Source organism: Parasteatoda tepidariorum, chromosome 12 (genome assembly GCF_982258835.1).
Source record: "Parasteatoda tepidariorum strain Cologne lab strain chromosome 12, Ptep-v5.0, whole genome shotgun sequence".
NCBI lineage: Eukaryota > Metazoa > Arthropoda > Arachnida > Araneae > Theridiidae > Parasteatoda > Parasteatoda tepidariorum.
In genome coordinates, this window is record NC_141766.1 from 58,699,782 (window position 1) to 58,939,922 (window position 240,141).

Below are 240,141 nucleotides of genomic sequence, written 5' to 3' on the forward strand. Positions count from 1 at the left end.
TATACATACGTATGCATAGATTTGGAATAATATATTTATCAATTTCTTGAATATATATTTTATAAATATTAATAAAAATACGTAGTCAACATTTTTAAACATCTCTCACAACATCGCAAATTTCTCAACATCTTATAGGGTAAACTAAACAATGAAGGAACACTTAAGCTTAGCTTGCCTTTAAAAAAAATTTATAAAAATTTCAAAATTTGTAATTTTAGCTAAATGATGGTGTCGACATATTTGTTATTAAATGCAAATTATGTAAAAAAAAAAGTTAGATAACTTACATAATATTGTTTTAAGCTTTTGGTGGTTTAAATAATAAGTAGTAAGATGACCAAGTGAAGGAACAGTTCTTACCAGTGAATAAACACTAAATTTTCCGGAGAATGAACACTTAATTTTGAGAATGTTTGATACTCGTTAGGAATCCATAGGCCACACAAATGTCTAAAAACAAGATTTTTCTTGGAATTACGACATATAACCATAGTTAATGTGGAAAATATTACTTTTTTTTCAGTCATGGAATGGAAAGTAAAATATGTTTGAATACATAATTTAAAAAAAAATGTTTTTCATTTTTTTTTTCACAGTTTAATAGTCCGTTCTAAATTATGAATGTTTATCATTGTGTAATCCGATGATGTTTTTATTATTATTATAATTCGATCATTTTTTTGTTTACTCTTTTCCCCATATTTTTTAAGCTTTTTTTAAAAATCTTTTTAAGTATTTTTTTTCTCTTCGTCATGAGTAATTTTTTTCTTTTAATTTAACCTTCCTCTCTTTTCCAAATTTTTGGCCAATGTAAATGTATCTTCGAAATTTCTTTTGATTTTCCAGTTCCATTTCCAGAATTCCTCACTGGATGATAAATGAGAAAAAGGAGTTTCGAAGTTTGAGTAAAACCCATCTCTCATTGACTTATATCTAGTAGTTACTTATGAAACAAATTGTTTTTGCAACTAACAATGCCTCAAGAGGACTTATCTCAAAATCAGTTTTTAAGATACTTTCATTATTAATGTTAGTTGTCTCAGCTTCAGAGCCAAAATTTGATTATACAATTGTTCTTTTTGAAATAAATTCTTCAATATTGAGAAAAGCACAGGCTATTGGATATTTGGGAGATTAAACTTTTCTGTCAATGTTCCTTTAAAAATTTGCAGCATAACTTGTGAGATTTCCTTCTCAAGCTTCTGAAGAAATAGCGCATCGTTACTCTCGAAGCATGTGTTTTGTTGATAAGTTGTCTTGCTCATTAACTCTTGCTGTCTGTTTTGCATGCATTTGTTACAGTCAACGTTTTCTACACCGAATGGAAAAATATCGCATTTCATAAAAGCATTTTAACTTCATCAGTTGATGCCTCAAATCTTATTTAAAAATGGATGTAAAATTTTCTAGACATATTGTTTTACAATTATTTTGTTTTCAAGATCTAACGAGATTTCCAAGAATTACGTAGAAAACTAAACCAGAAAATTTGTTTTGAGGAACAAAACTTGCTCAGTTTCAAATTGATATGAGATTTATACTTATCCAGAAGAAACAAAATATGGAATTTGATTGCATTTTTAATTAGCCATGGGTAGAAACATTTGCAATATCTTTGTAAAATGTTGCTGCGGTCATCGTTTCATTTCATGAATAGCTTTTTCCAATGAAATATGTAGCAGGGACTGATTCTGAAATATCTCAACGAATTCTTCTGTAAGGAAAAACTACCAATAGAGGTACTTTTTTTTTCCTAGGTACTTTAGAATCTAAATCCTTATAATTTTTAAGGCCGCAGATTTTTCCCGTTTAAGGGCAGTATTCAACTCTTGTTTCATTCGCATTGTAAATACAATCACTTTATAAAAGGATGCCAGGGCTACTTCCCTCCTAAAGATTCTTCTGAAGTTCTTAAAACCAGTATTTCGAATATTATTCTCTAAGGGAAGTTTTGCCTTTTGAAATTAACTTCGCATTGCACTGAGTTATCGGTGGATGTCGCCTTAAAAAAACTTCACCCATTTTTCACCTAGATAATTGTCTTTAAATGGATTTTTCCTACCAGTTCCCGTTAGGACATTAAAGACGGCAATAAGATAATAATTTAGCTAATTATTGGCACAAAATCCCGCAAAGAAATTTTCCATTCAAGCTTATATTATTATATTTAGTTAATAAACATAGTTTATTAAGGAGTCTAAGGTATGATGTAATAACTAATCACTACATTTATAAAGATAAATAATAAATTGATTATTATTATAATTCTTTAAATATTTTAGCAATTAAATTTGCATATTTAAATGAAATTGTTATAGGAACTATTCATACAACATTTAACTGAATTTTAGGAGTCCTCTATGTCGCTGAACTACTAATTATCCATGTAAAATCATATTTCACACATACTATTCATTCACTGGGAAATCTATTCTCAGTGAAGGAACATGCCTGTTCCTTCACTGGTTAGAAGTTTTTTATTTTTTTATTTTTTACATAATTTTGATTTATAATATGACAAAAGGTACAAGAAAATTAAAATTTTTCTTTTATTTTCATTAACTTGAAAAAATCCCAGTAAAGGAACACTTGTTTATTCATTGGTTTTTCATCGTTCGGTAATCCAGTTAATAAACACCCCCTAATCTCAGTACTTGCTTATGTTATGATGCTTAAAATAAATAAAACGTAACTTCAATGACCATATTTTGAATTCTTTTTTTCACAATGAGAAAAAAAAGCATTATTATATGCAATTAATTGTAGTTTAAACGGATAACAACAAACACTGACCTTATAATTTTGTCAAAGAAACAAGGCGTTGAACAGATACTAACAAATTCAAAACTTTTTCTAGAGAAGACTCAAAGACCAGGTAACTGAATGTATTGTTAGATGACTTCCTATTGTTAGGTAGTAAGCTACTGTTACCAATCAATCTAAATTGAAACGTTTAAAATCTTATTTCTAAGAAATATCTATGAAATGCTCCTTCATTTGTTGGTTTACCCTATATCATCCTAATCTTAAAAGAAATTTCCGGAAGTGTATCGCAGAACTATTTTACCAACTATTTAATTAAATTTTAACATTTTAAAATTCTTATTCTTTACCATTTTACGTTTATTATTTCCTCATTAATGTACTAATAATTTTTTTAGAACTTTAATTTAGATTTTCTTAAATTTAGGTTTCCTTTTCAAATTATAGTCAAGTTTTTTTTAAAGAATTATTGTCTGCTAGCTAAGAATAAAACCTTGTTAAGAAATTAAAAACATTCAGCTGTTTAAAATTATTTAATGCAAAACAGCTGATTATTTACTTAGCATACTATTTTTTTTTATAAAAGAATATATATTATTGATTGTCTTTTTTTTTTGTTTCTTGTGACTTTAACTTAGATTATCTAAAATAGTGTTGATGTTTTATAAGTCACTACAAAGAGGATAAAAATACCGAACATAAAAAGCTGTGGAATACGTAGCCAATTTTTTTAGTGTCTTAAAATATCTCAGTATCTTAAATGTCGTCCTACTATCTTAGTTGTGAAATTAAATTTTTAATTATCTGACCACGTGTGATTCACTAATTATTTCATTATATCTTTTACTCTTTATGATACCAAGTAGATTTTTTTTTCTGATAATATTCTAAAATATTTAGTTTAATTTTTTACTTTAGCATGATTTCCAACATATTATTGTAGTATAACTTGTTATCAGGAAAAGGCCTTATTTTGTTAAGCAGGAAATACTAAAAATTGAAATTTGTAAGGATTCCGAAGCTGTGCCAATTTTAGAGTCATCTAATTTTCAAAAAAAATGCTATAAAAAATACACAATTTCCGAACTTATTTTAATAAAAAAAAATTAAAAAAAAACGTGGCAAGTAGGCTAACATACTTTTTACAGAAACTGTGAAAACTAATTTTTCCTGTATTTCGTCAAAAGAGGATAAGAATGATATTGCTCCAAGGGACACTCAATAATTTCGCTATTTCCAGAATGAAATCTGTTTGATCGAAACATATTATTCCTTGAAAATTAAAACGAGGGAAAAATTAATTTTTATTATTTATCTAAGCTTATTTCATTTATTTAATGATAGCGGTATTAAGGTTAAGGATATGCGTCGGAAGCTCCGTTTATTATTATACTATAAATGCATTAAATCATGTAGCTTGAATAATTTATTTTAAGTAAATTATTTAATAATTTTAAGCAAATAAGGGTGTAAAAATAAACTCTATCTAAGTATACCCTGAAATATATGTAGAATGAACTTTGGAATCGATATATAAAAGATACCTTTCCAAACAATTTCGAGTAGGACAGAAACGCTAACTTGTTTAAAAAAGTTGTCCTTGCAACTATTTAATTTCGATTCCTGGTACTAGGGGACATTCCATTTTCACATTCGACTTTTGAAATTTCAATTGTAAACGGAATTTTTTATGACCTTAAATTAAAATGTTAAGGCTTGCAGCAAAAAAAAAAAATTTTTTTTTACTGCATTAATTTTTTTACAAAGTAGTGAATTATTATTTGTTTAATCTAAGAACCTGTGCCTATAACATATGTAAAACTTATTTTAATATCGAGTGAAATAATTTAATATGTTGTGTAACTAAATGGATAATCCCAAGAAACTGAGTCGAAAATATAAAAACTTCATTGATTTAAAAAAATAATAGATGATAATAAAAATAGACATGTTTTGAGCGTCCAATAATAAAAGTCACAAGTTATCCAAGCCTGACAAGTCTTGAGAATGGGCGATTATATTTGAAAACTCGAAACATGTCGACTTTTACTTCCCTCTTCATATGTTTTGAAGCCAGTTGAGTTTTTATCGTCAATTATACTGTTTTACATTTGGGTCTTGATCATTATTTTGATAAGGATTTTACACTCGTTAAAGTAAACATATGCATTTTAATATTTTATCAGGATTCATATGGTCTTTAAAAACGTAAGAACATTAATATTATAAAAGTTATATTTAACTTAAAAATTAACATTTTGACACCAGATATTTTGAGTTAATGAAATTAAATATTTTATCTTTTAAGTTTTTGTGCCCCCATTTCAGTATCTTAAGGATCTTACGAGCTCTGTTTAAAAAGAGAGCATCAAATATAAATAAGAAAGCAAAAATAACCATAGTAGCAGTATTTGGTGGTAAATGTAGCTTATCGTAATTGAAGAATATGCTGTGCGACATTTTATGGTGAATTTGCGAACGTATAAGTTTCAGAATGTATCGAAACATGAGGATGCTATTTGCTAATCATCTTTATCCAAAGGAAACGATGTAACCTAAATATCTAGTAGAATGAAGCGATTTTTTAAACAATGAATCCTACAATATGCAACATATTATTTCAATATCTTATTCTTAAACATAACATATTTCAATCTTTTTAAAATGCCACTAAACATTCAGCAATTCCTTGAGTTATAGAAAAAAGAAATATCGTAAATTATAGAAAACCTTGTGAATGTGCATTAGAATTATTATACAATCTACATTTTATTTTTCAAGCACTTTTTTTTTCTTCAAACTTTCTTGCCTAGAAGACTCGATTAAAGCTGTAAAAATGATTATCCCTAAAATTTTGTATATAGCTATAATAAGTTATGCTCATTTGATTTTAGTATAAAATCCTCGAATAAATATAGTAAAAACAGTGTAATCTAAATAATATCAGATAAAAAGTTCATGTATTTAAATTCTAAAAACTATCATAAATAATTTATAAATCGATTCAAATTTACTTTTCAAAGGAGATTAAAATATTTTTTTTGCTTTTTGGACAGAAATCCCCTAAAAAAATTGTTTATGGCCTGGAAACTTCGAGATATTTTCTATTAACAATAAATTAAACCCCTCCGAGCAATCACTGAACATTATTTAAATTTTTTTACTATCAGAGCTTGGTTGCGTAGCAACCTAGTAAAATTAAGCACTCCTCTTTTGAATTAGTCAATGGGTTATCTTAAAATATTTATTTGCGCAGGCGACTTTTTTTGGCGGTTTTCTGGACTATCGCCAAATATATAAACCTTTATTGCGGCCCAATTTACCACCCAATTTTTTTTCAAATTTTGTCTACCCCCCCCCCCTAATTCAAGGGTCTAGATTCCAAATATGTAAAAAAAATTATATGTTTATTCAGAGAAAGTACGTTTTTGTGTCTGATTTCGTAACTTAATTAATAGTTAGCACTAATTAATTAACATATTTGAGGTCACCCCCAGAAACCTTTAAGATTGACACTTAGTTCGTGAAAATCCGATCATTAGAACGAAAGTTATACAGGGTGATTCGTTTTTTTTTTTGCGGACTGTACATTTTCATAGATGCAGGTTGACATTGTCGATAACAACTCTCACCACGAAATTCTTTTGGATTTATTTCAGGGTATATTTTAGGCATACTGCGATAATTTATTTTTTACATCAATTAATTGTTTTCTTATTCATTTAAAATTATTTAATGCATGTGTAATATAATGGTTAACGGGTGGGTATTCCAACGCTTTTCTTTATCCTTGAACAAAGTAAAGAAATAAGTTTAAGTAAATACAGTCGAACTCGTTTATAACGAGCACAAAGGGACCGTAACATGTACTCGTTAAATCCGAGTGCTCGTAATAAACGGATCCTTAAGGCAGGCGTGCAACCAGAAGAGGGGGGGGGGCTTGGGAGTTCAAATGATTAAGTTTAGTTAAAATTTAATTAATACTTGCTTTAATTAATTTAATTAAATACTTTTCTTAATTTAATGACAATTAACCCCTCCCCCCAACAAACTCAGAATATCCAAATTGTTCAGCAAATTTTTCTGCTTGCACTTTTAGAATAGGTCCACTCACAGGTAAATCAGCACTACGTTGCATCTTCATCCATTTCAATAACGCTTCGTTCAAATCCTCTTTTGAACACTTCTTTAGTCGTATACAGTCTGTTTTATTTTGGTCGTGTGCATCCATTAACTTGCCTTTGTTTTTTTAGCAGTGTGGAAACAGTAGATGAAGACAATCCATACCTTTTGCAGATTTCGACATTTTTAACACCGTCATCCAACTCCTGTAAAATTACTACTTTTTTACTTTTTCGTCAACCGGTAAAGCTTTAGAGTGATAAGGGCAATTAAGTTTCGGTTCGCGATTTTTTTTGATTTCTCGCTCATTTTGAAAAAAAGATAAGACAGAAAGACTAGAAAGTTGCGAAAAAAGATTGCAAGACTGAAAAATATTGCTCGCTAAAACCGGGTCTTGCTCGTTAAAAGCGACTTTTGTTCCATAAACTTAACATTGATCCAACCAAATATTATCGTTTCCCTCTTTAAATCCGAGTTCTCGTTAAATCCGAGCTCGTTATAAACAAGTTCGACTGTAATAGTAATTAAATTGTTTTATTTTATCCCAACAGTCGGTTTAACAACAACAGTTATTTTATATAACAGTCGACCCAATTTTTGGTTCACGACTACAAATGTTCTACTCCGTAACCTTGGTAATTTTGAACGCAATCCGGAAGACAAGGAAACTCCTGGATCAGTACCCCCCCAGAGGTATTGATTTGTTATGGGAACGTGGAGGACTTTGTGACTCGACAGATTTAGCATGCATCAGTCACCATTTACTACACGGGGAGTCTTCGAGCTGCTGGGATCGAATCCACCAACTCTTGGATATGGTCCCAGTACCCTACCAACCAGGCTATCCCGGCTTGAGTTAAATTGTTTCTCCTTTTAGTTTCAAGTAATGAAATGTTTCTTCAAACAAATTTCAATTCTCGGATTAACGAAAGACTGTTCAATGGAGCATTCTTGAATCCTTATTATGAAACGTACGAAAAAAATATGCGTTTATAACTTATGTTAAAAAATGTTAACCCTCTCGCAAAATATTTTCTTTCTTTTTTATGAAAATCAGTTCATAAATTGCGCGTTTTTTATTACGCTTTTTAAATCTAAACATATTTCAAATGTTTAAAAAAAATTTGTTGAGGAATTTCTGTTTTACAATATAGAAATTGCAATCATTAAAAAAGTTTGAAAATTTAAAGCGAATAATAATAATAAAAATGCACGATTTTTAATTTATAATTTATTTCATGAATTTATAAGAAATAAACGTATATGCTAACGTAAATATGCAAAATACTTATAAAACATTTATTAGATATGAAGTTTATGATGATTAACTTTGTCAGAGTTCTATGCTTATTCAGAGAAAGTACGTTTTTGTGTCCGATTTCGTAACTCAATAATTGGCGCTTATTTGAAGTCATCTATACAAGAATTATTAAGATATACACTTAGTTTATGAAAATCCTATCATTAGAATGAAAGTTATTTAGAAAGAATTTTTTTTCGTATTGTACAGTAATTCGCAATAATATTGTTCAAAATCTTCTGAATGAATAGATATAAGATAGTTAATAGTAAAAATGGTAGTAATTATGAAGTATTTAATCAGAAGAACTCGTAAAATCCTCTTAATTTATATTATGAAATAAAAATGATTTATATTTATACTATGAAATTAAAAATGCGCTCGGTTGGAAATAAGAAGAAAAACTAGCTTTCTTATTCGCGTGTGATAGTTTCGGATATTTTTTACATTTATTAAATCTACAATAAAAATATTTATTGTAAAGTATTGTAAGGAATTGTAAAGTATTATCGAAGCATATTTATAATAATGTGTTATTCTTTTTTTTGTCAAGTTAGGATGCATATAGTACAAAAGTTGATTTTTTTCATTATGGATTTCAAATATTAATAGCAATAAAAATTTTTTTTAAATATTTCTTAAAGGTTTAATTATCTTAAAGTTGAGACTTAAGATATTATTTAACCTTTATTTTTAAAAAGCGAAAAGAAACTTTTCTTAAAAGAAAAAGAAAGCTTTTTTGCAGCATCCAACCTTGCTCTTACCACTATTCAGTCGTTCAAAGCTGCACAATGATTTTTATGGATGATGTTCGTCTCGCTTATTGTGATAGAAATCTTACTATTCTTTAGAAATTTTTTAAAAATCATTTTGTTGTTATATTTGGTTTTGTTTTTTGCAGACTTATTTGACTGGGTTGTTTATGAACGAATTGGTTCGTGTAATTCCTGAAGCCAAGGCTAGATGAAGGACGCAGTGGACTGGATGAAGGACGCGGCGAATGAAGGACGCAAGTGACCGTAAAAATAGATAAGTGCAATTTTTAAATATGTTGTTTTGTTGTTGAAAATAGGTTTTAATGTTTTCGAGAGTTATTTGTAGTGTTCGTGAAAATTGGCTAAAATAATTTATAAAGTAAATTACTTTAAATTGATAAAAAGCAGTATTAGAATAAGTAGCAAAGGCGTGTGACAACCTCTAATATTTGTCATATTTTTTTTATAAATGAACGCCTATGTGAACAAGGCAATTTATCGTCAGAAAATGCGTCTTGAAAGTATTTGATAGCTGCTTCAGATTCATGAATCAAATGCTTGAGTTATACACCCGATTTATGTATGTCATTTATTTTGCCGATTTTTAAGAAGAGGTAAAAGACTCTTCAATGTTTCAGAGTAAAAATGACTGCAGTTGGAGAACGGTGTCATTAACATCAAAAAGGCAATGAGAGAAATGTACAATTAACAGTAGTTTAAATCAATGATTTTTATCGAAAAAAAAATCAAGCGTTTAAAAATCATGCCAGTCATATAATAATGATAAAGAAGAGATCCAACGGCTGACTTATCTCTTACTGGCCTAGGTTGATCCCTACTATAGGTCTTTTTGCGCCCTCCGCTTTTTCTTGGTTTAGGGCTGATAGACTGATGGATCAACTGATAGAAGTAAAATCGCCTGTCATTATGGGCAAGTATAATCTTAAGTATCATTATGGGTAAGTATTGTCTGTGTATTAACATTTTCTTATTTGTAATTGTTATTCTAGTGGCTACAAATATGACTTTTCGGTTTTTCGGGGATAACTGTTTATGTTCTGATCAAAGTCGGCCAAATATGCTGACCCACCGTTAAGTAACTGACAAGTTTTTAAGGTACTAAATAAAATAAGTTATATTTCATTTTGCTCATTTTCATACAATCGCAAAATAATGCAGCTAGTCGCGGCTCTTAATATTATTCATTTTTGTTTTATTTTTTATTTTCATATTCTACTTGTTTTTGAAATCAAGGGACAAACATAAAACGCGTGTAGTCTCAACTGAAAACTAACGCTTGTGGTTGTAACCAAGGACTATCTCGTCTTCTACTGTTCACAAAAGCCATTTTGAAACACTCTCCTTAAGTGGTATTTACTAAAAAGATAGCTTCTGTTAGCCAGGTAGTCGCCAGAACTCCCACGCTTCTGCTGCTCCAAACGCTTTAGGTGGAAGGGAATAAGGAGAAGAACTTTTAGGTGGAACTAACCACACTTGTGTAACATGGTGACCGGAACAACAAAGCATCTCACGGTTAACTCGTCGATAAGGAGATTCTAACCTATGATTCGTCTATAACAGAGTATATCCTAGCAACAATATTACATTGGTCCCAGTTGGGCTCAAAATCGACAGAATATGGGTCCCTTAAGGACATGCACCTAGGGACCAATATTGGGATGTCTAGAATTTTTAATATTGGTCCTATTTAAGGGCAATATCGACCTGTATACAACCGATATAGGGCTTATATTGGCTGAATTATGATTGTAAAATATCCGATGAATATGATAACTCTATATAAGGCTAATATCGGAAAACAACGACCATTAAAACCTTATTTAGCCAAGATTCGTAAATATTGGTTCAATGAGGACCCAAATTATTTTGCTACTATGGTATTTTAAATCAGAACTGTGGTCGGTGTGAACTGGAAGCAGAATTCCAGCCATCTCTGGGATTCGAAATCTTTGGAAGGTGTGTGCCTTTTTCCCCGATCTCAGTCGCTTTACAACAAATAACCTAGGTGGAAATAACTATTTAAGAAAAGGATAATGATCCATAACACAGGCTTAGTGCTTCGATTTGATTAGATAAGTCAATCGACTGCACTGCCCGGGTGCTCAGCTGGATCCGAGGCATCTCTTCAACTGTGTCTCTGTTGCCTCGACCCTCTTCAACATCGACCTCAACTGCTGCCATGACACCCTTTATTCCGAAAAAGTCGGAGATGTGTCCAGGTCTTCTCCATGCCTTCGGTCCCATTTGAATTGTACTTTTCTGCAAATGTCAAATGACAACAACAACAATCAACTTATCTCGTATCCTTACCACCAAGAACAACGGCAGGAGTGAGTATTTGAATGGTGTAGTGTCTCTCCAGGATAATGGCAGGCCACATAACCTCGATCTCATTTTAAAATTACAATGGTGATGTAGTACCATCCTTTATGCAACCCTAGTTCCTTCATACAACCGTTTGCATTCGAAACTTATATATTCGTTGTTATTAAAATATTATATGAAAAATCGAAGGTTTACCCGTGAAAAGGTAGTACAAGAAATCAGTAGAAAACTGAATCAGCCCTCAAATCCGGAGTTGGTTCACTGATCCCCTGATGCCATATCTGCAAATTCACTGATGCCATATCTTATTCTCGAAGAGATTATTTATCCTGTACTGTTTTAATTGAATTTTAGCATTGTTAATAAAATTTCAAAACGTACGAGGGCTGTTTTTTGAATTAAAATCCGTTTTGTTGCTTACACTACTAATAGGTGACGCGTGCGTCGCAGCTAGTACTTGCTTCGTGTCTCGGCATTCCTGTGGAACAACTGTGCTCATTTTGCAGCTGCGTTTGTAATCTGTGCGGTCATTTCTGTGTGTTTAAAGTGTTCAGATTTAAGAAATTGCCCGCAGCGAGATGTTTTTAGTCGGCAAAAAACCTGTTTGCTTCATATACCGACAGATTTGTAAAGTTTACGAAGCTTCCAACTGGTATGCTGAAGGAAATTTTGCAACTCCATGACAATCACTCTCACCACAGCTCATTCCCAGACAGCTAATTGGACTCTTTCGGCTGGGAAGTTTTGGACCACCCCTCATTACAGGCCAGACCTAGCGCTAAGTGATTTTCATCTTTTCCGATGTTCCAAACGTTTTGATGGCAACCAGTACTACGATGAAGTCGTGAAAACTGTAGTAACCTCTTTATTATCGGAACAGGCGAAAAGTTATTATAAAAAGGGTATTCTAAACCTAGTTGTAAGGTTTGAGAGGTGTTTAACCAAGCTTGGAAACCATTTTGAGAAAAAAAAAGAGAAACGTATGTAGAATCAAAAAATAAGCTTAATTGCTTTGTGAAAATTTTCTTTCATTTGGTTTTTATTTTCAAACGGCCCTTACTTAAAAAAACAGCCCTCTTATTAACTGTAGTTCCTCTTCATTTGAACACACTTCATCGCTTCATCTGTATCATCGTAAAATTTGAATTTGAGAGGAATGTAATAAAAGTTATCCCCGAAAAATCTAAAAGTGATTTATTTTGGCCGCTATTGTGTAAACACTACCACTCAATTATTTCAATACACCTCCGATTACGTTAGTTCTTTTTTCCCCATCATAAACAAGTTATTATAATACTAAGCCTTGAAAAATCTTCCTGAATAACTTTTACTCTTATGATTAGAATTTTAGGTAATAAAAACCTATCTTTATGTGCAAAAAAGTTGATCACTAATATGCTAATTAATTAGTGCTTAATACTGAGTCATAAAAAAGTTTTTTTTTTTTCTTTTAGTAAACATATCTTTTTTCCGGACCTAGTAAAATTTTTGACCATTAAAATATGCAGTTGAGTAGTCACAAACTAGAAAATTTGATCCTAATTATTTAGTTAGATATGCTATAAAAAGTTTGAGCCTTATATTGTTAAATTTATTATTTTTGTAATGTGTTCTCCGTATTTATTACTGGCACTTTTTATGAAGAGTAAAAAAAGTGCTCACGAATATCTAATTAATTTGTAACAAAAACACCACTCACAATCATATTTAATTAAAATATAAGATGTTTTTATGCTGTTCTTTAAAAATTTTGGCGTTCTTTCAAAAAATGAAAGAAAAAACATTTCTAGAACGAATTATCTCTTAGACTTCTGTGATTTAAGATTTTTTATTTTATCAATTTAAAATTCTAGCTGAGGCAAACCAGTCATTGGCGAATTTTTTTAATTCCGAAATGAGAACATAAAAATCAGGAGTATTTTTCTTTCCGATAAACAAGAAAAGTATCTTAAGAATATAATTCTGCAGAAAAAAAAAGAAAAATTGTTTTTGCTTTTGTATTTTTTTCAGCTATTTTATTGTTTCAACTCTTTCTTTACTCTGTTTTTTAAATTTAAAATCTATAAATATGAAGATGCAGAGTATAACAGTTTTGGTTATACCTATCATTTCAATTAATGTTATTATAATGCTTTTTTTAATTTATTGTTGTGTTTTTGTCGGAGAAAATAGCAACTTCGTTAAGTCATGAAAAATTCTTAGTATTAGTCATGGAAAGTCATAGATTTGAAAATCTAAAATGTAGCAGATACCCTGTTTAAACCAGAGTCTATACTTCCTAAAATAGATGTTAATTTGTTAAATATTAATTATTTACGTTCATCTTCGAAAAAGACAGTTAATACTCTTAAAATATCTTTTTTCCTCTTGGTGTCTCACATAATTTTACATTTTAATTATTTGAGGCGAACATGCCTGCAGGTTTTCCGTATTTTCAAAAAATTCAATCGAGATTTTTGAAAGCTATTATCATATTGATTTCACGACTTTTAATGAAAGAAACATTGTTGAAAAAAGTTGTGAATGAGTAAATAATACGCATCGCTTTATGCAATAAACATAAAAAAACTCAAATCTGATCATATTTTTTGCTAATGAATGGGATTAAGTATTCTAATAATGAAATATTAAATTGAATAAATATGAAGTCAATGCAGCCTTCATTTAAGAGTGCTTGATTATTTGTTCACATTTTCATTTTTTTTTTAAACTTAACTGTATTTATTTTCCAATTTCCGATCCCAACACTTTTCATTTTACACCTTAATGTCTCAAGATCTAAGAAATTTTGTATTTCCATAATAAGTGCGGTTTTAAAAACTAACTCCTTAATGAAAGGTGCTGAAATGGTAACTGATTTTTGGAAGCAAGGAAGGGATAAAAAGGAAGAAAAGGGGTTAAGAATCATTTGTTAGAAACCCTAAGAATGTAAGGGGTTATTGTTAAAGACAAGCCACAAAGAAAAAGTTAGAGAAAATATAAAAGAAACTATATACCGAAAAAAGAAAGATAAAAAACTTACTTAGAATTTCCAATCAAATATGTAACTAATACGTTATTTGTTCTTTCCTTTCTCACCTTTTTTTAATCTTTATTTTTAATGTTTTTTTTTTCTCTTTCTTTTTACTAATAACCACCTTGTTGCCTGCAATGCTGTTGTCTGGGGAAGACACTGGAATGTGCACTGGGCGTTGTAGGATGATGTCCCACCTCGTTGGAGGTAGGGAGGCCCAGTAACACTTTCAAAGTATCAGGCAGTACAAAACTCTCTTCTGTTATTTAAGCTCTAACGTTTCCTCATATTTTTTAAATATTTTTTTTCTAATATGTAACTGATACGTTATTTGTTCTTTCCTTTCTCACCTTTTTTTAATCTTTATTTTTAATGTTTTTCTTCCTTCCTTTTTACTAATAACCACCTCGTTGCCTGCAATGCTGTTGTCTGGGGAAGACACTGGAATGTGCACTGGGCGTTGTAGGATGATGATGTCCCACCTCGTTGGAGGTAGGGAGGCCCAGTAACACTTTCAAAGTATCAGGCAGTACAAAACTCTCTTCTGTTATTATTTAAGCTCTAACGTTTCCTCATATTTTTTAAATATTTTTTTTCTAATATGTAACTGATACGTTATTTGTGCTTTCCCTTCTCACCTTTTTTTAATCTTTATTTTTAATGTTTTTCTTCCTTCCTTTTTACTAATAACCACCTCGTTGCCTGCAATGCTGTCGTCTGGGGAAGACACTGGAATGTGCACTGGGCGTTTTAGGATGATGATGTCCCACCTCGTTGGAGGTAGGGAGGCCCAGTAATACTTTCAAAGTATCAGGCAGTACAAAACTCTCTTCTGTTATTATTTAAGCTCTAACGTTTCCTCATATTTTTTAAATATTTTTTTTCTAATATGTTACTGATACGTTATTTGTTCTTTCCTTTCTCACCTTTTTTTAATCTTTATTTTTAATGTTTTTTTCCTTCCTTTTTACTAATAACCACCTCGTTGCCTGCAATGCTGTTGTCTGTGGAAGACACTGGAATGTGCACTGGGCGTTGTAGGATGATGATGTCCCACCTCGTTGGAGGTAGGGAGGCCCAGTAACACTTTCCAAGTATCAGGCGTACAAAACTCTCTTCTGTTATTATTTAAGCTCTAACGTTTCCTCATATTTTTTAAATATTTTTTTTCTAATATGTAACTGATACGTTATTTGTTCTTTCCTTTCTCACATTTTTTTAATCTTTATTTTTAATGTTTTTCTTCCTTCCTTTTTACTAATAACCACCTCGTTGCCTGCAATGCTGTTGTCTGGGGAAGACACTGGAATGTGCACTGGGCGTTGTAGGATGATGATGTCCCACCTCGTTGGAGGTAGGGAGGCCCAGTAACACTTTCAAAGTATCAGGCAGTACAAAACTCTCTTCTGTTATTATTTAAGCTCTAGCGTTTCCTCATATTTTTTAAATATTTTTTTTCTAATATGTAACTGATACGTTATTTGTTCTTTCCTTTCTCACCTTTTTTTAATCTTTATTTTTAATGTTTTTCTTCCTTCCTTTTTACTAATAACCACCTCGTTGCCTGCAATGCTGTTGTCTGGGGAAGACACTGGAATGTGCACTGGGCGTTGTAGGATGATGATGTCCCACCTCGTTGGAGGTAGGGAGGCCCAGTAACACTTTCAAAGTATCAGGCAGTACAAAACTCTCTTCTGTTATTATTTAAGCTCTAACGTTTCCTCATATTTTTTAAATATTTTTTTTCTAATATGTAACTGATACGTTATTTGTTCTTTCCTTTCTCACCTTTTTTTAATCTTTATTTTTAATGTTTTTCTTCCTTCCTTTTTACTAATAACCACCTCGTTGCCTGCAATGCTGTTGTCTGGGGAAGACACTGGAATGTGCACTGGGCGTTGTAGGATGATGATGTCCCACCTCGTTGGAGGTAGGGAGGCCCAGTAACACTTTCAAAGTATCAGGCAGTACAAAACTCTCTTCTGTTATTATTTAAGCTCTAACGTTTCCTGATATTTTTTAAATATTTTTTTTCTAATATGTAACTGATACGTTATTTGTTCTTTCCTTTCTCACTTTTTTTTAATCTTTATTTTTAATGTTTTTTTTTCCTTCCTTTTTACTAATAACCACCTCGTTGCCTGCAATGCTGTTGTCTGGGGAAGACACTGGAATGTGCACTGGGCGTTGTAGGATGATGATGTTCCACCTCGTTGGAGGTAGGGAGGCCCAGTAACGCTTTCAAAGTATCAGGCAGTATAAAACTCTCTTCTGTTATTATTTAAGCTCTAACGTTTCCTCATATTTTTTAAATATTTTTTTTCTAATATGTAACTGATACGTTATTTGTTCTTTCCTTTCTCACCTTTTTTTAATCTTTATTTTTAATGTTTTTCTTCCTTTTTACTAATAACCACCTTGTTGCCTGCAATGCTGTTGTCTGGGGAAGACACTGGAATGTGCACTGGGCGTTGTAGGATGATGATGTCCCACCTCGTTGGAGGTAGGGAGGCCCAGTAACACTTTCAAAGTATCAGGCAGTACAAAACTCTCTTCTGTTATTATTTAAGCTCTAACGTTTCCTCATATTTTTTAAATATTTTTTTTCTAATATGTAACTGATACGTTATTTGTTCTTTCCTTTCTCACTTTTTTTTAATCTTTATTTTTAATGTTTTTTTTCCTTCCTTTTTACTAATAACCACCTTGTTGCCTGCAATGCTGTTGTCTGGGGAAGACACTGGAATGTGCACTGGGTGTTGTAGGATGATGATGTCCCACCTCGTTGGAGGTAGGGAGGCCCAGTAACACTTTCAAAGTATCAGGCAGTACAAAACTCTCTTCTGTTATTATTTAAGCTCTAACGTTTCCTCATATTTTTTAAATATTTTTTTTCTAATATGTAACTGATACGTTATTTGTTCTTTCCTTTCTCACCTTTTTTTAATCTTTATTTTTAATGTTTTTCTTCCTTCCTTTTTACTAATAACCACCTCGTTGCCTGCAATGCTGTTGTCTGGGGAAGACACTGGAATGTGCACTGGGCGTTGTAGGATGATGATGTCCCACCTCGTTGGAGGTAGGGAGGCCCAGTAACACTTTCAAAGTATCAGGCAGTACAAAACTCTCTTCTGTTATTATTTAAGCTCTAACGTTTCCTCATATTTTTTTAATATTTTTTTTCTAATATGTAACTGATACGTTATTTGTTCTTTCCTTTCTCACCTTTTTTTAATCTTTATTTTTAATGTTTTTCTTCCTTCCTTTTTACTAATAACCACCTCGTTGCCTGCAATGCTGTTGTCTGTGTAAGACACTGGAATGTGCACTGGGCGTTGTAGGATGATGATGTCCCACCTCGTTGGAGGTAGGGAGGCCCAGTAACACTTTCCAAGTATCAGGCGTACAAAACTCTCTTCTGTTATTATTTAAGCTCTAACGTTTCCTCATATTTTTTAATTTTTTTTTTCTAATATGTAACTGATACGTTATTTGTTCTTTCCTTTCTCACCTTTTTTTAATCTTTATTTTTAATGTTTTTCCTCCTTCCTTTTTACTAATAACCACCTCGTTGCCTGCAATGCTGTTGTCTGGGGAAGACACTGGAATGTGCACTGGGCGTTGTAGGATGATGATGTCCCACCTCGTTGGAGGTAGGGAGGCCCAGTAACACTTTCCAAGTATCAGGCAGTACAAAACTCTCTTCTGTTATTATTTAAGCTCTAACGTTTCCTCATATTTTTTAAATATTTTTTTTCTAATATGTAACTGATACGTTATTTGTTCTTTCCTTTCTCACCTTTTTTTAATCTTTATTTTTAATGTTTTTTTCCTTCCATTTTACTAATAACCACCTCGTTGCCTGCAATGCTGTTGTCTGGGGAAGACACTGGAATGTGCACTGGGCGTTGTAGGATGATGATGTCCCACCTCGTTGGAGGTAGGGAGGCCCAGTAACACTTCCAAAGTATCAGGCAGTACAAAACTCTCTTCTGTTATTATTTAAGCTGTAACGTTTCCTCATAATTTTTAAATATTTTTTTTCTAATATGTAACTGATACGTTATTTGTTCTTTCCTTTCTCACCTTTTTTTAATCTTTATTTTTAATGTTTTTCTTCCTTCCTTTTTACTAATAACCACCTCGTTGCCTGCAATGCTGTTGTCTGTGGAAGACACTGGAATGTGCACTGGGCGTTGTAGGATGATGATGTCCCACCTCGTTGGAGGTAGGGAGGCCCAGTAACACTTTCAAAGTATCAGGCAGTACAAAACTCTCTTCTGTTATTATTTAAGCTCTAACGTTTCCTCATATTTTTTAAATATTTTTTTTCTAATATGTAACTGATACGTTATTTGTTCTTTCCTTTCTCACCTTTTTTTAATCTTTATTTTTAATGTTTTTCTTCCTTCCTTTTTACTAATAACCACCTCGTTGCCTGCAATGCTGTTGTCTGGGGAAGACACTGGAATGTGCACTGGGCGTTGTAGGATGATGATGTCCCACCTCGTTGGAGGTAGGGAGGCCCAGTAACACTTTCAAAGTATCAGGCAGTACAAAACTCTCTTCTGTTATTATTTAAGCTCTAACGTTTCCTCATATTTTTTTAATATTTTTTTTCTAATATGTAACTGATACGTTATTTGTTCTTTCCTTTCTCACCTTTTTTTAATCTTTATTTTTAATGTTTTTCTTCCTTCCTTTTTACTAATAACCACCTCGTTGCCTGCAATGCTGTTGTCTGGGGAAGACACTGGAATGTGCACTGGGCGTTGTAGGATGATGATGTCCCACCTCGTTGGAGGTAGGGAGGCCCAGTAACACTTTCAAAGTATCAGGCAGTACAAAACTCTCTTCTGTTATTATTTAAGCTCTAACGTTTCCTCATATTTTTTAAATATTTTTTTTCTAATATGTAACTGATACGTTATTTGTTCTTTCCTTTCTCACCTTTTTTTAATCTTTATTTTTAATGTTTTTCTTCCTTCCTTTTTACTAATAACCACCTCGTTGCCTGCAATGCTGTTGTCTGGGGAAGACACTGGAATGTGCACTGGGCGTTGTAGGATGATGATGTACCACCTCGTTGGAGGTAGGGAGGCCCAGTAACACTTTCAAAGTATCAGGCAGTACAAAACTCTCTTCTGTTATTATTTAAGCTCTAACGTTTCCTCATATTTTTTTAATATTTTTTTTCTAATATGTAACTGATACGTTATTTGTTCTTTCCTTTCTCACCTTTTTTTAATCTTTATTTTTAATGTTTTTCTTCCTTCCTTTTTACTAATAACCACCTCGTTGCCTGCAATGCTGTTGTCTGTGGAAGACACTGGAATGTGCACTGGGCTTTGTAGGATGATGATGTCCCACCTCGTTGGAGGTAGGGAGGCCCAGTAACACTTTCCAAGTATCAGGCGTACAAAACTCTCTTCTGTTATTATTTAAGCTCTAACGTTTCCTCATATTTTTTAATTTTTTTTTCTAATATGTAACTGATACGTTATTTGTTCTTTCCTTTCTCACCTTTTTTTAATCTTTATTTTTAATGTTTTTTTCCTTCCTTTTTACTAATAACCACCTCGTTGCCTGCAATGCTGTTGTCTGGGGAAGACACTGGAATGTGCACTGGGCGTTGTAGGATGATGATGTCCCACCTCGTTGGAGGTAGGGAGGCCCAGTAACACTTCCAAAGTATCAGGCAGTACAAAACTCTCTTCTGTTATTATTTAAGCTGTAACGTTTCCTCATAATTTTTAAATATTTTTTTTCTAATATGTAACTGATACGTTATTTGTTCTTTCCTTTCTCACCTTTTTTTAATCTTAATTTTTAATGTTTTTCTTCCTTCCTTTTTACTAATAACCACCTCGTTGCCTGCAATGCTGTTGTCTGGGGAAGACACTGGAATGTGCACTGGGCGTTGTAGGATGATGATGTCCCACCTCGTTGGAGGTAGGGAGGCCCAGTAACACTTCCAAAGTATCAGGCAGTACAAAACTTTCTTCTGTTATTATTTAAGCTCTAACGTTTCCTCATATTTTTTAAATATTTTTTTTCTAATATGTAACTGATACGTTATTTGTTCTTTCCTTTCTCACCTTTTTTTAATCTTTATTTTTAATGTTTTTCTTCCTTCCTTTTTACTAATAACCACCTCGTTGCCTGCAATGCTGTTGTCTGGGGAAGACACTGGAATGTGCACTGGGCGTTGTAGGATGATGATGTCCCACCTCGTTGGAGGTAGGGAGGCCCAGTAACACTTCCAAAGTATCAGGCAGTACAAAACTCTCTTCTGTTTATTGAAGCTCTAACGTTTCCTCATATTTTTTAAATATTTTTTTTCTAATATGTAACTGATACGTTATTTGTTCTTTCCTCTCTCACCTTTTTTTAATCTTTATTTTTAATGTTTTTCTTCCTTCCTTTTTACTAATAACCACCTCGTTGCCTGCAATGCTGTTGTCTGTGGAAGACACTGGAATGTGCACTGGGCGTTGTAGGATGATGATGTCCCACCTCGTTGGAGGTAGGGAGGCCCAGTAACACTTCCAAAGTATCAGGCAGTACAAAACTCTCTTCTGTTATTATTTAAGCTCTAGCGTTTCCTCATATTTTTTAAATATTTTTTTTCTAATATGTAACTGATACGTTATTTGTTCTTTTCTTTCTCACCTTTTTTTAATCTTTATTTTTAATGTTTTTCTTCCTTCCTTTTTACTAATAACCACCTCGTTGCCTGCAATGCTGTTGTCTGGGGAAGACACTGGAATGTGCACTGGGCGTTGTAGGATGATGATGTCCCACCTCGTTGGAGGTAGGGAGGCCCAGTAACACTTCCAAAGTATCAGGCAGTACAAAACTCTCTTCTGTTTATTTAAGCTCTAACGTTTCCTCATAATTTTTAAATATTTTTTTTCTAATATGTAACTGATACGTTATTTGTTCTTTCCTTTCTCACCTTTTTTTAATCTTTATTTTTAATGTTTTTCTTCCTTCGTTTTTACTAATAACCACCTCGTTGCCTACAATGCTGTTGTCTGGGGAAGACACTGGAATGTGCACTGGACGTTGTAGGATGATGATGTCCCACCTCGTTGGAGGTAGGGAGGCCCAGTAACACTTTCAAAGTATCAGGCAGTACAAAACTTTCTTCTGTTATTATTTAAGCTCTAACGTTTCCTCATATTTTTTAAATATTTTTTTTCTAATATGTAACTGATACGTTATTTGTTCTTTCCTCTCTCACCTTTTTTTAATCTTTATTTTTAATGTTTTTCTTCCTTCCTTTTTACTAATAACCACCTCGTTGCCTGCAATGCTGTTGTCTGTGGAAGACACTGGAATGTGCACTGGGCGTTGTAGGATGATGATGTCCCACCTCGTTGGAGGTAGGGAGGCCCAGTAACACTTTCCAAGTATCAGGCGTACAAAACTCTCTTCTGTTATTATTTAAGCTCTAACGTTTCCTCATATTTTTTAAATATTTTTTTTTCTAATATATAACTGATACGTTATTTGTTCTTTCCTTTCTCACCTTTTTTTAATCTTTATTTTTGATGTTTTTCTTCCTTCCTTTTTACTAATAACCACCTCGTTGCCTGCAATGCTGTTGTCTGGGGAAGACACTGGAATGTGCACTGGGCGTTGTAGGATGATGATGTCCCACCTCGTTGGAGGTAGGGAGGCCCAGTAACACTTCCAAAGTATCAGGCAGTACAAAACTCTCTTCTGTTATTATTTAAGCTCTAACGTTTCCTCATAATTTTTAAATATTTTTTTTCTAATATGTAACTGATACGTTATTTGTTCTTTCCTTTCTCACCTTTTTTTAATCTTAATTTTTAATGTTTTTCTTCCTTCCTTTTTACTAATAACCACCTCGTTGCCTGCAATGCTGTTGTCTGGGGAAGACACTGGAATGTGCACTGGGCGTTGTAGGATGATGATGTCCCACCTCGTTGGAGGTAGGGAGGCCCAGTAACACTTCCAAAGTATCAGGCAGTACAAAACTTTCTTCTGTTATTATTTAAGCTCTAACGTTTCCTCATATTTTTTAAATATTTTTTTTCTAATATGTAACTGATACGTTATTTGTTCTTTCCTTTCTCACCTTTTTTTAATCTTTATTTTTAATGTTTTTTTTTCTTCCTTTTTACTTATAACCACCTCGTTGCCTGCAATGCTGTTGTCTGGGGAAGACACTGGAATGTGCACTGGGCGTTGTAGGATGATGATTTATGCATTTTTAAAATCTCGATTTTATTATCAAATCTCGATTTTCGTATTTACCTGATTTAAAAGTTGAACTTTGCGATTCTTATTCAGGCGATTTAAATATTGTACAGTGCCATTCTTACTTACGAGATTTAAAAAATCAATATCGCGATTTGTATTTACGAGCTTTTAAAGCCCTATGTAGCAATTCGTATTCACGTGAGCTTAAAATCCAATATCGTGATTCGTTTTTGTGGTTGTAATATCGCGCGATTTAAAAATTATGCATCGTGATCAAAAAATTAAAAAATCATGATTTCTATTTTCGCATTTTTTAAATTCGATGTAGAGTTTCATATTTACGTGATTTAAAAGTCTCATATCGGGATTTATATTCACATGGTTTACAAGTTTAAAAATCGCACTTTTTTGTCAAATTTTTGTTTATATATATACATATATATAATTTTTTTCTTCTTTTTTTTTCCTTTCTTTTTTTTTTTGTTTTTTGGATTTCCTCTTTTTTACTTTCTGACTACTCTCATCCCTGCAATCAATACCTTCTACTATGGAATATGGGTTCAGAAAATATTTTTCCATTTGCGAAGATTCTGTATGATTCTAACTTTAAAATTAAAAGAAATGTCCACTATATTATTTGTACGTAATACTGTATAATTGTACTTACTGGTATATAAATAATTTGAACATACGTCAGCTTGACAAGTGTTCGTGCTCATAATTTCGAAAGAAATTTTTTTTAAATAATTTGATTTGTTTTAAATATTTTGGTATTAGTTCTTTACCTCAGGAAATATCTCTTAAACTTCGCATAAACACCCTTAATGAATATTTAATTCAATACTTTTACTCTTTTGTGGTTGTATTCATCAGCCTACAAAAAAAAAAAATCTTTCGAAACTTTTTAAGTGTGTTTTTTGTTATAATATTACTATCAAAATAAATTTCTATATTGAAGAGAAAAAAATGTCTAAAGTCTTCTTGCAGAATTTCACAATAAGCCTTTTTCATAGGACGATTGATGGTGAAACGATTCTAAAATTTATTTTTGATGTTCAAAACTTTTAGAGGTTTGAAATCTATTCAATGGCGAAGCATACTTGGACCCTTTAATACTCAAAATCGCATTCATCAAATGATTTTGAGGTGTCTAATTAGTACATTACTTAAGTTTGAGGTATGTCACTTAAGAGTGCGATACCTTATTTTTTCTATTTTCGAAACAAGCTTTAACTTATGAACTTCAACGGGACAGAAACCTGAGTAGTGTTTTTTTTTATTTATTAATATTAATTTTATTTATTTATTTTTTGGTAATTTTATATCTCAATAGCAAATATGTGCCTTCTAAAAGGTCACCCTTCTAAAATTTAGAAATACAGCAAAAGTTCATTATAATGACACTTTATAATAGAAGATGACATTGTCGTTAATGATCAAATACACGTATCTAATATTAAAATGGGAATAAAAATGACTTAATAGTGTACTCGACATGTTAACCTCTTTTTTTTTTATCTATTGTGTGCACTTTTTTTTAATTCAATTTAGTTAGAGTAGACTGGTTTTCATAGAGTTTGTACACTGAATTGACTCTGCACTTCATAACAACTCGAAATGTCTACAACAAGAATGTTTGAATAAAATGTTTTATTCAAACATTCGTTTGAATAAAAGCACGTTCAAAGCACGTTTTTGCAAGAAGAAAATGAAATGAAGGCAATGCCTTTTGACGCCCTTGATAACGGTGAATTTTTATTTTAGTTGTAATTAGTTTAGAAGGAAAATAAAGAAATATGGTAGATATGTGGTGATAAGAAGGCACATTTCTTGAAGTGCGTCTTCTAAAAATAGAACTTGCTTTTTATTATGAGGAATGTAACTTAGCTTGTGGTTGCTCATACATTTATAAAAATAACAGATTTAAATTGTAAAAATAAAATGATATTCGTTTTTGGCTCTTCTGCATTGATATACTAAAAATAAATAACTTATCCTATTTTAGCTTTTTTTGTAAAGCATTATTCACTGAAACAGCGGCAAAATGTATTTCTTTAAAAACAAAATGATCGTAATAGAAGTATAGTAATCTTTAACATTAGGATTTTAAGGGTGATTTGGAAATTCGTTCTAATAGTGGGGTAATCTTAGTAATACATCGAAATCGTTTTATGGAGCTTTTACTGTATCATATTTTTTAGTTTTCTAAAGTGGATTTAACTTGCAAGAGGCGGAGCAACTGAGATAAATCATCGAGCAACTTAGGTGGAATAAAAATTTTTAGAATTTTTTTTTTTTACCTAAAAGTATTTTAATAATAAGCTGAAGGTGAATTTTGTATTTAAAGTAGTTGTTATAGTGATGATTGCAGCCTGACGGATGACGCAAATTGGGGCGAAATGGTTTAACTACAAGTCCGAAATTTTAAAGCATTTAATTATTCCAAGTTTGCTTTCGATCTCTTGCGAAACTAATGATTTTTAACCAGCTGTGCTATTCTTTTTAATATAACATGTTTTAGATTTTTAGGATTATTTTGCGACTATTATAGATAAGGAACCTTTTGGATGATTGAAACATAGTTTATTGAATGTAGAACTGTCGAACTTATTTGGATGCTGATCTGTCAAATTCGAATAATTCCGGAGATTTGATGACTTTTGTAAGTATAGCATATTTATTTCTTCTAATTTTTTTATAAAGCTACAGATTATATATATTATCAGGGTTGCAACGGCATTGAAAAAATAAAGCAGTGGTAGCTAAAGTTTTTCTAGGCTAATGAAAAAAACTTTAATTTATCTTTCATTTTAGAAATTCGATATGCGTATTTCTTTCAAATTAAAAATTTATTGGAAGTTTAAATCATCTAGTTCTCTCTAAGTTTTGTCACCACTTCAAAAAGTGTTGAAAAGTTAGCTCTTCAATAAAAGAAGAAAAAAATTTAATTTGGAAATAGATATGTACCATAAAAGTTTACAACTATGGATGTGGTCGTTTTTTTCTTCTTTTTTCCCGTTTTATATATATATATATATATATATATATATAAATATATATAAATATATAAATATATAAATATATATATATATATATATATATATATATATATATATATATATAAAGTAGGGAAAAAAAGCCGATTTCACGATAAAGGCTGCACAGGCGGCTCAGGCGGTGCTCGAGTTGAGTTGAGTTGTTTCCCCTCCTGCTGCTGAGTTGAGTTGAGTTGTTCACCTCCTGCTTTAGTTTTGGTTTCGGTTTCCAAAATTATTAACTTCCGGTGGCAACACTGAATTTAGTTTTGGTTTCGGTTTCCAAAATTATTAACTTCCGGTGGCAACACCTAATTTAGTTTCGGTTTTTTAAAAAAAGCAGTATATCACTTATTTCTGCCCGCCTGAATTTATTATTTTAAGTTTTAGTTTTGATTTCAGTATTATTTCTTTGCGATGGCAACACTCATTAATTTAGATTGGTTATTTATGGATGGCAACACTCAATCTGTTAACAAAATAAGCAGGCGGCTCAGTTTCGGTTTCCAGACGAATTTATTGCATACTAGTGGCTCCATCTAGTGATTAAAACAATTATTAATTTTTACACATTATTGATGTTTGATATTGGTGGCGCCATCTAGGTTTCAAAATCATAATTATGTATAATTTAAAAATAATAAATGTTTAAAAATAATATTTGGCAATAAAATTATATATTTTTTCCGACTTGGGATTTGAACCTGCGACCTCCAGGACAAAATGCTTCCATTGGATACTGATTCGTCAGGCACGCTAACCAGTATCCAATGGACGCATACAGAACGAAGGGAAACTTACGGTTTTAAAATAATTTTAAACTCGTAGACGGTTATGGATAAAAACGTAGTTCCATTTTTTCTTGTTTTTGAAATGGCAACGCATAAATATTAAATTAAAATAGTTTAAACTCGTGAATTTTTAATTAATTTTGTGGCAACATCTTTATTTTTATTTTTTTGAATGGCAACGCTTCGCCTTTGTAAGATGACGTTATCTGATCAAGTATTATCTTGTTTTATCCTGCAGGCTCTTACAAAAACAGTCATTACTTGTTAAGCGCATGACGTACGATACATTTCTTCACTTCCTTTCACTTTTAGTGTTTACTTTTGTAAAATGATTGGTATGGATTTTATGATTGGTTGTTTACTTCTTCAGTTTATATTGTTGGCAACGGAACTTGATTGATAAGGAATTTAGTTTAAGTTAAAAGTTGTATCTGTACTTACTCGTGGTGTGCAAAAAAGCGTGCTTATCGATATTTAAGATTTTAAAGTATTTTACTTAGCCATCCTGTTTGAATTTATTTAAGTATGGAAAAAAGAAAATTAAACCAAGATTCATCTACACATATTATTAGCAAAAAGCCAAGAACTGGAGTTTCAAATGTAAGTAACAATATTCAGTACATTTTTTTTTTTTTTACATATGGTTGACTATATTTTAATGTTAATTTTGTAAACTAATTACATTTTATTGTATTTTTTTAGAGCAATGGAAAGTTTTCTGAGGATCATGTTCCAGAAGGGGTATTTCCAATAGGAAATGATTTTTTTGTGATTGCAACTACTTTTCAAGGCAATGCTACAGTTCATATTAGACAGTACAAGAAACATGGAAAATTCTACTACCCGACTAAGAATGGAATCACCTTACGTCCATGGTGGATTGAGTACATAATGGGAATAAAAAAGGTTCCAGACTCGAAGCAAGAATTACCTCATGGACTGCTACCGCCAGAAAATCAAATTCAAATTACAAGTGAGAATTTTAATGATTTTTGTTTCAAGCGTATTGAATATGGACTTGATAAAAAAGTGTTTTTTAAAGAAATTTCAATATCTCGTGCTCAATGGGATGAAATGCTTAAATGTTATAATGATATAGCAGCCAGTGTATTAGATCATGTATTTCGATGCATGAATCTTTTAGATGCATTTAAAAACTATCATGAAGGTCCAATAGAAAAGGAATTACCTCCTTCTTTAGACAATAGCCTCGGTCAAGCACATTTAAAAACAGAGTTGAAAAAGTCAATTTGTAACCTTCTTGTTGGAAAAGGTTTAAAAGAACCAAAAAGGATGGCCGAGGAGTTGTGGGCGAATAGTGACGAGAAATTTAATTCTTACGTATTTTCGCTTGAGGAAATGGAAATTGCTGAGAGTTTCTATTCCAACTTATGGGAAAATCAAAACTTTTTGTTAATGAAACCTATATACTATGTAACTCACTCTCTTTTACAATTTTATCAGACATATGGCTATAAAGAGTCTCGAGGTTTGTCGTTTGAAACACTTCATTATTGGGAGTCTTGAACTCAACGTTTTTAATCTTCTTCCCAGAATCAGTCTCTTTTGAATAAATGCAGTGCATCCATATGCTGACTTTAAGAGCTTTGTAGACAGAAAGTTCAATTCGAAAAATATCAATAGTTTCATCTTTCTTCAGGAAAAGAAATTCTTTGATACCTAAAGAATTCTCCTCATTCAACAGCTCGAAGGTTTTATACGCTTTGTTGAAGGCACTTTTAGCTTCTTTTTTAGGTAAGGGCACTTCATTTTGTAAAATATCTGTCCTTTCAGGAATTGAAGGTTCAAACACAGCAGTAGATGTTGAAGGCTTGTTCAAATTAGCATCGTTGAGTTGGTTAACATCTAACTCTTGTAGGGATTTTTTCTTGTTTGGTCCATCACTACCGCTTGCTTTCCTTTTCTTTGATCGTTCTTTTTCTAATTTTCTCTCGCAGTTACCATTTTTCAAATGGTGTAACAGATTGTCTTTACGAGTGAAAGAAGTATTACAAAATTCGCAATGAATTTTTTCAGTAGAATGCACAGAATCACTATGACGTCTCAAGTCACTTATGCGAATAAATTTTTTTCCACAAATTATGCACTGATGAGAATGTTTTTTTTCGTGAATTTGCAAAATATGGCGTTTTAGAGTGGAGTTGGTACTACAACATTTTCCACATATGTTACAAGTCGACATCTTTCTAGCACGATTGTGTTACAACTAACAGCAAACGGGAAATGATCACTATATGAAGTATGGCGATCATGCGCACTAAGAGTATTCACTGAGGTAAATAGTTTATTTTTCAAACACGTTTGGAAAGGAATCTGTCATTGCTTATTACAAATGATATTTTTAAAAATAGTATTTCACGTTATCCTCATTCAAAGAACTAGTTTTTCTCCTATAGTCATACCTTTAAGAAGACCACCATGTAAGGATCTTTACCAACACGTTATAGCTTGGTATACCTGCTGTGGGGATCTCAATCAATTGTGAATCATCTATACACTTTTACCACACACAAACAATTTTATCTTGTAAAAACATGTTTCCATGCTTTAAAGTTAGCAACGAGGGAGAGAATAATGATTATTATCGAGTAAATACTTAAAAAAATCAAACAATAATTTTTCAATTTTAGATCATGCAAATAAATGAATTACTGAAAAACAAATTATAATTTATTACTATTTTTTTTATTAAAAGTTTATTACAATTATTTATTTAAACATTCAGTATTATAATATTCTCACATAAATAGTTTTGTTATAAGTGAAAAGAATTAGTTTTGTGATAGATGTTCTTAAATTAGGCCACGCTTTCTCGATGATCGTCTCAGGTCCATCAGGAAGCGGTAAAACACATTATATTAAAAAACTAATAGAAAATAAAATGATTAAACCCTTCCCGAAAGAAATAGTTTGGTGTTATGGTATTTATCAAAAATTATATGATGAAATTCGAAATGTTACCTTCCATGATGGTATACCATCAAATTTAAATCAATATTCAAATGCATTGATTATCATTGATGATCTGATGAGTGAATTAGGAAATGACCCACAATTAACTAAATTATTTACTAAATTTTCCCATCATAAAAATTTAAGTATAATATTTGTGGTACAAAACATTTTTCACAAAGGGAAGGAAATTAGAGAAATATCCCTAAATGCTCATTATCTTGTGTTGTTCAAAAATCGAAGAGATCAATCACAAATTACACATATAGGTCGCCAATTATATCCTCGAAAAGTAAAGTTTTTTCAGGAATGTTTTGAAGATGCTACTTCAAAACCATACGGTTATTTACTTATAGATTTAAAATCGGAAACTGATGAATCTATGCGCGTGCGCACGGGTATGTTTCCCGGAGACACTTTTTATGTATATCAACCCCGCTAACTTCATTTAAGTAAATGATTCTTAAGAAGCAACATGTCTACCATCGTAATAGATTTCGAAGGATATCAACAATCTTCAGGGAAATATATCGTAAAAGAACTTGCCTTCCAGGCCGTAAATAGTAATTCTATCATCGGAAACTTTCATTTTCTTCCGCCATGTTCTTTCGAAGAACTTACTCGTCATCAGAAATTTCAATATAAATGGGTAACAAAACATATACATTTAATAGAATGGAATGAAGGAGAACTGCCATATTATCAACTACGCACAGTTTTGAACTTTTTATCAAATATGTTCACACATATTTATGTTAAAGGATTAGAGAAAAAAAAATTTTTGGAATTTTTAATCGGGAGAAAATGTGAAAATTTAGAAGATATTGGCTGCCCAAAAATTGATGAATTAGTATCAAATTCAGACTCTTGTCCTTATCACATTCCTAATTTTAAAAAATGCGCACTCACTAAAGTGAAAACTTTTGTAAGATTTTTGGAGTAACGATAAATACACTCGAATAGTAACTGCATCATTCATTTGATTACAAGATGTCAGTGTGTACTAAACAAACTTTGCAGCTCTTAAAATTAATTTCTAAAACTAAAAATTCTAAGTATCTTCTGAAAAAGTGTTCAAAAAGTGAGATAAAAACTTTGTGTGAATGTGTCTTAAATGTGTTGTGTGGAAATATACCCCTAACAAAAACTCAAAAAAGTCGTTTATCTCCGTTTAAAGAAAATTTGCGAAAACTTTCAAACAAAAAAACACCCTTATATAAGAAAAAGAAAATTCTCATTCAAAAGGGAGAAGGATTTTTATCTATTTTATTACCTGCTGCTATATCAGTTATTAGTTCTTTAATTCATGGAGCACAGTAAGAAATTCGTGCTAGTTCCAGAAGATAGGATCCAAATTCAAGAACACTTATCAGAGTTGGATCAACAAATGAAAAATATTCTACAGAACAAATATTTAGCTGATCATGATAAAGCAGCTCTGTATTCGCAAGTGTTACAGAAATACACTAATTTTTCAATTATGAAACCCGATAAATCAGAACCTCTAACGAAACAACAGGATATTACAAATGTAGAGAATCCTGTAGATGCGTCTGCAGAAGAGGACTCTTGAAATATCAAAAAAGAAACAGAAGACTTGGAGGATAAAATTCTAACTGTAGTTCCAGCTCGATTTCAAGAAAAAGCTAAAGATATGTACCAATTTTTAAGAAATAATGAATCTCTCCTATGGAACAATAAAGGGGAGATTATTCATGAAGATAAAGCTGTTCCTGGAAGTAATATAGTAAATCTTATAAATGACTTTTTACGAAATAGAAAATCAGCTCCAGTGGGGAGAAATGTATTTTTGAAAACATTAAATGATGCTCAATTACCAGCACATTTTGATGTAAATAAAAAATTGTATAGTAAAAATAAAATTGTTAAGAAACCTGTAATGTATGCTCGCAGAAATGCCTGGTTGAAACTTTAAAAAAATAAATATTTATTGGGTTAAACTTTTTGTCTTTGTCATTATCTTCAAAGTTTTCTTTTCAGATAAAAATTTTATATTTAGAAAAAAGAATAAAATCTTAAGTAAAATATAAAAATATTTTTAAAAAAAGAAATAATAATAATAATATTTATAGATTTTGGTTTTATCAAAATCTTTTCGAGAAAATTTTTCTTAGGTATAATATCCTATCGAATTTTTTTTTTTCTTTGTATATGAAAAATTTTAATCAAAATATTCTTTTTCTTGAATATAACTTCTTAAGTAATCATTTTCAATTTTTTTTTAAATATAAATTTTTCGAAAATAGTTTTTTCAAAAAAATTCTAATTTGATAATAATAATTTTAATACAAATAAAAATTTTAGACTTTTTTCTAAAGTAAAGAAATAAAAATGAAACAATACAAAAACATACACAATTTTTAAATTTTATAATTTTTTTTATTTTATTTTTATTTTCTAAACACAAATCTTACACCGTATCTTTTCTTTACAAATTGATACACTCGAAAATCATTAACATACAATTGATTTAAAATATGAAACATAGAATAACCTTGACAGCGTTTCAGTAGAAAATAAATACAATATTGACCACACACATTTGAAGTAGGTGATTGAAATATTTTAGAATTCCATTGTACAGTTGAGTAGTGAGATGTATTCATGCCGTAAAAGCTGGGTGGTCTACCATACGAGTCATATAATTCTAACTCTTTCTTCTCATTGATAAATATACCAAGCCAGTGAGTTCCGGGCTGTGAGGATTCGTCAGTGTTCATTATTGCACATGAATTTTCTTGTAAAACCGGCAGGGTGTCTATAGAATAGACCCCTCGAAAATAAGGGGACGTTGTCTTTTCTTTAGATAAAATATGAAATAGTTGTAATCCATCCATTCTTTAGTTTCCGAAATCGTACAAAATATTTCTTGATTTGTTTACTTCAATTAAGTTTTCAAACTCAGCGAAAATTATGACACATACTGTGTGTTCTAATGGTTTGCTGAACTTTAGTTCTAATCGTAAATTACTGTGCTTTATTAAATTTAAATGTTCTCCTGAACATAAATCCGGTGAAAGATTAAATCCGAATAATGTATTAGAGTTCTTATATTCTTCTCTGGAAATAAATATTCCTCTGTCTTGACCCATTCGATCTGTTCCAACAAATAGAGTTTGATAGGCACGTATATATTGATTTTGAGAAAAATCAAGTTCCAAAGGATTGTGTGGTACGGGTTGTCCGTCTACATACACTCCGATAAAATTTAAATTGAAATGTTTAAATTCGTAGGGAGATTTTGCAAATGTTCCATGAAAAGCGTCATTTTCTACACATCCTACAATAATTTTTTTTGGCATTTGTCCTGAAAATATGTTATCTTGAATGAAAGAACATGCTTCCTTTAGGAATCGAATACACTTTGCAAAGAACTCTATTAATAGGATATTTTGCACTTGTTTTCTCCAGTGCTTTAGCATGACCAAGAATAACTCCGGGGTTAACACGAACTTTTCGAATGAATAAGGAAACATGATCTAATACAACTTTAAAACCTTCAGATCCTTGTAAACAAAATTCAGGGCTTGCTTCGTATTAATTTATTTTCAAATCCACTAAATTAAGTAAGAGACGATCTTGATAAAATAAATCTGAATGAATACAGCCAATCATTTCTACTGTAGCACTTTCTTTAAAAAATTCAGTTCTTTTCTTGAGTCCATCTTCAATTATCTTGTAAAATAATTCAGCTGTTAATTGAGAAAGTTTTGCTATCATATCCATGGTTTAAGAGCGTCTCAATATACGCTCGATAAGGGTAGGTATTATTGAATTAGAAACCACGCGATCATTTAAGGATACATCTACTTGAGAAAATAAAGAATGAAGAAATAAATTCACAGGTCCTATAGCAGGTTTCCGCTACGGTAGCTTTTTTCGCAAAATGCGAAAAGACCCCTCAAAAATGCTAAAATTCAACGAAGCATTTTAGCATTTTTGCTAAAGGATTTTACTAAATTCCATTAAAAAAAAGGCTTCCGCGAAAAACCATGACGCTAACATCCATGAAAAAAACTTGATCAAACAAGAAGGAGAAAAAATTTAAATATCTTTCGCAAGAAGAACCATGACGCTAGCGTTCACGAAAAAAACGTGATCAAACGAGATGAAGCATAGCGATCAACAAAATGGCTAGAATATATGATATATATATTTGTTAATGATTAATATTTAGGGCCCTGAAAGTGCATTTAACTTTCAAGAAGCATTTGTAAAATGGGCAAACATGAAAGAAAGGAAGATTGTTAATTATAAACCAAAATGTTTTGATAAATAATAAATGTGTTTTTTTTTTTGTTATAGGTATCTTTTGATATTCTTGTACATTAAGCTATCTTTGTCAGATAACTTACAGTACTTGTTTGATATAAAGTAATTTTATGAGCCCTAAATGGCATTTTAGCATTTTGCTAAAACTTTTTTTCAGATTTTCGCTTTTTTGCGAATGAATTTTTAGACTCAGCTTAAACCCTGTCCTATAGTATCATCTTTACTGATAGCTGAATTGTCAGTTTTAACTATTTTTGCTTCACATATAGTTGTGTTTGACTGAGATCTATATAGTCTTCTCCACTTCCAGAAATGTGAAACTCCACAGGGTGCGTTATCGAAAACATTAGAAAGTGGATGAAATTGTAATCCACTGCCCATCTTGAATAACTGTTTGAGTTCCGGGTAAATTAAAAAGTTCCAATTCCGACTTCACGCATTCGGGGGAATCTTTCAATAGAAATGTCATTATTACGGGTCGAATATATCGCGTCCACTCACTTTACGTGCTTTGGAAGAAATGATTGTTTTCTTTTTCTTACGCTTTCTTTTATATCCCCCTTTCCCCACCATTGACTGTACTTTATCGAGGGCTTTTTGTGTTAAATTCTTTCCGCTTTCTTTACTTCTTGTTTTTAGTGCTTCTTTAAAATTTTCTCCTGACAATACATCCGACGCGACACGACTGCCTGTTATTAATGCTTCTTTTGCAACAGTTTTACCTCCTTTTACTAAAAAAGGTAATGCCGCTCTAAATAATCGACGGAATATCCCTCCGATTCCATAACCCTTTTGGAAATTAGCCCCTTTATAATCGGCTAATCCCGAGCCAATTTGACTCGCACTCGCATAATGGTCTTCAAACTTTTTAGTGCAGCAAACATATGGTGCATTCATCTTGATGGCTATATCATTAAATGAGGATACAATAATTGTGATATACTATTTATAGTATTTGCCTAAGACGAAAATGTAGTACTATAATCACTTTACCTCTTTCAAAGGGAACAAAATCACCTGAATTGAGTCTCAGCTCAACTTGAATAGTTTGGAATGAATGCCTCATTAACGGTAAGTATTGTGGTCTATCGTAATACTGACTAATCGTTTCCCCGTCTTCTCCTTTGATTCGAACGATTCGTAATAAAGGGGCTTGTATATCGCCTACAATTTGTGGTGAAATTAAATCTGAGTAAACGTAAAAAACGGAAAAGTTAGACATTGCATCTGCAGCAAATTCACTTTTCATGTTACCCGTTATGATTGTATCACGTTGAAATCCTAACAATTCACCTAACTTCTCTAAATGAAGACTGCTACCCTCCACTGCATTAATTTTTACTCGTTTCGTAGCTTTATTATAATGTAATGTAAACCGACTAGGACTTTTTGGTAAAGTGAGTTGTATAGCTGATACAATATCGAACATTGATTCATAACAACCCACATCAATTGTTTTCTTAACAGTCGATGTGATATTCCCATTACTAATTTTATATAGAAAATAATTATTAGTTTCATTAACGTTATACCATGAATGAGGATAGATTATTTCAGACAGTCCTACTTCCCATTGTCCATTTAAATCAACTGGAGCAGGTAATTGAGCCTTAAAATGAGATAATTTGTTTTCAGGAAAGAATTGCATGGAACTATCAGAAGGCAATGTTACGTAGAAAGACATTTTTGAAAATGAATCTGTAATAAACAAGTTCTACTATTTATACTTTTTGAATATCAGTTACCCAAGCATTAAATTTTTCGGGATAACCCATAAATTTAACAAAATATTCAGTTACTCCTCGTCTCTTTCTTTCTTTAAGCACTTTTTCGACAGGATAGAAGCCTGAATCTTTAACTTTTTGCAGTTCTGCTTCGTAGAAAGTACCTTTTATCTCCTCACCCCCCAAATCTTTCAATTTATAAACAACTGGAATTCTCTGCATGATTTCATAAATTTTAAAAAGTTCTATACTCCAATTTTGTTCATATCCCTTTTCAAAGTGAAGTTTTTTCTTACTTATGCGTACAAGATCACCAATTTTAAGTTTGGGTATTTTAAATTCCTCCTTTGTTGGAGTACCATACAAATTACGTAATACCTGTTTCATATTTTGTTTATTTACGGAAGCAGGTTCCATTTTAATCGATCGATGATATGAATGATTATAGCTATATATTAATTTATCTATAACATCAATGTAATTCTTAGTATTAAATTCTGTGAAGTATTTCCACATTTTTGTTTTTAGCGTACGATTAAACCTCTCAACTATACTGGCTTTAGTTTCATTATTCGTCGAAAAATATTTGACATTCATATTTTTCAAATAATTCTGAACTATTTTATTTGTAAATTCTGTGCCAGCATCTGTTTGTAAAACTTTAGGCTTTCTTTTATTAAAAATAGATTCTAGTGCAGACTTAACATTTTTTCCAGACTTATCTTTTAAGGGTATTGCCCACGCAAATTTTGAGAATATGTCAATACAGGTTAATAAGTACTTGTAGCCTTTATTAAACCCTGATAAGGATTGCATATCAGCCAAATCTGCCTGAAATTGTTTATCAATATCGTTTACAAACACACGATTCTTTTTGAATTTATGCTTAACCGGTTTATGAAGTGTAGAAGAATCTTTTTGAGTTAACCATTTTTTTATATCTTTTCTACTATATTTTCCTTTTAAAGCACGGTGTAAAGCTTCCGGACCACCGAAGCTACTTGGAACCTCGGGATTTCGGTAGAATTTAGCTAAATTTTGATTCATCTTTACTATGGAACCGAACTTATCTGAATGACTGTCTAATTTCAACCCCCTGCTTTTTATGCTTAATTTTTAAAGTAAAATCGTAAACTGCTTCTGTTTTCAATCATGATATACAATATATAAGAACTTAATGTTATTTAAAAAAAAAAAAAATCAAATAAAAACTGAAATATTTAACAAAAATTTGTGTAAATTTAAGTACTATTATTTCTATAATTAAAACAAACATAAGTATATACAAAACTATTTATTTAAGACTTGTATAAGTGTAATACAATATTGTTTCTTAACATTCATCATCATAAAATTCAAAAGTGTCTTCGGGGCACATGAAATTTCTCGCTTCTCTAACAGCTAAATCTAAACGTAGATTTTTAAAAAAGTCAGTAGTTACATAGTATATAGGTTTCATTAACAAAAAGTTTTGATTTTCCCATAAGTTGGAATAGAAACTCTCAGCAATTTCCATTTCCTCAAGCGAAAATACGTAAGAATTAAATTTCTCGTCACTATTCGCCCACAACTCCTCGGCCATCCTTTTTGGTTCTTTTAAACCTTTTCCAACAAGAAGGTTACAAATTGACTTTTTCAACTCTGTTTTTAAATGTGCTTGACCGAGGCTATTGTCTAAAGAAGGAGGTAATTCCTTTTCTATTGGACCTTCATGATAGTTTTTAAATGCATCTAAAAGATTCATGCATCGAAATACATGATCTAATACACTGGCTGCTATATCATTATAACATTTAAGCATTTCATCCCATTGAGCACGAGATATTGAAATTTCTTTAAAAAACACTTTTTTATCAAGTCCATATTCAATACGCTTGAAACAAAAATCATTAAAATTCTCACTTGTAATTTGAATTTGATTTTCTGGCGGTAGCAGTCCATGAGGTAATTCTTGCTTCGAGTCTGGAACCTTTTTTATTCCCATTATGTACTCAATCCACCATGGACGTAAGGTGATTCCATTCTTAGTCGGGTAGTAGAATTTTCCATGTTTCTTGTACTGTCTAATATGAACTGTAGCATTGCCTTGAAAAGTAGTTGCAATCACAAAAAAATCAATTCCTATTGGAAATACCCCTTCTGGAACATGATCCTCAGAAAACTTTCCATTGCTCTAAAAAAATACAATAAAATGTAATTAGTTTACAAAATTAACATTAAAATATAGTCAACCATATGTAAAAAAAAAAAAATGTACTGAATATTGTTACTTACATTTGAAACTCCAGTTCTTGGCTTTTTGCTAATAATATGTGTAGATGAATCTTGGTTTAATTTTCTTTTTTCCATACTTAAATAAATTCAAACAGGATGGCTAAGTAAAATACTTTAAAATCTTAAATATCGATAAGCACGCTTTTTTGCACACCACGAGTAAGTACAGATACAACTTTTAACTTAAACTAAATTCCTTATCAATCAAGTTCCGTTGCCAACAATATAAACTGAAGAAGTAAACAACCAATCATAAAATCCATACCAATCATTTTACAAAAGTAAACACTAAAAGTGAAAGGAAGTGAAGAAATGTATCGTACGTCATGCGCTTAACAAGTAATGACTGTTTTTGTAAGAGCCTGCAGGATAAAACAAGATAATACTTGATCAGATAACGTCATCTTACAAAGGCGAAGCGTTGCCATTCAAAAAAATAAAAATAAAGATGTTGCCACAAAATTAATTAAAAATTCACGAGTTTAAACTATTTTAATTTAATATTTATGCGTTGCCATTTCAAAAACAAGAAAAAATGGAATTACGTTTTTATCCATAACCGTCTACGAGTTTAAAATTATTTTAAAACCGTAAGTTTCCCTTCGTTCTGTATGCGTCCATTGGATACTGGTTAGCGTGCCTGACGAATCAGTATCCAATGGAAGCATTTTGTCCTGGAGGTCGCAGGTTCAAATCCCAAGTCGGAAAAAATATATAATTTTATTGCCAAATATTATTTTTAAACATTTATTATTTTTAAATTATACATAATTATGATTTTGAAACCTAGATGGCGCCACCAATATCAAACATCAATAATGTGTAAAAATTAATAATTGTTTTAATCACTAGATGGAGCCACTAGTATGCAATAAATTCGTCTGGAAACCGAAACTGAGCCGCCTGCTTATTTTGTTAACAGATTGAGTGTTGCCATCCATAAATAACCAATCTAAATTAATGAGTGTTGCCATCGCAAAGAAATAATACTGAAATCAAAACTAAAACTTAAAATAATAAATTCAGGCGGGCAGAAATAAGTGATATACTGCTTTTTTTTAAAAACCGAAACTAAATTAGGTGTTGCCACCGGAAGTTAATAATTTTGGAAACCGAAACCAAATTCAGTGTTGCCACCGGAAGTTAATAATTTTGGAAACCAAAACTAAAGCAGGAGGTGAACAACTCAACTCAACTCAGCAGCAGGAGGGGAAACAACTCAACTCAACTCGAGCACCGCCTGTGCAGCCTTTATCGTGAAATCGGCTTTTTTTCCCTACTTATATATATATATATATATATATATATATATATAACGTCGTTGCCGAGTGGAAGGATTAAAACAGGTCATAGGTCTTATAACGTCGTTGCCGAGTGGAAGGATTAAAATAGGTCATAGGTCGGGAAGGAGGGTACAAAATTTATTTATTAATTATTAGACAAGAGTAGTCATGAGAGTGAGTGAAAGTGCCCATGAAAAGTTGCGCTCCTTGGTTATATGTTAGGGAAAATCTTGCAAAGTAAAATCCGTAAAATGTCTTAATTTAGGGAAAGAGGGAAATCTCAGCAGTTGCCATTGGTTTATGAAATAGATCGAATGTTTCCCACACAGAGCAAAGGGAAAACTGTCCTGCTCTTAATTAAATGCATACTTGAGCCAAAAATAGATTTAAGAACAGGATGTGGCTTTTAAAAGTGTGAGAAAGTATTTCGATTAGAATAATTAATTAGGATGAAGTTATATAAAAGAATCTAACATAAAAAGATTAATTGAAGCTTTCTATGTTATATATATATATATATATATATATATATATATATATATATATATATATATATATATATATATATATATATATATAGAAATTGAGCAATAAATTTAAGTTTTATAACTTTTAAATAAAGTAGCTAAAAGTTGAAACTTCTAATTTTTTTCAAAGCGCGTGGGTCCAAAAAATATTGAGCAACCTAAAATATGAATTGCGTGATCGCAATATCATACTGTTCAATGTGATGCAAAGTCACCAAGTCAGCAAATAAGGTAAATTAATTTAAAACTCTTTAATTACTTTAAATAGACCCTTTTTTATATCTGAAAGTAGTTAGGACACAAACCGCGTGCAGAAACCATTAAAACATTACTAAAGTTAATAATATTGGAAAAACAATTATTGCAAAATAAACTTATTACTTGCTATCTTTTCTAGCGTTAAAATTTTTGAGTCTGTTTCTTACCATTAAGATTTAACTTTCCACATTTATGAACGAATTGAAATTAATTATGAATTTCTAATTTTGATAATTCATCAAAATTCCTAAAGTTAAAAATTAATTATACATTTCTAAATTTACTGATAATACTTGATTTTTTTTAAAATCTCTTCATAATGAACTACTAATAACTTAAATATCTTAAACCTGAGATATTTCTATTTACATGAGGACGTTCAAATAAAGCTTGTTTTTCTGAAGTAATCTAATTTTAGAATTTAATTTAATAAATCATATAACTTTTCAAGGAAAAAAACAATAGGAGATATTTCATTTTATAAAATTTTACGAAGAATATTCTTTAGGAATCTTCGGTGTTTTTCTGAAATGGTTAAAATTCGAGAAAAAAGCAATTTTTGTCCAAATTTTTTTCTTTCTCCAAAATGTTATTTCAAGTGTAATGTAAATTGTTTCAAGTATAATTTTTCCCAAATTACAAATTTTTTTTTGTTCTTTTCCTTTTCACAAAAAAACTTGAAATTATCATATGATTTAAATGACATACCTAGGCGTTGCTTGCGTTCGTCCAGCCCCTTGTCTTCAAATAAAAGCAAATTACCAATCCCCATCCCTGCTATGACCTTAAGTAATGTTTGAAAGGCCCCTATAATTGCGTTGCATAAATATTTATATAATTTTAATCAGTCTGTGGTATTTTTTTCAGCTTTCGAAATGTTTAGGAAATCTACATTTAACCGAGACCCGACATCATAGTTTTTTTTAAAGGTAAGTCATTTAAACACTCAAAGAATTTAATAATCTTCGTGTTAAATAAAAATGCATTCAAAAATTAACCAAAACATTATATTTGTCAAAACCTCAAACAATGAAACAATAATTTTCTTTTAGAATGGTTTAACACCTTCTAATTAGGTTAAAACCACTTTATTTTAAAGGTTTTTATTACGGGGAAAAAATTCACGATGCAATTAAATTGAAAAGATTAATTTTTCTTCTGCAAGCGTTCAGAATATCGTGCGCCTGCTGATCTGGACTCGGTGAGATTCTTGCACTCTCATGTGCAATTCTTCTGTATTTTGTAAAATATTCTCATTTTCAGGCTTCATTTTCCACCGTCTGATATTGAACTGGAAAACATCGCGATCGTAATGGCTAATATAATCAAGAAAAGAGTTCCTTGTCAGAAACTAGTTATTTCATAAAGATCTTTAAAATTATCTTATTTTGCATTTTGAAAATTATTTGCAAATTATTTTGTCTTTGAAAAAAGTCTTTGAAAATTATTTTGCATTTTGTTAACGTACAGTCCGCAAAAAAAAAAAGATATCACCCTGAATAACTTTCGTTCTAATGATCCGATTTTCACGAACTAAGTGTCAATCTTAATGGTTCCTGGGGGTGACCTCAAATATGCTAATTAATTAGTGCTAACTATTAATTAAGTTACGAAATCAGACACAAAAACGCACTTTCTCTGAATAAACATATATTTTTTTTTACATATTTGGAATCTAGACACTTGAATTAGGGGGGGTAGACAAAATTTTAAAACAATTGGGTCGTAAATTGGGTTGCAATAAAGGTTTATATATTTGGCGATAGTCCAGAAAACCGCCAAAAAAAGTCGCCTGCGCAAATAAATATTTTAAGATAACCCTTGACTGATTCAAAAGAGAAACGCTTAATTTTACTAGGTTGCTAGGCAACCAATTTCTGACTGTAAAAAAATTGAAATAATGTTTTGTGATTGCTCTGAGAGGTTTAATTAATAGTTAATAGAAAACACCTCGAAGTTTCTAGGCAATAGACAATTTTTAAGTTCATTTATGTCCAAAAAGCAAAATAAATAAATAAATAAATAAAATAAAAAATTATTTTAATCTCTTTTGAAAAGAAAATTTGAATCGATTTATAAGTTTTCAGAATTTAAATACATGAACTTTTTATCTGATATTATTTAGATTATGCTATTTTTGCTATGTTTATTCGAGGATTTCATACTAAAATCAAATTAACATAACTTATAATAGCTATATACAAAATTTTAGGGATAATGATTTTTACAGCTTTAATCGAGTCTTCTAGGCATGAAAGTTTGAAGGAAAAAAAAGTGCATGAAAAATAAAATGTAGATTGTATAGTAATTCTAATGCACATTCACAAGGTTTTCTGTAATTTACGATTTCTTTTTTCTATAACTCAATGAATTGCTGAATGTTTAGTGGCATTTTAAAAACATTGAAATATGTTATGTTTAAGAATAAGATATAGAAATAATATGTTGCATATTGTATGATTCATTGTTTAAAAAATTGCTTCATTTTGCTAGATATTTACGTTACATGGTTTTCTTTGGATAAAGATGATTAGCAAATAGCATCCACATGTTTCGATACATTCTGAAACTTACGTTCGCAAATTCACCATAAAATGTCGCACAGCATATTCTTCAATTACGATAAGCTACATTTACCACCAAATACTGCTACTATGATTATTTTTGTTATATATATATCAGATATATATATATATATCAGATAGATAGATATATATATGTATATATATATATATATATATATATATATATATATATATATATATATATATATATATATATATATATATATATATAACGTCGTTGCCGAGTGGAAGGATTAAAACAGGTCATAGGTCGGGAAGGAGGGTACAAAATTTATTTATTAATTATTAGACAAGAGCAGTCATGAGAATGAGTGAAAGTGCACATGAAAAGTTGCGCTCCTTGGTTATATGTTAAGGAAAATCTTGCAAAGTAAAATCCGTAATATGTCTTAATTTAGGGAAAGAGGGAACTCTTAGTAGTTGCTATTGGTTTATGAAATAGATCGAACGTTTCCCACACAAGAGCAAAGGGAAAAATGTCCTGCTCTTAATTAAATGCATACTTGAGCCAAAAATAGATTTAAGAACAGGATGTGGTTTTTAAAAGTGTGAGAAAGTATTTCGTTTAGAATAATTAATTAGGATGAAGTTTTATAGCAAAGAAACTAACATAAAAAGATTAATTGAAGCTTTTTATGTTATATATATATATATATATATATATATATATATATATATATCTAATGATTTTTTAGTAAATTAGTATTGAGAGCAACATGATTGAAGAGTCCAGTTGTGCATAATCTTCTTTTATTAAGTTGCGATGGTGAAATAGCAGTTTAACCCCTCTCCAAAGCGGGAGAGGGGGGACACATATCCCGTCTAAGCTGACGGATTTTAAGTTAGCAAAACAAATAACAAAAAGCCACGCAAAATCTTGCGGTCTGCATTTTATAGGATGATTAAAAAGAGTAAAAAGTCCAGCCATATGGTTTTTTCTGTATTCTTACGCCTCATCAAATTTATTTATTACTCAAAGCAAATCGTTTAATCTTTCCTTATATGGAAGTGAAAGATCTTAAAATAACTTCTCTTTTGAAGTATTAATCTAATTATTATTCATTGGCATGTTTTTAGCCTTGAAGTCCCAAAATAGAATTTCTACCCTTATCTTTTACTAAAGATATATAATAAGAAGGAATGAAGTTTTAATGCTTTTATTAATACAAAAGTATTTAATTTTTGTATTACATCCCCCCCAAAAAAAATTTTGGTAAGCCAAAAAAAAATAATAATATTAAGAATACTATGAATATATACTTTATGATGGTATGACTGTCCTCTTTCCTACTATAAATAACCTTCTTCCACTATGTGAAAAAAATTATTTACAGCAACAACAATAAAAACATAATAATACAATTTATCTATTTAGTGAACTAAACAGAAAGAAAAATTTAAACATTTTATATAACTATTCTAAAATAACTTTTCAAAAATTTTCACACAAAAATATACAAAATTTTTATGTAAAACGACCTGGACAACAAGTGTCATTTAATCAGAATTTAAGATTCTGTATGGTTAATGGGGTTTTTTACTTGATGAAATTCTGTATTCCCCGTTAAAATGGAAGAAAACAGAATTTCATGAAGCACTGTGTAATTGAGAGATCCATACTGGATAAAACAAAAATAGTTTAGAAAGTTTTTTCTCAGTGTTGAGAAAGAAAAAAAAGTTCAAGTTACTTCGCCCTCACTCCTAACTGATGCTGAGGTAAACATCTCCACACAACGCGATTCGGATCTCTAAAAAAAAAATAGGGATTACTTCTTCCCTTGAAGAAAGTAAAAATTTTCTGTTGGTGACTATTCATGATTTAATTTCAACATTTGTGGGTTGTGATATTTCCTAAGCTTTGAAACATGTACTATTTCAAAATTTTGTTTACTTAAATTATTCTTTTTATTTATTTTGTAATTAACTTCTGAAATTTTTTGAAGAATTTTATACGGTCCACTAAAAGGAGGTGACAACTTCCTCGTATTAGGATAAGTAAATTCTTCAAACAGAACTAATTCATCATTTTTAAAGTCTATATCTAAAAATCTAGAATCATAATAAATTTTATTTCTTTCATGATATTCTCTAGTTCTTTGAATTGCTATTTTCTTAGCTTCTTCAACAGGTGGATAGACTTTTTCATTTAAGGGATTTTCGTAGGGGAGTCTACCATGCATGAGGTATGCAGGTGGAAACTTTGTTACAGAATGGGGAGTTAAGTTATAAGTATTAACTATATCTTTTAACAAAACAGGCCAGGGAGTTTTAGTAGGTTTTTCATTAATTTTACATTTTAAACGGGTAATTATTGTTTGACCAAGGCGTTCAACCTTGCCATTAGACTGCGGATGATGTGCAGTTGTCAATAATTGTTGAATTTTATTATGTTTCAAAAACTTTTTAAAATGAGAAGAAGTAAAAGCAGCGTTTCGATCACTCAACAAGGATTTAGGGATTTGATTTTGAAAAATTTGATGCAAAAAATTTGTATAAGTTTCTGAGCTAATGGATTTTGATGCAAAAGCCCACATGTAGCGTGTAAGGTGGTCAATAATTAAAGTTAAATATTTCTTTGTTGAATTATAGTAATTCAATCCACCAACACTATCTATTGCTAGTAAGTCAAAAGACTGATTAACAGGGGGTAAGGATTGTAATAATCCAAATCTTTTCTGTCGCGGTTTTTTATTTAATTGGCACGTATGACAATGTTTACAAAATTTTGTTATATCTGAAGTTATGTTGTTCCAATAAAAAACAGGGGTTATTAAGTTAATCATTTTCTGTACTCCTGGGTGATTAAATTTATCATGAGCACTTTGCAGAAGTTTTAATCTTAACAAAAAAGGAACAACTATTTTAGTAAAATTTTTCTTACGTACACACAAAACATTATTGATATCAATAAATTTACCTTGTAAGTTATCTTTCCTTTGAGCTTCCACTATTTCACTCAAATTCAATAAATGTGAAACATGAACATTATTATTTTTACTATTACTTTGGACAATTGAATGTGTTGCATCTCTCGACAGCCAATCTGCTTCAAAATTAGCAGAGCCTTTTGTGTATTTAATATCATATTCATACATACTTAACAATAATGACCATCTAAATAATCTTCCTTTTAAATTTTTAACATTTCTTAGCCAAACTAAAGCAGCATGGTCAGTATGTATGGTGAATTTTTGTCCAAAAAGGTAATGATGGAATTTATTTAGAGAATCGACAATAGCAAGACATTCAAGTTCTGTAATTGCATAGTTTTTTTCATAGTCCCTTAATGAACGAGAATGAAAAGCTACAGGATGCAATACACCACATTCATCTGTCTGTTTTAGCACACATCCAATTCCAACTAATGATGCATCAACAAAAAGATGACATTCATGATTAGGGTTAAAAATTTTCAAAATTGGTTTACAAATAATAGCATTTTTTAAAAGTTCAAAAGATTGTTGACATTTTTCTGACCACACCCATTTTACATCTTTCTTTAACAAGTTATTTAAAGGATGTCGAATACTCGCATAATTATCAATAAATTTATTGTAAACATTTATTGATCCGAGAAATCTTTGTAATGATTTTACATTTTTAGGGGGCAATAATTTTTTAATCACTTCAATATTATGGTTATCGGGTGATACAATTCCATTTTTAATTTCATATCCTAAAAATTCTATTTGTTTTTGCAAAAATGAACATTTTGAAAGTTTTAATTTTAAGTTTTCTTGTTTACAAATATCAAAAATCTTTTTAAGATGGGTTAAATGTTCATCATAAGAATTAGAAAATATAATGATATCATCAAAGTAGTTTGTAGCAAATTTAATTTTATGTTTATTTAAAATTCTACGAACTGTACGTTGAAAAATGCTCGGGGCATTCTTCCAGCCAAAAGGTAATCTTAAGTATTCAAATAGACCATTGTGAGTAGCGAATGCTAATTTCTCAGTGTCATCAGGATGAATACGAACATGATGATATCCCTGTGATAAATCTATTTTAGAATAATAACTACTATTAGACAATTTTTCTATTAAAGTTTGTATTAAAGGTAGAGGTTCAGAATCTGTTTTTGTAATTTGATTTAGTTTTCGATAGTCAATACATAAACGACTCTTTTTATTTTCATCTTTTTTAAAAACTAAAGTTACTGGGGCAGCATAAGGGGATGAACTTTCTTTTATAATGTTATTTTTTAACAATTCCTCTATTTGTAAATCAATTTCCTGTTGTTGTTTTGGGGATGTTTTGTACGGCCTTAGAGATATAGGTAAATCTGAGGTTAACCTGACTCTTTGCGGTTCCATTCGAATTTCTCCTACGTCGTGTTTATGTTTTGCAAAAATATCATCATAACTTTCTAAAATTTCTTTTAAGTCCACATTTTCTATTTTGCTTTCATTTTTTATTTTTTCGTCGATATTAACCTGATAATGTGTGCACCCATTACCTAGATCTATCTTCGAATCATTTGAAATTTTTGGACATTTTTTCTTTTTCCTATTTGTCCTTTTCCTTTTATTTTTGTTACCCTTTACATTATTTTTTTCAATGTTTACTTTTACTGAAACATCTTCAACTTTTGTTTTTTCAACATTTTTACCCTTAACATTTTGAGAATTTTGTTGTCTAATGTGCAAAGATAAGTTGTCATTGTTAGTATTAGCAGAGGTGATCAATCTCTTACCAAATTGAGTAACAACTGGCCCGACACAATCAATAAACAAACAAAACTCTTTGCAAGTCTGCAACCCAAGTAAAGCATATGGTAAATCAGTATCAATTACAAAAAACTTAACTGACTTAACAATTTTGCCTAATTTAAGGGGAAACTCACAAATTTTGTTAAGTGTTAGTTGTCCTTTCGTTTGGGTAACCTTTAATTCCTTACATTTTTTAATAGGAATATTCAATTTTAACACCAAATCTTTTGGTATTACATTTAATGTTGACTCGGTATCAACATTCAATAATATCTCTTTTACTTTTTCATTTTTATTTTGTTTTGGACGTCCCTTTACGTATTCATTTTTCACTTTATATCCATTTAGGTACCTATTTTCTACTATATATCCATTTTCGTACTCATTTTCAACTATATATCCGGATATGAGTAATTGCTATTGATTACTTGTCATATTTTGAACGTTCACATCAACCACATTACTAGGGTTGTTTACACACGAAGAGCCCATGTGAAATTGATTCAAAAGTCCTTTCTTTGAGCAATATTTACATTGATTCAATGGGTTCTCTTGTGTAGTATGATGTATTTTGGGTTTTGTCACATTCGGGGTTACATTTTTATTTTTAGGACAAGCCGGGGCTTTATGTCCTGGTGCATTACACTTAAAGCACTTAATGTCATATTTCGGGTTTTCTAACTTCCTAACATATGGTCCCTTATTAGCTTGAAATTTATATTTATCCAAGTCACTTTTAATTTTTTCATAAAGTTTAAGTTTTTGTATAAATTCAAAAAGATTACTGGCTCCATAAAGAACTGTTTTATTATTTGTTTGGTCTGGTATTCCTTGAATTATATAAGTGATTAGAGCTAAGTCATCAATATCACTTTGAGTAGCTATTTCTCTCATTTTTAGGAAATATTCTTGAAGAGTTTCATTATACCTTTGTTTTCTTTTTTGCAACATTGCATGTACCTCTGCACTACTGCAACTAAGTCCAAATTCTTCAAGCAAAAGATTTTTTAGTTTTTCATACGAATTTAACTGAGTTTCACTTCTAATTAAAGTTAATGCGTTACCTTTCATGCATCTTTTTGCAAATAAAAATTTTTGCATATCAGACAATTTAAATAAATTAGCATGAGTTTCAAAATTTTCAAACCAAGAATTTATGTTATCATAGCGATTTCCATTAAACATAGGGGTAACTGCTTCAATATCTGAAAAACTAACTATTAATTTTGTTTCATTTTCCCTATTTATATTATTACTAGAATTTTGACTATCGGACACCATATCTTCATCAACACTAATTTTTGTACATATAGAATTTAAATTAACTTGTGTAAATTGATTTACACAAGTTTTAGTCTGTAAATGTGGTTCAAAATCAGTTTGAGTTTGTTTACTTTTAAACTGAATAGCTTCCTCCTCATCTTCGGAGGGATTTTCATTTACGATCGAATTTTTTAAGTGATTAAAATCACATAAACAATTTAAAATATGCTTGGCAATTTCCTCTTTATTTCCTTCACTGGAAATATTTAGAATGTCTGAAATTTTGATTAAATCTGAAAAATTAAAAGTATCACAAATTTCTTTCAGTTTGGTTGCAAATTCATTATCGTTAGTTTCAAAAGAAAATTCTGAAAAATTAAGAATTTTGTTACGGTTTAATCTAGACAAATCATTTGGAAATAACAGTTTAAATAATAACTTAATTTTGTTTGCCTTCGTTACTTTAATTGACGTTTGAACCACATCTATTTCTTTTAAAAACATTTTAAAAGCAGTATAAATGCACTATATCATAAAAACTATATATCATAAAAATAAAAAAAAACAATATAAACACAAGAATGCACTTCATATTATTATGAAGGAGAAAGGAAAAAAAAAATGCAGATATGCACGGGATTTATCTTTGTAATAAAAAAAAATAAGCACTTTTATCACACTTCGAAGGAGGGGAAAAAAAAAAAAAAAAATCTTTTTCCTATAAAAGAATTTTCCATAGGAGCAAAAGCTCCTCTAATTTTTCGAATAAACAACGCGCACATATAACAAACGCGCACATACTTCTTCTGTTTTGATTTCACAACTTTTTTTTTAAATTTTTTTTATCACTCGGTGCCGACTCACAACACAATTTTTTCTTTCTTTTCTTCACAACATCATGATTAGGACTTTCGCACACTTGATTAGGACTTTTTAAAACACTAATCGCACACTTCATTGTTTCTGAGGGCACTAACAAGCATTGTAAACACAAACGTTTTCATGGCTGTCACAGTCTCAGGCAAAATCGAACGATCTGTCTCTAAGCGAAGCATTCTGGTACCGTAAATTCACCGATGAAGCAATTTTTCTCCCGGGTGGGTGAGGAATCCTTCAGGACCTTCAGGGCGGCGTTAGGCGATCTCTTCCGGTTCAATGAAGCTTTTTCTCTTCAACACAAAGAGGGTGAAACAGGGATTTCCAAGGCGACGAAGTAGCATTCAGTTTAGGTATAGTTCGCAATAGCATTGCACAAAAATTTTCTTTCAAGGGGTTTCCTGCACAAAGCAAACATCCTGCGAGGCTTCTAATGATTTTTTAGTAAATTAGTATTGAGAGCAACATGATTGAAGAGTCCAGTTGTGCATAATCTTCTTTTATTAAGTTGCGATGGTGAAATAGCAGTTTAACCCCTCTCCAAAGCGGGAGAGGGGGGACACATATCCCGTCTAAGCTGACGGATTTTAAGTTAGCAAAACAAATAACAAAAAGCCACGCAAAATCTTGCGGTCTGCATTTTATAGGATGATTAAAAAGAGTAAAAAGTCCAGCCATATGGTTTTTTCTGTATTCTTACGCCTCATCAAATTTATTTATTACTCAAAGCAAATCGTTTAATCTTTCCTTATATGGAAGTGAAAGATCTTAAAATAACTTCTCTTTTGAAGTATTAATCTAATTATTATTCATTGGTATGTTTTTAGCCTTGAAGTCCCAAAATAGAATTTCTACCCTTATCCTTTACTAAAGATATTTAATGAAAAGGAATGAAGTTTTAATGCTTTTATTAATACAAAAGTATTTAATTTTTGTATTACATATATATATATATATATATATATATATATATATATATATATATATATATCTGATATGATACTCTCTTTTTAAACAGAGCTCGTAAGGCCCTTAAGATACTGAAATGGGGGCACGAAAACTTAAAAGATTTTTTTTTTCCTAATGCCCGCCTGTGTTAACATCAGTCAATTCAGGCATCTACAGGGCGACAGATATCTGTGTGGCCTAAGGATTCCTAACGAGCATCAAACATTCTCAAAATTAAGTGTTCATTCACTGGAAAATTTAGTGTTTATTCAATTTAAGAACTGTTCCTTCACTTGGTTATCTTACTACTTATTATTTAAACCACCAAAAGCTTAAAACAATATTATGTAAGTTATCTAAATTTTTTTTACATAATTTGCATTTAATAACAAATATGTCGACATGCATTTAATAACAAATACGTCATTTAGCTAAAATTACAAATTTTGAAATTTTTATGATTTTTTTTTAAAGACAAGCTAAGCTTAAGTATTCCTTCACTGGTTAGTTTACCCTATAAGATTTTGAGAAATTTGCGATGTTGTGAGAGATGCTTAAAAATATTGACTACGTATTTTTATTAATATTTATAAAATATATATTCAAGAAATTGATGAATATTTTATTCCAAATTTATTCATTCGTATGTATATTATTGAAATTTTATCAGTTATTGAGGAAAAAAAAAATCACATTAAAGAAGCACAATCTGTTGTATAATCATATTCTATCAGAAGCATGCTTTTATAAAACTACACATTCTCTGAATAAAATGTATTTTATTCAATAAAATGTTTTATTCAAATTTCTTTACTAAATTGCAAATAGAATTTTAGACGACTAAAGAAGAAACATCGTATTTTATAGCTTAAAAAAATAAAAATGAAAAGATAAGCAAACGATTATTAGCGAAAAAAATATGAATGAAATTTTATGCTAAGCGCGCGAAGTCAAGTTCCTCGCAAGTTTATCACATTTTAATATTAATCGCTCCATTTAATCATTTCTTCATTGTCGCCAAATTATTTTTTTAAAAATAATTAATTTTAATTTTTCTCAGCTTCTTTTAAATAAAAACAGTTGAAACTTTAGATTTTTCAATTGAAAAATATGTAGATTAATATGGTATAAAAAAATTCATACCTTATAATTCAAAAATTTTTCATCCTTAATTTAATTAAATAATAAAAAATAATTAACAATTATTAAAAATTATTTTTTTCGTGAAATTATCTTTGGGTAAATGAGTTTTATGACTGGGTGAAATTTTCTTCGAATTGCTTTATTAGTTTTTAAAATATGACTAAAAACGTAAAAAGTGAAATTAACATTAAGGGGTACGAACTTTGAATCGCTCTCCTGACCAAACTATGGGGACCATATTTCCCAGATTGCGGCTACCACCTATATTTTGAAGGTTAAGAATCCAAATATGTAAGAAAAAATATATGTTTATTCAGAGAAAGTACGTTTTTGTGTCTGATTTCGTAACTTAATTAATAGTTAGCACTAATTAATTAGCATATTTGAGGTCACCCCCAGGAACCATTAAGATTAATACTTAGTTCGTGAAAATCCGATCATTAGAACGAAAATTATTCAGGGTGATATCTTTTTTTTTTTTGCCGACTGTACAGTCCGCAAAAAAAAAAACGAATCACCCTGAATAACTTTTGTTCTAATGATCGGATTTTCACGAACTAAGCGTCAATCTTAATGGTTCCTGGGGGTGACCTCAAATATGCTAATTAATTAGTGCTAACTATTAATTAAGTTACGAAATCAGACACAAAAACGCACTTTCTCTGAATAAACATACATTTTTTTTCACATATTTGGATTTTTAACCTTCAAAATATAGGGGGTAGCCGCAATCTGGGAAAAATGGTCCCCATAGTTTGGTCAGGAGAGCGATCCAAAGTTCGTATCCCTTAATGTTAATTTCACTTTTCACGTTTCTAGTCATATTTTTAAAACTAATAAAGCAATTTAAATAAAATTGCACCCACTCATAAAACTCATTTACCCAAAGATAATTTCATGAAAAAAATAATTTTTAATAATTATTAATTATTTTTTATTATTTAATTAAATTGAGGATGAAAAAATTTTGAATTATAAGGTATGAATTTTTTTATACCATTTTAATCTACATATTTTTCAATTGAAAAATCTAAAGTTTCAACTGTTTTCATTTATTAGAAGCTGAGAAAAATTAAAATTAATTATTTTAAAAAAAATAATTTGGCGACAATAAGGAAATGATTAAATGGGGCGATTAATATTAAAATGTGATAAACTTGCGAGGAACTTGACTTCGCGCGCGTAGTGTAAAATTTCATTCATATTTTTTTCGCTAATAATCGTTTGCTAATCTTTTAATTTTTATTTATTTCTAACTATAAAATACAATGTTTCCTTTTTAGTCGCTTAATAATTTATTTGCAATTCAGTAAAGAAATTTGAATGAAACATTTTGTATAAAAAACACTTTATTCAAGGAATATCCAGTTTTATAAAATAGGATATGATATGATCTTCTGATAGAATATGATTATACACCAGATTGTGCTTATTTAATGTGATTATTTTTTATTTTTTGATTTTGTTTTTCAATAACTGATACAATTTCAATAATATACATACGTATGCATAGATTTGGAATAATATGTTTATCAATTTCTTGAATATATATTTTATAAATATTAATAAAAATAGGTAGTCAACTTTTTTAAGTATCTCTCACAACATCGCAAATTTCTCAACATCTTATAGAGTAAATTAACGAATGAAAGAACACTTAAGCTTAGCTTGCCTTTAAGAAAAAATCATAAAAATTACAAAATTTGTAATTTTAGCTAAATGATGGTGTCGACATATCTGTAATTAAATACAAATTATGTAAAAAAAAATTAGATAACTTACATAATATTGTTTAAAGCTTTTGGTGGTTTAAATAATAAGCAGTAAGATAACCAAGTGAAGGAACAGTTCTTACCAGTGAATAAACACTAAATTTTCCAGTGAATGAACACTTAATTTAGAAAATGTTTGATGCTCGTTAGGAATCCATTGACTACACAAATGTCTAAAAACAAGATTTTTCTTGGAATTACAACATATAACTACAGTTAACGTAAAAAATGTTACTTTTTTTTCCGTCATGGAATGGAAAGTAAAATATGTTTGAATACATAATTTTAAAAAAATAAAATTTCGTTTTTTTTTTCTAACAGTTTAATAGTTCGTTCTAAATTATGAATGTTTATCATTGCGTAATCCGATGATGTTTTTATTATTATTATAATTAGATCACTTTTTTGTTTACTCTTTTCCCCATATTTTTTAAGCTATTTTTTAATCTTTTCAAGTATTTTTTTTCTCTTCGTCATATTTTCTGCTTTAACTTTTTTTCCAGCTCTTTCAATCTCTTTAAATTTTCGTTCTTTTTCTGAAGTTAATGCAAAAAAGTAATTTTTTTCTTTTGATTTAACCCTCCTCTTCAAGATACTTTCATTATCAATGTTAGTTGCATCAGCTTCAGTGCCAAAATTTGATTAACCAAATGCTTTTTTTGAAATAAATTCTTCAATATTGAGAAAAGCACAGGCTATTGGTTATTTGGGAGATTAAACATTTCTGTCGTCAATGTTCCTTTAAAAATTTGCAACATAACTTGTGAGATTTCCCTCTCAAGCTTCTGAAGAAATAGTGCATCGTAACTCTCGAAGCATGTATTTTGTTGATAAGTTGTCTTGCTCATTAACTCTTGGTGACTGTTTTGCATGCATTTGTTAAAGTCAAAGTTTTTTTACATCGAATGGAAAAATATCGCATTTCATAAAAGCATTTTAATTTCATCAGTTGATGCCTCAAAATCTTATTTAAAAATGGATGTAAAATTTTCTCGACATATTGCTTTACAATTCTTTTAAGATCTAACGGGTGATTTCCCTGAATTGGGTAGAAAACTTACCAGAAAATTTGTTTTGATGAACATAACTTGCTCAGTTTCAAATTAATATGAGATTTATACCTATCCAAAACGAGCAAAATAAGGAATTTGATAGCATTTTTAATTAGGCATGGGTAGAAACATTTGCAATATATTTGTAGAATGTTGCTGCGGTCATTGTTTCATTTCATGACTCGCTTTTTCCAATGAAATATATAGCAGGGACTGATTCTGTAATATCTCAAAGAATTCTTCAGAAAGGAAAAACTACCAATCGAGGTACTTTTTCTTTCCTAGGTACTTAAGAATATAAATCCTTATAATTTTTAGAGTCAAGGATTTTTCCCGTTTAAGGGCAGTATTTAACTCTTGTTTCGTTCGCATTGTAAATGCAATCACTTTCTAAAAGGATGCCAGGGCTACTTCATCTAAAGTTCTTAAAACCAGTATTTCGAATATTATTCTCTAAGGGATGTTTTACCTTTTGAAATTATCTTCGCATGCACTGAGTTATCGAAGGATGTCGCCTTAAAAAAAACTTCACCCATTTTTCACCTGGATGATTGTCTTTAAATGGATTTTTCCTACCAGTTCCCGTCTGGACGTTAAAGACCGCAATAAGATAATAACTTAGCTAATTATTAGCACAAAGTCCTGCAAAGAAATTTTCTATTCAAGCTTTTATTATTATATTTAGTCAGTAAACATAGCTTATTAAGGTGTCTAAGGTATGATGTAATAACTAATCACTACATTTATAACGATAAATAATTAATAAATTATTATTATAATTCTTTAAATAAATTTAGCAATTAAATTTGCATTTTGAAATGAAATTGTTATAGGAACTATTCATACAACATTTAATTGAATTTAAGATGTCCTCTACATCACAGAACTACTAATTATCCATGTAAAATCATATTTCACACATACTGTTCATTCACTGGGAAATCTATTCCCAGTGAAGAAACATGCCTGTTCCTTCACTGGTTAGAAGTTGTTTTTTGTACTTTTAACATAATTTTGATGTATAATATGACTAAAAGTACAGGAAAATTAAAAATTTTCTTTTATTTTCATTAACTTGAAAAAATCCCAATAAAGGAACACTTGTTTATTCATTGGTTTTTCATCGTTTGGTAATCCAGTTAATAAGCACCCCCTAATCTCAGTACTTCCTTATGTTATGATGCTTGAAATAAATAAAACGTAACTTCAATAACCATATTTTGAATTCTATTTTTCACAATGAGAAAAAAAAGCATTATTATACGCAATTAATTGTACTTTAAACGGATAACTACCACCACTGACCTTATAATTGTGTCAAAGAAACAAGGCGTTGACCAGATACTAACAAATTCAAAACTTTTTCCAGAGAAGACTCTAAGACCAGGTAACTCAATGCATTGTTAGATGACTTCCTATTGTTAGGTAGTAAGCTACTGTTACCAATCAATCCAAATTAAAACGTTTAAAATCTTATTTTTAAAAAATATCTATGAAATGTTCCTTCACTGGGGTGTGTTCCATCACTTATTGGTTTACCCTATATCGTCTTAATCTTAAAAGAAATTTTCGGAAGTGTTTCACTAGTGTTTCGCAGAAATATTTTACCTATTAATTAAATAAATTTTGACATTTTTAAGAATCTTATTCTTTACCCTTTTACGTTTATTATTTCTTCATTAATATACTAATCAATTTTTTCAGTTCTTTAATTTAGGTATTCTTTAAAGTAAAGTTCCTTTCTAAATTATAGTCATTTTTCTTGAAAAGAATTATTGTCTGCTAGCTAAGAATAAAATCTTGCAAAGAAATTAAAAATATTCCGTTGTTTAAAATTATTTAATGCAAAACAGCTGATTATATACTAAGTATACTATTTTTTTTTTAAAAAAAAGAGTATAAATTATTGATTGTCTTTTTTTTGTTTCTCGTGACTTCAACATATATTATCTAAAATAGCGTTGATGTATTTTAAGTCACTACAAAGAGTATGAAGATACCGAACATAAAAAGCTGTCGAATTCGTAGCCAAAATTTTTAAGCGTCTTAAAATATCGCAGTATCCTAGTTGTGAAATTAAATTTTTAATTATCTGACCACGAGTAATTCACTTATTATTTCATTATATATTTTACTCTTTCTTTATGATACCAAGTAGATTTTTTTCCTGATAATATACTAAACTATTTTGTTTAATTTTTTACTTTAGCATGATTTCCAAGATATTATTGTAGTATAATTTGTTATCAGGAAAATGCCTTATTTTGTTTAGCAGGAAATACTAAAAATTGAAATTTGTAAGAAGATTCCGAAGCCGTGCCAATTTTAGAGTCATCTGATTTTAAAAAAATGCTATAAGAAATACGAAATTTCCGAACTTATTTTAATAAAAATAAATAAAAAAACGTGGCAAGAAGGCTAACATACTTTTTACAGAAACTGTGAAAACTAATTTTTCCCATATTTCGTCAAAAGAGGATAAGAATGATATTGCTCCAAGGGACCTACTCAATAATTTCGCTATTTCCAGAATGAAATCTGTTTGATCGAAACATATTATTCCTTGAAAATTAAAACGAGGAAAAAATTAGCTTTTATTATTTATCTAAGCTTATTCCATTTATTTAATGATAGCGGTATCAAGGTTAAGGATAAGCGATAGAAGCTCCGTTTACTATTATACTATAAATGCATTAAATCATGTAGCTTGAATAATTTATTTTAAGCAAATTATTTAATAATTTAAGCAAATAAGGGTATAAAAATAAACTCGATCAAAATACTCCGAAAGTATACCCTAAAATATATGTAGAATAAACTTTGGCATCGATATATATAAAATATACCTTTTCAAAACTTATTTTAATATCGAGTGAAATAATTTAATATGTTGTGTAACTAAATGGATAATACCAAGAAACTGAATCGAAAGTATAAAAATTTCATTGATTTAAAAAAATAATAGATGAATAAAAGTAGACATGTTTTGAGCGTCCAATAATGAAAGTCACAACTTATTCAAGCCTGACAAGTCTTGAGAATGGGCGATTATATTTGAACGCTCAAAGCATGTCGACTTTTACTTCCCTTTTTATACGTTTCGAAGTCAGTTGAGTTTTTATCGTCAATTATACTGTTTTACATTTGAGTCTTGATCATTATTTTGATAAGGATTTTACACTCGTTAAAGTAAACATATGCATTTTAATATTTTAACAGGATTCATGTGGTCTTTAAAAACGTAAGAGCATCAATATTGTAAAAGTTATATTTAACTTAAAGATTAAAATTTTGAGACCGGATATTTTGAGTTAATGAAATTAAATATTTTATCTTTTAAGTTTTTCAGTATCTTAAGGATCTTACTAGCTCTGTTTAAAAGGAGAGTATCTCATATATATAAGAAAACATAAATAATCATAGTAGCAGTATTTGGTGGTAAATATAGCTTATCGTAATTGAAGAATATGCAGCGCGACATTGTATGGTGAATTTGCGAACGTAAGTTTCAGAATGCATCGAAACACGAGGATGCAATTTGTTAATCATCTTTATCCAAAGAAAACCATGTAACCTAAATATCTAGCAGAATGAAGCAATTTTATGAACAACGAATCATACAATATGCAACATATTATTTCAATATCTTATTCATAAACATAACATATTTCAATGTCCTTAAAATGCCACTAAACATTCACCAATTCCTTGAGTTATAGAAAAAAGAAATATCGTAAATTACAGAAAACCTTGTGAATGTGCATTAGAATTACTATACAATTTACATTTTATTTTTCAAGCACTTTTTTTCATCTTCAAACTTTCTTGCCTAGAAGACTCGATTAACCCTTTCGTGCCGACTGTCACAAATACGTGACAGCATAAAACAGTATCTACCAGTGTAAAAAGATAAAACTGGTAATCAAAGTAATTCTTTAGCAGTTTATTTGTGGGCAGGGTTATAATTGTTTGATTTATTTAATTCACCATTACTTAGTTCAAAATAAAATTATTTAGCTATACTTTGAACTAGCATTGATTATATATATGATTAAACTAACAATAATTAAATTCAAGGAAGAATTCAAGGAAATTCCGTGAAATTAGCAGCGCCTGCATTTAAGCTACCGTTTTTTATTTATTTACATCCTGATTCTGATTTTGTACGAATGCTTTCATGAATCACCCGTCGCCAAGGGGTTAAAGCTGTAAAAATGATTATCCCTAAAATTTTGTATATAGCTGTAATAAGTTATGTCAATTTGATTTTAGTATGAAATACTCGAATAAATTTAGCAAAAACAGCATAATCTAAACAATATCAGATAAAAAGTTCATGTATTTAAATTCTAACAACTTAGAAAATCATAAATAATTTATAAATCGATTCAAATTTTCTTTTCAAAGGACATTAAAATAATTTTTTTTTTGCTTTTTGGACAGAAATCAGCTTAAAAATTGTCTATTGCCTAGAAACTTCGGAAGATTTTCTATTAACAATGAATTAAACCTCTCTGAGCTATCACAAAACATTATTTCAATTTTTTTACAGTCATAGTATGGTTGCCTAGCAACCTAGTAAAATTAAGCATTCCTCTTTTGAATTAGTCAATGGGTTATCTTAAAATATTCATTTGCGCAGGCGACTTTTTTTGGCGGTTTTCTGGACTATCGCCAAATATATAAACCTTTATTACTACCCAATTTACCACCCAATTTTTTTGAAATTTTGTCTACCCCCCCTAATTCAAGCATCCAGATTCCAAATATGTAAAAAAAAATATATGTTTATTCAGAGAAAGTACGTTTTTGTGTCTGATTTCGTAACTTAATTAATAGTTAGCACTAATTAATTAGCATATTTGAGGTCACCCCCAAGAACCATTAAGATTGACACTTAGTTCGTGAAAATCCGATCATTAGAACGAAAGTTATTCAGGGTGATTCGTTTTTTTTTTTGCGGACTGTACATAGTGCTTTAAAATATTTTTGAGTGCTTAAAAAAAACTAAAAAGGTGCTTATTTTTTGTTGACCGATTTGGCTACGCACTCTGACCGGCTTTCTCTTATTCACTTAATCTATTTCGGCTTACCGTCGTCCATACCTTGAGAAAGCGCCAATCATTTTGCATGCTTGATGAAATACTTGCGAAACCGCATGTGAGCCTACTGATTCGGTGAGATTCTTGCACTCTCATGTGCAATCCTTCTGTATTTTGCAAGATATTCTCATTTTCAGGCTTCATTTTCCACCTTCTGATATTGAACTGAAAAACATTGCGATCGTAATGGCTGATATAATCAAGAAAAAGAGTTCCTTGTCAGAAACTAGTTATATTATCATAATCATGTAAAGTCTTTGAAAATTATTTAGCATTTTGTTAACGTGCATAGTGCATCAAAATATTTTTGAGTGCTTAAAAAAAACTAAAAAGGTGCTTATTTTTTGTTACCGATTTGGCTACGCACTCCGACCGGCTTTCACTTATTCACTTGTACAAACAATTTGTTTGTTTTTTTACGCGAGATCAGTAGATGTACTAATTCAGTAATTTATGACATTCTTTTTATTCATTGAAGAACGTGGAAACATAAGTATGCTATCCAATTTGAGATGAAACGAATATTGGGCCACTTATTCTGTATTCGGCAGATTTAACAAAGAATACTCTAAAATTGTGTTGTTGTTTTTCGATACACTATTGGAAATACTTTTTACATATAGAGGAGAGTCGGGTAGCCCCGCCCATTGTCAATTTCATATGTATAGAATATTTTTTCAAGTCAATGGGCCATCGGACATTAATTGTTATATTAAAAAAAGATTATTTTCAAAGTTTCAAGTATTTATGCAGCTGTTAACATGGTAAACAATAGTTTTCAAAATATGTTGAATACATTAGTCATGAAATTAAGAAAAATTGGTTGAATGTTTCGATTAAACTTCATTTTAATACTAAAAAAATAATTTTTTCTATACATATAGCATTAAAGTATGTTGTCTTAAGTTTAATTTGCACAAAGAAGGAAGATTATATGGGAAAAATTGTTCGAGTAATTACAAATTAACAAAAAAATTGGATTTCGGGTAGCACCGCTCACATGAATGTCAGGTATCACCGCCCAATTTAATTTCGTCGATAAATCTACGGTTGCAAAGATTATTATTTTATTGCTTCAAATTTGAATGTTATATGCATTTTTAACTACAAATATTGTTGTTATTAAATGATTGTTATTGAATGATAGAATTCACTAAAAGTATATAAATATGTAATAAATAAAATAATTTTGTGATAAAAATGATAAATAAGGTTAATCTATTGTCAATACATTGGTCATTTTCATTTACACCTGAATACTAATCAAAATCAAGTCAAAAAACATAATTTTTGTAACTGGGCGGTGCTACCCGACACATTTTGAAAAGAGCTGAAAAACATGTTTTTTTAAATTTCTATTTTTTTAAGTTAAACTATTCTTTTTTAGGTTTATTCTTTTTGCATTATTTAATTAGATGATAAAACAATAGAAACATACAAAAATATTGATTATTACTCAATATTATACAGAAATATAAGCAATACTCCTTAAGTGGGCGGGGCTACCCGACTCTCCCCTATTTGTTAAGTTCAAAAACTTGTTACTGAAATGCGAATGGAAAGGCGAAATTTGAAGTATTTAAACTAAATCAATTTATATAGAACCATGAGATTTGTACTGCTGATTTTGTTAAACTTTTCGTCTTTTCAACACTTTTTGTTTAAGAATTCAGAACCTTTTTTTTTATACTATTTTTGTTGTTTTTTCTATGTTAATTATAGCACAGCATTTTTTTGCTAATTTATTTCCCTGCACGATAAAACAGATAGCCAGTAACAAAGGAAATTGTGATTCTCAACGTTAAAGTTATATTTCAGAACTAAAAACAATTTTTTTCTCTCTCTTACTTCCTGTAACTTTTCTTTTTGTCAGCGTTTTTTATAGAACGTTCCTTATGAACATTATTCTTTTACGGTCATTTGTTCTTAAAAAACGGGTATTGTAAAAAATGAGTGAGATTTTCAGCGTTAAATATTTTGTATAAAACTTACGAACGATTTTTGTTTTGGTTCCTTTCTAGCTTTTACGATTTTAAACATTGTGAGTAGCGTTTTTATAAAATGCTTATTTTTGATTTTCGTTTTTTTTAAAAGCCCTTAAAGGTGCTTTTGTTTATTGCGTGTTTTTAGCAAGTGCTTAATTTTCCAAAATGAGACATTTTATCTTTACCATGTAAATTTTCGCCACGAATTATGCAAAATGCTTGGTTTTCTCATTTTATTTTTTAACTGTCGTTCAACACCCGACCCAATTTTTTGGGTTTACGACTACTAATGTTCAACTCAGTACCAACAATATAACATTTAACGTTTACACAATTCATTAAACTACGATCCATTCCGACTTACCATCGGTCTGCCAATCATTTTACACGTTTGATTAAATATTTGCATGTCCGCATATGCGTATGCTGAGCTGGATTCGGTGGGAAGGATTCTTGCACTCTCATGTGTAGCACACATTTTTAATTGCAAGAGATTCTAAATTTCAGGACTTTCAGGCTTCATTTTCCGATCTCTGAAATTGAATCGAAAAATCTCTCTCATTTTTGCTGATCACGGGGATCAACTTGACATAGCCAATTTTTTTTCTTCTAATAGTAATTTTTTTTTCTTCTTTTAATAATTTTTTTTCTTGTTGTTGAAGCGCTATCGTCTTCTTCAATGGTAAGCTAATTGGCCTTCTCGCGCTCATTATGTATAGATCGGTACCATAATCCTTGAATTTGAAATGGGGATCATTCACTAATTATGTATTTTCATATTTGTCCCCAGAGCAATCAAGAATTACAAAGCTTTATTATCTCTAAATTTCCATCTTCCATTTATTCCTTAATTTAATAAATATAAAAATTGATTGAGATTCTTAGTTGCAATATTTTTATCTGAGGGACCATCAATCTAATGCATAATTATTTTTAAAAAAATTTTATTGTACTTTTATAATTTTTTTATTAATTTTTATTGTTGTATTATTACTTTTAAAATTTTCAGTGCACTTATTGAGTTTTTTCATAAGGGGCTGTTCAAAAAGTACGTACATCCCGAAGGGGGGGGAGGGGATTTGCTATTATGTACGGTTTTGTACGATGGGGAGGGGGGGAGGTATTATACAAAGTACGTACTTTATAAACATACACCAAATTTAAATTTGACTTTATCCTACACACTCCTTAAGTAAATATTTAATTTTATTTAAAACATAAATATTTCAATTTTTATGAAAAAGGGGGGTAGACTAATAAAATGTACGTACTCTAAGGGGGGGAGTAAGACCTTATGTACGGTAATGTACGAAGGGGGGGGAGGGGTTTAAAATTTCTCCATTTTTGTGTACGTACTTTTTGAACGGCCCCTAAAATGAATTAATATTTAGAGGCAAGATTTTAAAAAAGTATGATTCAATATTTTAAATGCGGCAAAAAATCTTACATTATTCTAAAAAACTTTAAATTCGTTTCTTCATGATTTGATTTAAAAACAATTCAAATCATCAAATTCAATCATATCAGGTTTGTTAAATATTATAAATTTAGGGGCCATATAATAATTTACTGCTGACAAAAATGCTTTGTTTCAAAACTCGTATTTGCATTTCAAAATTATTTAAATTTTATTAATCATTTTATGAGAGAAACGCTAAAACCAAGTAACACATTTTAATAAAAATTTATAAGGGGTCACTCACTAATTTACATTTTTAATACCAATTTATTTATTTTTTTTTTAATTTGCTAAATTCTTTACATATCTCTATAAATTCGATTATAATCAATAACATAATCTTGTCAATGCTTTGTTGAATATGTTTTTATAAATAATTTTTATTTAAATCTAAAAAATACAGTTGAGAACCTTTTTGAATTATAAGTTAAATTGATTATAATTTTGAATTTTTTTTACCTTATTAAATAATTTAAAAAATATGAGTTTCTCAGTATCACAAATATATTTAAAATTGCGTATAAATTGATTTTATGGTGGCAAATGAAATCAAGAAAAGAGTTCTTTGTTAGAAACTAGCTATTTTATTATGATCACATGAAGTCCTTGAAAATTATATTCCATTTTGTTAATCAGGAACTTTCCAACAGTAGGAAGAGAAAATTTTGATTAGTAAGTGCTTACAAATATTTTTTGAGTACTTAAAAGGTGCTTATTTTTTTGTTGAATTAGGCTATGCACCCTGGTTTTAGCGCATGAAAATCGGTGATTAGATCAAAATTTATTAAGGGTGGACTCGTTTTAATTTTGCGCTCTCTACATGCCATGTACACTTTATTTTATACATTTTTTTAATTGAAAAAATAAGCACTTTTTATGAACGTTTTCTTCAAAATTATGAGGTCATTAATGTTAAATTTCACTCTTTGCGTATTTCGTCATATTTCAAAAGTATTTTAAATCCAACAAAAATTTAACCCATATTAAAGGGTTTAGGTTCAAAACCCATTTTAGATGGCAAAGAAAATACAAGACCACACAGACGTAGGTACAATGTATGAAATCGTTAGACCACATGACAAAAAGTTCTGTCAAAAACATGCGTTAACTGATTTATGATCTAAAACAGGGGTTTCCAACTTACATGAGGCCGGGGGCCACAATTAAAAACACAAATCAAATGGCGTTCCGCAACTTTATCACAATTTTATGTAGGACTCTTTTATGTTTGAAGGAACATTAAGTATTACTGTCAGATTTTTTGATTTTTACCAAGTTGTACAAAACAAAAGTATTGAATTACAAATTAAAATAAGAAGTAGATTTTAAAAATATTTAATTGAATATTAAAAAATTCGGGCCACAATAACTTGCGGGTCCTTATGTACATCTACTGGGTTAAGGTTCTCACGGTCCTTAAAAACTGCTTAGTTTTTTTTTGAAAATTAAGGGCCCTTAAAAGTACTTAATTTTGATTCAAGGTTCTTAAAAGTCCATAATTTCTAGTATCACTAGTTAGTTGGAACAATTTTTTAATCTTGTGAAAATATCCAGAATTAAAAAGTACGTCTTTATTTCGCCTAGAATGAGACCCTGCATCGAGGGTAGAACATTTTGAATGCGTGTGAGGGTAGGGGTTACAAGTAAGTGGAAGAAAACACGCCCTTTTATTTTATGTTCGCTATTATTTTATTATTAATTTTTTTCAGTAAAATATTCTTTCTGGATCATTCTGAAAGAGGGGAGGGAAGAGGGGAGCGTGATACTGCAAGTGGGTAGAGTTATTGACTTATTTTTAGACAGTACTTAGGTACTTTATCAGCTGAAAACCTGCTTTGACCTTCTACATCCATAGGATTCGAGAAATTGAATTCTTCTGATAGCACACGTGGTAGCTTTGATACTTCATTCAAATGTGAAATTGTCAGAAATGCCGGGAAAGTGTGTTTTTAATAATTTATGGACACTTGATGAAAAATATAAGGAATGGCTAACAGCATCTAGTGATCGTCACAAGGCAGAGTGGATTTTTTCATTTTATCATATTTTCTTCTGAAATTGAATTTTATAAATGACTCCATTATTTAATATTAGGGATATTACGAATATTCGGCGAAGTATAATTTTAATCAGGAAAGTCATTTTCGTCGTTTTATCATCGACACTTTTTGTTTTAAAAAGAGTTTTTTTTTTCACTTTTGCTGGGTTTTTTTTATATATATCGTGCGGTATATTAACATTTTGACAGTGTTTCTGATATATTTTATCTCTACTTTTTCTTTTAAAGTTATACAGATAATTAGAAAATTGATAAAATAGAAAATTGAAGGGGAAAAAAATAGAAAATAGTAAAATAAAATAAAAATTAATAAAAAAAAAATAGAAAATTGTAATATAGAAAATTGATTTTCTACGTTGCAAGTTTTGTTTTAAGAATTTAGGAAAATTTTCTGTTTCTCTTTTGCTTTTTTGATTAATTGTGTTTTTTTTTATTTTATTTTGATAGCATATTTTAAAGAGCCTTCTTTTTCGTCATTTTTTCTAAAAATTCGGCGATGGGAAACATTTAAAGTGTAATTTTCAATGTTAAATTTTTCTTATAGACATTGGGAACGATTTTTTGTTTTTATTTTTGTTTGGCTTTTTCATTTTTTTAAAAAATAAACAAGAACTTTTGTTATGATGCGGCAATTTTAACGAGCACTACTCTTAGAAATTTTTAAATCGATGTATCGCGAATTATCGACTTAACGCTCATATCGGCAGGCTGATACGAGTATAATTACCATGGAGCTAGGAGGTCCATTACCTAGCTCCATGATAATTACTTTCATTTTAGGCGACGCATTAGGAATCTGATTTAAGACGACGCTCGCGGTTTAACTTGCGAGGATTCTTGCCTATGCTATTGCCGTGTTTACGAAGACTCTTGATTTCGTCTAGCTGCGAGGATGTTAGTTAAATTTTTTGCTACGAAGATGATGTTCGTGATGTTGAATAACGACGAGCCAGGATCAGCGTTGAAATATAGAACGCAATGCATAATTTCTTTATGCACCATTTTTGACCTTGGGATTTTACGTTTCTTGAAAATTATTTTCCGCTGGACTTATTTTGCGATCACTGTGCGTTTTATTTCGACGGGATATAACATTTCAAGTAAGTTATTTTCAGTGAGACTTTTGCTACTTAGCGATCGTTGAGTATTATTTCGTCCCTTTTTTTTTCTGTCTGAATTTAACGATGTCAATCATTTTCAGCAACCTACTGTTACTTGGCGATCGCTGCGCAATCACTGTTATCTTAACTTTTCGTTCTGAACTTAATATATTAATGAAAATAAATCATGAATTAGAAAAAAGATTCTTTATTGATTTTTTAAAAGTGATACAATTTAATATTTTATATACTATTTTGTGTTTAAGTAATTTATTCTTTGTCATAAAAAGTAAATTTTTTTTTTTTAAAATTTAATTCACGTAAATATAATAATTTGATCGAATTTGATTAGTTTTTAAACCAATAAATCTTTAGTAGCTTTTAGTTTTAAAAAAATTAAAAACAAAGCTTACATTTAATTAATTTGCTTTTATTTTTGAGTAAATTGAACAGAGTTTGCGTTATTTCTTCTTTTTTTTTTAATTTGGCTGTTAGTTAAATTGATTTAATTTTTTTAAATTATATGAAAAGTTGATTTTTAACGCTTTTCAGAAATTTCACAATAGTGCTCTTAAATATAGAAAATTTTTTTAAAAATTTCTTGAATATGTGTTCATTTAATAATTTGTTAGATAGTCAGTATTATTTTTAAACATTTAAATCTTTAGTTTATTTCATTTTCAAAAAGGAGAATAATAATGAACTAAATAAAACCTACATTTATTTTCACATTAAAACCATTTGACCATTAGTCAATACAACTTTATTATTTTAAATAAGTAATTAACAAAAGCCTAATTCAAAAGCACATTTTTTTCAACAAATAATTTAAAAAATGTTTTATTGAAGTGGACATTTTTTTTTAATGTAAGTAAAATATTTTGTAACAGTTTTATTATTATTTTTAAAAAATCTAAGTCATTTTTAGTTCTAAAAGAAAATTAAAATAACGCTTGTGTTGGTTTTTACTTTAAGACAGACTTAAATCAATCCATCTTTATTTTAATTGAAAAAATTAAGCAATGCTATTGATGTTATCAAAGCAAATTTTTTTTAGAATTAAAATTTTCTTTTGTTTTAGATTTATTTCTTTATTTATTTTTGATTGATTTAAAGATTTCTGATTGATAAATTTCGGACATATGTAAATCATGATGTCTGACTGACGATATATCGCAATATAAAATTTCGCACAACGCCCAGCCCTCTTTTTACATAAACTATAATAATTCATGAGGATTTTTTATTTTTTAAATGTTGTTTGATCACTGGGTAGGTGGCCGATTTATTTGGCCGGATATTTGACTATTCGGCCAAATCACTATTCATTATTTCCTATTTTATAAAATAGTAATATTATATATATATATATATATATATATATATATATATATATATATATATATATATATATATATATATATATATATATATATATTGGATGCAAATATGGTATATATATATAATCCATATTTGCATCCAATTTTCATTACCTTTGATTTATTTGACAAATTATTGTTTTATAATTTCAGACAATATACTTTAATTATTACTTACAAAATTTTTTTATGGTCTATTATTTTAGTTCCTTTAATATTTAAGACACAATACTTTTTAACTGAATAAATTCTCATTCCTCAGAGGTGCAGTATAGCTTATCACACACAGTGTAAGCATAAAATAAAATCAGACTATTTTATCAAGAATTTTATCTCTTTTTATAAATGATGTTTCTGATTCCACTGTGTTTTGTTGTTTCTTCCCTTCTTTTACAATAAATTTTGTACTGAATGAATTATTTCATTTCATTTTCAATTTCTAGATATGCAATTTTTTCATTTTTATGTCAATTGATCATTACATCCTGCCTTGTCCTGTGTTTCAATATTTATGTTAGCACTTATTTTAACTATCATTTCTGTTTCTCAGTTCTTAATTTTAATTAATAAGTTTTCTTTGTAGTTTATTTCTTTCTTTTTCCCTGATTGTTAGGTACTAAATATATTCCGATTTTAATCATTAAATTTTTTATATTAATTTTGTGATTTTAATAAATCTTTAGCTTATTATAATTAGGTTTTACTAAGTTTAAAATAATTGTCTTAACTTCAATAAGCTTATATTTGTTAGTTTCTTTTTGTCTTGGTTTAGTATTAGAGCACTCAAAATAATATTTTTATTAATTTAATGAATTTACCATCTTAATTTATATATTTCTATCTGTTTACCCAGTTTTTTTCTATTTTTAAAATAGAAAATCTTAGTGTTTAATCTGCATTCTTTTAGTTTTTTTTTTTTTTTTTTTTTTTATTCTTAAAAGCTTACATGAGGTGATTAAATGCAATTTAATTTTAATTAAATACAGATTATTTGTGTTAAACATTTCTTTATGTAGTTTTTTTTTTATTTTTTTAAAGGATGACTGAGTTGAAGAAAAGCTATTCCATTTTTTTAATCTATTATTATTAATTTATGATGTTTTATTTGATGATAAATAATCATTATGCCATTTCCTTAATTTCCTGGTCCTTAATTTCTAGAAAAAAAGTCCTTAATTTTTTTTGATAAAAGTCCTTTAAAGTGCTTAATTTTTGCTTTGATAAAAGAGTGGGAACCCTGTGGGTTGGGTTCGGTGAGATTCTTGCATTCTCATGTGTGACTCTGTTGCAATTTGCAAGATATTCTCAATTTCAGGCTTCATTTTCCACCCTCTGAAATCGAACCGAAAATTCTCTTGATCATTTTATGGTGGCTAATGTAATCAAGAAAAAAATTCTCTATCAGAAACAAGTTATTTTATCATAATCATGAAAAGTCTTTGATAACTAGTTTGGATTTTGTTAATATTTTTAGTGCTTAAAAAGTATTTAAAAGGTGCTTATTTTTTGTTGAAAGATTTGACTGCGCACCCTGATCTAATGAACAAGAGAACAAATCACACATAAACAACTGGAAATTTGCATAAAGAGAAAATACATACAAACCTGTTAGTCAGCTTGTCTTTACCTGTTTAATAGTAAATCGCTTGCATGCATTGTGAGGGAAAGAAAAAGTAAGATTTTTAATTCATTTTTATTGTTCAGTGTATGTTTTTAAGAAATAATTAAGCAAGTCTTACAAAAACGCAGTAAAAACTTATGCCCCCTCTTCTGTATTACTCACGTGTTTCTCTTTGTTCCAGTTGTCTTTTGCACCATGCACATAGTTTTATGAACATATTAATAAATTTTTATTTAATTTTGTCATTTGAAATGTGATCAATTAACCCAGCAATCAAACATGCAGGTCACAAGAAATAAAGCAACATACCTAAATGGAGGCTGAAACTAGACTTTTTGCTAATTAATTAAAATTTTTAACATCAGTGTCAGGTCACCTAAAGTATTGCAATAAGTATAGAAGTTTTGACATTAACGATTTACCTAAGTGTTTTTAATTTTGTGTTAAAAAGCAAATTGTTTTGTGTTCTTATACTGATAATGTCTTTCAGTACTTGGAACCTTGAGTAACACATTAAAGTACTTAGTTAAAGATGGTGATCCAAACAGTGGGAAACCATATTGTGAAGAAGGCTATGAAGATGAATATGTAGTGAGTATTCTCACTTTTCTTAAAATGATGGCTCAAGGAATTCTATTACAATTGTGTATATTCCTTTTCATTGCAATGATTATGTGTGTATAACTTTTCTATGGGAGTGTCTGAACTAATAATGAATATCTATGCACATAAGTTTAAAATGTAGAGAAAATATGGAAAATACTAAAGATTAATGAAAAGAGAAGAATGTAGAATAAATTTTTAAAAAAAATTGTTTTAATCTAAATTCTACAGGGATGAATTGGTTAAGAGTCTTTTTAATATTGGATGAGCATTTTTATTCTGAAATTCACGCCTGATTAATTCGAAGGATTATGAAACAATTATAGTAAAAAAAAATGTGAACAATAGCAAATATGAGAATTTTCAAGCAATTAATAATTTTAACTTAAACAATTTAAATAATTAAAACAACAGCATACCGAGAAGTGCTTTTGTAATATATTAAAATTTTGAATTAAGCAATAGTATATTTAAATTTTGAAGTGTAGTTAACTTTAAAAAATAAATTACATTGAATTGTGGGAACACCCTTACAATGAGTGTACTACAAAAAATTCTTTAAATCAAATAATCTCCCCTCCCCCCCAAAAAACGAGATGCAAATGATTCAAGTGTAGAAAAAAAACTTCTTTCAAAATTTAGTATTTTTTGAAATCTAATAAATTAAAAATGCTTTTTCGTTCAAATTTGTAGAAGGCATCAGGCTTAAATTTGCGACTAATCACTTAAATGGTTGTCATATGTTTTTTTAAATTTGTTTTTCCTTTGCTGCTAGGACTGAATATAATTATAAATCTATTCTCTAGATTGTTATATTTTTAAAGATATTTGATATTTTCATCACATATTTATTACTTTTATTATTCAACTAAATTTTATAACCTCACATTATTTTTAAAAGCTATTTTTTAAAAAAAATATAATTTAATCTAAGTTTAAAAAAAAAGTTTACAACATGTGGCTTTTTAATGTCTTAAATGACATCGTTTTGGATCTATTGATATCGGTCACCAACTCACTTACTTGCAAACTTTAACAAGGTAGAAAGCTGAGAATTGAGGAATGAAATTGAGGAATCGTAAAATGGCGTCTTAGAATGAATTACCAACATCTAAATGGTTACATTGGTGATGTTCAATTTCAAATAATCGTGTGTTGTCAACTAGCAATTAAAAAAACGGAAAGTTATACTACAATTTCAATTTCTAATGGGATATTTTGTTCCATTTCAATGCTTTATGGAAATATTAATTGGACTTAAAAGTCCCATAAAGGTACATAAAGTTTTATATAAATTAAAAGGTACATAAAGTTTTATATAAATTAAAAGGTACATAAAGTTTTATATAAATTAAAAGGTACATAAAGTTTTATATAAATTAAAAGGTACATAAAGTTTTATATAAATTAAAAGGTACATAAAGTTTTATACAATTTCGAAAGTTTATAAATATTTTGATACGATATGAAAACTTCATTCAAATTAGGCGTGATAGTCTTAATGATGAGGATGGCATATAATTGACAGGTATTTTGCGATGCATTGTAATAGGCGTCGGTAGGGAAAATTCCTACTTGAAGTATCTAAGTCATAAATTGTAATTTCTTAGTCAAAAGTTACGTAAAACTAGTTTTGGTGCTATAATTGACAAGTTTGCTAACGAAACAAAATTGTGGGCCTGACGATTTCTTATGGTGAGCTATCGCTTGGAGGCAAAATTCAAACTTTCTAAACACAAAAGAACTAAAAATTGCTTTTCAAACAACTCTTTGGTAGATAGAATCGCATACACTTGGGCTTACAATTTCCTACAAAGGGCAAACGTCCACTCTTAAAATTCAAACTTGTTGTGTCAAATTATGACATGAGATATAGCATGAGATATGTGCAGAGATAAAAATGTAAAATATTTTGGTAGAAAAATGTTTTTTTTTATATTGTATAACTCAATGTTTAATATTTTTTTTCTGTAACTTACAATTGATCCAGTAGAAGTCATAAGCGTCTACGATGAGAATCTTAATTGCTAAAGATTGGTTGCAAGGTTCAAACTTTTTCCTACGTCATCAAGTCAGAAAATGTTTTTTTTTTTTTTTTTTTTTTTTTTTTTTTGGCTTCCCTTACGAAATTTTTTTAAATAATTCGCTATCATTTTGCATCAAAATTCAAACTTGGGATTTTGATGACAAATTTAACTAAAAGTAAATTTTGCTTAAATTTTTTATGATTTTTTTTGCTGAGCGAAATAAGACAAAATTAGTAAAGAATTGCTGCCAGCATTTTTAATAAGGGCCACTTTTTCAAAAATTGAAAATTTAAAAGGATTAAAATAGCTATCCATATTATTTGTGCAAAAAATTTCTCAAAATATAAATCTTTTGAACCAGTTATGCTAGATAAAATTTGTGTTAGTTTAGAATCGTAAAGTTTATTAGATACTAAACAAAGCTGATATTATTGGGATTAATATAGCGCAATATATTTTATTAAATTACTTTTTTTACCATCCATAAATTAAAATTTGATGTGAATTTAACTTGATTTCGAAATGAATCTTTGACAACGAAATTCAGTTCCCCTGAAATACTGATCTAGTGCGAAATAAAATTGTTCAGAGTTTATTATTCAAAAATGAAAAAATTATTAAAAACGATTAAAAAAAACTATGCAAAAAAAAAACGGAAAAAATAGTTTTTTATTATTAAAAAAAATTAAAAGCCGAAAATTTCAGAAAAAAGCGACGATAGAAAAAGTCTATTAAAAAATACACCCAAAAATGCGCCTGGATCAAATCGCTGTCTGGAACAATAATTTAGAGTTTAATTCTGAAAAAATCGTTTTTAACTCTAAAAAAAAAACCTTATACACTGTAAATCTCGGTTTTTCGCATTGCCGCAAGTGGAAAAGATAAAAAAAAATAGTTGCATTCCTCATTAAAATCTTATTTAGTAATCTTGTAACATCCAAGAACTCTTCGGAGACCTGGATAGCCTGGTTGGTGGAGCGTTGAGACCATGTTTAAGTGGTCGTGAGTTTGATTCCCGCTGGCGAAGACTCCTCGTGACTAGTGCACATTAACACTGTTGTGTCACAAAATCCTCCATGGTTCCATAACAAATCAAACTTCTTGGGGAACTGAATTGGAGATGGATCATTCTCTGGCTCAAGTCAAAATTATGATCTGTGGTTGGATGAATGAGTGGGTTTATCCTTTAAAAAGACTGCGACGCGTAGTGTAAAGCAAATTTTTAAAGTGGCTTTGGTCCAAAAATGGAGCAGTCAGAGGGTTAATATACATGAAAAAAATTGCAAATCTTAATTTCTGCACTTAATTTTACAATTCAATTTCATTGAAATAATTTAGAATGGAATACAGATTAGTTTCATATGTTAACTTTTACAATCTAAATGACGTTAACTTTTAACAATCAGAAATTTTTTTTCAAAAAATCCGACCCGGGTTTGCAAAAATTGCTGGGTACTTCTTTATTAAGCCCTGTTAATTAATACAATTATATCACTGCTTACGTTATTATAAAATTGTTTATTGTTATTTATTGATGTGTTAGAAAGGTAAATAATCGGCACTGTCACTGGTGGCATAAGTCTTTAATTTTTCGAAAAAGTGCTTAATTTTTTCAAGAAAAAGTTCTTGAAAGTGCTTAATTTTTTGCTTTGTTAAAAGAGTGGGAACCCTGTTTCAACATGTTACCCGTAGTTTCATTAAATGACAACAATTGTCGAATATATATCATTTCACCTACAAAAAAAAAACAAAACCCGCAAGCGTTACATAGAGAGAAAAACCACAAAAACCTTACATAATTAGCCCAACGGTAAAGGGATTTTTACTTATGACCCATTTACAGAGATGATTTTTTATTTCAACTTTTTGATTAGCTCAAACCGGGAGTCAAACCCATATAGACCAGTCATCGAACCCAGAAAACCTCATCGGGAAGGAAATTCTTTTTCTAATTTTGGATTTACAACTACCGATGTTCAACTACGTAGCCTTGTAATTTTGTGTCCCAAACATATGACAATTGATCAAGTATTGCGAGAAATTTGCTTCATGGAGGACTTTTTTTCATGGAACTATCCCTCTTTTGCGTTACATGAAGGGGAAAACAACGAAAGCTTCCCACGGTTAACCTGATGGCTAGGGGACTCTAACCCATGATCCGTCTGCCACTAAGGATATTTTACGCCAGCACTGTGGTCTATGCTAGCTGGTTGCGGAATTCAAATCGACTAGCCATCGCCGGGATTCGAACCCGGTTCACCTCATTGGAAGGTAAGGGCTCTATCTGAACTATCCCGTCATAAGAACTATATCTTGCATATTGCCTATAAATATACCAATTGTGCAATTTCATTTTAATTTTTTTACTAGTAACTTATTAAAACACGCCAAGAAAAACTGGAACTGTGAGTGACAATTAAGTATCAAACTATACCTCGCAAGAGCTAAAAGTTGGCAATGTGCAAAAATCAACATCTGAAGAAAAAAAATATCAGATCTTAGGTTCCCAATCAGCCACTTAGCAAAGCAAACACTTTCAATTGCCCTTCAAAAAAAAGTATTTAAATTCATTTTTGTAAATTGTTTACTAACTACGATATGATAAATTTTTTTTAAACTGTTAAGTGTTATTAACTAATTATCCAACTTAAACTTTACTAATTAATTTTTTGGATGATTGTTCCTAACAATAGGGCTATAAATTTTTAACAAAAAAGAGCACAAGAGTTTGTTCTTCAAAAAAAGATAAATGCGTTCACATTCAGAAATGATCTGAATCATTTTCTAAAAGTAAAAAAAAAAATATCATATTCAAAACGATTTACAAAAACAGAAGTATTTGGGATGTTCTCGTTTTATATATTTTCTTTTTAGACCATATTGAGAAAATAAACAAATTTAAGTTAGAACTTTAAATAATGTAAATAAAAATTAATTCTTTTCAAAATAATGTAGTTCAAGAAAATATTTAGCTATTTAAAATAATAATTAGGATGCCGCAATATAGTCTTTTCAATGATATGCCAAAGTCTTAAGCTCAGCAAATAAGGTAAAATACATTAGTTTTAAACTTTTCAATTTTTTAAAATAATTCCTTTCTTGAAATGTTTGACACCTTCTTTTATCAGATATAAGTAGTTAGGACAAAAATAGTACAGAAGCAACTAAAAAATTATCAAGGGGAATAACATTTTATTAAAAGAAAATTAAATCTAATTTAAATAAAATTTTAAATCTATGGTTAAATGTAATGTTTAACGTTTGAAAATTTTGATAGGTATTTTGTATTGTTAGTGTCATCTATTCATTAGAATTCAACTCTTTTCATTCACGAATGAATTAAAATTAATTATAAATTTTTAATTTTGCAGGATTTAGAAAATTCTGAATAAAATGCGTGTCATTTTCACAAATCTCTGTAATGAACGGTCATTATATAAATCAAAATATTTTCTTTTTTAGAGACGTACAAATAAAGTATGTTTTTCTTTCTAACTTTGGATACCCCTTCTCTCCTTGTCATCAAAAACAAGATTAATTATGATTAATAATTAAAATATGATTACGTAAGAAAGTAACAACCTTGTTCTAAATTTGACTTTTCCTGAATTAATCTAATTTTGGGTCTAAATAAACAATAACTTTGCTGAAGGCGTTAAAATTCGCATGGTTTCACCTAGCAAGCCTGCTGATATAGGAAAGTCGTATTAAAAACAACAACAAGAATGCGGGGAATGAAAGTTTCGGTGAAAATAGCATCTTCTTTGCGTAATACAAGAAGTCGAAAACACTGATTTTGGAGCACTTGGTGCAATTTTGGAGGGAAAAAGTAGCATTCGGTAGCAACTGGCAAGCAATTGTTTAATATTTATATATTTAGTCTCCCTATTTTCCCGTGTCCACTGATAATTAATCCCTACACTTAGAAGTCGAACTTTAGTTGCCAGAGGTATGAGAAAGAATTAGCTATTGTAATACAGTATTTTAAAATAGTATTGTACAAAAATTTTTCTTTGAACAAAGAAGTAATAGTGACCACATATTCATATGTATTGTAAATTTATTATTTTAAAAGGCTGATATTTCATATCCTATTGATTACTTTGAATTTTATAGGACAGGATGTTGTCTTTATGATGGAGAATAGTATTGTGTGACTCATCATAGCTCTGGTAAGAATTATATTGCAGTGCTTCAATAAACCTTTGGGCCATTCAAACATAACGAAAGCCCCTGAAGTCTGAAAGCGATTTGGGATTTGTTCACTTTTTAGGGCGAAGTGTGAGGAATGTTATGAGAGATGTCTGATAACAGAAATTGAAATAAATTCAAGCTCAAATTTTAATTATATATTTTGAATATTTTAAAGTTATCTTTTATATAAATAGCTTTGAATTTGGCTTAAAGTTACGACAAGTAAGCCCTCCGATAAATTGACTCCTATAATCTCCAGATTTCTAATTCAGTCCCTAGTTATGAGCATTGTTAACTTGCTACTCTGAAATCCCATTTTTTTAGTTATGGGTCACGAGCTACTACAATGGACTTAGGTTTAGAGGTCAATTTCTAATTTGTTTCTATGTCATAATTTAGTTAAAACATTTCAGTCATAATTTTTTGGTGGAAATATTAATGGAACTTTTTGTCGGATAACTAAAGCTAAATATTTCCTACAACTCTTGAATTCAAAAATTGAAATTCAGGCTTGTGGTTTCGTACATTTTAAGAAACTTTATTAGCCATAACTTTTCCTGGTGGGAGAGTGAATGATACGTTTTGTTAAAGTAGCGTATGCTCTAAGAATTTTATGAAGTGAGCCTGAAGTGAATTTTATGAAGTTTTGAAATTTTATGAAACTTTTTCAAGGAGTTTTTAAATTGTAAATAGATACAAGATTATACTCAGCACTGTAAAATTATAATAAAAAAAATTAAATTTTCAAAAGTAAACAGCAATTGCTGCTTCTAAATTAGAGATGCAACATACAAATATTTCGTATTTAGCCTATATTGCGGAACGCAGAATATTCATTTCGGACGAATAATGGAAGAAGCATCTGCTGAAGACAAATCTTAATTCGTTTACATCCATCTTTCTTGTTTTCTGCCCTGGGAAGCGTTTATTCAATTAACAAAAGAATAATAAGGATGAACAAATTTGTGAAGGGTCCGATTAAAAGAAAAATCATTTTGTGAAGAGTCCGTTTTTATGAAAAGATATTTTGTGAAGGGTCTGTTAACGGACCTAAATTTCTTCTTAACAGACCCCTGGATTGTTAGAACATAAGTTAGCTATAACATATTTTACCTAACTGGCAAACTTAGGTTGTTGTAGACTTGTAGTAAAGGTGCTCATGTAATCTAATTAGAACTGTATTTGTTTTCAAACATATAAATTATACCGGCAGACGAATATTCATTATGCAAATTAACGGCACTAAATTTATCAATAATTTTTTTATCTAAAAAAACTTTTGAAATAATAATAATTTCATTTGAAATCTAATTGTTTCCCATGCATTTTAAAAAATAGATTGTTCTTATGATGAAATTAAGTTACTTCATATAATTGATCCTTATTTTGTAATACAATACATAATAGTTTTATTAAAAATTTCAACTTCTTGCTACATGGAATTACAGGTTTTTGCAAATATAACGAATGCTTCTAAGCTTATTTTTTCTGACAAAAGGGGAAAAAGCTAATGAGCAATGCTTATTAAAGATACTAAATTTCCCTTCATTTATGTAGACTAACGACTTACTACATTGAAGTAATGTTGTACCCTTTCACCCGGGCTTACCGTGGGCGGTGTTCGTGATTTTCTTCTCCAAATAACACAGATGTGGGTGGTTAGTTCCATCAAAAAAATCCTTCACGCAGGCTTGTTTGTCCCAATGCTTGACCGGTTATTGAATCTGACATATCCCCGGTCCGAATATTGGTGCCTATGTTCAACGCCTTCTATAAAATAAAATGAGCTGATGCTTAAAAGTAAAATATTAACTTATGTTTTATTTGTCAAAAGTTTTCTAAAACTTATTTTGGCACTTATGGTGGCCTAACGTGTGATGGTAAAATAGAAATTTGTTGTTTTTGGATCATAAATGGTATAGTTCTTCAGTTCATTGGTTCTGTGTTAATATCTATTTGAAGATTTTATAAGCAGTTTTATTTGTAATGCAATAATTTATTAACGAACATAAATTAAATTGACATTATTTAAAAAGAAAAGAAATAACTGAAGTACTGTTCTCTACTGTATATTATTCATCTTTACTAAATATTTGATTGGTTCATTAATTGCCGAAAACTATCCTAAGAAATTTTATATATTTCTTAGAAAAATATATATATATATGATATTGTATATTGCATGACTTGCCATTATTTAAAACGTGAAATATGAAATTTATGAATGTAAATATAAATTGTCTGTAAAAATTATATTGAAAATTGTATGTTAAAGTAAAAATATTTTTTCAACTCCATAACATTGGTATACATTACAAATGAGAAAAATTCAATTCATGTATTAAATATTTGATTATTAAATCAATAGATTTACGGAAGTGTTAATAGAATGTCTTATTTTCAACTAGAAGCTTGATAAATTTATTAAATTGCTATTATTTTAATGTTTAGCATTTTATAAGGAAAGAATTTGGGACAATATGGAATTAATTTATTTGGGACAATATAGTATTAAGTTAAGTTCAAATATAATATTTTTGCTCTTCCTGTTAACTGTTTCAAAAGAAACTTCCCGCAGTTCCATTAAATGACAATAAATGTCAAATATATGTTTTTACCTACATAGAAAACAGCGAACACTACATCGGGAGGAAAACCTTGCATGATTAGCCTAATGATAAAGGGATTTTAACCCGTGACCCATTTACGATGATCATTTTATACTTAACTTTATGGTCAATGCAAGTCGGGAGTAAAACACACATAAACTTGTCATCGAGACCGGGACACCTCATTGGGAAGGGAATTATTTTTCCGCTGCGCCAACGTGATTCCTCCTTGACCATTTTATTCTATATTGTCATTGTCATTTCTTACCGTCATTGAAGAGCCGACCCAATTTTGGACTTGAGGCTACCAATTTTCAACTACGTAGCTTTGTATATTTGAACCCAATCCTGAAGACAAGGATCAGCAAGTATTGGGAGTAATTTGCCTTTTTGGAGGACATTTTATTCGATAGTACTATCACGAATTTGAGTTAACCGGAGAGGAAAACCGTCTACTTTTAATCTGATGGCAAGGAGACTCTAACCCTTGATCCGTTCGGGTGCGGAATTCGAATCGATTAGTCATCGCAGGAATTCGAACCCGGGACGCCTCAATGAAAAAAAAGCTCTCAATACCCTGAGCAATCACGGCATTTAATCTATGTTAATCTATCTTACTTTTAAAACACGATATGAATAGCTGGAGCTCTGAGTAGTAATTAAGTATAAAACTTTACTTTGTAAGAGCTTAAAGTTGGGAAGGTGTAAAAGCCTACTCGAGAGAAAAAAGTACTTAATAGATCAGATCTTAGATCAGAGGTCGCCAAAGTGGTTTATATAGACCCCCAGGGGTCTATTTAACAAAAGTGGGGGTCGATCTGAGCCAGGGGGTCGAATGGGGGTCAATCTGAAGGGTCGATTGGGGGTCAAAGAATAAACAGTTCTTAATACGTAAATCACACATATCTAATTGAGTATGTAAGATTTGTGAATTTTTTTTATAATTGACTTAATATCAGTTTCTTTATAGAACATAAACTAATAAACGCATCATCAAAAACGTGGACATCAACCTGCAAGATGAGTTTGCTGAAATATTATCGGATCTTGATGCAAAGACGCTTTTTAAAAATTTAACAATAAGTAAATTTCGAACAAATATAAATATAATGCAAAAATATGTAGAACTTTATGAAATAGCTCAGCCTTTTTATGCTAGCTTTTCCAAGTTCCTATATGGTTGAAGCCGGTTTCAGTCACGTAAATTCAATCTTAACTAAGTACAGAAATAAATTAAATGTGGAGTTACGAGGGGATTTAAAATTAAAATTGACCAATTTTGAACCCAATATAGCGAACCTTGCAAAAAAACACCAGGCACACTCATCTCATTATTTAAGAAGCAATAAATCTGTAGTTGCTTTACTTATTATTTCTACTTATTTATAATTACTTATTATTTATAATTACTTATTATTTAATAAATATTAAGGTATTTAAATTTCAAGTTTAGTATATTTTTAATAAAACTATTGTTACACAATGTACTATTGCTTTATTAAATGTTTAAATCATAAAATAAATGTGCAAACACAGTATCTAATAGAGTTTTATCTTAATTAACAGAAAATTACTTTTATGGGGGTTGATGGAGATTTTGAAAAATAATATAGGGGTAGATGATCAAAAAAGATTGGCGACCCATGTCTTAGATCTTAGTAAATCAGATTTCAGGTTCCCTACCAGCCACTTAGCAAAGCAAAAAATTTCTACGCCCTTAAAAAAAAAATTTTTTTTAAGTTACTTTTTTTTGCAAATTGTTTACTAGTTTTGATATAAATTTTTTCATGCTGTTAAGTGTTATTAAATAATTATCCCACATAAACGTTACTAATTAATTTCTTGTATAATTGATCCTTACTATAAGGTTACAATTTTTTTACAAAAAGAGCGCAAGAGTTTGATCTTCACAAAATGATAAATGTGTTCTAATTCAAAAGTATATCTTAATCAGTTTTCGAAAAAGAACGAAACAGACCATATTCCAAATTATTTACAAAAATTGAAGTATTTAGGACGTTCTCATTTTTTATATATTCCTTTTAGGACATATTCAGAGGTGCCAACTTTAGTAGAAATTTATCCACCCCTATTTCTAAATAATTCGTAGACTTATATGATTCACCACTTTACAGTACTTATGTCATGTTATAGTTTTATAAAGCAAGCAAAAATAGTCAAATATTTGCAAAATTTACTTTGTAGTTATTTGCTGTTTTTTTTTAAAATTATTTTGGCGTGTCCGGAGCAGTTGGCATCTCTGCATATTGAGAAAATAAACAAATTTAAGTTTGAACTTTAATGTTAGTATACATTGCAATTTCTGATTCTTTTCTGAATAACGTGGTTCAAGAAAATATTTAGCTACTCTAAATAATAATTAGACTGCAATATAGTCTTTAACTGCAATATAGTCTTTTCAATGATATGCTAAAGTCATAAACTCAGCAAATAAGGTAAAATGTATTAATTTTAAACTTTTTAATTTTCTTAAATAATTCCTTCCTGGAAATGTTTGGCACTTTCTTTATAAAAAATAACATTTTATAACATGAAACAACTTCTTTAACATTTTATAAAAAAAATGTACAATTTAAAGTTGTTAATTTAAATCTAATATTTTTAAGGTTTAAAAAATTTTAATAGGTATTTTGCTTTGTTAGTGTCATCTATCTGTTAAGATTCAACTCTCTTCATTTACAAATGAACTAAAATCATGAATTTTTAATTTTGTTGGATTTTGAAAATTCCAAATAAAATGTGTGTCATCTTCACAAATCTCTATTAATGAACCGTCTTTAGAAAAAGTAGAAAAGAAAATATTTCGATTTATATTGAGACGTACAAATAAAGTATGTATTCTTTCTAACTTAGGATACTCTCTCCTTGTCACCAAAAATAATCGAATCTTATTTAAGAAAATAACAATTTACCTCATTGTTTTTATTTTAAATTTTCCTGAAATAATCTAATTTCGGGGTTAAATAAACAACGTAACTTAGCAAAAACTATTACTATAACTGACTTTATAAGAGCTTGAGAAGAATATCCTTTAGGAATTTTTGCTGATTTTCAGATATGTTTAAAAATGGTGACATAAAAGTAATTTTTGTCAAACTTCTTCTTTCTTCATACTTAACTTTAGTTTAAAATGTGAAGCTATTTCAATTGTAATTTTCCCCCAATCCACAGTGGGCCAACATCCAAGGTTTTGTGGCCAAAATTAGTATTTCGATAAAATTTGTTTCAAAATTTAGGGTTTTTTATGTGCAGGTAAATTGAATTAATAGTTGAAATTTTGAAATGCACTAAAAATACAAACAAAAAAATGGCGGCTGAAATATGGTGAGAAGAAATTTTAAAAAATATTATAATACATTTAAATGATTAAATATAGCAATGAAAATATAATAATTTTCGTAATTTTAGATTAAAAATGAAAAACAACTTATATTTCCGAAGTAATGTTACAAAATAACGCGAATTAATTACAAAATAGCGTGAAAACATGAAAAAAAAACATAATTTTTGTTTTTCGGTACATTTAGTTCACCTTTGCAATGTGGGCAAAATGGGACAGGTTTTTCAAAAGAAGAAGCATCAAAGAAGACAACAAAGAAAAGTTTAGCTAATTACCTCGTGGAACTTTTTGGAGATTTCGAAAATGATTCAAACATTGTAAAATGTCAAATGATAAGATATAAAAGATATTAAGTTTGTCAAGAGTACTAACTAATCCAACAAAATGAAAAATTGTACTATAATTTCAGACTAATTACTCTGATAAAAATGTAACAGTAAGGTGAAGTTCCTATATATATTTCTGAAATATAAATTTAAAAGTTGCATTTAAAAAAAAAAAAAAGATTTTTCACTACATTGTTTTCTTGTCGGTTCAAAAAGTAAATTATAATGTTTGGAATGATTATGAATACTTAATTTGAGCGATATTTAAACTGCCTACTCTTAATTTCGATTTACTTATTACATGTAATTTTGACTTTTGGCCAAAGATAATTGTCTTCTGGCCCACAGTGCAATCATTCTATTTACTTTATTTTGAAAAAATTCGAAAATGATGTGATTTAAATACCTTATGTAAGTGTTGCTCTTATCCCCCATGCTACTTGTCAGATAAAATAAGTAAACCACAAATCTACATCCATGTTAAGTCCTTAAGTATAGTTTGAAAAGTCATGATAGTGTTGCATAAATATTTATACAATTTTAATCAATATGTCTTGTTTTTTCAGATTTCATAAACTATATTGTATACAAATCCAATTAAGAGTCGGCGTCTTAGCTTTTTAAAGGTAAGTCAGAAGAATTTAATAATCTTCGTGTTCATATTAACTCCCATTTATAAAAGTTTTCAAGAAAATAAAAATGAATACACAATACAAATAAAGATATATATTAATAGGAAAAATAATCTTGTATACTAAAAAGACTTTTCATTCAAAACTTACAACATATTGGAAAAGGCACTATATTCGTTAAAATTAAACAACAAAAAAAATAGTTTCGTCCAGAAAATTTCTTCCATTTTTTTTAAAAAAATATAAGCATTTTCATTATAGAAAAAAATGCGATATAAGTAAATTAAAATAATTACTTTTTCTGCGGAAAGCATTTAAAATCTTGACGTACACTTACGAAAAAAAGGTTGCAAAGTTTTAATTACTGAATTAAAAGTAACAATGTTAACTGTAGCGTCCTGATAGGGAATGATGTTTGCTAATAATGATAATAAAAATATTTTTAGACTTATCTCCCGTAGTATTAAATAAATAAAAATTTTATTGAAATGTCTCGACAAAGAATGATACATTATCCAATTAAAATAAGAGTTTCTAAGTAAATCTCAACGTGGCGAAGAATTAAATTTATTGAACTAAGGGTGAACCTTGCCCATTCTGACATAGTTCTAAAATGCGGCACAAAAATAAAATTGAATATCGTAAAATAAACTATATGTTTCTGTTTTGTTCATAAATAGTTAAGTAGAAATTATTCTTCTTATGTTCGATTATGGTTTACTATTGCGTGAAGTAGAATGAGTGTAAAGTAAAAAAGCATAAAATGAAGGAAAGCTTAAAATATTAAGTAGAAATTATAGCAGAGAATAAAGAGTAGAAAAATGTGAAATATCAGGAAAAGTTAAAGCGTAAAATGTGAAGTATAAGCTTAAGGGTTATGTAAAGAGTGTAATATATAGTGAAGCAAAAAGTAAATTAAAAAAATAGTCAAGCGTAAGTAAAAATTAAAAAGTTTAATGAAAGCGTAAAAAATAAAAGTGAAGTAAAAAGCGGAAGGTAAAAATCGGAAAGTATAAAAAGTGAAGTATAGAAACAAGTAAAGCATAGTTGAAAATATAGCGTAAAGTAGTGTGTAAAACATTAAGAAACGTGTGAAGCAAATAAAGCTTAAATTCAATTGAAGTGTGTAATATACAGTATTGTGTAAAATAAAGCGTTAAATATAAAATAAAATACACAATAATAGAAAGCAAAAATTTTTGAAAAGTGCATCATGTAAGGATTCAATTGAGCTTGAATTATTAAGCAATGCTTAAAGTAGAAAGTATCTAGAAATGTAAAAGATAGTGAAAGTAAAGAAGATACTTAAACATAATATAGTAAAAAATACAGCATAGTTTAAAGTAAAGTTTAAAGTTAAAGCGTCAAGTAAATTAGCATAAAGTAAAGTATGAAATAAAATAAAATGTAGAGTATAAGTTAAATCATAAAATATAAAGTAATGAAAACAGCTAGTAAAGTAAAGCTTAAAGTAAAAGATGGAGAGTATAATGTAGAAATTGTGTTAACTAAAAAGTAAGTGTGGAATTAAATGTAAAGGAAAATGCTTGTCAAGTTGAAAGTACTGTAAATTATAGAATATGAAATATAGAGTAAATTAAAGTACAATGTAAGTTTTGACTAAAACTAATGTTAAGACCAAGAGAAAATTAAAATGACGTGTGAAATATAGGGGTCACTTTTTCAAAACGATTGAAATAGTTACCCATGTTATTTATGTAAAGCATTTCTCAAAGTATCATATAAACTGCACCAAGATAGGCAAATTTTTTAGGAAAAAATTCAAGAAAAAGTTTGATGTGTGGAGTAAAAACTTCTGAAATAAAAAAAACAAATAAAAAAACGATATACTAGTTTTAATTTAAATATTTAATGAGATGGCAATGAAAAAAAATTATTTTGTTTTTTATTTCTTTTTCTAAGGAATGAAGACTCGGTTATTTAATTTTATCCATTTAAATTACAAAATAAGAATTATAATTTTAGTTGAAAGCGAATGATCACAAAAATATAAAAGCCTAAATATCAACTACAACAAATTCATAGTCTTGGATACAAGAATTAGAGATTACTCTATTTCCTACTAAATACTCATTTCATTTAACTATTTCATAAGAATAATGATGTCCTTTCAACTTTCTTACAGATGATATTTAGATTATAAAATTCTATTTAGCTATGCAGGTTTATTTTTCTTTGGAGTTAAAATTCATGATTTTTAAATCATTTAACAGAAAGACTTATTTAACGTTACTTTAACTTTAAAATTTTATTTTATTTACGTTTAAGGCAACAGCATTGATTTTAGAAATCCATTATTAGTTTGCACGTAGTTTTTAAATATGCATAGAAATTTTTTGAAGTAATAACAGTTTTTATTTTGCTATTATTTGCATAACTATAACTTGTAAGAAAAGTTGCTATTTTTTATTTTATCATTTGAAACTTTAAATATTTTATTCAATGCATAGTTAAATTCCTTTCCATTTTCTGTTTAAAATCTTTTAAAAATCTTTTTATTTATACAAAAATAAAAATTAGGAGGTTTTGTCCTTTTCTTACTCCGCCCACCAACCCCCGTAATTGCTTATCATTCATCATTGATTTCTCTTTATTTTCTTAAACGGCAATATTTTTCACAAAACACAGAACATTTTATTTTCAAAATATATAAGTATTGCAGTTTTATGTAAGAACATTTTGTTAATAGAGGATTTAATAAATGTGAAAAATAATTATCTATACTTGAAAAAAATATTTAACTTAAGGAATACAGATTGTGTAACTCAATAAAAAAAAATAATGAGAAGTAATTTCACTCGTTAACAAAACTTATTAGAGCTTAAAACAGGGAACGGTTAACTTTACCAACTTTACCATAACTTTAAATAATAAACCTTACCATTTTTGCGTAGTAAAACAAAATGTAACGTCAAAAAAAGGAGAAAAAACTGCATAGAAAGCAATAATAAAATTACAATTAATTTTCGAACTTGATTATAGTGTTAAGTTCATAAACAAAACTAGCCTTTACACGGTGTCAGATTTCAACTTAGTATTTGCATTTCTGTGTTTTGCAGACCTGACCGTATGGTATTTTTTACACTAAATTTTGCAGTAAATAATTCTCAAACAAATAAACGAATAATCATTATTCAATTTCATTGCACTCGTGGGGCATTTTTCTGCAATCGTTCTTAAATTTATTTCATGATTGTCGTTGAACAGCCGACCCAAAATTGAGTTTACGACTATCAAAGTTCAACTTCGTATCCTTGTTATTTTAAATTGAATCCAAAAATCAAGAGTACCCTAGACAAAGTATAGGGAGAAAATTGCCTTCGTGGAGAACTTTTTCATGGAAATAATCTGCATTTTCATGACATGGTGAGGAAAACTATAGTAAACCTCCCGTAAGACGAAGAAGGTACTCTAATCCATGATACGTCTACCACTTACTTAAATTAAAAAAAGTCTGTACTTCTTCTAGTAATCAATATTTAAATATCATGAAGGTTACATTAATCAGGGATGAGATTTTTCCGCTTTTTAGTGGATTTCCGCTTTTTTCACTTTTATCTCTTGAATTTCAGCTTTTTCATCAAAAATTCAGATTTTTCTAAAAATTTCACTTTTTTTATAAGTATGTATTCCGCTTTTTCAGAAAATTCACCGATTTTCAGAAAGAAACAGAAAATTCAAATCACATAGCTGCCAATCCTTTCTCATTTTTACTTATTATAGCTATTTTCTCCCCTTTTGCTCGCAGCAGATAAGATTTTCCGAATTTTTTACCCGCCCTCCCGATAGATCCGATTTTTGTAGTTCAAACGACGCTGCTTCTGACAAGCCTTTTAGAGGTCCCAAACCTGGAATCTGCTAATATCTCGATTCTTATTCACACGATTTTAATATCAAACATAGCTTTTCATATTTGCATGTTGCGATTCTTATTCACGCGACTTGAATATTGTATGCTGCGATTCTTATTTGCGAGATTTAAAAATCCGATATTGTGATTCGTATTTATACATGATTTTAAAATAAGGCATTGGGATTCGTATTCATGCATTCTAAAAATTATGCATCATAATTCTTATTTATGCATTCTAAAAATTACGCATCATGATTAATATTTACGCGATCTAAAAATTATGAATCGTGATTTGTATTTACGTGTTTTAAAAATTCTAAATCCCAGTTTGTATTTCCTCATTTTCAAAATCGTATATCTAGTTTCATATTCATGTGATTTCATAATCCATAATTGTTATTCATATTCACGCAATTTTAAGATCAACTATCGCGATTCTTGTGAGAAGTAAATTTTTTTAAAAATTAGTTACTATAAAGGTGACTGTTTTTCTAACGACGATTATTAGTATATGTGAATGTAACAACATCAGAGAAACTGGAAGGGAATATATTCAAAACTTACATTCTGTGCTTGCAAAGAAAAAAAAATAGGATTTGTCACAAGATGTTTGAAATGGACTAACGACTAAATATAGCAAACATAAAAGATATAGCAAACAAAAGTAATCACTTAAAAAGGGATTTAATAATTTTTTTTTTTTGGAAAAAGAGTTAATTAACTCATCATCAAAATTTTATTCATAATTGCTGTTATTTATGCTATAAAAGATAAAATTCTTAATAAATGAAAAACAATTATCTAAACAGTTGCTGGTTGTCATGTAATTTTTCAAACTAAAATAGCAATTTTTGTATGTTAAGGAGTTATTATATATTTCTACTTCACTGTTATTGATATGTTTCAAAGGGCTCTAGTTAGATTAGACTATAATATCAACATAATAATTCGGTCCATTGTTAAAGTTTTTTTTTTCAATTTAATTTAAAAAGTAATATTACTGATATATTTGCTATAAATCACATAACAGTATTTATTAAAAGAAATGAAATATTAATGTATATTCTCAGTAGTTTTAATTTGCTAAACCAGGTAGTTTTTCAAGTAATAATTGTCTCTTATGTGAACTGAGGAAAAATATAATTTCCAGCTTTATTTATTGGTAATTTTTATTTTCACTAAATGTTAAGTTGCAATGTAATCATTTACATAATAATAGATTAGTACACAATTGTATGTCAACACATTATTTATTACCTTAAATTGTCTGGAATTTATTATTAAAGGGTTGCGCTTGCGTAAAATTTACTAACGTGGAAATTCAGCTTTTTTGCCTTATGGCTAATCTCATCCCTGATTAATATACTTAAAAATTTTTTTTATTCCTAAAATTGCATTGTGTAAATTGATCTTCAAAATCCTTATGATTCTCATTTTGACATTACATTATACAGTGCAACCTCGAAAATCCGGACTGCTGGGGGGTTTGGAAGGTCCGGATTTGCGATTAAACGCGCGTGTGTAGACCATCGACGTCAATTTTAACATAAATATACTCTTTAAATAATAAATAAAAGACATTAAAAATCAAACTTTTGTCATTTCCCCCCGTAATCGATCGTTTAGATAACATAATATTAGCAATTAAAACTAAAAATATAGGCTTAAAACGCGAGCTGAATTTCAACTTTTCGCTGAAACAGATGCTTCTAGACTAGACTGTATCAGCTGATACTAATCGTTTTTTTGTTGGAGGATGAAAGAACTTGGCCCCGCCTCCTAAGCTTCAAGGTTAAGAAAGAACCAGTTTTCTTTCTTCACAAGGAGGAAAAACAAAGTGGTAGAAGAATTCCTCCTCCTGAGGGGATGGATTCCCCTTTATATTCTTTGTTATCTATACAGAGCTGATAAGAATGACTGGAATTTCCTTATCAGCTATGAGCTTTCATTCGCTCCCCACCCCTACCTCTTCATCTACTGCTTCATTGTTGGAGAAGAGTTGTGGTTTTGCACTCTTGCATGAAAATTTTTATTTTAAGCGATTTTTTTAAACTTCTTCTTTTGAAAATTTTTTCTGACGAACCGGACGTATGAGTCCGGATTTTAGAGATTTACGGATTTCAGAAGTCCGGATTTTCGAGGTCGTACTGTAATAATAATACATACTGATCAATTCATATTGATACATAAAAAACTTAACAATTTTAGATGTGCAGAAAAAAGATTTCTAGTTCTTACCACATACAAAGTGTGTTTCAATTACAAACTTCTAATTTTAGATCACCTATTCCTAAAAATGTTTAAATTATTATAATTTTATCGTTAAACAGTCTAGGCAATGAGGAGGCTGTGGGTAAATTTACATATGTTTTTATATAAATAATTCAAAATATTATTTTCAAGTTTTTTAAATGCTCTATGATTTACCAGTCTTGTAAATGAAAACACCAATAAAAATCCATCATGAAAGCTTGCAAACAACAAAAATGTTATTTGTTCTACAGCTATTGTTTAAGAGTTAACCTATATATGTTTCTAAGGACGTCACTAAATTCTTTTCCTTCTTCTGTATTCCTATTTATATAAGAAATGATGCTAAGACAAAGGACAGTAATTATGTATAAATTAACCATACAGGATTACAAGAACACTTTAAGGTAATTTCATGTCAAAATATTAAAATCACTCGCTGATGAAAAAAAAAAAAAATCAGCCTGGAAAACAATCAACTACTAGTATAAGAAGATCAAAAGTTATAGCCTGATTTGATCTTTTTGTGTTGCTTTTTTATTAATGCTTAGGTTAACCTGATTATTATTTATTTATTTTTTTTTTTGACTCTTACAAATCTTTACTTGAGACTATGGTGTGGAAGTTGATCTAATAGATTAAGTTGCTCTAGTCGAAAAGTGTGCAGTTGCGGAAAACCTAGAAAAACACCATTTTCTCAAAGAATAATTAAATATCCCCTGATCAATGCTATAAATTTCCTTTTATATGAACTCGGAAAAAAAAGGCTGTAGTGTTCACTGAACTTTGATACGTGCTTTTTCTCCATATCAAAAAAATTTTTAATAAAATTTTCTCTATATCATAAAATTAAAATGGATGTTTTGGGAGTTAACTTAACGTTTGCTATTCATTTTGCATTTCTGCTCAACTACTATAAGACTTAGAAACTTTTAATTGCTATAATGTGTGTAGAAAACTTTACATGGATTACAATGGAATAAAAAAATTAACACTCTATAGTTAATTTGAGACTTTGTAACTGCTAAACTTGATGAGAAAATAGACCATAGCCCCTCTACAGGCTGCAGGAATGCAACTAAGATAAATTTGGCATGCTGAAAGGACCAAATTTGATTATAATTTTTTTTTACATAGTTTTTTTTATTTTTTATTTATTTATTTTTGAAGTTCCCTTTTGTTTGAAAGTTATTACTGCTTAAAAATTTTTCCCCTATACAATAAATATTTTTCCATTGGAAATTCATTTATTGGAATGTAGAAACTTTTATCTTTACTCGATTTTCGTAACCTCACACTTCCTTTGACATAAAAATTTACAAAAAAAGAAGAAAAAAATTATAATGTTGACAAATATGAATCTTAATATTTATCGGATTGTGGAAGCTTATGAACTGAAGGCAATTAATTTTCTGTAGTGAAGATATAAATCATGACACAGTCTAAAAATCATTTTATTAGTGAAATATGTGCATGGTGTGTAATTTATCTACAAAGGCGTTTTTTTTTTTTTTTTTTTTTTTTTTTTTTTTTTTTGTTGAAAAAAGTTATTAGCATTAAACATTATTATCCGAATTTTACTAAACTAATTTTAAAAGAGTTCGACTAATTAAAAGGGAGGTATGAAAATGATTTCCTTTTGTAGCATGAAAATTACCATTTGTAAGCAGCAAGAAATACCGCTTTATTTTTCACTTGTTCATGGTTTAAAGAGCTCCACTAATAAGTCCTAATTACAAAATAATTTATTTTATCTAAATAATTATGCCTTCTTGGAAAGATTGAGATTCAGCATCTTCAACTTTAAACTGGAAACTAAACTAATATTTCGACTGGATAAAAGTTCAAATTTCGGTACTCTTAAATTTTTATATATATATATATATATATATATATATATATATATATATATATATATATATATATATATATATATATATATATATATATTTCAACCAGATTTCTCCCACTAACTCCAGAGATTTAAAACATTTTGCACATATTTTTAGTTGTTAATCCCGTCAAAAATTAGTTGCAAGAAATTTTTTTAATGTATGCATAGAAAACATTTTTCCAAATCAGCATTGAAAATGATTAAATATGTGTTTATTATTTTGTATTGCCACTGCAAGTTATGTTTCTTTCATTATTCAATGGTTACAGGGAAAGGAGTAATTTTCATACAGTACCGCTCAAAAGTATCAGTACACCTAGAAACTTATAAAAAAATGGCAAAATTCAAAGTGTCATAACTTCTTTAAAAACGATCAAAAATGCTTCTGCTTTAGCTCATTTTGAAGCTTAAAATCTCTACTTTTATGTACTCAAATTGTTTTTAATTAATATATTTTGCAACTATGTTCAATTACACTCTAAAATCATTAAATTCTGAAAAAAACCTTTTTTTTTTATTTGACTATAACTTCGTCAAAAAACATGTTTTTTTGGAATTTTTTTTCTTTAAATGAAAGCTAAAAGTTCAAATTTTTCAATGGTATAATAAAAATTAACAATATCTAACCCCTTTGTGCCCGTACATCGCGTCAAACTTCACAAAAAATTAATACAATTTTCTATGATTGTTTAGAGTGCAATTGTACATAGTTGCAAAATATATTAATTAAAAACAATTAAAGTACATAAAAGTAGAGATTTTAAGCTTCAAAATGAGCTAAAGCAGAAGCATTTTTGATCGTTTTTAAAGAAGTTATGACACTTTGAATTTTGCCATTTTTTTTTTTTATAAGTTTCTAGGTGTACTGATACTTTTGAGCGGTACCGTACGTCTTTTGATTCGAATATTAAATCGATTTAGTAGAAGCAAAAATGTATAACTTTTTTTAAACTATGCTATGACTCGTATACTATTTTCCGTTCTAATTAGTTCGTTCTAATTTTCCGAATGACACATTTTATGTTATAATATGATCACAACACATGAGTATAGTAGTAGATTTCCCCTTCGCTTGATACGGATGGCGGAAACTTAGGTTTGAAGGTCGACCCTCAGGGTGGGGGGATCCTTACGACGACCTCGTCTCATTATCTGGTCAAAAGCTGCACCGATCAGTTTATAGACACCTTGGAAATTTTTTTTTGGCAAGATTCTACAGAATCAAAAGCAAAGCAACCCTGCAAAACCCTACACCTTATTTCTTCAGAGAAGCATGCTGTTTGAATTTTTTTCGCTTGAAACTTGTGTTTTATTCAAAAAAATATATGATTTAAGAAATGTTCAACATCAAAATAAAAAGTCTCAGGTCTTTCGTCAATAATTTTTTGCTTTTAGCATTTGTTCATACATTTTAATATATTATATATCAAGCAGTAGTCAGGATTTTCTTTCGGAAGAGATTTAAATTTGTAATATAAAATATATCGCATAAAATATATCGCATTTCTTAACAATTACAAATTCGTAATAAACTTTTATTGCTTTGTAACTTTTCTTGCCTTGTCTTTTCTTTGTAATAATCTTCAGTTTATAACGGTGTACTCATAAACAATTTTTTCTCCATATGAAAATCATCACATGCAAAATATTTGTTTTGCATCTTCTGTCAAACCTTTTTTGTTAATCAATAAACGGAAAATATTGTAAAACAACATTCTCATATAAGTATTTAAGATTAGTTTTATAGCAATGATTGAAATGTTTATTAAAAACTCATAGGGAAAAATTTACTATTTCAATTTTAAAATCAGTTTTCTGAGAGTTGATTTAACCTAAGTTCGTGCAGTATAGCTGCATTTTGCACCCATATTTGAATTATACTTCCAATTTTCCGGACCCTTAAAGTTAGAAATGCAAACAGACTTATTTAAATATTTAAGAAATAACTTTTATTAAAATTTATTTAGCTATTTGAAAAAATATATTTTTGTAGATATCCTTATTTTAAAAGGGAAATTATTTTTTGTCAATTATTTTCTTTTCTGAAGGTGTTTAAGCCCCCTAAATATTCTACTCCCTGGTTACGACCCTGTAACAAATGATAGGCTATTGAGTTTTGAAAGTGTATCAATATGTTTTATCTAAGCTTTTCATAAAAGAGAATTTTACTTAAATTAGTGATAAGTCAAGAAAACGTTAATGAAAATTTTACTGTAAATGAGAAAAAGAAAAAAGAGAAGAATAGGCAAAAAAATCATCAAAACATCATGGGGGAAACAGTATTTTCATATAACATATAACAGTTTTATATAACAGTATTTTCAGTACAACTTAGGGTTAGAAAAAAAATATTATCCTATTATTATATTTCGAATTAATATAATATTATACTATTATTATATTTCGAAATTTTTAAGAAGCTCACCATAAATTAAGAAATTGATTTTCAAACTATTTCACTTTTTTTATTTTAGTCATAAATACCTGTTCAAGTTATTGAGTTCTTTTTTATTTTTATTTTTAAGAAAGTCTTTTTTAAAAGAATTGTATAATAAGAAACGGAATATTATAAAAAAGAAAATAGATTTACTCAAATTCCTCTATTTATCTTAACATAAGGGAAAAATTTACTTAACACGCAGCTCATTTTTTGATGCTTTCATATGTTATATTCAGTCTCTTACCAGATAAATATCAAGTACCATAAGAAAAACAACATTCATTTTAAAAGTAATTTTCATTTGAACTAGAAAGGGTTACTAATAAAAAGGCTTTATTCATAAAAGTTTAAAGCATTAAAAATCAACTTTCTTTATTAATCTTTTTTTAAATAAAAAAAGAGGTTTTAATTAATTAAAATAAAACTTTATTTATTTATTCGATTACATTTTAACTCGTTAATGCAAGATTTGTCGTAGTGATGTAACAAGGCTTTTTTTTTGTTGCCGTGTAAGAGAAATATATATATATATATGTTTAGCATTTTATAAGGAAAGAATTTGGGACAATATAGTTTAAAATTGCGCTTTATTTTTTCCAAATATAAAATTTTTGTTGTTCCTGTTAACTGTTTTAAACTAAACTTTCAACATGTTTTCCGCAGTTCCATTAAATGACAATAAATGTCGAATATATCTCTTTTTATATACACAGGAAACAGCAAACGCTGCATCGCGAGGAAAACCTTGCATGATTAGCCCAATGATATAGGGATTTTAACCCGTGACCCATTGACGATGATCATCTTATACTTATTTTTCTGGTCGGTGCAATCCGGGAGTAAAACCCACATAAACCTGTCATCGAGCCCGGGGCACCACATTGGGAAGGGAATTACTTTTTCAGCTGCAGCAACGTGATTCCTCCTCGACAATTTTATTTTATAGTGTCATTGCCATTTCTTACCGTCATGGAAGAGCCCACCTATTTTTGGACTTAAGACTACCAATGTTCAAATACCTAGCTTTGCAATTTTGAACCCAATCCAGAAGACAAGGATCAACAAGTATTGGGAGAAATTTGCCATCATGGAGGACTTTCTATTCGATGGAACTAACACGAATTTAAGTTAAACGGAGAGCAAAACTACGAAAACCTTCCACAGTTAATCTGATGGCAAAGGGACTGACACTGAGGATATATTATGCTTGCTCTTGGGTCGATGCAAGCCGGGGGCGGAATTCGAATCGATTAGTCATTGCAGGAATTTGAACCCAGGGCACCTCAATTGAAGGCCAGCGCTCAATACCCTGAGCCATCACGGCATTAAATCTATGTCTTGCATATTGTCTTTAAATATACCAATTGTGCAATTTCCTTTTAATTTTATTTTTACTAGCAACATATTAAAACACGATATGAATAGCTGGAGCTGTGAGTAGTAATTAAGTATAAAACTATACTTTTTAAGAGCTTTAAGTTGAATAAAGTACTTAATAGATCAGATTTAAGATCTTAGTAAATCAGATCTTAGCAAAGTAAAAAAGTTCCACGCCCCTCAAAAAAAATTGTTGGAACTTTTTTTTTGTAAATTATTTTTAGTTTTGATATAAATGTTTTCATACTGTAAAGTGTTATTAGCAAATTATCCCACATAAAATTTACTGGTTAATTTCATGGATAATTGTTCCTTGCAATAAGGTTATAAATTTTTAACAAAAATGAGCACAAGAGTTTTTCACGAAAAGATAAATGTGTTCAAATTCCGAAATTGTTCTTAATCAGTTTTCGAAAAAGAACAATAAAGACCTTGTTCCAAATTATTTACAAAAATTTAAGTATTTAGGACGTTCTCGTTTTTTATATATTCCTTTAAGGCCATATTGAGAAAATAAACAAATTTTAGTTTGAACTTTAAATAATGTAAATAAAAATTGCAATTTCTAATTCTTCAAGTAAATATTTAGCTATTCTGAATAATAATTAGCAGACTGCAATACCGTCTTTTCAATGTGATGGTAAAGTCAGAAACTCGGCAAATAAGGTAAAATGCATTAATTTTAAACTTTTTAATTTTTTTAAACAATCATTCCTTAAAATGCTTGGCCCCTTTTGCCGGATATAAGTAGTTAGGATACAAATAGGCTCGATGACAGGTTTATGTGGGTTTTACTCCCGGCTTTCACTGACCAGAAAGTTTAGTATAAGATGATCATCGTAAATGGGTCACGGGTTAAAATCCCTATATCATTGGGCAATCATGCTAGGTTTTCCTCGCGATGCAGCGTTTGCTGTTTTCTGTGTAGGTAAAAAGATATATTCAACATTTATTGTCATTTAATGGAACTGCGGAAAACATGTTGAAAGTTTATTTTAAAACAGTTAACAGGAACAGCAAAAATATTATATGTGGAAAAAACAAAGTGTAACTTTATACTAAATTGTCTCAAATTCTTTCTTTATAAAATGCTAAACATATTAATAGTAATTTTAATAAATTTATCAATCTTCTAGCTTTAAATAAGACATCTTACTAACAGTTCTGTAAATCTATTAATTTAATAATCAAATATTTAATATATGAAGGGAGTTTTTCTCATTTGTAATGTATACCAATGTTATGGAGTTGAAAAAATATTTTTACTTTCACATAAAATTTTCAATGTAATTTTTACAGACAATTTATATTTAAATTCATCAATTTCAAATAATGCGTCTTAATATAAACTTATCATAATCAATGCTTATAAAAAAATTAAACGATTAAACGAGAAAAAACTATAATAGTTATTCCTAATTATTAACTTAATTTAAAGAATTGAAATCATTAAAAGAAGAAACAATGCAAGAATATAAAAATACTTTACTTAATTTCCATCTAAATTTATTAAAAATTTTCGCCGTAATAATTAGCCTTTCATGTTAGCGTATTTAATATACTAAAAAAACTGTGATAAAAAAAGTTAAAGTTTATATTTGTAAAAAAAAAATTAAATTGTAAAATTAAAAAGGCGCAAAAAACAGAAAATATATGCATCGGAATCACAATTTTAGCAAAATATTAGAGATAGACAGGAATAAAGCAAAAACAATATAAAGCAGATATGAAAACAGTACTAACAGTATTTCTGACAGTTATGAAAGGCGCAAAAGACAAACCGAAATTTAGATCGTTTTGAATTCAAAAACAAAATTTTATTTCTCCATTATCATATAGGAAAAAGTGACGATAAAGGATTAAAATCTTCAGAAATGCTTTTAAAAATACCGCGTCATAGTAAAAACGTCAATAGAAACAGGAAATTACAAATAAAGAATAACAGAAAAAAAAAACAGTTCTAAGAATCTCAGTTTTTCATATTACCACAATTTTTGGAAAATTTAGCCACAAAAGAAAAAAATTCTACTAGAAACTCAATTAAAAAATACTGTTACCTAATAAACACAGTTTAAAAAATTATGGAAAAAGCTAATACGAAAAAAATAGTTCTTAATTCTGAAAACAAAACTAAAAAGTCGAAAATTTTTTTAAAAAAAGTGATAATAGAAAAAGTCTATAAAAAAAAACCTCCTAAAAATGCACCCAAATAAAATCGCCGTAAAAACAATAGTTTATAATTTAATTCTGATAAAGAAATTTTTTTTAATTCTCAAAAAAGAAACCTTTATTACTGTAAATCTCGATTTTTCGTCTTGTCGCAAGTGGAGAAGATAAAAAAATAATAGTTTTATTCGTCATTAAAATCTTATTTAGTAATCTTGTAGCGCCCATGAATAAGCAAATTCGTGGGAGACAGGGATAGCCTGGTAGGTAGAGCGTTGGGACCATATTCAAGAGGTCGCGAGTTCATTCCCCATCTGTCGAGGACTCACCGTTTAGTGAATGGTGACTGGTGCACATTAATTCTGTCGGGTCACAAAATTTTCCATAATGAATTATACATCTAAGGGAACTGAATTGGAGATGAACCATTTTCTGGTTCAAATCAAAATTATGATCTGAGGATAAACGAATGAATGTATGAGCGGGTCCATTCTTTAAAAGGGTTGTCTTTAAATGTCTGGGGTTGCGATTTGCTGGCATAGTCTAATGTATTTAAACAATATTTGAACTTTGTGGTTTCCAGGTCAAAAGTTTGCTAAAAGATATTTCTAGTTTAAACTTTTTTTGCCTCTTGTTTGATAAAGTTGGCTGGTACCAATGGCATTCCTTTTAGCAGTGCTGATCGTACTTTTTTTCGATCTGGCTGAAGAAAATTTCTGATGTTTTGGGGTTGGCTAACGATTTTCTTGAACAGTCTGAAATTTGAGCGAAATTCAAGCCTTTTGTTTTTTTGTCGCGCTTAAAAATGTTACCTTATTTTGAAATTTTCTTTGGCGGCAAGGCTAATGGAAAATTTAGGCTTTATTATAATTGGTCAATATCTAGAAATAGAATTAAAACTTGTGAGTCTGTGTGTCAAAAGTTATCTAAAACTTTTTTTTGACCCTAACTTATTTTGGTTAACAGACAAAGGAAAATTTATCATAGACTAACAATCTTGTATCATGGTTTAACGTTTGAAGTCAATATTCCCACTTTCAAAGCAAATGTTCGCTGAAACTTGCTTTGGCCATGCCTTTTTTTTGTTTCTAGACTAAAAAAAATATTCATTGAGCTAACAATTACGTTCATTTGGCTTAGGTTTTCTGCAAAACTTAAAATTGTGGTTTCAAAGTCAAAAGAGTGAAAGTCAGTCAGACTGAACAGTCAAAGTCAAATATGGCCAACTTGTTTTGGCCATATTTTTAAGTGATCTAGCTACAAAAAAGATTTGGTTAAATAAGAAAAATTTTAGTTTAGGCTAACGTGGACAACAATTTTCCATTATGGTTTAAAAATTGGTACCCAAATTCAAACTTTCTGTGAAAAACTTAGTCAAAGTTATATGTAGTTATTGGACTAATTAATATTTTAAGCTTACGATTTGCCTATAGCAGACTTGCGTTTAGAGGCATTATTCAAACTTGTAATTTTAATGTTATGCTTAACTTGTTGTGATTAACAAAACTTTTTGCCTGAATTATGTGTAGTTACAATTCTTTTCCATGAGCCAGTGCCGTAACTTCATCCCTCGGGGCCCTGGGGCAAAAATTTTTGGCGGAGGCCCTTTCAAAAACTTTCACTACTCCATCTCTAATCGTGCTTTAGCTATTTATGTATCATGTTAGCGAATATGTTTATGAAAACAAGTTATTTGTTTGCATATAAATTGGATAACAAAACATTGTAAGTTTTCCACATGGCAAAATACAAAATTTCAGCGAAATCGATTAATCCTGAGAAATTAAATTTAAAAAAAGTCGTACTTATAAAACTCAATTTCTCAAGAACTAATCAACCAATTTCGCTCAAATTTTGTATTTTCCATGTGGAATTAGATACTTTAAAATGATTAAAAAAAAATATGCCTTGTGATTCAAAAGTTTTCAGACTATTATTGTCCCGCAGTGGACTGATCGTTAAAACACGGTTCCCAGCAGATCACCGATGTCAAGCCTCACTGGCTGCTGTCAGTGTGCGGGTGTGTGACCACTTGGATCAGTCTGCGTAGGGACCGAGGGTGTGCGGTATTGGTCCTCGTTAAACTGTTCTAACATAAAATGCTCGACTTTACGTGCAGGTCGCCAGGCTACCGAAGCGGGGGTGCCATCCCCTCTGCAGAGGATCAAACCTCAAGGGATGTTTCCCAGACCGTCGCCAATAGCCTATTGTGTAGCACTAGTGCAACGTAAATGATCAACAACATCAGACTATTATTAAATAAAAAATACTAAATATTTACTAAAAGTTATTTTTTGCATGGCTCTTATCTAAAGATAACTCCATGCAAAAATTAGATAAAAGAATTTTATAATAGTGTGCAAAAATTTTTCAATTCCCTTAACATTTGGGGGTCCAAACTTTGGGTAGCTCACCCGACCCAACTATTGGGACCATATTTCCCAGATTACAGCTACCTATATTACGGGGGTTAGAAAATCGAATCTGTTGAACAAAAGTTATGTTTATTCAGGGAAAGTATGTTTTTGTGTCTGATTGCATAACTTAAAATAAAATATCGTGCACTAATTAATTTGCATATTTGAAGTCACACCCTCGAATTATTAAGATGGAGTCCTAGAACGTGAAGATCCGATCATCAAATTAAAAGTTATTCAGGATGGTACGGTTTTGGTTCACTGCACGTAAATGTTACCAATTTACGGCATCTCACCGAGGAAATATGACTAGGGGGGAAAAAGGCTATTCATGTTGTCTCCTCTTGTCTGTCCCCCATGCCCACAGTAGCCTCCTTTTCCTCTAAATATAATGCTAATCATAAAATACCAATTTTATAAACCTGTTGAATTCGGTTACTATACCGGATTCAACAGGTTTAGGAAGGTCTTTTCAAGACAAAATCATTATAATAATTAAAATTATTTTTTATTTTCAAATCTAAAATTTTTTGATCGCGTTATGGAAACTGAAGGAAATTATAAACTTTTTTTTTCTATCGGCACATATATCGACATTTTAAAAAGTCCTAATTGAAAAAATAAACAGAAATTTTTTCTCTATATACATCGATTAACAAAAAACAAAGTTGCTTTACTCCAATATGGACAGGTCCCTAGAAAATATAGCTATATTTTGAAAAGAATTCGTTCTTGAATATTTGGCCTATGTATTCATGACGCCATGTACTAATCATATCTCTGGTTCAAAACTAAAACGACACTTCTGCACTCACTTCTCATTCAAATAACATGAGTGCAGAAGTGTCGTTTTAGTTTTGAACCAACGATATGTGGCAAAATTATGACAAAGAGTAATAGTTTTTTTTTTTTTTTATATGAAAGAAAAATGAGAAAAAAATCAAAGCATATTTGCTAATTAAAAAAAAATACTTTTTAATGGTTTGTCATGGCAATGAATTTTAATTGCTACGGATTTCTAAGCTGATGTTCATAGCTTTTTTATTAAATTAAATATGATTTTTTTTTATATAAAATAAAGATTGCATTTCATTTTTTAATGAAAACAAAGTTGTTAAAAACCCTAAAAATTTGAAGTTCCAATTTAAAAAATTTAAAGGTCTTAATAATTTAAAAAATATAAAATCAGAACAAAATCCATGCAGACAATAAACAGTAAAATTATCAATTAAAGTACTATACAAATCAAATTTTATATACGAACATAAAAAAAGCAATTTTTATGTTACCATTCTTATAAAAGAATTCTAACAGTATATAAATATAAAATTTAAATGTATTAAATGAGTTAATGCAAACATTTACTTACCTCCTTATAAATAAATTTACATTTGGTTTTCTTGTTTCCCAAAGGAATTTTTTTATTAAGAATGGGAATTATTGATATCACGATTTATGTTTGAAAAAATGAAGTTGCAAATAATTTAAAAAACTCTTAATTGAAGTTAAATTTTAATTTCAAAAATTGAACAAAACAAAAGGTAACAAAAAATTTATATCTCAATTAAAAATGGTTAATTTAAATGATGCAATTAAATGAGTTAAAAACTGGAATTTAACTGCAACGTTTTACGTTTGTCTCAGAAAAAATCTCTTGACAAAATGACCTAAGTAAATGTTAACAAGAGTCATCCCCTTGGATCCCTTAAAAGCTTACATCTGTTTTCCTAGAACATCTAGATAACTTCTAGTTTAAGACAACTTAAGGGACATATAGATGGTACTGTAAATATATGACATTTTATAAAAGCACAAAAGAGCCCAGGGTCATAAAAATGATTAAGGCAATTTAAAGAAGGAAAAGGTCATTTTCCCATGGTGTAAAAGGAGATGGCTATTTTTTGAGGAGTCAGATAACTGTGGGTCAACTCTGTGGGGGGTATGAAGGTTTTAACACCTTCATACCACCCACAGTCAAAAGATGCTTTCAAATATATCTATTAGTCTCAGTGTAGAATGCATTTTTCAGGATGCAAAGCAGTGGTGCTTATTTTAGTTTTCTAAACACTTGTTATGTTTTTTTTATGATGTGCTCCTCTTCTCTTTTCGTGATTTTGTTTTAAATTTTTTTAATAAATTAAAAGTTGTAATATGTAGAAAAAAATTGAACCAAAACCGAAGCATTTTTCTTGGGGGGCGATTTCTATTTCAATTTGAAAAATAGCTATCAAATTGGGAAAAAAAGTAATTTCTTTTTCTGAAATTCTCAATTCTGTTTTACTTTATTATTGCGAATGTCAAATTTTCGGAAGGGGAGGCTAAAGTTTTCGATTTTGGAAAATAGCTTTAAAGTCGAAAATAAGAGTTAAATATAAATTTCACTCGACTTTATTCTTGGGAATGTCTGAAATTCAGAAGGGGTGAAGTATATTCTTCACCTCCTCACTTTAAGAAGAAAATAAAATTTTCTTTTTGAAAAATAGCTTCAAAGTTTTTTTTTTTTTTTTTTTTAAAAAAAACAATTTTACTGGACTTTATTATTTCAAATGTCTAAATTTCTGATACAAAAAGTTTTTAGCCCCCCTTACCTTATATCAGAAGAAAATAAAGTTTCCTATCCCCTTACTATAATTTAAGAGGAAAATTAAGTTTTCTATTTGGAAAATATCATCGAAGTTATGAAACAAAACAATTTTTTTCTTCTAAAATTTTCAACTTTACTTGATTTTATTCTATTAATGTCTAAATTTCAGAAAATGAGAAGCAAATTTTTCGCCCCCTTACTTTTATTTCAGAAGAAAATAAAGCTTTCTATTTGGAAAATAGATTCAATGATAAATTTTTTTTTTTAGTTACCAATTTTTATTATTTTTTAACACTTTGAAATTTCAGAAGGGGCGAAAAACTATGTTTGCCCCCTCATTTCTATTTCGGTAGAAAATAGAGTAAAAGTTGGAAATAAAATACTTTTTCTACTTTTACTTTACTTTTTCAAAAGTCAAAAAACATATTAATCGCCCATAACAGAATAACTTGATGTATATCTTCAAAGCTGAAAAAGAATAGCCTTTTTTTTCCTCTAAAATTACCTATTTTACTAGACTTCGTCTTGGCGAATAACTAAATATCAGAAGAGGCAAGACACATAAATGTTAGAGGAATATAAAGTTTTCTATTTCAAAAATAGCTTCAAAATTGAAAAAAATCCTTTTTTTTTAAATTACTGATTTTACTTGACTTTATTTTTGTGAGTGTCTAAATTTCAGGAGGGGTGAAACGCATCGTTTGCCCCATCATCTAAATTTTAGAGGGGCCCTCTGCCACTGGGTCTGACGCAATCAACTACATGCAGCTGTGGCCTTTCCCCTTCTCTGCAAAGCGTGTTTGTTCTTTTAAGAAAGGGAAATAATTTGTGAAAAGGTGTTTTACCGTTTTTTACCCTTCCCTTTATGTTATAGTAGGTACGCTATTACAAAAAAGAAAATTTTCATCAACACTATCTTAACACAATTTCTTTCCTACATATATATAATTAGAGTGCTTTATTTTGAAGGAAAAAAAACATGATGTGGTCTCTTCATATGAGGCCCCCTTGACCGTCGGGGCCCCGGGGCGGTGCCCCGGCTGCTCCGGCGTAGTTACGGCCCTGCCATGAGCTAACGTTCTTGAAATAAGTGCAAAAAGTAGCAAAAATCTGGTTTGGCGATAAATTGTTCTTAATCAGGGGAGAATTTTTGTAGGGGTAATCATGGGTGCAAGTCTTCCGTCCCCAGGACGGATTTCCGTCTTTCGAAAATGTCCGCGGACGGAAACAAGACTGACTCGAAGACGGAAATCGGAATTTTTTTTCTGTCCATAAAAATATTTTTTAGGTCTACGTTATTGGTCTATTTTCTTATGTCCTGTTGTTATTTGAGTCGCTCAGAAGCCAATGCGGTTAAGTCCAAAACACAAAAATTGAGAAAATTAATGTTTTTTGATACATTAGTTTTTAAAATTCTTGGTTTAATAATTTAATTAGAAAAGTGTATAAAGTCTTTTTTCGAGGTGTAAACTCTGCAAAAAAACAAGATATGTACAGGATGTCTAAATAAAAACGTAAGTATTTATTGAAATAATGACAGCATCTTAAAAATTTTAGGACTTTTGGCAGCTGAAAAAGATAAGAAATTTATATAAAAAAATATTGACAAAAAGTTGACTTATTCACAATGGCTTCTGAAATTATTTTACAATATATTCAGAAGCTATTAAAAAAAGGGCTGTCTAACCTAGAAAAAAGTAACCAACGAGTAAATCCTTTAATAACTAAGAAGATTATTATTTATTTCATCAAAATTTCCAAAAATCAGAAAATATCAAAAAATGGACTTAACCGCATTGGCTTCTGAGCGGCTCATTCTATCAAAAGACAGATGAATAAATATTTTTTTGTACAGTATTTAATCTTGATGTATTATGGTAAAGCTTTCTTAGATAGTTTGCATATGTCGAGGGGGTACTGTGTATGTTAGGTATTTGAGTCAAAAAATTTTCAGTCTTGGCCTTTTGTCCAACTTGCACCCATGGGGGTAATGGTTTTAAACAACAGTCTTAAGTTTGGTAGGAAAATTCAAACACGTGGTTTCTATGAAAAAAATTACTTTTTTCGCCCATAACATTGTATTAGTGGTTGACTTGACGTTTGCATTAGTGTTTTTAATTTTATGATTTCTGGGTCAAAAACTAGCTGATATTTTGAAGATGTTTTGAAACTAGCTACCCAAGTAGCACATAATATTGGATAACTTCAGAAAATCTTTAAAATCTAGCTTTATCTTGCACAACTTTCTATTATTAAAAAGATACAAAAGGTTTTCTTTGCACTATATAATGTTAGATTCTATACAAACTATTATTATTTTTGATATATAATCGTAGATTTCGTATTTTCTAATATTTTGAGTCTCATTTTATTTTTGGAGTAAACAAGGGGAAGATTTGGGTGGCAATAATTCTGCATTATAATTTTACTTAATTTCATGTATTGTTAGGAACAATAAAACATGGAACAATAGTTTTATGATCTTATTCCACGCATTATTTACTGAGCAAGAAAGAAAATAAAATTATATTACCGAATTCTGCTACCATCCATTTTCCTTCCTCTTATTCCAAAGTATATTTTGTGTCCAATTTATCTTTTGGAATAAATATTTAAAATCGAATTAAGAAATAATACTTAAGTTGCTAAACTTTTATTGACATTTTTTCAATTCTTTATGCAAAGAGTTTCTGATAAATTTTATATCATTAATCATTTTCAAGTGCTTATTTTTAATTTTAAATATATTCCTATTTTTTTTAATGAACCAATTTTATCAATCTTTCCAATTTTATTAACACTAATCATCTCTCATTTTACTCTAGCCCTTTGTAACTTTAATACTATCATACATTATTCCTATTTTGAAATCATATAATAAAGACTATCTTATATAATTATAAAATTAAATTTTCATTTAAATTTTGTGCAAATTTTTACTTTAAAGAAATTTTTTTTTCTTTAAAATAATAAAATTAAATTATTTAATTTTCAAATTGTCATTTTTGATAATAATTGACCCAATAAAGAACATAACTTTAAAATTTTTAAATTACTTACTTAAACAAATATATTTTCCACTTCGTTTTTCGCAGAAAGTGAGTGGAGAAATACTTACGTAACTTTATTCTTTTAATATCTGAAATTATACTAAACAAAACTCCTGAAACAGTACCCAACCGCAACGTAAATATTTTTCTGAGGAGTGAAATCAGGAAAGCATCGGATATTATGAGAATTGCCAGTAATTTTTCATAATGCAAAAATAACGTTACATGCGCACATCAGACATTTTCTGCAATTTGATAATTATTTAAAGGAGATACTAAACCAACAATCTTCGCCAAAAAAGTTGCATATTATTTTAATTTTAAAACCAAAAAAACTTGTAAATATAATGTTTTATCTAAATTAAATTTGCTGAAACATTTAATTGCGTGCGAGAATGCTACTAAAAAAATATAAAATTTCTTACGTAATCTTTTAAAAGCTGCCTTTAGTATGAATACATCAAAATTTGACTATAATCAATTACTCATTTGAGAACGTTGCTATAGTAAAATAGATTTTTTTGTTTGAAACAATTTCATTGTCTGTATTTTTCCTGATAATAGATAATGGATTATAAACATAAATAGATTTACAAAGAGTAGGAGTAATTTGTAAGCGTTTTAAGCAGAGCTTTTTTGTAAAAAGAAAATTTAAAAAATTAAGCTGAGGCTGGAGTCAAGTTTCTGATATTGATGAATTAGCCACTAAAAAACTATATTATGCATTTAAAAAACTTGTTTTTGCAACGAATACACAGGGCCTTGCAGATAAAAATTTAAACAAGATTCTTTTATACATTGATTAAAATTTTTGTTTTTACACAATAATTTAAACGTTCATCAGCTAAATTTTAAATATTGAGACAAATAAATTTTTAATATTATCATTATTTTACTGTTATATTATTTTAAACGTGATAAAAATAATATTAATTTTTATACTTCTTATCTTAAATTTCAACTAAATAATTCAAAATTCAAGTAATAAATGCTATGCTAACAATAAAATAAAATTGATTTTGGTATCCTGAAAATTTAAAAGTAACCAAAATTTAAATGTATCTGTTTTCGTAATACCTAAGCATCACTATAAAAAAATTTCAAACATATCTTATTAAGTTTTATTAATGAAAATATCATATCTGCCAACCCCCATTTCCTAAAATTCTGAAGATTTATAACGAAGTGGTAGAATAAATAACAAACTGCAGTAGTTAAGAATCAAAAAAAAAAAAAAAAAAAAAAAATCACGAAAAATATTATGTCACAACAGAATTATTTTATTTTGAAACAAAACACAATATAAAAATAAAATTTATCCAATTATAAAGCAATATATTCTTGCCGTCATTGCTTAAAATTAACATATCGATAATCTTTTGGAAAAATGAGAGTTAAAAGCACATATTTGATAGTAAATAAAATAATTTTTATTCTCTAATATAAAAAGCAACGGTTGGACTATGTGCTTTTAATTTATTATTATTTTTAAGTGATAAAAGTTTTCGAGACTTTACAGAGATTTCATGCAATTTTATTCCGACAATGCAAGTTATTGTTTACTTGCAACTATATTTCCGAGCGATCAATTAAGAAATCTTTAAAAATTTCTTGAAGGATTTTATAAAATGATCATCAACAGTGAATATTACTTCTATCACGCAAAGTAGGGATGAATCAAGCTGGTATGCTCCTTTCTTCAAACTTCTACACAACAAGCAATAAGAGGACTTTAAGCTACGAGAGATTTAACTTGCACCTTGCTACAAATACACACCAGTTGTTTTGTTTTCTGTCAGGATCGAACTTGCGTCCTCTGGTTTTCTACTTGAGTGTGTTATTTTCCATTTGCAGTATCCAGCAGGACATTTCAAAACTGAATTATTCCTTTCTGGTTGATTAGCTTGTAAATCTAGCAAACGAAGCTAAAATTATAACAGAAAAATTGATGTTAAGTAAGAAAATCGATGTTAAATAAAACTTAACATCGAAAACACTAAATTTAAAAATATCAAGTATTGAATATTTATTTAAAACTTTGATTATTTAATTTGAAAATATCTTTAAGAAATTGTGATATCCTTTATATAAAATATAATGAAATTCAATGGATGGATTTCCGTATTAATACCTGCACCAAAAAATCTCTATATCACCACATAAGAATCAAAAAACGCAACAGAGAAAAAGTGATTAGCTAAAAGAATCTTTTAGTGAAAAGCGAGAATCTCGCATATTTTTTTCTTTTCTCGCATTAAAAAATTATTACCGCGAGAAATTCGCGCATTCTATTAATTAATTTCAAAATTCGTGAATTTCTCGCATTTTGGAAAAAGCTTCGAATTACGCCATTTAGAATAAAATCCGTTTACTTTTTTCTTCCTTGATCTTTCATTATTTTCAACATCTGCCCCGTTATCTAGCTTCCCTATTTACCAGTATTGTTCAGAATCTTTTCCAACAACAAAACACATTTCTCTGCAACCACCTGTTTACCGAAAGGTTTCTTCACGTAAGACGTTCAAATTTTTTATGCACTAATGTAGGGTGGACAAATACCTTGCAAAGGCAAAATCTTCTATGATGATGCACCAAAAATAGTCAATGCTTTAAAAAATAGAAGACGTTAAAAATGTGTTATAATTAAAGAAATGATTTTTTTTCAAGAGTTTTTGTGTTTTTTTAGTTTTTAGAAATCTCACTTAACTTTTTGTAATCTCACCCTGTTTCTGAGAAAGGGTGAGAAATTCTCGCTCATTTTTTTTCTATGATGAAAACACTGTAACAGCTGTAATTTGCTTGAGAAATGGATTGTGGTTAAAATTCATATCTTGTTTACATGGAGTGGAAGCTTGATATGAGGATACTAAGTCAGGCTTTGTCCATATTGTCTTAACAGATTACAATTATGTGTTTTTCTGATTATAGTCATTAAAAAAATTGAGCCTTGAAGACAAGGCTAAGTATTTATCCTTGGTTGGATGTTATGTGTGTTGTAACAGTTTGTAAGAATATGGTTCATGTACTCAACATACACAACTCTTTTTAAGTCTAAATTTGAAATTTTAATTTATATTCCTGTCTGATGTATAGTTATTATTATAATTGGTAAATTAAAATCTTTGGTGTAATCGTGATTTTTTTTAAAAAAAAATCAGCAAAACATAAAATTATTTAAATTAAAGTAAGGCTGTTGGATAATTAAACATTTATTTTGAAATGGTGTATATGTCATGATTTGCTGCTAAAAGAGAACTTAGAAGTGTCACAATTAATAAGAATTTGTGATACGGATTTCATTCAATTTCTGTTAGCTCATTTCTTCTTCATTATCTTGTCAGTGAAAGGACTGTTCTAAAAAGTGGAATATCAGCCAAGTGTTAATTTCTTTAAAAAAAAAAGGAACCCATTTGGAATTAGTTAATAGTTTGTATATTCAGTCTCAGACATTTCAGTACATTGAAGTGATCTGAATCGAAGAAACAAAAAACTATTTAGGAGTTATTTTTTTAAGTAGTTAAGCAAGGGTGCATAACCATTTTTAGATAGTTGAAATCCAGCATATATAAATCATAATTTAATTATAAAAATAGGAATGAAAAATAATCTTAAAAATTGACTTAGGTTTCATTTAAAAGTAATGTGAATTATTATCTATGTATAATTGATTATTTTACTAGTCAGACGAAAAAAAATTTATGTAAATAGATCTAATCACAAAAAGTAACAAGATTATGAAGCAAATTATTATGACTGATTTATTAGTTTACAGAATGTAAAAAACTTAGAAATTAAAAAACTTTTTTTAACTTAATTTTTCCGGAATGTAAAGTTTCATGAAAAATTTAACATGTAAAGAAACTAATCATTTTTAATGTAATCATTGTAAAAATATGTTTATTTTCTTAACAGTGTTCCCAAATTAAATGGATTTTGACTTTAAAATGAGAACATCTAATGAACGAGCTAAAGTTGAAGATTTGTTTGAATATGAAGGCTGTAAAGTTGGAAGAGGAACTTATGGTCATGTCTATAAAGCAAGAAGAAAAGATGGGTTAGCATATAATAATAAAAAGTATTTTTGATCTACATATTTGCTATTTTTTAAGATTAGTTACAAATAAATCTTTTTCACAAATAAGAAAAATACAAGCCTCATAAAATAATTTTCTGTTAACTATAACCAGAGTTGGTAAAAATAAAAAACCTACAAACACGAAACCTCAATTAAAAAAACTTTCTTTAAGCATTGATCAACTCTTGTAACTACCTAGTTTCAATCTTTTTGCTTCCAACTCATTTTTGCAAAATTTGTCTAAAAATAAGTTTTCTTTAAAGAATGTTAAAATTTTTTTGAACTTTATATTAATTCTAACTGTAGGGATGAGTTTCGTAAAAAACCAAAAAAACTAAAAATAGAAATCCAGAAATGTTAAGTACAAAATCACTTAAAATAATTGAAAAATAAACCGAAATTTCATTTTAAGCATATAATTTTAAAATCGTGTAAATACGAATCTCTGTTTAAGCTTATAATCGTTTTATATGCTTCTCTATGTTTGAGATAACATTGCATGAATATGAATCTCAATGTTTGATTTTAAAATTTCATGAATATGAATCTCAATCTTTGATTTTAAAATAGCATAGATACGAATCTCGACATTTACTGTTAAATTCGCTATAATATGTATCTCTATGTTTGATTTTAACATCACGTTAATACAAATCTCGATGTTTCAGTTTAAAAACGCATGATTTCAAATTTCAGTGAATTTTTAAATCACTTGAACACCAATCTTAATAGTGGCTTTTACATTGTGTGAATACAAGACGTGATATTAAATTGTGTGAATACAATAGGTGATATTAAATCGTGTGAATACAAGACATGATATTAAATCGTGTGAATACAAAACTCTATATTAAATCGCATTTACATAGGTAGGAAAAAGCATAAAAACTATTTCGTTGTGTAGTAGTAGTAAAAACTTTCCAAGAAGGGCATTCGTGTAAATGATAGCGGTTCTGACTATAGAGATTAAACAGTTTTTTTTAAAAAATCATTTGCAGCTAAATTTTAATATTTTTTGCCTGCTTCAAAATTACAGACTCTTATGCTAAATGAGCAAGCACTTTAAGATTCTTTACCGTATTCTGTTGAAAAAATATGTTTCTGACACATATGTTAACTAACTTGTTATAAAACATTTATTAGCAGTATTCTCTCGTTTGTCACGTTTACTGGTAAAAAGCCATTTTCAAGTTCTTTTTCTTATTTTTGTTAGATTCAATTTGAATTTTCTTTATGAAGCTCAAATGAAAAATTGTTAAGTACCAAGGACCTTATTTTACAAAACAGCTGTAAAATATAGAATTGGGATATTTCATTTTAGAGTCAAGTTTTTCTTGTGTATTTTTTTTTTTTTTTTTCAGAAATATTAGTCAGGGATATAAATTTTAAAAAAAATTGAGTGACTAGTTTAAAACTTTTATTAGGCCATATGTATTTCCACTTGTTTGTTTACATATCTCTTAAAATATTTTTTTTAAAAAAAGGTTTATGAAGGGAATTTAAAGGAAAAATAACAATACTGATAACAACATCTTAGACTTTCATGCCAGACAATTTAAATTTAAATATTTTTACTAGTCTCTGTTAATTTTTTTTCTTGTTCTACAATACATTATTTCTACAAAATGTGTTTATTTTAAAGAAATACTGTCTAGTTGACAATGAACTGTTGCCATTATGAATTTTGAAATATGGTAGGAATAAATATTTTTGTTTCCTTAACAGAATGTAGCATATCATGGTTTCTGTCTTCCGTTTTTCAGGTCATCAGTCATCTCTAGGATGACTGATTTCTTTTAGTAATAAAAAATTTGTATTTATAAAAATTCTTATTTAGCACAGATTTTGTTGTAAATTATTATTATGTAAAATTCTGTAAAATATTTATTTTAGGTCTGATCCAAAAGACTATGCATTAAAGCAGATTGAAGGCACTGGAATAGCCATGTCTGCATGCCGTGAAATAGCTGTAAGGAAAAACTTTAGAAAATTCTCTTTGCTATTACTTGATTTATTTACAATATCTTTAGTATTAGTGAATATTTTATATTTTTCATTACTCTTGTAAATGCATTTAATTTTTGGATGATTGGTAATATTATTTTTTTTAGGAAAAAAAAGGGAAATATCAGAAATTTAAATATGATTAAATTAAAATTTTATGTATTTTTAATTTAAACTCTTTAGTATTTAGTCCCTTGACATATAAGATGTTAATTTAGCATACTAATGTTATGCTTGTTAGTTATTGAAAATTTTGTATTAAAAATTTTAAATCTATAAAGTTAATTAAAAAAAAGTTTTCTTTTCTTCTACTTTTTTTTCCCTTCAAGAATAAGAGGCTTTCTAAGCTAAACTAAAAATAGATATTACTTATAATTTAAGTTTAAACTCATCTTAAACCTATTACAAGTGAGGCTAAATGTGTAAAAATGTATTTGTTCAAATAGAAGCCAGAATCATAATTTAAACTAATTTTTCAAAATGTCCTATGTTTCCCATATTAATATTTGTATTAAAATACTCATCCCAAAAAAGTAATAAGTACACTTCATGGCCAGTTATTGTAATTAATTCTAGTAATAAATTTTTAGTATATTTGGATTTTGTTTAATCTATTTTTTTAATGTTTACTTTTTTTCCTTTACAGCTTCTTAGAGGACGTAAGCATCCTAATGTGATAATTCTTCAAAGAGTGTTTCTATCTCACACTGATAGAAAAGTCTTTTTGTTGTTCGATTATGCAGAACATGATTTATGGGTATAATTTTTTTACTTATATATATATATATATATATGTGCATGTTCATAAGAAGTAAATTTTCTACCCAGAATTAATTGTAATTAATTTTTAGTTTGATTGATTTTCATATTTATTAAGCTTTATTCACATTTATTTTTTCTCATAACTGACTGATAGATACAGTTTTTAAAATATAAAAATTTTTAAACCTTGTAACTTATCTAATGTTCGTTTTTTCACACATTCAATGCAAGCATATCTTAAATATGCCAATTACCCTGTTCTGATGTTTAAGTTAAATCAGGCACAAAAACATTCAAATTTGGACCTTCGATGTTTAATTTTTCTACTATTGGCATTTCATCATGTCTCTGAGACTATTTACATGAGTCAAAATTTTTTTTTGCACAATTATAAAGCTCATTTATTTCAAGTACAGTGGAAAGTCGCGTATCTGGAATCGGCAGGACTTCCCAAAGTCCGTATATTTGATTTTTCCGTATAATTGACCTCCAAGGTAAACAAAGCTTAAAATGATCTGAATCTAAGAAGCAGAAAATAAATAAACATTATTTTTCAGGCAATAATGTTTTAGTATTAGAATGATATCTAATCAATCATAAACAAAATATTAGAAAAAAAATAATTATTGCTATTTTAAAAATAAATATAGAAAACGAAAAAAATTCACAGTTATGAAAATATTAATTGCTCTCTCCGCCATTTTGAACTAGAACGATTCAAGCAAGAAGGGGAAATTCTCTTCATTCATTAAGGTAGGTGGAGAAGAAAAATTAATTTCCTCCTTACTTGCCATTCAAGTTGAGGGCGGGGTAGTGACAAATTCTTATTTTCTCTCCCATCATTGGCTATCAATCAAGCATAAACGCGTGGCATGCTGATTGGGTTCTTTTTATTTTTTCTTGTGTGACTGAAGGGGATTCCCCCTCTACTTTAACATTTGCTGTGTTTACCCTTTTTCACAGTATTTCTTCCCCTGACACTCAAATAAAAGGGTTCCAGGAAATGCCTCTTTTACTAGCCAGCTGCATAGGAAAGAAGGGGGAGGGAGGGGACTCAGTTGTGCTCTTTTGAAAACAAATCCCCCCCCCCCCTTTCCTGCCTTCCAGAGGTGGAGCGTCATGGTCTTAGTAGATCTTCTGTTCTCTTTTCTGTTGATATATGGGTTCAATGCATAGATCTCTAGAAGCTGGAAAGGGGAAAAACCTGTCAAAAGACTTCGTTTTTTTTTTTTTTTTTCTAATTATTAATTTTATAGTTTTAAATATGCAAGACTAATCTTTTAACAATTATTTGATTTTTAATCCTAAGGAAATTTTACTTATAAGCTTTAATATTTGTTATTATTATTTTTTATGTGCATAATCTTGATTATTGCAATTTTAAAATGACAAAATCTAAATTCGTATAAAATTAGTTAAATAGGTCCAAAGAAAAAAACCTAAATGTAAAACGTTTTTAAATTTCATTCCTCAAAGTTATTTGCTAATTTCTTATAAATTTTGTATATATTTTTTTTTAAAACTTTGTTTAAGGCTATCTAACATTTCCAACATAAAATGCTTTTGATTATTTTTAAAATAACTTATTAAATTTTTTTTCTTCATGGAATTAATTTTTGATAACAGCTTTATAATAGTGTGCAAAAATTAACTTACATTAAAGGATTAAAATTTTCAATTGTTCTTTTGACCTAACAAGACCTAGCCTAGCCTTTTGCTTTAAACATCTGGACCATATTTTTTGTAATGGTCTTACTCCCATATTTTGTATTAATAAATTATGAATCTGTCTAAAAAAATGTATGTTTATTCTAAGTACATTTTATTCAACTGATTTAGTAATTTAAAATACTGATGTACACTAATTAGCATATTTAAAGGCATGTTTCTTGAAGCCTTAGGATTGAATCTTGAAAAATCGTATTTTTAGATCAAAAGCTGTTAGGTTATGGAGTTTTTTAATGTATATCTAGTATATTTGTAAATTGGACATCTTTATTGCTTGAATCAAAAAGAAATTTCTTAACTTTCTAATATATATTTGATAATAAATTATAATTATAAACATTTATGTATTAATATGGATATTAATACCCTTCAGAAGTACAATTCTTTTATGAACACCATGAAGAAACAACTTTGTTAGATTGGTATTACTATTATTAAATTTTTTTCAATTGTATGTCAATAGAATTTAAGTTCATAACTTTATAGTATTTGCTCTTTAGAAAAGTTTAAATTTAAGGTATGAACAATGCATTAAAATTTTCCGGAAGTTACTCTTTGACCCACATTAGTAGTTACACACATTAGTTAGTGAAATTCAATGTAAAAGTTACGTATCCCTGCAACAGCTCGCTGTGAGTCGGGTATCGTAGAAGTTAAGGATCCACAATTTCAAGACAAACTGCGTCCTTCTAATAATGTAATTGACATTACTCACAGGATGCCTATGCGTCCCATATGAGCCCAGGCGAGCTGAAGCTAGTAGAGCTTCAAGGATTGTCTTTTGCAATAACAATTTAGTGCCTTCAACCATTGAGCCTTTGTGGCTCAAAATGCAATGTAAGATACTTAAGTGTCATTCTAACTTTTACTGTTTACATTGTTTCAAATAATATGCAAACTTTTTTCTCTCGCTTAAAAACTCTTTCTGTCGAAATTGTTTTACATATTCTGTCGTTCTTTAGCTGTTTTCTGTCAGTTGGAAATTGAGTAAGGGATTCTTTTCTTTCTCTATTCAAGAATAATTTTTAAACATAATTTGAAAGTTTTTTTTGCACTATTTGAATGTTTTTTGTATAGTTATTTGAATGTTCTTCAAATAGTTTTTTCTTATAATCTTTAAACTATTTCCTTTTGACTTGCCTTTTCTCTACAATTAACCCTTAGAAAAAGTTTGATTATCAATTGCTGTTTAACTTCGAGACTTCATTTGCCTGTTCTTGAATTTTGATAAATCTAGCAGTTAAAATCAGTATTTCACTTGCTCGTAGTAGGTTGTGTTTTCTTAAGCACTTATAGAGAATTTTTTTCTGCAAATTTTAACTGTCAAATAACTTATTTGTTTTGGAAGGTAAAGGTACTTTCATTAACATGTTTAAAATCATTGAAGAAAATGTCTTAAAAATTTTCTCAATATGAATTATAGTTGCATCTGAAGTTGCAATGAGAGATATTTTCTAAGTATTCAAAAATTATGTATTTTTCTTTCAGCATATCATAAAATTTCACAGAGCTGCCAAAGCAAATAAAAAGGCTGTAATGGTACCAAAAGGATTGGTTAAGTCTCTATTATATCAAATTTTAGATGGAATTCATTATTTACATTCCAACTGGGTCTTACATAGGGATCTAGTAAGTTAAATTTATTTTCTTTCATTTTGGAGGTTTGCTTGTTTTTAGCTATGTTTTTCACATTAAGTTTGAAAATTTTCCTAAACAATTGGATTTATTTAATCATGCAACATAATCATTTAACATGATCACTAACATGATCATTTAACATGAGTAAATTTTTTTATTTTCAGTATTCATTTTTTTAAAACATATTGTTTCTTCTTGAATGATTTTTCTGAAAAATGTTTGTCCTAGTTTAAGCAATTTTAAATATGATTTATTGTGTTATATAATTATGTATTTATAGTTCATAATTTTGATATTATTAATTTTCCTCTTTTATTTTTCATTTAGTTTTCTTATTTTGAAGAGCAGTTTATGTTGCACTATTTATTAAAATTTTGCTTTACAATAAAAGTAATTTTAAATTATTAGAATGTTTTTCTTCTCTTTTAGAAACCTGCAAATATTCTAGTTATGGGTGAAGGTCCTGAGCGTGGTAGAGTAAAACTAGGTGATTCAAAAATAATACAAAATATTCCTTTGTAGTAGAAGCAAGAGTAATAAAATTCTCTTATATCGTATAATGATTATAATGTCACATTGCTATCATTTCTATATAAATATTTTATTCAATTCTAAGTATTAGTAGATTTTTTAATTTCCTTCTTTAGTTTGAACATGTGGCATGGCGTTTTTAGGTGCTTATTTTCAATGTTTGTTTTTTAAAAACTCTTAAAGGTGCTTTTTATATTGGGTGTTTTTAAAAAGGGCTTAATTTTCACGTTTCAAAAATTAAATTTTTTTTCTTTACCATGTCAATTTTCACCATGTATTATGCAAAAGTGTCCTTTTCACCTTGTTCTATTAATCGTTTTCGCATTCATTCAAGCACAATGTATTTCGGCATGCCGTCTGTCTGTAGCATATGAAAGTGCCAATCATTTTACAGGTTTGATCAAATACTTGCGGGTCCGCATGTGCATCTACTGTGCTGGGTTCGGGGAGATTCTTGCACTCTCATGTACAACTCTGCTGCATTTTGCAAGATATTCTGAATTTCAGGCTTCATTTTCCACCCTCTGAAATGAAACCGGAAAAAAAACTCTCAATCTTTTTATGGTGACTAATATAATCAAGAAATAGAGTTCTTTATCAATGACTAGTTATTTTATCATGATCACGAAAAGTCTTTAAAAACTATTTTGCATTTGTTAATGTTTTTAGTGCTTAAAAATAATGTTTTAGCACTTAAAAGGTGCTTATTTTTTGTTGAAAGATTTGGCTACGCACCCTGTTGGAGCAATAATATGTATTTATTATTGATTTACTTAATTATAAGTTATGTATAATTATAAAATAAAGTTATGTTGTAGCTAAAAAGTGCTTCACACAATCAAAGCTTCCTATCTTATCCTGATTTGGGGTGTTCACCTTTTTCCATAGTTGTAAAACAATCTGGTTACAGACTCAAAGACCCTTGCCAGCACTTACGAATATCTCAAACACTTATTGCCTTGGTAACAATCAAGGTCATCTCTTCCAAAATCACACATGCTTAATGATAAAATCTGAGCGCATTAGCAGCTGATCTACTGTTGCAGGAACGAAATTTGATGTGCTAAAGATCATACTGCATCTATGTCTTCTGGAGACTTGTAGGACATTGCCTTACAGTATGGTGTAGAGTTGGTGCATCAATCTCTTCAATGAGGGATACCAAAATGTGGCAGGTATGAGTCAGCCAGGGCTTCCTACAGTGTTAGTGAAGAACAAATTGATCTATCATGTTGGGAAGTGTTATGCAATCAATTGTAATCCTTGGATTTAAGCCTTTTAACTTTAACTTATTTCTAAACTAGAGGAATCACATAACAGCATTTCCTTCAAAGTTTTTTCAGGCTTTAGATCGCTATATTCAAACTATCAACGGAAGAGATATTGCTATAGGTATTTTACAAGTTTCATATCACTGGCAACAAGTTATAATTAATACTAGTGACTACCTTTTATAGACAGTTAAATAAATAGGTTCCATTAAAGTTCCAATTCTCATATTTAGAATAATACAGAAGGGAAGTTAGTTAAAAGTTGAAATATCATTATTACTTGTGAAAATAACTTTAGTCAATTCCTTATTTTAAAACTATAAAGCACTTTTATCTTTTTGGTTTAATTAAGAATTTTTTTTCCTGTAGCTGACATGGGTTTTGTTAGGTTATTCAATTAGCCTTTAAAGCCCTTAGCTGATCTGGACCCTGTTGTTGTAACATTTTGGTATCGAGCACCTGAATTACTTTTGGGAGCTAGACATTATACTAAAGCTATAGGTTTGTATAGATATTTTATGTTAGTGTTTAATAATTTATATCCAAAATGATGAAGTAAATTTCTTAAATTTTTTTTGTTATCAAAACTATTAAAAGATATTAAGAGGATTTAAAAATTATGAGAATAAATAACACTGTATGTTTTAATGTAATGAATAAACTGCCTGCATTTTCTTTTAATGAACAAGAATATTTCAGAATTTAGCATTTTATTGATAATTCTTAAAAGTTCTGATACTATGTGTAACTAGTTATTGTTTTTTTTTACAAAATAATATTGTTCTTACTGATAAATTAAAAAACAAAAATGAAACTAAAAATTCTCCATATGCCAAGGAATCTAAAAACAAGTTGTTAGATATATCAAAAAAGAGTTTGAAACACAGTTTGTGCAAATTAACTCCCTAATATAAACTCCTCTGTATTGGTGATGCCTTTGTTTTATTTAAAATATTTAGTAGAAGCAGGAGACATGTTAGTGATTCAAATGTTATTCATTCTATATTTAATAAATGCTTTGGTTGAAAAAGTAATTCATACATTATAATGCAGTATGATAACTGTTAAAATGCGGAATATAAGAAATTCTTAAAATACCTGTTCAAACTTGCTTTTATAATGGTAGTAAAATCAGAAACCAATCCAGATTTTCATACCAGGGTCTCGTTTTTGTAATATTTTGAAACATAGTCTGGACTTTTGTAAAAGACAATATGGATTTTTATGAAAAAACATTTTTGTTAAACATTGAGGTATTTCTAACAAATATATATATATATATACAGTGTTTTCACTACCGAGCGAGAACACGAGAATCTCGCATATTTTTTTCTTTTCTCGCAATAAAAAATTATAAACGCGAGAAGTTCGAGGCACTCTATTAATAAATTTCAAAATGCACAAGTTTTGGAAAAAATTTCGACTTTTGCCATTTTGAATAAATTCCGTTTCACTTTTCTTCCTTGATCTTTCATTATTTTGAACATCGGTCCTTGTTATCTAGCTTCCCTATTTACCAGTATTGTTCAGAACCGGTGCAAACAGCAGAACACCCCCTCCCCGACCCACGGAACCCCATTCAGAGCACATTTCTCTGCAACCACATGTTCACCGTAGGTAAGGTTTCTTTATGTAACAAGTTTACATTTATTGTGCATGAATGTAAGATGAACAAATACCTTGTTAAGGCGAAATCTTCTACTCCGTAGTGGACAAATGAAAATGAAACAAATGTCAGTAGAAACGGTCAAAACGAAACAAATACGGATATTTTTCAACCAAATAAATATAATGGCTGTTGAAAAAGTAGATATAGAAATTTTCCATATGATGATGCAGCAAAAATATTCAATTAGAAGATGTTAAAAATGTATTATAATTAAAGAAATAATTTTTTTCCTACTCTATTCGTGTTTTTTTTAATTTTTAGAAATCTCACTTAACTTTTTGAAATCTCACCCTGTTTTTGAGAAAGGGTGGGAAATTCTCTCCCATTTTTTTTTTCTGTAATGAAAACACTGAAAGAGTATAATTTATATCCAGTCTCAAGGAAAAATTTTAATCTTTCTCTCTTTTTATAAGAAAAGTAGATATATAGTACAAAATCCTCCAGTCCTTTATATTTGAATTGAACATTCAAGCATAAACTGATACAAGAATATCTGAAATTCAATACTTTAATATTTTTTATAAAGATAAAGTACAATGACACTTGACTATCAAAATAGTTTTGTACACAGCATTAACTCTTAGAGCCAATAGGATATGTTCAAATTTTTTTTCAATTGTGCTTGAAAAGGAGTTCAATAAAAATTGTAACTCCTTTTCAAGCACTGTCATTCAACGTAATTTAAGCCATATACCATATAATTACAAAATATTGTTGCTTATTTTGTAATCATTTGCTATCCTCTACAAATTAATATAAATGAAAATGTATCAAAAACACACAAATCAGTCTATATTCAAGAAATGAAAATAAATGTCTTTAAGTCTTTTGAACAGGAAGTTTTTATAAAGTAACACTAAAGTTAATATTATAAATAAATTTCAAAGATTCTAAAACGTAACGATTTTAACTTAAAAGACGATTAACTAATAATTATTTAATCATGACGAACTTGTTTACAGAAAACTATTATTTATCTTTATCATTGTTGTAGAGAAATTTTTAGTTTTCCTCAAAACTTTTATTTTTGGTATGTTAGCAAACAGTTTTTTTCTTGGCTAGCGATTTTCTACGATGCACTACGTTTCGTTCTACGTTACGACGGTCTACGTTTTTTAATAAAGTTCAAACTTGTTTGTAGTGTTAACTAAAACTTAAACATATTTTTCCTTAAATGAATTCGATAACAAAAACTTTTGTTTTTTTCAGTAGACTAAACTTTGAAAAAAATTTCATTAGTTTGAAGGTCAAAGGGTGTTTAAAACTAGATTTAGTTCTAATTTTATTTAATTTGATGGGTTAACTTTAATTATTAGGTCTAACGTGTGCTTAAAAATTTATTCAGTAGACTAATGTTTGAATTCAAATTTCAAACTCTCTAACTTAAAAGTTAGATTTGACCTTTTTTGGTGGGTAGGCTAACAAAAATATTTTTTAGGCTAACTACCGAAGATAAATTTTCATACTTCTTATTATGCCATAAATTAACTAAAACTTGTTTTTCTTAGTGGACTAATTTTGGTTATTAGAGGTATGGGAGTGAAAGTGCTTCATATAATTTGTATATTCCTTCCTAACTAATAAATGATACTTATAGACGTTGCATAAATTAACAGTGATTCTTTCTATTTAATTGTCTCTTTAGAAACGTTGATAATTTTATTTGGATTCTTAATGTTTTTTTGCATTTTACAGGACATGTTGTATTGGTCTTTGTGAGGAGACATGGCATTGACTTCATCAAAATTTTCTGATACACCACTAGTTCTGGTAAGAATTTTATTATGAATCTGCAATTGTCGGGTTTTTGAAAATGCAGGGTAGTTCAAAATGAATCAAGCGTTTACAAACGGCTATAACTATTTAATGAAAAAGAATTTATATAATGAATTATTATGAAAAGAATATCATTAAAATGATTTAACGGCAAGGCTAACTAAAGTTGATTCTGCTAACATAGTGCTAACGTTTTCTTACAATAAATTAAGGTTTGACGGAAAATATAAAACTTGTGCTATCTCGAGTGTTAATGAGAAAACATTTGTTCTGGCTTTAACTTATTTTGACTTTTGGATTAACGAAAATCTAAAGTATAATACATGATTTGGACGCAACTTTTTTTTTTCAAATGGAGTACTAACGACGGTTTTCTTGGACTAACATATTATTACAATGACCTAACGTTTGAAAAAGTTAAAATTTATTATTTTCAAGTCATAAATTAGCTGAAACATTTTTGGACATAAAACTTTTTTAACGGTGAACGATCGAGAAAAAAATTATATATTGTCTTCGTAACGACGTGATTTTGAGCTTATAAGAAAAAATTTCACTTTCATGGTTAAAAAAGTCATAAATTCTTTAAATTGAATTTCAGCCCAACAGAGTTTAAATTAGGTTTAAAATTGATCTACAGTATTTTAGTGTTGAAAGGCGCCGGTGTACAAACATGAATTGTTAAAAGTACGAAATTTGTTTTTTCTACTTGTTCTGTCTTGCAATCAATGAAAAATTTAAGAGAAATTTTTGTCTCTGCTTTTTTACCAATTTTTTAGCTTCCGATGCTTTAGTTTTCTGGTTGTTGTACCATTGTTCCAAACTAATGCTTAACTCTACGAAGTGTGTTTCCATAAATTCAATTAATATTAATAAATAAATTTCAGATTTAAATACAAAAGTGCAAGGCATAAATTTATTCAAAAGTAGATGGGTGAAAAATTAAATTTGCACTTGGTAGCAAGCTAATGTCTATTTTAGTTTCCAAATAAACATGTGAGATAGATATAATATTAATTGATTGTGTAGTCTCAAGTCATGTAAGTCTCATGTTTGTGGTTATCTTATGACTAAATTGTCTCGGATCGTAATATTCTGAAGTCTGAAGACTTGGAAGTCTCAGTCTGTGGTGTACTCAAGTTGGTCTCAGGTTGAATCAGTCTCAGTTTGTGTTTGTCTCAAGTTAAGGCCGTTTTACTCAAGTCATGAAAGTTACATGACTTGAGTTTAAGTCTTCAATTTGAAAGTCATGAGACTCAAGTCATGTTTCAAGTGGTGGTAGTCTCAATACGTAGTATTCTCAAAGCGTGGAAATCTCTAGTTTTGTTGCTCTAAATGCATGTCTAGTCACATATCGAGGTATTCTCAAATCGATATATTGTTTTGATCAAATATTGGAACTCTTGCGTCTTATGGTCAATGTCCTTTCAGTAAATCAAGTTACCATATTTGACAGCTTGTTGCATGTTCACAAATGCATTTTTGAACAGCAGGAAACAAAAGTTCCAGTATTTTTTAGCAGTTATAAATTCCTTCCCATTCCTTTTTTTCGCATATTGCTGACTTAAACGATAGAAAAATGTATTTCACCACATTGTAAAATTTTAATTAAGTCGACTACTTTTAGGATATAACTAGTTGAAAATATTAATCAATCAATAAAAAAAATCCGAAAGAATTACTTGCAAAATTGATCGAGATAGAAAGCTGAAAATTGAGGAATCATAAAATGGCGTCCTAGAACGAATTATGAACATCTAAATGGTTACACTGGTAATGTTTAACTTTATATAATCTTATGTTGTCAACTAGTAATGATAAATGAAAAGTCCTATTAGAGGGACAGACAAATTCCAAAATAGATTTAGGTATTATAGTCTTTATGATGAAGATAGCATATAATTGCTAGGTATTTTGCGATGCTCCATATTTCTGTTAATAACGTAATTTGCTCTTTTTTCTCAGACAAATTGAGGGGGAAGATTATAAGCAATGCTAACGTACAACACTGTAATAGCCTACAGCAGGGAAAATTCATACTTAGAGTATTTAGGTCATAAATTGTAATTTCTTTGTCGAAAATTGAGTAAAACTAGTTTTGATTGCATTTTTGATAAGTTTGCTAACAAAACAAAATTTATGGGTCTGACAATTTCTTACGATGAGCTATTGCTTGAAGGCGAAAATCAAAACTCCTAATCATAAGAAAATAAAAATAGATTTTTCTGTATCTATTTTTGGTGGGTAAAATAGCATATACTTGCGGTTCACAATTTCCTGCAAAGGGCAAACGTTCAATCTCAAAATTCAAATTTGTTGTTTCTAGTTATGACATGAGATATAACATGAAATAATTGAATAAGATATGTGCAATGATAAAAATGTAAATAAAGTTTTGTAGAACAAACATTATCTTTATATTTGTGGGGAGAGGAGTTACAGACCATGTCAACCGTCATCTATGAAAAGGTACCCCAACATAGAGTCGAGTTAACATGTCTTATATACTAGTGAATTGTAGTTGTAATTTTGTAGTGGTAGATACGCTACAGTACTCCCCCACCAGAATTATAGCTATGATAGAATTCGATGAATGGATGCCACTAGTTGATTCATTGCTGTTTTTGTGCGAAGCCGGGAGAGCTGTATTAAGATCACCGTATTTTTTTTTAGTGCTGAATGTGAGAGGTGTATTAACTTCACGGTTGTAGTCGCTCCTGTGTTGCCGTTAGCAGTCGAGTGTATGCAAGCCAACGTTGTGTGTGATCGAGATGAGACTGAGTAGCAACTGCGTGAGGAGGTGGATAATGATGCAGTCACAAGTAGCAAGTCAACTGTTCAATGTGGACCATCCAACGAAGTAGGCGTTACTGCCGATGTAGGCGTATCCAGATCAAAGTGGGCGTTTTTGCCAAGGTAGGCGTGTTCACATCACGACCGGGTCACCAATGTGGGGAGAGTAGTTACAGACAATGTCAACCTTCATCTATGAAAAGGTACCCCAACATAGAGTCGAGTTAACATGTCTTATATACTAGTGAATTGTAGTTGTAATTTTGTAGTGGTAGATACGCTACAATATTATTTTACACAATGTTTAATAATTTATTTTTTACTAACTTACAATTGGTTCTGTAGACGTTTTAAGCGTCCACGTTTAGAGCCGATATGCTAAAGACCGATATGCTCAAGGTTCAAACTTTTGCCTACGTCATCAAGTAGTTTTTTATCGCGCTATATCTTTTTATGTGGCTTGTTGTTAGGAAATTTTGGGCGATCTATTTGCTATAATTTGCTAACGTTTCGAGGAAAAACTCCAACTTTTGATTTCGATGGCAAAATTTATCCAAAAGTAATTTTTGGTACAAACTTTTTATGCTTTTTTTGCTGAGCTAAACAGGAAAAAATTAATACTTTGTTACCGGAAAACCTTTCGTACCTTTGTTCATATTATTTATGTAAAGCATTTCTCAAAATATCATATACACTACAAAATTTAGTTCTAAAATGCGAAAAATGTTTCTGTACTTCTTAAGTAATTTTATGTAAAAAGTGTAGTATAAATAACGTTTTTATCTTATGAAATTTTGAATCTAGGGTTTTATCTTTCAAACCAGTAATGCTAGATGAAATTTCTGTTAATTTAGAATCTTAAAGTGTATTAGATACTAAGCAAAACTGACGTTATTGGGATTTATATAGTGAAATATTTTATTCCATTATTTTTTTAATTTTATCAACCATAAATTAAAATTTAATCTGAAATTTACTTTATTTCAAAGTGAATCTTTGATAATAAAATACAATTCCCCTGAAATACTGATCCAGTGTAAAATAAAGTTTTTCAGAATTTCAAAAATAAGTTGAACCCTTACTGACATTAAACTTATAAAATATATCATTGCAAATAAAACATGTAAGAGACAGAAAGACTATCAGAAATCTATATTACAGTAAAATCTCTATAATCCGAACTACCCTGGAATCTTTCAAATTCCAGCCACGCATAAAAGTTTTGTCTACTCGAGAACTTTAAATATAATTTTTTTTTAACATTTCTCAATTTTCTTTAGAAAACAAAATGTGGCACCTTACTAAAAAAAATTATTGCAATCAACTCTTATAACTTTGTAACGATAAAGATAGAAAAAACTGTAATAGTTGTCCCTAAATATTAAAAGAATTGAAATCACTTACTTAATTTTCATCTATATAACATAAACAGAAACAGTACTGAAAAAAAAAACGAAAGTTTATACATATATAAAAGAATGAAATTTCAAAATGAAAAAAATGCGAGAAATAGAAAAAAATATATAATAAAAATAGGCAGGAATAGAACAAAAACAATATGAAACAGATATAAAAACAGTACTAACAGTATTTCTGACAGCTAATTATTAAACAGTAAATATTTATTAAAAAAAAAGTGTATATATATATATATATATATAAACACATCTAAAATAAAAATAGTTTTTTTTTAAAAATTTTTATGGATTTAAATAATTAAATTATAATTTGATTTATATGATCTTGACTTAAATTATCTTCTCTTTTTTTATAATAATTTAATAATGATGCTAACTTTCTCTGCTTTTTGCCGCTTTAAAAATATTTTCTTTCATAAAATTTTTTTTTCTTTCTTCAAGTTGATATTTGTAAAATTAAAATTCTATTTTACATTTCATTCGTAAAAGAACCAACAGATGCTGTAGAGTTAGTACCACTAATGTTTTAAAGAGAATTTTAATTTTAGGAAATTCTTATTTATGTAGTTTGAAATTATTTAAAAATGAAAATATTACTTTCACAAATAAAATTTTATATAAAAGAGTACCCCCAATCTTTAATTAAAGAAACATTACCATATCAACTACATTGGCTTATGGAAAAAATAAATTTGAAGTTAATTAATAAATGTAAAAATAATGACATAGCTTAAAAATATTAACAAAAAATATGCAAATCCAGATCGATATTCAAACATACTTTATTCATTTACAATCGCTTGGATATTTGTATACATAGACAGAATGTAATAATTTTTATGCAAAATCTTAAAATTTAAATATATTATACTTTTTATACATATTACAGCTTTCATAAATAAAATAAAAAATATTCACTCAAAAATATGATAGATAGTATGTTTTTGTTAATAAGAGAGTACATTCTATTCAAACTTATTTTTAATTTACAATAATTTAAAATAAAAATTATGCTAGCATATCCCTCAATATTTACAGTTTTGAAATTTAGAATCATCTTAAAATAATTTTCAATATTTTAATAAGATATTAAATTTCTTGATATAATCTGCCTCATCTGAATTAAAATTTACAATATAACTAAATTACTTTTTTGCAAACATAATTTACTACTTTATAAAAAGGTTAAAATTTCACTCAGTTTGGAAAAAAATGGTCATTTTTTTACAAATTAGTAAATGGTGGTGAGTATATAAGAAAAAGCAATATTTTTTATTTCATATTCATTATTATATATTCATTAGTATAGATTTTTCTGATGCTATTACTTTAACTACATCACATTTTTCAGTCAATTGTAAGAAACACTTCAAAATTTAAAAAGTTAACACACAATTAAAATTTTAGAGCCCTTTCACAAAATAATTGTTTTTCCAAACACGAGTTCTTCATTCTCAAAACTTGAAACTATGCACATTCCATGTTTGTAAGTTGTTCTTGAAACTAGTACTTTCGAAGTTTGAAAAACTGTTTATGACATTCTAGAATGCTGGTAATTTTGGCAGAATAAATAGTTTTATTTAATAGGCTTTGCACTGGTTATAATAATATTTTTTCCTAAGCCCCTTTCTTTATTAAAAGCATTGAAGTTGTTGATGTCTTTGGTCTAATGAAAGAAAAAATATAGTCTTATAAGTCATAAATTAACTGAAATTTGTTTCGGAAGTAACTATTTTTTTCGCATGTGAGCTATTGAAAAAATATGTCGGATTATTGTGAACTTTCGATTTCTTACTGTAAACTTTTGTATAAAAACTTTCAAGGTCCAATGTAAGCTGAAACTTATTTCCATAACTCTTTTTCGGGGATTTAAGTAACGAAAAGTTTTTTAGGTTAGCGTATGCTAGTGATTTCCAACAGTGTGCTAAAATTGGTAACCTATTTAAAAGTTTCAAATTTTTTTCATACGTCATTGAGTTGCTAAAATTGTTTTCTCCATACCTTTTTTTTTGGTGGCTGGGCTAACGATTGGCTAACATAGTCTAATGTATTTAAACAATATTTGAACTTTATGGTTTCCAGGTCAAAAGTTTGCTGAGAGATATTTCCGCTTGACTTTTTTGACTTATTTAAATAAAGTTGGCTGGAACCAATGACATTCCTTTAGCTACCTGTAACTTCACAATTCTCATACATTATTTATATTCTGAAATTATATAATTAAAACCACACTTTGTAATTAAAGTTAAATTTTCATTTAAATTGAGTGGAAAGTTTAACTTAAAAAATTTTTGTTTCTTTAAATCCTAAAATAAATTTATTTTAAATTGTCATTATTTGTAATAATTAACACAATAAAGAAAATAATTTAAAAATATTCAAATTACTTACTTCAACAAATATTTTTCCCACTCTTTTTGCACGGAAATTAATTGCAGAAATACTTACGAAACTTTATTCTTTTAATATCTGAAATTTTATTTAACAAAACTCCTACAACAAATCCCAAACGCAACTTAAAATTTTTTCTAGGGAGTAAAACCAGGAAAGCCATCTAATATTATGAGAATTACCAGTAATTTTCTAAACTTTACATAGGCACGCAATTCCATAATTATTTAGAGGTGTTATGTACTGAGCAGCCAAACAAGTTACATAATATTTTAATTTTAAAACCGAAAAAAGTAGTAAATATTATGTTTTATCTAAATTAAATTTGCACAAACATATAATTGCATAAGAGAATGAGACGAAAAATATAAAATTTCTTACATTATCTTTTAAAAGCTGAATTTAGTATGAATACATCAAAATTTGACTATAATCAATTACTGTTTTGAGAATGTTGCTATAATAAAATAGATTTTTTGTTTGAAACAATTTCACTGTCTGTATTTTTCCTGATAAAAGATAATGGGTTATAAACATAAATAGATTTACAAAGAGTAGGAGTAATTTGTAAACATTTTAAACAAAGCTTTTTATAAAAAGAAAATTTAAAAAATTAAGCTGAGTCTGGAGTCAAGTTTCTGATATTGATGAATTAGTAATTTAAAAAAAAAAGTATATTATGCCTTAAAAAAGCTATATTATGTCCTAAAAAAACTTGTCTTCTAAAAGAATATACAGGACCTTACGGATGAAAATGTAAATAAGATTCTTTAATATAAGATTCTTTAATACATAGATTTAAATTTTTTGGTTTTGCGCAATAATGTAAATGTTCTTCAGCTAAATTTCAAATATCAGAAACATGTCATATATATATATATATATATATATATATATATATATATATATATATATATACAATATATATATATGGGTCATTCTCACGAAAACTGTCATTTTTCAGTTCATAAAATCCTAAAAAAGTAAAGTGAATAAAAAGCTCTGAAACTTTTTATATTAATAGAAATATGTAATGGCATTATAAAGAAAGTATATATCCTATAAATTTTACTTAATATTTAAATTAATTAATTTTTTATATAATTAATTTATAATTAATTAATTAATAATAATTAATTAATTAATTTAATAAATAAATAAATTAATTTAATAAATTAATTTATAAATTTTTTAATTTATTTTTCAAATTAATTAATAAGTAAATTAATTATTTTCACTATTTAAAAAGTGAGGGAATGACACTAATAGTGAGGGAATGATATTTTATTTTAATACATGTTTTTATCTAAGTTACATCTACCTAAAGTTTGAAAATGATAACATACTAAGTATATGTAATATTTATTATAATTTAGTCTTATATATTTAATAGTTTTTACAGGTTTGGGAAATAAAATTGGCTGGCACGATTGAACAAAAAAAAATTTGATAATATACTCATCTTGAATCATTCCCTCACTTCAGCGTCATTCCCTCACTTTATACACTAGTGAGGGAATGACGAATTCAATGAAATTTAAAAATAACAGTTAGGCCTAATTAATTTCTGAAGTCAATCACATACAATTATATTCATACAAGAAAGCAACATATAATTATACACTTTCTCGATGAAGTTGTATTTTATTTTACTCTAAAAAATGACATGAGGGAATGACAAATGTAAAAAATTTTACCTGGTTTGATTCATTCAAATTTATTCCACAGCAAAACTTCTTTAAGTTGAAGATGGAAACATACTGCAATTTTGTTCTATGATGCTAGTTGTTAACTTCTGAAGTTTTTATTAAAATATTTTTATTCTAAGAAGATTGCAGGTGATAAGAACATTGTTGTGACGGAATGACGCGAAACACTGGGGACAAAGTTTAAAATAGTGCTGTGTTAATATTTTTATCAGAAATTAAATTTCAAATTGATTTTCTGAATTCTATATTTCAGTATTCTGAAATAAAAAACACGAATTTGTAAAAAAAAAAATTTTATTTCTGAAACAATTATTTTCTTTTTTTAAATCAACAGTGGGGACAAGTGAGGGAATGACATATTGGTATATTTTAATTACCTAAAATAAATAAAAATTGATAATTTTATTTTTATTCTTTTGTTAGCTTGCATCCCGAAGGACACTTTCCCTGAATTTTTTTTTTTTTCGTAAGCTGTAAAACAAACATAAAATATACTGGGGACATGAAAATGACTGTTTTTGTGAGAATGACCCATATATATATATAAATTACTTATCTTAAATTCTAACTAAATCAATCAAAATTAAAGTAACAGTAGAGAACCAATTATCCGGGATGCTCGGGACCATCACTATCCCGGATGTCTGAATTTCCCGGTTTTCTGGATCGACTTTAAAGTGTCGTTAATCGATGTTTTATCGAACCCGAATTACAAGAAAAAAGTGTAATGCATAAAGTAAGAGAAAAAAGAAAGGTACTCCTAACTTTAAAAAGAAAAAAAATGGTAGAAAAATAACATTTAAAAGAATAAAAAAAAATTACACGTTTAGACAAGAAAAACAAGATTAAAAAATACAAAATTCACGTATTTATTTTTTAAAAATAATTACAATTCCTAAATTAACTAATATGAACAAAACCAATGGTTAAATAACGCAATATGTTTCATACCTAATTATTCGGGGGAAACGATAAAATAAAAGGAAAACTTATTAATCTAAATAAAAACACTTGAAAATTATCGAACCAAAACGATAGTTAAAAAAGGCACTAGCATAAATATTGAAACCTGGAACAAGGCAAGATCAACGGAATTAAAAAAAAAAAAAACTAATGATAAAATTTATGAATAAAAAGAATGAATTTATTGAGTGCGAAATTTATAGTGAAAAGGAAAAAAAATTAAACGCAGTGGAATCAGAAAAACGAAACTGCAATCTGCTTCATAAAATAATCCTATGTTTAAATTAATAAACAATTGTCCTTTTATTTATTTATTTTTGTTGATAAAAGCACGATATTTAATTACAGCAGATGTGATTCCACATCACTAAAAACTTGCAAATGATACCGCACTTGAATTTATTCAGAAGAAAAAGATTTTATTTTTATTAATCGATGTCAAATAGATAAATATATTTTTTTCTTTCATCTTCTGTTCACTGATATGCATTTTTCCCGCCCCCCTCGTAAATTAAACAGAAAACGAAATCAGCATGCCACACCCTTGAGCTTGATTGTCAGCCTAAAGGAAAAAATAAAACATTCTTCCCTTCCCTGCCTTTAAGGTCACGGAGGAAATGACGTTTCTCTGGGTAAACGGGGGGAAAAGTTCTCCCCCTCCTTACATTTTCCTCTACTCAATTTCAAGGAAGAGTTCATTTCCGCTTTTTTTCATAATCGTTCTAGTTACAAATGGCGGGAAAATCGATCAAAATGTTTCCCGGTTATCTGGATACCGGATAAATGGTTCTCTAGTGTAGTAATAAATATACTCCCAAACTAGAGTTAAAGTTTAACGACAATGTTAAAATTAAATTGCTCTCAGGTATCTTGAAAATTTAAAAGTAACCAAATTTTAAATATATCTGTTTTCATGATACTTAAGCATCACTAACAAAAATTTTCAACATTATATCTTGCTAAGTTTTATTAATGAACATAACATATCTGCCAACCTCCATTTTCTTAAATTCTGAATATGTTTAATGAAGTTGCAGAATGAATAACACTGCAGTGGTTAAGAATCAAAATATAAATCAAGACTAACATTACTTCACAATATAATTATTTTATTTTAAAGCAAAACACAATACAAAAATAAACTTCACTTATTCTAAAGGCAATATATTCTTACCGTCATTGCTTACGATTATCATATAGATAATCTTTTGGTAAGATGCAAGTTAAAAACACATATTTGTTTTTAAGTAACAGAATTTTTATTCTTTAATATATAAAAAAAGAAAAGAAACAGTTGAACTATGTGCTTTTATTTTATTATTGTTTTTAATAATAACATATTTTGAGATTTTACCGCCATTTCTTACAGTTTTATTCCGTAATGCAAATTTTTGTTTACAATTATTGTTACAAGTATTACAGTTATCTTTACAAGTATTGTTAATGCATGTTATTGTTATATTTCCGAGCGTTAATCTAAGGAATCTTTCAATGTTTTTTTGAAGATTTCATAACAACAGTGATTATTGCTTATATATCACAATAAAAAGGGATAATTCACACAGGTATGTGCCTTTCTTCAAACTTCTACACAACAACCACTAAAAGGACTTCAAGCTACAAGAGATTTAAAGTGCACCTTGCTGCAAATACACACCAGTTGTTTTGTTTTATGTCAGGATCGAACTTACGGTCCTCAGTTTCCTATCAGAGTGTTATTTTCCATTTGCAGTGTCCTGCAGTACATCTCAAAACTGAATTATTCCTCTCTGGTAAATTAGCTCGCAAATCCAGCAGACGAAGTTAAAATTATAAGAGAGAGAAAAATAAAACACTAAATTGAAAAACATACATTAAAAACACTAAATTTAAAAATATTAAGCATTGAATAGTTATTGAAAACTTTGATTATTTAATTTGAAAATATCTTTAAGAAATTGTGTTATTCTTTATAATAAAATTCAATGGGTAGATATTCCTATCAATACCTGTGCCAAAAAAATCTCGGTATCACACACAAGAATCGAAAAAAGTAACAGAGGGAAAGTGATTAGCTGAAAAAGTTTAATTTATAACCATTCTCAAGTAAAAATTTTATTCTTTCTCTCTTTAAAAAAAATATATATATTTAAAAAAATATATAGTACAAAATCCTTAAGCTCTTTTTATTTTAAATGAACATTCGAGCATATACTGATACAAAAATATCTAAAATTCAACACTTTTAAATTTTTTTAAAGATAAAACACCAGGACGCTTAACTATCAAAATATTTCTTTACATTGCATAAACTCATAGAGCCAATAGGAAATGTTTGCACTTTTTTTTCAAACTTCCTGAATAAAAAGTTGTAACTCTTTTTCAGCACTGTTTTCATTCAACGAAAACACTTTTTGATAAGATCATATTGTTGCTTATATTTTAATAAGTTGCTGTCATTTACAAATTAATATAAATAATTATGTATCATCACAAACATGCAAATCAGTCTATATTCAAGAAATGAAAATAAAGATCTTTAACTCATTATTTTACAATATTTTAAACAATAAGTTTTAATGAAGAAACAATAGCGTCCGTCTAATGAATAAAATTTCAAACATTCTAAAATGTAATGGCTTTAGCATATAAAAAGCAGATTAATTCATAATTATTTTATCATGCCAAACTTGTTTACAGAATATTATTTTTCTTCTTTATCATTGTTCCAAAGAAATTTTATCAAATACGAATAGCCAAGTAAGCGATCAGATTCTGAACTAATTACAATGCTACTTATTAGACAATGCGTTGTAACAGAAAATTCAACTAATACGCGAAAACTATTCATTATCAATAATGAACACAATCATAATATTTATTGACTTCATTAGATCTTAAATACATGATCATTAAATTAATTCTTAAGTGTTATGATTAAGCGGTCAAGATTTTTAAGTACACTGAATGTTTCTACAACATCATCTTCTCTAGCACATCATGATTTGAAGTATTTTATATTACTTTTCTAGCTGATTTTTAACTGAAGAAAAACCACTACATATGATACTGCTTTAATATTTTATGTAACTATCATTGAAATTTAAAAAGTTTACTAAAAAATTACAAAATTACAATAACTCTTGAAGTTTGAAGTTCTGGCTATGAACCAAGAATAATATGGCGATGTAAACAATCGTGAAGAAGTTATAACTCAACAGTTGAAAAAGTTTTTCCAGTTTTATACCGTTCACGAACAGAATTTACTTCCACTAATATTTTCTTGCATTTTCTGGGATAAAATTGAATTGGCTAAAGATGATATTTTGAGTAATACTTAATTTATTTTTTTCCTTTAAAAAAAAAAGGAAAAAAAATTACTGATAATATGGGATGCCCTTTCACAAAAAAAGTGATGCTTAACCAAAATTCATGAAATAGATGATAATATTGAAAGTTCGAATTTCGAAATTTAAATTTTCTAGTAGAAACGAAATTTAAATTTTCTAGTAGAAACGAAATTTAAATTTTCTTGGTCAAAAGTAAACAAGAGCTTGTCTTTCCCAAAACCTTTTTTTGGCATGTTGCAGACAAACTTTTCTGGGCTAGCAATTTTCTACAATGAACTAACGTTTTATGATAAAATTCAAACTTGCTTATACTTAACTAAGGTTTAGGCCATATTTTTCGATAAAAGAATTTGCTAACAAAATTTTTAATCTGGCCTACAATTTCCTTTTTTGTGTTAACATATAAAAGCGAAGGTCAAACTTGTAGTTTCTAGGTCATATACTAACTGAAACTTGATTCAGTCATGACTTTTTTAGAGGGTGGACTACAAAAAAATTCTCTATTCCGGAGTTCCTATTTGGAATAAAAACGAATTTTTTTAAATCAAAAGTAAGCTTAAAATTTATTTGGCATAACTCTTCTTTGATGGATGATCTAATGAAATTTTTGATTGGGCTACTGATTTCGTATAGAGGCCTAAAAATCGTCAATGCTGTGCAAAAAAGTTTGATTGGCTAGCATAGTACTAACGTTTTTGTGTAATGCTTGAACTTTTAAAAGGAATATCTAACTTGTGGCTTTTAGATTATAAATTAGCTCTAATTGTTGAATTACATAATTTGTAATTTGTTTTAGTCTTAACTTCTTTTGGTGTTTAACTAATGAATATGCTTACTGGACTAACGTTTGGTAGAACAATTTAAATCTATGCTTTCTTGTTCGAAAGTTAGCACTAAAGAAACCCAATAATTAAGCATGAGGTCACAGGAAATGAATCAACATACCTAGGTGAAGGCTGAAACTGGACTGAATATTTTATTATAGTAAAGAGGTTATATTGAAGACAACACTGCTGCCATCTATGTCAGCATTTGTGATGCCATCTTTGTACAACAGTATAAACTAACTCTTTCAACACTCCCATTTTAGTTGACATTTTTGGGAATACTAAAAGAAAATCACAAATGTGCAGAAAAAATAAATCATATCAGTCCCATTAATTTTTCACAATATTCATGCCTAGTTCTATAAACAGTTTTTGTTAAATAGTCCACATTTATATTTATCATATTCACTCCCACTGGCCAAAGCAATCCTTCTCCTTTTTGGTGCGTTTTCTTCTTCACTTTGACTATTATCAGATGTAATTCTCCTCTTGTTAATTCACTATCTTCATCACTATCTGAAACAATTTTTCTGTTCTTGCTTGGCCTGTCTTCATCACTCTGTCTGCCATCACTTCCACTATCAGAAGCAACTTTCCTCTTTTTAGGCCCACTGTCTTCATCACTTTGAGTAATATCACTAGCACTTGCTTTCCTTTTTCTTTTCGACTTTTCTTTTCCACTGTCAGACTCCTCACTTGATGAAATAGTTGCTTTAGAAACGATTATACTCCTTTGCTTGGATTCTCTACCTTTCTTACGTTTTCGTCTTTTACCACCTTCTCCTTCATCATCAAGTTTCACAATCATCTCGTGGCACACGTCAGAGCCTGAAGCCTTTGCTTCTTCATCTGATTGTTCTTTATTAGAATATTCATCATCTGATTGTGCCTTATTGGAACCACCTTCATTGTCAGATTGGGTTTGATTTAGGTTAATGGACCCTTCTGATCTATTGCATTCTATTTTAATCCCTAAACAATACTTTAAATCTTTCATTTCAGATCTTTTACTTAGTTGCTTTTTTGCTAAATTTTTAAGCCTTACTGAGTTGCTAAAAATTAATATATAATCTGCATAAATACCTACAATTACAAGTTCTTTATCATTTAGTTTAATATACACACAACTATCAAAATAACTTTGCCTAAATCCCATTTCAACTAAGCTTTCTTCTAATGTCAGATACCAAAGCCTGTCACTTTTCTTTAAGCCATCTAGAGCTTTATTAAGAACTTTCCCATTTAAATTTTGTTCGTAATACTCACTAAACCCATCTGGAATTTTCATGTATATTTCTTCATTTAGTGTCCCTTGAACAAAAGCCATAACAGCATCCATTTGATCGATTTCCCAATCATAAATAGCTGCATAAGCCAACAAAACTCTTATTGTTACATAATGAACTACTGAGGAGAATGTTTCTGTATAATCTATTCCTTCGATCTGGGAGAAACGTTTAGCTACTAAACGGGTTTTGTACCTTTCAATATCTCCATTCACATTATGTTTCAATTTGAATACCCATTTGCAATCAACAATGTTTTTATTTTTAGGCTTATTTACTATGTCCCAAGTTTTGTTTTTAATGTGACCCGCTATTGTTTCACATAAAGATTCTCTACAATGCCTAGCAGTAATACCATTGAGTGCCTCATCAATAGTATTAGGTTCAGAAAGAAGTTCATTTATTGCCAGTAAAGCATCGGCAAAGCAAATAGGATCTAAGTTTGGTGTTTGCAAATCTGGCATACCATTGGTATCAAAATTTTGATTACTAACAGGAAGTTTAACTGTTCTTCCTATAGGTGTCAATTCCGGCATGTCATTATCTACGGTTATATTATTACTCTCATCCTTATTTACAAAATCGCCTCTATTTAAGCCATTAATGTCATCCTGACCTGAGTTAATATCATTTCGGAAATTTAATTCATTATCACCCCTGCTAACATTATCATCATTTTGGAATTTATCTGATGTATCGTCAAAATCAACAATGCTTCCACTGAATAAAGAGTCATCACTGAACTCTGGTGAACTTTTGTCACTGTTATTGTCATGATACATATCATGTTCCAAAAAATGTACATCTCAGGCTACAATAATTTTACAATTAGTTGGATCAATTAGACGATAGCCCTTCCTATCCTTACAATACCCAACAAACATTAACTCTCTAGCTTTCAAATCCCATTTTAAACGCTTCTGTTTGGGAATATGAGCAAAAGCCAGACACCCAAACACCCTTAAGTATTTCAAGTTTGGCTTTTCACCACTCCATTTCTCAAAAGGTGTCATGTCTGGAACCGCAATAGTTGGAGATATATTTTTACAATGAGCTGCTGTTTCAACTGCTTCAGCCCAATATTCCTGGCCAAGGTGGGCATCCACCAACATAGACCGAGCTCGCTCAACGAGTGTTCTGTTGTTGCGTTCTGCAACCCCCATTTGCTCCGGTGTAAAAGGGATAGGATTTTGATGCTGAATCCCCGTGGAAGCTAGAAAACTATCCATCTCATTATTAACATACTCCGTCCCATTATCAGAGCGTAAAACCTTAATAGGTTTTTTGCAGTTTGTCTTTCTACATATGCCTGAAAGTCTTTGAATTTTCCAAGAACTTCAAATTTATTCTTTATGAAGTAAACAAAAGTCATTCGTGACAAATCATCTATGAAACTTATAAAGTACCGAGAACCGCCTATTGATAAAACACTCATGGGTCCACAGAGGTCACTATGCACTAAGCCTAACAATTCTTTTGCTCGTTTAGCCCTACCCTTAGGAAATGGTTGTTATGCATTTTACCTTTAATGCATGGTATATAATCATTAATTTTCCCATTAAAAGAGAAACCCTCAACCATATCTTGCAATCTAACCATCCCTCCTTCACTTAAATGACCTATTTTCTTATGCAATATTTCATTTGATGAGTTTTGAGCAGTAATTAAAGCCATATCATTATGAATATCTAAAGAATATAATCTATCGCTTACACCTGTTCCACTAGCCCTAAATTATCACCCATCCCAAAATTTTTGTTTAAATATTTAATAGGTAACAAGTTAGCAGTTAGTTTTGGAACATGCAATACATTATTAAAAGTTACTTTTGCTTTCTGCCCATTTCTAGATAAAAGAAAACTAGCACTCCCTTCCCCCTCAACTTCTATAACAGAGCTGCCTGTTTGAATTTGACTAATACTTGCATTTTGGTAATCTGTTATCAATACTTTATATGGGGTCATATGGAACGAAGCACAAGAATCCATGTACCAAACATTAGGATTTGGATTAGAATTTGCAACATAGATACCTGCTACATAAGCTTCTTCCTTCATAGGAGTCTTACTAGAAGTAGGCTTTACATTACCCTTTTTGTTAAATTTATCATACGTATTTTTCTGGCGTGGGGGTCTTTGACAATCTATACTTTTATGCCCAAACAAATTACATTTGAAGCATTTCCCCTTAAACTTATTCCTGCCTTTAAACTTCTCATTAAGGAAAGCTTGATCTAAATTCCCATCAGAATTAGGTTTATCATCCTTGGCCATTAATCTAGTTTTAACGTTATCAACAGTTATCTCTTCCCCACAATTTTTCAAAGCCATAATAAGGGGTTCAAATCTATCAGGTAAGTTAGCTAAAATTATTCCAACTATTAATTCCTCATCTGCCTTAACTCCTGTTGAGTTTAATTGCTGATATGCTGAAATTACTTTATGAATGTAGTCACACATGTCTTTACAATCTGTGTACTTAGTATTAACCAATTCTTTAATTACAGACACTTTTCTAGTTATTCCTTTATCATCATAAGTTTTTGATAATACTTCCCAGGCTTCTTTGCCACTAGATAAGTCCCTCAAATCATTAAAAATTGTTTCAGTAACCCCTTCAACTATGTATGACAAAGCTTTGGTATCTAAAGCTGCATCTTCCTTTTTTCCTTCAACATAATCCCATAAATCTCTTTTAAATAAGTGCCTTCTCATGGCAAACTTCCAATCAGCATAATTTGCCCTCCCAGTTAATTTTTTATGGCTAAAAGAACCTTCTCCCCCTGGCATGATTATTTTTCTTTGTTAACTTTAAATTAAACTATCAAAAAATATAACTACTATAAAATAATAAATTTTCGATTAAAACATAGTTAATTTAAATTAGTTACAAAGTTTAGAAAAGAAAAAACAACATTTATTTAAGTGTTAAGCATTTAAGCCTAACCATGTGTTAACAAATGCTAGTATAATTTATCTATCTTTAATTCTAAAATTTATCAAAAAATTTAAAAATAAATATATTAAACTTAATAAATGTTAGCTATAAATTTCTTGGACCATCCTGGGCTCATAACCTAAAGACTTAACCCAATAATTAAGCATGAGGTCACAAGAAATGAATCAACATACCTAGATGAAGGCTGAAACTGGACTGAATATTTTATTATAGTAAAGAGGTTATATTAAAGACAACACTGCTGCCATCTATGTCAGCATTTGTGATGCCATCTATGTACAACAATATAAACTAACTCTTTCAACAAGCACCCGTGCTCTTTAGAACACAATAACACAATATGCTCTTTAAAAATAAAAAAAATGTGATTTTAAGAAAATTTCAAGCTAACAATTTTCTACTATGGACTACGTGTGTAAAAAAAATTCATTGGGTTTTTAGGTCAAACGGTGTTTAAAACTTGATTTAGCTCTAGTTTTATTTAGTTTGAAGGGTCAACACTAGGACTGGGCTATAAATCGATATATCGAGACATATTGATTTAACGCATATATCGGCAAGACGATACAGCGACTTTCATTCAAGGTGATGCATCAGAAATCTGATTTAAGCCGTCAAGTAAAGACAATGAGCGCAAAACGATATAGTGATAAAAGACACGCAAGGATATAAGATAACGATATAAGACTCTTCTCTTACGATCCGATGTCGACTCGCGCTGTGGAAGATGATGTTCGTTTCGTTATGTTGAAATGGCCTTGATTGGTGAGCTGTAGAATCAGAATCAGAGTTTTGAGAACACATATCGTTATATCACATGTTCCTTTTTGCACCTCTCAGTTTTTTTTTCTTTGTCGCGACTTTTCCGGTGGATTATTTTCAGTGGGACTAACTTCGTGATCGCCGATGTTACCTTGTTCTGAAGGCAATCTATTATTGAAAAGAATATATAAAGAAGAGTTTTTTCATTAATTAGATAAGTTTCTTTTTTAAAAAAACTTCTTATTTTTAAATGTGAAAATTATTGGCAATCTAATTTAGGCGCTCATAAAGAATTGAATTTGTTAGGTTATTTTATTATTTTCTTTTAATTTATTAAAAACTTTTTGGATGAAACTTCTAATAATTTAATGAGTTTTTATTACTGATTTTAAATTTATAAATCTTGTTGTTTTTATTTTTAGAAATGAAGTTAAAACAAAATTTATTTTTGTCATTTAGATTTGGACATAAGTTAATCAACTTTGTTTATACAAAAAAATTTGAAAGGTTTGCGTATTTTATTCATTTTTTTCAATCATTTAGCACTTCGTTTTATTAGAGAGTATAATATTTTTTTTAAAAAAATATTCTTTTCATATTATTTGTTAATTAGCAAAATATATTATTGAATATCACAATTTTTTTATTTTTAAGAAATTAAATCTTACTTTGTTTTTTGTTCATAATTCGGTCATTATTTAATTTAATTTAATTATTTATCTGAAATGATAGGGTCCCGCAGTGGACTGATCGTTAAGACGAGGTTACCTGCAGATCACCGAAGTCAAGCATCACTGGCTGCGGTCAGTGTGCAGGTGAGTGACCACTTGGATCAGTCTGCGTAGGGACTGAGGGTGTGCGGTATTGGTCCTCATTAAACTGTTCTACCATAAAGTGCCCGACTTCGCTTGCAGGTCGTCGAGCTACCGAAGCGGGGTTGCCATCCCGTCTGCAGAGGATCAAAATTGTGATGGCATGTCTTCGGATCATCCTCAGGGATGTTTCCCAGGCCGTCACCAATAGCCCATTGTGCAGCTCTAGTGTGATGTAAATGAACTATAATAGAACTATAATATCTGAAATGATAATAATAAAAGCGTTTTTTTTTCTAAAATTTATTTAGCACTTTGTTTTAAACATACAAATAATTTTTAACGTTTAATTTAGAAATTGAACATTACGATCGAACTTTATAATTATGTTATTATTTATGCATAATAGTACAAGAAAATATTAATTTGTAAAAAACGCTTTAAAAAAAGTTTTTAACACTTTGTTTTACGCGTTTCATGAATTTCTAAACAAACATTTCAATAAATATTTTAAGTAACATTTGTACATTTGTCAATTTAAAAATACTATATCGCGATACTTCGCGATGCAAAACTGACGATGCATCACGATGTATAATTTCTAATATCGCCCAGTCCTAGTCAACACTATTTATAAGGACTAACGTCTGCTAAAATTTATTCAGTAAACTAACGTTTGAAGTCAAAATTCAAAATCTCTAATTCAAAAGTTAGATTTGTCCTTTTTTAGTTGGTAGGCTAACAAAAATATTTTTTTTTCTAACTATCGAAGATAAACTTTAATACTTCTTATTATGCAATAAATGAACTAAAACTTGTTTTTGTTAGTGGGCTAATCTTAGTTATCAGAGGAATGGGAGTGTAAGTGCTTCATATCATATATTTTCTTCTAGCATATAAATATTACTTATAGAGACTGTGTAAATTAACAGTGATTCTTTCTATTTCAATGTCTCTTTAGAAATGTAGATAATTTTATTTGGATTCTTATTATTCATTTGCTTTTTACAGTACATGTTGTATTGGTCTTTGTGAAGAGACATGGCATTGACTTCATCGATATTTTGTGATACACCACTAGTTCTGGCAAGAATTTTATTATGCGAGAATTTTATTATGATTCAGCAATTGTATATATCTCACGGATTTTCTGTGTGACTTCTCTTGGTTACAAGGACAACATGTAGGTGGTATCTCACCATACACTCCGAAGCATTTGCGCTGTCAGGGACGCAAGCGCATCACAAATCTTTGAGTTCAAATGTTTTGACCATGGGAGGCACATGCACCCTATAGATATAAATATTAGGGTGTTAAGTCTGTAGACTTTGGTGGCCTTAACTTTTTTGTATTGGCATGAGAATTAATGCAAATTTTTGTTGAACTACCTGCTCCAAATATTTTCTAAAACATTTAACGTTTGTAGGAAAATTTCAAATTTGTTGTTTTCAGTATGTCCAAGAGAAATTTTGTATGAACTCCAAGATCTTGAGACACAACGAAAAATTCAGAATAGTCCTCATCTATAACTATTCAAATGCCGTGGCCAAAACAAATGTGCAAAATCTGAAAGATAAAAAGTACTTCAGACTATAAATTTTGCAAAAACAAATAGAATTAAGATTTCTTGCAGTGCAATATCATTTGGAAGAAACATTACACTTGCTGGGACAAAAGTAAACTTCAAATTGTTTTGTATTTTTGGTTGGTTTGCCAAAAATCTTATTTACTTTTGCGCTATATTTATTTTACAACTGTGGTTTATAGAAAAAAGCTTACAAAAACTTGTTTTGACCATGACTTTAGGATTAGTGGTCTAAATTAAATTTCTTTACCAATGATGACTTTCGGAGACAAAGAGGAACCTTTAGGTTTGATAAAAGTTAATTAGTTTTGGCCTTTTCTTTTAGTTGATGAAGATTGAGTCGAAATTGTTTGTTGGGCTAACAAATTCCTACACTGGACAAGCGTTTGGAGGTGCAATTCAAATTTGTAATTAGGTTAAAATATTGTTCAAATGCTTTAACTGTTACGCTAACAAAAGTTTATTCTGCTAACATAGTGCTAAAATTTTCTTACAATAAATTAACGTTTGAAGGCAAATATAAAAATTTTGTTCTCTTGAGCATTAACGAAAATTTTTTTTGAGCTAATGATTTCTTAGACTGAATTACTGTTCAGTGGAAAAATTAAATATTTTCATTTCTAGGTCAAAAGTAAGTTAATTCATGATTTAGACCTCAAAATTTTTTTTTCAGTTGGAGTACTAACGAGGATTTTTCTTGGACTAACGTATAATTACAATGACCTAACTTTTGAAGAGTTCAAAGTTGTTATTTTCAAGTCATGAATTAGCTGAAACTTTTTTGACCGTACCACTTTTTTACCGGTGTACTGTGGAAAAAAAATTTATATTGTCATCGTAACGACGTGATTTCGAGCTTACGATTCCAAAATTAGTGGGTTTATCGTTAGGAGGAAAAATTTTAACGCTCATGGTTAAAAAACGCAGAAATTCTATAAAAAGAACTTCAGTCCGATGCAGAGTTTAATTGCGTTTGAAATTGAGCTAAAGTATTTTAGTGTCGAAAAGCCTTGACTCTACGAAGAGTGTTTCTATAAATTCAATTTATATTAATAAATAAATTTCAGAATTTAAAGTAAAAATGTATGGGATTAATGTATGAAAAAATTTAATTTACCCTTGGTCAACAAGCTAATGTTTATTTTAGTTTCCAAATAAACATCTGAGATAGATTTGACATTAATTTATTATGAAGTCTCAAGTCATGTAAGTTTCATGTTTGTGGTTGTCTTATAACTAGTTGTCTCAGGTCATGGTATTCTGAAGTATGAAAACTTGGAAGTCTCAGGCTTTGGTAGGTCATTAAATGTAGTTTCTAAGATAGAAGTTAAGTAAAAATAATTTTGGTGATATTTTTTGCAAGTTGACAAGTGAAAAAGAAAACGAATATGTAGGCATGACGATTTCTTACAATCAGCAATCGCTTGGAGGTGAAATTCAAATGTTCTAATCATAAAATAGACCAAAATTGTTTTTTATGTTACACTTTTTAGTAGATAAAATAGCATATGGGATAAACTAACCAGTGAAGGAACACTTAAGCTTCGCTTGTCTTTTAAAAAATCATAATAATTTCGAAATTTGTAATTTTAGTTAAATGACACTGTCAACATATTTGTTACTAATTGCAAATTATGTAAAAAAATTGTAGAGAGCTTACATAATATTGTTTTAAAGTTTTGGAGGTTCAAATAGTAAGTAGTAAGAAGACCAAGTGAAAGAACAGTTCGAACCAGTGAATGAACACAAAATTTCCCAGTAAAGGAACACTTAATTTTGATTATTTTTTAATGCTCTTTATGAATTTATAAGCCATACAAATATCTAAAAACAAGCCTATTCTTGAAATTATAACATACAAATACTTGGAAAATGTTAACTTTTTTTTGTAAGCATGAATTGAAAAGCAAAGTGTCAACATATTAACTATACTCAATACTTAATGATATCCATGACGTTCTATTGTGTTTCCAAGTTGCTGATTTAAATCTTTCTTTTCACAACTTTTTCTTAAATATTATGTAACAAAAAGGAAGAAGAATATTTTTATTTTTAACGTCGTTATTTAATTTTCTTATTTAAAATAAATAATTTGTGATTCTGAAAAGTAAAATAAGTTCTTCTTACTCTTTCTTGCTTAAGTGTCACTGTTCAATGCATTGTTTTTCTCTTGTTCTTTTTCTTTTTTTAAAAAACATTTTTTACATTTTATAAGAAAACTAAATAATAAGATCATAAATAAATTTTCATCTCTATTAAAATTCCAAGAGTTCCCTTGTCTTCTGGATTGGGTTCAAAATTACAAGGCTAAGAAGTTGAACATTAGTAGCCGTAAACCCAAAACTTGGGTCGGCCGTTCAATGACGGTTATATATCACTAAGGATATTTTACACAGCACTGTGGTCGGTGAAAGACGGATGCGGAATTTTTATTAACCAGTCATCGTTGAAATTCGAACCCGGTTCATCTCATAGGAAGGCGAACTCTCTATCCGCCGAGCCATCACGGCTCTAGGTAAATGTTTGGTGAATGTTTTATAAAGCCACTTAGCTTCTTGAAGCTGCGTATATACTTTAGCTGTGAGCTGTCAATCCAGCTAAACAGGAGTTCGAATCCCATCGTTGACACCACACAATTTACTCCATTCCTTCAGCACGTGAGAAGTTTCTACTGTTTTGCACTCCTCATATACATGATTAGGCAAAATAATTGTGTAATGAAATTCATACTTACAATAACTACATTAAGATTTTCACAGAACAGGAGCTCGTATATAGCCCCATTGCACTTTCTGTTTTATATATATATATATATATATATATATATATATAATAACCTATTTTTTGACTTTTAAATTTTTCAGGCTTAACATTAATTTTTGTGTTTTTATTAAATGTTTTTTTATTTGTTGTAATACAGATAATTTGTGTCTGGTAAAAACATTTAATTTTATTTTATTTGCAATTGCAATTGTGCAATTTATCGTTTATAAAAAGAATCCTTACTGATATAATTATGTGTAAAAACAAATTTACTAATTTTCAATGACAATTTTACTAATTTTAAATAAATAAACATTTATCTTTTATGTTTAATGTGCATTCAATTTTATATCATAAAAATTAGTTAGCTTTAAAAGGAAAGAAAAGGTTGGTTTATTTGAGAGGCTTGTTTTTTCTAAAATCACTTTTTTTTCTAATTTAACTTTCTACTCTAGAATCAGATCATTGGCAGCACCGTTTTTAGTGCACTCTGACATGAGGTTGTATCGTCAAAAAGACTTCTTTAAGTAAGAGCTTCGCACAAATATTTTTAATACATTTTAATATACTTAATTTGCTTTGTTAAATGTTTTATTTTTATATTTTTTCGCGTTACCTTGTTTGATCTTTCTCGCATTTGATGCAGATGTCTCTCCCAGAAGGTTTTTTTTCATCACAAAATCTATGAAAAAAAGCCAGTGCCTCCCAAAAAGTGGTCGTATAAAAAAAGACAATCATTCTCTAAACACTATGTAAGTCTTTTTCTGTGCCACTCAATTTGGCTTATTGAAAACTACCAGTCTTTAGGAAAACAATCTCTTTTTTTTGTAACATATATATTGCAACTATTCACATGAAGTGTTGGTCAAAATCTTTTGAAATCAAATGTTAAAACAGAAGTTTATATATTTAAGAAAAATGCCCGAAAAATCCGTAATTGTCATGAAATTGTGGAGTCCTAACCCTTATCACCCCCTTGGCATACAATGGGCTGTTGAAAGAATGCTTTGCTTTATTGCTTGAGCTACAATGCAGTGAAAAACAATGCTTGATACTACTTTTCCAATAAATCTCTTTGCATTATTTATTTAGTTTTATTCTTTATTTATTTTCTTTCTTACCTTCAATTTTAGAGTAATATTCGGAAAAGGAAAAACAGATAGCAGTAACTTGTAATGTAAAGCCAAACCAAAAATATTTTATTTAAACTATTAGCAAATGTTAATACATACCTGTAAATCATATTTACTACAAAATATTTGAATTAAGAAGAGTTAATTTTAACATGTACGCTTAAATGTTTTTTTTTTTTAAATTCTACACTATGTGGTGCAGCAGTCTATGAAGGATAAAAGCCTACTGTGCACATCCAAGTTTTTGTGACTCTAGGCTCTGGAGTGCCAGAGCAAATGTTGGGTGGTCAACCAAGTATGGAAATCCCCAATGCTTGGCACTTATTCAGGGTCCCCACTCAATTTCAGAAGGAAAACAAATTCCATGACTTTGCTAGAAAAAGTTCAGTGAAAATCCAGATCATATTTTATCTATACCATGCAATTTTTCATCAGAAATGATTTTACTTTTTATTTGTAGTGTCAAATACTAGATTTTGTGAGCAAAACAATATCATTGAAAGAGGAATAAAAAAATGCAAGTTTGGCTAAAATGTGAAATTTTTGCAACAAATAACTGTAATAGATATCAGAATTATTTGTCGCAAAAGATTACATAAAAAATGTGGTTTACCAGAAACAAATCTGTTACCTGATCTACAGTTGAAAACTTTTTAAGAGAAAAAAAAAAGATATGAGTAAAAACTTATTATTTTGATAACATATTCCTATCTTTTGATTTTTTTTCTTCTATTTTTTGAACATAATTAATCCTATCTTGCAGCAGGCTTCCCACTTAATTTCTGGAAAAAATTTCCTAACTTTTCCATGCATATCAGGTAAATTTCAATAGAAATCCAAACCATATTTTATCATACCATGAAATTTTTCATCAGAAAACTTTGAATTCTTGTCAAATTTCTGGTAATGTGAGCAAAAAAACATATAATATAATGAGAATGGAAACATATAAAAGTTTCACTAGAAAAAGAATTCCACTTCTAAGGTAGATATATATTCAACTTTTAATATAGGCATACTTTATAAAATAATTCTACTAGATGCTGGAATTAACTCGAATCTCGATAACTGTTACTGACAATTCGAAGACTGATCATTTACCAGGTTTGTTGAAGGATTTTTCCAGACAATTCAACTTTCCTTGACAATTACCTGATTTTTAGAGTCAAAATAAAATTCCCTGAAAATTTTAGGTTTTCTGTGTTCTCATTTTATTGATCCACTGAATGTATGAAAGGCTGTGTCAACTTTGCCTGGTCCGAAGCAAGCAAGAACTCTGGATCTGTGCACGAGATTGCAGCTTCACTCTCTCCAGTTAAAACAAAGGCAAATTGTATAACAGGCAGAAAAATTAAATACAGATTAATTTTTTAAATACAGGGTACCTGCTACATTTTAGATTTTCAAATTCATGACTTTCCATGAATAATTCTAAGAATTTTTCATTACTTACAATTTTAGTTACTTACGGTTAAGAATTGTGAAATTATGTCACGAGGCGGTGCTCAAATCAATATTATTCAGTTGCCATTCAACTCTGGAACAGGGCGCATCTCCCTGCCGCTTCACAATGACCTTATCAATTTTATATCTTTAAACTTGTAAATAAATTATTATGTGTGTTACAGTCCACTGGTTAACAGAGCGATACATCACAAACACAAAACACTTACAATTGAAGTTACAATTTTCTCCAACAAAAACACAACCATAAATTAAAAAAGCATTGTTATAACAATAATTGAAATGATAGATATAACCGAAACTGTTATACTCTGCATCTTCATATTAATTGATTTTAAACTTTTAAAACAAAGTAAAGAAAGAGTTGCAGCAATGAAATGGCTAAAAAAAAATATGAAAGCAAATAACTAAATACAGTCAGATATATGTTATTTAAAGCTGTTTTATTTCTTCTTAAAAGTGTAATATAAAAAGCTTAAACTAGAATTTTAAATTAATAAAAAAATAAATAAATAAATTTTGAAATCACGAAAGTTTAAAAGCTAATTTGCTCTAGAAATTATGATCTTTCTTTCATTTTTAGAAAGAAACCATATTTTAATAAAATATGACTGGGAGAGCGGATTTTGTTACAAATTCAGATATTTACACTGTGAAAATTCCATTTTAAAAATTAGATTTTTCGGCAGCCTAAATCCATGACGTATCATGTTTTTTTAAAAAGAAATAGTTAAAATCATGACAAAGTTTGTTTAATACCGAAATCTATGACTCTCTATGATTTTTCATGACATTCCAGGAGCGCGGTAGAGATTTTTTTCCTTTGAGGCACAGTCAAAAGTAACTGCTATTTTCTTATTATATAATACTATTACAAGCTTTCAAGTTTTAGTAATATTCCCTTATAATAGTTTAGTTAGAGCATATAATAGATTGGCAAAACTATTATAAGCTCTCAAGTTTAGTATTAGTCAAGTTTAGATTATCAGTGTTTATAGTAATATTTATCTGTATAAATGTATTCTTAAAAATTCAACGTTGTTTTACTTGATAAACAAATATTTAAAGCTAATATGAAACAATATTTATTTTTTTATTAACAGAAAATATTTCATGTTAGAAGTATTTTGATTATTTATAGTATTATGAGCTTTAAGACAGTTTTGGAAGAAAATTTCAAGTATTACTGTCAAAAACCAGTTTAAGAAATCCAAAAAACTCAACCTCCAAGGTATAAAAACCTTTTTTTAAAACCCAGACACAAATTATCACTTTTGTATTTTTTTTTACAATAAAAGGGATGAAAATAATGTATTTTTTTACTCGAAAAATCAATTAAAATGAACACTGCATAACACTCATACAAGCAAACTTCAATTAGAGTCAATTAAAAAAAACAATCTCTTGTTTGCAACTAAATTGAGACCAAGTCATTAATAGAAAGTGACTTTAATTCAAGTAAAAAAGAAATCAAAAATTTAATAAATATTTTCATTATATAAATATTTCACAACAAATAATCTCTGTGTTCAAAAGTCGTATTCTTCTATAACAATCTCTTCATCAGGCAATATCTTGACATTTTCATCTGACATGTTAGCATCATCAATTGGGTCGCTCTCTTCCTCTCCAAAACAAAAGTGGTCTTTTTCATCTAACGTCTTTCCCACCTGGCTATTAATATATGAAATTTTACAACAATAAAAGTAAGTAATCATTAAATCAATAGTAATGAAAATGATTATCAATAATGGTGAAAATAAAGATTGAAAGATAGAGAAATGATTTTTTTTTCCTTTTTGAAAGATATAGAATAATTTTCAATTTAAAAAAAAAAAACATCCTTAAACTTATGTTTGTTTCTCATTAAATTTAGAAAACTGAATTGACAGAATACTACTAAGTATAAAGAAGTCATTAGTAAAATAAAATTTTCAGATAATTCTATATACCTTGCACTTTCGCATTGCTTCAATTTTATATTACAAAATTATTTGCAGTAAGAGTAGGGGTTATTTCCTGAGCATATTTGAAGATTTTCTTAAAGTTAATAGATTTTTTTTTCTAATATTAAAATCAGCAAACGCAAAACTATGATGAAATTTTAATTACTTTTCTTTAATTCATTTAAAGATATTAAATTAAATTAAATTTAAAAATTTAAGAATTTTTTATTTATTTATGTACGGAATTTCTGAAATTTACATAAAATATGACTTTTTATCTAATATACATTTTTTGCTTGATATATGCGCCTAATTTTGGGAAAATGAAGATATAGAAATTTTGAATATAAGAAAATGAAGATTGTGCTGCAGATTGACTCAGTAAATTCTGCTGTAAGGTATATAAGTTGCACTGCAATGCCATAATCAAAAATACAAAAGTAATAACCAATCAGAATTTTTAAATGAAGGAGTACATTGCATAAAACAAATTTCATAAAACAGTTTGCAAGAAAGTATTTAAAATGGTTCTTAAAAACAAAATGCAATTTTCTAAACTAGCTAACATGCGGTGAATGAAATTATCACTAAGTTACAAAAGTTAAACTAAAAATAATGTAACTCTAGTGAAAAATATCAGAAAGTCTTTTTTTGAGTAGGGGTGTACGTTGAAATGATAATATTTGTTTTCTTGGAAAGGTGTGTCGTTTATGAAAGGGCAAAATCATTGATCTGTCTGGGTTTTTTTAAGAGGTACCTATTTTGTGAAAATTTAGACATAATTAGTGCAAATAAAAAATTTTATTTAAAAAATCAACACAAAAATATGGTAAAGGAAGAAAATATTTTCAAAAATTGTCACTACAAATAAAAATCATTTATGACTTATTTCTATATATTTTTCCCTATATATTCAAAAACAACTTTGGTATTGTAAAATTTTGGGCTAAAAAATTTTATCTAAATTACAAAAAGCATAAATCTTTAAAAAATCATTGTGCATAGTAAAATTTCAACTTGAATTTAATAAAAACATGCATTTAACAGTACTAATACTAAAAGTTATTCTAATTATGAGAACATTTTCCTCTGGGTCATACAGATAAAAGTTTCACAGAGAAAAAAATATTAGAAATGTCAGTTAAAAGAAATTTACAATAGTGTTTATGATAATGTTCGAATTTCAACTTCTTGTAAAGCTTACAGAGGGTGAGCCTCGCGTTTAATTTTAAAAAACTCAGCGTGAAAAAAATTCGCTTTGATATGGCGTAAACGACTGATTTCCCACATTGACTGAACACATGCTACCGTTTTGTAAAAGACAGCTGGCAGGAAAGCTCTTCTTTTCCATAGATTGCAACAAGAACACAGGTTTGCATGAGAACTTGCTTTTTTATTTGTGAAACTGCCGTTTTTCCTACAGTTGAATTTGTGAAGGTACCGCTAAAGGGTAGGAAATTTACCCTGGACAGACCCTTGAGCTCAGTATTTATTTAATATCCATAAAAACAGTACAGTATAACCCTACAACAACACAGAATTCAATACAAGTTAGCGTTCCAAAATCGTGCAATTCTAAGATGTATTTATTACTTAATTCTATATATTTAAAGAATAATTAATACATTTAGGTATAAAATAAAAATAAAAAATACCTTGGCAAATATACTAAATTAAAAAATATATGACACTAAAATTTTATACTTTTATTGCAAAATATATAAAATTGCATCTATTATTTGAAATCAAAGTTCTAGTTTTTGGTTAAATTAGAACTAATCCATATTGCCTTTATAGACAACTGCATTTAAATCCTTAAAAATAATTTATTATATCGGTTAATAATTTATCATATCGGTTTATTTTTATGTTTGTACGATTACCTACGGTTATGTACGGTAACTTTCTTATGTTTGTATTGTTTAAAAAATGGTTCCAAGGAGTAAAAAATAAAGATTTGTTAAATAGCTGCAAAAAACAAAAAAAAATTTAAAAGCTATAATTTTCATTTTTCAATCATAACATCTTTATTTTCTTGAAAAAATCTAATATTTTCGAATATATTACCACTTTTTTTCCTTCTTTTTACCATACATCATATATTTGTTATAGTAATAATTGAATTTTATCAAATTAAAGTGAAAAAAATTGATGATTTAAGATTAAAAAAAATTTTAAAATAGCTCATGTCCACAATCCGTAAAAATGATTTCAATAGTTGAACAAACCATTTTCGTTAATTTAATATAAAACTTGGATAAAGGTCATAAAAGTTAACCATTCTCTTACTTTGATTATCAAGATTTGCGAATAAGTATCATGATTGTAAACTTCACTGGAATTCAACATTTGATCAATTATTAGGTGGAAGTATAATGTCGTTTCGGTCCGTTTGATATTTGTTATCAAGATTTTATTGTTAATCAGTAACGTATTCACCCCCGTTAGCAACAACCTTTCAATACCGGATCGAAATGAATCTAACAAAATGAATTGGTTTTTAAGGTCAACGAATATTTAATGCGCCGAAACGACATTACTTTCCGGTCCCCGTATTGTAACCAAATGGGATATTTCTTGTTGTTGTCCATTAAGGCAAGGCTTGCGACTGTTCTTGTTTTCCAGTGGCGCCATCTATGGCCAAGAATTCGACTTCTGTCACACCCATACGCCACTCCCATTTATAAGGGATCCATTCATTCATCCAAAGATCGCAATTTTTACCTGAACCAGAGAACGATCAATCTCTAATCCAGTACCCCAAGAGATATAATTTGTTATGGAAGCATGGAGGACTTTGTGACCCAAGAGATTTAACATACACCAATCACCATGTACTAGACATGCCAGCCTTCGGCAGGCTGGATTCAAACTCCAAGGCTATCCTGTTTGTAACGAATTATTTTAAAATTTCAAATCAACAATTAAGCAATAAATTTTTGAATTGCTCCAAAATTGAATTGTTCCATCGTATATTTATAAAGTTATAGCAAAAAAAGCTTAAGGCGAAAAAATTAATTGTTTTTAAAATGTCCATATCTCCATTAATATTTTCTCTGGGTATACAAAACTTTATGCAGTTATTAAAAATAACAATTAAAGTAATCTATATAAGATACACCGTTTCTTGCTTGATTTTCTGGTGTTAAAAAATCCTTGTTTTCTTTCGTAATTTATTGTAGTTCTCCTTAATCTCTGAGAGCTTTGAATCTTATCGCTAAGTATGAAAAATCGCATGAAACCTCTAAAGTTACAAAATAATCCTTTCTTGAGAAATTTTTTTAAAAAAATGCCAAAAACTAAAAGTGTCTCCCTCATTATTGTAATAAAGCTAATTCTTGATGAAACAATTATTCATGAGCCTATGTTTCAGAGCTTCAAGCACTCTAGATCATCATTCCCTGACGTGATTCTACCAGGAATAACAAAAAATCAGATGTTCTTCATCATTTACGCTCAGGTAACACTCAATGTTTCTTCATGTCTTGTTTTCAAATAAGTATTGTGAAATATTGGATTGAAAAAGAAATGACTGTTTTATCGTACGATTTGGCGAAATTGTTAAGTAGGTCACCAAATCAAAAAATTATGGTAAAACAATTAATTTTGAAGGTAATTTTCAACAATAATTATTAAAAAAAATAAAAAATTAGAAAAACACAGTGGTGCGATGGTTCAGAGGATAGAGCGTTCGTCTTCCACTGAGTTGAACCGGTTTTGAATTTCAACGATGGCTGGTGAATGCGAATTCCGCATCCGGCTTCCACCGAACACAGAGCTGACGTGAAATATCCTCAGTGATAGACGGATTATGGGTTAAAATCCCATTGTCGCCAGGCTAACCGTGGGGGTTTTTCCTCTCCAGGTAACGCAAATTTAGGTTAGTTCCTAGTTGCATCAGAAGGTCCTCCACGGAGGCAAATTTCTCCCAAAACTTGATCCAGTTGTTCCCTTGTGTTCTGGATTAGGTTCAAAATTACAACGGCTACGTAGTTGAACATTAATAGTAGTCGTATACCCGAAAATCGGGTCGGCTGTTCAACGACGGTTACATATATATATATATATACATATATACTAAAAACTAAACTAACTCAGTGGCGCGACAGCCCATTAAGAGGGCCAAGGCCGACTGTGCCCATCTCAGTTTTCTTGACTTTGGGGTGCAGGAGCATATGTTCCGGTCAGGTGGTCAGCCGAACGCGGAACCCCCAGTGCCAGTGTTAGTTCCCAAGCATGCTTGGTACTCATTTTATCGACCCACTGAAGGGATGAAAGGCTGAGTCGGCACCTGTGGCACGACAGCGCGAAGCGCTACCGCTCAGCCACCGGGCGTCATATATATATATATATGCAGTCGGACCGAGCAGGGAAACAGACACAGGATTTTAATGAAATCAGATGTATTTTATTTAGATCATTTTCTTATGGAAGACCAGCGTAAAGTGATGTTAACTCCATTCAGGATCAGTCTTTCTGGTAGGGAAAATCTTGCAAAAATCCGAAAATGTCTCTATTTAAGGAAATCTTAGAAATTACTATTGGTTAATGAGCTTGCTCGAGTGATTCCCACGGCTTAAGAGGGAAAAAAGTCTCTACATAAATTTATGCATAGTTGGGCCAAAAATAGAATTAGAAACAGGATGTGGCATTTAAAAGTGTGAGAAAGTGCTTCGATTAGAATAATTAATTAGGATAACATAAAAAGATCAAATGAAGCTTTTTATGTTACATCCCCCTCGCCAAAAATGTTTAGTTACAAACCAAAAATTTTAAAAATTATCTATTTGCAAAATCTTCCCTATGGTAGAAGTACAATTAAAATGAAAAAAAAAATCAAATTTGTAATGTTAACATTATATAAAAGTAAAATGCATCATAAAACATTTACATATGTTCTCATGGTAAAAATTTTAACACAATCAAAAATCTGTAGTAGCATTATCAGCAAATTTAAAATTTTCAACAGGTTTTTTTTCTTTTTGACTTAGCAGTTTTTTCAATTTCAAAAGTATTTTGTTTAAAGATCACATCACAGTTTTTTCACTATAAAAAGTATTCCTCATAATAACACAATTTAAGTTAACTCTTCAATCATGATAAAAAAAATTATAAAAATTTTTGAAAATGTGTAAGTTAAAATGTAAAATGCAAAAAACAGTTTTACAGGAAAAATTTCAATCTGAAATTAGATTTGAGTATTGCTTACCTTGTTTGAAAACAAAATAAAAAATGACACAGTAGTTATTATTCTGAAGTCCAACACTTCAGAATTGTCTTCATTTCACTTTATTTATTATTTAGCTTACATATTTATCACTTTAATAGCTAAATATCCGGAAAAAAATTCTTTTTTTTTTTTCTTTATGTCCAAAATTTGCCTTCTGTAAAAATTTTTCTTTTCTTTTCTCTCTTATTCTTCTATCTACTTTCTATATTTATTTATACTTTTTCTTTATTGGTATTTTTATTGCAATTATTAACCCGGATTTCAGGAATTATGTAAAGACAAATTGCTTTTATAATCAGAAAAGGTGATCAGAGGAAAATCTTAGAAATTACTATTGGTTAATGAGCTTGCTCGAGTGATTCCCACGGCTTGAAAGGGAAAAAAGTCTCTACGTAAATTTATGCATAGTTGGGCCAAAAATAGAATTAGAAACAGGATGTGGCTTTTAAAAGTGTGAGAAAGTGTTTCGATTAGAATAATTAATTAGGATAACATAAAAAGATCAATTGAAGCTTTTTATGTTACAATATATATATATATTTTAGCCTCAGTTGGGCTCGAAATTGGCTCAATATTGGTTCAATGAGGCTCAATATTGGTTCCCAAATCATTTTGTTGCTAGGGTATATATAAATATAAAGTTAAGATAATTTAGGTGAATAAAAGTAACTGTTCCAACTGCACACGTATAAACAATTGACTATAAGGTAGCACCGCTAGCGTCGTACAGTAACGTTTCTGGGCTTGGGTTCTTAAAAATATAAACAATAACATTTCTTGGCTTGGGTTCTTTATGATGCGCAAAATCTCACCTTGAAGTTTGTCGCAACATTTATGGAACACTCTTTTGGTCACTCCCGCAGATTTATTTTATTAAAACTAGTGTTAGAAAAAAAAATTGAGTTATGTTCCTGCATATGAATATCCTCAATTTACATTAAACTTTATGTTTTTTCTACAAATTTAACACGAAGGTTCTATTTACGTTAATAAATTAAATAATATCAAACATAATTTTAAATTATCCATCAGCAGACTGTATTGTACTTCTTAAAAACACAATATAAAGAAGTATTTAAATATTTTTGGTTAATAGGCGATTGAAAAAACAATCATTTACGAAATGTTGTTCAGAACAATCGTATTTACCTTTTTTTAAAAAGTGGAAAAAAAGTGATTTTATGTTTTTGATTTCAGACATTCTGTACGTAATCAAAAACGTAAAGGAGTTTCGTAATGTCATAAATAAAAGAAGGTAATTAAACTGCTGTTTGTAGAAAATGCAACACCATGAAAGAATCATCAGAATCAAATGAAATTTAATGCAGAAACGACTTGTACTGATACAAATAAATGATGAAATTTTCAAAACAAAAGAAACAAATTAAGCGTCCGAAATCAGTATTTGGTGCAGCCACCACGCGCTGCAATAAGTGCTGCTATACGACGTGGCATGGAGTCAAACAGATGTTGAATATCTGCTTGAGGAAGAGAATTCCATATCGCTTGTATGCGCAACCAAAGTTCGTCTTTGGAAACTGCAGGACGCGGATCACGAGTGAGACGCCGACCAACCATATCCCACACGTGCTCAATAGGCTACATATCCGGCGAATAAGCAGGCCAAGGAAGAAGTTGCATGCGTTGTGCTGAACAGAAGTCTCTAACAGTCCGCGCAACATGTGGGCGTGCATTATCCTGCTGAAAGATAGCTCCAGGGATGCCTTGAAGGAAAGGAACGACTTCGGGCTGTAGCACTTCACGGACGTATCTGTTGCTATTGAGATTACCCTCAATTCGTATCAAATTGGATCGTCCATGATACGAAATCGCACCCCAGACCATAACTCCGGGTGTTCGACCACTATGTCGTTCAATAATACACTCAGGAAGGCAGCGTTGACCGGCATAACGTCTAACACGAACACGGCCATCATGGGTCCACAAATTGAAGCGTGATTCATCTGAAAAGACAACTTGGTGCCAATCAGCTCGCCAGTCTCTGTGCTCAAGAGCCCACTGCCGACGCAGCCGTCGATGATCCGCCGTGAGGGGAATCCTGTATAATGGCACCCTTGCACGCAATCCACGGCGCAGCAGACGACGACGAATTGACGAAGCCGACAATTGTACACCTGTAGCAGTAGACCAATGTGCTGCCAGCTGCCTGGAGGAAGCTGTGCGATCATTCACCGCCATGCGGAGCAGGTGTCGATCATCGCGCTCTGACGTCACCTTCTGTCGTCCAGTGCCTGTTTTTCGAGTTGTTCGGTGCTCGTCGGTCCACTGCTTCCAAACTCGCATCACTGTGGAACTGTTCCGCTGCATACGAGCTGCTATTGCGCGATAGGAAAATCCTCCTTCTCGAAGGCCGATTATCCTCCCTCGTTCAAACTCCGTAAGTTGCTTGAATTTCTTATTCTTCCGTCGTGGAGGCATACTCAGGTCTCACTAAACGTTTGCCACTAACAAATAATCATAAACTATTTTCAACGTCCCGCTACAGCACTTTATTTATACGCTTTCAGCATCAATTCAGAGGGCGCTGCGCGCGCCACGCACGCGCGATGGCTCTGAAACTTTATTAATTTGCATAATATCCTATAATTGACATTTGCTGCGAATTTCATTTGATTCTGATGATTCCTTCATGGTGTTGCATTTTCTACAAACAGCAGTTTATAATTTTTCACAGCCATCTTTACACTTCAGCTGCATAATCATTATATATTCTGACAGCACATTATATAATCACAAAAGATATCAATGCAATACTTTATACCTATATAAGAATATTTGGTGCTTATTACATTAACCCTTCAACATTGGAGTGTTGCAAAAAATACATTTATTTGTGACAGCCAACTAAAGCCGACATTTTTTTGAAGAAAAAAAATAGAATTCTTATTAATACTTGATAAGAAATTTGGAGCATGATCATTTCACTATCTGATCTATAGTGATCTGATCACTCAAAAAAGTCTGATATTTAAAATTAGATTTCTCAGGAACTATTCATCCTATTATCTCCAGGATCAATTTTAAAAATTTCCCAGTTGTCAATAAAGCCGATATTTTTTGACAAAAATAGAATTATTACTAGTTCTGGATAAGGATTTTGGAGCATGATCATTCCGCTATCTGATCTATAGTCATCTGATCACTCAAAAAAGTCAGATATTTAAAATTCTATTTCTCAGGAACTATTCAGCCTATTATCTCCTGGATCAATTTTAAAAATTTCCCAGTTGTCAATAAAGCCGATATTTTTTGACAAAAATAGAAATATTACTAGTTCTGGATAAGGATTTTGGAGCATGATCATTCCGCTATCTGATCTATAGTCATCTGATCACTCAAAAAAGTCAGATATTTAAAATTCTATTTCTCAGGAACTATTCAGCCTATTATCTCCTGGATCAATTTTAAAAATTTTTCAGTTGTCAATTCTAGAAAACGATCATCAGTAGGTTCAGATTTACTTTTATAAATAGGCTTCCTGTTAATGAGGCTCTGTCAGGGGTTGTCACTCTGACAGAGAAAACCTGGATAATACAGGGAATTTAAAAATAAACTAAAACAACAGGGAAAATGCAGGAAATTTAGCATTTTTCCTTACAAACTGAGAAAAAACAAGGAATTTTTGTCTTTCAAAAAATGCAGACCTCTCAAAGCATAATTTATGGAATATGTAAAGATGATAGTTCATCTATATTAAATTATTTAATTTATTGTAACATTATTTGTTTTATGTTGAGCTTCCTTATTTCTTTTAAGTTTTTCCATCAACTAACACCTGCTTCTTTTTCTAAGTAAAGCACACAAGATAACGGTGAATAAAATGCTTCCTCATAATGAAACATTTTTCATTATGCGCTCATGGATTTTGATGTGCCAACAAACTTCCATCATGTCATGATGGAAAATGCTTCTTTCATACTCTGATGATTATCGGTCAGCAGTCGATTACACCGACCACAGTGCTGACGTGAAATATCCTCAGTGGTAGATGGATCATGGGTTAGAGTCCCCTTGCCGTCAGGCTAACTGTGGGAGGTTCTCGTGGTCTCCCTATCCATGTAACGCAAATTTCGGGTTAGCTCCATCAAAAAGTCCTCCACGAAGTCAAATTTCTTTCAATGCTCGATCCAGGAGTTCCCTTGTCTTTTGGATTGGTTTCAAAATGACAAGGTTACGAAGTTGAACATTAGTAGCCGTAAACCCATAAAATTGGGTCGGCTGTTCAACGACGGTTAGAAATAAAAAATTTGGTTTTTTTTCTCATGGATCAACAATCTGTGATGGTTATACATTTTTATGATGGTTTAATGGGAATTTTTGTTGGTTCTCAGGAATATACCATCAAAACAATTAGATTTTTTTTATGTTGGCCACTCATAAATCAGTCCGAATTCTACATTGGGGTGATGGTTGTTTATGATCGTTCCAACATTTGATTTCTAAGAAACTGTGATGGAAATTTTTGATGGTTCAACATGAGCAAACCAGGAAAACAAGTTGCTATTCTTATGTTGGACCATCATAAATCAGTCCGAATTCCTACATTGGGGGGATGGTTAATTATGTTGGTTACCATCAGAAAATATAATGGTTCATGATGGAATTAATGTTGGTCCATCAATGGAAACTGATCAAAAATTTTGACTTGGGTTGCAACTTGACTGACAAGAAAAGGACAATCGTGTGCAATGTTGACCATATTGCGACAATCATGTGGTGACAGAGCTGCCAATCCATAAGTTGTAGCTCTCGCCGTAGTTATAAAATAAATTAAGCAAACGTCGGTAAAATTTCGCCATCTCCAAAAGAAATACTGTTTGCTTTTTACCGACATTATATGTATTTAGATGGACCTCAATTTATCGAATTGATTGGGACAGACAAATTCGCTCGTTAAATCGAATACAGTTTTTGTAAAGAGTATGGAATGAAAAAATATCTATGCAAATTACTTACAGATATACAGATAATGAAAAAAAAAGTGCTCATTGTTTACTACGAACTTAAAAATTATAAGTTATATGTTAGAAACTCAACTTTAAAATGATCTTAATTCTTTAATGCTACTTGCTTTTAAAACTTAATACATACATATAATTGCATACTTGGATTAAGGAGTGAAATATTCAAAATTTTACGATCGAAAAATTCAAAGTTTTAGTTTTATGAACGAATTTTCCCCCTGAGATTGTTGTTCGTTAATTCAAAGCTAAAAATTCGTTTGATGAGAGCATTTTAGCACTCTTTTTGTCGGGACAGAAAGAATATTCGTTTAATCGGAGAATTCGATTAATCAACGTACGTTATATCGAAGATTGTCTGTGTATATAAACAAAATGAAATTGGTCAAAATCTTTTTAAACCATTTATTGTTAAAAGAGAAATTCTGTTACCACTTTAAATATTTAAGAAAACTCCCCAAATAAAATCCATAAAAATTGACAGGTCTGCGGTTGTCATGAAATTGTGGATATCCTTAACCTTTATCACATTCTTTTCTCACAATGGGCTGTTGTGGGAATGCTTTGCTTTTATTTATTTAAAGATCGAATGATGGTTAATGCCACTTATCCAATAAACCTTTTTGCATCATTTATTTTTCATTTATTCCTCTTTTATCATTTATTTTTATTTATTTTACTTATTTTCTCGATGAATGTAGTTAAGGAAAAGTTATTTTTACAATTTTTAAGTAATATTGAAAAATTAACAAATTAGCAATAAAAGCGAGCTTTTAAAATTAAAATTTAAGAATAAAATATTTTTTTTTACACATTTTACAATATTTTAATATGAAAAAAAAATCCTTCTCTTCATAATATTTTTCTTAAATTAGCATTGTAATAGAAGCGTAAAAATTAAGAAAATGTTCATCATATACAGTGCATATATATGGCCCCATATCTCCCACTATTATTTAACTATAATTTTCAAACTTGGTCAGATATTAGACTATAATATTATATTTTAAAATTCCAAAGGAAATAATTACAGACAAATTAGGAGGCTCACAATATTGTCCAATATGGTTACTTTGACAAACAATATAAATTACTTAAAAAGATTGTTATACATCGGTTAAACCAGAAGGACCGACAGAGTTTAGAAGTATAGAGAAATTATATTTCTTATAAGTATTTTTTTATTTAATTTTTTTTTTTACTTAAAAGTATTTTTTTTTCTTCCTTTTCTGAGTGCGTACAGTAACGTTAAAATACAGATATTGTTGCTCATTGACTGTACACATAAATTGCCCCATATCTCCCCTCTTTGACCCCATATATTAAAACAATATATATATAGTATATATATATTAACCTGCAGTCTTTTCTGCATAGCAAAACCGGTTTTTCCATGTTAATAGATAGAGGAATAGTGTACAGGGGAGAAACATTTTTCCAATTTTTCCCTTTTGCTTAACCGCCTGTGGGTTAATATTAACCAATAATATTCAATCTCTGTCAGGTATAATATTATAGAATACTTTACCACCATAATGAAGGGAATAATTATACGCAAATTAAAGAGGGCCCACAATCTGGAGTAATTAGTAAGTATGTATACATGTTTCTAAGTAGCTTATAAGCTCACCGGACAAAAATTTAGTCACTCTAGTGCGCAAGTATAGATGAATCGTTAGGTTTCATTTTATAACGCAGTGGTCAAGTGACGTGCTCAAATGCGTGTGCACTGCCTCAACACAATCAAAGGCAAATAGCCATTAGGGAGGCACTTTTGTTTTAAGTGTAAGGGTGTGACTATGGTGAATGAAGTTGCTGGATTTGTTGGTCTAGATGCGAACTGTTCAACGTGTATACAAGCAGTGATGTAATACTGGTGACCACAAAAAACGTTGCCAGAATTGTGGTTGGAAAAAGATCCAGCACTAGGACCGGAAGACGTGTTAATGATTTATCAATCGAAAGCTCTTCGAAACCAGACAGGAATCGCTTCAGTTAGTGAATGAAGGTCCATCCCAACCTGTTGGTAAGAGAACATTTCAACGTGAGCTGCATACTGGTGGAGTGTAATATGGTCTGAAAAATTACGTTTTTGTCTTTATTCAAATGACGCATGTCGTCAAGTGCTCTGATAAGACCAGAGGAAACATTTCGTCCTGATTATTAGCACCCTCACTAAGGTGGCCAATAACATGAATCAACATGTTTTTTTGAACATTCTGTGTAAACAAGTGTTGCCTTTCAGTCAACATCTTTTCATAAAGAGTATGCGCTGTAGATATTCCTATTGTTCAGACTACAGCAATGTAGACTGGTTTCATGTGACTGGTTTTATGAACACTCGGACACTCAATTACATCTCGACTGGCCTGCAAAAATCACCTGACTTCAACTTCATTGCAAATTTGTGGGACATGTTGGAACAACGGGTAAAACGCCGAAATCAGTATCCTCGCAATTTGATGGATTTGCGCTATCAGTTTTTTCAGCGAGTGGCTTAAACTGAATTCAACGTACAGTGGGCAGTAAAAAAAGATATCACTCTGAATAACTTTCGTTCTAATAATCATATTTTCACGTACGAAGAGCTAACGAGGAGGAATTTCTCCCCCAAACCATTCCGAAAATGCTGAGATGCAAAAAAAAATCACAGACAGTGAGAATGATCCCTTGTATTCTTATATTGCTCAGTTGCAAACTTTGTCATTAACATTTATCATTAAAACGAAACTAGCAGTGATTGAACAGGGCTGAACTTTTTGTAGCGGTTAGATTTGATCACGTTCGAAATGTACTATTTTTATAAACTTTCAACTTTTGACGCACGAAATATTAATAGAGTCTATGTAATATCTTATCTAATGAAACGGAATAAGTTGCTTTCGATGACTGCGTTGGAACGTGACATAAACAACAAATCTTAATTGTTCTTATCATTTCCTTCTTATCATCAACTGACTCAAAATAAGAACCCTCTGTTTTCTTATTTGTATTTTTATGTCTGTTATATAGTTATTTTTATATTATTCTGTAAAATGTCATTTGCTGGAAGAGTAATTCTCCCTTTGTATGTGGCTGATGCTTTTACAAACAAACCTTTCAAAGGGAATAGTGCTGCTGTGTGCTTACTACCTTTTCCTGAGGTTTTAAAATTTGTTTTATTTAATAATTTAGCATATTTAAATATACAATTCAAAAACTTGTAAAATTATAATACATTACTTATCTATAAAGCAAATTATGTGTAATATGCGTACACATTCACCTAATTGTATATACCTTGGCCAAAGAATACCTAAGGAGGCCTTTTCATTTCAATTCCAACCTTCAGTAAGGATAGGTTCGAAAAGGGACAAAATATATTGCACCTCCAAAACCCGTTTCACTGTCTCCCCTACATTTTTTGTGGGGGTGCGTGTGTTAAGTAACCCGAAACTAATCACTGTCACAGAAGGGGAATTGCAACCTGCGGGGGTCAACTAGCTTTCAAAAGATATCAGAAGAAACTCACTCTTCATCTTATATTATGCTTTTTCTCTTTCTAAGATAAACTTAAAAAATATTTTTTTTAACTCTAAAACGACTTTATTTATTTTCAAAATAGTTTTATCATTTTATTTAACATGCACTTTTTCTAATTATATCTTGAATTGTTTATTATTTTGATTTGATTCTTAACAAATAAACACCGGGGTTATTTGTCACAAACAAATTGAAACATCAAAATTGAAAATTATTCGATTTAATTATCACAAAATTTTAAATCATATTAAGACAGATCTAAATTCCGATTATATCACTTAACTTATTCAAATAATTTAGCTCGGATACATTTAAAACTTTACCCACAAACTCATATTCATCATTTTTACTTACATTATTTCTACTCAGTTATAGTTACTTTAAAAACTTATCGCCAAAGATATTATTTAACAATAATACAAAAGAAATTCCTTATTGATCTAAAGCAGTTATTTAGTATAAATTTATTAAACTGCACATTTTGAAAGCGCAGTTTTATATGAAGTTTATTTTAAAGGAATAAAGGAAAACATAACTTATTAAAAAGCGAAAATATTTTATTTATCAGCTTTTGCTTGTTAAAAGGTATTTATATTTTATCAAATAATTTTTATCAAGTAATATCTTGTGATTACTTTAATAAAGGAACTTCATTTTTAATTTTAGGCCTTTAACTTAAAATTAGTATAACCCTAATAACAAAGAATGATGGTAAAAGTGGGTAATGAACGCATTTTATTTGTAAATGTCGTAAATAAAAGGACAAATAAATAACTTACAAAAGTATAACTTATTTCTAAGAAATTCCTTAAAAACTATCTTTGATAAGCTTTATAATTTTCTAAACGTAGAAGTAATATTATAAGAAAATTGATGTAACTCTTTCATTTCAGTTTTGAGGATTCATAAAAAATACCATCATTTCTGTCGTAAAAATAAATTATAACATTTTCGACTAATAAGCTGAAGTGACAGTTTAAATTTATTTTTCTAATAGATCATTTCGATGGATCATTAAAAACAACAAAATAAAACAATTCTATGTTATTTTACATTTTAGTACATAGATTTGTGAGACTGCTCACTGTAATTAATATAAAGATTTATCAAAATAATCGAAATTAATTTATAAAAAAGTACGATAACGAAATTTTTGAAAGAAAAGGCATTTATTGGTTTTCATTAAAACTTACAACATAACAACAGATTGAGACAAGTTTACTTTACAAAATTTTATTAAATACAAAAATACAGAAAATTATGGTTATCTGGGAGATATATTCATATAGATGGCATGCTGGCTAACCCTGGGAAGTTTTCGTGTTTTTCCTCTTTATGTAATGCTAATGACGGTTAGTTTTCTTATATTTTAATTAACTATAATTACACTAATTAAAGTTTGCAGTATAGAAATTTCTACTAAAACTCTTCTCCATGAATGGCAAAAGAGGGTCAGGGAAGAGAAATTAAAATAACACATTGATTACATACTTTGTTCTAGCAAAAAATTATGAATAAAAGTTACATTATACACTTTTAATATGAATTCGAAAAATTTCTCATTATTAAATACATAAGATATTGCATAATTACTACTCTTAATATATATTTTTAGAATATTGCGAAAAAAAGTTTTAAAAAGTGTATTAATTAGGAATTACCGATTAGGAAATCAACTAAGGAATCAGGTCTGAAAACATCAAAACCAGTTTGACTGTCTGAAGTAACAAAGAGTAACTTAACTCTAAGTATTACAGCTTATTTTTATTTTTTAATTTATCGTAATGAAATTTCGTGGTGTTTATAATAATCACATTTCTCATTCTTTTTATTTCATCTGGCAATCAAACTGGTTTCAATATTTTCAATGTTGCGTTCCTAAGCATCGATTCATTATATTTTGATACCGTTTGTATTTTTCTCTCGTGAATATTAATTATGACCACTAATGTTCTTTTACTTCCCTTTTTTTTTTTAAAGAATTTTAAAATACATGCGAATATTTTCATATTTTTCTTCATTTGCTGATTAAAATGAAAATTTCATAATACTTTAGTGTTCTTGTGTATTTACATTAAAGCCCTAAAAACAGGGTTAAGTGCTTGTTCATGTTTGGATGATGCGTGGTCTTGTGTACTAGCTATTTTTTTTTCCTTACCGTGAAAAAACATACTATCCCAGCTATTGGAGTAATTAAAACTATTTACGGAATGAAAAAATTGGAACCTTTTAAATTTTTTTAATGTAAATGTTTTTTTAAACCTACAAATGAGTGTACGATATATTTTTTAAAAAGAAAAGGAAAACGGCGGTTTTGTGATGCTTTATAGCATATTGGAAGATCTTTACGTCATTTATTCGATTTTAATTAATCTCACTTTATTCAGCAGCTAATTTTTTTAATTCTGAAACATCTTTAAAAAACAAGAAACAAAGTTTAAAAAAAGGGGAATAATGTATTTAAAAAATAAATTCCATTCTCAAAATGAATAAAAACAAGAAAATTATTACTACTAAATAAATAAAATGTATATAGAATGAACGAATTATCAGCAAATATAATTTTCATCTAAAGAGAAAGCTATCGGTTTTTAAAGCGTTCTCCATATCAGTTCTTCAGAAGGACAGAGAGAGAGAAAAAGATTTTCAAAAGGGGGCAAGACCTCCCACCGAGAAGATTAGTGAACTTGGGGGTGGAAGTTGCCTTCCTCCCTTACTCAAAGGTAGAAAGTGACTTGTGTTTCAAAGGCAATATTACAAAAAGTAATAAAGATAAAAAAAATTAACCTACATTTTCGTGGATAGGAAAGATTGAAAAAATTATTAGTATTTTTTTTTAATTGATCACTCCGATTCTTGAACAAGAAAAATCGATTCAAAGTATGACAAGCCCGCCATAGACTTTACATGTTAAAAGCAGAATTGAGGAGTCTGCTTGGTGCAACACTTTTCTCCCGGCAACCACGATTCATGACCCTGATTTTCTGCTCTTTTGAGCGCGCCCCGTGTTCTTTGTTCGCCAAGGTATATACAGAGCTCATTTTAGGTAAAAAAAGGGCAGGGAGCAAAAGTTTAAAAAAAAGGACATTATTATTCTAGAAAGGCAATAATTTCTTTCTATGTGCTTTATACGTTCTATTAAAATCACTTTCAATTATTCTATTATAATTTTTTTTTATTACTTTACTAAAAGTAGCAAAGCAATCATTAATTACTAATTTTTATTAATAAATTAACATATATATATTGAGCTAATTAGCTTAGTAATTTATTTAAAATGCATGCATATATTAATAAAATAATAAATGTATGTTTTTAGGTGTCTGTAGTTATGATTTAATAATTAAAATGATTAATAATAATTATGATTTAATGATAGTGAAGTAACTGCAAACTTTCAAAGACAAGTGCAACAAGGGGGTGTGGTGGCTATTTTTCCTTTCTCATATAAATCTATATATTGACAGCAATAACAAACTAAATAAAAAGAGTTGAAAATAACAAAAGTTTAAGAAAACCATTGTACAGTTTGGGGAAAAAATAAAGAAGGGTTGAGGAAAGAAAGGGCAAACAGTGTATGGAGTCTATTACATCAGGGCACTAATTTACTTCAGGGGCATGGGTGCAAGTCTTCCGTCCCAAGAACGGATTTCCGTCTTTCGAAAATGTCCGCGGACGGAAACAAGACTGACGGAAATCGGAAATTTTTTTTTCTGTCCTTAAAAATTGTTTTTTAGGTCTATGTTATTGGTCTACTTTCTTATGTCCTGTTGTTATTTTATCAAAAGACAGATGAATAAATATTTTTTGTACAGTACTTAAACTTGATGTATTATGGTAAAGCTTTCTTAGACAGTTTGCATATGTTGAGGGGGCATTGTGTATGTTAGGTATTTCAGTCCAAAAATTTTCAGTCTTAGCCTTTTTTCCTACTTGCACCCATGTTCAGGGGCAACAGGGTGGATTCTTTTGACTATAAGGGCAGCAAGGTGCTGCACCTTTTTTACCCTGCCTAGAATGAGCTCTGTGCATATCATTTGTTTGCATTATAAACTCAAAGAGGGGGCAGAATATGTCTGATCTCTCTAACAAGCTCTGGAAGAAATTCAAGCTGCCCTATGGAAATTTTTGGTCTAATTAAATAAAAAAGTTGCTACTAAAGTCTTTAATTGTAAAAAAAAATTCAGTTATAATAATAAAATATTACTATTTCAATTTGATTTCTATTATTTTAACACAAGGGGAAGAAAAATGATTTTGAAAATTTATTCAAGAAATTTTCAAAATAAATATTTTTTTTCCTTGGTTAAAGAGAACATTTTATCAAAATACAAACTAGACCTCAGTTTCTAGAAATATTTTAAAAAGGTTATTGTATCTAAAAAAAAGAAAGAGAACTGTGTTCTGTAGAAATATTAGGCCTTAACAATTTTCTGCTCTTCAGCTTTGTTAAAATACACCAATAAATATATATTGTGTCCATCAAATATTTCAAAATGAATAGGATATTTTTAGACAATCAAGGAAAAAATAAATTTTTCAGTTAAAAATAAATATTTTCTGTAATGAACATCTCTACATGTTCATTAAAATCGTTAATTATTTTTTTGGAATGCTTAGAAAACAAACATTATACTTTTATAAACAATTTATTATATTTTTTTCTTCATTTTTAAAATATAATAAAATTTTAAAATTAAGACAAAAGTTGATATTTTTTGTCGATTCTAAGACATGTACGAAACTCACACATTAAAAAATGGAAATAAGCATACCACATGCTTCAACAGTATGCATTTAAGTTCAATGTTTTTTGAAATTACATTCATTATCTATTAAGCAAATAATATTCTTTATTATGCTTTGCATAATGAAGAATAGGCAACTACCATCCTCTTAACGGTTTTTCTACTTTTAAACTAATAACCCGGTTAAGGAAGGAATTGTTTGACTTTAGAATTTTATTTTCCCTAGTCTTTTAATTTTGAATACTATATCCATTAAAACAATGTTTTTGAATTTGCTGTAGGCAGTATCTAAAGAAACTAAACAAGAAATAGCTGCTGAAATGAACCTTTCTGAAACTGCATTTCTTACAAGATTGGGAGAAGATACTTTTGATAATGGTAAATAATTATTTGTTCAACATGAATTTTTTTTTGTTTATCCCTAGATCAAAACTGTTGGTAGATTTTGATTAGTTCAGATCAAACTTGAAATCAGACAAACTATTAAAAAAAAATTCTAGAAATTTTATATCATTATTTCATTTTTATATACTCATCATTATTGGTTTTTAGAAGCAAAGAATTTTGCATTAAAGGGCCCCATTTAAATAATCAAATGATTTATAAACAATACTAGTTTTCTAAATCTATAATTTTGATTTTTATGGTCTTGTTTTTATACAGGGCTCTAAAGGCAGCATTCTTTTCTATTTTATGTATATGGTAAATTAAAAGCAAGATTTACATATTTAAATACAAAAAAAAATTATTTTTTTCTTCTGATTTTTAACAAAAATTCAATTTTATTACCAAGGGTAGGAGAGATGAGCAAATGCCCTACTTGGTCTAATCTTATAATAACTCTATCACAGCACAGTCTTTATGCATGGCATACCCGAGTAATGCTCGGGGGGGGGGGGCTTGAGAATGGTACTTTTTATAAATTGTATTAAAAATAAGCTAAGAATAAACAACATTTCCTCATATATTGTTTGAAATAAATATATTTTATTGTATAATATGAGCATTTTATTTATTTTTCTCTACAAATAGCGATTGATTATTATACAAACACAAATAATTTAAATAGTTTGTCGCCAAGAAAACTTAAAAAGGCGACCAAAATATATTTTTCTACATTCCAATGAAATTTCTTGTTTTTGGGCATTGAAAGATGCTTTAATAACTGTTTAGTTTGACAAAATAATTGATACCTTTAATTTTTTTTGTTAATTTGCTATACCTTCCTTTATAATTATTTAATTTTTTAAAATTAACTTCCATGTTTTTGAAAATTATTTTATTATTTGAAGATAACAACTAGTTAGAATCTCATTTTTTTTAAAAAAAAGTATGCATAGTTATTTAGTTTATGTATGTGAAGTTTTTTTTAGTTCATTTTAAAGATTAGATCATGCTACAGGGATCTTAAACATTTTTGTTCCTGGGGGCACTGCATGCTGTAAAGACGGCCCTGTACTATCAATGTGTATTTTATGCTAGTTACTAATTATTTTCCTTGAGTGAACTTGATTATATATTTTGCAAGATTCAAGAATCAATTTTGAATTTTGGTTGGCATTACATTTAAAAGAAACCTATTTCTTCAAGGACAAGGGAAAAACTGGAGAAAAAAAAAACTTAATAAACTGGTCAAAATGGAAGAAACTAAAAAGAACCAATGCAAATGTTTTGAATCACTATAATAATAGCTTACATTTAAACAATATATAGTACCAAAAAGAAAAAAGTTACATCTATTTTTAAAAAATTTTTTTTTATGTATTATGTAAAAATATTTTTATAGTTACAGAATTTTCAAAATCTATATACCATGTTTTTTAAGAATCGGTTTATTTATTCATACTTACACAGTGTTTTCATTACAGAAAAAAAAATGCGAAAGAATTTCTCACCCTTTCTCAAAACAGGGTGAGATCTCAAAAAGTTAAGTGAGATTTCTAAAAATTAAAAAAAACGCAAATAGACTTGGGAAAAAAAATTTTTTTTTAATTATAATACATTTTTGACATCTTCTAATTTTTAAAGCATTGAATATTTTTGCTGCATCATCATATGGAAAACGTTCTATATCTACTTTTTTTATCACCTTTTCTCATTAGGTTGCTTGAATGTTTATCAGTCATTTGTATACAATATTTTGTCTTAATTCGGTTTTGAGTGCTAAATGACCTTGCAACAGATGCTGAACAATTCATAATCACTTAGTAAATTTGTAGCATTGAAAAAAATTTAAACATCTTACATGAAGAAATCTTACCTTCCGTGAACACGTGGTTGCAGAAAAATGTGTTCTGAAAGATGCTCCGTCATTCAGGGGGGGGGGGGGGCATTGTGATCTGCTGTTCGCACCGGTTCTGAACAATACTGGTAAATAGGGAAGCTAGATAACAGGGATCCATGTTGAAAATAATGAAAGATCAAGGAGGAAAAGTCAAACGGATTTTATTCAAAATTGCAGAAGACGATTTTTTTTCCAAAATTCGCTAATTTTGAAATTGATTAATAGAGTGCGCGATCTTCTCGCGTTAATAATTTTTTAATGCGAGTAAAGAAAAAAATAAGCGAGATTCGCGCGTTCTCGCTCTGTAGTGAAAACACTGTTACAGTATTTGATAAAAATAGGATGCTATTTGTAATTGTAAATTTAATATGTGTTTTTTTATAGTTTATATGCATATGATTTGCTAATTAGTAGTGTTAATAAATTTTTTTCTCCGATGCCCACCTGGAGATTGACCTTTCGTCATACAGGCATCTGAAGGGGAGATTTGTAGGCCACTCTTTCAGGTGCACCATAATAGGCGGGCCAACGCTGCTCCCTCAGAAAAAAACAGATAGTACAGAGAAGGAAAGAACATTTATGTCTTACCAGGGATTCGAACCCGGAACTTTTCTGATGCAAGGCCAGTTTCCTGACCCCTATACAGGCCGTTCGGTGTGTCAATAAAATTTTAAAATGATAATAAGGGTTTGTCACTGGTGACTGATTTGAAAACAAGTTTACTATTTTTGTTGAAATGTCAGCTTTTTTAAATTTAAAAAAATTTTAATCACGAAGTTAAAATTGTAAGTATAGTAATTGTATAACATTTACTCTTTCTTTTTTTATTTATGTAAATCTATTTTTTAATGCTTGTATAAATTTTTTTTTAAAATTTTACTATTATAAACCAATACATTTTAAGCTGTTTTTATTTTTAAAAACTTAGATAAAGCTTAAGTTAAATTATTTCTTTAAATGTTAGGATTTGATCATTAGTTTAGGAAAACATGGTCTTGAGATATTTTTTTACGTCTGTCATTGAACAGCCGACCCAATTTTTTGGGTTAACGATTACTAATGTTCAACTCTGTAGCCTTGTAAATTTGAATTCAATCTAGAAGACAAGGAAACTCCTAGATCAAGAATTGGGAGAAATTTGCCTTTTTGGAGATCTTCTGGATGGAACTAACTTTCATCTGTGTTACATGAAGTAGAAAATCTCTCACGGTTAGCCTGACGGCAAGGGGACTCTAACCCATGATTCGTCTACTTTTGAGGATATTTTACGTCATCACTGTGGTCGGTGTGAGCTGGTTGTGGAATTCGTATCGACCAGCCATTGTTGTGTTTTGAACCCGGTTTAACTCATTGAGAGGCGAACGCTCTACCCCTAGAGCAATAATGGCTTGTTGGAAGATAACGAGGAGGATGTTAAAAACTGAATACAAAACTGTTATTAATGGAGGGCCATCCTGAGGCAGGCTCGGGTTTTCAAGGATCTGTTTAAAAACTACTATAGTAATTTACTATAGTAACTACTATCGTAATAGACCACCTTCAATTTCAAGCTCTGATTAAAGACACTGTCAAAATAAGTATAAAGGTATAATAGTACCAAGTCATTCTTTAAAACAATTTTATGTTTAATCTCTTAAGTGCGAGCTGGGATGGTTCAGGGGATAGAGCGTTCGCCTTCCTGCATGGGCTGGTCAATACAAGAACCTCAACCGGCTTGTACCAACCACGGTGCTGACATAAAATATCCTCAGTGGTAGACAGCAAAGGGTTAGTGTCCTCTTGCCGCCAGGCTAATGTGGGAGGTTTTTGTTGTTTTCCTTTCCATGTAATGCAAATGGGGGTTAATTCCAACAAAAAGTCCTCCCAAAAGGCAAATTTCTCCCAATACTTGATCTAGGAGCTCCCTTGTCTTCTAGATTGGGTTCAAAATTACAAGATTACGGGAGTTGAACGTTAGTAGTAAGCCCAAAATATTGGGTTGGCTGTTCAACGATGGGTTATAAATCATATAAATCACTGTAATGCACATTATTTCTGCATAATGTGTATAGATTTTATTTTTGAACACATTAATAGAAGTAACTATGCTAGATGGTAATTTAAAATGATATATAAATTTTAAAAAAATATTAAATTCCTATAATTTATTCTTCTTGAATTTATTATTATTTTTTTATCTTTAGGCAATAAGTTTGGTCTTGAATGGTTTTCCCCAACCTGTGAAGTTAACCTTTGTGGGCATGCAACTCTGGCATCTTCAGCCGTATTATTCTTTGCTTTAAGTATGTCCTTTTGTCAATTTCATTCCTATTTTTTTCACATGAAGTTTAAATAATTATTCTGTAATTAGCAATAAATGTATTTTTTAACAGAATATTTATTTATTATTTGCTAATTTTTTTTTATTATTTGTTTAATGTAATGTGATATTTTAACTTCATTATAACAATTTAAGACTGATATCAGTTACTAACCATCAGCTGTGGACCTCTGAATGTATTTATATTGGTCCCATTTCAAGACAAATTGTTTATTTGTTCATGTGAAAATTTATATACAATTAATGTAATTGCAAATTTATATATCACATACATACCTGTCAAATCTCCTGTTTTTTAATGAAGACTCTTGTATTTTATGTCTGTCTCCTGTTTACCAGTATATTCTCAAATTTCTCTGTGTTTGTTGAAGAAATTAAAAATAAAAGAAAGAAAAAATTGTCGATAAAACATCCGCTAATGGCAAAAATACTTCTCTTATTCCTCAACAGATGGTGCTATTGCCAGTACTTCAGTATGTTGAGTATTTATAGTTGAAGTTATTATAAATAATGGTTTAAAATAATCTTCTTTAGATTGAGATTTGTATAAAAAATTTTTACATCAACTAAATGTAAGTGCTTATATTATTTCCAATTTTGAATTTCTCTTTTTGACTTACATGATTACGCATGATGTATCAAAACTTTACACGTAGCCCGAAAAGTGTCACTAGTAAAATCTCTGTTATTTTATTTCTCCAATGTTGGCGGGTATGCATATATATATATATATATATATATATATATATATATATATATATATATATATATATATATACAGATAAATAGATATACATAATTATATATTATGCTGTGAATTTATATTATATATATTTTTAAAATGCAATCTTTCTTATAAAAATATTAGGGTTCGTACATGCTGGGAATATCGGGGGAAAACCTGATTTGAAAACCCTAATTTTACCCTAAATCTGGGAATTCTCAGAGAATTTGTCACTCTATCAAATTAGGGGATTTCACTCCTGTGTTTTCAATTGTAATTCAAGGATAAGAAAAAAATAATCAGGTTTTTTCTGGACCCATCTTCATTAGATGTGTTCTTGAGATTCTATTATTCTACAGCTTTTCTGGAGTGTTGTCAATTAGATGTCTGAGTTAAGGAACTTAAAATTTTTGTTTTGAAAGTATTTTTAATCCACTTTTGTTTCTCAATTTCCTTGATTTATTGTGACAAAATATTATTTTATAATTTTGGATAATACACTATTGTTACAAACAAAAAGTTTTTATCGTCTACTATGCTTATTCATTTTATATTTATTGGAGAAACAGCATTTTTTATTTGCATGATTTCTCAGAGCTGTGTTATCATTTGCAAGTGAAATTACATTTGCTTTTCTTAAATTTCATCTGCTTTTGTTAAGAAATAAAGGCAGAATATTGTTTATACATAAGCATACTTTATTAGTAAGAAGAGAAGAGCATTATTCAATTCCTACTATTATTTCACATTCTTCCTATATCTCCCTGTTCAAATTTTCTATCCTTAATCAAAATGCTTTTTATTCATCCACGCAAGTTTAAATAAATTTTTTTGTACTTGTAGTGGATGAAACTTGATGTTTATACAGTTTTATTTCAAATATTAATTCATTCATTAAATAGGAATGAGCAAAAAACAAAATGGAATTTTCTGATGGGTTAAGCGTTAGTCATTGTTTTAAATTTTACTATAAGAGATTCAGTTTTATCACATATTTTGAAAATAACACTAGTGATAGTTTCTAACTTATAGCTGTATTTAAAAAAAAAATATGTGGTTTGTTGTGCACATTTAAATATTTTATTATTTTATATTCGTTATGTCAGATAAATTAAATTACGTGGTAGCATGTGTGGTCCATGTCACCAAACCTCAGACCTTTTTTTCCCCTCCCAATTCCTACTGTTAGTTCACACTCTTCCTATATCTTGTTCAAATTTTCATTCGTTCATAAAATACTTTTTCATTCATCCATTCAAGTTCATTCTTTTTTAAACTTATGGATGATACTTATGTCAATGCAGTTTTTTCAAAAATGAATTCATTAATTAAACTTAATGAATTAATTTTAGTTTCATATGGTAATTATATGGAGAAAAAATGGTAATTATTTAATAAAAATTAAGGAAAATAAAGAAATTTTTGTTGGCCTATGTAGGAGTTTACTTTTTTATTTTATTTGTATATTGCTTGTTTATTGTTAAGAAGAGATATGAAACAGATTGCAGCCTTCTCTTTTTAGTTGTAATACATTTCCTCAATGTTTTTCCCTTCACAATCAATAAGTTAGTTCTTCTTATTCATAAATTTTAAGATTAAGAATTGGTCTCATCATATCTTGCTTTGTCCCAGGTTTTAATATTTATGTTAATGCTTCTTTTAGCAAACAATTCTGTTTGGAAATTAATAAGTGTTGTTTTTATTTAATTTGATTGTTAAATTGACCTTTTATTTTATAATTTTCTTTGCTTTGTTATCATCATTAATTTGATGATTTTAATAAATCTTTCTTTTATTATAATTTGGTTTTATTTTGTTTATTATAATTTTGACTTAATTTCAATTAATTTATATATTTTTATTTCTTTCTTTATTTTTTAGTTTGATATTTATTATTGAAATAAGATTTTTCAAAAATTATTTTAATAATTTCACAATTTTATGATCTTAAGTAATATTTTTATATTTATCCAACTTGTTAATGATTAGTTTTTTTGTTATTGATTAGTTTTTTAGTCCAAGATCTTTACATATTGCATTTTTATTGTTTTTACCTCCTTCTATTTTTAAGTAAGTTTGTCAGTTGTTTGAATATGTTTTTATTTCAATTAAATACATATTATTTGTTCAATATTTTTAGTAATTTAGTATTTTTTATAATAATTTTTTCTGACTTTCTCGAAAATATGTTCTTTGTGTTGTTTTGTGACTTAATTGAAAAATTGATTCTTCAGTTCAGCCTTTATTTTTTGCTTTCTTGCACCTTTGTTTCATATTTTAGGATGATAATTTATTGGATTAAATGTATGATGTTTTTATCATTTATTTATTTATTTATAAATCTATTTATCCATTATTGATTTTTTTTTATTTTACTTTTTTATTTTATTTATTTTAACTATTTTACACCATAGAAATGAAAAAGCTTAATCGGGAACCAAAATTATGATGATGCTTCTTTAAAGTCTATGTTTAATGGGGAATGACCTCCCATTGGTACAGGTAATCGCTCTTCACAAGAAGGGATTTGATAATTCATTTTGCTGGATACCGAGTCACGTCGGTATACTAGGGAATGAGTTGGCTGATTCTGCAGCACGATTTGCAACTACTGAATTAACAAAATCGGTACCATTCTCAGACATTAAACTACATATTCGGCAGCTCATCTCGTCCCTTTGGCAACAGCATTGGGACCTTCAGACTCAAAATAAACTTTATAACATCAAACCATATATATAGATCCATTACCTGTATTGCGTCTACGTAAGGCAGATGTAAAGCTAAATTGTCTCAGAATTGGCCACACTCAACTCACGCATATTCATCTGTTGTTAGGAGTATCTCCTCCCAAATGTGACTCTTGTAATGTTTTACTTACGGTTCATCACATTTTAACCATTTGTCCTTGCTTTAACCAACATCGTCTTACCTTTTTTAATAGCACTATGTTATGTATGAGGGATTCGTTAGATGAAATTCATCATCCTAACATTTTCGCATTTCTGCGAGCTATTGGTATTTTATTTTGGATATAACTGTTTTATCTGATTTTATTCACTCTTATTTCTTACCCATGTACCGTTTTACTTTTACTGTATATTTTATAGAATTACGCTATTTATCGATTTTTATGAACTTTTAAAAATCTGTGTCTTTTATTAGTTTCATTTATTTTATGACAATTAAATTATTGTGTGCAATTTACCATTAGATCTGACTCAATAAATTGTTTGGCACTGCATATCCTCCTTTGGATCTTGTGCCATAAAACTTCCACAATCAATGAATGGGCTGCATGATCTGCCACCTCTGTTTTAACTCTATTTGTACCTTTCTTAGACACAAAAGCTTATATTCGGCAGTTCATCACATCTGTTTGGCAACAACAATGGGATCTAAAAATTTATAACAAGTTGCACTCAATAAAAACATATTTTAGCCCATATCCTGTATTGAGTCTGCGGCATGCAGGTGTAAAGTTAAGCCGTCTCCAAATCGGCCACACTCAGCTGACCCACCTAAATTTGTTATTTGGGAAACTCCTCCCGACTGCAACACTTGTAAAGTTTTACTCACTATTCATCATATTCTAATCATCTGCCCATGTTTTAACCGTCATCGTCTTACTTTTTTCGGTAGTTCTATTTTAACTCTGCAGGATTTGTTAGGTGACTCTCATCATCCTAACACTTTTGTGTTTCTACGCGCAATTGGTCTTTTATACTGTATATAACTGTTTTATCCTATTCACAATTTTATCTGATTTTATTCAGCTTTGAATACATCTGTTTCGTTGCATCTAGTTTAATAAATTCCGTGTGATTTTCAATGAGGAAAATTTGTAATATACATTTACCTATGCATTGTAATATACATACTTGTAATATACATTTACCTATGCATTGTAATATACATACTTGTAATATACATTTACCTATGCATTGTAATATACATACTTGTAATATACATTTACCTATGCATTGTAATATACATACTTGTAATATACATTTACTTTTATTTTAAAACCGTTTGTTTGGCACAGCATGTCCTTCTTTGGACTTCGTGCCATTAAATCCTACATTTAATCAATCAAACCCATTGGTACAGGATTATCCTATTTTTTATCTTCTTCTGAACTTTAGAAAATATTGATGTCTCCCTATTTTTATCAAAAAATCTCTAAAAGAAGAATATTTGCTAAAAAGTCTTTAATTGGAAGAAAACTTTTTATATCTAAGAATTAACAACATACTAAAAATATTTTTTTTTGCCTGAATAAATGTTATCAATGTTTAATATTAGAAATGTGTTTAGAATTTTTTTTAAAGATTAGTTGTCTTTTTGTTGGTATAAAAATCTTGCAAATTTTTTAATTCCTACTATTAGTTCAGACTCTCCCTATATCTTGTTCAAATTTTCTATCGTTAATAAAATACATTTTATTCACCTGCACAAATTCAAATACATATTTTAAAACTTGTTGTGCATGAGAGTTGATGTTAATACAGTTTTTTCAAATATTAATTCATTAATTAAATTTGATAAATTGATTTTAGTTTTATATGGTAGAAAAAATTGAAATTATTTAATAAAAAGTAACTACAATAAAATTTTTCTTCATTGACCTAAGTAGGAATTGACTTTAAAAAAGTTTTTTTTTTCTATTACTAGTTTATTTTGAAAAAGTTAGCATTTATACCACAACTTCTTTGTTGATAATTAGGAATCAGGCAACCAAGATTCCACTTCATTAATATTAGGAGTTATAATTTGGTGTTGTATTTAATTTGACTAAAATTTAATAGAGTTTTAACTTTTGTCATAGGTTAAATGTAAAGAGTTTTTTTTGTTTTGTTTTGCTGATAATAGTGTATTTATTTTTCGATTTTGAGTTTTATATTTTATTCTTTTAGATAACAAATCAGAAATAATAGAATTCGAAACTCTTAGTGGTATATTGAAAGCTAAACGCCTAAATGATAACAAGATACAAATTGATTTGCCTGCCTATAATTCTACATCAGTAAGTTATTTTTTCTAAACTTATAAGTCTACTGACTAGTTTTCATTTTATAGGTCTCTATTTTTAAAGGGTCTTCTTGATTATAAGTGCCATTTTAGTATGTGTCATGTGTATCTTTCAGTTTTTAGCAAAATTGTAAAAATGTCTATAAAGAAATCTAAGAAAAATTTTTTTAAGAGAAGAACATTTATGATAAATATTTTGTACATGTTTTATGTATAAATGTGCATGCTCAAATGAATGATGTTAAATGTATTTTATTAATTTGTAAAAATATATTAAGTTTGTTAAATTTAAAATTAAAATTTGTTTTGTATAACTTTTCCATTTCTCAAAGTTCTTGATAAGGAAATTTTTATGTTTAAAAAGAAAACATAAAAAGGTTTTTTTCTTCTTTTTCCTAAGTTTAAATAACTGTAAGAATAAAATATATTTCTATTATGGAGGAAATATTTTTAATGGAAAATATTTTTAATATTTTTCATATATATCATTCATATTTTTCAGTATAAAAAACCTAGTAAAACTTCTTTTTTTTTAACATCCCTATAAATGTCATCAATTTTTAATATTAAAAATGAGTTGTAAAAAATACCCAATCAATGTGAAAAAATTGCTTATGTATAATTTTTTTCTTGTAATGTAATTTTTAATGTAACCAGGTGGATTTGCTCTCCTATCCCGTGATTGTCAATTCATTTGATATTTTCAATTTATTCAAGTTTATTTTCAAAAATTGATAAAGATCATAGATCCCTAGGAGAAAAATACAGTCAGACCTCGATATAAGGTCATCTGCATATAAGATCACCCTGTATATAAGGTCATTTTTCCAAAGTCCCGGCTCACTGAATAGGAATTCTTTGTTACAGATTATCGGATATATGGTCAAGTGTTAGAAATCATTATCGCTTATAAGGTCATTTTTATCTGAGGCAAGGGGAGCTCTTTTCTAACAAAAGCCTATTTAACTTCCTTAGAAGGCAATTTTAATTTTAAATTCACCCCGCTTATAAGGTCACTTTTGTGATGTCCGATAGGGTGACCTTATATCGAGGTCTGACTGTATATAGTTATTATAATTTTATGCAAGCGCATTTTATTAATTTGTTAATCCTAGCAAAATGAATGATTGTCTGGATTTGAAAATAATCAATTATACTTGAAAAAAGGAAACTTAGGAAAATTTTGTTACATTATAAAATAAAATGAAGTATTTTTATTTCATTGCAATAAGTAATGGCTATAAGTAATAACCTTATATAACAGTTTAAATTTGAAATTTTTTTTAATTAAGGCTTTTATATTTTTAAAAATTTAAATAAAAGTGTTAAGTTATACTTGGCAACATCCAATTCTCTCTCACTCTTTTTTTTTTTTTTTTTTTACTTTCAACATAAACTCAAGTATGAGCATACAAAATGAAGATCTAAAGAGAGAGATAAAATTGTCTACAACATGAATAAACATGTATTACTTATAGCAAAAGGAATGAAAAAATTTTTTTTTAGAAAAGCATTTAAAATTGCAGTAATTTTTTGAAGAAATTGAAATTTTGAAGTAAAACAAAACTCAAGTTCATAAATTGTCCCTTTCATCACGTCGAAATTCAATTCTTTAGTTGCATACCTGAGGGTCGCAAAGTAGCTCAAAGGGTATCTTTTAATTCAAATGTAACAGTAACTGATTTTCAAACTAAATATCAAATTTTAAATTCCTTGTTAACCTTGTACATTTTTTGCACTGCTCAGTAAATTCAAGTTTCTAAATCTTACACAGGGTGCGCAGCGTTTTTAAAAAGTGCATAAAGTTGCTTATTTTTTATTTACGTTTTTCAAAAGCCTTTAAAGTTGCTATTTTATTCGGGGTTTGTAAAAAGTGCTTAATTTTCTATCTCTTAAAAAGAGATTTTTTTTTGCCGTGTCCATTGTTATTCTAAATCTCAAAAAATTCAGGATTTTCAAATTTTTCTCTGCAATATTTATCAGAAACTAGTTATTGATTTTATGTTGATAAATAAAGAACTTTAAATGATAGAAGAAAAAATTTTTTATTTGTGCAGAGATCCTAATTATGATTTTCTTTTTTTTTTTGGAAAGTGATTATAAATATTTTTTGAGTGCTTAAAAAAAACTAAAAAAGGGCTTATTTTTTGTTAAAAAATCTGACTACGCATCCTGTTATAGATTTTGTGCAGAAAAACAAAATATAGGTTGAACACCCAAAACAGCTATAGCTGGGTCTCTTACAATTTTTGAATATAAAGAATCTCTTTTAATTTTGTAATATTGACAGCTATAAATTGGTGTTTTGTCTGCAAATTTATTTTACTCAAATAGACTAAATTTTTAACATAAAAACCATGTTTCAGACACTGAAGTAATGTTGATTTAAATGCTAAGTTTTACCTACATTTTCTATAAGACATATAAAATCTTTGTCTTAAAGGCAATTTCTGAAATGCTAAAAATTAGAAATTGTGTTTTTTACACTATGTGTAGTTGTAGAAATCAATCCTTAGAGCCAGGCATGTGATTTTTCTGCTAATTCATGAAATTCTGTGAATTAATAATTTATATTCTCACAAAAAAAATCTAAAATCTTCTAATCTAAAATTTACATTTAGTTATTTACACATACCTGCCAACTCTCCTGTATTTTATGACTATTCCTGTTTAATTAAATGTCCTGTTAAATTTTAAAAAATAAAATTTTGGCCATAAAATATCCGCTAATGGCGAAAATACTTTTCTTATTCCTCAACAGATGGTGCTATTGCCATTACAGCTGTATGTTGAGTGTTTATATTAAACTATAATTAATTATAAATTAAGTAATTATAAATAATGGTTTTAAGAAAAATCTTCTTTAGATTAAGATTTATATACAATTTTTTTACATTACTAAATGTAAATGCTTATATTATTTCCAATTTTGAATTTCTCTTTTTGACTTACGTGATTATGCATGATGTATGAAAACTTTACTCATAGCCTAAAAAAAATGTCACTAGTAAAATCTCTGTTATTTTATTTTTCTGATGTTGACAGGTATGCTTTAAGTGAAATCTGGCTAATGCAACACTTATTCTGTCTTTGACACTTATTTTGTCAACCTCTTTTGTTTTTCTTAAGAAGTTCTCATTCACTTCTTAACTCAGATTTAGTTGAGAAAAACGCAACTCTGGAATAACTTCAACAACACATGACTGTAAAAAAAAATTCCATAATAACTTAGTCTCAAATTAATGATCAACTGAGACAAGCACTAAAGCATAAAATTCATAAAGCATGAAGATAATCTAAAGAGTAATTCCTAAATAGCAAATGTTTAAAACTTTTTTTTCTCATTGTTTTTGAAACTTGTATTTTTTATGAGTGGTAATTTTGTTGCGAATTCTGATTTGTGACAGAAGAATTATTTATTCAGTAGGATTTATTTGCCTACAACCAGATTAAAAAATTTTTTAGTATGATCATGCAACATGGAAATTTACAATTGACATTCAATGTGTCATAAGGGGTCATACTATAACATTCTTGTGGTACTTCAACCATTTTATCGGCTGTTAATGCTACAAATTTTCTCAATGTTTTTTTAAAATCCCTTTATTGTTTACGCATTGTTACAATATGCATAATTCTTTTGGTGCATTTATTAGCTACTTTTTGGCATGACGAAACAATTGTTTTTGTAATGACTTTTTCATAGTTATTGCTACTGATATCAGTGTGTTTTTTTAAATTCATATTATTAATTTTGCGTACAATATTATTTAGAAGGGAAGAATTTGATTCACTCATTTGATTTTCACATGCTTTTTTAAAATTACGGCATTATTGTGGTATGAGAAATTGAAATCACACATTTAAGTACTTTCTATTGATAATTATATAATTTTTCACCCAATTATTCGACAGTTATCACTACTTGTTACTGTATATTTTTTAAAATTTCGATATTTTTAATATGTTAGTAAACATATTAAAAATATCGAGAAGACGTCTGAATTTCAAAACATAAATTTCATGAACCCCTTTTTGTCGCTTCCGATTCGTTGTAAATACACTTGGGTTAATCTTTATTCTTTTTTCAGTTATGCCCATAAATTTCAATTTTTATAGTTTTTTTTCATGCATTGATGATTTTCAAAGTGCGGAAATGGAGGAATATATATTTTTTTTCAATGCATATATTTCTTTTTGTGTATGAATAAAAATGACTGGCTTTTATTTATCTTTGTACAAAAAAATAAAAAGAATTACCGTATTTTTCGGCGAAAGCGCCGCTTCGTCGCAAGCGCCGCACCTCGATAAAAATGGAATTTTTAAAAAAAAAAGATATAGTAAGCGCCGCTCCGGCGCAAGCGCCGCAATGGTGCTAAGCCGCGCATATCAGCATCCTTTTAGAAGAGACCTTTAAATTACCATTTAGTGTATCTGTATAATAAAGAATTAAATTTTTTTATGCATTTCATAAAGTAAAGTTTTAATTTCTAAATTATAATAAAAAATTTCTTTTTCAGCAAAAAAAAGCAACAAAAAAAGTTTTCTCTTTCAGCAAAAAAAAAGAAGAAAAGAAAACAACAAAACTATATAAAATAAAGTTGTTCTTACCAGTTGGCACCGCGCCAAAAAACAGAAGAACAGCAAAAAAATATTTATATGTTCAGTAGCTGAATTAAGGCTGAACTGATTACAGAAATCCGTAAAACAATGTAATAAGAACAAATAAAATAAAAATTTATTAAAAGAAAGATTTTAAAATTTATTACCGTTAAGAATTTGAGGAAAAACTAATACATAATATCGAAACAGCTAATAATAACGAAATAACTAATAATAACAAGAATAAGAAATAACTAAGCAGGCCCCAAAAAAATTCTGAAGGAATGAGCGAAGGGGAAATAAGTTTCACTTTCACAATCTTTGAGGGTGGAATTTTAGTGGGTAGAATCAACACCTCCTAGAAGTATGAAGGCCTCAGCACGGATCAATTTAGTAGTCCGATGTGACGAAGTTAACTGCGCAGTTGATGAAAAATAAGAAAGATGTCATTACGTTCGGGGTACTAAGCTGCGCAGTGGTTGAAAATACGATATATGTCATTACGTTTGGACTACTAAAGGATATTTATGGTAACCCGTGCAGAGGCCTACTCTTTTCTAGGAGGTGTTGGTAGAATGCCCTCTCCTTCAATGGAAATAACCCAATGTGACTCAACTTGGAAAGAGAGAAGAAAATGTTTAAAAGAGAGGTGTACCCCACCTCCTCCACGTGTCATTTCTATTGGATCTGTTTAGGAGGAATCAATCAGTTATATTTTAAAGGGGTTGGGGAAAAGAAAAGGATATGGGACCCCTAATCCAGCATTCCAAAATTCGGCTCTTAATCTGATCTAATCTCTTTCGTTTATTCTTTAAGAAATTTATATTGATAAGACAAAAAAAATCAACTATATTCTTTTTATTTTGAATTTTATTCTGTTGAAGTAACTTACTTTATTTTATCTTTTAAAAATAAAAAAAGAAGCTTGAAGAAAAAGAAAAAAAAATCTGTATCAAGGGAAACATCTGTTTCTAAAGCAGTTTAAAATAAAGTGAGAAGAAGAAACACCCGCATTTCCAATGAACAAAATAAAGAAATGGAAGTTGGAAAAAACTGATCAATCAATCTTGACAGCTGTGCTTTACTGATTTGCCCCCGAATTTCCCTCCTCTGTTTGACCATAAATTGGCCACACCCAGTTGACATTGAAACTACCACATGGACAATAAAATTAATTTATCCCTTTTTGCGATTTTTTATTCGATTCATAAATTTTTTTTATTTTGCCGCTTTTTATTTTTTCTTGTTAATTGTTGCTTGCTTGCTTTTTTTTATCGTTATTAGTTTTTAGCTTGTTTTTTGTTGTTATTTATTGTTAGTTTCTTAGCATTTAGTTTAAAAAAAGAATTTTTTGTAGTTCCCTGTTAGCTTTTTTTTTTTTCTTGCGAGGTAAGCGTCTTTTGTTAAAACAAAATGTTATCTAAAAGAAAAAACGAGAACTATGATCTCGCTCCAAAGAAGAAACGATTATTTCTTCCTCATAGGATTCTGATTATTTCTTCTTGATTATATTATATAGATTATTATTTTGATTAGTAAAATTTCTCTTATGATGGGCCAGTTTTAAATTCACCCCATCATAATCTATGATCGAAACTTGACTAAATTTATTGGTTTTTCTGAAATTAACAGTGGAATTGAATTATAGTAATATTTGGGGGCCATATTGGAATTTCCGAAAGAGATCCGAAGTTCGGCATTTCGTCAGTCCTGTGAGTGTCGGATTTAGGGTCCTATTCTTCCTTTTCTGTTCGCTTAAATTACAATTGCTAAGGCGCTAAATAGATTTCTAGCTTGCGATTTTTCCTTAAGCTGGGGGTGGATACAAGATGCATACCTTTTAAATTTTCTCCTTATGCTATGTTTTTTTTAAATTATTATTTCGTTTATTTATTTTCTTACAGGCTGCTGCCGAAAGTTTACTAAGAATTGGCGATGTTCTGCAGCAGATCGCGATACGGGCGAATATTTCGTCGACTTCGTTATTAATTTTTTTTAATAGTCTTTCTCTCAGAAAATTATTTCTTAAATAACTTTCCTTGAAAAATTTTTTTGCTACAAAAAAATATTTCGTCGGAAGCGCCGCATGTAGGAAAAAAACAACTTTTTTTCCGATAGCGCCGCGGCTCTTCCGCCGAAAGATACGGTAAGTACTAAAAAAACGCATTGTGAATAAATAATTTAAGATAATTTCTTCTTCTAGCAGTCACATGTCTGCTGAAACTGTTACTTGATCACCTAAGTTTAAAATGTAACATAGAATCTAAAAATAGTAACGGAAATATTTTATTTGTTTCATTTATTATATATATTTATTATATATAATATTTTATTCATTTATTATATTTATTTATTATATATAATATTTCATTCATTTATTATTTTGTTAATTTTGATACTTGTTTATTTAAATGAGAAAAAATGCAAAATTTTCAAAAATTACTGTCTAGTTATTTTTTAAAATGTTACATTACTGTAAATTTTGCTTTGATTGAAATGTGAAACACGTAGAAGTGTTTCCTCAGGCTACAAAAAAAAAAGCACTACAGTAAATTGTACCTAATTCTATTCATTCTAATCTATTCTCAATTCTATCTATTCCATCTGTTTACTATGATTTCTACTGAAACTGCAGGGTAGTATTTGGTTATAGGTTTAAACTTTTTATATGGATGTAAGCATCACTTTTTTTAGTTTTAACTAGAAAATGGATTTAAAATTTATTATAAAAAAGAGTTAATTTTAGTTTTAAAAATTGTTAATTTTGATACTTGTTTATTTAAATGAGAAAAAATGCAAAATTTTCAAAAATTACTGTCTAGTTATTTTTTAAAATGTTACATTACTGTAAATTTTGCTTTGATTGAAATGTGAAACACGTAGAAGTGTTTCCTCAGGCTACAACAAAAAAAAAGCACTACAGTAAATTGTACCTAATTCTATTCATTCTAATCTATTCTCAATTCTATCTATTCCATCTGTTTACTATGATTTCTACTGAAACTGCAGGGTAGTATTTGGTTATAGGTTTAAACTTTTTATATGGATGTAAGCATCACTTTTTTTAGTTTTAACTAGAAAATGGATTTAAAATTTATTATAAAAAAAGAGTTAATTTTAGTTTTAAAAAGGAACATAAAATTGCACATTATTATGTCAACATTTATGTATTTCAAAATATTTTTTTGAAATGGTTTTGACATTTTTTAATTTCATAAATTTTTATTATTGTTTATTTTAGGTGAAAGGGAAGTTTGATAAATTAGTTAAGGTAATTCAAATATTTATTTTATTTGCTCTTAATTGTCTGTGAATTGTATTGTGTTATATTAATTTTATTACATTTCCAGGCTGTTGTCGGTTCATTACCAGTAGAAGATGTTGTTCTATCGGAATCTAAAAACCTGTTGATTAGACTGTGTAATGAAGTTAATAGGTATTGTTTTAATACTGCTCCATTATGTTATTAATTATATTTATTTTAAGATATTTCCTTAATTGCTGTTACTTTCTGCATTGGTTTTGTAAACAGTTAATTTTACTTGTAATGTTTTTACTTGTAATGTTTTTGTTGTCATTCCCTGGGAAGGATAGCTACGAAGTCTTTTTCTTTTTATACCGCCAGATGGCGTTCTTTTTAAATTTGTATGTGTTTGCTTCTTGTTAATAAATTTTTACTTTCTGTCTGAATCTCGATCCACGGACTACAGTTGGCAGCATGGCTGTGGTTTTGAAAATTATGACGCAGTAAAAAGTTTCACTTAGTTTCGCCGTGATTTACATCGTTTGGATTCCAAAATCAAAATGAGCAGGGATCTGCCGAGTATCCCACTGCTGAACAGTGATAACTTCTATCAGTGGAGTATTAAAGTCAAGGCTTTACTGACACTTAAGAAAATAGCTAATGTGCTAACTGAAGAAGCTCCCGTTGATCCAAAGTTGCGGGAACAATGGACATTAAACAATGGTGACGCAGTTGCATACATACAACTATCGCTTTCTGACGACCAAAGTCTGCAGTTCGCAAACGAAACTGATGCTAAAATTCTATGGGAAAAAATTCAAAGCGCATTTACTGGTAAAACAGAAGATCGAAAAATCGATGCAAGTAACGAAATAAAAAATCTTCAAATGAAGGAAAATGAAAATGTGTCAGACTATATTGCAAGATCACGAGGACTTAAAACGAAATGTTCATCACTTGGACTGCAAATTTCTGAAAGAGAGCTTGTTTATTATACTGTTAGAGGATTAAGAGGAAAATTTACAAAAATAAAAGAAATCCTGAAAACCCAACGTGAAAAACAAATGGATGCAGACGTGCCAACTCTCCCGCATTTTGCGGGAGTCTCCCGAATTTTGAGTTATTCTCCCGCCCTCCGGAATTGATTTGAAAAACTCCCGAATTTAACTGCGATCGACGGCCAAACTCAAAATTACCTAATTTTTCCGCGAGTGCGAAGGTAAGTTTTTCTTTCAGCTTGAATTCCATCCCCTCTTATCAAACTACCATCTGCCTGAAGCGTAGCTGAACATGCTTTATTTCCCCCCCTCTTCAACGTTACCTCTAAAAACACTCCTATTTCACCCGCCCCCTTACACTGGCGGCGGGTGAAATCTTCCTCTTCTTTCGTGTGGAGTTGAATGCAATGACGTCACATGTCGTTATCGAGTGACGTCCGTTCAGGAGTGGGGAAACTCGTACTCTCGATAGTTGGAATTGATATTGTATCTTGCTGTTTTTATAGTTTTTAATGCGTATTTTTCCACGGTTGGCAACAAGCTCGTAAACTAGCAACGTGATATCAATTATTCGTTTAGTCTTCGTATATTTAAAAAAAAAATTCAAGGATGTCTTAAGTCGAAACGGAAGTATGGATCAATTTCAACAAATCATGTACCAATGACTTTAGCAAGACTTAATTGCGGAGAGCTAAGTCTGCAACTCTTTTTTTCATGCATACAGTAGAGAACCATTTATCTGGTATCCAGATAATCCGGAAAAAAAATTTGCTCGGTTCTCCCGCCATTTTGAACTAAAACGATATGAAAAAAAAAGCGGAAACTGGACTAATCCTTGAAGTTGAGTAGAGGAAAATGTGAGGAAGGGAAGAATTTTTTTCCCCGTTTACCCAGAGAAACGTCATTTCTTCCGCGACCTTGAAGATTTTAGATCTTTATTCTCTTTTAGGTCGTTAAGCTCAAAGGAGTGGCATGATGATTTCGTTTGCTAGTTTGATTTACGAGGGGGTGGGGAAAATGCATTGCACATGCATATCAGTGAACAGAAGATGAAAGAGAAAAATATATTTATCTATTTGACATCGATTAATAAAAATAAAATGTTTTTCTTTTGAATAAATTCTGATTCTTTGGAAGTGCGGTATCATGATGATTCTTGATGTGGAATCACACCTGCTTTATTTAAAAATCGCGTTTTTATAAAAAAAAAAGAAAGGAGAATTGTTTATTAATTTAAGCATACAATTATTTTATGAAGCAGATTGCAGTTTCGTTTTTCTGATTCCACTACGTTTTTTTTTTCTTTTTCATGATAAATTTTGCACTCAATAAAATTATTTGTATTACCAAATTTTTTCATTAGTTTTTTTTTTTTTTTAAAGTCCGTTGATCTTGCCTTGTTCTAGGTTTTAATATTTATGCTAGTGCCGTTTTTTAACTATCGTTTCGGTTCGATAATTTTCAAGTGTTGTTTTTATTTAGATTAATAGGTTTTCCTTTTATTTTCGCCCCCCCCCCATGAAATATATTGCGTTATTTAATCATTGGTTTTGTTTATTAGTTGATTTAGGAATCGTAATTATTTTTTAAACTTGTTTTTCTTGTCTAAACTTGCAAATTTTTTTATTCTTTTAAATTTTATTTTTCTACAATTTTTTTTCCTTTTTAGATTTAGGAGTGCTTTTCCTTTTTCTTTTACTTTAAAATGTGTTTACATTTTTTCCTTGTAATTTGGGTTTGATAAAACATCGATTAACGACACTTTTTTGTCGATCCAGGAAACCGGGAAATTAAGACATCCGGGATAGCGATGGTCCCGAGCATCCCGGATAATTGGTTCTTTATTGTACAGACATTAGTATTGAATTGGTTTTTTAAAATAAAATACTTATTCAATTTGTTTATTTTTTAAAAGTTTTTGTGTATTTTTATTACAGTGTCGGGTTTTTGAATAATGTTTTATTAAGGAAATGGTATTTATTTAAAGAGTATCTACCTAATATAGTTTTGTGTTGCTAAATCTGTGTTTAATTATTTTATTTCCATTTAATATTTTTAAACAATTATTGCTCTATTAGTGTGTAAAATTTCTTGCATTCTTATATTTAATAAATTTTTTACTTAAAATTCCTTAGAAGTGCCAAATGTTGCATACCATGCACCTTTTTTTACCCCTCCTGAAATCTCCTGAATTCTTGTTAGGGAAACTCCTGAATGTTAATTTTGCTAGGTTGGCACGTCTGTGGATGAAATTTCAGAAATACTGCGTGAAGAAGAAAACATCTTATCAAGATTAAGAAGTGATATTCCTAGACGAGCAGAAGCATTCCAAGTAAAATATAAATATGAAAATAGAAGCAGGAAGAAATGTTTCATCTGCCATAAAACGAATCACCTAGCTAAAGACTGCTACTTCCGAAACAAGAACGAGGGAAATCAAAACCAAACATCTCAAGAAAAAAGAACATTTTCGAACTATAAATCGGGCATGAACAAAACCAAAAACAATAACGCTCATTGTGCATTTGAAAATCAAGCTAAACATTCTAGTGAAAATTTTGCACTTACGGCAGAACAAGAACAACACCAAATAAATTCTAGGGCTACCGGTAAAAACAAAACTGTTTTCATTTTGGATTCTGGTGCTACTTCACACATGGTAAAAGATTTAAACTTTTTTGAAAACTTAAATCATGTTAATGGAATAATACAATTAGCAGGTAAGAAAGCAAATTTAATTTCTAAGGGCATTGGTATAGTAAAAGCTACAACAACAATTGATAATTGCAGTAAAAATCTAACAATATATGATGTAATATATGTACCAGATTTACGAAACAATTTAATTTCGGTATCTAAATTAATTGATAAAGGTTATAAAATAGAATCTAAAGGTAATAATATTTTGATTTTAACTAATGATAATCGCAGTGTTTTAAAAGCTGTAAAAGTAAACAATCGTTTTGAAATTTTAATGGAACCGTGTAGTAACATTTCACCTAATTCATTTGATTATAATGATGTAAATAATTCTGAGTTAGAATGTAATGAAGTAAGTAATTTGGATACTTATAATATTTGGCATAAAAGACTATGTCATTTAAATCCGCAATACATGGTTAAAATGCAAAATGTTATTGGCATAAATTTTAAAGATTTTGAAAATTATCACTGTGAATCTTGTGATATAAGTAAAGTAACTCATAAAAGTCATCCAACAATTAATATTGCACAAAGTAATTCTATATTAGAGCTGATCCATGCGGACCTAGCAGGCCCAATAAATTGTGATTCATTAGGAAATTCAAAATATTTTTTAGTACTAGTGGATGATTTTTCTGGGATGTACTTTTCTTATTTTTTGAAGCATAAAAATGAAGTATTTGAAATGTTTTGTATGTTTAAAGAAAGGTATGAAAATTTAATGAATAAGAAAATCAAAAGATTCAGAACAGATAACGGTCTAGAATTTGTTAATAACGAGATGGATAGTTTTCTAGAAAAATATGGGATCATACAGGAAAAAACAGTACCGTATAATCCTTCGTTAAATGGACGTGCTGAGCGAGCCATAAGAGTATTAGTAGAAAGGGCTAGGACATTATTGTATGAAAGTGAATTACCATTAAAATTTTGGGCTGAAGCATTAAATTTTAGCACTCACATTTCTAATCTTACACCGCGGAAAAATAAACAGAATCTTCCGATTGAAATATGGTCAGGAAAAGAACCTAAACTTAACTACTTAAAAGTATTTGGATGCGTCGTTTATTTTCATATACCTAAACAATTCCGAAATAAATTTGATGTTCCTGGAAAACGTGGCATTTTCGTCGGTTATTCTAGAGAAAGGCGCGCTTATAGAATATATGATGTTGATAAAAATATTGTAATTGAAGAGCGATCTGTTAAATTTAACGAATCATTAAGAGGAAGTAAATTTCTAACAAAGAAAAATGAATGTAGCATATGGAACATTGAGGATTTGACTCAGTTTAACATATCTCAACCGCAAATCGAAAGTGAAACCCAAAACTCCCCTCCAACTGAATCAAGCAGTGAACATTCTTTTTCTCATAAATCGTCCCAAGAAAGTGCTGATTCACAAAATGAAAATAATCAAAATACTCATGCATTAAGACGTTCTGAAAGAATTAAAAATAAAATATCTGCAAACGCGAACTTAGCCTTGAAAGGATCGTCTATTCCTCAAAATTATGACCAGGCGATAAATAGTAATAAATATTCCGAGTGGAAAACCACAATGGAAAACGAACTTCATTCGATGGAGAAACATAAGGTTTTTGAATTAATTGAGAGGCCTAAGAAGGATAAAATAATAAAAAGTAAATTGGTGTATACAATTAAAAATGACGATAATAAACAAAATAATAACAAAATTTTCAAAGCGCGACTGGTTGCAGCAGGGTTTAATCAAATAAAAAATGTTGATTATTCTGAATCATATTCACCTGTGGTAAATATTGAATCATTCAGGTTATTAATTGCTTTAGCAGCAAAATTGGATTTATTTGTTAAATGTTTTGACATTAAAACTGCATATTTATATGGTGATATTGATGAAACTCTGTATATGGAAATACCTCCAGGCTTTGAAGATAAATATGGTAAAAATAAAGTGTGTAAATTAAATAAAAGTATTTATGGTCTACCTCAATCTGGTAGAAATTGGCATATGAAGTTAAAAAATGAACTTAAAAAGATTGGTCTCACTCAACTTGCATCTGACAATTGCGTATTTACTAAAATTAATGATAAGGATTTTTTTGCAGTTTGTGTATACGTAGATGATTTGGCAATATTTTCTAATAATTCGAAATTATACAAGGAAACTATTTCAAAACTTAATCAAACATTTGAATTAAAAGAAACAACTAATGATTCAAAATTTTTAGGCATTGAGATTTCACAAAAGGAAAACGGAATTGGTCTATCTCAAACTCATTACATTGAAACTTTAATGAAAAAATATGGTTTAGAAAAATGTAAGAAAACAAATATTCCCATAACTAAAGGTGAAGATAGATGTTTTAATCCTACTGATGATTTAGTAGATCAAACTGATTATCAGGAAATCGTCGGTGAACTTTTATATTTAGCAAATAGAACCCGACCAGATATTGCTTTTGTAACTAGTTATTTATCACAATTTAATAAACGTCCTGAAAAAAGGCATTATGTTTTGGCCAAGAGAGTTTTAAAATATTTGAACGGTTCAAAAGATAGTCTTGTTTTATAGTAAAGAATTTGGTTTTTTAAGCTGTAGTGCGGATGCAAGTTGGGGCAATGCAGAAGGAGGAAAATCTTTTTCAGGTTGTGTAATTATGATGGGTAATTCTCTCATAACATGGAAAAGTAGAAAACAAAGATGTGTAGGACTATCAACATGTGAAGCTGAATTATTTGCTGCAGCTGACACAGCTCGAGAACTTACTTGGATAATAAATATGTTAAATGAACTGAACTGTAAAAAATTTATAGATGCTCCTGTTACTATATTTTCTGATAGCCAAGCAGCTATTGACTGGTTGAACAATGGTAAATCTTCTAACAAAACCAGGCATGTAAATCTTAAATTTCATTTTGTGCGAGATATGATTGAAGATAAAATATTGAAAACTGTTTATAAGAATTATAATGATAATATTTCTGATTTTTTAACTAAAGCTGTAACTTTTGAGAAGTTAATTTTTTCTTTGGAAAAAATAAGTTTAATTTGAAATTTATGTTAAGAGAATTAATATTTTTTATGTGTATATTGTTATATGTGTTAAAAAGTAAAATCCTTCTCGCAGGGGGAGATTGTTGTCATTCCCTGGGAAGGATAGCTACGAAGTCTTTTTCTTTTTATACCGCCAGATGGCGTTCTTTTTAAATTTGTATGTGTTTGTTTGCTTCTTGTTAATAAATTTTTACTTTCTGTCTGAATCTCGATCCACGGACTACAGTTTTAATGCTTGATTTCATGAGGCATGTGATATTTCCGTTCATAGTGGACTTCCGCAAATCAATAATTTATATTCTGACAGAAATATATCGGAATTCTGCTAATCTAAAATTTAAATTTTTTTACTCAAAATCTCGTTAACGAGGCATTTATTCCGCTCGCACCAGCACTCTCTTTTTTTTTTCTTCCTAAGAAGGAAAAAAAAGACAAGAAGGAAAAAAACATTTCTTGCTCATTTTCTTTAAATTTATATTTTAATGAGTAGCAATTTTATTGCCAATTCCGATTTTGAACTGAAGAATTATTTTATCCAATGTGATATATTTGCTACAATTAGATTGAATTAATTTTTATTGAGATATTACTATAATCAGAATACAAGGTAATCAATACGAAAATTTCGAATTGCGCCTTTTAGTCGTCATTCTACTAAGAAGATTTAAATCCATTTTATAGTAGTCCATGATATCTCTGTGTTTCTTTTTTTTAAATCCTTATATTCTCATAAAATATTATTTTAAAAAACTAGTAATTCAAATCACACATTTGTGTAAATGCCTTTTGACACGTTTCATTTGCACTACATCCGTACAGCATTTAAATCTCTTTTTTTTTGGCAGTTATTGCTGCTGATTTTTTAAAAACCTAATATTATGATACTATCTTATGATACTTACTTATGATAACTATATCATCAATCTCAGTTTTTGCCTCAAATTTCATGGTTTTTAAAATCCTTTTTTTTCCCTCTTACTTTTAATGCTATGAGGACTCATAAAAATGTGAAAAAGGAGTAATTGTGTAATGTTTTCAATATATATATTCTTTTCTGTGTTGATAAGAAAAAATATATTATGTAAAAAAAATTTCTATCTCTTTTTAAATTTTGTAAATGTCACTTTTGTGTAAAAAAATTACCATCTTTTAAATATCTTCTATGTTCAATGCACACAAAGGAAAAAGATATCACCCTAAATAACTTTTGTGCTAATGATCAAATTTTCACATACCAAGTGTCAATCTAAATGGTTTCTGGGGTGACCTCAAATACGCTAATTAGTGCTAACTATTTATTAATTTACGAAATCAAACACAAAAATTTACTTTATCTGAATAAACATATATTTTTTTTTACATATTTGGATTCTTAAACTTCAAAATATAGGGAGTAGCTGCACTCTGGGAAATATGGTCTTCTTAGTTTGGTTCGGACAACAATACAACGTTCGGACCCCTTATTGTTAATTTCATTTTTTGCGTTTTTAAAAATAATAAACAAATGTTTATATTAATATTTTTAAAAAGTAGTTCTATGTAAGCAATTTTCATAGAATCTTAAGAAAAATTTTGATTTTCTTATGTTCTAAAAATTCAGTAAAAACATTCTGAAAATACTTATTTTGATATTCTCTGTTTGTGCTTATGATTCTGTTACAATTTACTGTTGCGCTTAAATTTTCAGGCAAGAGTTTGAATCATTCAAAAATAATGCAAATGAATTATTATCTGCATCTTCTGAAGTGGTTGGCGTGATAGTGACTTTGGAAGCAAAAGACAAATTCGATTGCAAAGATCATGCTGGAAATCAGTATGATTTTATATCCCGGTACTTTGCACCCTGGTTGGGAGTAGCTGAGGACCCAGTGTGTGGTATTTATCTTATCTTAATTATTTTGTATAATTAACAAGTTAAAGTTACGATTATGCAAGAAAAAAACGATGAAATAAAAGAGATTTTGTAATTTTTGCTTTTGTGATGGTATATAGCCATTAATTATTTTGTGTGTAAACAGGTTGCATTATTACTTTGCCTCTATTGATCTATTTTTCTTTTAAAATAAATCATCCCAAGAAACTAAAGCTGGAAAATATATTTCCTAATGAAAAACAAAAAGCTTCATTACCTTTAAATATGAGGTAAGAAAGTTTGAAATGTCTTAGGTCTCTGGTCACCAGCCTTTAGATAAATGAGATCAAGCCCCAGCTCTGTTTTGTCTCTTCACCGCCATTGTTTCTCTTCTTGACCGTGATTTTTCTTGTCTTTCACTTTTTTTGTTCAAATTTCTTTTCTGGAATGCTCAAAGCATGTCAACTTTTCCCACTGTAATGATTTTTGATTGTGTTGGGAGTTGGTCACAACACACTGAATTAAATATTTGAGAAAGTAAGAGAGGCTAACATATGAGGTTCACTTTGTTTCTCTAATCGTGTAAATTATTAAATATTCTGCAAATTTTTGCTGCTAAGGGCCATTGTTTTTGTTTTCAAATCATTATTGTTATTTTTAATTGTGTAATAGATATTATTGTCTCTATTACGACGTGGATTTGTTATAAAACGAGTAGCGCTCATTACTGAGGCTATTAAAGTTTTTTCATTTCCTTTTTTATGTCCTTTGTTTGTTTCGGTTTTGTGTCAGTATGCAATGCTGTTCAAGCTTAGCCTGCTGTTTAGTGCTGTTGGTGTTGCTAATTTTTCCAAATTTTATTTTTAAAATAGTACAAGTGTAATTGTTAAAAATATGCAGTTGATAAGTAATGGGTGCCTTCGTGTTTCATGTATTTTGTATTTATCAGTATATTGATTTGAAACCACAAACCAACAAAGAGGAAAACTTTGTTTAATGCTGGTTGTGATCAAGCTGGAAGGATAAGAATCTATCTAGAGAAACATATGATACAATGTTTGGAAATGAGTGATTTTTAGAACAGTTTTGGGCGTAGAGAGATTAAAGAGACCTGTTTTTGAAGTGAAGGATCTGAGGCCTGGTTATTCAAAACATAGTACTATTTAATATTTTTTTTAATTTTGTAATATTTGCTTGATCTTTTATAAAAGAATTTATCTTTTCATCATAAATTTAATTTTAATATTTTTTTGCTAAAAATTTATTTTTATAACCATCGTTGAACAGCCGACCCAATTTACAACTACTAATGTTCAACTCTGTAGCCTTGTAATTTTGAACCTAATCCAGAAGACAAGGGAACTCTTGGATCAAATATTAGAAGAAATTTGTCTTCGTGGAGACTTTTTTGATGGAAATAGCCAGTATGTCCTTTACATTGAGAGAAAAACCTCCCACGGTTAGCCTGACGGCAAGGGTATCTAACACATGATCCATCAACCACTGAGGATATTTCACGTCAGCACTGTGGTTGGTACAAGCTGGATGCGAAATTCGTTTTGACCAGCCGTTGCTAGGATTTGAACCTAGCTCACTTCATTGGAAGACGAGCACTCTATCTCCTGAGCCATCACGGCTTTCTAAAAATTTAATGAGGTATTTTTTTGTGAAATATGAATACATACTTCTTTTCTACATCTTTGTTATGTTTTATTATTTAAGAATTTACAAAATGATGTTGCTAGAAAAATAATATTAACTCAAAAGCAAATTAAGATTAGTTTTCTTTTAAAAAAGATGCATGAATTTAGTTTTGTAAATAACTTTTTTTTTAACCTTAAAGTTTATTTTCTCTTTGAATTAATTAAAAATCTGTTGTTCTAGAGTTGGCTCCAGTTCTAACTTGTTTTGATTGATACTTTATTGTAATCATGGTTAGAAATTACGAAAATTTAGTCACTAGTACAACGAATAAGTATTAATTCATACACATTTTCAATGGTCTTTTGTCTCTTTTTGAATTTTTATTTTAAGTTAATAGCTGGAATGTTAAAATGAAATGTTATAAATGCAGAGAATATAAAATCATAGAATATGGAGAATAAAAAGAAATACAAAATAAATGAAGAATAGATTATGGACAAGGATTATAATATAATATGGAATCGTCAATTGGAGCTTCATTCTCAATTATGAAAAAAATCTGCTATTTTGTGACTAAAAATCATATAACCAAAACAGCCATTTGTTAACATTGATTGCTGGTCAAAGAGGCTATGGATTATTTATTTTATGATGGTCTGATTAAAATTTTAGGGATCACGAACCATCATTAATTTTGAGCCCTGGTTATGAATTTTTCAATTAAAGATATCTTTTTGTTAATCTTAAATTATTGACAGTAACTTTGAGTGTTAGAAATTTTTACCTTTTTTCATTTTATAATTGGAAACTATCATGTTGTCTCGAGTTCAAATTAATTTGAATGCTTTGGCTATACTACTTTTTGTTAAAAATAAAAAAATTTTAAATCATATTTTCATGTTTTAGTCATATGTTTTGACTTTTTATTAAAATTAAATTACTTTTCAGGTTCTGCTCATTCAGTGCTTGCACCATATTGGTCTAAAACTCTTCAACAGAATTCTTTTTATGGTATGTAAAATGTGTTTATTTAGAATTCGTTTATCTGTAGCCTAATTATAAGGATGCACAACCTACAGCACTCTGACTGTTGATGTGTGAACCGCGAGAACTTCCGAACTCAATTAAAAAAATTCTTTTAATTTGGCTTTTGTTTAAAGATTATGAATTTCCTTTAATTAAAATATTTAATTCAAATCTATGTTACTCTATAAAATGCATATATTTTTTGCACTTTCATTCTTAAAGCTTTTTTTTTTTGTTAGAATTTATATAACCATATATATATATATATATATATATATATATGTGTGTGTGATAAATTAATTAACGTGAAAAATAGAAAAAGTTTTTTAAAAAAAAGTACTAGTTTTTTTTTTAGTTTTCAATAAATTCAAATAATCAAAATTATTTAATTTTCTGCAAATATGTTATTAAGTTTACTGAAAAAAATATTTAGTGCTTCATAATGTTTAGATAAAAATCGTCATATTTGCCACTAACAGGACTAAATATGTGTGCGGCCCTTCGTTGATCTACCTGCTGTACAAGTGGCCCTTCACTCAAAAAGATTGGGCACCCCTACAATAAGTTTTTTTTTTCATACGGCGTTTGAATTGATTTTATATTGTAACATTCTATTCAGTGCATGTGTTGATATTTTTGGAGAAGAAAGGTTTTTTTTTTTTTTTCTCCATGAAATATTATATTTTGTTTTGTGAGATGCTTTGAGAGATATCTAATTTTGGCACATATATCCATTGTCTGTCCCCTGTCAATGACACCCATGAATTCTAGTTTTATCAGGGGTGATTGTGGTCCGGGGGTACCCCGGAATTCCGGGTTTTTCGTATTATCGTTCCGGGTATAAAATCGGGAGCTTTACCTTTCAGTTTCATCAAAAAATCACAAATTGAATAGAAAGTTCGCAAAATAGCGATAAACGCTCTTTTGTAGCAACCCTCAGGCAAGGATTCGTACTACGCTGGTCCGAGGCTACGAGCAGTAGTGGAAGGGGGGAAGAGTGTGAGAGAGGAGAGGAAGAATTCGCTTCTTCTCCTTTTGCTTGTGTTGGGAAAGGCATGACGCTGGAGGGTGGATTGGGGGAAAGGAGAATGCGTGACGCTGTTGCGGGGAGGGATTGGGAAAAGAAAATCTTTACTGCTTGGTGAATTTTTTGGCAGTAGGTGTAGGGTTGTAGATTTTAGTTGCGCGCTGCACTATTGTCAGCACATGTTAAAATTTTCACTGCCGAAAGATTTTCCTCGCGCACGTTTTGTGTTGAATATTCGGCATGCATTTTTAAAGTAATTTCGTTAATCGCATTTTTTAAGTAAGCATGAAGTTCTTAACAGAAAAAGATGACATTAGCGATCTAGAAAAAGACTGCAAGAATAAGTTTCGTTTTGAATGGTTAATTAAAAAAGACATTTTGGAAGAAGAAATCAACGTGTGGTGCCGCAAGATTGATACATCAGGTACATGTTTCTGTATTGCGTGCAATACATCAATCAAATATCAGAATGAAGGGTTTAAATCCTTGATGAATCATTCTGGAACAGTTGTGCATAAGAAATGTCGTCAATCTGTTAAAAATTCGCAGATTTTAAATTCCCTTTATCCTGGATCAGAAAATCTGACTCATACTGATGAATCACGTACTGTTGATTTGGTCACTCGAAAATCTAGGTCTGAAGCTCTTGTTCTATCATTTTTGGCTGAACATTCTATTCCTTTTTCTTTAGCTCCACAAATTGTGGAGTTAACTAAAACGTTATCACGTGACACCATGGCCTTAAATGCATTAGACATCAGTAGAACAACAGCATCATATAAGCTAAAATATGGACTTGCGAAAACAATTAAAGAAAGTCAGTTTGAAGTTTTAAAGAATTCTTTTTTTTCTCTCAACATTGATGAAAGCACTAATAGAGCCTCTGAGAGTATTTTAGCTATACTCGTTAGGTACTTTGCTGAGGACCAGCACAAAGTGATTTTGCGACATTTAGCTTCAATTAAATTGCCTGCTTGTAATGCAGAATGCATTTATAATTCTATTGTTTCAATTTTCAGGGAAAATGGAGTGCCATTTTCAAATTTAATAAGTGTATTAATGGATTCCTGCAACACAATGCGTGGGGAAAAAAATGGTGTTGAAACTAAAATTAGATCCATCAATGCTCCACATTTGTTGGACATAGATGGAGAAACATGCCATATTGCAAACAATTGCTCAAAACAATTTACTGGGCCATTTTTGAAGCATTTGGAAATTTTATGTGACAATATATACTTTGATCTTAAGAGTGCTGATAAAAGGGAATTATTTTTCCAAATTTGTTCTGCTCTAAAGATGAAGTTACTGAAACCTTTAAATAGACCTGACCACAGATGGCTCTATATGCTTCAAGTGCTTGAACGTCTACAATATTTATGGGATGGTCTTTTAATATTTTATTTTTCGTGGATTGGATTGGAAAAAAAATTGTATGAAAGTGATATTAAGAAAGTTTTTTCTAGAAGACAACTTTCTAATGAGGAAATTAAAAGTCTTCAAGATATTCAATTACAACTGGAAAAGAAGCATCTCACTGATGATGGAAGAAATAGAAAAAAAAGAATCATTCAAAGACTTTTTGTTGAGCAGAGAAAGACATTATTACAAATTGGTATTTATCAAGCTGTTTTGCCCCATTTTAATAAATATGTTAAATTATTTCAATCAAATGAATGCCTATTACATGAACTACATGTTCAAATGTTTAATCTGACTAAGCAGTTCTTTGCCTTTTTTTTTTGAAGCATGAGCTTTTGTGCAACATTAAATGTTATCAGGATGTCTTAAAAATCGACCCCACAGATTCTAAAAATTATTTGCCTGACAGACTCATTTTCTCTGGAATGAATTCTGCAGATACCAGTAAGAAAACAGATTCTACTATTCAGGACTTCTTAAAGGTGTTGAAAAAAAGTTACTCTAACTGCGCATCTTATATGCAGAAGAAGTTACCTTTGAGCAATCATTTGTTAATTAAATTATCTGGTCTCAATCCTGTTCTGAGAGGAGAAACTACAACTTTTCTGGCACTGATGAAGCTGGCAGAATTTTTGCCAAATGTTATTTCAAAGCAAGAACTACTTAAGCTGGACTTAGAACTAAGGCAGTATCAGACTGATGATTCTTTGGCTTTTTTTGAAAGCGAGTCTATGATGGAGTATTGGTCAAAAGTGATTGAACTTAAAGAAGGCAATGTAAAAAAATATCCTATTCTTTCAAAGATGATTAAAGCTCTTTTAACATGTTTTCACGGACCATCAGTTGAGAGTACCTTTAATTTGATGGGTGACATCATGTCTGAAAATAGAATTTCTCTTAATATTGAATCCATAGATTCTATTCAAACAACAAAATATTATCTTTCCTCTCTTAATGCCAGTACTTGTGAGGTTTTTGGCTCTAAAGATCCTGCTCATGAACCACTAAACCGTGAATTTGCTCATAATTTGATCTACAGTTGGTCGAATTACCAGCAGTCTCTTGCAAAAACTGTTCCTAATGCTACTCATGTCCCTAATGCTACTATTCATGCATCTGAGAGCCATGTGGATTCTCCACCTTCCTGCTCTGCTAAATCTTCTCCAGTTCAAAGTAAAAAGCACTGTGATTCTCAAAAAGAAGACAGAAAAATAAAATTGGCTCTTGACTCTCAGAAAGAACATTTGTCTAAGACTAAACAAACAAAACTTTCATCTTTCTTTAAGAGATAGATATTAATTTAGAAATTTGATGCTTTTGTTTTTTATTTTGAATAGAATATTTAATTTTTACTTTAAATTAATTTTAAAATTTAAATTATCTGTCAGTTTGATTGCATAATATAATTAATCCATTTAATGAAATTTATGAACAGTTTTATAAATGATTAAAAATTATATGTATATTTTTGTTACAATTGAAATGTAGTTGTGTCAAGGGGATTGTAAACATGTAACTATTTAGAAATACATAGGATTCTTGTATATATTTACGTTACATTTGTGTTAATTCAGCTTAAAATTTACTAATATCCTTGACTTGTACTTGTTAACATGATATAGAACATCTTCAGAATAACCTTTTCTTTCTTTATGATATGTGTTTTTAAAGTTGGTTACATCTTTATGTAAATATCATTACAACTTTAGCATTTTGTTTTATTAAAGTTTGAGCCTTTAATTTTCATCATTTCTTTTATCCAGTTTTTATGTATTTTATTATTTTTTTCAAGTTTTATTAATGATTTGAAAAATTTTTACTGTGTATTCAGTGCATATAGCTTAGGAGTCTTGTATATATTTAAATCTAGTACTTATTTATTTCACATTTGTGATAATTCAGCTGAAAATTATTACTAATTTAATTCTGCTAAACAATTTTTTTTTAAATGTTTTATTCTGAATCCTTGACTTGTTCTTGTTATCATGATATAGATGATATTGGAAATAACCTTCTCTTTCTTTATGTATTTAATATTAATTAGCATTTTGTTTTATTAAAATTTGATTTTCAGGGACTTTATTTGATTCCTTTTTTCATCATATTTTATCACAGATATTCAACAATTACTTGGTGTATTTGGTAATGTTCTTTACACTTCATATGAGACATGAGTTTTTTAAAAATAAATATCTTTTAATAATTTTAAATAGTGTGTTTTCTATTTTTCTTTACTGTAGTTTGTTTGTTTTTTATTGTACAGATCATTTAAAATGCTTCTTTTTCTTCATGACTTGTTCGAATCTGCTTATTCAGAGGTTGTATATCTAACTTCTTTATATCTAGGCCCTATGTAAAATTCAGAGCACCTTTGCTTTTTTTTATACTAGGGTTACTTTTCGAAGTAAAGAGAGAGGAATGGAAGTTTTATTTTTCAGTACTAATTATTTTTTTCATATCATTTTAGTTTAAAATGTTAAATTTTAGTCTATCTTTTACTTGAATTTAAGTCCTTGAAAATTTTATGATTAGTCTTGAAAAGTACTTGAATTTTTTTTTTTAAAGTAGAGCATGAATCCTGTACATTGAGAACAAAATCTTAATTTCTAACTATTATTTAATAAATTTTATTAATTAATCTTAACATGCAGTTCCAATTATGTCTTCAAAACTGTATGTATTTCACTTATTATGTTTAAATTGATTGAGTTTTTGCATATAAAGTTTTCAGGGTTTTTTACTTCATGTCACAATCACCCCTGTTTTATTTGAAACTTCTAAAAGTGAAATAAATATCAAAATTTGCCAAGCAGCGGACGAAATTTTTCCACGGAGGGCATTATTATCATTCCTGGTGTTCGTAACTAAATGTAGAATTAGTTTAAAAATTAATATTTATTCGACAGAATAAGTTTTCATGATGAATTACAATACTGCTGTGCTACAGAAAAATCAATGTAAGCCACAAAAATTTCGTAATTGAGATATTTATATAGGCAGGGGTAGAAGTCCTTCTATATTTCCTATTTTTCCTATATTTTTATAAAAAGCTAAGAAAGCCTCCTATTTTTCCTTTATTTCCTATATTTTTCAAAATTGGCCTATATTTTTTTCCCTCTAATATTTTTTTTTTACTATAGAAGACAATTTTCTAGATTTTTCTTTCCTCAGATAGTCATGATCATTTTGAAATTCACTTGTCCTCAATACTGCTTAATGACAATGGGTAAGTGAACACATAAATAGTGTTCTCCCCCCCTCCCTATCTCTTGTAGTTGTTTAACAAAAGTTTCAAGGTACAATGACTAAGTTAGTGTGTGGACTCCTATTGTTAGGGCCTGGGTAGATTTGTGGAACAACACCCCTTTTGTCAATAAAGGGTGAAATAACAGAGAACCAGTAGTAGCATGAATGGAATGTATCATAGAGTATTATTTATCAATATCACTAAAAAAGTCAGAGGGGGGTTTTGTGGAAATTGCAGTTGTCTGTCAAACTCTTTCTTTCCTTATCTGCTATATCTCTCCTCAATATCCATGGGTCACTCATTCTATTCAAAGATGAAGACACCTCAAGGTCAGTTTTTTTTCTATTCACCAGTTTTATTTTCTTCTATGGAAGTAACAGGAATTGTCCTAACTAATTTTGTCTCCTCCTCTTTTTGGGGGAGTTTTTCTGTCAACTTCCATTGGTTCATTCAGAGGAGTGAATATAACTTGTTACCTGATTGGACCTTCATCACCCATTTTAAGTTACCCTTTGGAAGTAGTGAGTGTTGTCATTGACTACACAGAAAATTAGTTTTAGTGCTTTCTAAGCTTATACTACTTTGTATGACTTTTTTTTCTGAGTAGATGGCAAACTAAATTATTATGTTAATATTTTGCTTCAAAATGTTAACTTTCAATTAGATTATTTAAGTTTTTATTTTATTATCTTTGATTAATTTATTTTTATATTTATTGCATTTAATCCATTTAATTTATAAGTACAATTAAAAGATGCCAAATCATTTGACACGATTTCGTGATGATTGGCTTGATTTAGAGGATAAAAATAATGGTAAAGTTAAAGACTGGTGCCAAAAAGGTAAAGATGAATATTCTGCCTACTGTACTGTTTGTCTGGCTACTGTAAACATCAGCAATAGTGGCAAAATTCAGCTTTTGCAGCATTCAGGCACTAAAAAACATAAAAAGACTTTTAATGAGAAAAAGGATATTTCTCAAAAGCGTCTCGTAATTGCTGCTGGCAATAGTGTTTGTTTGGAGCCAGGATCCAGCTCTACTGAATCAAAAAAAGTATGGACTCTTACTTCTGAAGACAAAATATTGCGATCTGAAATTATATGGACAATCCATGTTGCCCTGAACAATTATTCCTTTTTATCGCAGGATGCTATAAAAGAAGTATTTTCATCTGTCTTCCCAGACTCAAATTTGTGCACTGGGATGACCTTATGTTCCACCAAAGTGTCTTATTCTATATCACATGGACTTGGTCCTTACTTTTTGAAGCAAATCACCAACGAATTTAAGAGAGAAAAACCTTATTACTCATTAATGTTTGATGAGACCCTTAATGAGCAAAATTTGAAACAACTTGATGTGCACATTCGATATTGGTGCTCTTGTGATGGTGGTATATCCGAGAGATACTTGGGTTCAGAACTGTTGGGGCATGCAACTGCTCTCAACATTTTTAATGCAATAAAATCAATTCTAAATTCTTGTGAAATAGATTTAAAGCATATAGTGATGCTTGGGTCTGATGGGCCGAATGTTAATAAATGTGTTTTTCAACTATTCGACAAAGAAGTTACGGAAAGTTAGGAAGTATGGATTAATAAATGTGGGTACATGTAATTTACATGTTATTCATAATGCCTTTGGAAAAGGTTTAGCTATTGAAGAATTTGGGAATATTATTGATTTTTTGGAAAACATTTATTCATGGTTTTCCAAATTTCCTTCCAGGAAAGTGGATCTCCAAAAAGAAATTGATCATTTTTGTTGTGAATATTCTAAAATGTTGAGATATGTGAGCAACAGATGGCTTTCTGTTGTTACTGTCTGCAAAAGAGTCCTGCATCTTTTGCCTCCTTTAAAGGAGTATTTTATAGAAGATCTACCTAAACAGAAAAGTAGTTTGATAAAGCTTTATAGATTTCCAAGCATTAAAAAAGTTTTAGAAGATCCTTTATTATCAGCTTATTTGCATTTCCTTATCAGTGTTGGATCAATTTTTGATAATATTTTAAAGCTATTACAAGAAAAAAACTCATTGATTCACACTTTATACAATGAGTTATGTGATTTGATAATAAAAATCATGCAACGCTTTATTAAAGAAGAAGTTTTGAAAGACAAAGGTGGCGACAAATTACTTGAGGTAGATTTGAACAAAGATGCCTTGCCCCTAAAAAAGATCGATGTGGGCAATAATGTTCGTAGGGTACTTAACTTGGTAAAAAGTGAAGAAAAGGAGTTATTTCTATTTAATGCTAAGAAATTTTATGTTATAATAATTGAATACCTCCTCCAGAAATTGCCTTTGAAAAATAAACTGTTACAATCCTTACAAATTGTGCACCCTATTGTGAAGAAAGAACCTGTAGTGAATATTTTGCCTACAATCAGAAGATTGTGTAACATGCTACCCCACATCGTACCACAGAACTGTGTTGATAAACTGACTGACGAGTGGCATTTGTATGCAAATGAAGATGTTCCCGAGGAAACTGAAAACATTCCCATTGACAAGTACTGGAACAATGTGTTTGTTCTTAAAGATGGTAATGGTAATTTAAAATATCCCTTTTTAACTAAACTTGTGAAGTCAGTCCTCTCTGTTTCTCATGGGCAAGCCACTGTGGAACGTGGCTTTTCCATTAGCAAACGAATTATGACAAATGAAAGGTCAAGAATGAATTTAAACACGCTACTAGGCTTAAGACTTATAAAAGATTCAGTTAGAAAAAATGCTTCTTGTGTGGAAATAACAAAAGAGATGATCCAGTTCTACAAAGAAGCCCACAGCAAATATAAGGCAGAAAAAGAAAAGGAAAAGCTCAAAAACCTCAAGGAAAAAAGTTTAGAGCCTAGGCCCAGTACTTCTGTAAAAAAATCAACTGAGGAGAAATTGAAAGGTTTTAAGGAAAATGTTTATTCAGCTCAGGCTATGATTGAAGAAGGAAACCAGAGGCTAAAACAAGGACTCAAACGGAAATCTATGGCTGATATTGAGGCTGGACAAGCACTTATTGATGCTGGCAACAAAAAGTTAGACTTTGCAGAATGATAAATGAATATAAAAACAATGCTGCATAATTTTTGAAATAATTTAATGTAATAAAGAGGAGTAAATAAAATGTTAATTATTGAAAAAGTCATTAGTTTGATAAAGTCAATTTTTTTATGTGATTTTTAATTTTTAAAGCAATAATGAGGTATGTATGATTTTATTGTCACCATTCAGCTGCGGAAAATTGTTTATATAATTTTTTTATCGAATTTTTTTAGTGTTAAATAATTAAGTTTTAAAGTTATTCATATATGATCCATACTTTTCAATTTAATTTAGATCTTTTTTGCCCTATTTTTTATTCCAGAAAATCCTATATTTTTTTTCTAGAAAATCCTATATTTTTTCAAAACAATCCTATTTTTTTCTCATTGGTCACTTCTACCCCTGTATAGGTGATTTTTTTATTTTATTTCTACATGTATGAAATTAATCTACACATTTCAAAAATAATTTTGTTTTAAGTTTTCTGACATTATATTATACAGTCGAACCCCGCTATAGTGAACCGTCTGCGGACTCAGTAATGTGTCCACTATAACCGATGGTTCACTATATCCAAATTTTTTGAAGAATATTTTTTGCATAAGACAGTTGAATGATTGAAAATTGGCTTTGCAATTTTGCATAAGTTATTTAAAAAATTATTAACTAATTAGCAGATAATAAAGCAAAAATTGATAGAAAAATTAATTACGTCGCTAAATATTAGTTTTATTTTGACTTTTTATGAAAAAAAATTGTGATTTTTGATTGAACACAATTTTATTTTAAATTGAGTTCATCAATTTTCTTACCTACAATGTGCAAAGAATGCAAGATTTTTACATTTTGAACAAGATTTCGAACCATCTTAACAAAGCATCTCCTACGTTTTCTCTTTGAGCTCCACGCAGTTTTTTCGATGAAACCATGTTTTTGTCGTATGCCGCAAGAATTGCACTTTGATTTTTCCAAATGTTTGAAACTGTAGATTTTGACAAGCAAAATTCCTTACACAGTGTCGATTGATTGGTTCCATCATCAATACGCTTTACAATTTTAACTTTGTCCTCTATCGAAAACGCTTTTCTCTTTAGAGAATTTGCCATTTTCACTGCTTTTGAAATAAAAATCTTGTCTCAAATAGATAATGTAAGAATATGAAGAGAGCAGCTGTAGAATGAGTTAAATTGTTCCCCTTTTTGATTGTCAAGGGGTGATTTGTAAGGAATATGGTTTGAACAGATAAGAAAATTCCAAAAATTCAGCAGGTGGCCAAGTTAACTAGTTGTAGAGCAAGCTTGGGGGAAAAGAGATATAGCGAGGCTTGTCAGGGAGGGGGGAGTATAAGATAAATGATCTGTTTGACATTTATTACAGTATAGTTAAAAGTGATAAGCATAAAGGAGAGTAATATGACACATTTTATAGGAATGCATTCATTTTCAGTCCCAACACCTACAAGTTTAAAGATGGAGGACTGAAAAAGATATTTAAAGAAATGAAATTTGAGTCCACTATAACCGAGTTTCCAAGTTCTAAGCTGTTCACTATAAGCGTTAAAAATAGCATTATTTAAATAGGAATACGGACGGGACCGCTAAAAAAGTTCACTACATCCGAGTGTTCACTATATCCCAGGTTCACTATAGCGGGGTTCGACTGTAGTATTGGTAGTACCTGTACCGCAGCTACACCTGTCCCGTAAATCAGATAAGTCATTAATTTGATAAAGATCCCGAAAAGTCATGATTTTTTTGACCAAAATCACAACATTATACATAGCTACCAACAATACAGGATTTACCAGTTGAATTTCGCTACTGAATTTCGCCTGTCTCTCTTGGTCTTCTGGTTAAATAAAAATTCTCCTGGTTTTTGTACATTTAACAAAATTCCCTAAAATTTATTATGTTTTCTTAAAATAAATAAATCTCTAAGTAGTATTTTTACACAATTTATTGCTTGCTTGAATATTTAAATAAATATTACTAGTACATAATGTAATTACATGACATATTTATATCTTTGCATGACATATTTTTATTATGAGAAAGTCTTTTTTTTTAGTATAATTTAAAACTGTTACATCAATATATTTTTGAACTTACTTGAATTTTTACTGCCATATTATTCTTGTGTGGAATATCAATTTGCATAAAAAAATAATTATATTTGAAAAAATAATAATTAACACAGTATTATTCCATATGTCTACTTGAATAATGTGTAATGCTTCAGAAAAGCATTTCACCTAATAAAATATCAGTACATTTGGTTGATGATAGATCGAAAAATGTCTACTGTTTTTTATACTTTAATAATAACATGAATGTAAAATACTTTCAATAACATTTACGCATATTGAATAATTTCTATTAAAAAAAATTTAAGCAAATTTTTGTGAAAATTGGGTCATGAAAATTTGTTTTGATGTCAAGAATTTGTCTTTTCTTGACGTGGTACAAACCTTGTAGTGTTAGCAGTTGTTCGCAGGTACTTACATTATTTTTTTTAACTGTAAATCAGATTTTTTTAGTGTAAAATATATATATACAGTATACTCTCGATGTCTCAAAGTTGAAGGGCCAGTAAAAGATTTTCGCGATAACAAATTCAGAATGAAATATGTTCTAAAAAGTAGAAAAATATATTCTAAGATTATACTTTAAAAAGTTCAGTCATGAAACATAAGAATAACTACTATAAAATATGTATGTAATGATAGTTGACCATAAGTAAGAATACAACAATCATAATTTTATTGTCCCGCAATGGACTGATCGTTAAGACACGGTTCCCAGCAGATCACCGAAATCAAGCATCACTGGCTGCGGTCAGTGTGCGGGTGGGTGACCACTTGGATCAGTCTGCGTAGGGACCGAGGGTGTGCGATATTGGTCCTCATTAAACTTTTCTACCGTAAAGTGCTTGACTTCGCGTGCAGGTCGTCGGGCTACCGAAGCGGGGGTGCCATCCCCTCTGCAGAGGATCAAAATTGTGATGGCATGTCTTCGGATTATCCTCAGGGATGCTTCCCAGACCGTCGCCAATAGCCCATTGTGCAGCTCTAGTGTGACGTAAATTAACTACAACTACAACTATCATAATTTTATTTTTAACTGTAAGACAAAGGTAACTATGCAGTAAATAGAAAATAATTGGTTTGCTAATAAATTTATCTCATGATTTGTACGAAAAAATTAATTTTTTATTTCGAAAGAAATTCAAGATAACAAGGTTTTAGAAGAAGCTCTTCGATGTAAAAATTCAAATTAACATTAGATGGATATATAATGCATAGCTGCCTACTCTACTGGATTTTGCCAGTTTCTACTGGTTTAATTAAAATCGTCCTGGATCTTGTACATTTTAGAAAAAAATCCTTAAAATTGAGTAAGTTTCCTAAAAAGATACATATTGAAATAGAATTTTTGTACAGATTATTGCTTGAATATTTAAATAAGTATTACTAATACATAATGAAGCGAACCTCATTTATAGAAATCAGTTATATTGTTGTAAAATGTTCAGTTTCTTTTTATTTAGAACTCTCTTTTTAAATTAAATAAATAAAAATCTTTTAACCATCTTTGAGGAATTGTTTATTTAAAATTTTAAGTAAACATGTTACATAATATTTCAACCTCATTTAATGTCAATCATATTTGGAAAATATTGCAGTTATTTTTTACTACTTTGATGACTATAAAAATCCTTAAAATTCCCTATGTGTAAAATATTTAGTGTAACAATTGTCATGAAATTTATATTATTCTGTAAAATGTATTGGATTTTTCCCTTATCTATGTTTTCATCTATGAAAATGCTAAGAAAGAAATTTTTTTTTGACATAACAAACAAATTTATCAAGAAGATTCACATAAATGTTTTTTTTTTCTATAGCTCGACAGTGTTCTGCTCGGGGTGGTGACCTAAATATGAAGCTTGTTGATGACAAAGTCCATATCAGTGGCAATGCTGTAGTTGTGATTCAAGGACAAATCAACTTTTAACTACACTTGTTAAATATTTTAATAACTTCGTACGAGTTGAAGAACTTAGTGAAAGAAGGGAGAATTTGAAAATAAAGTTATTGGTTTTAATAATATGCTGTGCTGCTAAAACATTAAAAAAATAGTTTTTGCTCTATTTTCCAAAGTTGATGTTCACACAAAGGGCGCATAACGTTTTTAAAAAGTGCCTAAAGATACTTAATTTTGATATACGTTTTTTTAATAGCCCTTAAAGGTGCTTATATAATTCGGGGTTTGTAAAAAGTGCTTAATTTTCTATCTTTTAAATAGAAATTTTTTCCTTTGCTATGTCGATTGTCATTCTAAATTACAAAAAACACATGATTTTTTGCAATGCAATTTTCTCTGTAATATTTATCAGAAAATAATTATTTTATCATGATTACGTACAGTTTTTGGAAATGTTTTTGAATTTTATGTTTATAAATTGAGAACTTTAAGCAGTAGAATTTTTCATTTTTTATTACTGCATAGATTCTAATTATGATTTTATTTTTTGGAAAGTAATTACAAATATATTTTGAGTGCTTAAAAAGTACTTAAAAGGTGTTTATTTTTTGTTAAGAAATCTGGCTACGCACTCTGATAAACATACTTCCTCTAGATTTTTCATATCAAAGAAATACCATTTTATATTCTTATTCTTAAGTTTTTTTTATAATATATTTTATTTATCTTACTGTTATATCTATAATTTTATAGTAATAGTATAGTAAAATCACTATTACTATAAAATTACCGATTATTAGTAATTTTATACTGATTATACTTATTGCTGATTAATACTGTTAGTAATTTTATATTTTATTTATCCTACTGTTATCGAATTGTTTTTATTTTATACTATTTTGTTGATTTAGATGAGTAAACCACTGTTATTTCTTTATCTTTTTTTTGTCTGATTTTGACTATCAGTATATTTTTTGCTAATATTACAAATTTTCTAATTTTAGGGTTTAAAAAAAAGTTCTTTGATTTGACTTGTTTATCTATGATGTTAATGTATTTTGTTAATTTGATTATTGTTTAATTTGCTGTGATCAATAATCATTCATTTTGATTCAGTAATCTAGTCACTGCTTAAGTTTTAAATGTGTGTAAGTTAATGTTAAGTTTTTCTGCTATATAAGCTGGGAATGCTTGCTGTTTTTATTATTTTAGGAATGTTGTAAGTACTAAAAAAAAAAAAAAAAAAATTTAAACTATTTTTTTAAAAAAAAAAAACCTTTATATAATAAACTGTTTTATGTATTTAAAACTGTTATATATTTTTAAAATTATTTTATATATTATAAAACTATCTTATATATTAAAAAAAAAGCTGTGTTTAGAAAAATGTTGTTTCCACAAAGGGATAATTTAAAGCTGTAATTGAATGTGTTAAGTAAATAACAAATTCAATAAACATCTTATTAGACTCCTTTTTTAAAAATCATCTTTTTTGTCGATGATCTAATCATCTTTATTTTTCTTCCTTTTCACAAATAAGTAATGAATGTTATGAAAATACTATTGCGTTTGCCAAGTAATATTTAATCAGTACATTGGTGCAGCATGTTCTAAAATAAAGCGAACAATGTAAGGCTTTAAAAATGGTTTTGTTAAATATCTCGTTTTAAATCAATCCTATATAAAATGGCATCGGAATGCATACTGTTTTTATTATTTTACTAATGTTGTAAGTACAAAAAAAGACATTTAAACATTTTTTAAAACTATTTTATATATTAAACTATTTTGTGTATTTAAAACTATAACTATTTAGTATATTATAAAACTATTTTATATATTTAAAAAAAAATTAGTATTATTTTTCTGTGTTTAGAAAAATGCTGTATCCACAAAGAGATTATTCTACTGTGTCTAAAGCTGTAATTGAGTGTGTGTAAAACTAATATGGAGAATACATGGCAAATTAATGTGGTAGATAAATAATAAATTCAATAAACATCCTATTAGATCAAAAATCCTCTTTTGTCAATTATCTACTAATCTTTATTTTTCTTCCTTTTCATAAATGTTATGAAAATACTATTATGTTTTCCAAATAATATTTAATCAGCACATTGGTACAGCCTGTTCAAAAATAAAGGGAACACTGTAAATCTTTAAAAATCGTTTTTAAATAATTAATATTATTTATGCTTTCAGGTTCTGTTAAATATCTTGTTTTACACAGATCCCATATAAAATGACAAAAGATTTAAAAAATAAACTAAAATCAAGGTTATTAGACTTACAAGGTTGTTATGTGTCTCTTTTGGGGGAAATTTCTCCTATCAGTTACCCCACACATTTAATAGGTATTTCATTGCTGTATTTTCGATTTGTTGGAACTCCTTGAAAGCTGCTGTAAATTATTTAAATACAATATCATATTTTGGTTTTTATTAATGTTATTTTGTTAAGATAAATATGAATAGTATCTGGTTAGAACTTTTAGTTAAAAAACTATTTGTATAATTTAAATATTACTAAAATTCATATTTAGCAAAATTCAGTACATTCAAAAAATTTTGAGACAAAATCATGTGAAAATCATACAATTATTTTGCTTTAACTCTTACTTCATAGAAATTTTAGTATAATATAACATTTAGTTAAAATAATGGTATAATATAAATATTATTACTTACTTTTGCTTAAACGAATGTCATTCTTTACTATGGACTGAGGAAATGTATGAGTAGGCTGTTGATTTATAATTCTCAAAACTTATTTTAAAATAAAATTTCTTTTCAGTTCTCAAATTAAGCATTTGTCATTGGTGTTATTAAGCATTCATTCCATAATACAAATTAAGCATTGTACATTGAAGCAAATAGAAACATATTTATAAGAAAATTATGCTACATTTCATACAAATTGTGAGGCATGAGAAAAATATTACAATAATTAAATAATTGTTCAGTTGGTGAAATTGATATTAAGAATGTATTTTCAAAAAATTTAGCATTGAAACCACCTTATATTAAATAACTATCAAATAAAAATAGTAATACTTATATAATTACAAGCAACTCTAAGGGATTTCATTCATCATTCGCTGTGGCACATTGATTATTCATATGGAATTAAAATAGAAAAAAACAACTTAATAAAAGTATAAAAAAATTTTTGAATTATGACTGAAATTTTCTTGTCTTTGTTTTATGGAGAAAAAAACTGTATCCAGGAATTTATGCTACGATCTAATGTATTTTTCTTTTCTTTTGTGAATATTTTCTTGGCAAGTAAGTTTTAGAAATTTAATATTAGAATTGTGGGCAAATGTGAGATGCTCTAGAATTAAATGCATCTTCCCTTTTATATTTCTCTTTCTTAAGTTTTGATAACGATTCCTGTTTCAGAACACAATGACTCATTTATTTTCCTTGAGTTTTTTGGTAACAGTTTTTACATATTGCAACAGCGCATATATTGGATGGCTTTATTACATATTTAATTTGATTATAAGCGAAATTTTTATTTTAAACTTAAACAAAAATCTTAAAAAGCTACAAAAATGAATGCCATTCTAAAAATTAAATCAGGCATGTGATTCTTCCGCCAATTGTCCCGCAGTGGACTGATCGTTAAGACACGGTTCCCAGCAGGTCGCCGAAGTTAAACATCACTGGCTGCAGTCACTGTGCGGGTGGGTGACCACCTGGATTAGTCTAGGTAGGGATCGAGGTTGTGCGGTATTGGTCCTTGTTAAACTGTTCTACTGTAAAGTGCTGGACTTTGCGTGCAGGTCGTCGGGCTACCAATGCGGTGGTGCCATCCCCTCTGCATAGTATCTAAATTATGATGGCATGTCTTCGGATCATCCTCAGGGATGTTTCCCAGTCCGTTGCCAATAGCCCGTTATGCAGCTCTAGCAGTGTTGCCAGAACTTACGATTAAAAAGTAGCGAATGGGAGGTCCAAAAGTAGCGGATTCGAACATTTTGTAGCCCAAAAATTTTATATATAATTTGCTACCAATATATATATATATATATATATATATATCATACCTGCGAACTTTTAATCCTTTCGAGGATGATTTTCCCCAGTGCTAGTAAAATAGAATTTAAATTACAATTTTAAGCAGAAACATACACTGTATTTTGAAAACGCTTATGAGGACTACCACGTCAATATTACATATTAGTATATATGCTTTATTATTTTAAAAATAGTGGTGTCCAAAAAGATTATAAATTAAGTTTATAAATGCAAGGAATATATACAGAAAGAAAAGATAGAAATAAAATTTTACTCCAAATGCGTAAAAGTTGGCAGGTATATATATATATATATATATATATATATACACTGCTGTTAGCATTTTTAAATGACTTTGCACAAGTATTGATAGTTTTGTATAGTTAAAATAATTAATTGAATATCAAAATGTCATTTTCCTGGTATGTCTTAAACAATATTTCCAATAGTAACTACACTGGTGTGCAAAACTTAAGCAACAAGTGGTTTTTCGGCCACAGCTCCCAAACAAAATATAAGATAGCCATGAAATTGCAGTATAATATGCACGTAATTCAGTAGAAAGATTATTTGTATGCAAATTTTAGAAATAAAACGTCGTAGGTGATGTAAGTGTACGTAAGCCTTGTTGCAGCTCGAGAAGTTGGAGCTCGATTTCTTCCCAATAACATCGCGGAAAGAGATCGTTACGGTGGTCCTGGAGTTGTCGTCTGGGGTGGCATTATGTTGAACGGGTGGACTGAGCTTCAGATCTTCGACCGAGGCTCTGTAACTGGAGACCGCTACTGCAATGAGGTAATCCTACCCTATGTGCGTCTGTTCCGAGGGGCCATTGAACCAGACTTCATTTTATGAATGACAATACCCGGCCACACCGTTCTGCTAATGTTCAAGAGCTACTGGAAAGTGAAGAAATCACACGAATGGATTGGCCAGCTTACTCTCCAGATTTAAATCCCATAGAGCATATGTGGGATGCATTAGGGAGACGTCTTGCGACACGACAGTAACCTCCTGGTAACACCCATCTGCTGAAAGATGCGCTAGGGGAAGAATGGAGACGTTTACCCCGAGAACTCCTGGATAATCTGGTGCTTAGCATGGAGAGACGATGCCAAGCAACAATTACAGTAAGGGGAGTATCCCATACTAGGGAACATCTGCCAGTTGTACTTACGATTCTTCAGGCAATCATGTGTAACGCCACTATATGTTAAATAAAGCCTTTTTTTGTTCCATACCCTACTTTAAGCTTTATATTCATTTCTGCGCCATTATTCCTTTACCATCGTTTAAGTACAAAATAATGTACATCATATTCAAATTTCATGTCAATCGGATGATTTCTTGTAGAGTTATGACAAAAAACGCACTTGTTGCTTAAGTTTTGCACACCAGTGTAGCTTCAAAACTTCCCATACATTTTTCAATATCTTATTTTTTTTTTATCTCAACCGTTGTAAGCATTTCTAGAATATATGCAGAGGTTATTATTTTCAAAAACTTAGCTGAAAAAAAATTTCGGTCAATAATTTGTCTGTCACATGAAAGTCAGTCATTTTCCTGGCAGTTTTTTTAGTAATTTATAACCAAAATAGATAGCGCCAGCAATCAATATCTTAGGTTAAGAGATTGATTAGAATACTATCAGAACATGTCTAATTGCAGGAATAAAGAACCAATGTTCTGGTTCAAAATCTATTTCAAAAAATTTTACAAGGTGAGAAGGTTCTTAAATTGTCATTTTTCTATCCTCCTGAAATCATTAATAATAAACTATTTACATTAGTTATTTCAAGAAATCCTGATGTTTTCTGCCGAAAGTAAACGTCTAAGGCCAAAATCTTAAAGTAATGTTAAATGCTGAAAAATGACTAAATTGTCATTATCCTGACTTATAAGTTCCTGGACATTAACACAGGGCCCGATTAACCTCTGAAAATAGGGGAAGCATAATAGGATTTTGGGGGCCCTATTTTAACTATTTTGCCCCCTAACTTTAGCAAAGGAATCTTTTGATATTTTTCGCCCATAAACAGTACATTTTAAAGAGACAAGAACCATATGAAAACTATTAAAACCTTAGGAAGGAATACAGAGATCTTATGCAATCATGTTGGACCCTTCTTTACGTGCGCTTTATAGTAACAAAAACATGAGAGAGTAGCTAGCACATATGTTAACAAAATTTAAATATTTCACTAAATTAAATTATAAAATTACTTGTTGTTATACGAAAGTTTCTTTGCAAGATTAGTCTCTTTTTTTAGGTCAATTTGTTTACTAGCGGCAAGACAACACAAAATTCTAATTCAGCATAAATTATTGTTACTGCACCAGAAAAATCATACCAAATAATTTTCAAACGTGAAATAAAAAATTTTTTTGTGCTAATAGATATTTAAAAGTCTTGTGTGTTTAGTTCAACCATAAAAAACAGAGTAAAATAAAATTGAGCACACATGATAGAGAAGAAAGATTTAAAAAAAAAAAAAAAAAAAAATGAGAAGAGATAAGAATTAAATGCAAGAAAAAAATAAGAATTAAATGCATGAAAAATAGAAGTTATATAATAATTAACTTATTGTGATTGCAATTCAAGTAACTCTATGTAACTTAAAAGAGGACTGCATAATCGTATTTGAATTTAATCATAATCGGGGGAAAAGAACAATATGCAACAAGAAATAATGCGATTGGCTTAGGAAAATAGGCATGAGAGCTGTGATTGGATGTTGCTTATTGCTTGAGTTGCTTATAGCCAACCCAACGAGAAAAACCGGTATATTTTGACGCCGATGCTTTTACAAACGTGACGTTATTAAGCATCCCATTTTTTTTTCTTTCCGTGAGTTTTTTTCTTATTTCTTTTATTATTATCATTATTTTTTTTGCAAAAATAAGAAATTGAGACCTTAATTTCAGTCATTTGGGGGCCCCTATAGAATTTTACAGGGGAAGCACTTGCTTCCTGTGCCTTTTCGGTAATCAGGCCCTGCATTAACACAGTTATAAGAAAATTTTTTAAACACTATAATGTAAGGAGAGGGAAAACATATATTAACCTAATATCCAGTTTATGAAAGATTGTAATATGCTCGTATGTAATTAAAGTTATTTATTTATTTAATGATTGATTATTATACACAATTTTATTCTGTACATAACAAAAACATTTTTGATTCTTTCTACAGTGGATAAAGTAATTAATTTAAACAATTCATGATCCTTCTAGCGCAAAGGCTTTAGGTTATTTTTTTTCTCCAAAACACGGATAGTTAAAAATATAAAGGATAAACTAAGAACATCACTGTACAATTTAATTCTGTCAGTCTTTAAACACTTCTTGGGTGTATAATTAAGGAATGGAATAAAGTGGTAAAATAAAATGATTTAAAATATTTTAAATTTAAATAATATTATAAAAAAATTTCCGATGCAAATTATTATAAAATTAATTTTAATGTAAATTTTTATAAAATCAATTAAAAAATTCCTAAGATTATCATTTCTAATGTGGGAGCTTTGAGGTCGTTCATAAAGGTATTAAAGTTAGCTTTATTATTCGTGCTGGCAAACATACTGGTAATCACTTTAAGTGGCCCGGGAAAAAAGTCTATGTGAAAAATTCTTAGAATATCACAAATTCAAAAATGTCTGTTCCTTACCCAATATCTTCCAGGCATTTTGCTTCCTCTAAAAGCTTCAAGATTAATGAAATTTCACAATTTTTTTTTGTTTTCTTTGTTTTAACTGTTTTTTGCAAATTAAAGTGCAGTAAAATTAAAAACTAACTCATTGTGTAGTCAAAATTAACTAATCACTCTCACTTTCATTATATTTAAAGCATTTATAAAAAATTTTCACAATAATTATTTTTGGATTTTATTTACATAAAAAAGTTACAATTAACTTCTCAAATTTGTCTTTTTTGAGTTTTTTTAAGTTGTGTTACTTACTATTAGCTTAAAACGAATGTTTTCTTAATTTCTAAGCTAATATGTCATTTTCCTGGCCTCAAAATTCCCGGCCATTCAAAATTTGGTGAATTTCTATTTTATTTTTTTCTTGAGAACATGCCAATAAACTACACTGCTGTCTGTAAGATATTAATAAATGTATCCAAATAAATATACAAAAAAATGATTTTGAAGACTTTAAATTTGAAGAAATTTTTTTTTTCCGAATTGTCATGTTTCCAAAGAATTTTCGATTTCACGAGTTTACGATTTGAAACTTAGATATGGAAAGATAATAGACTTCCAGCAGAAAAACAAATAATGAATCCACAACTGAAACAGATGAGTTTCGAACAATAAAAAGTTTTATTTTTAAAAAGGTAAAGAAACTGCACACTTTTCGGAATAATTTTATAATAGGAAGGGAAAAAAATGTAAGAAAAATATTTCTGTGAGAAAAAAAAGTAGCGCATTTTTAAGATTTGTAGCGTTTGAAAAATAATAAGTAGCCCAAAAAGTAGCGGGTAGCCCAAATTCGATTTTCAGTAGCGGAGACTTTTAAAAATAGCCCAATCCGCTACTTGTAGCCCAATCTGGCAAACACTGAGCTCTAGTGCTACAAAAATGAACTACAACATCATCTGCCAATTCGCAGAATTTCACGACTCTCAAAACTATTGTTTCACCGATTTCCATAAATTAATAATTTGTATTCCGACAAATTTGTTCGGAGTTTCGTTAATCTAAAATTTAAATTTCGTTACGCAAAATGTTCTTAAGGAGAAAAACAAAAGGGCAGATTTAGTGTCTCGCTAAGTTTTCATTCACGCACAATAACGACTTTTTTATGCTGATTTGTTAGAGAAAAACGCAACTTTGGATGAACTTTTATAATTTTGTTTGTAATTGGTTTTTTCTCAAATTGTAATTTTGTATGTACTAACCATTTCACTTTTAGAAGCCTCGACAGATGGGCTTAGTAGGGTTGTAGGATGTAGATTTACGCAGTGGCCGCGAAAAGTCGAAAACGCGCACCGCGGGTGGCCACCTGTGGCGACCAAACTTCCAGTTCTGGGGGGGGGGGAATCCATAATAACTTCACTTGGAATTAATGAACTACTGGCAGAGTGAGTAACGTTTTTAAAAAGTGCTTATTTTCGTTTTTTAAAAGTCCTTAAAGGTTCCTTTTTTATCGGGTGTTTTTAAAAAGTGTTTAATTTTTCCCTTTTCGAAAATGAGATTATTTTCTTTACCACGTCTATTTTCGCCACATATTATGCTAAAGCGTGGTTTTCACATTGTTCTAATCAACTTTTTAACAAATCATTCAAACACAATGCATTTTGACGTTGCGCCAATCATTTTATATGTTTGATGAAATGCTTTCGGTGTTAACATGTGCATATACTGAGATCGATTCAGTGGGAATTATTATTGCACTATAATGTGCAACTCAGTTACATTTTGCAAGATATTCTCAATTTCAGGCTTTATTTTCCACCCTCTGAAATCGAAATGAGAAAATCTCTCGATCTTTTTATGATGGCTAATGTAATCAAGAAAAAGAGTTCTTTGTCAGAAACTAGTTTTTTTTTTTTTTTTTTTTTTTTTTTTTATCATGATCATGTAAAGTCTTTGAAAATTATTTTGCATTTTGTTAATGTTTATAGTGCTTAAAAATGTTTTAATATATAAGTGCTTAAAAAGTACTTAAAATGTGCTTATTTTTTGTTGAAAGATTTGGCTACGCACCCTGACTGAGTAATCTAGATAATAACTAGTCATCACTTTTTGACTCATTCAATTTGAGCTAAATCCATGCCGTGTTTTGATCGGTTTATTTTTTATTTTGGCAGTTATCGCTGTTGATTTTCTTATGTTTTTTAAAAAAAAAAAATCCGGATATTATTATGATAAAGGAAATTTGTATCATGCAACTGATTCACTCTTTGACGCGATAATTCTATGTTTATTTGAGTTAATTTTATGACAGTTATCATTACTTATTTTCGTTTATTTCTTTTGAATTCTCGATATTTTTAAAATATTTATTGCAAACGAGAATCTCGAAATATACAGTTGATGAACCTCTTTGTGACGCGTCCGATTCGTGTGATTTCGTCATTAATACATATTGTTATTTATTTATTACTTTTCGTATACGATGATGACTCGCAAACTGAGAAAAAGAATCTTTTTATATTCTTTTATGCGTTGATGTGAAAAAAATAAATAAATAATTGTTTTTGTTTTAAATAAAAAAAAATTTTAAGTTTCATGCAAGTTACTTTCATGCATAAAAATAAGTCTTTTATTTCTCTTCTATATACAAAAAAAAGGAGCAAAAAAATTTGCGCATTGAGGGAAAAAAATATAAGATAATTTTTTTGTCCGGCAATCACATGTCTGTTAAATGTATTTTTATACAAATTGAAGCGGTGCTTATAACTTGGAATTCGAAAACATTTGTTGTTATCGTAAAGAAAAGAAAGCTTTTATTTGAAAAAATAAAGGGGGAAAATACCTTCAGGTGAAGATTCAAATGACACGTTATTATATTAATGACTTCAAACAGATTTTAGAAATATACAAAAAAATAATGCTAAAACAACTATGAAAGAATTTAAGGAAAATTTCAATTAGTAACATAAAAGCTATTTTTGTTTTAGATTTAAATTTCAATAAATAATATAAGAAAATTTTTATTGCAAAATGAATTATATACAAATAAGTAATAAATTTGACTATGTTATTTTGAAAGTGCGACCTCCTACATAATTTAATACAAATTATTCTGACGTGATTAAACGTAAAACAGACAAAGTAAAGTGAACCAGTGTTTTTAATTCCCAAGCATGCTTGGTACTCATTTTATCGACCCACTGAAAAGGGATGAAAGGCTGAGTCAACCTTGCCCGGCCCGAGGATTGAACCCAGGACCTGTGACTCGGGAGCGCGATGCGCTACCACTCAGCCACCGGGCGTTGGCAAAGTGAACTAACACCTACAAAATAACATTCGTCCAATTTTTTTTTGTCTTTAGTTTATTCCAATATCTTGAGAATTAATTTTTTTTTTTTTTGCGTATGGAACTTAATCTCACATGCAATATTTATAGAGTAAATTGTGTAAAAGTTTAGATCTAATTTTACATTGAAAATATGAAGTTATACTTAGCTCTATTATTAATATTAGAGCTAAGATTCTATTACTTAATTCTAAAATTACTATAATAAAATTTAAAAAAAAACTAAATAAAATTGCATTTGAATAGGCAATTCATATTTTTTTTATAACCGTTGTTGAACAGCCCACCCAATTACTAGGGTTTACGACTATTAATGTTCAACTCCGTAGCCTTTTGTAATTTTGAACTCAAACCAGAAGACAAAGGGAACTCCTAGATCAAGTATTGGGAGAAATTTGCCTTCGTGGAAGACTTTTTGATGGAACTAACTCGCATTTGCGTTACGTAGAGAGGAAGACCACGAGAACCCCCCACTGTTAGCCTGACGGCAAGAGGACTCTAACCCATGATCCATCTACCACTGAAGATATTTCAGATCAGCAGTGCATTCGGTGTTGGATTTTTTTTCTTTACCTTGTCGATTTTCGTCATAAATTATGCAAAAGCGTGGTTTTCACATTGTTGTTCTATTTAACTTTTTCACAATTCAACCAGAGCCGTGGTGGCTCAGAGCCTTCCATTGAACTGTACCGGGTTCGAATGAATTCGATTGCTGATCGATATGAATTCCACTCCCGATCCGCTCCGACCACAGTGTTGACATAAAATATCCTCAGTGGTAGACGGATCATTGGTTAGAGTCGCCTTGCCGTCGGGTGATTTTCCTCTCCGTGTAGCGGGTTAAGTTCTTCGGGTAATTTCTGTTGATCACAGGGACCAACTAAACATTAAAAAAAAAAAATTTAAATTTCGCCTTGCGAAAGAAAATTTTATTTCTCTTGTTAATTTCATCGTCATCTTCGCCGCTGGTATGCTAATGGCTATCCCGCGCACTTCTCAGACCATAATCCTTGAAGGTTTATTATTATCAGCTATTAATTATATCTGGTTTGGATTACTTCATTTTATGCAAGCTTCGAAATAAATAATAATAAAAGCTTGTGCCTGCACATTTATTTATTTTGAAGAAAAAAACAAGCTCCCTTTATTTAAAAGAAAGATATTGATGTTTCAAAGATTTACATGACTATATGTCTCTATAAACTACAAAACACACACCGCCCCCGGATGGGCTCGGACCACCAACCTGTCGGTTAACCAGTGGCGTAGCGAGGGGGGGGGGCATCATGCCCCGGGCGCTATTCACAAAGGGGCGCCAAATGGCCCGCAAAACAAAAAATTGCTGGATAATTTTTATTTTCATTATAATTGATTTCCAGAAAATATATTTTAAATTTAGTGCCAGTGTAATATAATAAATGTTAATTCGTAAATAAAAAGGAACACTAATAGTCTAAATCAAACTGTAATAATATATTCATAATAGAAATGGCACGTCTTTTCTACTGGCAGGGCTGACTCGACCTGTGTCTGTCAGCACTTCCTTATGACAACTACGCTGTGTGGTTACAATAAATATTTGCAGTGTACAAAGTACAAACTTTCTTCCTTTCAGAACACTATTTTTTTTTATTTCTATAAACGCAATGTAGCTTACGCTTGTAATTTTAAAACAGTAACAACAACACTCTAATGTACAGTCACGGTCAACTAATCGTCTAATGACAAAATCTTGGTTTTCTCGACGGGACGTTAATGAAGAAGAAGGAACTGAAGTTAACCGATCCTGGTGTTATATTCACCAAAAAATAATGCAGCTTACTGCTTTTATTGCTTACTGTTTATTGCATCAAATTCCGCTACACAATCATCTTTCGTAACATCTGTTGGTTTTAATAAAGGGAAGAAAAAAGATGAATTGATTAGCCATGAAAGAAGTCCAAATCACTTACGGCTTGGAAAGAAACAGAACGAAGACTAATAAGTATAACGGGAAATAATGTATCATTAGAAGCGAACATTCAGTCCTAGAAAGAACGGTAGCGAAATATATTTAAAAGAATATTAGCTTGCTTGAGGTATTTAATTATACAAAATCTTCCTACGTGGCCATGTTGAAAAACTAGCACTTCAAGATGGTACAAATGTAGGAAACCTATTATCTTTATTTAGATTTGTAGCTCAGTTTGATCCGCTACTAGCAAATCATCTTAAACATGCCACAGGAACTCCAAAAACTATCTCATATTTGTTACCACAGATTCAAAATGAATTCATTCATCTTCTGGCATGTACAATTCGAAATCAACTAATAAACGATATCAAAAGAAATAAATATTACGGACTTTTGTTTGATTAAACTCCTGATATCTCTCATCGAGAACAAATGTCCCAAGTCGCTAGGTATGTAGATGTTGATTTTATCCATAAAAAAGTTTCCATCAAAGAATCTTTTTTGGGTATTATTGAAATACACGATAAAGATACAGCCTCGATCGAAAATACAATTTTAGAAAAATTAAATTCCGATGAAATTTCATTAACAAACTGCAGATTACAATGTTACGATAATGCTGCCGTGATGGCAGGTCACACATCTGGCGTTCAACAATGAATAATGGAAAAATAATCAGTAGGTGTTACTGCAGCTAAACAAGATCCAATCGTTGTGACATGTTTTGGAATAATTGAAAACATATATCTATTTTTCTCACGTTCAACGTGACGATGTAGCTCCAGAATACAAGCGGTTAGCGTTACCGTCGATTGGCTAGAGAATATAGTAGAACTATTAGAAAAATTAGCAGAGGACACTACCACTACAAGTGACACCAGAAGTGAAGTTACAGTTCTGTTGCAAAATATACTAACTTTTAGTTTCATAACTTAAGTTCATTTCTGGTGTGAAATCTTAAGGAGGATTTCGCGCGCAGCTCAGATTACAAGATCCTAGAATGAATTTTAGAGAAGCGTTCCATGATCTTGAATCACTGAACTATCCGAAATTCGAGACAAGCTCTGTGAAGAGGCATTAGAAAAAGCGAAGTCTCTGTGAAAAATGGGATATTGATACAACAATGCGTGTAAGAAAACGCCGCAAAATGCCCGGAGAATTTGCTAGAGATGTTGGTATTTCTGCAGAAAGTGAAATTTCTCGCGTTATGGAAAGCGTGCTTGATCGTCTCCAACAAGAAATATGTACACGATTAAGTGACCTTAATTTCAAATTTGCATTTGTACTAACGTTGAAAATTTATTAAACAAGGGTAATGTTGATAACGCCCTTGAAAAAAATTTTAAAAATTTGGGTGAATTTTATGATGCAGATTTCAATGGAATAGAACTCGTTATCGAAATATGTGACTGCAAAATGTTACCTAAAACTCCATTAGAATTTCTTACTTTTATAATCTCGTATGGAGAAGATGATTTTCCAAACCTGAGAGTGGTACTTCAGCAATTTAAAATTAATTTTGACATATCTACGATCAATCAAGGGCGGCGCCAGTAGGGGGTCAGGGGGGGGCAATTGCGCCCCTTTCGGGCATTTCCCCATCGGGAAAATTTTAGAGTCTCGTCGGGAAAATAGTCTGGTCACATTTTTTTCTAAATAATGTCAAAAAATGCCTAATAAAAATTTTTGTAGTTAATTTTTTATTTATTTATTTTTAAGAATTAGTAACAAAAATTAGTAAAATATATTGTAAATTCTATGTAATTGTAGTTTCACTGCACTACTTGTAACTTAGCCCATACATTGTAAAACTAGAGACCGGATGCGATCAGACATGGGTGAAATTGGCGACTTTTCGAAGTCACTTAGAAATCCTTTCCCGCAGACCAATCACCGAGAGAATTGAAAATATTGATAAAAATCTAATTTCACAACTGACTACAAAAACTCAAAAATTTATTTTTTATTCAATTACCATGGATGAAAGTACTGATATCAGCGATACTGCACAGTAACTCATATTTGTAAGAGGAATCAACGCCCACTTTGAAATTACAGAAGAACTTGCAGGGCTGCAGTCAATGAAAGGAACAACGACTGGTGCCGATATATTTTGTGAATTTGAAAATTGCATCGATAAACTTCGTTTACCTATTGATAAGTTATGTAATGTAACTACAGATGGTGTTCCTAATATGGTTGGGCTCAATCAAGGATTTGTTGGGAAATTTAATTCTAAGTATCCGGAAAATGATGTTTTTTTTTGCATTGCCCTATACATCAGGATGCTCTCTGTAAATCGGCTTTAGATATTGACCATATACTTAATATTGTTGTAAAACTAGTAAATATGATTCGTTCCAGAGGATTATTACATCACCAATTTCAACAGTTTTTGGAGTCCGTACATGCTGAGCATTCCGATATCCTGTATTATTCAAAAGTTAGTTGGTTAAATGCTGGAAAAGTATTTGAAAGAATTTGGGATTTAAAAGACGATATTGTGAATTTTCTTCTTGATAAAGACATTTATAATCAATTTGACGTCTTAGAAAACGAAACGTGGCTTTCTGATTTCGCTTTTTTCACAGACCTCCTCGCACACATGAATATACTTAATCTCAAATTGCAAGGGAAAAATCAGTTTCTTCACGATATTTGGTAATACCTGAAAAGTTTCAAATTACAGTTATTATTATTTGCTAATCAGATCTCTAAATCGGATTTTTCTCATTTTCCAAGAATACAATCTTTAAAATTCACTATATCAAACAATAAGATTAAAAAATACGAAAGTAATTTGAGAAAACTATCTTCGGAGTTTGAAAGGAGATTTCAGGACTTTAGAAAAATGGAACCAGAGTTTAGTATTTTTGCGACCCCATTCAATGTTAATTACGAAGAAGTTGATGCAAAATTTCAACTTGAGTTAATAGAACTGAACTGTAATACTCTCCTGAAACAAACTTTTCATACAGTACCATTACTAGAATTTCACAAAAATTTAAGTCCAGATATTTTCCCAAATCTAATTACTCATGCAATGAAGATAATGACAATGTTCGGCTCATCTTATATATGCGAACAAATCTTCTCAACAATGAAGCTTAGGAAAACTTCTTTAAGAAACAGAATTACAGATGAGCACCTTTCATCAGTTTTAAGAATTTCTGCTTCGCAAATGGAACCGGACTATGAAATTTTGAAGAAACAGTCTCAATTTCATTTTTCTCATGCACCATCAACCAGTAATGACACCAGAAAATTAAGTGATAATACTTCACATCAAGAACTACACTAAATTCATTTTACATTTTGTGCTTATAATTTTCTTACCTTTTGCTTTTTTACTATTAAAATAATAAGTGTATGTAATAATATACGTATATGTTTATAGAACACATAAATTTTTTAACGATTAAGCATTATTCTTTGGCCCTCTACGATTGTCTAGTTATTACAAATGGCCCGTCTTAAAAAAAGTTTCCCCACCACTGGTTTATGGGATCACATAATTGCTTTTTGAAATTTTCAAGTAAAATGAAAGTATAAAAAAAAAACATTTCCAATTTTTAAAAAAAAAAATTTAATACTTTTAAATGAGGAAAATCATTAACTTATTCGGATTCAAGGTTTATATTTTAATCAACGCAATAAATATGCAGTCGGAAAAAAAGAAAAACAGTAACAAAATTTTTTTCATTTATTATTTTTTTTATCATTTTCTTAGTAGTAAAAAGATTGTTGATTGATTCAGAAAAACAATTAAACTGTTCGTATTCAATATCTTTAAATATATATTAATCAACATAAGATTCTCATTGACTTATTTTATGTACAGTGTATGAAATGGAAAAAGGGAACACCTTGATTAACTTTTGATTTAATCATATTTTCAAGTACAAAGAGTCAATGCCATATTTTAAGTTACAAAAATGAACAGAAAAACACATTCTGTTCAGGATAAACTTACAAGTTTGTCCATAGTTTTAGGTTTTAAATTTTCCTTTAATTTTAATTTCACTCTTCGATTATAGCCTATTATCTCGAGAACTTTTTGAGTGTATTGAAAAATGTTTGCATAAAATTACGAAAAAAATTTTACACACAAATTTAATTTTAAATAATTATTTGTTATTAGTTTATTAATTGTATGTTCTACATATTTTTACATCCTTTTAATTTCAAAATACAAACTTTCAGTGCAATCGATCAATTAGTTTCTGAGTAATCAAATTTTGAAAAAGTCAGTTTGCTTAAAATTTTATTTATCTCGAATTATTCAACCGATTTCATTCAAATTTTGTATTTTACAATTTAAAATTACCTTCCATAAAATTATATAAAAATGTGTATATCTTGCTATTTTATTTTATCCGTCGTTGAATAACCGACCCAATTTTCGGGTTGACGACTACTAATGTTCAACTCCGTAGCCTTGTAATTTTGAACTAATCCAGAAGACAAGGAAACTCCTGGATAAGTACCCCCAGAGGTATTGATTTGTTATGGGAACATGGAGGACTTTGCGACTCGACATATTTAACGTGCATCAGAGTCGCTATTTACTACACGATGATTTCAAAAATCGGGATTCAGAATTTTTCCAACGCATATTATAAGTAAAAAATATTTTATAGCTATTTAAAACTATATTTTTTGCATGGCATTACCTTTGGAAAAACGAGTTTTTGCAATTGTATGAAAATTTTTTCGATTCAATCAAAACGTTCTTGAGATATGACGAGATTGAGATACTATCATAATTATCATTGAGCTATTATTTTGAAGCTATTACTATGCAATTAACAAAAGAGGACAAAATGAAAGAAATTTTTATTTATTTATATTTGATATTAATATTGAAAGTGAACATAATTTCACCTTATTTTCCTCTTTCAATCATAATCCTTAAAATTATTAAAGCATATATTTATGGATAACCACCAGCTAAATTACCTTTCTATATAAAAATGAAAAATTATTTTGCTATTGTCAGCAATATTGACTTATACTTCAAATGAATGTACAAAGCGCAGAAAAATAAATGGACCCACCGGAATAAATTTTAATCTTAAGTTCGGTTCTTCTTGTTCTAGAACTCATTTTTAATGGTACGAGAGCGTGACATCAAATCAGAGCCGTTTTTAAGGATGGGCCCAGTGCCTCGAGTTCTGATGGGGCCCCCGGAAAGTCTAAAATCTCATTGCATTTTTTTTTATTTTTAATTCTAACTCATTTATTATTTGTAACTCAAGAGGGACCCCTCTTTTTTCTTCTTTTTTTAAAGTTTTATTCAGATTATTTTTTTCTTTTTTACATAGTCGGATGCTTTTCAAAATCTAATCGAAGTGTTTACAAATATAAAATAATTGTTAGAGCAATAAAACGCTTTTTCCACTGATGAAAATATCTCCCCTTTCGTAGCTACCACCCACAGAGTTGTCAAGTAGCCTCCTCACTGTGAGAAAATGTTTTTAGCTTCTTGATATTGCCTACGGGCTCTTTTTTCCTAACTTCGGAAATATCAGATATCCACAGAAACACCCTTTTGTTTGATTTCTGGTCATAAATTTCTAAGAAGAAAACATATCTAGGGCTGCTGTAAATAGGAGGGACTTGTTAGAATCTGTCTTGAGATTTCCATAGTTTCTTTAAATTGGGACTCGTTCATTTCGAACTTTTCTCTCTTACAAAATTTAGATATTTTTTCTAATTTATTATAAAAGCTTTTTTTTTTTTGCTTTTAATCATCCTAAATGTTTCAATTAGCCTAATTGTTTAATTTATTTAATTATTGTAGTTTATTTAATTTTGCTATTTTTCAAATCAATCATAAGAGAATGAAATAGGAATTTCTACATCAAATTTTTTAGGATGTTAAGACATAAATCTTTCACGTTGGAGGTAAGCAACAGGGACGTAGGAAAGGGGGGTGTTCAAACACTCCCCATTGTACAAGGCAATTTTCCTTTTTTTTAAAATACTATTGTTACTTTTCCTTAATTTTAGAAACTGAAAAAAAAATGGAAAATTTTCATGACATTTTATTTTGAGGCTTTTATTAGTCTGTAACAGAAATAAAATAATCACTACTGCCTCTTCGCTACCCATTCATCAAAAGAGCAATAAACGCAGTGATTAAATTAGATAGCATCCCTTTCCTCATTGATTTACCACCCACAATGCTTCTCCCCTCAGAAAAGTAGCCAGCCCAGCTCATATTACTCTAAGAGAAAATGTTCTTCGTTTCTTCCAATGAGTTCTATCTTATCTCATCTACTTTTTAAAATATCGGTTATACACAGATACTATTTACTGTCATAAAATGCATGCCTCAAACAAAGAACTCTCTTGGATTTCTAGGACTGCATATACATGTTAACCTTTTCAGGACATAAAACTTCCTTGGCAATTTTTTCGGTCATTCTGTCTGGGAACTTTGTCTTAAACACTCACACTTAAAAGCGCTTAGTTTCAGATTTTGATCAACGATGGGACAAGATCACCTAAGTGAACTAGCATTTTTAAGTGTGGAAAGAGAAAAATTGGAAATTATCAGCTTTGATGATATTATTGATAAATTTGCTTCATCAAAAGCAAGGAAAATTTATACATAGTAATTAGTTTTATTAATGTATTATAATTATTTAAATATATGTATCTCCTTAGAGATAATAAATATTTACTTTTTTTAAAACTGCGTGTTTTTTAAATATTTCTTTATAAATATGAAAACTAAATAATAGGTATCTTTTGAACTAATTCTAGATTACCATATACATTTCAAAATCTAGTCTTGTTTTCTCAACTACATTTTTGTCTCAAATTTAAAGCCTAGCTTGAGCCTATGATGACTTTATTTATTAATTTGCGAGTATATTTAACATATTATATTGTATGGTTTTCGAATGGGATAGGGCGTTAAAAAGGTATTGTGCCCCGGGCGCGAGTTAAGCTCGCTACGCCACTGCGGTTAACAGCCGAACGAGTTAACCAATCGCGCCACGGAGTCTGCACAGCTCGCTCAAAATTTATGTAAATGCACATTTAATTGTTAGCTTTATTATTACCAGCTATTAATTATATCGGGTTTGGCTTGCTACATTTTATGCAGGCTTCGAAATAAACTATAATGGCAGCTTGTGCCTCCACATTTATATATTTTGAAAAGATATTGATGTTTCAAAGGATTTACCTCTTTAAACAAGACACATATCAATGAAATTTTATACCATTTGATCATTACTGGAATCTACTATCTTTTACTCAATTTCTGAACCGATTCTCTCTTTATCGTCTCTCAAACCAACTAGTATTTAATCAATATTCGATCCCACTATTTTTTAACCTCAGAAGGACCCGCAATCACTTAATAAATACACGAAACTTCCCTCATTGCTGCATAATTCAAACCTACGTCCATTTAAAGCACCTCTTTTCATCTGTACTCGAACGCATTCCAGGGCCGTAACTACGCCGGGGCAGTCGGGGCACCGCCCCGGGGCCCCGACGGTCAAGGGGGCCCCATATGAAGGGACCACGCGACATTTTTTCAAAATAGTTTATATATATATATATATATGTAACATAAAAAGCTTCAATTAATCTTTTTATGTTAGTTTCTTTGCTATAAAACTTCATCCTAATTAATTATTCTAAACGAAATACTTTCTCACACTTTTAAAAACCACATCCTGTTCTTAAATCTATTTTTGGCTCAAGTATGCATTTAATTAAGAGCAGGACATTTTTCCCTTTGCTATGTGTGGGAAGCGTTCGATCTATCTCATAAACCAATAGCAACTACTAAGATTTCCCTCTTTCCCTAAATTAAGACATTTTACGGATTTTACTTTGCAAGATTTTCCCTAACATATAACCAAGGAGCGCAACTACTAAGATTTCCCTCCTTCCCTAAATTAAGACATTTTACGGATTTTACTTTGCAAGATTTTCCCTAACATATAACCAAGGAGGGCAACTTTTCGTGTGCACTTTTACTCATTCTCATGACTGCTCTTGTCTAATAATTAATAAATAAATTTTGTACCCTCCTTCCCGACCTATGACCTGTTTTAATCCTTCCACTCGGCAACGACGTTATATATATATATATGAAAGAGATTGTGTGAAGATTTGCTAAAATCTTCTTTTTCTTAGTTACAATCGACTTTAACATAGGGTGAAAGACTCTTTCCGAGAAATATTTCCCTTCCTCAAAGGAGCAAAAACGCTTCACAGAAAAGAGGAAAAAAGGAATTTTTGAAGCTATACCCCTAATAAGAAACTTTACGTTGTTCTGAAATTAACTTGAATGGGCAAATAAGGTGCCTTTTCAAATTTGGGAAAGTAAAGTGAAAAAATATCTTTATTTTCACTCTATTTTTTGAGGGTAGAAAACTTTATTTTGTTTCAAAATTGTAAAGAAGTGCTTCACCCCTTCTGAAATTTAGACATTCTCAAAAGTAAGTTCTAGTAGAATTAGTACATTCAGAAAGAGAAAAAAGCTATTTTTTTCAACATTTAAGTTATTTTTCAAATAGAAAAACTTAATTTTCCTCCAAATAAAAAAAAGAAATCTGCTTAAATTTTGTTTTTAAGGAAAAGCAAATTTAAAGATATTTTCCAAGTAGAAAATTTTATTTTCCTCTTAAATAAAAACGAGGGAGCTAAGAAAGTACTTTGCTTCTTCTGTAATTCAGACATTCACGAAAATAAAGTAAAATTACTATTTAACTCATTTTTTTCTACTTTTAAGCTATTTTTCAAGTAGCAAACTTTATTTTCCTCGTAAATTTAATTGATGAGCGTCATTCCTTCTGAAACTTTGACATTCACTACAATAAAGTAATTTTTGTTCATAAAATAGAATTAGCAATTTCAGAAAAAGAAACTACTATTTTTTTACAAATTACAAATACTACGAATTACAAATTACATTGTTTTGTATTTGTCTGAGAATTTTTCTCCTTTCATTTTCAATAGTTTAAGACACATACGTATATTAGAATATGGGTGTGTGTTTGTGCAAAGGAAAAAGAAAATTTAAAAATAAATATTTCTACACAAAAATAATTTTTTATTTTTTTCCGTTTCAATAATTTTATATTCTTTTCTGTTTCATACATTTCAATCTCCATTTGAATTATTAAAATTTCTGTTTGAGTATTATTTATTTTTGTATTTTAGTATTATTTATTTACTCTCCTTTTTTAAAGCGAATTCTCACCACATGTTCCATATTACTTCAGCCTCAGAAAGATGGAATTCAGATGAAACATCTGTTAGCGTATAGTTTGATAATCAACGAATTAAAAAAAAATTTCCCCTCGATTTTTATTTTTCTGTTATTCTACTTTGTTCTCTAAAGTTTTAAAATTTTGTTTTGATCACATCTTGAATTCTTTACTTTCATTTTAATTGTGTATCTATGAGCACACACCTGTTCATACAGATACATATAAAAGCTAAGAGACACTATATTTAAAAAAAAAAATGGTCATTTTGTTATTTTGGGTGTTTAAATTCAGTGAAGAAAATTTTCTCGAACTACTTTTTTGATGTATGAAACATATGTTTTGTAACATATGTTTGAAACATATGTTACTTTTTTGTTGTTATTTACGTAATGAAATATAAACTTATTTATAACGCAGATAAGTTATAATATGTCAGAACTTCGCAAACACAAAAATAAATAATAAATCAAAAATAGAGAAAATGACTGTAATATTACAAAAAACTCTAATTTTGTGGGCGAAGCATGCAATTAAAAAAACTCTCTAATTAAAAGCATAAAAAATCTTTATTTATAACCATCCTGATCTTTTACTTCCGTATAATCAAGATAAAAACATAAAAAGGAAAAAATAAAAAATTTAAATTACAAAATAGAGCAAATATAAATAGTTTACATGTGTGCATTACAAACAGTATAACTTGAGTCACAAGAAATGCATAATTGCAATAGATTTATTATGTTTACATATGGTGACAAAATGAGGGCTAAAAGCAAGAACACAACTCTTACTTTATCACAGATGGAAAAAAGGAATGTAATATCAAAAAGTTAATTAAAGGTAAAATTGGCAAAGTAAATAATACAAAGCTAATTATGGGCATTTTGTAGTAGTTAAAAGTCGAAGTAAACATTTATTTTCTTAAAGTGAACATTTTTCTGTCAATTTTAAATAGCCATCGAAATATCCTGCAAGATATAAAAACGTGTTTCTCAACAAAAGATTTTTAATATAATTTTCTTTAAAAAAGTTTTTAAAGATAAAAGCTATTTTGCAATAAAATACTAAAAATTGGTGTTATATTTTTTTTTCTAAAAATTTTAATGCAACTCGCTAATATCACCTACATACTCCCCTATCCCCATTGTCTCATGATTAAATTAATCTGAATACATTGTATGTTATTAAATTTATGGTATGTCTTAATGGATTAAAATAAATTAATTGTGACATAAATTAAAAATTGATTTATCCAAAATGTAGTTTTAGCGATGATTATTTGAATACATATAAAGTAACGACTTTTAATAGCAAATCTGTCAAATTGCTATAACTACTTATTTTAGAGAATAATAATTCTGATTCAATAATTGCAAATAATGCTGACAAAAAAACAAAAGAAAAGAAAAGAATACTAAAATATAGAATTAAAATATAAAGTCAGGCAAGAATAAATAAAGCAAATAGGCATTATGATGAGCAGGCAATAAAAATTTTAAGAAATGTTAAAATATAATATTCATGTTTAAATCTAGCATTAGTATATAAAACAAAATAAATAAAAATCTGAGCAACAACATGTGTTGCTGAGAAATATAGAGCATTTGCGAGAAGGAAAATTATAATATACAATCGTTGACACTGTGAAAGCAAAATTTTACTGAGAAAACTCATGATACTAGGCAATTCTGTAAACTAGCACAAGTATTTTTTCGGGCAAACTCATGGTGCTAAATAAATGTGGAAATTTTGAAGATAAAATATGAGTAACTAAAACAAATAGTAATAGTGAAAAAAAAAATTCTTTTCAAGAATATACACTATGATGTACAGTTGCAAACATTAAATTTGAAAATAATAATAATAATAATATATATATGTACATTTAGCACTGTCAGCAATGTGAAGAAAATATAACATTATTAATAAAATCTGGAAATACTATACAAAATAAAAATCTGGATGCTGAGACATAAGAAGCACTTGCTAAAGGGAAGGGAAAATTAAAATGTATGTATATGCATGTATATGTATGTATGTATATGCATGTATATGTATGTATATGCATATATATATATATATATATATGTATATAATATATATATATATATATACATATATATATATATATGCAAATCCGTGGTTAGAATTATTTACTAAAAATTCCTTTGCTAAATAATTTCCCTTGTTAATCTATACAGTTTTTCCATGAGCAAATCCATTTCGGGCAAATCCGTGGATAAATTGTTTGCTAAAAATTTCTTTATTAATTTATACAATTTTCCATGTGCAAATCCATTTCGAGCAAATCCGTGGTTAAAATTATCTGCTAAAATTTTTTTGTTAATTTTTCCATGTGCAAATCCATTTCGGGCAAATCCGTGTTAAAAATTATGTATTGAAATTTTTTCTTTGATAATTTAAATAATTTTTCTATGTGCTAATCCATATCGTGCAAATCCGCGGCTAAAATTATTTGCAAAGCAGGCAATTTATGTTTCTCTTTTCTATTTTATATTTTTTCTTAAATAAACATCTATCTTCTAAAACTATTTATGATCAATTTTTAAAATTATCCAGTATAATATTACCTTGTGCACATCCATTTCGGGCCCATCCTTGGTAACTAACAAATCAAAACTCAGAATAACAAATCACTTCGGCAGTGCAGTAAGAATGACACTTTAAAACCCTTTTGTTACACTCGATTTGCGCTTTTGTTTTCATCTTTTGTTTTCATATTTTGTAATCTGGCAATCTTTCTGCGAAAACATTTATAAATCATTCTTGAAAAATAACCGTCCATGTAAGTTGTTATGATTTTGCTACTCGCTTTATAGTCCCCCCTTTTTAATGTTTTTTCTTTTATTTTTTCTTTTTATTTTATTTTATTATCTGTTTTTACATGTTATATTTACTTTTTATGATCTATTTTTATGTAGTTATTTTATATAAAAAAAATTTTTGAGTGCTCCTCACACTATTGTATTAATATATTTTGCTTTGGCTTTATTGATACAATATCAGAAAGCACTCTGTTTTGCGGATATAATCGTGTGGGCTGAAGAAAAGATTATATCTTTTTTTTTTCCGGTTTTTTTTTCTCCGGTTTTTTATTAACATTTCACTTTTTTTTTAATAAAATGTTGTTTGTTATTTTTTTACTTATTATTTCCCACCCCCTTTTTTTTCATATGTCTATAATTTTTCTTTGTTTTACTCTTCATTTTGAACTTATATATATATATATATATATATATATATATTTGGTGGCATTATTAATTATAAACAACAACATCAATAGCATTCTGGAATGTCCTTCATGAGGACCGAGGGGCTCAAAAAATGTTTTGTGTAAATAGTAAAGTATTGTTGACAAGTATTCAGTAAAACTTCTTTGTTACCGACAACACTGAAGGGGTAAATGCGGTAATTTTAGAAAACTGGATAACAGACAAACCGCATTTCAGCAAAAGATCGTATCTACAATGGAACTTGTCAAAATTTATTGGTTTTCTTTGCCCATGTCAATGTACTTAAAAATAAAGGAAACAGGGTAACAAATTTCATCTGCCCATAGAGTTTCACCTGCATTATTAGATATGGTTTTAGGTTGCTTGCCGAAACAGCATTTTCTGGTATTGCACTAGGCTACATTTATTAATCAATGCCAAGTTGAAAGCCTAAAGGCCCTTTCAACAAGCACTTCGCATTCTGGCTTTGTCTATGTGAAAAGTGAGAGGCTTAAAAAATGTTTTGTGTGAACGGTTTCTGCCATATATTCCGCAAATGTCTTTGCACGTAGTAACAATGATCCAGGTGCATGATATGAAAGGGTAAATGTTGCATTTCACACTGACGTAAAGAGGCATCCAAGAAGATGATGTATATTTGGAACTACTTATTGGTTTTCTCTGTTCATGTCTAAAAAGAAAAGAAACAGGGAAAACCGATTCTCTCTTGTTTCTTGTTATGCTTTCTTCATGCACATTAATGGATTTTTTTTTTTTTTTTGTGTGTGTGTGTGCTTTGTGCCCTTGCCATACCAGATATTTTCCGATGAGGTTCATTAAATAAACGTATTAATGATGACAGATAATTATAGTATAAATATCTAACGTAACCCACACGTATTATTCATTTCAACAAAATAACTAATTTTAAACACGCCTTTAATGTACAAATGTGTATTACTCCATTTGTAAAAAAAAGTTGAAGTTATATACTTTTAAAAGTATGAGATAGTTTGAAACGTATAAAAAAATTTAAATACCTGCGAAAAAAGAATTTGAGCTTACTTTAAACGAATTGCTAATTTTCTACCTGCTCACTGTATCTGGGTTTTACTTATTTTTACAGAATAGCGATCCTGATTCATTAACTGTGAATAATTCAGACCGAAAACATAATAAAAGGAGAAAATTATACTAAAATAAAGAACTGAAATACAATTTTAGACAAAAATAAATATAGCATACATGCATTACAGAAAATTAAATTACAACAAAAGTAAAAATATAACGGAAAAATTTATTTATGTCTGGTCGCACCGTGAAAAAAACCTTTTTTACAATTAAACTAAAGCATAACAGCTGTGAAAGTTTGCAACTATAAGAATAACATGTTAAACCTATTATTGCTTCTACTAAAATAACGTTTTTTGGAAAATACATATGATGCTAAAAAATAAGAAAAACATGCAAATATGCAGTTAAAATATGAACTATAAATCAGTAAACACTGTGAACGCAACATTTCTTTAGAATACCATAATATTAAAAAATAATTAGAATTTGCAAATGTGGGATACTACAAGGATCATAAAATTTATTGACACAGTCAAGAAGTATCTTTTCGAATAAACACATAATGCTAAATAGTGGCAGAGATTTGAAAATGGGAAAATAAAACGGGAATAAAACAAATTATACAGGGAAAAAAATTTCCTTTTCAAAAATATACATGACTCTGCACAGTAATAAAAATTAGATTTGAAAATACTAAAATGAAATATGTTCATTTAACTCTGTTAGCACTGTAAAGAAAATGAAACGTATTTTCAGAAAAACTCATTATTATTGAACAGTTAGGAAAATTTACGAAATGGGAAAATATAATATTCATATTTAAAACTAGCAATCTATATTTACGACCATAAAAACCTGAGTAACATTATATGATGCTCAGAAATAGTTAGCATTTGCTAGTGAAGAAATTAAAATATAAATCGCATATCGGTTATTATATCGGATAATTTAAAGAAATTGCCAATTAATAATTTTAGAAAATTAACTTTTATTTAAGAAAAAAATAAATAAAACAGAAGAGAGAGAGAGAAGGAAATATGAATTGCCTGTTATGCACATAATTTCAGCCAAGGATTTGCCCGAAATGGATTTGCGCACGGTGAAAATTGTATAAATTAACGAAGAAGTTTTTTAGTAAATTTATTCACAATAACATACAATTAACTTATTGTTTTTATATAGAATTTAATTACTTTATTTGGGTAACCATTGTTTTTTTTTATCAAATTTTGTCTATTTGTTTTTTGGATAACTAAACATTACTACATAATCTTTTAATTCTACACATTTGATTAAAAATGGTATTAAAATAGATATTTTTAAGAACATTAGAATTCCAAATAATTTATTTGCCTTAAAATAAAAATAATTTCTTTTATAAAATAGACCAACAAAGCAGATATTTTCTCCTTTTATAATACCCAAATCCAAAAAATTAAAGCTATCATTATGATTACGAAGCGAGGTTAATTCCTAGGGGTAAATATTATTAAATAAAAGAGTATATTCATGAAAATTGAAGATAATTAAATCATCAATAAATCTAAAAACAAATTTAATATTAAGAGTACAATTTCTTTTTTTTAGTGCAAACAAAAAATTAGCTAAGAGAGATGAAACGTTAGGTCCTTCCGGTATTCCATCAACTAGGAAAAAAAAAATATCTTTTCCATTTTAAAGATAATTATTGAAAAGACAAAAATTAATTGGAATTTCCCAATAATCAAAATCGCAATTAAAGATTTTTTCAAAACATAGTAATAATTCAAAAGAACATCTTTTAGTTTAGAAAGGGGAATGCTATTGAAAAGATCTTGGAAATCATAAGTGGCAATAGAATTAATTTTATTATGTTTAATAAATTCTAAAATCGGTGGATTATTAGTGATAATCCAAGAAAAATCCTCTTTAATAATATTGTTGATAATTTTATTTAAGTAGTTAAAGAAAAAGGTGCCAAGTTTAATTAGGAAAGTATTAGACCCACATGTGACTGTTCTGAAATTTATTGTAATTTTATGAAATTTAGGACTGATATTTAAGTAAAGAAATTTCATATTGCTAGTTTCAATTTTTAACCTCTTATATAAAGCTAAAAAAAATTTAATGACAATATTATAATTTAAATTACGAAGTTTAAAATTTTTACTATTTTTTAACTCCGTATTTAAAAGTGCTACATAAAATTTTTTACAGAAGATTGCATAATTATTGTTAGCTTAATTGATATATATAATTAACTAATTAAATATATTTATCCTACAATGTTTTGATAAGTTGTTATTGCCAAAATTAAGAAGAAAAAATAATAATAAATAACATAAGAAAATTCGAAAGAAAGTCTTCCATCCTAACTCATTTTAAAGAAAGAGAATGAAATAAAAACTGTTTTCAACCACAACAGAAGACCCCAAGGCTATTTAACCCCTCAACTATTCAAAGAAAGTAAAGAGGCTTTTCTCCTAACCCCCCAAAAGATCTCCCCACTAGAACTTTTACTCGTATTGGTAAATGAAGGGAGGACAGATGGGAGGCGTGGTTTAGGCTCTTTTCCCAATTTTTTTAAGAATTTTTTCATCTTTCTTTCCTAATAACACATTTCATAATTGAAGAAAATAATTACTAGTTATTTCTTCTGGTAGCTTGAAATGTATAGTTCGAGTAAGTGAACTCAAAAATAAGGATTTACTAAATGAATTTTGATAAAAAACGGATTTCAAGAAGATGTCTCTATTACCGATATTTAAACTCCATTAATAATTTAAAATTTATGGTAAAACAAAAAGTGATTTCATAAGACCTTAGAGTAAACTATGAACTTTCAAATGCTGAAAGAATTTTTCCAAAATATCAAAATGCAAAAAAGTTATTAGCAAATGAAGCTCCCATAGAAAAAGCATTAGCAGCTGGCATTGAGAGGGTAGGTATTGCGTCCTCTTAAGAATAGGGGGTTTGGGAACCGATATAAAAAAAAGTTTTACTTTCCCAATAAGTAGACAGAGAATTTGAGTTTTGATCGATCCCATCTATTTGAAAATTGTTAAAATGACAGCAGCAAAAGGTGAGGTTCTATTATTGATTTAATGATCGTGGGTTCGCGTACCGATAAAAATATAGATACGAATGACGCGGAAGGAATTATAGCGGGACGAGTACATGCTATAATTATTAATAGAAATCTAATGGTAATTCATCAATTGTCGAGTATTTAACATAAAAAGAGTTCAAATGTTTGTGATAACGAGTACTGTTCAAATGATAGTAGTCTCTAATGTTAATCAAAAATTAATTGTAGAGTCAAAAGAGAGTGATTACGAGTTAGAATTCATCGAAATGTAGGGGGTCCGATAAAATTCTGGAAAAATTGAGTCTGTTCTGAAATATATTATATGATAGTTGGTATAAGTACTGGCCAGATGGTGGCCTGCAGTACCAATAAATACAGTTAGTCGTAGGTTTGAGTAAAAAAGAAATGAAAATCGATTAGAAATCCTATAAAAGAATGGTTGGTTTATAGCATTGACTTAAAACAGTGAGTTCAAGAACCGATTAAAATATGATGGGTCATTTAATCAGTGCTTTACCTTTTAGTCAGTATACTAAGACTCATTTTTTTTCCCTGTTCTGTTTTTTAATCGTTACTCGGATCCACTGTATTATCATCAGTTCTCAATCACTAATCAACTTTATAATTTCCTACTGGTATTCGAACAGACGATCTTTTTATCGAACGAATTATAAATTTTTGAACTGCCTCAATAGTGTTCATTACTCAATATCATTCCCTTTATATTGTTTCTTGAACTCCTTCATTTTAATCCGCTATCATTTCAACAGTACAGGAACGCACTATTATTTGATCCGTAATCTAGTTTACTATCCATGGTATCTTACTCGATCTCTCTGTTATTACATTTATCTACATAATACTTTCTTTTGTTAAACTGCAGTCTATTAACCAATAAGAGTTTTCTAACTTACCATCTTGAGTTCAATAATCGCACTCACGCGGATTTGAATATATTCGATAGACTAATCATTTGAACACGTTTCTAATTTTATACTTGAGCGTACTACCCATTTGTAACATTATTTAATTACAGATCGAACCTACTTTCATTTAATAAATTATGCGGCCCGTTATTATTTGTATATTACTATATGATTACCTATAATTTGATCATTATTCGAGCCTGCTATATTTTAAAAACTTTTCTGAACTACTGATCTTCGTTAAACGTGAAACTAGAATTATTTACAGTTACTCGCACCCGCTTACATATGATCAAAATCGAACTATCCATCACAAGATTCGATCTTACTATTGTATGAACATTACTTGTTATTATTATCAATTTGTACGTGTTTAACTTACCTGTGCGCATCACTCGTTCCCTATAATCCATAATGATGCATCCTATTATTCAACAATACTTGATCTGCACTCAATTATTAATTTCATCATTTTTTGTGTCTACTGTAATTTTGAAAATTCATTAAACCACTCTAAATACTAATGAGTCTCACTTGTTAAACTCTAACCAAATAACTATTTATTAATACTCTATCTCGCTCACATATGATCAATCGAACGCTAATAGTTCTTATTATCATGTGAAAAATTTTCTAAAACAATTTAGATAAACTCGAGATTTCTATTCATGTCTAATATCAAAGCAAAGCTCGACCAATCCTATTATTTGTACCTATTATCTTTTTTGTTAGATACTCAAACCGATTAATTTTTTTAACGGTTGCTGCAACTACTATCAATTAGTAACCTGACATATATTATACGGTCATTATTT

General features: G+C 29.4%; 2 protein-coding genes, 1 long non-coding RNA gene and 1 pseudogene across 5 annotated transcripts; 3 read left to right on the forward strand and 1 right to left on the reverse strand.

Annotated features, from left to right (window-relative positions):
- Positions 1 to 20,618: 20,618 nt before the first annotated feature.
- LOC107451254 (cyclin-dependent kinase 8) lies at positions 20,619 to 140,827 on the forward strand. 2 transcript variants are annotated; one of them, XM_087156038.1, is made up of 13 exons: positions 24,232 to 25,199; positions 40,563 to 40,624; positions 69,245 to 69,345; positions 75,501 to 75,556; positions 82,441 to 82,500; positions 108,471 to 108,633; positions 110,527 to 110,602; positions 111,284 to 111,394; positions 114,616 to 114,756; positions 115,195 to 115,252; positions 116,937 to 117,068; positions 119,932 to 120,006; positions 140,272 to 140,827. In XM_087156038.1, the coding sequence occupies exons 6-11, from the start codon at positions 108,485 to 108,487 to the stop codon at positions 116,966 to 116,968; spliced, it is 567 nt and encodes a 188-aa protein (XP_087012164.1). In that variant the 5' UTR covers positions 24,232 to 25,199; positions 40,563 to 40,624; positions 69,245 to 69,345; positions 75,501 to 75,556; positions 82,441 to 82,500; positions 108,471 to 108,484; the 3' UTR covers positions 116,969 to 117,068; positions 119,932 to 120,006; positions 140,272 to 140,827. The 2 variants fall into 2 exon arrangements, with proteins under 2 accessions (XP_087012165.1, XP_087012164.1); XM_087156039.1 differs by lacking the exon at positions 115,195 to 115,252 and having other exon boundaries at positions 20,619 to 25,199.
- On the reverse strand, positions 105,842 to 115,908 carry LOC139427161 (uncharacterized). Its single transcript, XR_011638323.2, has 2 exons — positions 115,553 to 115,908; positions 105,842 to 106,483 (listed from the first exon to the last, which is right to left on the reverse strand). It is a non-coding gene; the product is annotated as an uncharacterized LOC139427161 (long non-coding RNA).
- A 20,300-nt stretch (positions 140,828 to 161,127) lies between the features above and the next one.
- On the forward strand, positions 161,128 to 211,108 carry LOC147801105 (phenazine biosynthesis-like domain-containing protein 1). 2 transcript variants are annotated; one of them, XM_087155793.1, is made up of 9 exons: positions 161,128 to 161,506; positions 166,915 to 167,011; positions 171,101 to 171,199; positions 176,878 to 176,987; positions 184,836 to 184,865; positions 184,945 to 185,030; positions 193,267 to 193,447; positions 196,024 to 196,086; positions 208,742 to 211,108. In XM_087155793.1, the coding sequence occupies exons 1-9, from the start codon at positions 161,399 to 161,401 to the stop codon at positions 208,772 to 208,774; spliced, it is 807 nt and encodes a 268-aa protein (XP_087011919.1). In that variant the 5' UTR covers positions 161,128 to 161,398; the 3' UTR covers positions 208,775 to 211,108. The 2 variants fall into 2 exon arrangements, with proteins under 2 accessions (XP_087011919.1, XP_087011918.1); XM_087155792.1 differs by having other exon boundaries at positions 161,130 to 161,506; positions 193,267 to 193,454.
- LOC147801106 (uncharacterized) lies at positions 202,100 to 204,865 on the forward strand (annotated as a pseudogene).
- Positions 211,109 to 240,141: the final 29,033 nt, after the last annotated feature.

What these genes read in the sequence shown, in the direction of transcription:
- LOC107451254 (XM_087156038.1), top strand. Translation starts at nt 108,485, where the DNA reads ATGGATTTTGACTTTAAAATGAGAACATCTAATGAACGAGCTAAAGTT. An exon ending in CTGCATGCCGTGAAATAGCT is followed by an intron (nt 110,603 to 111,283) that starts GTAAGGAAAAAC and finishes TTTCCTTTACAG; the next exon opens with CTTCTTAGAGGACGTAAGCA. An exon ending in ATGCAGAACATGATTTATGG is followed by an intron (nt 111,395 to 114,615) that starts GTATAATTTTTT and finishes TTTTTCTTTCAG; the next exon opens with CATATCATAAAATTTCACAG.
- LOC147801105 (XM_087155792.1), top strand. Translation starts at nt 161,399, where the DNA reads ATGTCATTTGCTGGAAGAGTAATTCTCCCTTTGTATGTGGCTGATGCT. An exon ending in AGTTTGATAAATTAGTTAAG is followed by an intron (nt 184,866 to 184,944) that starts GTAATTCAAATA and finishes TTACATTTCCAG; the next exon opens with GCTGTTGTCGGTTCATTACC. An exon ending in CTGTGTAATGAAGTTAATAG is followed by an intron (nt 185,031 to 193,266) that starts GTATTGTTTTAA and finishes TTAAATTTTCAG; the next exon opens with GCAAGAGTTTGAATCATTCA.